Below are 288,358 nucleotides of genomic sequence, written 5' to 3' on the forward strand. Positions count from 1 at the left end.
GAAAACAAAACGCAGTGGTGACTTTCATCTTGGAAGACCTTAAGAAAACATGTGTAGAAAACTTCAGGAAAAATTGTTGGCTCCCTTCAGAGAAGGGAGTTCCAGTTTTTTAAAATTAGTTTGTTTATTTATTTTGAGAGGGAGGGAAAGAGAGACAGAGAGAGACAGAGAAAGTGCATGTGCGAGTGGGGGAGGAGCAGAGACAGAGGAGAGACAGAATTCCAGCAGGATCCATACTGTTAGCGCAAAGCCCAATGTGGGGGGCTCAAACTCACGAACTGTGAGATCATGACCTGATCTGAAATCAAGAGTCAGATGCTTAACCAACTGAACCACCCAGGAGCCCAGGAGTTCTAATTACAAGAGTTCCTATTTACTGAGTATGGATTTTAGGTCAAACACATTATATGCATTACCATTTTCAATTTACATAACAGTGATTTGAACTGGATTTTTATTTTCATTTTCCAGATGAGAAACTGAGGCCCAAAGTGTTCATTAACTTGCTCAAGACCACACAGCTCGAAGTAAGAGAGCCGGGGTGTAGCTCAGGCCATCTGTGTGGGCCTGCATTTTGAGCTCTCCTTCGCTCTGACGATGCAGAAGATGCAGACGTTCGTAACGTGTTTGGACATAAATGGAACAAGGTTCCTCGAACACAAATCCATCTGGGCTGGTGAGAAAGAATACCGCACAGGGAGAGGAGAGACTTGAATTCAGGGCCCAGCTCTGCCTCCGCTGCTGATTAGCTGTAGGTCAAAAGGAAGTCTTTTAAAAATGCAGCTCTCCCCGTGTCATTCCGCTGTTTGGAATGCTGCTGTACCCTCGGGACAACGGCCACATGTTTCACTAAGCCAGCGAGTCCCGGCACGTCTGCCTTCCTCCGCAGCGGCTCTGTGCCCCTGTCCCCTCATGACTCGGACGGTGTGTTACAGGTTTTGGGCCTTCTTGCAAACACAGACCCTTGTATTCGGAATATCTTTTCCCTTCCCCCATTCTGAGCCAGCGCCTACTTTTTTTCCTTCTGGTTGCAGCAGCTTTTATGCATCACCTTTTAGGTGAAGGCTCCACCTGATCACCAATAGATCGCCCCGCTCTGGCCAACACCCTCAGGTCACACTCATGTCTTCAGAGCACCTCTCTCAACGAAAGTGAATGATGCTATTTTGGTGGCCACTGGCCTGCAAACTCCAGGAGGGGCAGAGGGGGTTGCCGCCTCCCTCATCTGTACCCGCAAACCTAGCACGGTGCTCGGTGCAGAGTGAGAGCCCAGGAAGCAGTTATCGAAGGGCTCCCTGAAAGTCTGAGCACCCACCTGGGCCTCCTCTACCCCATCGTGAATGTCAGCTTGTGTACGTGTCAAATTTTCTGACTTTAAGAGCACCTGGGTAAAGAGGGAGCTAGCGTCAGTGGGTGGAATTCGGTTAAATCTCAGAGGGTGTTGCGTTTTATTTGAAGCCTGTAAAAGAAAAGGCTAGCGGGGGCCATCTGGTCTGGTAACAGGTGGACTCGAAAATGAAGAGGAGAAGTTCACTGAAAAAGCAGCCCTGCCTGTAAAAAACTCACACTCCTTCCCAGAAGAAGGCTGTCACTTGGTTCCTCTCTCTGGCTCTGACATATGTTTCAATCCCTCGCTCCTAAATATGGTTGATACCCGGGGTTTGCTGCCATGTGAGGAGAGCCTCTGGGAGGACTGAAAACAGCTTCTCCAGGAGCAATTATCAGAAGGAAGAACGCAGTGCTGCCTTTGGGCCCCGGAGCCTTTGCACCGTGTGTCCTCGGCTCCAATCTGGACACTGGAGGCTCAGAACAAGATGGTGGCTCCAGGTGTGCTGCAGAGGGACAGGGTCTTCTGGGGCTTTGGCTGTAACAAAGAGCCTAGGTCTGCCGTGTGTGAGCACTTGGCTTGGCTTGCTTGCTGGTCAGCCTCTGGAGCCAGGCCGTATTCAATCCTGGCTTTGCCCCTCCGTAGCTATGTGATCTTGTGCACGTTGCTGAACCTCTTTGGGCCTCAGTTACTGCATCTATAAAATGGGGATGGTAACAGTATCTCCTTAGCATCGTAGTGAGGATTGGATGAGCTAATTTGTGTAGAGGTCTTATGGTTCCTGGCCCATATGAAACATCATACAAAGGTTTCTAGCATTACATTTTCAAAAATCTTCTCAATGCCTACTCTGGCATCAGGCAACTGGAGTAGTATTTCTCAAAGAGTGGTCTGTGGGCCGCCTGCAACAGAATCACTTGGGCCAGAGGTGATATTCAAACTATGTAACGGCAGAAAAGGCAAGGACCTCCACTAATCAGAACTGACAGCCTTTACGAACAGAGGGACCCATCCTATGCCAGGCTTTAACCCTGTAGTCTCTCAGCCATGGCAGATCTGGGAAAAACCAGGGTTAACTAGAGTGGCAGGAGACACTCAGATGTGATAAACAAGCGTCCTGTTTTCCCCAGGGTGTTCATTGCTGAAACTGGAACATTCCCAGGCAAACCTAGGACAGTTGGTCACCTACACTCAGGAGCCATGTATGTGTAGCAACTGGTTTGGAAATAATGTCAATATTTTAACAACCAGTGGGGCCATGCCAGTCTACTGGCTGAATGTCAGCTCTGCCTGGGACCTAATGTAAATACAGATTCCTGAGCTCTTTCCCAGATAGCTTGAATCAGAATCTCCAAAGCTAGGCAATCTGCACTTTCAATGTGCACTCCAGGTGATTCTGATGCTTACTCAAATTTCATTTGATTCATTAGATCATCAGTTTCTGGAAGGCAGGGACTGTGTGTATCTTGCTCTACGTCCAGGGCCAGCATATAGCAGGTGCTCAGTAAATATTTGTTCGAAGAATGGATGGATGCAGGAGGCTTCGCGTATGATAATTAAGGGTATGGGCTTTGTGCTTGGACCGTACTCAAATCCTAGTTCTTTTATTTATAGTAATCTTGATGAGTTAATTGCCTTCTGAGAGATTCAGTTTCCTTATCCAGAAAAGGAGACTATAAGAATACTACTTTAGATAGGCGTGTGTTAACTAAAACAGCACACATGAGGCAACTAGCCACCGTGCCTAGAACAGAGTAAAAGCCCAATAGAAAGCAGCTATCACCACTGCTGCGGTTGCTATTATTAATAATTCAGTTGTAATAATTGTTGACCTAAGTGCCAAGCACGCTGGTAGGCCTTGGGGTTTCCAAGATGAACAAGAAATGCCTTGCACTTTAGAAACACATCTGAGAATAATGGTAGTATACTGTGCTAGACACAGTAGCAGTGTGGCCCTTGTCTATTTATAATGTTGGTGTCCCAAGTGGCTGGCCCAGGTGATAAAGCACCAGGCCAGGGATCAGGAAATGGGATGGGTGACATTTAAGGATTGGGAATCGCTGGCAGAAGAAGAACAGAAGCACTTTGGTTAAAGATGCAGCCATGCGAAAGGTCACGCCTTATCAGGAGAAGGCCAGCAGTTCAGGGTGGTTAGAAGATAGATCTCACAGCGTAGGGAGAGGTGAGTGGCAGATTACGAAGTCCTGTGTGTTTCTGGTTGGCAGATGAGGCTCATGGAAATCACCAGGCCTCTCCTGGACTACGAGCACCACAGTTGTGGGAAAGTTAGAATGAGCCTGCAGTCCACATTAGCATTTGGTTGAGTGATTTGAAGTTCAGTGTTTCAAAATGCAGTGGTAGATTTATTGCGTGGAAACATCTTTAAGATATGCTTTTGAGCAAAGAAAGCAAGATATGAAAAAGTATGATGGTATTTTTTTTGTATTAAAATAGTAAGACTATTTCATTCAACTCCACACTACTGTTTACTAACCGTGTGATCCTGTACAAGTGCCTTAACTTTGCGGTGTCTCGGTTTACCAAACTATAAAGTCGGGATAATGAAAGTCACTGCTCCATTGAATTATTGTGGGAATCAAGGAAATAGTGATCCACATAAGGCATTGAGCCTAATGCTTAGCATGGATGGGGCACTCGATAAATAATAGTTATTATTACCTGTGTGGAGAAAAAAGTCTGGGTCAGTATACATCAAAATAGTGGTAATAACTTCTGGATGATTGAATTTTACATAATTTTAGTTTACTTTCTTCGTGCCTGTATTTTCCAAATTGCCACTATAAACATAAATTACTTATGTAAAAAGAAGGAAAATGAACCCTGATTGTTTTCCTGCTCTTAGTGGTACCTGGCATATAGTAAGTACACAGTAAGTATTTTTAGAATAACTGAATGTACACTCATATTCCTAGCTTATACAATTTAGGAGACTTTAGTCACATCAAAATTTCTTTCTTTCTTTCTTTCTTTCTTTCTTTCTTTCTTTCTTTCTTTCTTTCTTTCTTTCTCTTTCTGTCTTTCCTTTTTGTGCCTTGTAACTGTTATTTATTTTTTTTCCACTTAAAAAAATCTAAATCCAAGTTAATTAACATATTTCTTTCTTTGTTTTAATGTTTATTTATTTTTGAGAGAGCATGAGTGGGGGAAGGGCAGAGAGAGAAGGGGACAGAGGATCCCAAGCGGGCTCCACACTGTCAGCAGCGAGCCCTATGCGGGGCTCGAACTCATGAACCATAAGATCAAGACTTGAGCTGAAATCAGATGCTCACCCAGCTGAACTATCCAGATGCCCCAAAATAGATTTCTTTAATTTTCCAAGGATTACCACACTTAAACTTTTAAAAATGAATGGTTCTCTAAATCCTTTTGGTATTGTTTCATAAGTCACTTACTAAGAACTGAAACTTTCCAATTTATAAGTCATTTTCCATTAGAGATTAAATTAAAAAAAAAGGCTTTACATTGATAACAGTTGTGTTAGTGGGGGGGGATAGGCAAAATAGGGTAACGAGATTAAGAAATACAAACTTCTAGTTATAAGATAAATAAGTCACAGGTATGAAAAGTACAGCATAGGGAATATAGTCAATAACACTGTAGTAATTTGCATGATGACAGATGATAAATACACTTCTTGTGGTGAGCATTTTGTAGTATATGCAATTGTCAAATCACTAAGTTGTACACCTGAAACTAATATAACATTGTATGTCAACTATACTTCAATTAAAAATGTAAAAAATGAGGACTCTTTCAAACACAAGTTGCAGATATTCAGGTGAAACTGGTTTAAGCAAAAAAATAAAAAGGTTTATTTTTATGAACCTTATGAATACGCGTCTTTGGGTGTTTGGCTTTCAGACAATTTCATTATGCTTCTTTCTTTATGTAATAAATGAGATGGCCGCTGGTGGCCCCAAGGTGGCGCTCCGAAAGACAGAGATCTCCAATGGCTCTTGTAAAAATCCCAGGGATGCCTCTGCCTCACCAAGCCTGGGTCATGTGGCCACCCAGAAGAGGAGGTTGGAGACAATGGACTGAGTGGTTTATCATGGAATGAGTTGGAGAGTAGAACGCAAAGGAAATACCACTGATCAGGGCAAAAAAAATAAGGTCACTATCCATGATTAACCAGGCCTCTTATTTCTAGAGGAAGTGCTACGGTGTAAGGTTTTTTAACTTCACTAGGAGCATAATGCTATTTAAATGCAAGAAATTATGATTTTGCTGACCGATCTGGACCACTATCCAGGTTATAGTGTTCCTGGATTAGGAAGAGGAATGGTAGTAAAAGTAACTGTTAAAATATTGCCTCCTGTGGTGTCTGGTTAAGTGTCCGACTCTTGGTTTCAGTTCAGGTCATGATCTCATGGTTCATGAGTTCAAGACCCGCATTGGGCTCTGTGCTGACAGTGTGGGGCCTGCCTGGGATTTTCTCTCGCCCTCTCTCTTCCTCTCCCCTGCTCCTTCTCTCTCTCTCTCAGATAAAATAAACTTAAATTAAAAAAAAATATAGCCTCCTGATTACACATTAAACTATTGTGTCATACCAAAAATTTAGCTTTTAGTCCTTATTCTGCCACTTATAGGCACCTTCAGGCCTCAGTGGGCTCTTTAGTAAAATTAGAGAGTTGACTCTGATGATTTATTGCATTTTTTTTTTTTTTTTGCTTGAAGATGCTATGATCCTGGACATAACTACACCAAAACAAATTCTGCCTGAATTTTAAAGTAACTCATTTGCACCAGTCCATATTTTCCCAAATTATATTGACCTTCAACGAATAATTGCATGGAATGAATTATTATTATTATTTTTGCATGGAATGAAATCTTAAGAAGCAAAGAACATTGTTTATTGATTATTCATTGTGCCAAACACAGTCCTAAACACTTTGCATATATGATTTCATTTGGCCTTCACAATTCTGAGAGGTAATACAGTAGGCAAAACAAAGAGCCCCAGCCATATCCACATCCCCTCCTTAGAACCTGGAATATGTTAAGTTACATGGCAAAGAGGTTTTAAGGTTGTAGGTGGAATTAAGGTTGCTAGTCAGTTGGCACTGACATGGGAGTTTACTCTGGGTTATCTCACTGTCGTTGCGAGGGTCCTTATATGTGAAAGACAGACACAGGGGAGACAGGGTCAGAGAAAGAGATGTCATGACAGAGGTATAGGTCGGGGAGATGCATTTGCTGGATGGCAAGGTGGGATGCCTGGGTGGCTCAGCCAAATGAGCATCTGATTATTGATTTCGGCTCAGGTCATGATCCCAGGATTGTGGGATGAAGCTATGGGTCAGGCTCTGTGCTGAGAGTGGAGCCTGCTTAAGATTCTCTCTCTCTCTCTCTCTCTGCCCCTGCCCCACTCATGTGCACATGCTGTCTCTCTAAATAAATAAATAAATAAATAAAGGTGTCATGAACCAAGGAATGTGGATGGCCTCTGTAAGCAAGAATACAGATTCTCCCTTAGAGCCACCAGAAGGCACACAGCCCTGCACATTCCTTGATTTTATCCCCATGAGAGTAGTTCTGGACTTCTGACCTCCATGACTGTAAGGTAATAAATCTGTTGGTTAAGCCACTAACCTTGTAGTAATTTGTTGCCACAGCTTTAGGAAACTAATGCAGATAGGCGATATGAAAATAATATACTGAGGAGGACACAGAGGCAATTTTAGTGACTTGCCTAAAGTTACACAGCCACAAAAGGACTAAGTCAGAATTTGAGCTTGAGTGTATTTGGCTTTAAAGCCCATGCTCTTAACCACTGCACTGTATGTTTTGAGTGTATGATAGACTATTAGCTGCATAGACCACAAAGAAGCACAGGAGCACAGTGCCTGAATTCAGGGACTTTATGAACCTGTAGAGAGTCAAACAACCCAACAGTATTAATAATTACCTTTCACTGGAATGACTGAGTGCCAGACACCTTACATATATGATCTTTGCACTATTACTCTTATTGTGAAAAGGAAAGATGTTATCGTCTCTTATGCACTGAATTGTGTCCCTCCTCCCAGCCTTGGATTCATATGGTGAAGTCCAATCCCTAGTAACTCAGGACGTGACTGTGTTTGGAGATAGAACCATTCAAGAACTGATTAAGATAAAATGAGGTCATATGAGTGGGCTGTAATCCAAAATGACTGATGTCTTTATAAGAAGAGGAGACTGGACACAGGTAAACACAGAGGGGAGACCATGTCACCCACAGAGAGAAGGTGGCCGACCACAAGCCAAGAAGAGAGGCCTCAGAAGAAACCACTCCTGCTGGCACATTGATCTTGAACGTCTCGCCTTCATTGATCTTGAACTTCTTCTAGGACTCTGAGAAAATAAAAATTGTGTTATTTAAGCTGCTCAGTCTGTAACATTTTGTTATAGCAGCCCTAGCAAACTAATACATCATTTATTAGTGATCGACTTACTCTTAGCCAAACTTCATACATTGTAACTAGAAGAGTTTGCTTTGGGTTTGAGTGGCTAATTCTAAGCGAGAACAGAGGAATTTAGGGGTAATTTCTCTCCTCTAGTCAATCCATGTCCAACCACTTGAATAAACCCTGGGTCTCAACACTCTAGGAGCTCAATAGGACCTCCCCAAACCTTTCCTCTTCTTATCTCCATTACCCAAGCTCCCTGCGTCATTCAGTGTCATGGTCCCATGCTTCCACCCAGGGTCTAACCTTTTCTTTCATTTACTCCCTAGTGTGGCTTCTCTGTCTAGTATTCCTGAGGGATGGAGCCCGATTCTTAAAGGCAACATGGCCAGGGGATAAGAATTTTGTACAATAGTCTGGTCTTAGAATGAATTATCTAGAAACGAATCAGACTTTTCACAGCACAAAGATTAACCTTCTGTTGGTGGATCTCTTTACCTCCTATCACCTTCCCTGCCAGAGTCTCTATTCTTTTATTTGAATGTATCAGTTTGTAGCAGTCAGGAAAGTCTAGACTGTGTTTCAGCAACAAGCACCCTCCAAACTTCATTGGCTTAACACAATCAAGTCTCTTTCTTGCTCATGCTACATGTGTAATGTTGGCTGCAGGAGTTTTTGCTTATCAGTCACTGGGGAACTCGGATTGGTAGAGGCTTCGTCTATATTTCGTTGATGGCCCAAGCATGTCAAGAGAGTGTGGAAAATCATACTGGCCTTTCAACTAGAAGTGACACACAGCACTTCCACTCATGTTTCATTGACCAAAGCAAGCCAAATATTTATACCTTATGTCAAAGGTATCATGTGCCTAGAGACAGAGAATGCAAATAATTGCAAACAGTCCTGATAACCACCATGGAGGACACCTTTGACCATTAGTAACGGTTCACAAATGGGTAAAACAATGAAGATATTTATTGTTTTATATAGCAAGGAGCCCAAATATCAGGGAGTTGCTGGCTTAATTCATTCACTGATCAAAAAAGTAAATGAATTTTGTTTTCTGCCCTGCCATTCTCAGTTTTTTGCCTGAACCTTGTAGGATGGCTCTCCTCATGGTCTGAAGATGGCTGCCTTCATTCAGACAGATGACAACACTCAGAGATAGAAAGGGAAACCTACCTGTCTCGTATCCCTTTTTTATTTTTTTATTTAAAAACATTTTTTTAACATTTACTTATTTTTGAGACAGAGAGAGAACATGAACAGGGGAGGGTCAGAGAAAGAGGAAGACACAGAATCTGAAACAGGCTCCAGGCTCTGAGCTGTCAGCACAGAGCCCAACGCAGGGCTCGAACCCACGGACCGCGAGATCATGACCTGAGCCGAAGTCGGACGCTCAACCGACTGAGCCACCCAGGCACCCTTGTATTCCTCTTTTAAAACAACAAAAACCTTCCCGGAGGCTCCTGGGCAGACTTTCCCGTTTCATTGGCCGAACTGTATCCTGCATTCTTTTCTAAACTACCTGCTGGACAGGAGATCAAGATTGCCAGGACTGGCTTAAACGAAGCAAGATTCATTCCCTAGGACTGCCGAAGGGACCAGTTCTTCCTGTCCCCCCAAATAAATAACATGGCCACTTAAAGGAGAGTGAACCAAATTGGGATCTTGTTTCTGAGATAGGAGTATGGAATCACAGCTGAGTAGAAAACTAACAGTGCCTGGTGGCCCAGGCTCCAGGAAGGGAGAGGTCAGTGGGAGGAGGTGAAAGGGATAACTGTTCTGAATCTTCACATTAAACTTATGAGGTAGGTTTTCCTGTCTTGTTTCACAGATAAGAAATGTGACATTAGATATACATCAGACTCCCAAGTATTACTTTACTACACTGCCTGTTTATCCATCAAGTACAGTTACAGAGTGGAATGTGAGATTTTTTTTTTAAGTCCTTTGGGGAAGGCAAAAGAAGAAGAGGTTCAACATCAATCAGCCCTGGTACAAATAGGATTTCCATGATCCAATTGGCTAATTGCTGAATCCCTTTCTGACGTCAACTGAAGATCCCTTTGTGAAAACTAGGAAGAGTGCCCACTTTGTGACAAGGAAAAAAGAGCAGGTGTACTAATCTGCAACTATATCCAGGGCTAAATTTACCTAGACAAGGAATGACGCCAAATTGTCTTTGAAGCAACTTTCCATTATTCTAGGGTCAAAGCAAAATGTCTTAGGACTCTCAGGCCACCAAATTTTTTAACCTCATCTCCATAAGGAATATTGGCATCAATTTAGAATTCAGCCCTTCCCTCAGCCTTTGCTGATAGACACACTGATAAATATCCTAAGCGCCCAAACATGAGAATCCAATTCGTGGGGTGGAGAAATGGAGAAGCAGGTCTTAGGAGGGTTGCAGGGTAGAGCAGACAAGGGCCCACCAACATGCTGTTCCTTCTTCCATGTTGGACCTCGCAGCCTGACCTCTTCCATGTTGGATCTCGAAACCTGCCCTCAACTGCAGCCCAATCCTGCCTGGGCAGTTCACTTCAAACCTCTGGCCAGATCATAAACAAGCGCAGGGTCTGGACCTGCCCATGCCTAATAGGTGGCCCTACCTTTTTTGGAGACCCTCCTAAAGTACCAGCACTGAGTTAAGCACTACATCACACATAATTCTCACTCCAACTCTTGGAGGGAGGTGGCTTTCCCATGGATGAAGCTCAAGGAAGCTAAGCCTGAGCCACCCATCCAAAGTCACAATGAGGTGGTTGAACTTGGATTTTATCTTAGGTCTGGTTGCAGACTTAAGGGCCTTCACTGCTAAATCGTACTTCCTCTGTTCACTTGAAGGACTGGATTTTTTTTTTAACTCTCCCATGAGATGTCTACCAGATAGATATGGATATGACTATCCTATTTCGTTTAGAGAAATTACAAAACTTGCCTCAAGTTTTAGAGCTACTTAGTATTAATAACTACTTATTAAGTAGTGGAGCCAAGATTTGAAGCCAGGTCTGAATGGTCCCACACCCAGAGCTCCCTGCATTCATGAATTGCCTCCCCTGTGCGTGAGTCGCTGATCCTAGCATTCCCATTCCTGACTGAGCTTCCGCCTAGATAGCCATCTTCTTTACAATAGAGAATTGCCATATTTTAAAAAGCATGAAAGAAAGGATTATGTTTGCCATTATACACTGGTTTTGAGATATGTATGTATATAAATTATTTCTCTTTGAAATCACTCCAGGTTTTCTAAAGGAGTCTTCTGCTATGAAAAATGCCCCATCCATTTTCCCAAGGTCTCTTCAGGTCAGCATATTTAAAAAAAGAAAGACTTGAACTTGTCATTCAGCTCTCACTGCATATGAATCATAACAGGACGCTACGTGGGGAAACAGCCTAGTTCTAGGAACTGGTAATAGAAGCTGGGGTTTGTCACCTTCATGGGTGCATCTCAAATCCCACTTGGGTGTTTCTGGGGCCCATGTGATGGTGCCCCCTTGACCCAGGGGGAACTGAACAATTGGGTCACGGCCACCTCAACAGTCAGATGGCTCAGTCACACACACACACACACACACACACACACACACACACACACCTGCCTCTGTGACCAGACCCCAGGCAGAGGCCAAAGAGTAGAGAAGTGTCTTCAGAGGGATGGCCTCTCCCTCTCCTTAAGATGATATTTTAAAATCAGGGATCATAACATAACAACAATAACAATAGCAGGTAACAATCATTGAACACTTAGCTATGATTATTCTCATTGGTATTGTTGCTACTGCTATTCCATTAATTAACCAATTTGACCATCAAAGTACTCTATAAGTAGCAATTATTCTTGCCACAAAGTGTGGCACTTAAGAGACCAGGCCGCAGAGCCAGAGACCTGGGTTTGACAGGTACTGTCACCTCTGGCTGGTCATGTGGGTCTGGGAAGTTACCTCAACTTGCCTCAGTTTTTGTCATCTGTAAAATGGATACAATAATAATACCTGTTCCACAGAGCTGTTGGGTGGATTAAACAGGAGAGTTCAGTGATTGGGGATGATAATTAGATATCAGAAGCCAAATGCTGGGAAATTGCCATTTCTGTGCCTTTAACAAGAGCTGGACTTTTAGGGCCAACTGTTCTCTGCCTGCACCCTGTAAGCACCTAAAAGGACCTGAACTTCCCAAAGTGATGATGCAGGAGGAAAAAAAAAAAAGCAATGAAGAAATCTCTAGAAATAAACTGTGATTTCTTGCCCATGAGCCAGAAAATGGTGCCCAGGTGTCTCACTTGGCAGATTTTAAAATGCTTGGCGGGGGTTTGTTTGTGTGGTGGTGGGATAGTGGAGGATGCACCTAGCTAGAGAGAAATCTGCTTTTCAGCCTTCGTTTCTGCCTGGGACTTTGTAGCGAATGCATTTTCTCACCAGCAAGATCAAAGAGATGGGACACCTGACATTGCTCATGGCATCTTGCTGGACAGCAGGGAGGAGAGGGAAATAAATCAAAGTATTTGCTCCCACAGCCATTTGCGTCTGAGAGAAGAGGATGACATAAATCTTCACTGGGAGCTAGGTCTTGAAATAGGGTGAGAAATTGCTGCAAAATGAATATTCAATCAGGAATGTCGGTGGCCTGGTTTTCTTAAGAGTTGAGTTAGTCTCTGATCTGATTATCTTTTAGGACAAACCCAGTAACCCCACTCTGAGTTTTGCAGTTCGTTCCCCCTTCCCATCCAATTTCTTCTCCAACTGACATCTACTGAAGGCTAACCCTGTACCAGGCACTGGGCTACATATCAAAGGACATGGGTTAACAGACTCGATGTCGTATCTGCCCTCAGAAGTGTCCACCCTAGTGGGAGAGATGAACACGGAGCAGATTCCTATACCAACAATAATTGCAATTGCATGAGATGTGAAGACACAAAAGGCTAGAAACTGATAAGGATGAGACTAGGTGGGAGGGCCCCACACCTATTCTGGGGGTTTAGGGACAGCCTGTCTGAGGAAGTGATGTTTGAACTGAGACCTGAAGGGTGAGCAGAAATCAGCCAGGCAAAGAGTGGGCGGTGGGGATGTGGGTGGGGAAGCTTAGCATTTTCGAGAAACAAGGAAATGGCCAGTGCGGCTGGAGCTCAGAACACAAAGGGAAGAGTGACGTGATATGGAGCCGGTAAGGGGGAAGGAGCCAGGGCTGGCCTACTTTCCTCTTGCTGTGCATGACTCCCGTTGAGTTTTGCTATGTCCAGTTCCTAGAGGGGAGAAGACAGGTCCGCCCTTCCTGTTATGGGGCCACAGGTCTGTGGGCCAGCAGAGTGCTCCCCTGGGTCTGGTGGAGGCCTCCTCCCTGTGCACCGTGGTGCCCAGCGGCTGTTCAGCGCCCCCATGGCGGGCCTGCATGGCTTTTTTGGAGGATCTCAACAGCCCCCAGGCACTGAGACCAGTAGTTTCAGGAGCCTTGGTTCAATTACAAGGGTGATTTCCTCTTCTTGTGACGGATACTGCCTGCAATCTTGCGTCCCAGTACAAACCAAGTACCCGCTTCCTACCTGGGCTCCAGTATCTGGTTCCTTTTCTCTATATCATTCTTGATAGTGAGAATGGTACCTTTTACAGGGATTTCCCGGTCAGTTCATGCAAATAGGGTTGATCTGTGCCTGCTAAGCACCAAGTACTCCCAGGGATAAAAGGGAACAGAACTAGATAATCTCGCTCTTGAGCAGCTCACAGGCCCCCCAGGCAGCATGCTAAGCACCTTACCTATGATCTCCTCTCACCCCCGAACAACCCCATGCGATAGGGCTATCATTAGCGCCCATTTCATAGATGAGGAAACTGAATCAAAGGGAGATCATATAACCGCCCCAAGATCACACTTATCAGTGGAGGGGCTGGCATTTGAGTGTGCCTAATCTTAAGACACACATTTTTTTTTTTTTCTGAGAGACAGAAAGCACACCTGTGCTAGTGGGAGAGGGGCAGAGAAAGAGGGAAAAAGAGAATCCCAAGCAGGCTCCATGTCGCCAGTGCAGAGCCCAACGCAGGGCTCGAACCCACAAACCATGAGATCAGGACCTAAGCCAGAATCAAGAGTCAGACGCTTAACTGGCTGAGCCACCCAGGTGTCCCCTAAAGCTCACATTCTTAGCGAATACCCTCTATTCTTACCACTCTGTCTCTGAATTTCTAGAGAAGTCCTTACACAATGTGATTCTTCAACAACGGGGGCCTTGTCCTGTGGGTGGAATCCTGCTCTACAGCCCCAAGTTTCTCTGTGGCTACAGCGAGCTCACTTTCCTGTTCTTACATGCCCTATCATGTCTTGCAGAGCCTGTCCCTGTCATCTGTTGGCCTAGTTTCTTCCTGTCACGATGTGTTTCCCCAGTATTGTGTGCTCTTTGGAGCTGGAGTTTCACCAACTGCTTGAGGTTTAGACCGTCACTCAAAAGGGCAGGTTTTTTCTTTCCTGGAGCTAACATCATTTCTTCTGCTGCTACTTTTTGGATTCCCATCTGGATGATAGATAGCATCCTGCATTGCAGTAAAACCCCCAAAATGTCTGAAAGACCAGAGGTTCTCCTAAGAGCTGTGACTTCAAGGAAGTCCTTCTCAAAGGGGTGGCACCATCCTCAGGGGATGTTTCCTTGTAAAGGTGCTTTTGGTTTACATAAGGGTTGTAGGGGTGTGGGGTTGAAGATGGAGGGGTCCCATGTCCCACTGGCTTTGGGAGCCAGTGCGAGACAGGCCTGTGGCACAAGGAGTGGAAGTGTGTCCCTTTTTGAAACATTCCGCTGGGCATATACACAGGTGAGAATTTATTTTTCATTATGTTAACATAGATCCTCCCTATTTTTTCCATATAAACACAAATACCAATATTTTTAAAATTTGCTTTATTTTTTAAAGTTTCTAAAATGTTTATTTATTTTTGAGAGATAGAGACAGACAGAGTATAAGTGGGGAAGGCCAGAGAGAGAGAGGGAGACACAGAATCCAAAGTAAGCTCCGGGGCGCTTGGGTGGCTCAGTCGGTTGAGCCTCCGACTTCGGCTCAGGTCATGACGTCGCAGTCTGTGAGTTCGAGCCCTGCATAGGGCCCTGTGCTGACAGGTGGGAGCCTGGAGCCTGTTTCAGATTCTGTCTCCCTCTCTCTCTGCCCCTCCCCCACTCATGCTCTGTCTCTCTCTCTCTCTCTCTCTCTCTCTGTCAAAAATAAATAAACATTAAAAAATTTAAAAACAAACAAACAAACAAAGTAAGCTCCAGGCTCTGAGCTCTCAGCACAGAGCCCAACGTAGGACTCAAACTCACAAACCCTGAGATCATGACCTGGCCAAAGTTGGATGCTCAACCGGATAAGCCACCCAGGTGGCCCCAGTATGGTTTTAATAGTCACCAAGCATTCTGAGGAATGCTACTACTGTATACATGAAAGCAACCTTCTATCACTTTACTAAGAGTTGTCCGCCATTTTGGAGAATGACGTCATTAATGGCAGTACCACACTCAGGACCTGAATCACTAGAGCCACACAACTGCATCAGTCCTTACTAATAGCTGTCTCATTTGTGGAAATTTTATGTATGTCTATTCAGCCCTTATTTGGAAATAGCACATATAAAGCAAAATGGCCAACTCTCTGTTGAGTATTGTCTCACTCTTCTGAAATGCACACGTATTCATTAAAAGTAGGTGCAAACATTTGACTTGTCACTGTCTTCTTGAATCATCTGAGCACTCTCATATTGAAATGCACATTGTACTTTAAATCATATCTTTTATTTCTTCCTTATATGACATTTAGAGCAATATACTGATTTTTAGAAATGTTTTGTGGGTAGAATTTCAGTTCAAGATAGCAAAGGCAATGTTACAGAAATATTTTTTTAAATTTTTTATTTGAAAGAGAGAGAGAGAGAGAGTTCTAGTGGGGGGAAAGGGCACAGGGACAGAGAAAGAATCTTAAGCCCCAATTTGGGGCTTGATCTCACTGCCTGAGCTGAAAGCAAAAGCCAGACGTTTGATCAACTGAGCCATCCAAGCATTCCCCCAGAAACATTTGTTTTAATAAAAAAGAGTTGTGATAGAACTAAAAACTCCAGTTTTCAGGAAATGGAATGAGGGTTTTTTGTTTGTTTGGCTGAGTTGTGTGTGTGTGTGTGTGTGTGTGTGTATGCATGTTTTTGGTGCCAGAATTTATACACCAGATAAATGATAGTCCTGTTCAAGCCTTTTTGGGAACCAAGGACTTATTTTATTGGCTACATTTTCTCCAAAGACTTTGGGTATTCTTCTCTTGGAATTATTTTCAGAGGCAAGGCAGGATTTTCTTTTTCCTCCCCTCCTTGAGAATTTTCTAGGGTTTTGCTTGTTGAAAAAGGTTTTGTTTTTTGAAAAGAGCCAACAGGTTGTCAGACTAAATTTTTGAGGTCAAGGTCAGTGATCAAGCTGGGTGATGATATTTTCAGTCACGGACTATGAGGCTTGGGGCAGAGATTGTGTTTTATCCATCTTTGCCTCTCCACAGCACTTAGTACAGGGCTCCCAGTAGATGCTCGGTATTGGGCCGAGCTGAATTTTGTCAAGTACGTGATGTGAGCTTGAGGTAAGAGGATTGAATCAATGCATGTGCATAGTACTGAATTTAAATTATATAGAAGTGTGTTGTACAACAAAGCAAAACCTCCTCTGGATATCAGCGAAAACATTTAAAAGATGGCATGTATCCTTTGGGTAAATTAGTGCTATTGCTAGTCATAGGGTAGTTCTATTTTTAATTTTTTGAGGAACCTCCACATTGTTTTCCAGAGTGGCTGCACCAGTTTGCATTCCCAACAACAGTGCAAGAAGGTTTCCCTTTCCCCGAAGCCAAGAGCACACTGTGTGCACTGTATGTTAGCTAACTTGCCAATAAATTGTATTTAAAAAAAATAAAAGATGGTGTGGCACGAGCACAGTCCAATAAAAGTGAAGGCTGGCTGTGACCAGTGCCCACACTGGTACGTTCCAGTTGAAAATTAGCCTTGCTCCTCCCTCTCACTCGGTTTGGGAATCTCTCTTCCCTGAGGCAACTGTTAGAGGAGTAATAGTGGGTTTTGAAAGTTCCCCTCTCCTTATAACGAACACTGTTAACAATTTAGTGATTCTCCTTCCAGACTTAAAATACATCCATGGAAGGTGTATGCGCGTGTGAAGTGGGTATGTACGTGGAGAGTCAGAAATATTTTTATGAATGCCTTCAATTCAGAGGAAAGAGATTAAGGGCGTCTGGGTGGCTCCATAGGTTAAGGATCCGACTCTTGATTTCAGCTCAGGTTGTGATCTCATGGTTCGTGAGTGCGAGCCCCATGTCTGTGCTGATTGCAAGGAGCCTACTTGGGATTATCTCTCCCTCTCTCTTTGCCTCTCTCCCACTAGTTCGTGTGCTCCCTCTTTCTCTCTCAAAATAAATAAACTTTAAAATTTTTCAATAAAAAAAGGGATTAAATTGACACTGTTCTAAAATGTGTTCTTTTCCACTTCTTGTATCACAGCCCATTTAAAAAAAATTTAAGTTTATTTATTTTGAGAGAGAGACACAGAGAAAACAGGGGAGGGGCAGAGAGAGAGACAGAGAGAGAGAATCCCAAGCAGGCTGCCAGGGTGGAGCCCGATGTGGGGCTCAAACCCACGAACTGTATCACAGCCCATTTAGAACCATGTTGTGATCAAGTGTTTGAGTAGCTTGGCTCTGAAAAAAAATCCAGAGCAAGAGTGCCAAAGGGGTTTTGAAGATAGGAAGACATGAGGGCAATTTTAAAGGAAAATAATATGCTTTCATATAGATGAGCTCTTATGGATGCATTTTTCCTTCTCTTTTGAAATGTACTGGAACTTTGGAGTTGGTTTGATTTGAGTTTAAATTCCAGTGGGGAAGAAGAGCTTAGAGTCTAGTGTGGGACACCAACACCAAGCCAAGGAACAAGTAAGGAAACAGCATCTATATCATTTAAAATTGGGGTGCATGATCTTCTTCTTCTTCTTCTTCTTCTTCTTCTTCTTCTTCTTCTCTTAAGTAAGCTTCACATCCACTGCAGGGCTTGAAATCACAACCCTGATATCAAGACCTGAGCCAAGATCAAGAGTTGGACACCCAACTGACTGAGCCACCCAGGCACCCCTGGGGTGTATGTTCTGGAGGATAGAAATAGTGTGATGGTTTAAAGACTGGAACAAGAAGGCCACTTTAGATAGAGTCATCAGGGAAGGTCTCTCTATGGTGAGGACCCCTGAATCAAGACCAGAGATCATGCAAAGGTCCTGAGGTAGGAATGGGCTTAGGGTACTTGAGGAGCCACATGAGGAACAACAGATTAGTGACCAACCAGGAGAGTCCTAGGAGGCGAGATCGTACAAGCAAGCAGGGGCCAGACCTTGTAGGGTCTTGTAGGCCTACAAGAACTGTAGGAGTCGGTTTTATTCTAAACAGAGTGACTTGTTCTGATTTGGTTTTAGAGAAGGACAAAGGTCAAAGCACAGAGACCACTTAAAAGCCATTGCAGCTACCCAGGCCAAAGAAGATGACAGCTTAGATGAGGGAGGTGCTGTGGAAATGGGGAGAAGTAAGTAGGTTTGAGGTTCCTTTCTGAAGTGGAACCACTAGGCTTTGCAGATGGAGTGATGTGGTGTGCATGTGCTCATGCGCGCGCGCGTGTGTGTGTGTGTGTGTGTGTGTGAAAGAGGGAGAGAGAGAGAGAGAGAGAGAGAGAGAGAGAGAGAGAAAGGGATCACTAAAGGACCAACGCCTAGGGTTTGGGCCTCAATAACTATGTGAATGATGGTGTTATTTATAGAAATAGGGAAGATGGGCAAAGAACATGTTTGGGAGGCAGAGGGGTCAGGGAAGTGAGAATCCTGTTTTGGTCACATTCATTTTGAAATGCCTCTTTGGTGTTCAAGTGTGATATCAAGCAGACAGATAAATACAGTTTCAGGGATGGGTCTGTCCACAAACGGATATATTTAAAGCCAAGGGAACTGACATTGGAAGGTGGCTGGCTGTATTTTCCAGTTTGTAAACATCTTTACTGCAGTTTCTGAGTGATAAGAAGAACATAAAGAGAGCAGGGAGGGGAGAGAGAGAAAGATAAAGAGTGCACAATGCCAATGGTATCTCTTGGCTATGTTTTGCAACAGAACAAGTGTTTGGTCACACACATACACGTACACACACACAAACACACACACACACCCCACGGCCACAAACTACAAGCTGCATACACAAGTCACGTGGAAGATATACTCACGCTCAGTCCCAACCCCAGGCCCTGCCTCCTTCTCAGCTGCTGCTGAGTCCTAGACCCGTTACTTGTACCGAACTTCTGTAACCTGCCAGTGCCTGAAAGGAGAAGACATGGGGGCCCCTTCTGCCAAAGGCAGAAGGCAGTTCTGGATCCAACCCCAGACTTCTGACCTCCTGGCTGGTCAGGGAGCAGGGCTGGGATCAGCATCTGGACAAAGCCTGTATGCTGCAACAAAAGAGGGCTCAAGAGTCTCCACTGCTTCAGGCAGCCAAGGAAAATCACCTGTGTTTCCCAAAGAAACTTTCACTGGAATGAACCTGTGACTTTGGATGAAGAGGAGGCCTGGGGGAGATGGTGCTGCCTATAGCAGCCCTCTGCGACAATGCCATGGTGCTGGCAGAGACTGCCCGGAGACGGTCACAGAGCTCCCCATGTGTGAGCCATCTGTAGGTTGGACTGCTCTGCACATAACCATCGTGAACCAGAACATGAACTTGGTGTGAGCCTTGCCTGCCCATGGGACTGGCATCTCTGTAAGAGCTACAGGCACAGCTTTCCACCAGGGCTCCTGCAAACCTCATCTACTTTGGGGAGCATCCTCTGTCTTTTGTGAGGTTGCTCATCGAGCCCGGAGCCAGCATCCAGGCCCAGGACTCCCTGGGAAACATCATCTTGCACATTCTCATCCTCCAGCCCAACAAAATCTTTGCCTGTCAGATATATAACCTGCTCCTGTCCTATGATGGGAGCTGGGACCTCCTGTAGTCCTTGGACCTCATGCCCACTCACGGGGGTCTCACCCCCTTCAAGCCAGCAAGAGTGGAGGGCCACTTTGTGATGTTCTAGCACCTGATGTAGAAGTAGAAGCGTATCCAGTGGACATATGAGCCACTGACCTCCACTCTCTACGATCTCACAGAAACCAACTCCTGGGGAGAGGACACATCCTTTCTAGAGCTCATGGTCTCCCCCAAGAAGAAGGTGACTCACCAGATCCTAGAACGGACCCCAGTGAAGCAACTAGCGAGCTTCAAGTGGAAGAAATATGGTCAGTGGTTGTTTCATGTTCTGGGTGCTTTGTACCTGCTCTATATGATCTGCTATGTCTACTGCCCCCTCAAGTTCTGAATTGGCAACTGCACAGATTCCTGAGATAACACCATTTTCCAACAGAGACCACTCTAGGAGGCCTATGTGACTCACCAGGACAAAATCTGGCTCATGGGGGAGTTGGTGACCAATACCAAGGTTGTCATCAACCTGCTCCCAGAGACCCTGAGTGTCTTCAGGGTTGGTGCCTATTGCTATTTTAGACAGACTGTCCTCTGGGGGCCATTCCATGTCCTTATCATCACTGATGCCTACATAGTACCAGTGAACATGGGGATGCGGCTGTCCCACATGGATGGGGAGGTGGCAGCACCCATGTCTGTCACCCTGATGCTGGGCTTGTGTGGTGTTACATACTTCACTTGAACATTCCATCTGGAATCCTCTGTGCTTTCAATATTATGATCCAGAAGATGATTTTTGTTTTTGTTTTTATTTTTTTTAATGTTCGTTTATTTTTGACAGACAGAGAGAGAGAGAGCATGAGTGGGGTAGGTGCAGAGAAAGAAGGGGACAGAGGATCTGAAGCAGGCTCCATGCTGACAGCAGAAAGCCTGAAACAGGGCTCGAACTCATGAACTGTGAGACCATGATCAGAGCCAAAGTTGGATGCTTAACTGACTGAGCCACCTAGGCACTCATTTTATTTATTTATTTATTTACTTACTTACTTACTTAATTTAATTAAAAACAACGGAAGTGACTCAAACCTTCTTCTCAAGCATATCATTTTTCTTTTTTTAAATGTTCATTTACTTATTTCTAGAGAGAAAGAGAGAGAGTGCACAGGGGAGGGGTAGAGAGAGACAGAGAGAGAATCCCAAGCAGGCTCTGCGCTTTCAGTGCAGAGCCCAACAGGGGGCTCAAATCCCACCAACTGTGAGATCATGACCTGAGTCGAAATCAAGAGTTGGATACTCAACTGACTGAGCCACTCAGGCACCCCTTTATTTTTTTTTTTTAAGTAATCTCTAACTCAGTGTGGGGGTCAAACTCATAACCTGGAGACCAAGAGTCACATGCTTTACAGACTGAGCCAGCCAGGTGCCCCTGGCTGATGATTTTTGAAGACCTAATGCCTTTCTGTCAGCTGATGGCTTAGTTTTTTCCAGGATTTGCCTCCGCATTCTATGTCATTTTCCAGACAGAGGACCTAACAAGTCTGGGGGCAATTCCACAACTATCCCATGGCACTCTTCAGCACTTTTCAACTTTTCCTCACCATCATTGATGGGCCTTCCAACTATGAAGTGAGCTTGCCCTTTGTGTTTGGCATGGACTACTTTGCCTTTGCCATCATCGCCACACTGCTTATGCTCCACCTGTTCATCACCATGAAGGATGACACACACTGACAGGTGGCCCATGAGCGGGACAAGCTTTGGAGGGCTCAGGTCTGGCCACCATGGTGATTCTGGAAAGTAAGCTCCCCCACTTCCTGTGGCCTTGCTCTGGGATCTGTGGAGACAGATATGAGCTGGGGAACCACTGGTTCCTACAAGTCTAGAACCACCATGATCAAAATCCTTTGCAGGTGCTTTGCTATGTGGAAACTTTCAAGAACTCAGACAAGGATGATGGACAAGAGCAACTTTCTGAGAGACAGCCCTCTGTTTTTTGTGATAGAAAGTGGGACCCTAGGTGGAACCTCTCTGGCCACCCATTCCCTCCATGTCCTACACTACACCTCCCAGGAGCTGCATCACCAGCTTTGTGGCAACACCCTGGAACACATGAATTTTGGACTGGATCTTGGCGAAGGGAATGGAGAGGAAAATATCACAAACAGGTAGGCCTGAGTGGGGAGCAGTTAACTCTCATGCCTATTAATCATGGGAGGGGGTAGACAGAATAATTCTTAAAGGCCATGCCTCACTTCACAGCAGCATTTCTGGAGATGGGCAATGGACATCTGTTGTCCCACATATTTTCTGAGCTCCTGGAAGGCCCACATCTTGGGAAAAGAAGGTATCTTTGCAAGTGAAGTTGCACTTGGCCATCAAAGACATGATGTAAGGATGCTAGACTAATGTCTGGATCATCTTTCTTTGTGCGTAGCGTGGGAAGAGCCAGGCATGGCACTGAGGTTGTGGCCCTTCCCTTTTTTTCTGTACCGTGTAGGATTCTCCCTACCTAGCAACCAAACCCCAACTAGAAAACTGCAAAAAGGAAGATTTTTATCCTATTTACTACTTATTTATCCTATTTATTATTTATTTTATTATTTTTTTAAGTTTATTTACCTATTTTGAGAGAGTGGGGAGGGGCAGAGAGAGAATCCCAAGCAGGCTTCCCGCTGAGAGGATGGAGACCACATCTCAGGAACCCGTGAGATCATGACCTGAGCTAAAACCAAGAGTCAGACACTTAACTAACTGAGCCACGCAGGTACCCTATCCTTGTTTTATTTTTTATAATTATTTTTTAAATGTTTATTTTTCAGAGATGGACAGAGAGCGTGAGAGGGGGAGGGTTAGAGAGAGAAGGAGACGCAGAATCCATAGCAGGCTCCAGGCTCTCAGCTGTCAGCACCGAGCCCGACGTGGGGCTCGAAACCACGAACTGTGAGACCGTAACTGAGCTGAAGTCGGCCACTTGTCTGACAGCCACCCAGGCACCCCCAACTTGTTGTAATTTTTACAAAATTGTATTGTGGAAGATACACATAACATAAAATTTACTATTTTAACCATTTCTAGGTATACAACTCAGTGGCATTAAGTCCATTCACACGGTTGCATAACCAACACTACTATTCGTCTACAAGACTTTTTCATCTTCCCAAATTGAAACTGTTGTACCCATTAAACATTAACTCTTCTTTATCCTTTCCCTATAGTACCTGATAACTGACATTCTGTTTTCTGTCTATGAATTTGACTGCTCTGGGTACCTCCTGTAAGTCCAGTCATGTAATATTAATCCTATTTTTCCGGGTTTATTTCACTTAGCATGTTTTCAAGATTTATCCACATATAGCATGTATCAGGCTTCGATCCCTTTTAAAGGCCAAAAAATATTTCACTGTATGGATGTATCACATTTTGTTTATCTGTTCATCCATCGATTGACATTTGGGTTGTTTCCACCTTTTGGCTATTGTGAGTAATATGGCTATGGACATTGGTGTGCAGTTAGCTCTCCAACTCCCTGCTTTCAATTCCTTTGGGTACATCCTACACCTGGGATTGCTGTATCTTATGGCAATTCCTGTTTAATTTCTTGAGGAACTGCCACACTGTTTTCCACAGCGGCTGTGTTATTTTACATTTCCTTGAACAATGTGCAAGGATTCCAATTTCTTCACTTCCTCACCAACACTTGTTACTTTCTGCTAACAAGCAGAAGTATTTCCTTCCCTTCCTTTCTCTTTTTCTTTTTTCCTTCCTCCTTTCCTTTCCTTTCCTCTCCTCCCCCCTTCCCTCCCCTCCCCTCTCCTCCTCTCCTCTCCTCTCCTCTCCTCTCCTCTCCTCTCCTCTCCTCCCTTCCATCTTCCTTTTTTCTATAGCCATTCTAATGACTATGAAGTGGTATCTCATTGTGGTTTTGATTTGCATTTCCCCAAAGATTAATGACATTGAATATTTTTTCATAAGCTTATTGGCAATTTATATATCTGCCTTTGGTGAAATATCTATTCAAGTCCTTTATCCAAACAAACAAGTTTTTGGCTTTTGCAAACACCTTTTTTAGCAGGGCCTTGAGATGGTGCACGTTATGAGACATGGGACACACACACCACCTGCTGGCCATTTCTTAGCATTTCCCAACACACCCTTTAGGGCAGAAAAAAGTTTTTAGTTCATGGGATTACCAAAGAAATCGGGGTCAGTGTTGCTGCCCCTGGGTCGCTGATCGTTCCCCTACTGCAAAGGAAGATCACAGATGGCATGGGTGTGTTGCAATAGTGGGAAGAACCTGGACTTGGAGCAGAGAGGACTAAATTGGAATCTTGTCTTTGCTTAAGCAAATATCAAGTCTCTTTGCCTGTAGATCCTAGAGGAGTGTGTCCAGTAAAACTTTCTGTGATGATGAAAATGTTCTATATCTGTGCCATGCCATGTGGTAGCCACTAGCCACATATGGCTGTTGAGCACTTAAAATGTGGCTGTTGTAAATAAAGAACTGACTTTTAAAAACTTCAATAGCCATCCGTGGCTAGTGACTACCATATTGGACAATGAAGTTCTTTTTTTTTTTTTTAATATTTATTTATTTTTGAGAGAGAGAGAGAGAGAGAGACAGAGCACAAGCAGGGGAAGGGCAGAGAGAGAGAGACACACACACACAGAATCCAAAGCCGGATCCAGGCTCTGAGCTATCAGCACTGAACCGGACGGGGGGCTCAAACCTGTGAACTGTGAGATCATGACCTGAGCCGAAGTTGGACGCTTAACCTACTGAGCCACCGAGGCACACCTGGACAATGCAGTTCTAAAGACTCAGTTTTCTCATCTATACAATAAGGATGACAACAGCTACCTGTGAGGTTTTATGCAAAAGCAAAAGGAGATCATTTGGGACAGTATCTAGCACAGTGCGTGGCTTATGACATGCAGTTATAATGTTTGTTTGGATATACACCCAATGGAATCAGTAGAACATTCTACCAGCACCCCTCCACCCATTGCTAAAATTTTCATTTATCTCCTGCTGTGAATTCAAAAGGAAAAACAGGGAATATTCATTAGTACCACAGGTCTGTCTCTCTTAAAAAACATTCTGTTTGAAATGAATCAGCCAGTGTGGTGTTATGTATTTCCCCCCCTTTTTCTGAGACGGGAGACTATATCAGCTTATGGTAAGAAAGCCATCCCAGTCAATGAATAATCAAAGGCAAAGCCAAGCAGATGATAAATCTTGGCCTCCGTGCTGTGAAGCCACCCACTAAGCAACGTTGAATAAATCTGTTCAGGCTTAGCATATTTTTCAGGGTAATTGGTTGCAGTTTTCTCAGACTCTTTGATTTTTAACCTTATCTTGGGCCTATACCAAGCTAATGAAACAGAGAATGAAGTAAGTTCTGATTTTGGTTTAAGTTTCAGGGAGAGAACCAAAGCATTAGCCTTGACAATGCTGGGAGCAAAGAAGATGTTTGTTGATGCTCCTCTACCCTGACTGTGGGCAACATCTGGGCTTCTGTTTTTTTTCCCGGACGATTCCCTTCTCCTTGGAGAGGGCTACAGGTGACTTAGAGAGAACATCACAAAATACCATGTAATTAAGCTGATTATAGCTCTGTTGATGCAGGATGTTAGCAATTTAAATCTTGCGGTTAGGAGGCTGTGAGGATAAACAGGTATTCTCTAGAAATGGTAAATTGTGTAGGCTTAGGGTCAGGAAATCTACATTCAAGTTTCAGCTTCTCCCCTGGCCCACTCTGTGACCTTGAGCAAGTACTTAAGATCTCTGAGCCCCTGTCTTCTTGTCAGTAAACTGGATGTAATATTACCCACTTCAACAGGTGTTTGTGAGGGGAAGAGAATGCCTGTAAAGTACCTGTATAGTACCTGGTATGTCGTAAGGACTCAAAAAATGCTGGCTAGTGTTTTGTCACCTCTTGTTTGGAATATAGCTATGCTTCTAAGAGAGAAAATCCATAACATAGCCTTTTTGTGTCCCCCACTGTTATGGACTGCACTGTGACATACTCCCCTCCTCCCAAATTTGTATATTGAAATCCTAATCCCCCAGCACCTCAGCATGTGACTGTGTTTGGAAATGGGGTCTTTAAGGAGGTAATTAAGGTAAAATGAGATCAATTGAGTGGACCCTTATCTAGCATAACTGGTGTCCTTCTAAGATGAGGAAATTTGGACACGCATCTGTACAGAGAACCATGTGAAGGCAGAGGAAGAAGACAGCCATTTGCAAACCAAGGAAACAGTCCTCAGAAGAAACTCACCCTCCTGACACTGGCTTCAGACTTCTAGCCTGCAGAACTGTGAGAGGATACACATCTGTTGTTGAAGCCACTGCTCTGTGATACTTGGTTATGGCAACTCTAGCAGCCCAATACGCCCACTTTGCTTTGTGCCCCTTGTTGGTCTTCTCAGCAAATACTTTGATGCCTACTGTGTTCCAGGCTCTGAGGTCACAAAGAACAACGTCCCTACACTCCTGGGGCATGTATTCTAGTGTAATGTGCAAATAAGATAATTCCTATCAACAGTGCAAAAGCCCCAAAGTAGCCCTGAGCTTGGAGCATTGAGAGACTAGAATGAAGGCCTGTATGGATGGAGCGGGTTGGTGAGAGAGAAAAGACGTGAGATAAAGTGGGGATACAAAACAGAGTGGATCCAGTCCATCAGCTACAAGTTTTTATGTGAGATTGATTTATGGAAAGCTAGCCCTAGAACTCAGTCCCTCTGACCTCTTGGCCACCACTGTCCTTATAAACACCATCATGATTCTTGTTGAGTGGATTCATGATTGTGGCAGGCTCTGATGCACCGATCTTCCTTCAGGGAAGAAGGATTACTCCCTCAGGAGCTGGCAATGATGCTCAAAGACAGCCTTCTGTCGTCAGCCCACACTGGGGATCGCATTAACTAAGGAAAACAGCCTTGCCTTGTCATGCTTACTTCCTAGGTCATGCCTCCCTCGGGAGTTGCTGTAACTTGAGACAATTCAGAAGGACTTCAGAGCCCATGAGATTGGCTGAGACCTTTGTTGAGTCTGCCTTGCCTGTCAGTTCTCCCTCTGTCCACTCCTACTTCTGTGGTTTCCTTTCCAAGAGCACTACCTGATTAACATCTTGCTGCTAATCTGTCTCAGAATCTACCCCATTGACAGCCCCACCTATGATAGTGTCCCTACTGAACATCAAACATGGATGAACCAGCAAATATAGAAGATCTTCAAGGCTTCCAAATTGGAGGAAGGGTGTGCATCAGGCAACCGTGAAGCAATGAGACATGGAATCCGTTTTTGGAGGAGACCGTGACCCCACTTGGACAGTCCTCTTTGAGTGGTCCCTTAGGCATGGGCTACCACCCTGCATCTGTAGTTCCTGGTGACTGGACCAGTGACAAGCACCTGACTGAAAGGCAGTCCTTTATAGGTCGGCCAGTAGTCCGAGAAGATGGTGTTTTGCAAGTGCTCTCACAGATGGCGTCTGTCTACCTCTCCAGACTCTTCTCGCAATGTGCTCTTCTCCACCTTCCCTTTCCAGTCAGGCTGGCTTCCTGAAGCTTCTCCTTCCCTAAGACACTTCACATACTATTTCTTCTCTGAAGCAAGCCACATTCCTACACCATCACCCCCAACCCCTGTCAGCAAGTGACTACTTGTCCTTTTCTCTCCTGAAAGTCACTTCACTAAGGAACCAATCCCTTTCAACTCTCTGACTTGATGCTCTTTGTAGCTTCCTTCATGACACTGATGCCAGTATTGTCACCTAGCAATATGGTTACATTGTGGTAACCAACTTTACAATATGGTTATAGTAAACCTCTATTGTTTGATTAATGTCTGCGTGCCACACCAGGCTGTCAGCAACGTGCGAGTAGGCTCCGGTTCTGTTTTGCTCACCTCTGTATTCTCAGTTCTTAGCATGATGCTTGGAGCCCAGTAGTATTTGTTGAGTAACTACCAGGGATCTTACTGAATGGTGGCTGAATGAGCCAAATCAGTCCTGTTTCTTTAGAAGTTTATGTTAGAAAAATGCATACAGAGTCAGAGTTGGTAAGGATTAGGCTGGAGCAGCAGTTCTCAAAGTATGGTCCAGGGACCCCTGGAGGTCCCTGAAACTCCTTCAGAAGGGCCACAAAATGAAAACTATTTTCCTCTTATTCTAAGATATTATTTTTCCTTCTGTCACTCCCATTCTCTCATGAGTGTACAGAATATGAGAAGTCCAGGCCACTTGGGTGGCTCAGTTGGTTAAGTGTCAGAACCTTGATCTCAGCTCAGGTCTTGGTCTCAGGGTTGTGAGCTCAAGCCCCACGTTGGGTTCCATGCTGGACATAGAGCCTACTTAAAAAAAAAAATAAGAAAAGTTCATTTTGTAGTTTCAGATTCCACATTGTTAACTAATCTTTAAGAAAGTACCCCTTGTCAAGTTTTGGAGTGATATCAAAAAAGAGTATTCACAACTCCCTGAAAAGTTTATTAAAATATCCATCTCTTTTCCAATGATACATATCTCTGTGAGCTGGGTCTTCTTTAAGCAATTTAACCAAAACAACATATGGCAATACATTAATGTAGAAGCATGTATGAGAATTCAGGTATATCCTAATAAGCCAGACATGGTAAGGGAATCGAAAAAAATGTAAAACGGAGCCATACTCCTCACTAAAGATATTGTTTTGAAAAACATAGTTATTTTTCATAAAACATTATTTCTATTAACATGTCATGGGTTTGTTATTAGTTTTATGAAGTAGCAATTTTTAAAATTTTCCAATTTTCATTCCCAGGCTGATAAATATCAATACAGACAATTCACATAAGTATAAGCTCTTTGGGGTCATTAATAAATTTCAGAAGTGCAAAGGGGTCTTGAGACCCAAAAATTTGAGACTTGCTGGGGTCAAGTATTCCTCAGAATTCTTTTGGATGCCAGAGAGATATGCAACTCAAGCAGCCACAAGCCAATACCTGTATTTCTTCATTTCTTGTTCCTTCTCCCCTCAGTGTTTTCTTCATGCTCATCTTTCCCCAGAATGACCACCAGCTGCTCCAGGTTTACGTTCAATTAACTTAGCAAATTCAGCACGTTTTTGCTACTAGTTCCAGCAAAAGCCCCAGTGCACACTCTCCTTGGGCTGACTCCCACCATGTTTCCACCCCGAAGCCAATCACCATGACTCTGGTTGGTCAGGCCATCGTCTTCAGTTCACCCCTGGGATGATAAGTTGTGTGTGGTCAGTCTTCAAAGAACCATGTGGACTGAGAAGGGTGGCCCATCAGAGGAAACTCAGAAAGCTTTTACCCTGAGAAAGGAAAGGATGGGCGGTGACAAATCAGTAAACAATATTTGTCATTTGGGGAAGATATGAGTAAAACAATGAGGAAATCAGAGAATAAGTTCTACTAAGAAGGATTAACAATGAGTAGACTTTAAGGCATTTAGGTCCTGAATAAATAAATATCCTCTCTTTTGTCTCAAATCTCTTATCTCCCTTAGCATCTGCAGCAGTTTTTGGAAGGTGCATTCTAGAAAAGAAGACAGTAGACAGAGGTGAGTGGGACAGGGAAAGCTGGGCTGAGAAATAAATGTCAGAACATGATGAGTAGTAGGAGGTGTTCCTGGCTTCCTGTTCCTGTCCTAGCTGAGTGCCCTTGTGATGACGGAGAAGCTGTGCTTTGTGTTGATTGGATATAAGCATCTCTGGTATTTGGGGGGCTCTCTAGCTGCATTCCGACACAAACTGAGTCACCTCTCATGCCTTCACCTCCAAACCTAACTATCTTGAGTCCAGTTCCCTCTAGCTTATGATCCACATAAGGGGACACTGAGGAAGAATAAGGTAATGATAAAAGAGGCCAATACTGGAGTTTGGAAGGAAGACTTGGGGTTGAGGGTCCTTTAGTATTTCTCAAATAAAGACGTGGATAAAGTTGCCTGTTACTGCTCCAAAGGAGACAACTGTCCCCGGAGAACTAACCCTCCACAAAGGCCACTCTTTCCCTCTATCATTGCATGGACAGGCCTTCACTCTGGACTTTCACATGTGAAGGCAAGTTTAGACTTGTTCTGTGTGGATCCAAGACAGGGGAGAAGACCAGGGGTGGAAAATACCAGCACATAGATTTTGTCTCAGTGTAAAGGAAAATTTTTAATAGAATGGTCCAGAGCTGGAATGGGCTGCCTCAGGTGTGTGTTTTGGCGGGGAAGAGTCACTTACCTGCTAATTTCATAGCTTCATTTTCTTCAAGGTTATTAGTCTTGCAGGTGCTGAAAACCAGAATGCAAGGTAAGCACAAGATAAATTACTATTTACTCTGAAGAGCTCCTTCTCTTTTCCTTCCTTCTTTCCTTCCTTCCTTCCTTCCTTCTTGCCTGCCTTCTTTTCAGGGTCAATTATTCATTTTGGTATAAAGACAGGAATCTGGAAAATACATTGTTTTGAAATTTTTTTGGTTGTCCCTCACATTCTGGAGACCCTTCCCCCACTGTCTCCCAGCCCCACCAGGGTTAATCTGTTCAAATTCAAATACGAACTTGTAAATTACAACAGCTATACAAAAACAGGAGAAAAAGAAAACCAGATAGAGAAGTTAGCCTGGGCCAGCAGTGTCACTTGCCTAAGGTGCTGAACAGGAGCTTATGTTTCTCTTTTTTTCTTTTCTTCCCTCCTTTGTTTTCAGGAAGTGGGTCTGAAGCAGTGGGTGGTTCCAGGTTCATGAAGGCCAGCTTGGCTCAAGGGATCTTGGAATCAGACAGAGACAGGATCTGAATTATCACTCTTCCCATTATCACTCACAGGGAAGACAGGAACCAGGCTATTCTCATCTTTGTAGCAGTTTTGGGTCAAACATCTGCTTTTGCTCTTCCAACCCTGGCATCTAGGCAAAGCAAGGGAAGGGAAGTTTTCCTTCAGACTCTTGATGCCAAACGAGGAGTGCCCTGAGGCCATGGGTGACAGGGGGGTCAGCAGAGAGTCTGTGCTCTAGACTTGTGCTAAAAGGACAAAGAGAGAGGGCCCCAGGGATCAAAGCAGAGCTGAAGGAGCAGATAAAGGAACTGAAGGCAGGAAACTATTGATTGTTTCAGAGAATGTGGACTTCTGACTAGCCCTGTCCTTTGCTGCTTTCCTCACAAGCTTTCTCCCAGTATTGGTGCTTCCTCTTTTCAGTGTCACCGAGAACATCTTTGGGGTTTCCTGAGAGGCCTCAGTAGAGGATCCCATTTCTTGAGGCCCAGCCAGAGAACAGCCCTGTGCTGAGAGCCCCTCAACGCATGGCCTCACACCCCAGACAACCTCACCTGTACATCTTGGAAACAGCGGCTCCCATCTCCTCTGCACTAAAGGACCATGGGCATTGTTAAGAAATTTGATGTTTATTCTCTGGGTTCCTGGTGCCTGAATCTGCTAGGACCTTATGTTCCAATTCTACTACCCCAACCAGTTTTCTAAGGTTCTGGTATCTAGTTAGGGAAGCCACTTGTGTCCCTAAGCTCCTCTGGCCCTCTAGAAAGTGACTGATTACAACAAAAACTTGCAAATTGATCTCTTTAAAATTACCACCATCATAAGTAGGATGATCACTCACAGGATGATGCCAATAAGAGCAAAAGCCTTCATTTTTTGAATGCTTAGTGTCTTACAAGAATGAACAACTTTATTTCTTTCAGCAACATTATGACATAAGTACTATTACTATGCCTATTTTACAGATTAGGAAACCAAGGCCCTGAAAAGTTCATTGAGCTTTCCAAGAGCACATAGTTTAGCCTTAAAAATGGAATTCAGGACCTAGTCTACCTGACACCAATGTCCATCATCTTGACGTTATACACGTTCCTTCTGGGTATTCCCACTCATCTTCCTATGAGTTATAAAGAGAATTAAACACAGAGATGGAAGTTGGCCTCTGTGTTAGCTTAGCTACTAGAATGACCAACCCCCCCCCCCCCAATTTCAGTGGTTTAATACAGTAAAAATGTCTTTGTTGCTCATATAGCAATCTGATAAAAAGCGTTCCTGGCTTCCCTCCATGAGGTGATTCAGGGACCCAGGCTTATCTCATCTCATGGCTCTGTCACTTCTTAGAGACATGGAGGCCTCTGCCTCCAGAAGGGAGGGGAAAGAGAAGAAATGGCACACCCTCTTCTTACCTACCTTGCCCAGAAGTGACACACATCACTTTTTGCTCACATTCTATTGGCCAATACTAGGCACATGGCCTTTCACAAATGAAAGGGTGTGGGAAATGCAATGCCTCCCTGGGATGCTAAGCCATTTCTTAGCATCAACTCTGCCCCATGGAAGAGGGAGCATAAAATGTTTGGTAAAAAGTTAGTTACCTTCTGTCCCAGCCTCAATGACTCCTATCCCATAGGTTCTATGGATTTATAATTTAATTTGTCTGTAATACCTGAAAATGTGATGAAGGTCTTGTTAATATGACAGTATTCGTGTGAGAAATGATCAAGACAGAAAATCTTTGTGGTAAATATACTCCATGGCCTGATGTTTTCAGCATCTGCAGCAAGCATCTGGACCTTTCCCCCTGTTCCAGTCAGTGTGGTCCATTACAGCATTTCAACAGGAGGGCAACATGGACTCCAGAAGCAGCAGCCTTGCTTGGGCTCTGTGACTCACTGGAGAGAGGTACTCAAAGACATGGTTTTTACATAATGTTTAGAAATAAGCATCTGAGAAGTGTGGAAACATGCCGTCCTGATTTACTCAGTTCTGTCGTTAAGTGCTGGCATTATCACCATCTGCCAAATGTAGAAGTTGTTTAAAAATGAGTCACCTGGCACTGAAAACCATTTCTGCATAGAACGTCCCCCCACCACAACCCATCTCTTGGTATCAACGAAAAGTCTCTTCTGCTTGTAAGTTCTAAGAAGGCTGAGAGCACGAGTTCCCCCAAGTGGCATTTCATTATTTATTCTCCAATGCAAAACACCGATTTCCTTGAACCTTGTTGTACACTTGGTTTTCAAAGGATGCAGAATTATGTCACATGGACAAAGACAGTATTATTTCTTTTTTAAAAATTTATTTACTTATTTTGAGAGAGCGAGAAGGGGCATACGCTCCTGTGAGTGAGCAGGGGAGGGGCAGAGAGAGAGGGAGTGAGAGAAATCCAAGGAGACAGTGCTGTCAACACAGAGCCTGGTGTGGAGCTGAATCTAATGAACCTTGAGATCATGACCTGAGATGAAATCAAGATGCTCAACTGACTGAGCCACCCAGGCACCCCAAGGCAATATTCTTTTTTTTTTTTTTTTGGCAATATTATTTCTAAGTTATATGAGTACTAGCTGAATTAGACTCCTTTGAATTTTGTTCCCATTTCACATTCAGTACTTCTTTGATAGTGAAAACCTAACCAATGGGAAATGCTGGAAACAGTACAATTTGTCTCTCTTACCCAAAAACATGCCAAGTGCCTGCCCAAGTGTCATGCCAAGTGTCTGTCTTATATACTGAAATATAAGGTTTACGACTATTAATACATCTTATGTTAGATGATAGAGCAATGGAAGAAGGGAAAATTGGTTGGTATATTAACAACTGTATTCATGTCGAAATAAGGTAGAAGGCTCATAACTATCACACCCCTGGTTTTTGCAACTGATCACATGGTCATAGGTGATATTTATAACTGCTTTCTTCTACCCATTCCATATTTCCTTTGCCTTTAGCAAGCATGTTGGTTGTGGCCTATTGCCAGGCTCCAGACCCTTATGCCTAACCCACTCACTGCTGTGTAATCCCAAAATCTGTCAGTCTTATGCAGGGCCTAGAACATAAGAAGACCATATAACATGATGAGACAGCTGATGGGAAGGTGCTTGAAATGTCTACTGCAGAGAGATATTTGGAACTGTTCACAGGCCGCCATAGGTAATTCACAGCAGAGAATCTTAGGATCCAGACAATAAGCTGTATCATCCTCTGACGATAACTATTCTCCTTATAAAAAGCTGTGTTTGCTACTGGTTCTCACTGGAGACTGAATGCTTCACCCCAATCCACAAAGTTACCTTGTGACCTGAACTGACTGAAAACTCAGCCAGTTTTATCACAAGGATTTCTGTAAAAGTTATCAGGAGGCCTGACTTAGGATCCTAACAGGGGCTGCCAGCCAGCTGGGCAATTTAAGCAGCCACCATCCTCGTCTGTAAAGTAAGGGCGCTACACTCACTGAGAAGGACCAAGCAAACCTGGTATCGGGCAGGATTCAATCGACTAGGTCTGTACAGAGAGAGATGTGTTCAACAGGGGTGTCTCCAAAAGAGTTGCTAAGCCCAGTTAGGCCCATTACTCTCTTGCATGATTTCTTATTATCTTTAATATTCTACCGAGACTGTGGTAGGCAGGTGAGTAGAACATCTGTGAGGAGAGCATATGAATTGTTTCCCAAACTTGATAGATAGATAGATAGAGAATTTTTTTACAAGTAATATAAATATAAATATAAAAGCTTTAAAAAATCCCCTTTTATTGCAGGCACCTATTAATATCACCTGAAACAGGCTTCTCTGGAATATGGAGTAGAAAATTCTGTTATTGAGCACCCTATAAAAACGATAAGTGGCTATTAAAATTAGTAACTCCGATGTCTGGCTTTATGGTTTTTCCATAGAAAATGGAGGCTTCTTTTTAATTAATAGGAATGCCATCATACATTTGTCCAAACCCATAGAATGTACAATACTAAGAGTGGGCCCTGATGTGAACTATGGACTTTGGGTGATAATGGTGTGTCAATGCAGGTTCATCAATTGTAACTAAGGCACCACTCTGGTGTTAGGATAATGATAATGGGAGAGGCTGTGGGTCTGCGAGGGCAGGGGATATAAGGGAACTCCCTCTACTTTCCACTCCATTTTTCTGTGAGCCTAAAACTGCTTCAAAAAGTAAAATCTATTAATTAAAAAAAAAATTCCAGTTGAGCGTGCTCTTTCCGTGACTGCTGAATACCTGTTGGGTATACAGTGAGTATCATGAGAACATCATGATAATGGCATCATGAGAACAACAGAGATAAAGAAGGACACAGGCCTAGGTAGTAAAAACAAGACAGCTAATGACTGTCTCAGTATTAGGTTTGGATGTGAGATACCCAAAAGAATGGAGGCTTAACCAGGAGCAGTGCATTTCTTTCTCATGTAAAATCTTCTCTGCTCTCATCTTTAAAATGGAGATGATTATAGTACTTACTCATTTGGTATTAGGAAGATTCAATGAGCTAATTAACGTATGAGAACTTCCTGAGCAAGGGGGAAATCCTGCTTTGGACTGAATAGCACCACGGCTGATTGTGCTAGGAGAACTAGAACTAGAATATTTTCTCCTGTAATCTGCTGTGATTTCCCATTAAAGGAAAAAAATATAGAAATTATATGAGGCAATACCAAAAGTAAAAAAAAAAAAATCCCATTTTTTTTTTAAAAAAAGAAAGTTCTTAGCACAGTAGCTAGCATATAACAAATACATCTTTTATCACTATTATCATCATCCTCCTCTCTCCTTACCTCCCCATGTCTGCCTTGCCCTCTCATTCTTTTGATTCTGTTTATATGAAAAATGAAGTACTTTAGTGATGTGCTAATCCAGTTTGTGATTTTTTTTCCCCTAGATTCGTAAGTCTCTTGATAGCTGGTTTTGGAGGATGGGAACACTGGGTAACCAGAGAGAGATTAGTGGCAAAAAAAAAAAAAAAAGTCATAGAACAGCAATTTAGAAGTGTCCCATGGTGGTGAGAGTTTGGTTAGCTTTGTGGGACCTAGCATTTTCCATTATTTAAAATGTCTATTGTTTATTTTATTTTTCAATTGAAATAGAGTTACATATAATATTGCATTAGTTTCAGGGGTACAACATAATGGTGCAATAATTATATGCATTACAATATGTTCACCACATCTATTGTCTGCATTAAGTGATGAGAGCATTTAGCTCCTGCCAAGCTAAACGGTGGCCACATCTTCCACTGTGGTGATAACGCACCCAGTAGAAAGATGGCTGAAGTCTAAGGGCTGGGGGGTCAGGGACAGTGTGGAGGGGTGCCATTGCCAGGCCCTTGAGGACAGGATTCTGATGGAATAAGTGAGATCACATTGGATGTCAGCATGGACCAGCCATGTCCCTGGTGCAGTGACACACCCTAAAGCCCCTCCCCATCTGGGAAATAGAAAAGATGAAGTGACTAGGCTTATAGCGGAAATCACTGAGAAAACCTAGAACTGAGATTTGGGGGTTTTGGCCAGGCAGCAGAACAAGGGCTGGGTGGAGGCTAAGTGGAAGTGTGGACAAATAAAGAAAGGTTCACATGTGGCTTGTGGGCTAATGTGGCTATGAGAATTTATACTCAGCATATTGTGATAATTTTTAAAAATAATTACAATGTGAGCTGAAACTTGCTGAACTTTCTGTGTACCAGGCCCTGTGCTAAGTGTTTTGTGTAAGGGATCTTGTCACAACATCACTGTGAACCTGGCAGGCGGGTACCATGACTCACACTTCATAGAGAAGGAAACTCTAATGAGTTCACACAAATGAACTCACAGAAATGAAGTGACAGACCCAAGCTCACAAAATTGGCAAATGAGGAGCTAGTTTCAAATCCAAGACCTGCTGATGTGGAGTCCTACACCCCTAACTCTTAGCCATAATGTTCCCTAGATCCACCACTTTTAAGATATCTTGCCTTCTATTTTGGTTCGTTTTCACATGTCTTACTTTTCCAGCTAGAGTATAATATTCTTGAGGGCGGAAGCATATCTAATTTATCTTGTAAAACTTTTCATTGAGGTATAACCTTGCTACCACAAATAGGAAGTATGTATAATGACTCAAATCAAGATATTTAGAACATTCTAGCACCAAAGATTTCTTCCTGTTCTTTCTTTCTGGGTGAATTCCTTTGTTTCCTCATTTTGAAGGAAGAAAAGGAATTGATGAGGTAAAAAGAAATTAAATTAAAAAAAATTAAAATTAAAAAATTAAAAACAACACACACACACACACACACACACACACACACACAAATCAAATAAATGATGCTAGATCCTAGGTGTGTTTTGGTCTGGGGGTTGAAAGGGACTTAAGAGATTAGAGAACAAAGGGGAAAAGAAAGGGAAAAAAAGGAAAACGTTTGAAAATTTGAAAAAATGAATATAATGAAATAGAATAAAATGAAATGATGAAATTAAAATAGAATTTGAAAAATTTACAAAAAAGTAAAAAATATAGTAGAAAAAAATTAAAAATATTTTTAGTAAAAATTGAAAATAAAAATTATTTTTTTCTCTTTCTGTGTTCAAGAAAAATAAAAGAAATGAAAAAGAAAAAAAAAAAAGAAAATTGAATAGATGGACCAGAGAACAGACTGAAATATGATTGAAATTACATTGTTTTCCCCTGGAAGTCAACCTATGAAGCACTTCATAGTCCGTAAATTAAGCAGGCAGAGAGACTTGTGATCCTGAAGAGCGAGGTCGGCCCAGTTGGGCAGGGCTTAGTGTAACAGTTCCATTCTCCACTAGATGGCGCTGCTTAGCTTACTGGGGTGGATTGTTGTGGCGCTTGTAGGAGTGTATGGGCATGCGTGGGAGCTGTGAAAATGACGTCACTCAGCTACCCATTCTTTAGTATCCTAAGTCTGTTTTCCCTGATCAGCAGTTGTGCACCCGTCCTTTGTCTTCAGCTTCTGTCCACTTCCCAATTTTACACTGTCCATGACCAAGCCGTCAGATTGCCAGGCAGCACCTCCCTCCTGAGTTTTATCTCAGATGCGGCTGTGTTTCCCAACGCCTTATTTCTGAGGTACCTCGGCTTTGACCTGTTCTGCCTCTCTGCGGGAGGGTCTCACCAAGCAATGGCCAGCTGCCGGCCGCACCCAGGAACATTTGTGGGACCGTGCTGCTGCCATTGCCCAGAGATTACGGCTCGGTGCCAGCTGCCCCAGAAAATTCCTAAGATAGTGTAGCAGCAGCTTTTCAGGGACTATGTCAAATCACAACACACATCTGGCACCAGGCTTCACCCTTAACAACCTTGTTCCAGCACCAGCAAATGTGGTTGTTCTTCAGGGTCTGCTGCCACCTTTGCCTGTGGGGGAGTCCCCCCAGCAGGGGAACCTCCTCTCCCTTTGTGGCCCAAAGAGTCCCCCAGACTTCAGTCTGCTCCTGGAGATTCACCCTTCCCACCAGAGCACCACCAGGTATCAAGCTGCAGAGTTTCAGACTCTGTGCTCCCCCTGTTTACAGTCTTCATGGAATTTAAACCCTCTCCTTTCTACTTTCTCCCTTTTTAGTTCAGTCCCTGTGGCTGTTTCCACTTTTCCGTTTTCTCTCCAGCTGCTTTTGGGGGGTGCTTTCCTTATACTCTCCCCCCCCATCTCCGTCCTCTCTCCACAAGCAAAAACAGCTCCCTGCCCTCTGCAGCTTCTCCCCCAGTTCACCTCTCTGCCACATGCCTGCTGAGTTCTGTGGTTCAGGTTGTGCAGATTGTTGTGTTAATCCTCAAATTAGTTTTCTAGGTGTGCAGGATGGTTTAGTGTTGATCTGGCTGTATTTCATGGACTCAAGTCGCAAAAAAACTTCAATGCTGTTCCCTGGAGTTTTAAAATAATGAAACAAAGATAAGCATATTTCAAATTATTTATTTTTATTTATTATTAAGGCTAAAATTGATTTTTTCTCCTCTGGGTCTCATTGGCAATTCATACAGTAAGGAGGACTCAGCTTTGCTATTTTCTTGTTGTCTTGTGTTTGCATTCTTGGTTTGTCTTCAGTCAGTACCTTTGCCACAGGAATCTTTTAAAGGTATTTATTCATTATGTGGAAGATTGAAGGACAAAATCTATAAATCCATATAAATGAGAACACAGTAAAATACTCTAGAAGCAGATGTCCTGCTGTTTACCCCCAGATGGAAAGCCTGGTACAAAGTCTTGCTTCAGCTAGTGCATTTGGGAATATGGTCCCAGGGAACAGTGAGGCAATATTGGGAAGTGAAAAGGAGGGAAAACCAGTACAAGAATCTCTTACCAAGTTGTCCCTCCCACTGTGCTGGTTAAGGGAAGTGGGTACTTCATCTCACCTTGACCTTGTGGGAAGCCTTATGGAGTTCATTTCAGAGCTGTGTGCCTGTGGGACAAAAGAGACTCACTTAGCCATTGGCTCTTGTCCTGCCCTGGTCAAGAGTGGCTTTGTGGCCAAAAACACCCACACTTTTCTGGACTGTGGAGAGGAGGTTCCCAAAGAACAAGAAGAAAGAGATCCACAGGGCAAGCCATGATATTAGTTCCACAGAGCGATGGAACTCACCCCTTACATCTTGGGGGGGCCAGGGGATTTTGAAGTGGCACATAGGAGGTGTCCAATAGAGCAGATGAACCCCAAAGAGTGCCTCTCATACCATGTTTCCAGAAAGTCATTTGAATATTGTGTGAGGTTAAGCTTGATTGATTGATCCTTTCTCCCTCCCTATCTTCTTTCCCTCCCTCCTTCCCTTTCCTCCTTCTTTCCTTTCTTTTTTTCCCTACATATAAATAGGAAGTTATAATGGTTTGTCATCTCACCTCAGTGAACATTCTTCCATACCAAACGTTGTATGATGAATTTATACTTTGAAGATCAGAGAGTATAGACAACCAAGAAAAAGATAACAGAGGGAGTACATTGTTAGTGTTGAAAAAAAAAAATCCAAGCAGTGTAATCCTAAGCAAAAAACATTTAGGTTTTCAAGTGCTTTTTAATAAAAAACAAAGTCCAAGATTTGGAATGATTTATGTCCTTGCAAGGATGATGGTGTATTGGTAGTATAGAATTTGAACTTTTATCACATACAGGAGATAATAGCTGCTATTCAAAAATATTTATAAATGATGAAACAGTCTATCTCTTGTAAATTTGGGCATCAAGCCAGACCATCAGAGAGCAGTTTTCTTGAGTTGTTTTCGTCCCTGAAAGAGCCCATTTATTAAATTATGGTTTGGCATAATGTTCATGCCTTGCATTGAAGGAAACCATAAGAAAAGCTGAAAGCAATTTACGGTTATATTTTCTTCAGAGATCTTGTTGGAGATATCTCCATTACATCAGCCGGTACCCCTTTTATGAGGACTTCTGAAGAAAGTTCTTGCAGTCAGTGCCAGTAATTCTGACTCTTTTCTGAAAGTCACTATGTGTGTGTGTGTGTGTGTGTGTGTGTGTTTATATGTACATAATGTGTGTGTCAGCTAAAATAAATTTAATATTATATTCACTGGGCAAAATCAGCCTTGAAAATAATTGTATACCATGCACATGGGTGGCTCAGTCGGTTGAGTGTCCGACTCTTGCTTTTGGTTCAGGTCATGATCTCATAGTTCGGGAGTTTGAGCCCTGCATCTCGCTCTGCACCGACAGTGTGGAGCATGCTGGGATTCTCTCTCTTCCTCTCTCTCTGCCCTTCCCTAATTCCCTGTCTCTGTCTCTCTCAAAAATAAATAAATAAACTTAAAAAACTAAAAAAAAAAAAAAAAGAAGAAAAGAGTCATACACTCCTTTTTGTTCTGGCTACCTGAAAGTTTAGTGCTTTATTTCCTGCCTACCTTGAATAATCACACAACACTGGAGAGCATGTGCTTCATAGCTTCAGCTTGTTATTGGACTCTGATTTTTCCCTGTATTCTTATATTTTTATTTATTTATTTATTTTTAATTAGTTTATTTTTTAATTTACATCCAAGTTAGTCAGCATATAGTGCAACAATGGTTTCAGGAGTAGATTCCTTAATGCCCATTCTTATATTTTTAAACATGAAATCGGGGCGCCTGGGTGGCTCAGGTGGTTGAGCGACCGACTTCGGCTCAGGTCATGATCTCACAGTTCGTGGGTTCGAGCCCCACATCGGGCTCTGTGCTGACAGCTCGGAGCCTGGTGCCTGCTTCCGATTCTGGGTCTCCCTGTCTCTCTGCCCCTCTCCTGCTCATGCTCACTCACTCTCTCTCTCTCTCTCTCTCAAAAATAAAGAAACATTAAAAAAATAAAAAACAAAAAAACAAAAAAAACCAAAAAAATAAAAAATAAAAAAATAAACATGAAATCAAATCTTATGCAATTGTGTGTATTTTTTTAACAAGCAGCCTCAAGTCTGTTTTAGAGTTAGGCTGGGTGTAATTTTAAAAATAAAAATACAATTCAGCATCCTGACATCCACCTGAGTAGCAGAAATCATGCCAAGTGATAGACATTTCTAAATTCAAAATAACTGAAGAATCCAAAGAATATTGACATTTACATCCCTCCGTATTTTCTCGTCACTCAAACTTTTGTTTTTTAATGTTGAAGCCAATAAATAGCATTTCTTGATTCCCTTCCCAGCTCAAAACTATTAGGAAATAAGACACAAGAGATGGATAAATGGAGATTTAAAAAGTCAATTTTATTACTGATAAAGGTAACTGCAGACCACGACTTCAGAACCGCGTTCCGAAGGGCTTGCTAACATTCTGCTGGAATTAGCAGCTTTTCCCACCCAGACAGTGATATGAACGGATTCCAGAGCTTCTCACTCCACCAGAGCCTCCTGGGCAGCCTACTGCCCAGTGAGAAGCAGGCTCCAATTCAGCCCCTCTTCAGGCTGGCAGATCCCCAGGAGACTAGATCCCATCAGACCTGAGCGACCCTGCTCTGTCCTCCTCCCAAAGCCATCAGTTAAAGAAGTCACTCCTTCCCTGAGACTGGGAAGGAGAGGGACAGAGGCAGGGGTGTCACCCTAGTGAGGTGTTTCTTAATGGTTTCCACTGATATGTTGGGCAGGTCAGTTCTTGGTTGAACTGTCCTATAAATTGTAAGAGCTTTAATATCCTTGAATTGTAGGTTATTTAATAACCAACATTATACCCATGTATGTCCAAGTGCACGTCTTTACCCCTCAGGGTTGAGAACCTTGCTTGAGAGGAAGCTCCTTTATGGAAGGAGGAAGGCTCTGTGTGTTTGGGGAGGGGAGAGGGAGCAAATGGGAGAGGGAAGACGTGGAAGTTCCTTGCTAACATGAATGCCTTTGTTACTAGTAACTTTCTCTTAGCTGTAAATTTTTTAAAAATCTTTTTTAATGTTTACTTATTTTTGAGAGAGACAGAGACAGAGTGTGAGCAGGAGGGGGCAGAGAGAGAGGGAGACTCAGAATCCGAAGCAGGCTGTAGGCTCTGAGCTGTCCACACAGAGCCTAACATGGGGCTTCAACTCATAAACCTTGAGATCATGACCTGAGCCGAAGTTGGACGCTTAACGGACTGAACCACCCAGGTGCCCCACCTTAGCTGTAAATTTTTAAAATAACTTTTTCTCTCTCTTTTTAAAAATGTTTATTTATTTCAGGGGCACACAGGTGGTTCAGTCCGTTAAGTGTCCAACTTCGGTTCAGGTCATGATGTCACGGTTTGCAGGTCCGAGTCCCACATCAGGTTCTCTGCTGTTAGCACGAAGCCTGCCTGGGATCCTCTATCTCCCTCCCTTTCTGCCCTTCCCCCACTCTCTCTCTCAAAAATACATAAACATTAACAAAAGTGAAAATAAAAACATTTATTTATTTTTGAGAGAGAGAGAGCAGTGAGGGAAGGGTGGGCAGAGAGAGAAGGAGATAGAGGATCCCAAGCCGGCTCAGCGCCATCAGTGCTGAGCCCGACACAGGGCTCAAACTCAAGAACTGTGAGATCGTGACCAGAGTGGAAACCAAGAGTCGGACGTTCAACCAACTGAGCCACCCAGGAGCCCCTTAAGTAAATTTTTACAATAATAGTGATGTAAGCTGGCCTCCTTCTACTCCCTAACCGGCATCTCTGACAAGAAATGTCAGGAGTATTAATGTAGGCCGTCAACCAGCATTCGGATTTGACTGTAACCCCTTTTAAGCCCTCCAAGTGGTAGTTCTCATATGTGATCTCAGGACAGTCACATGAGAAACTTGGTGCTTTGAATCCTGACAAGGCTCATGAAAGCTAAAGCAAAGGGAGAGGGCAGACATGGAAGACACCCAGGGGAAGCCTGGGGGGTCAGGTGCAGGAAGGCTTTGCCTTTCCCATCAGCCACTCTAAACAAACAAAAAATAAAGGTAAATGTCTGCCCCATGATGTTCCTGATTTTAGCCGCCGAGAAGGGACTAAAAAGTTAACATTTCCAACTGACGTTCCCGTCCTGAATCCATCACTCACTCCTAAAGACGACCATTTTTAACCACTTGTAAGTAGTTAATATTTTTTTCAAATAGTATATTTATATCCTGTTTCATCAACTGTCGTTGGAATCTGTTGCCTTCACACTGTGAGTTACAAAGAACTCAGTGGGGCTTCTCTATCACCTGTGTATCTAACACTCTTCCTTCCCCCTTAAGTATTATTCTTAATTCTTACAGTGGTGATATTTATGACCTAAAATAATGTAATCCTATCTTGATTTATTTTTGGAATTTAGACAGTTTTCTCTCGATGCTCCCCAGGGAAAGAAGTGGAAATTAGCACATTAGCATTTTCGCCCGGTTCTTACCTCCACTGTTTTTTTTTCCAATTTTCATTATTTTTATTTTTTTACTGGCAGGATTATAATTCTTTTATTATTTACCTAAAATTAAAAATATTTTTATGTTTATTTATTTTTGATAAAGTGAGTGCGTGAGCAGGGGAGGGTCAGACAGAGAGGGAAACACAATCCAAAGCGGGTTCCAGGCTCTGAGCTGTCAGCACAGAGACCCATGCAGGCTTGAACCCACAAACTGCGAGATCATGACCTGAACCGAAGTTGGACACTTAATAGACTGGGCCACCCAAGGGCCCCTAGTACTCACCTAAAATTGTAAACTGAAGAAAACTATTATAATATTACCATAAGTAATCACTATTTACCACAGAACTAATTAGCCTGATTGGATCCATAGAGAAGAAAATGTAATATTGTGCCCTTAACCTTCAGCCACTTGGCAGGAGATGTCTTGAGCCTCAGTGCTCAGGGCTATCTCCCTTCAGTACTTTTTAGATTCCTCTTCTTCTGAGACATACTTAACTACCACTGCTTCTTTTCATCTTACCCTAGCTTCTTCCTGAATTTCTTTCTTATTTTGCTTGAATGTCTTATTGTCACTTAATTTGTTGTTCTGTATTTTGGTTTATTTTATTGCATAGTAACCATAAAGGTGTCCTGTAAGCACGTGAATACTTTAATCTCCTTGACAGGTCATTCTGGCATAGATGAACTATAGGTGATTCACATTCCTATTTTGCTGTCTGAACTTCACCCCTTGATTCCCCATCAGAGATTATACATTGGAATGTAAGTGTTTAAAATGCCCTCACAGTAGGGGCACCTGGGTGGCTCAGTCAGTTAAGTGTCCGATTTCAGTTCAGGTCATGATCTCATGGTTTGTGGGTTCAAGCCCTGCCTTGGGCTCTGTGCTGACAGCTCAGAGCCTGGAGCCTGCTTCGGATTCTGGGTCTCCTACTCTCTCTATCCCTCCCCTGTTCATACTCTGTCTCTCTATCTCTCCAAAAATAAATGAACATTAAAAAAAATTTTTTAATGCCCTCATGGTAGAAAAGTCATAATTACTGGCTTAAAGATATTAAAACATGCCATTTACAACTTTGGTAGATATTGGTGGTAAGGCATTACTTGCAACAGAGCCTACCCTGCCATCCTGTGTTACTGACAGAGAACCCCAGCTCTCAGAGCCTTGCTCCTGGTCCTTTATTCTCCATCACAGCTGACAGCACCAAGCATTCCTGAGAATCACCTTCAAGTGTCAAACTTGGCTCTCCCTTCAATCCCCTTTTTTACAGCCAATTATTTTTTTTAGAATTTTTAATGCTTTATTTATTTTGAGAGAAAGAGACAGAGTGCGAGCAGGAGAGGGGCAGACACAGAATCTGAAGCGGGTTCCAGGCTCTGAGCTGTCAGCACAGAGCCCGACACAGGGCTCGAACCCACGAACCATGAGATCGTGACCTGAGCCGAAGTCGGATGTTTAACCAACTGAGCCACCTAGGCTCCTAGGTCCATGTCAGGCTCTGTACTGACAGCTTGGATCCTGCTTCAAATTCTGTTTCTCCCTCTCTCTCTGCCCCTCCCCACTCACACTCTGTCTCTCTATCTCAAAAATAAACAAACATTGAAAGAAAAACTAATGAATTTTATCTCCTGATTTTTTTTCTTTTAACAGTACTTCATGGAGGTATAGTTTACATATAGGAAAACGTAAAAATCTTAAGTGTACCGCTAATTAGCCTTTTTAAATATGTATACACCATCAAGATCAAGATATACAATGTTCTTATAGCTCTAGAAAGCTCCCTTTTGCTCCTTTCTAGTCAAATATGCCCCCTCCCCCTCCTAGTACCACTGGTCTGACTTTGTTCACCACTGTTTATTTTTGCCTGTTCTAGAATTCCTTTTATTTGTTTTTAAAATATTTTTTAAATGTTTATTTATTCTTGAGAGAGACAGAGACAGAATGTGAGTGGATTGGGGCAGAGAGAGAAAGGCACGGAATCCGAAGCAGCTCCAGGCTCCAAGCTGTCAGCACAGAGCCCAACGCGGAGCTCGAACCCACGAGCTGTGATATCATGACCTGAGCCGAAGTCAGACACTCAAAAGACTGAGCCACCCAGGCGCCCTTCTAGAACTCCTTTTAAATGGAGCCAGACCTGTTTACTGTCCGGCTTCTTTTGCTCAACATAATGTATTAAAGATTTATCCATATTGTTGTGAGGATTGGTACTTTATTTTTTTCTACAAGTGAGTTGCGTGTTTTTCCATTCTTCTGTTTTTATTTTTTAAAATTTTTTTTCCTAGATTTTGACTCTTATGGATAAAGCTACTATAAACCTTTGTGTACAAATCTTTCTGTGCACATATGCTTTTATTTCTCTTGTGTATGTGCCTAGGAGTGCTATTTGCTAGGTTATAGAGTAAGTACATGTTGGACTTTAGAAAAAGATGCCACAGTTTTTCTGTTGTGGCTGTATCATTTTGCACTGTCATCAGCAATGTATGAGAGTTCCAGCTGATCCACATCTTCACCAACACTTGAGAGTTTTAGTCTTTTTCGTGTTGGCCATTCTGGCGTGTGTATAACAGTATCTTCTTGTAGTTGAATATTTCTTTTAGAATTTTACGTTTATTTATTTATTTAAGACAGATTGTTTTTAAAGTTTATTTGTGTTGAAGAGAGAGAGCACAAGCAGGGGAGAGGCAGAGAGAGAGGGGGAGAGAGAGAGAATCCCGAGCAGGCTCTGCACTGTGCTCTGCACTGTTAGTGCAAGCCCCACATGGGGCTCGAACTCAGGAACTGCTAGATCATGACCTGAGCTGAAATCAAGAGTCGGAGGCTTAACTGACTGAGCCACCCAGGCCCCCCTTGAATCTTACTTTTGAAACTGGGAGTACATGCACCTTAGTGTATATGAATGTATCTTCCTGTTGTTCAATTTATGTTGGCTGTCTAGGGTCAAAAACTAGGGTCAAAAACTTTTTCATTCATAATTAGAAAACATTACTTCACTGACTTTTGGAATCCATGTTTGCTGAACAGAAGTTTAGCTCCAGTGTGGTTCTTTGTTTTGTAGGTAACCTATTTAGCCTTTGTGATACAAAGAGTATGGATGTTTCTTGAGTAACTTTTTATTTTATCCTTAGAATTCTGAAAATTCAGTGGTATCTTTCTATTCATGAACCTGTTTTAATTCTTCCAATTTAGTACTCAGAGATCTTTTGGACTCCCAAAGGGCCACACCTTTCTTCATCTTGAGGATGAAGGATATTTATTCTATTTGGGGAAATTAAGTCCTCCTCTCTGTTGTCTCTGTTATCTGTTTCTGATAGTCCTGCTACACAGAAGTTGGGACCCAGTGGACTTTTCTTGTATGTTACATTTTTCCCCCCTCTTTTTGCCCAGCATCCCACATCATCAACATCACTCACCAGAATGTGACTGCTTTTTCTTTTTTTTTTAACCAAGGATGAACCTACATTGACATACCATAATGACTGACAGTCTACCTTAGGGTTCATTCCTTGTGTTGTACATTCTATGGGTCTGGACAAACATACAAGAGCATGTATCTACCATTATAATATCATGCAGACTATTTTCATTACCCTAAAAATCCCCTGTGCTCTGCCTATTTATCTCTCCTCCTACCCCCGAACCCATTGCAACCACTGGTCTTTTTATTGTCTCTGTAGTTTTGCCTTTTCCACAATGTCATAGTATTGGAATCATACAATGAGTAGCCTTTTCAGATTGGATTTTTTCACTTAGTAATATGCATTCAAGTTTCCTCCATATCTTCTAATGGCTTGATAGCTCATTTGTTTTGAGTGCTGAAAAATATTCCATTGTTGGGTGTACCACAGTTTACTTACCCATTTACCTACTGAAGGACACTCTGGTTGCTTAAAAATTTGGGCAATCATAAAGAAAACTTCTGTAAACATCTATATGCAAGTTTTTGTGTGGATATAAGTTTTTAATTCTTTTGGGTAAATACCAGCTTTAACTTTAAAACGGTATTTTTCACCTCTTTGTTTTTGCTCTACATCATAGGGGATTTATTCAAAGCTTATCTTTTTTTTTTTTTGAAGTTTTAGAATACTCCTGTTTTCTTTTTTAATTACATCCAAATTAGTTAGCATAGAGTGCAATAATGATTTCAGGAGTAGATTCCAGTGATTCGGTAGATTTGTCTTTCTCTGACTGACTTATTTCTGTCGATGGACATTTGGGGTCTTTCTATACTTTGGTGATTGTCGAGAGCGCTGCTATCAACATTGGGGTGCATGTGTTCCTTCCAAACAGCAAACCTGTATCCCCTGGATATATGGCTAGTAGTGCAATGGCTGGGTTGTAGGGTAGTTCTATTTTTAACCATTTGAGGAACCTCCACACTGTTTTCCAGAGTGGCTGCACCAGTTTGCATTCCCCCCAGCAGTGCGAAAGAGTTCCTCTTTCAATGCATCCTTGCCAACATCTGTTGTTGCCTGAGTTGTTAATGTAAGCCATTCTGACAAGTGTGAGGTGGTATCTCATTGTGGTTTTGCTTTGTATTTCCCTGATGATGAGTGATGTTGAGCATTTTTCATGTGTCTGTTAGCCATCTGGATGTCTTCTTTGGAAAAGTGTCTATTCATGTCTTTTGCCCATTTCTTCACTGGATTGTTTGTCGAGTTTGATAAGTTCTTTATAGATTTTGGATACTAACCCTTTATCTGATACGGCACTTACAAATATCTCCTCCCATTCCTGTGGGTGCCTTTTAGTTTTGCTGACTGTTTCCTTTGCTGTGCAAAAGCTTTTTATTCTGATGAGATCCCAATAGTTCATTTTTGCTTTTGTTTCCCTTGCCTCTGGAGATGTGTTGAATAAGAAGTTGCTGAGGCCAAGGTCAAAGAGGTTTTTGCCTGCTTTCTCCTCTAGGATTTTGATGGCTTCCTGTATTACCTTTAGGTCTTACATCCATTTTGAGATTATTTTTGTGTATGGTGTAAGAAAGCATTCGAGGTTCATTTTTCTTCATGTTGTCAAAGCTTATCTTTTGGTTAATGTCTTACTCCTCACCTCATCTGTTCTAGTATTCAGTCATTCCATTCAATATTTAATTTTGGCTATTTTGATCAGATTCTTTTATTCTGATGATTTCTTTTTCATATCAACCTAAATTATTTTATAGGTATAAAATATTCGCAAATAATTTTGATGACACCAGTTAGTTCTTATTAAAAAATTGATTCTTTGTTCCCTAGATATTTGTTTTTCTTTTTTCTCAGGTCAGTTTTTTTATTCATCTTGATCCTTCTCTTCATTGTTTTTGGTTTTCCTTAATTACCTGGTCCAGTTAGTCTAAAGACTCTTTGTGGCAGGTTGGATATTTCAAAGATGGCTAATTTAGATTTTTCAAAGATGGAAGTTTGGATATTTCAAAAATACTCTTCTTATAACATGATGTTGACATAGTTTCATCAAGAGGTGGGATATATGTTACCTCTCCTTGAGTTGGGGAAGGTCTGTCGACAGTAGAAGTGAATTCACAAAGGTAAGTCATAAGAGCAATACAGTTTCTGCCTGGCTGTCTCTCAGAACATGCCCCTTTGGAGCCCTCAGCTGCCATGTAATAAGCCTAGCTGTCCTGAAGCTACCACACTAGAGGGACAATCTAGAGAAACCACATGGAGATAGAGATGCCCAGGGAGACCTTGGGGATGGAGCCCCTTCCATTGAATTACTCCTTTGCTGGGGTGCCTGGGTGGCTCAGATGGTTGAAAAGCCAACTTTGGCTCAGGTCATGATCTCACAGTTCATGAGTTCTAGCCCTGCTTCAGGCTCTGTGCTGACAGCTCAGAGCCTGGAGCCTGCTTCAGATTCTCTCTCTTTCTCTCTGCCGCTCCCCCACTCGTGCTCTCTCTTGCTCTCTCTCTCTCTCAAAATAAATAAACATTAAAAAAAAATAGAATTACTCCAGGGCTGAGAGGAGCAGACGTAAGCTGTCCCTGCTGAATGCTGCCTAAACTGCTGATTTGCAAGCCAAATAAATAGTCATTGTTTTAAGTTTTCGATAGTTTGTAACAACCAATAGATAACCAGAACACAGCTCTTGACTGTAGCCATGGCATCCAAACTGCCCTCTCCTAAAGACGTCCACTCTCAAGCTTCTTTCTCCTTGGGAAGGATTGTTCTTTATTCAAATACTTTCCCTCCACTCTTTTCTCCATCCACCAAATTCTACCTTTTAGAATTTCCCCAAATTTTAGCTCTGCTCCTGGCTCCCTTATTTTGTTTTCCTTCATAGTTTTATTTTAAGTGGTATTAAAAAAAAAAAAAACAAAACCAACCCACGTTTTTTGTCTTTTTTGTCATTTCAATAGGTGTTGAAAGACCAAATCCTGTGTTCATTTGACCAGATGACTTAAAAAAGTAACACACACACACACACACACACGTTTTCAAAATTGAAGAAAAAATCTGAATGGAAGAAGGGGAATGAAATAATTTAATGAAGAGACTTTTTTTGTAAATCACAAGTAATGAATTTTGAAGTTCCTGGAGGAGAAGTGAGAGAAGTGAACAATCAACGTGAAGAAAAGCAAGGTTTAGGTGTGAAAAATCTCCTTTCCTCTTAGCAAATTTTAAGTCAACTGGTGTCTTGTTGACACCAGTACAATGTTGTGTGATAGATCTCTAGAGTTTATGCATCTTACTTAACTGAAACTTAATGACTATTGATAAATAAGTCCCCATTTCCCCATCCCCCATCCCCTGGTAACCACTATTCCAATGTCTGATTTTCTGATTTTGACTTGTTTTAGATACCTCATATAAGTGGAATCATGTAGTGCTTGTCCATCTGTGACTGGTTATTTCACTTAGTATCATGTCCTCCAGCTTTATCCATGTTGTCACATATGGGTAGGGTTCCCTTCTCTTTAAGGGTTAAATAGGAGCACTTGGAAGAGCATGCAACTCAATCTCAGAGTCACGAGTTAGAGACCCATGTTGGGTATAGACATTACTTAGATAAATACATAAATTAAAAAAAATAAAATAAAAGCTGAATAGCATTCCATTGCATGTATATACCACATGCCCCCAGTCAATGGAAAAACACTTGGAGAAGTCAGGAGGTCTCCATGAATCTTCAAAAGACTGCCTGGTTCTTAGCTCTTTCTGAGGAGAATATCCCCATGAGAGGCCTTCTTCCAAGAGCTGTCGCATAACTTGAAAAATTAACTCACATCTCAAGCCATGTCTCATCAGATCAGAGATGGTGCCCAAATCATCTGAACATAAGCACCTCGACCCTCTGAGGCTGTGTGGGGCATGAAACTGTTCAGAAGAGGCATTCCACTTTGTGTGGTAGGGAGCTGACCAATTATAACCTCTTTTGTAGGAAATATATGTCCTAAATGCATAAACATAAGGATGGGTACTTGAATCAGGCTATCTCCTGTGCCTCAAGTCTCTCCATGACTATCGATCAAAGGAGCATGAGGTAGAGCGATTACACGGCTGGGGAAATGTACCATGCTACTTCTAGTTCCACTGTATCCTGGCAGTAACTTCCAATCTCATAATAAATCTCTGGGCATGTTTGCCACAGATGACTTAAAGGAAAAAGACTAATAGAATGAGACCTAACCCAAGTCAGAGTTTATAATTTACTTCTCTGTTCAGTATTAGGGCTATGGAAAGGGCAACATATCTGTCATTGCTTTGCAAAACACAAAGTGATTTATGAATGGAGCTAAAGTGCTTGCTAGTGACCAACTGGTGTTTGTTTCTGTCTTATCATCTGCATCAACATCTACCTATTGTGAGGACATTTTGTTTAAAATACAAAACTCTGGGGCGCCTGGGTGGCTCAGTCGGTTGGGCAACCGACTTTGGTTCGGGTCATGATCTCATGGTTTGTGAGTTCGAGCCCTGCATCGGCTCAGAGCCTGGAGCCTGCTTTGGATTCTGTGTCTTATTCTCTCTCTGCCCCTCCCCCACTTGTGCTCTGTCTCTCCATCTCTCAAAAATAAATAAATGTTAAAAAAATGAAAAGAAAAATAAAATAAAATACAAAAATCTGTCCCACTCAATGCCTAATTAATTAGAAACTCTAGGGGTGTAGACAGGAAATCCCTTGATATCTGCATTTGAAGTTTCCTCAGCTGCTCCTTATGTGCACTGAAGTTTGAGAACCCTTGTAATACATGTAGCCTGTGTGTGTGTGTGTGTGTGTGTGTGCATGTGTGTAGGGCACATGCACAGTCTATGTGTCAAGGGCTTTTTGTGGTGGGGCCAATGATATTGCCTAGAAAGGAGAGTGAAATCAGCAAATTCCTGCTAAGCCTACATAGGGGCAGCCCTTTTGAGGAGGGATTACCTCATGGGAGGATGTTTGTAAGAACTGGGTTCAAATATTGTAGTGTAGTAAAGGGCTCCTTAGGCCAAGGTTGGCATCAAAGGAAAAGAAGTCATGATCCACCTTTCTTCAAAGGACCCATTGTAGGGCATGAAATTGGCACGTAAGAATCCACTCCCATAGTAAGCAGACCCACTTGACAGACAAGCAAGCCATTTAACTATATGTACAGGTACGGCTATATGAGGAGTCAACACAATGAAATGCTTTTGTAATGGTTGTTCAGTAGCTGTTGCCTTAATCCCCCTTCCCCTCAAGTGTTCCCTTTACCTGACCTTCTCACCAGGTTCCTTCCCCCTGGTGTCCATGATCTAGTAATCAAAGGCGAATGCTAGGCATGGTGAAGGTTCTAGCACCCTGCAGGGGCACTATAGCCGGCCTCTCTTCTGATTGGTTGGTGCCCATGTTACACAGACGGTTTAATATTTTAGGTCACGTCTGTGGCAGGTGACTTGTTTCTGACAATAATATCAAATGGTAGTTTGGAACATTAGCAGCCCGGGTAAATTCTCAGCCTGAACTGAGAATTCAGGATGCTTCCCATTGGAATTATAGCAGACCTCCTTCTTCAACTCTGAGGTCCCTTATGGAATCCTGACATGCCATGGTAGAGACAACACCACAAGAGACAGATACCAGACTCCCTTTTTAATTTATTTTTAGAAAGAGAGAAAGCTCAAGCGAGCAGGGGAGGGAGGCAGAGGGAGTGAAAGAATCTTAAGCAGGCTCCATGCCCAGACTCTAGGATCATGACCTAAGTCGAAATCAAAAGTGGGACACTCAACCACTGAGCCACCCAGGAACCCCCAGACTTCCTTTTAATCTTGACATGTAAGGCTGTGAGCTGGTCCCTATTCAAAGGCATAAAATCACTACTAACCTGGAGATCATGAGGCAACTTGTATTGGTTAAATAAGCATAAAGAATTAAATTACTATGTATGCCATAGATGGGTTGTTGTGTTACTGAAAACAGATCAGGAACTGTGGTTTTCTTGGCCCGTTGGAGATTCAGACCACTAGAATGGACACTCCAGGAGGGTTTTCTTTTTTTCTGTTTTGTTCCCTGATATCTCATTGCCTATAATAATGCCTGGAACATAGCAGGTGCTCTATACATGTTTGTTGAGTGAAACTACAATTTCAGAGGATTTTTAATTTGTTGTTTTGTTTCAGCAGAAGCAAGAAGAAATTAGCAGGAGATATCAAATCTATTTTCTACCTGGAAGCCGCAGCATCCAGAATCCCTCCCTACCCCTTATGACAATGGTAACCTCCTTTGGAACTTAAAAATCAGTGGTTTTAATTTGCAACCCCTGCTTGAGGCCAACTGTAATTTACTATTTTATGAAAGAATAGCACACTAAAGATAGGACAAAAAGAGAGTGTGTCCACATTATTCTCGGTTGGTAACTGAGCTCTGTGAGAGAGGCTTCCATTAAAGGCTCACCTGGCGATAGGTCCTAAGCAGACCTCACCCAGACCCAGGAGCTGATCTCAAGTAGCCAGAGGGATTTGGGTGAGGGGAGAGCCTCCAGGCTTGATCTCCTGATGTCGGAGTTTTTTTTTCCTGAGATTTTGCTTGTTTTGTATTTTTTGTTTGCTTCTCTGAGCCTCATTAAACAGTCCCTTAAACATTCATTCCCAACTGTTTTTTTTTTTTCCGTTTTCTTTCTGAACCCTCCACGCAACCAAACCCTCCAGGCAAAACACCCAGAAACAACCGGCAGGTCATTTAAATTCGGTAGATTTTAGTTGCATTAGGATGATCATATTAAATTAAAACAAACAAAAAACACCTCCTTTAATGGTGGTCCACTTGAACATTAACTAGTAACACTAATCACTATATTGATAGTTGTAATTTCTTGAGGACCTATTATGTGCCAGCCAACTATTTCACATACATGGGTTAACTTTTGTGCTGATAATAACAGGGAAATTGAGGTTTAGAGAGACTGTCTTGCTCAGTGGAAGGAGGCAGAGTCATAAATCCTGATATAAAAGTGCATAATAGGTTCAGTGCAAAAAAGGCAAGTTCCATAAAAGAATGTTATATAACAGAAAGCATACATTAGCCCATACATATGTACTTGCATAATAGATGTTTGTAAACACATGTGGAAAATATGCAGAAAGCTGAGCAATCTCAGTTACCTCCCTTCTCTTTAAGCCTTGGTTTTTTAGATCTATAAGCAGGAGTACTAAAAGTATTCATGACATGGAAAGGATATGACGATTCAGTCTAGGTGAAGCATCTAGCACAGTGCCTGGCGCAGAAATGAGTCCTTGGTCCATTTTTGCTATTATGATTATTATCATTGATACTACTATCACTAAAGAAAACTAACCCAACTGTCGAGCAATTACCTCTAGGAAGCGAAGCTGAGGGGTGATGAGGGAAGGGATGGTGATTGTATTTTCTACTCACAGTTGTTGGAAGTATTTTATACCAATCAGACATTACTTCTGATATGTATTATGTAAATTATTTTATAAAAAATACCTCTCGTGCCAAAAATTTTTTCCCACTGCCTTTATCTCCCCCTACAAGCAACTAGTAAAATAATAATGGACTTTTAAAATAAATCTTAAATGTCTATTTAAGTGCTTCTGTTCCATAGCATATTTTCGGCCCCAGAGCAGTGTGCAGAACCCGATGTCATTAACAAAGTTTTCTTTGGATGCCCTGATTCAGTCCTCCCCCGGAACATCGGCAGAGCAGACCACCTGCCTAGGCCTGGTCAACGCCTGGGGTATTTTGGACCGACGTGTCTATCCTGAAAGCTTGCAGGCCGCCTTTGAACTTGGCTTGGCAGCGGATGAAAACCTTTCCCAGCCTCCCAGACGATCCCGCTGCGCGTCAGAACATTGCTTCTGCTTCTTGCTGCCAGGAGGAGCCCCTGCAGTGCGCCCTGCAGCCGCCAGCTGGAGCTAAAAGGCTGCGGCGCGGGCGCGGGACCGTGGGAAGCCTCGCAGCGGGGGCGCATCCCTTCCGTCCAGCTCAAGGCCTGCGCAAGCCAACCTGCGGAAATGAGAGGCGTCCTTTCCGAAGCTAGGCAGAAGTTCACGTATATCTCGCTTTTCTACCCCTGTCTCTTTATTTCATTATCAAAGGTTGATTTAGGGGTTTAATAAAACCAACTGAAATACTGTTAACGGAGGGAGATCACAATGTTAAGATGAATGTAATCTGGCGGTTACTTAATTCATTGGGAAACACAGACCTCCCTACCAGATGTCAGTCAGACCTGGAGGTAGACGCTGGGGATGCCAGGTTGAGTAAGACAATCCCTGCGCCAAGTCACGGGTAAAAGATGGTTATGATGAAACCATTTTGTTCTGCCTTTGGCTGAAGTGCCAAAATTTAAGTTTTTTTTTTTTTTTAACGTTTATTTTGATTTTTGAGAGGTGGGGGAGGGGTGGAGAGAGAGAGGGAGACACAGAAGCTGAAGCGGGCTCAAGCTCTGAGCTGTCAGTATAGAGCCAGACATGGGGCTGGAACACACTAACTGGGAGATCACGACCTGAGCGGAAGTGAGACCCTTAACTGACTGGGTAAGATCGCCTTGGAGGACTTGTAAAAGGGATGGCTTTGAGATGCTGAGCCTTTCACCCCAAAGAAGGTAGTAAAGGGGCCCAGGGCGGGGGGGGGGGGGCGGGTTAAAGGAAAAGAGTGTTTGGAGAAAGCTGATGTGAGGATAGCCCTTCCTTCACCCTCACCCCCAGTGAAGGAGTTTGTGGGGGTACTACTCCTCACCTTAAAGCTAGGGAAAGGGGCTTTAAATGAACCCCTTGGAGAAGCTGGGCAATAAAGTGGACTCCTGCCTCTGTAATCTAAGACATGTGGCACAGGAGTTGGCTAGGTGTTCTGACTGAGGACACTAGGGGCAGTTTTGTGCCCGTGGTTTGTGAGGCCAAGTATGGTGAGTGTTTCCAGGGGACCAGATGTGGATTATCTATGGAGATAACTGGAGTGGGGCATCCGTGGATGCTTCCTCATGGTATGAGGAGACCTCGGCAGAAAATAGACTCCTGGCTACTCCGATCCCAAAGGAAGGAATCCTCAAGCCACCTGCTGGAATAGAGATGGGTTGGCCCCAATCCAGCGAATTGATGAGATATTGCCAGTGCTCCATGAGAGTAAGAGTCAGCGTGAAACATCTGTCACACCCAGAAAGTGCCAGCATCTATCATGGCAATGATGGTCGAGTCAGCACTTTCTGGCTCACATACCCCACTCTCCACATCCACTAGGTCTGATACTTCATGGGTTGAGAGACAATGTAGCACAGTTTGACCAGGACAGTTCTTTTTTTTTTTTTTAATTTTTTTCAACGTTTTATTTATTTTTGGGACAGAGAGAGACAGAGCATGAACGGGGGAGGGGCAGAGAGAGAGGGAGACACAGAATCGGAAACAGGCTCCAGGCTCTGAGCCATCAGCCCAGAGCCTGACGCGGGGCTCGAACTCACGGACCGCGAGATCGTGACCTGGCTGAAGTCGGACGCTTAACCGACTGCGCCACCCAGGCGCCCCAGGACAGTTCTGATTTACATCTGAACTCCTGGTATAATTATCAACAGCACCCTTTCACTTTCAAAAGGGTCTCGTTTTGGATGATAAATTACATGTTAATCATACTGATGGAAGAATAGGGGTAGCCACTTAAGCAGGTGTTACGGATTGAATTGTGTCTTCCCGGCAAAGTGATATGTTAACGCTTTAATCTCCAATGCCTCAGAATGTAACCATATTCGAAAATAAGAAATTTATAGAAGTAATCAAGTGAAAATGCAGTCATTAGGGTGGGGTCCTTATAAAAAGGAAGAATTTGGACACAGAGATAGACACACACACAAGGAGAATGAAGGCATGTGAAGATGAAGACAGGGATGGGGTGATGCCTCTACAAGCCACACAACACCAAAGACGGCTAGCAAATCCCCGGAAGCTAGGGGGGAGGCCTGGAACAGAGTCTCTGTCACAGTCCACGGAAGGAACCAGCCTGCCGACACCTAGGTCTCAGACTTCTAGCCTCGAGGCTGTGAAATTATACGTTTCTGCAGTTTAAGCCACTCAGTCTGTGGTCCTTCATTTATGGCAGCTCTAGGAAGCAAATACACCAGGAAAGAGAAGTAGCCAATCTTGCCCTGTGCCCCTTTCCAGAGGTCTAGTGTGCACTGGCTCAGACTGAAATAAATTGTTTTTCGGGTTCTTAAGACTTGGCATATTGGAGTATGTGCAGTGATTTAAGGGGACAGCAGGATGTTTTTGTTACATAAGAGTGACAGGGGCAGGGGAAGAATGGCATACCAAGGGGACACTGGTTAAAGGGGTACATTGCGTGTAGAGAAGGTAAACACAATAATAAACCAATAACAGTTTATCTGCTTTTTATTACCCCTGTGCTGGCAACCTCGAACAAAGTCAGTGATAAAACTCTCCTTCTGCACGGGAGGTCGGGGACCACTCCCACCTTGGTATATGCTATTGCCCTAGAGTGGGTTTAAAGGACAAGACAGTGAGAAATAGCAAAACAAAACAAAACTATTGTTGAATCCAGTGGTTTTCAACTGGAGGCAATTTTTGCCACCCAGAGATATCTGGCAATGTCTGGAGACCCTTTTGGTTGTCATAACTGGGGGCCAGGGTGTCCTACTGACACCTAGTGGATGGAAGCCAGGGATGGTGTGAAAGATTCTACACTGCACAGGATGGCTGTCCATAACACAGAATTATCCGGTCCCAAATGCCAGTAGTGCTGAGGTTCAGAAACCCTGGCCTTCACACTGCAACCACCCGAAGTATACTAAGTGCTCCTGAAGTGATTGTGAGAACATTCCAGCAAGGATTCCCAGGACGTGCTGTTATAGAATGCGAGCTCTTAGCAAGAGGGGACTATGTCAGTCATTTTCTGGGTAGCATGCCTGTCACAGCAACACCCAGAAGGGAATGTCCACATTAGGCATTGGAATCTTGGATGTGAGAAGTAAAAATATTGGCATTTAATGAGCACTTTCTATCAGCAGAGCACTGTGCTAAGAGATTTTAGTATATCAGTGCATTTGACTCTCATGACAACCCTGAGGGGTAGATATTATAGTTGCCATTTTAGGCTCAGGGAGGTGAAGTAATTTGCCAAAAGTCAGAAGTGAGAGAAATAGGATGCAAACGCATACCTGTTTGATTCCAACATGCATACTTTTACCTAAGAAATCATAATACCAGCTAGTAATCAAAACCGCCAAAAAAGCAATTATGACCTGGATAGCAAATTAACTTACTCTCCCTGTAGCCAAAATGCATCATCATATTTCATATCTTTTCTTACCCCAAAATATATTCTACCTTCCTTGCATACAGAGTTGTTTCCTTTTTTTTTTTTTTTTGAGAGAGAGAGGAAAAAATGAGAGTGGGGGAGGGGCAGAGAGAGAGACGGGGTAGGGGGGAGAGAGGGAGAACTCCAAGGAGGCTCCATGCTGTCAGCGTGGAGACCAACATGGAGATCAGACTCACAAACCATGAGATCATGACCCCAGTAAAACCAAGAGTCAGACCTTTAATTGACTGAGCCACCCAGGTGTCTTTCTTCCTTTATTATTTCTGATAGCTTTAATTATGTACCTTAATTAGAACTCTTAACCCTTAGAAACCTTACTTTCTTGTGAAAACTAAGAAGCAACCTATTGTGAACTGTTACACCAATATTCTTTAGATTGGCAAATTAGGGGATACATTTTATAATTTCTCAAAGCATATGCTTCTTTGTCATAGAATCTTTTCACATGGCACAAAACATGTTTCCTAACAGAGTCAAATTTATCTTTAGTTTCTCTGTAACAAGACAAAAGTAGGCAAATCTATGCTTAGTAATTCATGTTCTATTTGGAAATGATTTAGATAGTCAATGAATTGACATCATTCAACTTAGAAAAACTGAAAGGTTTCAAGTTACCAAGATCTAAAGGCCACTTTTATTTATTCATTTTTTAACATCCATTCATGATTTTATTTTATTTTTTAAATACGAAATTTATTGTCAAATTGGTTTCCATACAACACCCAGTGCTCATTCCAACAGGTGCTCTCCTCAATACCCATTGCCCATCCTCCCTTCCCTCCCACTCCCCAACAACCCTCAGTTTGTTCTCAGTTTTTAAGAGTCTCTTATCGTTTACCTCCTTCCCACTCTGTAACTTTTTTTCCCCTTCACCTCCCTCATGGTCTTCTGTTAAATATCTCAGGATCCACATAAGAGTGAAACCATATGGTATCTGTCTTTCTCTCTGTAACTTACTTCACTTAGCATAACACTCTCCAGTTCCATCCACGTTGCTACAAAAGGCCATATTTCATTCTTTCTCATTGCCATGTAGTACTCCATTGTGTATATAAACCACAATTTCTTTATCCATTCATCAGTGGATGGACATTTAGGCTCTTTCCATAATTTGGCTATTGTTGAAAGGGCTGCTATAAACATCAGGGTGCAAGTGCCCCTATGTATCAGCACTCCTGTATCCCTTGGGTCAATTCCTAGCAGTGCTATTGCTGGGTCATAGGGTAGATCTATTTTTAATTTTTTGAGGAACCTCCACACTGTTTTCCAGAGCGGCTGCACCAGTTTGCATTCCCACCAACAGTGCAAGAGGGTTCCCGTTTCTCCACATCCTCTCCAGCATCTATAGTCTCCTGATTTGTTCATTTTAGCCACTCTGACTGGCGTGAGGTGGTATCTGAGTGTGGTTTTGGCTTGTATTTCCCTGATGAGGAGCGACATTGAGCATCTTTTCATGTGCCTGTTGGCCATCTGGATGTCTTCTTTAGAGAAGTGTCTATTCATGTTTTCTGCCCATTTCTTCACTGGATTATTTGTTTTTCGGGTGTGGAGCTTGGTGAGCTCTTTATAAATTTTGGATACTAGCCCTTTGTCCAATATGTCATTTGCAAATATCTTTTCCCATTTCGTTGGTTGTAAAGGCCACTTTTAGGCAATAGGCTTTAGCAGTGCATACCAGAGTAAGCCCACAGTGACCACCCAGCTGGATACCAACAGGCTCATTAAGAGACCCACCTCAAAAGAGCCACAGGCTCTAACTGACCAATTACAGCAAGACACAGTTCCTAAGATTACCAAAAAAGGGAAAATCCCATATGTTCCCATACTTCCTCACTCCACCCTATAACTGTGGCCTCTAACCACCACCTTGTGGCAGACAGTCTCTCCTTTGCTGTCCTGTCCATGGTTCTCTTGTGGTGTATTCTATAAACTTCTCCTTTTTTCTGCCTTGAGTGAATTCTTTAACTGCCCCCACCACTGGCTCCCAAACAGTTGGGATGCCTCACATTTGCTAGCCCTCCATCCGATTGGGACATCCTACACAAAAAGATTTTTGGAAGCTATTTTTAAAGACATATACCATAAACTTAATTATCGCACCTAAAAACTCTTATCCCACTTACATCTATCTAAATCATTCCCTTCCAATAATTGTTTAGACTACTCACAAAAACTTCATGAGTTATTAGACAAAGTCAGCCATCATCTCAAGCTAATTTTCTTGCTGACAGATTTTGCAACAGAGATACTATGAACTTATTTGACCTGTGAAAATTGGTAATAGGAAGTCATTAAAGGGGCACCTGTGTGGTTCAGTCGGTCAAGTGTCCAACTTCGGCTCAGGTCCTGATCTTGAGGTTCATTAGTTTGGGCCCCATATTGGGCTCCCTGCTGTCAGCGCAGAGCCTGCTTTGGATCCTCTGTCCCCTTCAAAATCCCCCCCCCCCCCAACCTTTACATTCTCTCAAAAATAAACCCTGAAAAAAAAGAAAACGAAAGCCATTCACATGAAGTCCTGAGATTTGGGCAGGGGGAGCTCTCATACACTACCACTCATAGTCAATTGCAGACCCAACAGGGAGAGATGGGCTTGACCTTACATGGACTTGACCTTACACATGGAGGCTGCTCTACTACTCCAGCCAGAGCATGAGAAACTTTCCTCATCTCCCTGGGCAACATTTCTGCCAGTGTGAAGCTACCATACTGTGAACTCCCAGTTTATACCAATGGGCTTTTAGTTCATAACAGCCTTCCCAATTTACCCCTTTTCTCCCCAAAAAGCATGCCTCTTCTTCTTTCCCTGGACTTGCCTATGGTTTTCCTGCAGTTTGCTTGCCCCATACTGCAGTTCTTTTTTTTTTTTTCCAAAATAAATCCATCTTATGCTGTTAATATAACTGGCAGTGTCTATTTTTAAGGTTAACAGACTTTTAGTAAGCCTATGTAGAATAAAGTACTCTAACACTAACTGTAAAGACACACCTATTTTTTAATGTTTTATTATTATTTATTTTTGAAAGAGAGAGACAGTGTGAGCACGGGAGGGGCAGAGAGAGAGGGAGACACAGAATCCAAAGCAGGACCATGAGATCATGACCTGAGCCGAAGTCAGACTCTTAACCAACTGAGCCACCCAGACACCCCAAAGACACAACTGTTTTAATTAAACCAACAAAATAGAACTAGCTTTAATATTGAATATTTTGCCAGATCATGTGAATCTGAAAACCATCAGGGTTAGTTCTACCACATATTTTTTTATGTTTATTTATTTATTCTTGAGAGAGAAAGAAAGACTGAGTGGGGAAGGGGCAGAGAGAGAGAGAGAGAGAGAGAGAGAGAAAGAGAGGGAAGCCCAAGCAGACTCTGCACTGTCAGTGCAGAGCCTGACATGGGGCTTGAACTCACGAACCATGAGATAGTAACCTGAGCCGAAATCAAGAGTTGGAGGCTTAACTGACTGAACCACCCAGGTGCCCCTCATATTTTTGAGAATTCAATTTATATAAGCACTTAATTTTCTTTAAGCCAACTAAATAGAGCTCTTTTACAGATTAATTTTGGCAATACCATCTGGAGGTAGAAAATACCACATATTGGGGTGCCTAGGTACACTAATACAAAACTTACCAGTTATAAAAGAATTGGATCTAAATTGTTTTCCTGGCAGATAGAATAGATTAAGGTTACCTGCTCAGATGATTACAGCTTTTTGTATTTTTTTTCCACGTTACAAGTATTTAACAGTTTAATCACGCATGTAGTTTTCACCAATACACAAAATGGGTCTTAACCTGTCATGGCAATCGTTTTGGTCTCCCATCCAAGTACTAACCAGGCCCGGCCCTTCTTAGCTACGGCAATCGTTTTGGGAGTGATTACTGTATCAGGAAAAACATACGTCACCAAAAACAGAACAACATCAACATTCCAATGTTCTTTTCAAAGAGTTCCTGATTTTCAACTTAAGAGAATGAATAGCATTTAATTACTGCATCCCTTGCATATGGGATGTACGACAGGCTATATACCAAGTCATCCAGGAGAACTGCAATGTGCAGTATAATAAGGCCAGTCCTGTCTCGTGCCACAGGAGGTAACTACGAAGCACAAAAGCATAACAACTATTGCAAGTAATCTTGTTGTTTCAAACGTTTTCTTCAGTTGCTTCATGGGTTGCATTAAAAAGCATGTACTAGCTTAAAAAAAAAAAAAAGCATGTGCTGGCTAATACAGCAATATGTCCAAGGGTATAAAACACTGCAAAAAGATTTATGTCACCAGGAAGCCACAGTAATCCAGTTTCAAGGATAGAGAAGAAAATGTCGTGCAGGAAGCATATGACAAACCGCTTCAAACTGGTGTGGAAACTAAGGGACCAGGCATCCAGGACCTGCGAGATCACCACTGTGCTGGCCCTGGTGGCCCCTGTTTGATGTCTGCCCCCCCCTCCCACCACCGCGCCCTCTAGCTTTTTGTGTTAAAATTGGTGGAGTAGACACTGAAGGTTTGTATTTGTCCTTGCCAAGTCAAGTTCCAAATGACCTTTCCCCCTTTTGTTTTTTTCTTTTGATAGGAATTACCTCCCTGAAGTTTGGGTATCAAAGAGATGATCCCGATTAGAGTTCTGGATAAGATCCCAGTAGAACATTACATCACAACAGCACAGAAAAAAAAAAAAAATTCCTACACATCTTTTGAGATAAATAGGGGAGGAGGTTTAGGGGCTGGTAAAAAGGATAGATGGACTTTGAATTGTTTCTAGAACTGCACCTGTGGTCCTGTAAAGACTAGATTTGTAAAGAAAAAGAAAAAAGGACACCTTTCTTGAATTCCTCAAAGAATTGTGTTGCCATCTAATGATATCAAGGACTAACATACTCACCTAAGTTAGAATGTTTTCCTTTTCCGCTGGCTACATTTAGCTTAGGGGAAAAAGCCTTTAAAAAATTCCTATCAGGTTCTGTATATTAGCTTCCAATTTGGCCAAATTTCTGATCATAGAGTTGTTAAATCCTTCTAAATATCTTGTCAGTTTTCAGCAGGCAGAAACCGTAAATATTTCTGGCAATGCTGCATAGCCATTAATTTTCATTTCAGTTTCCCCTTGGCTGTTTAAGGAAATAATGCATCAGCTTATCAGAAAAATCCCTCAGAGTCCCATCAACTTTGGGAAGAGCCCTCCTTCCAGTATAGATAAGGAGGATTAAATTGGATGTTAAAGAATTTAACCTCAAACTCAAAGGTAGAACCTTTGAGGACAACCTTTTTTTCCAGTGTCGCAGTTGATTACAGCTGAGATATTGATCCTTGGACCCGCATTTGGTGATGGACTCCTAGGAGGGTGCGATGCAGGAGGCCAACGTGTTATGCTAAGTGCCTGGCTTTGGCTTTGGAGTGTTCTGGTGATGTGAGAAGGAAGATGACTCATTTTAAGAAGAATGAAATAAAAGCTGTACTGTCTAGTTAACAATACGTTTACAACCTTTTGGAAATATGTACGAACTCCTCTCCCCCACAATGAGTCCCAAACCTTAGACACTTCACTTCCTGGTTCTTCATCCCTTGTCCATTTCATGGGGTTAATTTTCGCAGGCTTTGCAATGAACAATGCCAAAGAACCGAAGTCTCTGCGTCACCTCAAGGAATGTACATTTGCTCCAATCAAACTACTTTTTGCCTTACATGGGCATAGGCGACTTTCAAGTAAGGCTGTACCCTCTCTAGTACTCAGTCAATGAGGAATCAGGAGAGGGACTTGCACACTAGGAAATAAACTGACTGCTGTAACCATCCTAAGGGCCTGTCCATCGGACACCTGCCCTTTCAAGAACATTGACTGAAGCCTTGCTTCACTGTGCTCGGAGTCTCTGTGTCCCTCCTTTTGATGAGGGAGCATGAGGCAGGCTGAGGACAAACAAGTTAGCAGCACCATCTCCCTCCCAGGTGGGACGTGTGTGATATTCCTTGGACACTCCAAGGACAAAAAACAAAAGGTTAAACTGATAAGAATCTCTACCAGTTTACCAGAAAAAGGCAATCCTATCAACAGCCTGAAGTCCAGAAACTCCCTCCAGTCTCAACGTTACTTCCTTGCGAGAGGGAAAAACAACCTTAGATTGACAATAGCTAGGCCACCAGTAAGTCTTTAGCATGTCAAAGTCTCTTCGGAAACTCCCTCTTGACTTTATCTCCCCTGACTCCATAAAATGGTCACCCCCACACTTACAGTGCAGCTCTTCCTGCCCACGGGCCCTGTCCCCATGCTTTAATAAAATCTTTACCTTTTTGCACCAAAGAATTCCTTCTTGGCCATCAGCTCTGGACCACCCCACCATCACCTCAAACCTTCATCACTTTGATTGGGTCAGTGGGTTTATTTCTCACATTAGTAAAGCAAATCGCTGGCTGACCTTTGTTTACAATCTTGTTCCAAAGTTCTTTTTTAGTTAACCTTTTAATAACACATGTACATTCAGTTTTTTTCACCCGGAACTCGAACAGATTTTAAATGTTCGACTTCTGACCGGGGCGCCTGGGTGGCTCAGTTGGTTAAGCCTCTGACTTCAGCTCACATGATTCTCGAAGTTCATTGAGATCTCTTGGTTCATGAGTTTGAGCCTTATGTCGGGCTCTATGCTGACAGCTTGGCACCTGGAGCCTGCTTTGGATTCTGTCTCTCTCTCTCTCTCTCTCTCTCTCTTTGTGCCCCTCCCCTGCTCATGCTCTGTCTCTCCTTCAAAATAAATACTGAAAAAAAATTTTTTTTAAATGGTTGATTCATGACCACCAATTTTGTGGCTTTTTTGGCTTCTGAGATTCTCATTAGCAGTAGCCTTTTCTCACTGGACCCAGCATAAGTCAGACTCAGTCTAATCCTAGTCTAGTTCTGGTACCCATGTTGGACCTAGCCTTTCAGCTGGTAACCACCGTGTTCTCATGTGGAATCTGGGGACTAGGGAAAGAACTGAACCAGCAGACTTCAAAGAATAAATAAATGCTTACTTATTTTTAGAGAGAGAGATAGAGAAAGCATAAGTGGGGGAGGGACAGAGAGAGAGTGAGGAGAATCCCAAGCAGGCTCTTCATTATCAGTGCTGAGCCCAATGCCAGGCTTGATCTCACAAACTGTGAAATCAGGACCTGAGCTGAAATCAAGAGTCAGATGTGTAACTGACTGAGGCACCCAGGCACCCCCCCCAAAGTCCCTTCAAACTACTCAGCTGTGGCCCTAAATTGGGTGAGACTGGTGGCTTCCCATATTTTCTGCCCTTTTACCAATCCACTAATCTCAGGAAATAATCCATTTACAAATAAGGCAGTTGGAGCAGGCTGGGTGACCTTCTTTATTGTATGGACCCCAGGATGCCCTAGGAAGAGAGCTTCCAAACAGGTCTTAATGTTTCCCACAGATTTATCTCTTTTGTTTGCATGTTTGGATATTAGACTACCCAGGGCAGGCAGGGATGATTCTCTGAATGGCTTGTAAAAGATCAGTTACTATTTTGCCAGCTTTTGCTGGTCCATAAGGGAAACACATTGAAGATCAAGGATCTTGAACCTCATCCTTGGGGTTTAGCCATTTTTGCCTCCTGCACCCATTTTTGGGCTTTACTAGGTCCTACCAACATGTGCATGAGCTGGTAAAGATCTGGCAGACTGGGTGGTTAAGTCCGGATATTGATTCGAAATTCTTAAAAAAAAAAACCTTCTGGGGATCCTCCCTAGATTTAGAAATTTTTTTTTTACCTACAGCCCTAAGTTTTACCTTTGACTAAGGAGTGAAAGATGCCTTAGGAGGACTTCCTGAAGCTCCGGTGGCTGTATTTTAAAAGGTAGCTAAGAGTCTCTTCAGGGTGGAAAGGCAATTCAGAGAGAGGATTAGGAGACTGTGAGCACTCAAGTAAAGGACAGAGGGAGTAGAAGGAGGAGTCACATTTGTCTCACAGTCTTTTGTTTCAGATACCTCTTGTGTCTTTAACTTTTCATTAGCCTTTTGTCATGACTCTTTCAGTGAAGCTATTTTGAAATTTTGAAGCCCCATTGGAAGCTTCTACATAACAATTAAACTAGGTACCCCACTCTGTTTAATTTAGGAACTCTTCCTTTCCTTTTTTCTTTAATGTTTATTTATTTATTTTTGAGAGACAGAGAGAGAGAGAGACAGAGAGAGAGATAGAGAGAGAAAGAGAGAGAGAGAGAGAGAGTGAGAGAGAGAGAGAGAGAGAATTCCAGACAGGCTCTGCGCTTACAACTTGATTAAACCCATCAACTGTGAGATCGTGACCTGAGCCAAAATCCAGAGTTGGAAATTTAATCAATTGCACAGCCAGGTGCCCCCTGGGACTATCATTTTTAGACATGAAATAAGCAAGTATGCTGGAAGTGGTGTAACTTACTCCGTAGATTTAAAAAATCTACTTTTTTCTAATTTCTAAGCTAATTTATTTTAGCTAAGAATTTTTGTGTCTCATGAAGCCAGGTTAATACTTGAAACGGATGCATCTCTGGGTTGGGTGCACCTTTCAGTGTACCTCATTGCATGGAAATTTTCTTGAGGTTGGCAGGTGACCTGGTAGCAATCTAACCCATTCTGTGACCAACTTATTATAACACAGAACTCCTTGGGTTAGGTGGCCAGCACTCTTCACAGCTTTTAAATGTTCAGTTCACCACCTGGGGTGCCTGAGTGGCCCAGTTAGTTAAGCCCCCGACTTCAGCTCAGGTCATGATCTCAGGGTTCATGAGCTCAAGCCCTATGTCGGGCTCTCTGCTGACATCTTGGCACCTGGATCCTGCTTCGGATTCTGTGTCTCTCTCTCTCTGCCCCTTCCCAGCTCACACTCTGTCTCTCTCTCCTTCAAACATAAGCATTAAAAAAAAAAAATAGAACAAAAATGGTTGACTCATGGCCACCAATTTTTTGGCTTTTTTGGCTTCTGAGATTCCCATCAGCAATAGCCTTTACCCACTGGACCCAGCTTAAGTCAGACTCAATCCAATCCCAGTCTAGTTCTGGTACCCATGTTGGACCCAGCCTACCTTCAGCTGGTAACCACTGTGCTCTTTATGTGGAATCTGGGGACTGAACTAACAAACTTCAAAGACTGAGGACTGCAGACTGATTATTGAAAAAAAGAAAAAAGGTGGGGTACTACAGCTGTTACCAACAGTTCCCAACGTAGAACCTGGGAATATGGGGACAAAACCAAGGGCTGGGGCTTCCAACCAATTAAGAAATAGTGGAAAGCAAATTAGGGAACTCAACCCGCAAAGAGCAGAGCTGAGAACTGAGAGAACTTACCTTGAGCAACAGTGAGCAAGACAGAGAATTCCCAGCATTCACTGGTACCATGCCTGTGTTGCTCACAGTTTCCAAACGCCATCAGAAGTTCGCTTGGGATCCGACTGCTGCCACCACATTTGTTCAAACCCAAACTCAGTTGCATAAATTTGAAGATCTAATTGGCTTTATTCAGCAGTTCTCGAACCTGGAAGTATCTTATCTAGCGAGCAGAAGGGAGCTTTGAGCAGCTGTGCAAAATGGAAGACTTTTATAGGCAGAAACAGGAGCAGGACAAGGAAGTTATTAGTAACAGCAAAGAAAGGATTGTTGCAGGTAAGGTCACCTTCCTTTGGGGCCAGGACAGTGGTCTATCTTGCAGATGACCTCACTAGTGCTGGTCAGGAAATTCCAGATTGACTGGGTGAAGGTCACATTCCTGCTGTTAAGTCTTGGTTTGCTACAATGGAAATGCGGCTTCTTTCTTTTCTTTTTTCTTTTTTTCTTTAAACAATCTCAATTACCTTATGGACTTTAGCTAATAAGGTAGCAAAATGAGTTCGTTAATTGTAAAAAATTAAACAAATGTAATTAGGGAAGGTGTGAAGGGGGAAGAGGGTTATGGGAACTCTTTGCACTTTTTGCTCGATTTTCTGTAAGCCTAAAACACCCCTAAAAAAAAAAAAGGCTGTTAAAAAAAAAGAATTATTTCATTTTCCATGTAGGAACCCCTTCTTGAACATTTCAATTAGGCTGCTATGAAATCATAAAGTTTTTGAGATAAGAGGTTCTTAAATGTTATCTTATCCGAACGCTTCACACATAAGGAAGCCGAAGCCCAGAAAGGAGAGGTGACTTACCCGAGATCACAGTTATTTAGTCTTAAAGCCAAAATAAGAACTTTTTCTTCAACGTAAGCCTTTACCTTCCAATCAGAGTGCTCTTTGCACCATACCACACTGCATTAGGTATCTGTGTTCTACCTTTGGGATTGTCTTATCATTGGCTTTTCTTAAAATGGGATTGGCTAGCTCAATTTTAGAATGATGAGGAGTGTTCCTTCTGTAGGGATGAGGGCACACTGCTCCGACCGAGATGGACAATTTTGGCATGAAGATCATTCTGAGCTGAAGGCAATTGAGATCCTATGGGCTCAAGAGAAACTTTTGTCCCTCCTTTACTTACCTAGAAGAATCTAAATTGGTTGGAGGTCTTTCCCAGAATAAGGATTATTAGCAGAGATACATTTTATCTGAGTCACCCATCTGTATCACAGGGCTAACATCTGATTCCCAAACAACTGCTTCTCTTCTTTAAAACAAATTTGTTTTTCTAATTTCTGTTTTATTTTTTTAAGTGTTTTTATTTATTTTTGAAGGACAGAGAGAGAGAGCATGAGCGGGGGAGGAGCAGAGAGGGAAGGAGACACAGGATTCGAAGCAGGCTCCAGGCTCTAAGCTGTCAGCACAGAGCCCAATGCGGGGCTCGAACCCACAAACTGTGAGATCATGACCTGAGCCGAAGCTGGACGCTCAGCCGACTGAGCCACCCGGGCGCCCCTCTAATTTCTTTTTTATTAAGTAATCTCTATGCCCAACACGGGGTTCAAACTCACAACCCTGAGATTAAGAGTCACGTGCTCTACCAACTAAGCCAGCCAGGTGCTCACATTTGCTTTCCTTATTACTCTGTGAAGTGCATCCCTTTCCTCTGAAGTTGCAGACCCCTACCTCCTTTTCCTTAGTTCAGGATGACATATACTCCTCACTTTGCCTGACTGTCTTTGGAATTTGTCTGTGTGGACTCCAAGTACGTACACTATTAAATTTTATTTTCTCTTGTAATCTGTCTCATGTCAATTTAATTCTGAGTCCAGCTAGGACTTTTGAAAGGACAGGATTTCTTCTTCTCTGACACTTCTAAAGAGAACTTCTTGTTTCTTGCTTCCCTTTTCCAGAGGCCGACAGTCTCCTTTTAAAAGACAGAACTGACATTCTGCCCTTGCAGATTTGGGGGGCTACCTATCTATGTGACCTGGAGTGACATCCGTGGGTAATGAAAAATCCTGACTCCTTGAGTGACTTGGGCCAAAATGCAGAAATGTCCTGTGGATGAGGCCCAGCTGCTGTTATTTTAAGATGCTATGAGGCTGATAATCAGGCCAGGGGGAACATATGGAATGTGTCACACCCATTTTATTCGTTGGCCCAAACTATTACCCTGTTAGACAAATGTGAAGCTAACAAAACAGATGCCTAAGAGACTAGATTTCTGAATCTCCATACTGACTGCCTCATTTGCTCAAAATGACTTTATTGATTTAAGTAGAAATGGTCCCTGTCCTTAAGGAAATTACAATTTAACATCATGTCCCAATGACAGTTCCACATCTGTGCCTCATTTTTCTGAGAGCTAAAACTAGAATGATCTTCAAGGATGTGTCCAGTTATAATACCATAGAATTTTGTTTCTTTGCATTTTTTTTAATGTTTGTTTATTTTGGAGAGAGAGAGAGAGAGAGAGAGAGGGAGAGAGGGAGTCAGAGTGTGAGGCAGAGAGAGAAAGAGAGACACAGAATCCAAAGCAGTCTCCAGGCTCCGAGCTATCAACACAGAGCTGATGCTGATGCGGGGCTCAAACCCATGAACCACAAGATCATGACCTGAGCCGAAGTCAGAGGCTTAACCGACTGAGCCACCCAGGCACCCCTCTTTTAAAAGTTTTTAAAAATATTTATTTATTTTTGAGAGAGACAGAGCGCCAGAGGGGGGAGGGGCAGAGAAAGAGGGAGACACAGAATCTGAAGCAGGTTACAGGCTCTGAGTTGTCAACACAGAGCCCAACGTGGGCCTCGAACCCACAACTGTGAGATCCTGACCTGAGCCGATGTTGGACACTTAACTGACTGAGCCACCCAGGTACCTATAGAATTTTGTTTTTTTATCAAAACAGCCATATATCAAACATATGGCTCCATCTTTTCTCTTGCTTGTACTCACCGTCCACACTCACAAGACACTGGGATTCCTGACCTTTACACAGGACTTGTGAATGTGTCTGAGCACATGATCCTGCATTCCCATTCTTTTAACTTAATTCTAGATAAAGTTCAAAGGCAAGAGTGCACCCGTAGGATTTAGTACACTACCAGACTGAGTTTAGCAGAAAATGCCTCTTCAATGAAAACATCAAATAAGGTGGTATCCTTATCCCTATTTTACAGAGGAGACACCAAGCCCCTGAATTGTTAACAAAACTTCCTGAGTCACTATGTCCTAGAAATAATAACTAGTATTTAGTGAATTTAATTAAAAAGAGGCACAGAGAGGTTAAGCAACTTTGTTCACACAGCTGATAGGTAGAGAAGCTGGTATCAGTCAGCCATTCTAACTATGTAGGGTATATGCAATAAGAATATCATCCTGCCTTTTGCTACATTACTTAGTCTAACTTAATATTATTTTAATCCTCATTCTAATGCTATGAATTAGGTATTAACTGTGGTATTCTGGTAAATAACTAACAGCTGGTCTCTAAAGAAGGGTTTGGTGTAAATATTCCCACTAGAGCCAATTTCAAGCTTCCACTATGCCGTCAATGAACTCAGAAATGGGAAGATATGTTCCGTAAATCTCCACTATATGCTATTTTCATTGTACAGGTATGATACATGTAACTATCGTCAAGAAATCGATACTAGTAAAGTGTAGTAAAATATTAGGAAAGATACATTTTGAGTATTTATGGCCTTTATTTTAAAAACATTTTGTTTTGAGAGGTCAGGGGCCTGAGTGAGTGGCAGACAGAGAGAGAGAGAGAATTCCAGGAGGGGCAGAGAGATACAGAGAGTGAAGCAGAGCTCACTGTTTTTACCCAATTACCTGAATTAGGGCTCATGTTTTTACCCAAAGCGGGGCTCATGCTCACCAGATGTGGGACTTGAACTCACCAATTATGAGATCATTACCTGAGCTTCCTGAGATCTTGTCAAATGCTTAGTGACTGAGCCACTCAGGTGCCCTGTGGCCTTTATTTTTAATAAAGTGTACTTTAACTATAAGTGAACAAAAGAGTTATGTCTACAACATGTTTCCATTACTGTATATAAGAGAAAACTCTCCATCACATATATGTGTATATGATTAAAAAAGAAAGAGTAAATGTTAAAATGGGTTACTTCAGAGGTGAGGGGATCAAGGATGCCAAGAGATAGATTACCTTTTTCTTGTCGCATCTCTGTATTATTTGATATTTTACAACCATAATATTGTGCTTTTATGATAAAAAGTAATTTAGAGATTTTTTTAATGGGAAACTAGAATTGGAAGGTAAGAATGACTTTTCCATTAAAAGATTTTAGAGATGAAGGGAATTACAATAATTGTAAAGGTTGAGGAATGTTCATCTTCTCATTTCAAAATTAGCGTGTTTATTTGTTCATTGTTTTCCCCACTAGTATGAAAGCTCCGTGATGGCCTTCACAGAGTCATGGTTCCAGCTTCCATTATCATCATTCCCTTAAACTAGTACAACGATGTCCTAACCATCTCACCGTTTCTGTTCTTTCCCTCTGCATTAGTTTGCTAGGGCTGCCATGAGAAAGGACCATAAACTGGGTGACGAAAAGCCATAGTTTTTCTCACAGTTCTGAAGCCTAGAAGTCCAAGATCAAGGTGTTGGCCGGGTTGGTTCCTTCGGAAGCTGTAAGAGATATTGTGTTCTATGCTTCTTCCCTGGCTCCTGATGGTTTGCTGGCCATTCCTTGGTGTCCCCTGGCTGCAACACTTCAGGGTCTGCTTCTGTCATCACCTGGTCTTCTCCTCTCCTGTGTCTGTATTTTCTTCTCTTCTTATAATGACACCAGTTATTTTGAATGTTTCTTTATTTATTTTTGAGAGAAAGAAAGGGAGGAGAGAATCCCAAGCAGGCTTTGCACTATGAGTACAGACTCGGGGCTCATACTCACAAACCATGAGATCGTGACCTGAGCCAAAATCAAGAGTCAGACACTTAAAACCATAAAATACCTTAGAATAAATCTAACCAAAGAGATGAAAAATCTATACGCTGAAAACTATAGAACGCTTATGAAACAAATTGAAGAAGACACAAAAAAATGGAAAAATATTCCATGCTTCTGGGTAGGAAGAACAAATATTGTTAAAATGTCAATACTACCCAAAGCAATCTACATATTCAATGCAATCCCTATCAAAATAACATCAGCATTCTTCACAGAGCTAGAGCAAATAATCCTAAAATTTGTATGGAGCCAGAAAAGACCCCAAATAGCCAAAGCAACCTTGAATAAGAAAACCAAAGCTGGAGGCATCACAATCCGAGACTTCAAGATATATTACAAAGCTTCAATCATCAAGACAGTATGGTACTGGCACAAAAACACTCAGATCAATAGAACAGAATAGAGAAACCAGAAATGCACCCACAAACATATTTCCAACTAATCTTTGACAAAACAGGAAAGAATACCCAATGGAACAAAAATAGTCTCTTCAGAAAATGGTGCTGGGAAAACTGGACAACAACTTGCAAAAAAAAAAAAAAAGAAAAAAGAAAAAAGAACTTGGATCACTTTCTTACACTATACACAAAAATAAATTCAAAATGGATGAAAGACCTAAACATAAGACTGGAAGTCATCAAAATGCTACAGGAGAAAGCAGGCAAAAACCTCTTTGAGCTTGGCCACAGGAATTTCTTACTCAACATGTCTCTGGAGGAAAGGGAAATGAAAGCAAAAATGAACTATTTGGACCTTATCAGGATAAAAACTTCTGCAGAGCGAAGGAAACAACCAGCAAAACTAAAAGGCAACTGATGGAATGGGAAAAGATATTTGCAAATGACATATCAAATAAGGAGTTAGTATCCAAAATCTGTAGGGAACATATCAAATTCAACACCCAAAAAAACAAATAATCCAGTGAAGAAATGGGCAAAGACATGAAGAAACACTTCTCCAAAGACATCCAGATGGCCAACCGACCCTTGAAAAAATGCTCAATATCACTCATCATCAGGGAAATACAAATCAAAACCACAGTGAGATACCACCTCACTCCAGTCAGAATGACTAACATTAACAAGTCAGGCAACAACAGATGTTGGTGTGGATGCAGAGAAAGAGGATCTCTTTTGCACTGCTGGTGGGAATGCAAACTAGTGCAGCCACTCTGGAAAACAGTATGGAGGTTCCTCAAGAAATTAAAAATAGAACTAGCCTATGACCCAGCAATTGCACTAGTAGGTATTTATCCAAGGGATACAGGTGTGCTGTTTCGAAGGGGCACATGCACCCCAATGTTGATAGAAGTGCTCTCGACAATAACCAAAGTATGGAAAGAGTCCAAATGTCCATTGATGGATGAATGGATTAAGAAGATGTGGTGTATATATATATATATATGTGTGTGTGTGTGTATATATATATATATATATACACACACATATATATACATATGTGTATATATATATACACACACATACACATACACACAATGGAGTATTACTAAGCAATCAAAAAGAATGAAATTTTGCCTTTTGCAACTATGTGAATGGAACTAGAGGGTATTATGCTAAGCGAAATTAGTCAGAGAATGACAAATATCCTATGATTTCACTCATACGAGGAATTTAAGATACAAAACAGAGGAACGTAAGGGAAGGGAAGCAAAAATAATATAAAAACAGGGAGGGGGACAACATATAAGAGACTCTTAAATATGGAGAACAGAGGGTTGCTGGAGGAGTTGTGGGAGGGGGGATGGGCTAAATGGGTAAGGGGCAGTAAGGAATCTACTCCTGAAATCATTGTTGCACTATATACTAACTTGGACATAAATTTAAAAAAAAATTAACTAATTAATTAAAAAAAAGAGTCAGACACTTAACCACCTGAGCCACCCAGGCTCCCCGGGACACCACTTATTTTGGATTAAGAGCCCACTCTACTCCAGTATGACCATCTTCACTGATTATGTCTACATGGTTTTGTTTCTAAACAAGGTCACATCCTGAGGTATTGGGGGTTAGGACTCCAACATATCTTCTGGAGGGACACGATTCAACACATGATGCCCTCCTACAGCCAATTCTCTATGGAGCTACCACAGTTAACTTTTAAAAACATAAATTGTTTCACTCACCCAATTCCCCATCACACCAAGAATAAAATCTGAACTATGACCAACTGTGCCTTTCTTTGTCTGGTCCCTGCCTCTTTCTCCCGCCACGTCTCTTCCCACTCCCTGCCTCCCTAATCTGAGCTAGCCACACTGTCTTTCTGTTCCCAGAGCATTCCATGCTACTTCCCCCTTCAAGGTCTTTGCTGTTCCTTTCCTTCTGTCTGGAATGTGCTTCCACCATATCTGTGCCTGGCTCTCTTTCTCACTTCCTCCAAGTCTCCCCACTCAGGGATACTCCCTCTGAGAGTCTACTCTGATCTTAACTAGAACAGGGGCCACTCCTGTGTCCTTCTCTTGTGCAGTTTTCTGTATAACACTCTATACTACATGGAATTATATCTTATAGTTATTTTTTTATTACATTACATGTCTCCTCACTAGAATGTATGCTCCATGAGGTCAAGGATTTTTTTTTTTAATTTGAAATCCTTGCAGATATTTTAATTTATTTTGTAATTAAACTTTTGAACAGTCAACTCGTTTCCATGGTTGAAAGTCAGAATGATGCAAAAAGATATCTAGAGAAGTCTCATTCCCATTCGTGCCTCTGGCCATCCAGTTTCTTTTACCCCATAAAAAAACATTTCTTATTGGTTTTGCAGTATTTCTTTATGCAAATACAATACGTATTTTTATATAAGTACAGACTTTGCATTTACAGTCTTTGAAAACATTTCCTGGACATCATGCCATATCTGTTTACAGAGAATTTCCTCATTCATTTTTATAGCTGCATAGTATTCCCTTTTAGGGCCACACTACAGTTTCTTTAATGAGGTCCCTCCTGATGTACACTTGTGGCTTCCCAACTTTTGCTACCAAAAATGTCAGAAGGGATTTTTATCCCGTGCTGAAGCCCACAGAGTCTTGAATACTTTCTGCATAGAACGAATGTAGAATGAATGATGAGTGTGAACCAACCAACATTACTGGGCGAGGGAGGTGTGGTCGAAAAGGGAGCGGGGTCAGCCGCGCTGCGGGGAGGCTCCAGCCGGTGGCGCTGCAGGCAGCAGACGCGTGTGGCCGGACCGGCCACGCCGCTCTTGCCGTGGGCGCCGACGGTGGCGCGGGGACGAGCGTGGGGGGGGCGGAGGGTAGGGCGAGTCATATGACCCGCTCGGCTTCCTGGCTTCGGCCGCCGCCGCCCGCCCGTGTCCGCCAGTGGTGCGCCGCGGCCCCGAGGAGCCGTTGAGGGGTCCGGGCTGAGGCCCGCTCGTGTGCAGGCCGTCGCTGTTGCTGTCCGCTCCCGCGCGTCCGTTCTCCCTCCCGGCCGCCATCATGCTGGCGCTCATCTCCCGCCTGCTGGACTGGTTCCGCTCGCTCTTCTGGAAGGAGGAGATGGAGCTGACGCTGGTGGGGCTGCAGTACTCGGGCAAGACCACCTTCGTCAATGTCATCGCGGTGAGTGCCGCCGGCTCGCCCGCCCCGGGCGCCGCAGCCCGCGAGTCCGGCCCGGTGCTGGCCCGAAGCCCGTGGCCGGGGCTCCCCTCAGCGCGATGGGGCGAGTGGGACGAGGGCTGGAGGCAACAAGGCGTTCCTGTCGCCTCGGCCGGGGCCGGGGTTTGGAGTTCGCGCGTGTTGGCGCCTGAGGCGTAGCGCTGAGCTCGGCCGCCGAAGGGTTAATTCCATTTAGTCGTGTTCTACAAAGGGCTGGGTCCTCGACGCGGCCGCGGCTTGGAAAGGGTAAAATCGGCCTTGTCACATTTTTCAGGATTGGGATTTCCTTGGGGCTTGCTCTGGGTGTGTGTGTGTTGGGTGGGGGGGGGGCACCTGAAGGCTTAACTCCGGCCTGTCCCTTCCCAGGAGGGGGGGATTTGGCGAGCTGTCAGTCCCGTGAGAACGCATGAGTAAGACTCGAGAGCGTCCCTCCAGTATCCGCTCGGGACGGAGAGCCTATCGCGAGGAAAGCAGGGGAGCGTTGTGGGCCCCTTCCCGGATTTTGTGGGCAGCTGGTTCCTTGTGACTCAGTTACTGGTTTTCAGTCGGTCCCCTTGGAGGGGGCGAGATCGAGTTCATTGCTGCCGGGCTCGTTGCGAGAGAGACTGGGGAGAAACACTTCCAGCCAGTCTGGTCCACAGTAGTCCGCAGCCTTTACTTAGCCAAGCAGTTCGGGGGCTCTGCTTTCCCAGTGGTCGGAAGAGATGGATCTGTAGTCACTTAACTTTCTTGGGAAAGGGGGAGTTGGTCTTTTGTGAGAGTGTTTCTTGCTTGAAGGGGAGGGCAGGGAAGTGACTGGGCAGGAGCATAGCTTTTTCCAGATCCAGGAAATGGGGTGTCTGGGATGGAAATTGCCCTGGGAACCTAGTGTGGTGTTGATTCAGCAGTGATTGTGTGGAAGGATGATTATTAAATTTTGCCTGGGTGGTTAGTTGGGGAAGGGATAAGAGAGATTCTCCTCAATCTTTAGAAGCCAGGAGTCGATGTGACTCACTCTTAGTTGATAGGTGCTTGTACTTGTCAGGGATGAGCTTTAGAACTATTCTAAAGAGAGATGGCAGCCGTCCTTCCGTCTTCTAGATGGTGGTTGAAATCCTTATTTAATAGACTAGTTGCCCAACTGGTTTGGTTACAGGAACGATTGAAACACAGCTCCCTTGTGGGAGAAAATAGGTAACGTGTGACTCTTAGTCCTCCAGTAATAGAGTAGCAGGAGTAAGACTTGAAAAAGATTAGCAGAGATCCAAACTTCCTTTGAAGAATGTTGCGTATAAGTATAAAGAAAATTTACCCACTTGTTTGGCTCCTTTTGTGATAAGGTTTTTAAAAATTTTTATTTATTTATTTTTTGGCTTGAGATGACTATCTTTTCAACAGGTATAGTGGAGTGGAATGTGTATGTGATGACACAGTAAAAAAAAAACCCAACTTTGGATTCACTATCCAAAGTAGAGCTTTTGTATGATGGGGAAAAGATAAGACCTCAGTTCGCTATACATTTTCTGGTATCCCTTGAGATAAGAAAGTTTCCTTGTAAACCCTATCCTTTTGACAAAACTGAATTAATATACAGTGTAGGTGTAGGTCTATCACTACATTTAGTTGTATTTGTTGCAGAGAAGGAGTTATGCGTTGGAAGTCTGAAAAGGTTTAGTAAATCTCTGAAGAACTTCTAAAGACATAGGCATGAACATCATGCTTATTTATTTATTTATTTTTATTGTAGACAGTGTAGCTTAATATAATGAGCAAGAACTTTGAAGAGAAGGAGCCCCAGCTTTGCAGTCTGGCTCTGCCACTTAGCAGCCTTGTATCCTCTTTCAGTCCTCGCTTTCTCATCTTTGAAGTAGAGATAATAATGTGCTTCTTAAAGAGTTGTTCTAGGGAGTAAATGAAATGACAGATGTGACCAGCACTATGCCTGCCCAAAGAAGGGGCTAGGTAGGTGGTAGCTGTTGTTATTTGTAGCGGATACACTCCTTTAATGCAGAAACAGTGTTTTGAAAAACATTCAGAAGGGAATTAGCTGTGGTCATTTCCTTCTTTGAATCTAATTTATCCAAACCTGGGCTCCAGTAGCGGATTTATGGATTGTGGCAAATGATCACATCATGTACTCCCCCCGATCCCCCGTTTTTGTTTTGTTTTGTTTTTTTACATTGTATTAGATTATTTTAACAACTGAGCTTCTGCAGTGCGGTTGAACTTAAAGTGAACCAGTGGTGCCACTATTTTTTTTTTTTTACATTAGACTTTTCTTTTTTCTTAACGTTTGTTTATTTTTGAGAGAGCACTAGAGTAGAAGCGGGAGAGGGGCAGAGAGAATCCGAACCAGGCTCCAGGCTCTGAGCTCAAACTCACACACCACTGTGAGATAATGACCTGAGCTGAAGTAGGACTCTTCACTGACTGACCCAGGTGCCCCTAGCCTATTCTTTTTAAATTATAATTATATGGGTAGGTTTGGTTTAGAAAAAATTCTGGACTGTAAGTGGTTGTAACCCTTAAGATGCTGACAAAAAGAGACCTTAATAAATTTCACACTAAAAAAAAAAAAACAATAAACAACTCTAACCTAACCTGTGATTAGCATAGATTATATTGAGGGTGAGGAAAAGGTTAATAAATAAAGGTGATGTTGCAGACTTTTCGATAAAAACAAAGTTTCCAGAATAGTGAATTTAGCCTTGTCTTTAAAAAAATTAACTGCACTGTTCTTTGTATTTTGCATAAAATGTCTGATTTATAGACTCACAAGTACACATGGGTTGAGTGTGTCACTTTAGAAAGTTGGCCATTTATTTACTCACATTCAACAAGTAACTTAGGCATGAAAAGCTTTAGGTGAAGGCAGTTTTCTTCAGGTAAAAATCAACTTTTTGTAAACATAAAATGTGGCTCTATTTTCTGCCTTAAAAGTTATGAAAAATTTCATAAATGTCATTTAACTTACTAGAGAGGTTTGTGTAGGGTTTGGTCCATTCTGAAATTAGGCAGTTTATTTACAGAGAGGTTCAGTCTTAAAATTTATATTCTTGTGATTTTAAAACTTCAGTGATACTCCATTTTATCTGGTATTTTTATACAGAGACCCTTAACGTACATACTGTATTCTTTGTTTTGGACATTAAAAAAGAAACCCCTCTAATATTTAATTTTCTCATTAGTGTTAGGGAATGAAATATTGCCCATTGCTAAGTATTCTGGCAGTTATTGCATAATAAATCATGTGTCCTATATGTGTAATTTATGTTGAGTAATCTTTATTTTTAACAGAGACTCTAACACGGGTTATAAGATAATTACTAAGAAATGTTTAGTAGGATTTACCAAGGTGTTATAGGCTAAATTTTATAGACACTGTGTATTTTTGAAATGAGTAGTATAAAAATTTGTCTACATTTTTATGAAGTATTAGTGCTCCCCAGGTTATTCAAGGAAAAGTTTATTAACTTCCAAGAATTAGGAAAAGGAGATATTTTGAAAGATTGTAGAAATTTGAACGTAGAATAATTTTTTTTTAGAGTTTCTAGAAACTTTGATTAAGTGGTCTAATTTTATTCTCATTTTATAGATGTAGCTAGAAGATCCAGAAAAATAAGTGAAATTCCTAAGGCAACAAAGCTAATTAGCAGAGATAAAATTAGAATGTAGGGCCAGTGTACTTTCTACTTTTCTTATCTGCCTCTGTAGGATCTAGCTGAGATTAGAATCCTAGAGCTGTGGATTGGGAAATCTTAATCCTTTAAATATCTTTTTTCATGTATTTGTACATAAATACACTTTTCTTATGAATGTGGATAACACTTTATTTTATTTATTATTTTTTAAAGGTTTATTTTATTTTGTTTTTGAGAGAGAGCACAAGTAGGGGAGGACAGAGAGAGAGAGGGGACTGAGGATCCAAAGTGGGCTCCATGCTGACAGCAGCAAGCCCGATGCCGGGGCTCAAACTCACGAGCCGCAAGATCGGGACCTGATGGTCATGGTTGGACGCTCAGCCACCTACCCACCCAGGTGCCCCAAATCTGGATAACATTTTAAATTCAAGTATCTTAAGCATGTTGATTGACATTTGAGGACTATTTGTATATATGTGTGTGTATTTATATTTGAGGATATGAATTAGAGGAAGTAATGAGCATCTGTGTAAAGTAGGAATAGTGGAATATTGTTTGGACATTTAAATAACTGGCTAACAGGCATTGTTGGGTTATTGAGCTATGTCTGTTTTCTTTAAAAAGCAGAAATAGGGGCTCGGTTGGTTAAGCATCCTACTCTTGATTTGGCTTGGGTTATCATCTCATGGTTCTGTGCTGACAGCTGGGAGCCTGCTTGGGATTTTCTCTTCGACCCCTCCCCCCACATGCGGGCTCTCTATCAAAATAAACATTAAAAAACCAGAAATAATTCTGGGTTTGATTAGTGTTTATTATTTAGTTACTTTAGGGCAAGAATGGCAAAAACGGTTTTTAAAGAAAATACAATGTAGCTGAAGTCTAAAGGTTAGTAAATTTGAAATTTTACTGTAGAAACTAGCCTTCCAACGAGGTAGTCTTCCAGTTCACATTAGGAATTGTGGAACCCGAGGCATCCTGCCAAGGAGCTTCTCTTCTAGGCTCTTTATCTTTCACCCCTGTTGCCATTATTTCTGCCATGCAGACCTAGAATCTCAAAAGCCACATGTTCTCATGAAGAAGGTGGTGCAATAATGCATTTTAAATTATTGACAGGGGTGCCTGGGTGGCACATTGGTTAAGTGTCCAACTCTTGATCATGGCTCCGGTTATGATCTCATGGTTTGTGAGATCCAGCCCCAAATCAGGCTCTATGCTGACAGTGCAGAGCCTGCTTGAGATTCTCTCCCTCTCACTCTCTCTGCCCCTCCCTCAGCTTGTGTGCACTCTCTTTCTCTCTCTCAAAATAAATAAACATTCCAAAACAAAGAAAGAATTTCTAAATTGCTGACTTAGAATATATCTCACAATTTGAAGCCCTTTTTAACTTTCTCAAAGATAAAAGTGGGTGGTAAGTGAACATGGATACAAAATGCATCACAGCTATAAAAACTAGTTACTTAAATGTTGTTTTAAGAATTTTTTTCTGATTTTCAATATAATACAGGGTCATGAGTAGAAATTTGAAAAAGGAGTATAAAGTAGAAGAAACCACTTGTTATCTTCATCATCCAAGGTTAACTAACTGTCAGCGTTTCAAAATATTCCCAAAGCCCCCAGCTTTGGGCTGACAGTGTGGAGCCTGCCTAAGATTCTCTCTCTGTCCCTCCCCTGCTCTCTCTCTCAAGATAAATAAAGTTAAAAGAAAAGTATTCCCTTTTTATCCTTTTTAAATGTATGCATTGAAATGCCTTTCAACTTAAAAAAAAAAACTTTAAACTGTTTTTTAAAAAGTTTTGAGATGATACCTAGTTTGTTTTTTTAAAATTATGGTGTATGCATATTTCTGTGTGTAAAACCATTTTAGTGCCTTTATAATTTATGTTATGGCATTCATGTGGCTATACCATAATATATTTGATTATTTCCTTATTGTTGGACATTTGGGTAGTTTCCAGGGTTTTGCTTTTGTATATCAATTTGATCTGCATTTCCTAAGGATGGGTTCCAGAGTTACATCATGGGGTCAGAAGATAGAAACGTATTTCATGCCAAATGGCCAAATTGCTGTCCAGAAAGTATGCGCTACTGACAATGTCTTATGAATAGATTTCATGTATAAAGTTGGAATTAAGCTAAGCACTTGTTCTTTGTTATTTTTAGGGAAAAACATATTTAGTTTTGTTGATAAGTAAACCAGCAGTATTTTTAAACTATTTTATTAGGTAATTGCTCTGTTTCTGTGTTTAATGTTTAAAGAACTATCTTTATGTTTCAGCAACTGCTAAGACTGAGACTATAGAGAACATAATTCCTTTTTCAATTTTCTTTTTTATTGAACTTTGCAGGCAAGTCTTATAAATACAGCTCATCCCCTTTAGCTATCTGCATCTAATTTGTTTTCAACTTACTGGTGGATTGCATTAGGAGTTTGTATTCCAGGAATCTGGCATATTTCCACGCAGTCCTTACCTAATCTTGGCCTATTATGGTGTGATGCTGCCTTTTCTTGGTGGGCGGGAGGGTGTCTGTATGCTAAATATTCTTTTCTAAATCAGAATCTAAGAGCGTTTGCTAAGGAGACCACTTTTTGAGGGCTATAGCATATGATTTTGTGTGTGTGTGTGTGTGTGTGTGTGTTTTAATGGTTATTTATTTTGAGAAAGAGAGAGCAAGAGAGGAGAGAGAGAGAGAACACCTTGGAGCAGGGGAGGGGTGGAGAGAGGGGGAGAGAATCCTAGGCAGGCTTTGCACTATCAGCACAGATGCCAGCAGAGCCTGATGTGGGGCTGGGTCTCACAAGCCATGAGATCGTGCCCTGAGCTGAAATCATGAGCCTGAGACTTAACTGACTGAACCCCCCAGGTGCCCCTAGTATATGACTTGTTTTGAATGAATAACTTGGGTATCATTTATGATTATAAAAGTTGATTCATGTCCTTTGTCCTCATATATGAAAAAAACCATAGAAAAATACTAACTTACTTGCTCAATAGGGCAAAATTAAATGACAATTTAAGTCATTTAGTTTTTTTTTTTTAAATATAATTTATTGTCAAATTGGCTTACATACAACACCCAGTGCTTATCCCAACAAGTGCCCACCTCGGTGCCCATCACCCTTTTCCCCTCTCCCCCACCCCCCCATCAACCCTCAGTTTGTTCTCTGTATTTAAGAGTCTCTTGTGGGTTGCCTGCCTCCCTCCCTCTCTGTTTGTAACTGTTTTTCCCCCTGTCCCTTCCCCCACAGACTTGTTAAGTTTCTCAAGATTCACCTATGACTGAAAACATAGGATAGGATATCTGTCCTTCTCTGACTGACTTATTTCACTCAGACATTTAGTTTTTCTAAGATGTAGCAAACCAAAATTGGAGTCTCTAATGAAATAATGTGAGTTAATTTCTTTCTTCAAAGTCAAAACCACAAAGCTTATATTCTATTGTGCTATTTTTTTAAAGGTTACACTGTTTCTTAAATTAGACATTGGATCTTGTATTTGGATCGGATTTCATAGTTTGTCTAGTTTTATTCGCTAGAATAACGTTCTTCATATCCCAAAAGGAATTTTTTTTGTATTAAATCTAAACTTTAGGGTTAATTTAATTTAATTTAATTATATGCTTTAGGGTTCATTTTAAAATCATCTCTAAGAATGCTGTATTTTTAAAAAAATATAATTCTGGCAAAATAGTTTTAGGTTTCAGGTATCAGAGTAGTGACATTTCTGCTTGAAAATTGAAGCCTTTCCTTCTAAACTAGGTTGGAAAAGTAATCATTTGTTATTAAAAAAAAAAACAAACAAACTTGGATTATGATTGGCAAAATAATCCTAAAAGTGTCTTTTTAACCAGTTTACTTGATAACAATTACTTTAGACTTACCAAAGTAGTATTACTGAAGAATATATTTGAGCCTACATTTGTTGGCATCTGAATGTGGTATGAATGAGTTTATTTGGAATATGTTTAAGTGGCTGCAGGAGTTAGAATGGCATAGAAGTTAATAATTGAGAGCCAGACTGTTGAGGTTCAAATCCTTATTCTTTGACTTGTGTTATTTTTGGCAAGTTATTTAACTCCTCAATGTCTGTTTCCTTAAATGTAAAATGGGAATAATAGTAGTTCTCCCTCATAGAGTCGTTATAAGTTAATATTTATAAAACATTTTGAACAGTGTTCAAAACAAAGCATATACTATGAAAGTGCTTCATAAATGTTAACCACTAGGTTATTGTATTGTGCTCTCCTTGAGGTCAGGGATTTCTGTTGCTTTTGTTCACTGATATATTCCAATTCCCTGAAACAGTGCCTGGCACTTATTAGATGCTCAGATATATTTTCAAATAGACTTATTCACAATAAAAAATTAAGAAAAATGTCTTTATGAACCCATATTCCCATTTTCATAGTTAAGTTTGCAAACTGTAGCATAGTGTTAAGAATGTGAGTTAAGAATGCAGCTTTATGGTACAAGGTGGAGAAGTAGACTGATCCCAACAGGAAGAAAAGAGTGGCCCTTGGCAGTACTACCTGCCCTCTAGAATTGAGGTGCCGTGTAGAAGTGTATGCTTGGATTGTCATTGTAAATTTGGTTAAGACCATACTATTGGCATCCATTTACATGTGTTTGCTTTGATTTTTGAACGAAGATTTATGATTAGAATGGGTTTAATCACTGTTGACAGCCATAAATTTGCAAGCCCCACCAGGCAGTAGACTGTGTGGTAGGCCATCCTCTCCTAGATGAGAAGTGGGCCCTTGAGGGTGCATGCAGCCTGTACCAGAAAGAGCTTTTGGCAGAGTTTCCTCTCTGAAGGTGACTTAAGGTCCCGTTTAGACACTGATCACTAGACCCAGTTTTTCCTGACAGCTCATTTTGTCTAGAGAATGTTTGAATGCAATATATTGACTTCATTATTTTTAAATAGTTCTTATCAGAGGAAAAACCAGGAAATGGAAGAAACCCACTTTTTTTCTCCTCCAAAATCTAGCTGTTTCACTCCCAGGTTTTAGTTTTTTTATTTAATTGTATTATTTTCTTCAGTGGCTGAATTAAAAAACTTAAAACATTTGTTTCTTAAAAAGAATACACATAATCCATATTGTTTAAAAAAAAAGAGGGTAGATACAGTGCACCTGGATGGCTCAGTTGGTTGAGCATCTGACTTAGCTCAGATCATGATCTCCTGGTTTGTGGGTTTGAGCCCTGTGTTGGGCTTTGGAACCTGCTTAGGATTCTCTCTTCTTCTCTCTCTGCCCCTCCCCTGCTCGTGCACATGCGCACTCTCTCTCTCAAATAAATGTTTAAAAAACTATAAAAAGAGAGTATAGATACACAAATAAAAAATTCATCTTTAATACCATTAGGACCTAATCATTATTAAACTGTATATCCTTCCAATTTTCTCCCCATCCCTTTATATATATATATATATATATATATATATATATATATATATACACACACACACACACACATACACACACACACAAATAATATACTTTTTTGTTATGATATAATTAACATATAACATATTACATTCAGGTGTATAATGTAATGATTGCATATTTGTATATATTGCAAAATGGTCATCATAGTAAGTCTAGTTAACATCCATCACCATGCATAGTTAAAATTTTTTTTTTGTCTTGTGATGAGAATTTTTAAGACTTTTTAGCAGCTTTCAGATATGCAGTGTAGTATTATTAACTACAGTTACTGTGCTGTACATTACATCTTATTTATTTTATAACTGGAAGATTGTACCTTTTGGCCCCTTCGCCTGTCACCTGTTTCCTCTCACTATCCCCCTACTCCCTGCCTCTGGCAACCACCATTTGTTCTCTGTGAGTACTCCCCCCCCCCTTTTTTTTTAAAGATTCCACATAGAAGTGTCTTTCTCTTTCTGACTTCTTTCATTTAGCACAGTGCCCAGTATATGCTTTCTTGATAACAGTGACAGGATCATATTGTACATACTTAGTCATCTCAAGTAGTCTATTTGATTTATCTACTTTGATGGCTAATAGGCAACTCAAGTTTAATCAGCTCAAGATGGAACTTTTGATCCCCTTCTGCCTCAATCCAGGGCACCAGCATCTATCCTTTTCTAAAAAATATTGAATGAAATGGATGCTAGAGGCTTTAATTTATCTATATATTTATAGTTTGGTTGCAGGCATTATTTTCCACTGTTCAGTGATGAAATATTTCTGCCTAAGACTTTGTTTTTGCAATTTTCTTTGGAGTGCCTGAAGATGGGCCAGTTTGACCAGTTTTAACCTTTCCATGCTCCTCTCACCCTGTCTGTAGCATGTAATTTCCCAAGTTAGGATTGATCATATCACCTCCATCATAATTTTCACCACACTTACCACCTTAAGAAGTTATCTTGGGGGCGCCTGGGTGGCTCAGTCGGCTGGGCGTCTGACTTGGGCTCAGGTCATGATCTCGCGGTCCATGAGTTCGAGCCCCGCGTCGGGCTCTGTGCTGACAGCTCAGAGCCTGGAGCCTGTTTCAGATGCTGTGTCTCCCTCTCTCTCTGACCTTCCCCCATTCATGCTCTGTCTCTCTCTGTCTCAAAAATGAATAAACGTTAAAAATTTTTTTTTTTTAAAAGAAATTATCTTGTTTATTGTCTTTGTCTCTATTATGAATGTAAGTTCTTTTATGGATGTAAATTACGTAGGGATAGAGCTTTGTCCTTTTTTCAGTACTGTATTAAGTACAAAGCACTATGCCCTGCGTATAATAGGTTTTCTAAATATTGAGTGAATGTATATAAAACAAACTATTTTATGTATTCTTAAATTGTGTGCAAGGCATTATGATAGATGATTCATAAGTGTATCAGATAAGGTTGTTTTGCTGGAGTATGTGCCTCATAGTAGCCATGTATAGAACAGAAATGTTAAGTGCCTTAAGACTGGCACAAAATCCTTTGGGAATCTCTTTACCCTGACCTCACTAAGACTTCAGGGGTGTTTTAGAAAGTCGGTTTAGTGGGACCATGGTGGGAATGGCCACTGAGGGGAGCTTTGAGAGTAGAGTGGTTTTCATTTATCAATGAGTATTTGAAGAAGCAGTGTTGTAGGTAGCATAGATATAACGAGGAACAAAACAGACATTCCTTTACTTGTGCATCTTCCAGTATTATGGAGGGAAGAAAAGATGTTCAAGAAGGAACTGTGGAAGTAGCAAAGACACAACTGAAGGCAAGAAATTTTGTTGAATTAAGTGTGACTTGCATGAAGGAGAAAACAAGAGACTGGAAAAGTAGATCTGTATGCCTGGGGAGCCATTGAAGATTTTTGTTTGGGGGAATGAAGTAAGACTGTTTTCCAACGGATTAATTTAGTAGACCAGTGAAAAGGAAGTTGGTCACAAGATCATTACAAAGGTCTGATTGAGAGGTAATGGGGTGGTGGGGGGGGGAGTTAAGGAGTAAGGAAAAGATGAGCTTTATTAGGGAAGTAGAATAGGTACATTTAGTGGTCGAATCAGATATGCAGGGCAAAGGGGGATTTGTAAGGAGTTGAGTGAATGTTGGGGAAAATGGCTGTGGGATCAAGTAGTGGAAATGGGGTAGAGAATGAGAATGAGTTTAGAAGAGATAAGGATGAATTGAGTATAAAATGTATTATATGATTAATGATATAAAGGGGATTTGTATTTGGGAAGGGCATTCATTCTATTATTTTTAGATATAGTGGGACTAAAACTGAGAATTAAAATTCATCATTTCATATCTTTATCTCAGTAGTAAGGGACTTAAGAAGTAGTTGAGAATTCAATCCTGGTTTCTCTTCTAAAGAACGTTGTAGAATATTTTCTTCCTTCTGATTTGTGTCAATTATCCTATTCTGCTGATAACTTATTTTGCAAATGTTTTATAAGCAAGGAGTAAACAAAATGTTCTCCACTCTTCCAGAATTTCAGTTGAGCTATCTTGATTTGTTTATGGGGCTATGTACATTAGTCTGTGCCCAGTTTGCAGGCTGTCCAGAAGACGTCCTAATCCATAGGCCCTTGAGGCAGCTGAATGAAGGTTGTATATTCAGAGTGGCTGAGGCTCTTGTAGGCTTGGAAGTCTTCCTGATTTAATTTAAAGAGGAATGTTCTATCCCTGGAAAGTGTCTGATTTAATTTTGTATGCTGTCTTTCTACTGAAGAGAAAAGCTGGTATGTATAATATCTTGTGCTTTAAACATAAAGGATATCTGATGTCTTGGGATTTCAGTTGTGATTTTTTTTAGGTGCTGGGTCAACATGTAGTAGTCTTAGACTCAGGATATCATTTTTCTTTCTTCTTGGGTCACATTACTGATTATTTTACTGTGTGATTGAAAAGACGCAGTGTGATCCTCAGTCCTCCTATCCCAGTTAGGCTGTCTGATATCTGCTAAGAGATTTATTTAGTACAGTCTTTTGTGGACTTAACAGTGCTCAAAGACACCTGTTCATCTTAGAACATGTGGACATTATCATATAACAAAAAGGAACTGGCTGTACCATCTCTGCCATGTCATTCTTAAGGGTAGTTAATGCAAAGAATATTCCTAGACATCCTACTGTTTCTTAACTGTCCTTTTCTACAATGCAGAAGGGGTATTCAGTGAAAACCTTTTTATTTATTTATTTATTTATTTATTTATTTATTTATTTATTTAATGAAACAGTTGATTGTTTTATGAAGTGCACTCACATACGAAGCATTGTATGATTCTTTTGGTCTCCTTGTTAAATAGATACTCACTGGCTTATAAAAGGTAAAAAGAGCTCAAGTGACACAGTTTTGAGATAGATCTGGAATGCAACTCTAACTCAGCCTGGATGTTCTGTTCCATAAAAAAGGTGAGCTATGATGAATCCTGTTTACAGACAAATCCTTTAGGACCTTGGTTTGCCACTTGATATAGTACAACTTTTCCAAGTCCTGTGACTCAGACTACTTGAGAAATTTGATATCACCTCTTGTGGTGTTCCTTAGGCATTTTTAGCTTTCTTTGGCAATTCATTGCCAAATACTTTAAGTCTATTTTACTGGTTGTTGTAATACTTTTCTGTATTATACTTCCTAGGAACACTTGTAAATTTTAGTCGTTTGAGTGTGTGTGTGTGTGTGTGTGTGTGTGTGTGTGCGCGCGTATGCACGCATGCGTGGCAGACTTTGGACTGGGCCTTAAATTTGCCAGTGAAAATTAGCAAGATGGTTGTGAGCAGAAAAAGGAAGCAGGCTTTGAAATACATGTTAGACCGTGTTAATGATGGAGAATGAGACACCCAAGATACCAAGCCATTTTCCTTTGTCTGCAATACATTATCTCCTGGTCCTCCTTTTCCCTTAGACAGCACTGTCTTACACATAGTTTAGGTCCCATATCTGTGGAGCCTTGCCTTAACTCTTTTCCCAGGCAAAGTTAATTGCCCTTGCTCTCTTTTCATAGCGCTTTGTTAAAAATTGTGTTTATTTGTGCCAATTTTATATCTTTTTATCTGTTTCTACTTACAGACTGCAGACTTCTTGTTTATATCCCCTAAACGTATCTCTGTGCTTGACTCAGGAGGTGCTCCATAATTATTGACTTACTAGAGTCAAGCACTGTAGGGTATTGTTTAAGTATGTTGAGTCAGACAAGCCTACATTTGAATTCTATATCTGTTAGAGCTCTCTGCCCCCCTCAAAGTTTCAGTTTCTTCATTGGTGATTTGGGAATGAGAGTAGTTGTCTCATGGGCTCATGGTGTGAGGTAAGATAAATCAGCATAGTACCTGGCATAAATGCTCCATAGTTGATAATTATCACTGTGGTTGATGTGATATTTGGGGGGGAAGGGCAGGAGCATGTGCTCCAGTTAGATGGCAGATGAAATGGACCCTCCCTCACCCCTCAAGTAAGCACTGAATAGGGATTCAGTTTTGGAGGAGGATGAAAGGATTTTGAGTTCCAGGATGGAGGTCTGCTGGCCACTAGGGACCAATTTCTGATTCTTGATGAAGGTTCTGTCATTGTGAGAGAAATTAAAATCAGACTGTCCTTTGCCATAATCCATTACAGATGTGCTAGGGTGCTTGGGGCAACTTAACTGAAAAATTTACTGGTCTATTTGTTTTGTCTTCCTGTTGGTAAACTTGGTAGTAGTGACTAGTTTCGGCTTGGTGGAATACTAAATTTGTATTTTACTACGTATGCTTAGTATAGTATCTATTTATAATCTCTCAATTGACCATTGAGGGTTTTTTTGTTGTTCCTGTGTTTGGGCAGCCTAACGTGGACTACAAGCTTCTGTACAAATAAAAATCTTTGCTTATTTATCGACAGATAACTCTCAAATGTGTGAAGCATTTTACTCAAGTAGAAAGTAGAATAAAGGTTTTGAAACTCAGACTTGGGTTCAGATCCCAGTTTTCCTGCTGTGTGTGTGACTTTGTGACCTTGCTCTCAAGCTTCCTTTTCTGTAAAATGAGGCCAGTAAAGTGAATGGTGTCATGTTGCTGTTAACATTATTACTATTGTTATTAATAGTGTAAGTCAGTGGAATGTGTCCTAGCTAATAACAATGATGTATTCTTGATGCAGGAGTCACATATAACTGGAAAACATTCTTGACACTCCAACCCCTTGTGCATTTTTATTTCCCTGCCAGGCTCCCTACCTGGATGGTAGTAAGTGGGGTTGTAGACAGCTACTGAATAAATAATGATGTTAGCATTTAGAAGACACAGCAATTTGGAACTTGAGCACTGTACAATGACTCAGTATTTCATGACTGCCCATCATTTAAGAGCTGAGTTTCAGTATGAAGCGATGCTGATAACACTGAGTAGGCTAATGGAGTAGCTTTGGCATGTTTGGTGTTTCTTCAGGGACACCTAGAGAGAGCCAGAGGGTGAAAAATAGCCATTGAAAGGGAAATAAATGTATTCAGGCCATGGCATTTTCTGCAGCCATACCACTGTACTGCCAAACTAATAAATGTAGAAGCAGAGATGTCTCTACTGATACATGAATAAACAGCTGCAAGACCTGATGTATTCTAGTTTAAAAATGTTTTTAGAGATTTAGTACCTTTAATATTTTAAAAAATAAGCAGTGTTTCTAAGTGCTTTACTTTGTTTTGGGGGTAAAAACAAAGCAATCCACGTGATGTTATTAGTGGAGGAGATAAGAATGCAAATCCACAAAGCAGGAAAATGTTACAAGTTGGAGATAAACGACTAAAATTAAAATCCAGGTTTTAATGTATCCTAATGATAGGTGCCAAAGTTTGCTTCCTCCAGAGTCTGACATCAGAATTGTATTTATAAACATTTTCTGCTTCCACTACTGCTGTCAAGGATGCCTGGGCTACTCTTTAAAAGATAAGAAAGAGAGTATTGCTTATCTGTTTTATGATATACCTGTGGAGCAGGGTTTTAATAGCTTTATTTATCGTCCAGTTAGAAAAGAGATCTGATAAGAGGACATGCATATGCTGTCATCTGGCATGATATGCTGTAATCCTTGGTTACATTTAGAGGCTTTTTCATTCTAACATTTAAAGGTTCTGAGTAGCAGTAGGAGTCATGGGTTAAATTCTAAACTAGGGGACAGTGTCTGGATAACTTCTCAGCAATGTTTCTGACATTTGTTTAATTGCAGATCTAAATAGCCACTAATGGATGTTACAGTTTCAGTGAGCAGTGATGTTTATTGCCTCGGAAGTAGAATGAGGTAGACTCAGAAAATGATATAAAATGTTCATCCCCAGTTAGATTTTTTGATAGCCCAGAAAAACCCCTGTATAACTTCTTTTAAAGAAATGGAGCTGAACGGGAAGCAGAAGTGATTATGGATGATGTTGGACCTGGGAATTCTGAATGAGTCAGTTCAATTCCTACAGGATGTCTTGTCTCAGAGAAATTAGGGTGATAGGTGATGTAAAGCTTGCAGGGCTCCCTGTGGCCTTCCTTGTTCTGTTCTTTAACAGGTGGCAGTGGTCATGGCCTCTTCCCATACAAGATGCGATTAGGTGATTTTCTTCACTTTGGGGACTGTGCACAGCAGTTTTAACAATCATGCTCTGGTTGGTTCATCAGGAACTAAACCTCATGGCTAAATTCCAACACAGACTAATCTTGTAATCTTGTCCTTAATTCTCTATATAGTGAGTGTTGGAGAAGGTTTCCGGACTTCTTCAAACTAATCCAAGGGTACAATAAGAAAAGACAACATGAGGGATGCAGCTGTAGGTGTTTGTTGTATTCTGAAATTTTTAGGTTAGAATAGATGGTTCCTGGGTTACCAGAAAACATGGGTGGGTTTACCAGTAACCTCTTGATGGAGGTGGGGGTTGGTACACTCCCACTCCCCTACCTTTCCACACACCAGCGTTTGGCTGAACAAAATTGACAACCTAGATCATTCAACAGATGATAGATCTCCCTTCCTCAAGGGCTCTTGTCCCCAAATCACAAGCAAATCTAGTAATTCATAGAACTTTGCTGTAGATTGGTGTGAATTTTCTAGCTGTTTTATATCATTCTAGTTGTTTAGGACATGTAGCCACCTTTTTGAATATTGTAAATTACCTTTTGGCATCAGGGTAATGCTAGACTCCTAAGATAAGCTGGGAAATGTTCCTGCCTCTTCTATTTTTTGGGAAGAGATTATGTAGAATTGGTGGTGTTTTTTATTTAAATGTTTTTTATTTAAATGTTTGGTGGAATTCACCAGTGAAACCATCCAGGCCTGATGATTTTTTTAAAAAAGACTTAAAATCTGAATGCCTGGCTAGCTTAGTTGGTGGAGCATGACCTCTTGTTCTTGGGGTTGTGAGTTTGAGCCTCATGTTGGGGAGAGAGTTTACATTAAAAAAAAAAAAAGATCTGAAGTCACTTATTACATTTTTTTAATTGACAGAGAACTATTCAATTTTTTTCTTCCTGGGTCAGTTTTAGTAGATTGTGGCTTTCAAGAAATTGGTCCAATTCGGGGTGCCTGGGTGGCTCAGTTGATTAAGCATCCAACTTTGGCTTAGGTCATGATCTCAGGGCTCGTGAGTTCAAACCCTGTGTTGGGCTCTGTGCTGACAGCTTAGAGCCTGGAGCCTGCTTCCGATTTTGTGTCTCCCTCTCTCTCTGCTCCTCCCCTGCTCACTCTCTGTGTCTCTCTCAAAAATAAATAAATATTAAAAAAATAAAAAATTTTTAAAATAAATTGGTCTCTTTCAATGGGGTTGTTGAATTTATATGCATAGGGTTTATAGTATTTCTTATTACCTCTTTAGTATTTGTAGAGTTTAGTGATATCCCTTCCTTCATTATTAATATTGCTAGTTTTTGTTTCTCCTGTTTTCTTCTGTCAGTTCGTCAGTTTTATTTATTTTCTTAGAGAATCGGCTCTTGGTTCCATTGATTTCCTTCTATCGATTTTCTGTTCATTATTATTGATTACTATTCTTACTGTTTGCTTCTGTCTGTTTCAAATTTATTTTGTTCTTTTTTCCTCCAGTTGTATCGAGATATAATTGAAATACAGCACTATGTTGTTTAAGCTACATGACTATAATGACTTGACATATATATTGTGAAATGATTATCACAGTAAATTTAGTTAACGTCCATTGTCTATAGATACCAAAAAAAATTTTTTTCTGTGTAACGAGAACACTTTTTTTTAATGTTTGCTTATTTTTGTTTGTTTTTAATGTTCATTTTTTTTATTTTCAGAGAGAGAGATACAGAATGAACAGGAGAGGGATACAGAGAGAGGGAGACAGAGAATCCCAAGCAGGCTCCACATTGTCAGCGCAGAGTCCAATGTGGGGCTCGAACTCGTGACCTGAGGCAAAAGCAAGAGTCAGACGCTTAACCTACTGAGGCACCCAGGCAGGCACCCCTAATGTTTGTTTATTTTTGAGAGAGTGAGAGTGAGTGGGGGAGGAACAAAGAGAAGGGGGACAGAAGATCCCAATGCAGGGCTTGAACTCAGGAACTGTCAGATACTGATCTGAGCTGAAGTTGGATGCTTAACCGACCCAGCCACCCAGGGGCCCCTGTAATGAGAACTCTTAAGATTTCTTTTTTCTTTTCCTTTTTTTTTTTAAATGTTTATTTTTGAGAGTGGGTGCAAGTGGGGGAAGGGCAAAGAGAGCGTGACCAAGGATCTGAAAAAGGGGCTCTGTGCTGACAGCAGTGAGCCCTGATGTGGGGCTTGAACTCAGAAACTGTGAGATGATAATCTGAGCCCAAGTCAATGCTCAACGGACTGAGTCACCCAGGTACCCCTTAAGATTTATTTTCTTAACAGCTTTCAAATACAGCATACAGTAGTGTTTTTAAAATAATATTTATTTGGGGGCGCCTGGGTGGCGCAGTCGGTTAAACGTCCGACTTCAGCCAGGTCACGATCTCGCGGTCCGTGAGTTCGAGCCCCGCGTCAGGCTGTGGGCTGATGGCTCAGAGGCTGGAGCCTGTTTCCGATTCTGTGTCTCCCTCTCTCTCTGCCCCTCCCCCGTTTAAATAATATTTATTTATTTATTTATTTATTTATTTATTTATTTATTTATTTATTTATTTATTTATGAGAGACAGAGACAGAGTGTGAGCAGGGGAGGGGCAAAGGGAGAGGGAGACACAGAATCGGAAGCAGGCTTGAGGCTCTGAGCTGTCAGCACAGAACCCGAAACGGGGCTTGAACTCACGAACTGTGAGATCATGACCCAAGCTGAAGTTGGATGCCCAACCCACTGAACCACCCAGGCACCCCAATAATTTTATTTTTAATGTTTATTTAATTTTGAGAGAGAGTGAAAGAGAATGAGTGGGTGAGGGGCAGAGAGAGGATCTGAAGTGGGCTCTGCACTGACAGCCGATAGCCTGATGCAGGGCTTGAACTCATGAACCCTGAAATCGTGACCTGAGCCAAAGTTGGATGCTTAACTAAGCCACCGAGGCACCCAGCAGTGTTAATTATAATAATAATGTTGCACATATTTATTCTTTTTCTAATTTCTTAAGTTGTTAATTTGAGAATTTTCTAATACAAACATTTGAGTGTCTAAGTTTCCTTCTAAGCAGTACTTTAGCTACGTCTCACAAATTTTGATGTTTTTCATTTAGTTTAAAATATTTCCTAATCTTCCTTAAGACTTCCTTTTCTAACCCATAGGTTACATATAATAAAATATTTGGTTATTCCCAGATATTGTATTAATTATTTCTAGTTTAATTCCATTATAGTCAGAGAACATACTTTGTTTGACTTGAATCTTTTTACATTTCTTAAGCTTTGTTTTATGGTCTGGATATGGTTTGTCTTGAATGAATATTCCATGTTCATTTGAAGAAAATGTGTATTCTGCTTTTTTGAGTGGAGTGTTCTATAAATTTCTATAAATGTCAATTAGATTCACTTGATTGCTACTGATGTTAAATTTTATATCTTTGCTGGTTTTCTTGCTCTTTGTTCTGTCAACATGAGAGGAATGCTGAAGTCTCTATAATTGTGGGTTTATTTCTCCTTTCATTTCCATCAGTTTTAATTTTATTATTTCATTTCATTTTTAGAGAGAGAGATAGAGTGTACAAGTGGAGGAGAGGAGGTGGTGGTGGGGAGAATCCCATGCAGGCTCCATGCTGTCAGCACCAAGCCTGATGTGGAGCTTGATCTCACAACTGTGAGATCATGACCTGAGCTAAAATCAAGAGTTGGACATTTAGCTGACTGAGCCACCCAGGCGCACGAGGAAATAGATTTTAAATAAATTCTTTGTGTTCAAGTCTACTTTGATATTAGTATAGCTACTCCAACTTTCTTTTGGTTAGTGGCCGCCTGGTGTTACTCTTTCCGTCCTTTAACTTTTTTTTTTTAAACCACTTTATTGAGGAATGATTGACATGCACAAAGCTATACATATTTAATGTACCCAACTTGATGAGTTTAAGATGGAGCTGTTTTGGTTTTTAATTTACATTTACATCTGTCATTTAATTATTTGTTTTCTGTTTCTCTGCTTTGTTCCTTTGTTTCTTCTTTACTGCTTTCTTTTCAGGTGGACTATTTTTCACTAATTTATTGCGGTTTTGACTATTCTCTTTGTATGGCTTCATTAATGCTTGTTTTAGGGATTACAGTATGTATACTTTACCTAGTTTACTTAGAAACCTTCTTCCATATAGGTCCCTTTATCTTTCCTCTATGGTATGGTTGTCATATTATATCTACACACATTGAAAACATTACCAGAGAAGCTTGTAATTTTTGTTTTCAACCATCAACAATTTTAAGTATTCAAGAGGAAGACAACATTTGTTGATATTTACCCAGATGTTACTATTTCTGTTGCTTTTTGATTTGCACCTGTTTTTGATTCACATTTCCCTGATGATTAGTGATGTTGAGCTCCTTTTCATGTGCTTGATGGCCGTCTGTATGTTTTCTTTGGAAAATATCTTTTCAGGTCTTTTGGCATTTTTTTATTTAAAAAAATTTTTTTTAATGTTTATTTATTTTTGATAGAGAGAACACAAGGTGGGGAGGAGAAGAGAGAGAGGGAGACACAGAATCCGAAGCAGGCTCCAGGCTCTGAGCTGTCAGCACAGAGCCTGACATAGGCTCGAACTCACAGACCATGAGATCATGACCTCAGCTGAAGTCAGTTGCCTAACCGACTCAGCCACTCAGGTGTCCCTCTTTTGGCATTTTTTAAAACCAGATTGTTTGAGTTGTAGAAGTTCTTTATATTTTGGATATCAGCCCTTCATTAGATATATGATTTGTAAATATTTTCTTCCATTTAGTAAGTTGTCTTTTCATTTTGATGCAGAAGCTTTTCAGTTTGATATACTCTGAATTATTTATTTTTGCTTTGGTGTCAGGATTCAAAAAATCATTCTGAAGACCTTTGTCAAGGAGCTTAGCACCTGTTTTCTTCTAGGAACTTTATGGTTTTGGGTCTTATGTTCAATCCTTTATTTTGAGTTAAGTTTTGTGTATGGTGTAAGATAGTGGCAGTTTTCGCAACACCATTAATTGAAGACACTGTCCTTTCCCCATTGTAAATTCTAGGCTCCTTTGTCACAGATTAATTGGCCACATATTCATGGGTTTATTTCTGGGCTCACTACTCTGTTTCATTGATCAATGAGTCTTTTTTTTTTTTTTTATGCCAATACCATACTGATTGACTACTATAGTTTTGTAATAGAATTTGAAATTCAGAAGTGTGAGGCCTTCTTCTTTCGCAAGATTGCTGTGACTATTTGGGGTCTTTGGTGGTTTCATTCTCTTTCTGTTATTCTGGGATTTCAGTGACATGAATGTTAGACCTTGCCCTACAGATCCTTGAGGCTTGGCTCTTTCTTTTTCCTATTTTTTCTTTTTTTTTTTTTTTCTGGTTGGATAATTTCTGTTGCTTTATCTTCAAGGTCATAGAATTTTTCTTCTGTCATCTCCATTCTTCTATTGAGGCCATCCAGTTAGGTTTTTTTTTTTTTTTTTTTTGGTTATTGTATTTTTCAATCTAAGATTTTCATTTGGTTCTATTTTACAACTTATTTGCCTGCTGAAATTTTATGTTACATTCATTTAATCCTTCTTGGAACATGGTTATGATAGCTAGTCTCTGATATTTACAACATTGAGGTCATCTTGATACTGGCATCTGTTCAGTGACTTTTTCCCTTGTTAGTTGAGTTTTCTTGATTCTTCAGATGTTCAGTTATTCTGGACACTTTGAATATTATGAGTCTCTGGTTTTGTTTACATCCTATAGAGAATGATTTGTGGTTTTGTTTTAGTGTGCATTTGACCCAGTTAGGTTCAGGCCACAAGATCCAACCAGCCTTCTTCTGTGGGCTGTGGTTCTAAAGTCAGTCCAGTTTTCAAAGCCTCAGTAGTACTGTTTGGCTATATACTGTGCAAGCTGTTATTCAGAAACCTGGCTAGTGGTTCTACCTCCTAGTTTAGTTTTCAAGACCTTTGATATGTTATTTAGGGTCAGATCCACATGTTACAGTTTAGGGATGAGCCCAGGAGTTCATGTATAACTTTATGGGGTCTGTTTCTCTAGAACTTTCCTTTGCAAATTTCACCAATACTATGGGTCACAGCCCTGGCCCCACTTTCCTGATCCTCTGTCTGGAAAGCTGGGCTTCATTATCCCTCCTTGCTATGTCCTTCCCTCAACTGAATCTATCTCGGGGGCCAAGAGAATAGACAAAAAGAAATAATAATAATAATAAACAGGGTTTCCTGTCTGTATTTTCTCCACACTACCAAGCACTTTTGGAACAGGGTTCTTATGGTTAAAGAGGATCCTTTTCTTTCTAAGGAATGCCTGCCTGGCAGACTTGGTTTTGTCTGGAGGCTATGGCATGAGAGAGAGGAAAAAACCCAGGAGACTTTTCCCACTCTCTGTCCTTTCTTCCTCTTGGCTGCCCCCCCTCCCCGCCCCCGAAACACACACACACACACACACACACACACACACACACACACACACACACTCCCCTACCTCAGACTCAAAAGAGAAGGTGCTTCTCTTGGAACCTTTTCTGTTCATGCTTGGTATATGTTTGTTAGCATTTGGGCTACCTTTGATTACAGGATAGGAGATGGGAGGAAAGAAAACGACTAGGAAATAGCACCAGATTATTTGTGCTTTTTAAGTTCTGATTTCCTTTTCTAATCTGCTGCCACTTACACTCTGAACAGCCCTCAGGTGCTGCATACATTCTGTCCAGGGATTTTAGTTACCTTCAGTGGAAGAGATAGGGTGGAGTGTACTTATCTAATCCTTTTTTTTTTTTTTTTTTTTTTGGAGAGAAAGTGTGCAGGTGGAGGAGAGGGGCGGAGGAAAGGAGGGGGAGAGAGAGATAGAGAGAAGGGGGGGCGGGGAGAGAATTCCAAGCAAGCTCCACGCTCAGTGCGGAGCTTGATGCAGGGCTTGATCCTACAACTTTTGGATCATGACTTGAGCCAAAATCAAGAGTCAGACACTCAACCGACTGAGCCACCCAGGTGCCCCCTTACATTTGGGGAAAGTGAGGCATTGCAAAGTTAAGGAACATGCAGGGAGGACATATAACTAGGCAAGTGAGTGGTAAGACCAGAGTTATAACCCACTCAGTATAACTGTCTCCAGAGTCTCCATCATAACCACCAGACTAATACTACCTCTATTTCACTGTGTTGTAAATTACCTGAGAAAATGAACAGGATCTCTTCTAGTAACTCCACACCCACTGGGATTCTTTAAACTGTACTGAAATGATTGTCAGCTATTTAACTTTCCTAAGATGGGCTTTATTAATTACATTAAAATTTTTATTTTTCTCCTGATTCTGGCTTACTTTAATAGATTTTGATGAAGACGAGGCTTGTTACTTGTTTTAAAAAGTATGAAATTCACTATACAGTTTATTTGCAGGTTAAAACTTTGTTATGTATGATGCACCCTTTCCATAAAGCAGTTTTCCTTATGACTAGGGGACTTCTGTTACATATATAACTTACTGATTTATAACATTTGGGTGGTTCTAGGAATCCTCCTTTTGATTTAGTAATAGAAGCCTATTTTGAGATTTGAAGGAAACTTTTTGTAATTTCTTTTTGAACAGCTATACATGGACACACAGAAGGGCACATGCAGCAGAAAATAGAGGTCTTCTTCTCATTCTATTTCTTAAATACCCATTTTTTTCCCAGAAAGAGGGAAAGAAACTTTTAAATATAGAAAATCACTTTCTTTATGAAAAGTATTTAAGTTAGAAAAGTAAAAATAAAAAAAAGTTGAAACGTCTAGAGACCAACAAGTAGAATATATCAAGGCCTGAAAACGTGACTGTATGCTAATTTTCCCTACTCATGCTTTTGACTTTAGAACCTGCTTTAGCCCATGTGAAGATTAGTAGTCTTTTTATATAAAGACACAGGTGTTATTAAAGATTTATGGTGGACCCTTGATGTTTGTGGGAAATAAATCCAGACATATTAGTGACTTGACAAGTTAGCAGAAACTATATTTGTTAAAGGTCTCCAGCACTGATTTCTTTTGGGGTCCATTTTCACATTATTACTGTGTCGTGATAATTTCTGAGTATCTGAGTGAAAATAAACTGTGGTATATGGTCTTTGAGGGTTTGACTAGGGATGTTCATTAGCAAGTCGTTTTACAGACAAGCAAGTTGAGTTTTTCTTCAGTAGTTCTTTGGATATAGATTTATAAAACCTTTATTAAAGTACTTTTAATGAAAGGTGTAGTGAATGTAGGAAATAGTCATTACAGACCTTTTGAAATGAATTTTCTTCAAGAATGGAGGTTAGCAGAGATGAGAGTTTTCAGGCTCCTAATTGAAATTGTGGGTTTGAGAACATTTTAATCCTCAAGAGTTATCTTTATAAAGGAGATTGCTGCAGAGTAGCTCTACTGGTATTAGCAGGCAGTAAGGATTAATTAGTTGTTTAAAATGAGTTGAATTGGAATGACAGTCAGGCATTTAATTAGTAGTAACAGAGTTCCCTATGCCATTATGCTTTTAAAAAGTTCTTATTTGGAGAATTTTCATCTGTTAAATTTAGTTTTCATAGCCTAATGTCAAAGAAAACATAATGTCTTTCGCTGAGTTTTAATGTTACCACCCAAAAAGAGCTATTTTAAAATCCATTTTTCTCCTCTTTGGGGTGTTCTATGTATCCTACTACGTAAAACCTACCAACAGTTCACTTGAAAAGTAAGCTAGCCACCTCCAGTCCCCACAAGGCAAACCTGATTGCTTGCCAAATTAACATAATTTAACAACATTAATAACAAAACAAAAGTACACTGGCAATTTTAACACTAAAACCCAGAGACTTGCTTTCCTAGACCCTTAGATTCAGGAGTAGTCTTCAGCTGAGAAGTATGTCAAGAGTGTCTCTGCTGGCAGGCAATGCTTGAGTGGTTTGTAAGGACGAGGACAGCAGTTAAGAGTTAAATATTGTATCTTATGGGTTGGAGTGGGTCTTTTTGCCTCAGATGAAAGGAATGCACTTGTTATTAAAGGCCTGCTCTTTGGGAGCGGGAACTCCTATCTACAGTAGCTTTGGGAACTCAGGAAAGAAGAAAAACAAAAGGTTGGGAGTGGTAAACACTTGAAGTAATGAAGAAGTGAACTAGCTATAGGTACTTAAGTGGCAGTAAGGAGAGAGGTAGAACCTTTGCATTCTGAGTAAGAGGGTTGTTCAAAGTTGTATGTATCTATATATAATCTAAAGTGATATAGCTGGGACTGGAATTTAGATTTCCTTACTGATATTCAGGTAGCACAGTAGTTAGGTTATCTGCAGAAGCTGCCGATTTAAAATGATCTTTAGATGTTTAAATGTCACTGTTTCAGAGAGGCCTTTCTATATACCCAGTCACCTCATACTGTCTCCTTTGTTTTAAATAGTCTATATTCATTGTGTGGTATTTTTTAGGTTTCCTAGTTTCTTTTCCTTCCTTCTGTTGTTTGAATAAGTGAGTGAGTAAATAAACAAATGAGTAAAAACACAGGCAAAGTAGCTTTGTGGGTTTATAGGACAATAGAGGAAAGGTGAACAGTATAGGTGTTTGTGAGTCAGTACAACACACAGTCATTGTCTTTGTATGTTGTTGATGATTGGATCATGTGTGAAATAGGCTTTTATTTTTATTTTAATTTTTTTAATGTTTATTTTTTGACAGAGAGAGAGAGAGATCGAGACAGAGTGTGGGCAAGGAAGGGGCAGAGAGAGAGATGGAGACACAGAATCTGAAGTAGGCTCCAGGCTCTGAGCTGTCAGTCCGGACAGAGCCCAACACAGGGCTCGAACTCACAGACTGCGAGATCACGACCTGAGCCGAAGTCGGGTGCTTAACTGACTAAGCCACCCAAGTGCCCCTATTTTTATTTTATTTTGAAAGTTTTATTTATTTAAGTAATCTCTCCACCCTACGTGGGACTCAAGCTTGTTGCTTAACTGTATTTTAAGAAGCTTGTGAATAAAACACAACATCATAAACATTAGAGGTAGAACTGAATTTGGACCTACTCTTGCAGTTCCCTCTTCTTCTAGATAAGATAGCTTCATTCCAAAGGTAAAATGACTTGCATGTGGTTAGTAAGTAGCATAACTGGTAATAAGATTCCCTGGCTTAGAGGATAGTCTTCTTTTTACTATTTTATTTTGCCTCAATCTATTTTGTCCAACCAAATTCCAGGAATATTGCCTTGAGACTTTGGCTTATGGATGACTACAGTTGCATCCATCATCACAGAATCAGTGAGTGCTACTTGTATCCTACTTATTAAGTGCTAAGAACCGTTCTTGGTGTTACTTAAGTGTTAAATTTAAGTAAATAGAATGATACACTGCTAAGTAGTATATTTTTTAAGCATTTATTTGCTTCCTAAATTGCCAGTCTCATTTTAGTGGCATAGAAATAAGTATTCCCAGTTATCTAGAAAACAGTTGCTGAGTAGTTTAGTCATTAAGCACAAGCTTTGAAAAGTGAGGAGTAAGATTTGACACTTGGAAAGAAGTAGAAAATGCTTCCAAGTGTATAAAGTAGTTATACCACAAAATCCATGCATCACAGTTATTATTTATTACTTATTTAAACATTTATTAAACATATTTCTGTGTTCAAGACATTTGGGATTAAAAACTTAAAAGACTTTGGACTTCAAGCTGTATTACAAAGCTGTAATCATCAAGACAGTATGGTACTGGCACAAAAACAGACACTGAGATGAATTGAACAGAATAGAGAACCCAGAAATGGACCCACAAACGTATGGCCAACTAATCTTTGACAAAGCAGAAAAGAATATTCAATGGAATAAAGACAGTCTCTTCAGCAAATGGTGCTGGGAAAACTGGACAGCGACATACAGAAGAATGAACCTGGACCACTTTCTTACACCATACACAAAAATAAACTCACATTGGATGAAAGACCTTAATGTAAGACAGGAAGCCATCAAAATCTTTGAGGAGAAAGCAGGCAAAATCCTCATTGAGCTCAGCTGCAGCAGCTTCTTCTTCAACAGGTCTCCAGAGGCAAGGGAAACAAAAGCAAAGATGAACTATTGGGACCTCATCAAAATAGAAAAGCTTCTGCACAGCAAAGGAAACAGTCAGCAAAACTAAAAGGCAACCGCTGGAATAGGAGGAGATATTTACAAGTGCCATATCAGATAAAGGGTTAGTATCCAAAATCTATAAAGAACTTATTCAACTCAACACCCAAAAAACAATCCAGTGAAGAAATGGGGGACACTTCTCTCAAGAAGACATCCAGATGGCCAACACACACATGAAAAAGTGCTCAACATCACTCATCATCAGGGAAATACAAATCAAAACCTCAATGAGGTAGCACCTCACACCTATCAGAATGGCTAACATTAACAAGTCAGGCAACAACAGATGTTGGCGAGGATGCAGAGAATTTCTTTTGCACTGCTGGTGGGAATGCACACTGGTCCATCCACTCTGGAAAAACAGTATGGAGGTTCCTCAAAACGTTAAAAATAGAACTACCCTATGACCCAGCAATTGCACGACTAGGTATTTATCCAAGGGATACAGGTGTGCTGTTTGGAAGGGACACATGCACCCCAATGTTGATAGCAGCGCTCTCGACGATAGCCAAAGTATAGAAAGAGCCCAAATGTCCATTGATGGATGAATGGATAAAGAAGATGTGGTGTGTGTGTGTGTGTGTATGTGTGTGTGTGTGTGTATACGCATGTACATACAATGGAGTATTAACTCAGCAATCAAAAACAATGGAATCTTGCCATTTGCAACTACACAGATGGAACTAGAGGGTATCATGCTAAGGGAAATTAGTCAGAGAAAGACAGATATCATAAGACTTCACTCATACGAGGACTTTAAGATACAAAACAGATGAACTTAAGGGAAGGGAAGCAAAAATAATATTAAAACGGGACAACATATAAAAGACTCCTAAATATGGAGAACAAACAGAGGGTTACTGGAGGGGTTGTGGGGGGGGGATGGGCTAAATGGGTAAGGGGCATTAAGGAATCCACTCCTGAAATCATTGTTGCACTATATGCTAACTAACTTGGATGTAAATTTAAAAAATAAATTAAAAGAAAAAACTCAAAAGACTTGGGGCGCCTGGGTGGCTCAGTCGGTTAAGTGTCCAATTTCAGCTCAGGTCATGATGTCATGGTGCGTGGGTTTGAGCCCTGCATCGGACTCTGTGCTGACAGCTCAGAGCTCAGAGCTTAGAGCTTGCTTACTTCAGATGCTGTTTCTCTCTCTCTGCTCCTTCCCAACTCGAGCTCTGTCTCTTGCTCTCAAAAATAAACATTTAAAAAAAATTAAAAAATTCAAAAGACTTGATGACCTAATTTGCAGCCGTTGCAGGTTAGCAACTGAATTAGAAAAAAGTTATTGTTAGCTTCTGCCACCATTGAGAAGTATTGGTGAGGAAAGAGCTGAAGAAACATCCAAGAAAGTTTAGGGGCACCACCCCAGTATACTGCAGACCACCCCCCTCCATCATTTTATCTTTGAGTGGGTGCTATAATTGATGTTCATAATCATTAAATTTTATTGCCAAAAGGGCCCTTACAGGTTATCTAACTTAGTTGTCTTGTTTTACATTTGGAAAGTGACCTTCAAATACCAAGAACACATTAAATCATGTTCCATATATTGTATGTGAGAAGTTAGCCAACTATGTGTGCATTTTAGAAAGCTTTCTATGCAAGCTAGTTTAAAAGTTTTGGTATTTAAAAAGTTTAGCTACCATTTCTGGCTGCTTCATTATATAGCACATCTTTTTCCTAATGATACCAAACAAATGAGGCATTATCTCACATAGATCTCACTTCAGACATTAATTAAAGGTTATTACAATACATATAATTACAGTGGAAATCTTTAAGAAAAACAGAATCACCCACTATTGCTATGTGACCTTGGGATTTATTTCCTGTTCTATAAAATGATACTGGTAATTGCCTCTTCTTAACAGTAACGAGTTTTAAAGTTGTGGTAAAATACTCAAAACAGAAAATTTACCATCGTAACTCTTCTTAATAAGCGTACAGTTAGCTCAGTAGGTATTAAGTACATTCACCTTGTTGTGTAACCGTCACCAGCATCCATCTATAGAACTTTTTTTTTAATCTTTCCAAACTGAAATTCCATACCCACTAAGCAATAACTCTCTATTTCCTCCTTCTCCCTAGCCTTTGGCAAACACCATTCTACTTTCTGTCTTTGCGAATTTATTCTAGGTTCCTAAGTAGAGTCATATAATATTTGTCTTTTTGTATCTAGCTTATTTCACAGTATAATATCTTCAGTGTCATCTGTGTTTTAACAGGAATAAGGTTTTTAAGGCAGAGTAACATTACATTGTAGGAATAGACCACATTTTGTTTATTCATTCATTTGCCAGTGGCACTTGGGTTTCTTCCATCTTTTGGCTCTTATGGATAATACTGCTGTGAACGTGGGTATACAGGTACAATTTTGAGTCCCTACTTTCAGTGCTTTTTGGTATATAACCAGAAGTGGAATTCCTGGATCATGTGGTAATTGTATTTCAAAAATTTTCAGGAATTATTATACTGGTTTTCATAGTAGTTGTACCATGTTATGTTCCTGCAACAGTGCACCAGGACATGGCTCCATATGCTCACTGCAGTTTGTTGTTTTGTTTTTTGATAATAGCCATCTTAATGGGTTTGGGGTGGTATCTTCATGGTTTTGATTTGTATTTCCCTAATAATTAGTGATGTTGAGCATCTTTTCTGTCCTTATTAGCTATTTGTGTATTTCTTTTGGAGAAATGTCTTTTCAAGTTCTTTGCCCATTAAAACAAATTTTTGGTTAAGATTTTTTAAGAGCAGTTTTAGGTTTACAACATAAACGGTATAGAGATTTCTTGTATACCTCTTGCCCCTACACTTACAGCTTTACCTGTTATCAACATCCCACACCAGAGTGGTACATTTGTTACAATTGATGCATTTACACTGGCACATCATGATCACCCAAGGTCCGTAGCTTTACATTATTTTTCACTCTGCGTTGTACATTCTGTAGGTTTGGACAAATGTGTAATGACATGTATCCATCATTATGGTATCATGCAGAGTATTTTTACTGCCTGAAAATCCTCTGTGCTCTGCCTATTCATTTCTTCCCCACCCCCCAACTCCTGTTAACCATTGATCTTCTTACTGTTTCCATAGTTGTGCCTTTTTCAGAATATTTTTGGAGTCATATTTTTAGTCATTTTGTTGCAATCATATAGAGTACGCAGTCCTCCCAGATAGAGTCTTTCATTTAGATATGTTTTTAATATTCCTCCATGTCTTTTTGTGGCTTGGTAGCTTGTTTATTTTTAGTTTTGAATACTCCATTTCTTGGATATGCCACAGTCTATTTATATACTTAACTGGAGGACATCTTGGTTGCCTCCAGTTTCTAGCAGTTATGCGTAAAGATGCTGTACGCATTAATGTGCACATTTTTGTGTGGACTTCAGTTTTAAATGTCTTTGGATAAATACGAAGGAGAATGATCGCTGGATTGGAGAGTATATTGAGAGTATATTTGGTTTTGTAAGAAACTACCCACCGTGGCTGTACCATTTTGCATTCCTTCTTGCTTCCACCATGGCTGTACCATTTTGCATTCCTACCAGTAATGAATGAGAGTTCCTCTTGCTCCACATCCTTAGCAGCATTTGGTGTTGTCAGTGTACAGATTTTGGCCACTCATTGATAAGCGTATAGTGGTATCTCATTGTTTTAGTTTGCATTTCGCTGATGACGTATGATTGCAGCATCTTTTTGTATGCTTATATGCCATCTTTGTATCTTCTTTGGTGATGTATCTGTTAGGGTCAGTGGCTCATTTTTTAAATATTTTTTTAATGTTTATTTATTTATTGGGGGGGGGTGCAGAGAGAAGAAAGGAGAGAGAATCCCAAGCAGGTTCCGCAGTATCAGCACAGAGCCTGACGTGGGGCTTGAACTCACAAACCATGAGATCATGGCTGAAATCAAGAGTGGGATGTTCATACACCCACGTGCCCCCTGTGGCTCATTTTTAATTGGATTGTTTCTTTTCATATTGTTGAGGTTTTAAAAGTTCTTTGTATATTTTAGATAACAGTCCTTTATTGGAAGTATCTGTTACAAATATTTTCTCCTGCTCTGTGCCTGTTTACTAACTCTAACTCTTGTTCACAGGACAGATTTTAATTTTAATGAAGTCCAGCTTATTGTTGCTATCATGGATAGTGCCTTTGGTGTTGCCTTTGTTCCTTTTTAAATCAGTTTATATTTTTGTTGTTGCATCAAGACTAGTTTTGATGTCATGACTTGACTTTCTCATATTAGTCATATGTGAAACTTCTGAGAATTATGTCTAATATAAATGAAAGTAGTGATTGTGGTTAACATTTTTTCTTTCATTTTTAAATTATCATTTAGTTAAAAATTTTTTAAAGTTTATTTTTGAGAGAGAGAGAGAGACAGACAGCGTGCGAGCAAGGGAGGAGCAGAGAGAGAGGGAGACACAGAATCTGAAGCAGGCTTCAGGCTCTGAGCCATCAGCACAGAGTTGATGTGGGGCTCGAACTCACAAACTGTGGGATCATGCCCTGAGCAGAAGATGCTTAACCAACTGAGCCACCCAAGTGCCTCAACATCTTTTTTTTCTGAAATCAGCCTAAATTCCACTGAATGGGATGGGGGAGTGAGGTATAACTTTGGAGTTATGTAGAGGATATTAATTTATAAAATTGGAATTCATTGTGTTTGGGGCTTGTAGACTGTTTTAGAATCATGTGTGGCTAGCATAAGGTCACAACAAACAATTGGCCAGTGTTAGGACCTTGAAAATAGTCGTATTTGTTTAACCATTCCTGTCTTGAGAGATTTCATAATCCTGGGCTGTTTACCTAAAAAGTAAGAGTCAGGTCAACTGAGAAATTAATATTGGGTAAATAAAATATATAAATAGATAAAATTAGTATTAACTGTGACTCATTTGATGTACTTAGTAATTGCAGTCAAGGTAAAGAATACGACAAGAAGCGTGAAAGAGCTGGTAGGAGAATTATGATACTTTCCTGAGGATTTAAAAGATTTGAATGTTTGAGTGGACAAACCATGTGCCTGGAGATGGAGAGATTTGATAGTTAAATATTGTGAATTGATACAGAGCAATCCTTCTCAGATTAGATACAGTTAATATAATTCCATTCAGTATTTTAACTGAAATATGAATTTCTAAAGTTTATTTGGAATGTGAGCAGTGAACCATTCCAAATTCTTGATCTTCTATGTAGTGTAATACATTGCACAAGCTACAGTAATTCATCTAATCCTAATTTAAAATAAACAGACTAATGGAAAAGAATTGAGGACTCAGAAATAGAACTGTCTCTGTATGGCATTTGGCAAATCACTTCAAATTAGTTAAGAATGGGTGGATTTTTTTTTTTTTTTTTTTTTTTTTAAGTAGGCTTTGTGCCCAGCGTGGAGCCCAGTGCAGGGCTTGAATTCACAACCCTGAGATCAAGACCTGAACTGAGATCAAGAGTTGGACTCTTTAAAAAAATAAAAAAAGTTTTAATGTTTATTTATTTTTGAGACAGAGACAGAGCATGAGTGAGGGAGGAGAAGAGAGAGAGGGAGACACAGAATCTGAAGCAGGTTGCAGCCTCTAAGCTGTCAGCACAGAGCCTGATGCACGGCTTGAACTCATGAACTGTGAGGTCATGACCTGGGCCGAAGTCAGATGCTTAACTGACTGAGTCACCCAGGTGCCCCAAGAGTTGGACCCTTAACCTACTGAGCCACCAAGGCACCCCAGGAATGCATGCATTTTTAAATGAGGAGTGAGATGATTGAAAAAAGGAGCTTTTTTTGCACTGTATAATCAAATTCCAGATGGGTGAACATTTTAAATGTAAAAAAGTCATTCAGTAGCAGAATGTATGGATAAATTGTTGTCTATTACTATAGTGGAATACTTTACAGCAATGAGAATGAACAAACTGCAGGCAGCATAATGTTGAAAGAAATACAAAATATTATGTCGTAAGAGTTTATTAATGTGAAGTCCTGGAACAGTAAAAACTACTCTGTAGTGTTAGGAGTCAGAACAGGATTAACTTTTGGGTGAAGAGTAGGAAATAGTGATTCAGACGGGGCAAGATAAAGACTGTGAGGTTCTGGAATGTTATGTTTTTTTGATGTGGGTAATTGTCTTTAATCCAGTTGTTCATTGTGATTATTTATTGGTCTTCATACTTACGATTTGTGTACTTCTTTGTATGTATATTTAGAAAAAAAAGAGTTATAAAATTAAAAAAAAGAAAAAGTCATTCAAATACTATTAGAAGATACTTCAGTTTTATGACAAGAAGGTCATAAACCAAAAAGAGAACAGAATTGATTACATAAAAGGAAAACCTATAAAGTGACAATAATTTGGGATGCCTGGGTGCCTCAGTTGGTTGAGCATCCAACTCTTGATTTCGGCTCAGGTCATGATTCCAGGGTTATGGGATTGAGCCCCACATTGGGCTCTGTGCTGAGTGTGGAGCCTGCTTAAGATTCTCTTTCTCCCTCTGCCCCACTTCCCTGCTCATGTCCTCTCTCTCTCTGTCTCTCTCAAAAAATAACTAAATGAAATAAATAAATAAATAAATAAATAAATAAATAAAATCATCTCTTTAAAAGAAATGGCAAAATATTTTATAAGCCTTGTTACAAGACAAACCTGGAAAAGCTATTCAGCCATGAATTGTAATAGTTATTGTCAAAATAATTTAAATGCTAAAAATGGAAAACTTTGAAGTTTTACTTCTGATTTCCTACTTTGTGTGTTAACATTTACGTACAGGTGGGGAAGTTAATAAATGTTTCTTCATAGTTGTATAATAATTCTTTTTTAAATTTAAGGATATACGTAAAAAATTTTTATTATTTTTTAAATATTTATTTATTTTTGAGAGAGAGAGAGAGAGAGAGAGAGAGAGAGAATCTTAAGCAGGCTCCATTCTGTCAGTGCAGAGCTCAACTTGGGGCTCGATCCCATGAACTGTGAACTCACAACTTGAGCCAAAATCAAGAGTTGGATGCTTAACTGACTTAGCCATCAAGGTGCTCCCAAAATATCTTTTTTTAAATGGGGGAAATGTGTTTGTATGAACAAAATATATCTCTTCAAGAATTAGGGGTATAAAGCGTGTTTTTTTTTTTTAAGTATTTTTTTTTAATTTTGTAATGTATGTTTATTTTTGAGAGAGAGAGAGAGAGACAGAGAGAGAGAGAGAGAGAGAGAGAGAGAGAGAGAGAGAGAGAACGTGAGCAGGGGAGGGGCAGACCAAGAAGAAGACATAGAATTTGGAGCAGGTTCTAGGCTGTGAGCTGTCAGCACAGAGCCCGATGCAGGGCTCAAACTCACAGACTGCGAGATCGTGACCTGAGCCGAAGTCGGAGGCTTAACTGACTGAGCCACCCAGGTGCCCCTAAAGCGTGTTTTCTTAAGACATTATTACCACCCCTAAAAAATTAGTTAAATACTAAAATGGTTACAGAAACATTGTTGATGCCTGAAGCTTATACCATGTTATGAATCTTAATAAATATTGATTAATCTAACTTGAGATGTTTTCTTTCATTCAGTCAGGTCAATTCAGTGAAGATATGATACCCACAGTGGGCTTCAACATGAGGAAGGTAACTAAAGGTAACGTCACAATAAAGGTATGTTATCTTGCCATACTTGACTTAAATTGTTAGCATACATAGCTAGAAATCTTTGTTTCTTTGTTTTTTACATGCTTATTTGTACTTCTTAACTCATGAATGGGTAAGTTTCGAAAGAATGTAAATCAACTGTTTTGTTTTGTTTTTTTCTTTTTCTAATAGATCAAAATGTGTAAGTTGAAATGGTTAAGTGCCATAAAAAAAAAATTAAACATATGGTTTGGCAGAATAATGTTTAGGGTCTAAATGTTTCTAGGAAATAAAAACCCCATGTTTGAGATCCCTAGTTTGGGATGTAAATAAAAATAAAAATCCCATGTTTGGGATGTAGTGTTACATTATTTCATGGGTAGTATTTTATATTGAAAGATAATTTATTATTTATAATATTGGTAATTTAGTATTATATTTGTGGTATATATGTGGTAACCTAGTTTTCTCTTTCTTTGTTACTAAGCCCTAAAATTAAAACTATAAAATTGGAAAGTTTATAAAACTATAAACATAATTTTTTTTACAAAATGTTTATTTATTTTGAGAGAGAGAGAGAGAGAGAGAGCGTGAGGTTGCATGAGCAGGGGGAGGGGCCGAGAGAGAGAGGGAGAATCCTGAGCAGGCTTTGTGCTGTCAGCATGGAGTCTGATGTGGGGCTCAATCCCACGAACTGTAAGATCATGACCTGAGCTGGAATCAACGGTCAGACACTTAACTGACGGAGCCACCCAGGCACCCTTGAACATAAAGTTTAGAATGGCCCCAAGAACTTCTAGATGAAGAGCTTGTTTTATTAGCTCAAGTTTTTCAGGAGTAGTTTGGCTCTAACGTTGTGGAAATAAGCACACCTGCCTAATCTTTCTCCGCCTCTTGTAATTTTTTCCTTCCGTTATTACTTGAAATATCTTTCTTAAGAATTGTCTTTCTTGGTTTAAAGATTTGGGACATAGGAGGACAACCCCGATTCCGGAGCATGTGGGAACGGTACTGCAGAGGAGTCAATGCCATTGTGTAAGCACTTTTTACAAACGTCAATTTAGGTTTCCAGGAAGAGAAGTTGTTTTTAATACTCAAAGTCTCAATTTTTATTTCACACAGTAACTTCCTCAGATATTTTCTTAGTGTAATTCCATTAATATGAAACTTGAAAAAATGAATCATAAATGAGAGTTTTATTTATGTCTTTTGTTTATGCAGTTAAGAGCTGAGGGATAGAAATGTTTTACTGCCATGTTTTAGCACCTAAGAATAGTCTATTTAAAAGTATTTTTGGGTACTGAGCTTCTCTTTATGTAGGCCTTTATTTTGATTAACAGTTTCAGTAGTGTAAATCTTAAAATTAAAAACCTTTATTCCTGATTGTGATCATCAGAGAATTTGGAGAAGACATATTGAAACTGCTTTTTTTTTTTTTAAGTTACATGATAGATGCTGCAGATCGTGAAAAGATAGAAGCCTCTCGAAATGAGCTACATAATCTTCTAGATAAACCACAGTTACAAGGAATTCCAGTAAGTATGGAGTTTTTGGTATATTATATGATTATAATATATTATTAGAAGTATAATTCTTTGATTATGTTATGTTCAAACCAGTAAAATGTCTTCTGTCTTAAAGTCTTAAAAGGCTTATATTTATTGAATATGAGTCATATACTGGGCACTGTGCTATTTATTCATTTCTTAAACTATATGCAGTAGGAGCAGTGCTCAGTCCTAGGGATACAGTAATGAACAGAAGTGAATAGAATCATGCTCCCTGCCATCATGGAGCTTGTGGTTTAGTAGGAAAGGTGGATGCGATGAAATCATTTGAATAGTACAGCTCTGATAAGTGCTGCAAAGGAGAGGTACAAGGGGCCATGAAAGTTGTAAGTTAGAGGAGAGATTTGATCTAGTTTGAGGGAAGAAAGAAGGATTCCCCAAGGAAGTGATGCTTGAGCTGAATCGTGAGGGATATGGAGGCAAATGAGGGTTGGTTGGGACGATTGGAGGAGAAGGGAGTTGTAGACAAAGAGAGCGCCTTTGGAAGGAGGAAGCAAGGCACTGAGAGGAGGCCAGTCTCTCTAGAACACACAGCAAAGTGAGAGGGTGGTGAGCTATGAGGCAGCTAGGACACTAGAGGAGGCTGGGCTAGGCTGGGCTGGGCTGGACTGGACTGTGTGGGAGGCTGATGTAACATTTGAAATGATCAGATTTATTATTTAAGTCACTTATTTCAGTTTGAGAGTAGATTCAAGGGTCAAGAAGGACTATAAGGAGGACAGTTTTAGGAAGCTGTTGAAGTTGTACTGCAAATTATAGTACCATGAATTAGGGTGGTAGTAGACAAGATGGTGAGAAGGAAACAGGTATTAGGGATATTTAGGAACACTGTCCTCAGACTTGATAATGGGTTAGAAGAGGAAATGTAAAGAATAATTTCCTAGTTTTCTGGTTCATGCATTTGTGCGGAGGGTGGTGCCTTTTGTTGAGCCAAGAATGCTGGAAAAGGACCAGGATTTAGCCTCATGACAATGAATGTCAAGGACTTGAGGTGTATTATCTCTGTGAATTCTCAGAACATAATGAGGTTCATGGTTATCCCTGCTTCATAAAAGTTGTTACTTATTCAAGGTTACATGGCAACATTTGTATGTTGTGCAGCCAGGTTTTGAATCCATGTCTATCTGACTTCAAAGCCAATTCTTTATCTCCTGTTTTAAAACCTGGTTCTATATACCGTAAGTAAACATCAGCCTTAAAGTCATCACGAGTCTTCTTAGTTGCAAGCAAAAGAAAGCTGACTTAAGCAGAAAGGAATTCATTGAAAGGACATTGGGTAGCTCTGAGAAGGCAGCACATAAGCAGGCTCAGGAAATGGGCTGGAACAAGGAAGCTCAGCAGCTGCCAGATACCCAGACCCACACCACAGAGTAAATCCGGTGACCACATGCAGGTTCTAAACACTGGACGTAATTTTTCTGGTTGGAAAGTCATCTAGGTGATTCTCTTTCCCTGTCAGAATGGGTTCTCCCTCCTGCTTTCTTGTGTAATTGGCTCTGCCTGGAAGGTTTTGGTCAATTCTAGATCTAGCAGAAAGGAAATCTGGGGAAAAATGATCCACAGAAGCAAGAAGCTCTGTTGGGAGGCAGATTCATATGGTAGGAGGAGGTTTCTTAAATGTAGTAAGAGGTCTAAAATGCTAGGCAACCTCCAAACTGACCATTGATAGCAAATGACCGTGATGTTATTTTTAGAAACTCAGGCAGGTCCAGCTTGAGAACCTGGTGTGATTTAAATAAGAGTATAGAGAGGCATGGGAGTTGGGAAAGGGGAGACAGGCTGACCAAAGGTATTGAGGTTTGGCTCTTGACACTCTGACTCCCTGTAGTGCATTCTCCTGTGAGCCCCTGGTGTCCCTGGCTTTCTGTCCTTTGTGCAGAGTCACAGTCTGGGGCCTAGGAGTACGATTGGTCAAAGTGTATGGAGTCAGCTGAGAGTATGCTGTATTAAGTGAAAGGAATAGGTATGACAAGGTAGACCTGGCATGTACTTTGTTGAGATACAGGTTTTTTAGAAAACACTGACTTTAGAGTTTGGATATCATCAGGTATGTTACAGGTACTCATATTCTCGCTCTCTCTAAGGCAGAAAGGACATAGCTGAGAAAGATAGATTGGTAATTGGGAAGCCTGTTTCTGCTTTCCTTTCTTTTCAAAGCACATCTAGCAACCTGATGACAGCATTTATTGCTACAGTTTAGAGCTGCTATATTTATTCTGAGCTCCAGACTTAACCATTGTCTTAGAATATTTATACGTGGTATTCTGTAGGATGGATCAGGAATTTTAAAAGCCTATTTATGTGTTTATATGATTAATGGTTAACAAAAAAATGGCTAAAAAATTGTTCCCCCACTCTTGGTTGTGTTGGTAGAGATTTATTTAGAAATAGCAGAATGCATACCATAGACTCAGATTTTTTTTTTTTTTTTTTTGAGAAAGCATGAAAGCACAAGTTGGGGAGAGGGAGAGAGAGAATCTTAAACAGGCTTTACACCTAGCTTGTAGCCTGCCTTGGGGCTCAATCTCATGATTGTGAGGTCATAACCTGAGCCAAAATCGAGAGTTGGACACTTAACTGACCGAGCCACTCAGGAGCCCCTAGACTTAGAATATTTTATTTCTTATTTTAGAGAGAGACAGTGTGAGTGGGGGAGAGGGGCAGGGGGAGAGAGAAAATCTCAAGCAGGTTCCATGCTCAGCATGGAGCCCACTGTGGGGCTTGATCCTATGACCCTGGGATCATAACTTGAGCTGAAATCAAGAGCAGTACACTCAACCAACCGAGCTGCCCAAGTGTCCCTAGACTTAGAATATTTTATTTTATTTTTATTTTTTAAAATATTACTTGTTTTTCAGAGAATGCAAGTGGGGGAGGAGCAGAGAGAGGGGGACAGAGGATCTGAAGCGAGCTCTGTGCTGACAGGCTGACAGCAGAGAGCCTGATGTGGGTGGGGCTTGAACTCAGGAACCATGAGATCATGACCCGAGCTGAAGTTGGATGCTTAACCAACTGAACCATCCGGGTGCCCCTAGACTTAAAATATTTTAAATGTTTATTTCTTATTTTTGAGAGAGTGAGAGTACCAGTTGAAGAGGGGCAGAGAGAGAGAGGGACACCTCACTGGCAGCAAAGAGCCCGATGTGGGGCTCAAACCCCCGAACTGCAAGATCACAACCTGAGCTGAAGTTGGATGCTTAACCAACTGAGCCAGCCAGGTGCCCCAAGACTTAGAATATTTTAAATAGAATTTGGCAGCCACATGTTGGATTAAGGGCATCTGTGTGGGAGAAGTTAAAATGGATGCTGATTTGAATGACAGAGTGAATGAGATAGGCTACCACTTGACACAAATATGCCTTAATAGTATGGCATGTGGTACCATTCCAGTTTTCATGTCCACAGATATGACTATCATATGCTTCTGTGACCTTTTCTTACATAAAAGTTTATTGTTAATATCTTTTCTTTTTAAAGGTACTAGTACTCGGAAACAAGAGAGATCTTCCGAATGCCTTGGACGAAAAACAGCTAATTGAAAAAATGTATGTCTTTTTTTTTTTTTATTTTTTTTTTTTATTTTTGGGACAGAGAGAGACAGAGCATGAACGGGGGAGGGGCAGAGAGAGAGGGAGACACAGAATCGGAAACAGGCTCCAGGCTCTGAGCCATCAGCCCAGAGCCTGATGCGGGGCTCGAACTCGTGGACCGCGAGATCGTGACCTGGCTGAAGTCGGACGCTTAACCGACTGCGCCACCCAGGCGCCCCGAAAAAATGTATGTCTTAAGAAAGAATGATGGTGTTTTTAAAAAAGTTTGGTTCTCAATTACACTTTTTTGCCCACTACTTTGTTTAGCATCTTTATATTATTTTTTAATTTTTAATTTTTATTTTTAGAGAGCACGTGAGACGGGGGAAGGGGCAGAGAGGATAGAGAGAGAGAATTCTAAGCAGGCTCCACACTCAGCACAGAGCCCGACATGGGGCTCGATCCCATGACTCTGGAATCATGACCTGAGCTGAGATCAAGAGTGGGGCGCTCAACTGACTGAGCTACCCAGGTGCCCCTTAAGGATTTTATTTTAAAGTAATCTCTACACCCAACATGAGGCTCGAACTCACAACCCCAGGATCAAGAGTCGCATGCTCTTCTGACTGAGCCAGCCAGGCGCCGTTATTTAGTAATGCTTATTGCTATGTTTTTAGGTAAACATGGTAAATTTGGCCCACCAGAGAAGTGAATTTCTAAAATTTCAGTAGTGGTAAAATAATTTCTTCAGTATAAAAAGACCAGGAAATGGAACAAAGGGTGATAAGTATGGTTGTTTTAGGCACTGACTTATTCTCTTAATTCTGCTTCTTATAGGAACCTGTCTGCTATTCAGGATAGAGAAATTTGCTGCTATTCAATTTCTTGCAAAGAAAAGGATAATATAGGTAAGAAATGACTGTTGAAGAAATGGGTATTACTGGAAAGGTGTCTTAATGCTTTCTACTGTTTATTTTCCCCATTTCTGTTTAATTGACTTCCCTTTTAGAGTACTGTTGTTTTTGCCTCAGGAAAAATAATAGACATTATATATTTTGACAGCAAATACACATCCTGAATGTGCTCTATGCTATTTAAAGAAGTGAAATAGACATGAAGTTAAACATTATGTGATATCAATTTATTGTATTAATTTTGGTCGAGCTAGTATCCAGCTGTGCTTTTTAACAATGATGTTTTTGAAATAAGACTTCACAAAAATTGGTCTATTATTTGGTCTATAGGCACTGAAACAATTGTTCATTTATTGAACCAGTATATTACTGCAATGTGTCAGTACTCTATTGGAGATATAAGCCAAAAGTACCCTTTATCTATTAAGTGTCTGTATAAATTTTCTAGAATTGCCATAGCAAAGTACCACAAACTGGGTGGCTTAAAACAGCAGAAATTTATTTTCTTAAGTTCAGGAGGAGAGGCATCCAAACTCAAGGTGTCACAGGGCCCTGAAGGCTGCTGGGGAGTATCCTTCCTTGCCTTTTCTTAGTTTGTGATTGCCTGCAGTCTTTGACTTGGAGATGGCATAACTCCAGCTTCTGTCTCTGGCCTCCCACAGCCTTCTCCTCTGTGTGTGTCTCTGTGTGTATTTTCTTTTCTTATAAAGACATATATCATTGGATTAGGGCCTACCTTAATCTAGTATGATCTCATCTTACATCTGCAAAGACTATTTCCAAATAAATTCTAAAGTTCTGGTAGGTGTGAATTTTTAGGGGACTCTCTTCAATCTAGTGCAGTGTCCTTAAAGAATATGTATATCTGGTTGGACTTTAGTTTCTTAACTAATTTATGAGAGATTATGTAATAAAAGTATATTGGAAGGGTAAAAAGAGTCAAAGGTAAAAAGGAAAGAGGACTGGAAGAGTTTGACAAGATAAATGACTATTCCAACCTGTTAGTTGCTTGCTTGAGTGAAAAGACCTCTAACAATGCAATAAAATATACTCAGTGGTAAAGTATAATCTTCACGAAAAAAGCTACTCACGCTAAGTCACATGGTTCTTGTCTGGACATGACCGGCTCAACCAAATTATGAAAGGAGAGTTCAATGCATGCATCTTGAAGCGGCTGGGTAGGAGCCTAGGGATTTTTGTGGCACCTTCACTTTTCTCAGTTTTGGTGGTCGCTGATGAAAAAGATCACTGTGTGGGTCAGTACAGAAAAATGAGGCTATCTGTCATTGCTGCATAGTAGGCTACAGAGAGCATGTGCTTTGGAGTCACGCAGCCTCAGGCCAGAACACTTGGTCCTAAGTTACTTTCTGACAGGCCTTGGACAAAGCACTTAACCTCCCTGATCTCCAGTTTTCACTCATCTATAAAATGGTGATAATGGCAGCAATTTCAAAACTCTCTTGTGAGAGGGAATGTGACAATGCATTACAACATTTGACATATGGTGGATGTCACATGGGGGTATTAGTTTTCTATTGCTGCTGTCAATTAGCAGCCTCTCATGGTTCTCACTGAGCTAGAAATCAAGGACTAAAATGACAGGTTGTGCTCTTTCTGGAGACTCTAGGAGAGACTCCATTTTCTTGCCTTGTTTTCACCTTTTAGATCCTGCCTGCTTTCTTGGCTCATGGCTCCTTCCTCCATATTCAAAGCCAAAAACATTATCTCTCTCTGACCGTTTTACCATAGTCACACCTCCAATTAAAAAAGAAAAAAAAAAAAAAAACACCGAAAACTTGTATTGGCCCTTGTAAATAGTGCCAAAAAAGTGTGTTTAAAAGGTATTCTGAGATTTTTTTTTTTTCCTTTAGCCTCGTTCATTATGTATTGGTTCTTACCATAGTTAACTTTTTTCCCAAGTCATTTCTAGTCTATCAAGTTTTTCCCCATACCTTCTCAAACATGCTCTGATGAGCTCAAATTGTTGATAGTTTTCTGGCTAATTCTGGGCTTTCTTTCCCTTTTATTTTATTTTATCTTATTTTACTTTTTATTTTGAGGGTTTTCTTTTTTTTTTTTTTTTTTTTTGAGTTTATTTGAGACAGAGAGACAGCATGTGTGCATGAGTGGGAGAGGGGCAGAGAGAGAAGGAGAGAGAGAATCCCAAGCAGGTCTACGCTGTCAGCACAGAGCCTGACCCTAGGCTGAGTCTTGACAACCATGCGTTCATGACCTGAGCTGAAATCAAGAATCAGATGCTTAACCTACTAAACCATCTAGGTGCCTCATAAAGATTTTATTTTTATTAATACTATTTTTTAATGTTTATTTATTTTTGAGAGAGAGAGACAGACAGTGCAAGCAGGAGAGGGGCAGAGAGAGAGGGAACAAAGAATCCGAAACAGGCTCCAGGCTTTGAGCTGTCAGCACAGAGCCCGATGCAGGGCTTGAACCCACAAACCGTGAGATCATGGCCCCAGCTGAAGTCGGACGCTTTACTGACTAAACCACCCAGGCACCCCAAGATTTTATTTTTAAATAATCTCTGCACCCAACATGGGGCTTGAACTTAACAACCCCAGGATCAAGAGTCCTATACTCCACTGACTGAGCCAGCCAGGCCTCCCTGAGCTTCCTTTAAAGAGCACCTAAAAGCAGTTTGAGCCTAATAAGTTGGTGATGGACACAAACTCTCCTCTATTAAATGGGTAGAATAAGTGGTTTGTTATATTGTGAGCATTCAGATAATTTGCAGATTCTTCAAACACTTAGGGTTACATAGTTTATTAAAAAAAATCCCCCCCCCCCCCCCGTGTTAAGAGGAATTCTTGTTAAATTTTAAGTTGTGACGCCATGAGAGTATTTACTTGTACAACAGTGTTCTCATCAAAGGACTTTTTTTCCCCAGGAGATGTTTGGCAACGTCCAGAGACACTTGGTTGTCATAATGAGGACTGTGATGCTGGCACATAGTGGGTAGAGACCAGAGATATTCTAAACATGCTACAGTCTCCACGGCTAAGAATCGACCAGCCTAAAACGTCAGCAGTAGTGGCGAGGCTGAAAAACACTGTTCTATACTAACCGTAATTTTTAGGGCATTGTGCTATTCTGTAAATCTATTTTACCACCTTGAATACTCTCTAGTATTTCATAAAATAGGAAAAAGAAGTTATTGAAAGGAGAAAAAAAATCCTTTATTTTATTACCTTAACAAACTAGCCAGATAGTTTCTTGAAAAAATCTTGGGAGCTCATGTAGGAAGGAAATGCTGGAGAGCTGATGAGAAAGAACTTTTGCTATTTGAGGCTGATCTTCCTAGTCTGTCATAGAGCTCCAGAGACACCAGTATGTGATTGTAGAACTCCTGCTTCACTTTGTATTATCAAGCCCTAGGACATGGATCCACTCTACCTAGATTCAAATAAGCAGTTTGTAAATGAGAATTTGGAGCAAGAAATGCAGCTAATAGCGAATTAGATTAGACTTCTTGGATAATCAAGTCAGAACATCCTCCTTAATTTCAGCTTTTACAACATTTTAGAACCAAATTTGTGAATTTACTAAATTGTTCCAAAGGTATCTCAGTACACATGGATTGTATATTCTCCTTCCAGCTTCCTAATGTGGCATATGAAATACTTGAGTAATGTGTCCTCAGACCACACATAGAACAGATTACTTCTGGGAACATGATTTTTGCAAAGATGTCTCGTGTTTGTGGCCCTTTTTGTCATGGAAGATGACTTCTTTTTCTGAGTATCTTATTTCTTTTCTGCCTTTTTATCTAGTCTTAAGGATCCATCTGTCTTTAGGATATGACTTCTGTCCAGTGTCCACAAGTTTTGATTTTTTTAAGTGAATATCTTAAATATTTAAAACTAGGCATTTCACTTTCAGTTTTACCTTTCTTTCCGTTCAGTTCTAATGAACATGGCTTTGCTCTTCCTGCATACTGCTGTCCCCCTTTGAAAGTGCACAGTCTGGTTCAGCAATCAGGTTAAATCATTGTTTTCACAACTCTGAGCAGATCATGTTTGTTCAGATCTCAGCTCTAGGCTATTCTTTATATGTGTGTGGAGTACAGTTTCTGTAACACGTTAGCTGGGAAACTGAATTTGCACTCAGCTCTCAGGCTTGGAGAATCAAATGCTCCTTTTGATAGATGACACATTTTAAAGAACTCAATGACAGTGACTCAGTGTTTGACTTAGCTGCTTTCTCTTGTCACTCGAAGTGCTTTTCTTAGCTAATTTCAGCTACTATAGCTTCACCTGCCATCTCTATTATGGTACCTTACCAGTCCGCATCCCTTTCTGAGATCCATAGAGCTAAAACTACCTGCTGGACATCTCCATGCCTGTTATCTTCTTACACCTCAAACCTGATGTGCTTTATAGCTTAATTCTTTTTTTTTTTTTTTAATGTTCATTTATTTTGAGAGAGCACAAGTGGGGGGACAGGCAGAGAGAGAGAGAGAGAGGGAGAGAGAATCCCAAGCAGGCTCTGTACTGTCAGTGCAGAGCCCGATGTGGGGCTCAATCTCATGAACTATGAGATCACGACCTGAGCCAAAATCAAGAGTCAGATGCTTAACCTACTGAGCCACCTGGGCGCCCCTACAGCTAAATTCTTAATCTTTTAATTCTCAAGTCTGTTCTTTGTTTAGCCACTGTGTTTGTCAGCAGCTCCATGACATACACAACTCATTGAAGTCAGAATATTCTTTCTTACCCACTACATATAGGCAGTTTGTTCTATTCTGTATGTTAGTCAATTCTGCATTTCCTTCTTCTATCCCTATAGCACTGGTTTGCTTCAGGCCTTCCTCCACTTCCTATTCCTGCTGTGGTATTTGGCATCTGTATTAGCAGCTCTCCAAGTTGTTCTCTGTTGCCATTGTTGAGCATGCTAAAATAAAGTAATATATGTTCTCTGCTTAAAATTCTCCAATAACTTCTAGTTGACTTGAGAATAAAACCCAAACTTAGTAGCACCTTAGAGTGAGATACAAGGATATCTGGCTCCCTCTTGTCTGTGGTTCTTTGTTGAGGACATTTTTGCTCACAGGGGACATTTGGCAATATCTGGAGACATTATTGGCTGTCACAACTATGAGTGTGGAGGGGGAGTGATAATGGCATCTAGTGGTAGAGGTCATGGATACTGCAAAATGGTCTACCATGCACAAGAAAGGCCCTCTTCCCATCCCAGCATAGAATTACCCAGTCCAAAATGTCCAGAAGGTGAAGTGAGAACTCCTGCTGTAGCCTTAGCAACGAGTGGCAGCCCCTTCCACCATCCTTGTGCTTCATCCACATCTTATCAAATATAACCCATCCAGATCTCCACAGTGTTCATGTCTTTGTTTATTCTTTTGCTTTTGTTGTTTCCTTTGCCTGGAATTCTGCCGGGCAACCCTCCTCCCAACCCCAAATGATTTCTTCTGTTTTCCAGCTTTGACACTAAAAACTCCCTGAGGGCAAAGAGGGTTTCTCCCATATCTTTGCATTCCTGGCACTTCATGTAATAGTACCTTGTCTTAAGGCAGTTAGTAAATTTTTGAGTGAATAAAAAGATGGCACAAGCTGTCCTGAGCACAGAGACCTCATGAGTCTCTCATAATTCCTTAGACTGCCCTCTTGATGTTTCGGTAATGGAGAATAGTAGTATAGATGCAGAAAAGCAGAAGAGGGCAGGGCCAGCATGTGTTTTGAATTAGCTGCGTTTTAAATATTATCTCTCATGTTTAGTAGTTTCTTAACTTTGATATCTTAATGCCTTCAATTTTTTTCCCTCCATCTTTAGATATCACACTTCAGTGGCTTATTCAACATTCAAAGTCTAGAAGAAGCTGAAGCATCTCCTGAAGTCATCCAGTCCTTCCTGGCTATAATCCTAGAATTATTGTCCGTTCCTCTGAAGTACTTCCCAGAATACGGTCCTTCCTAATCCCAAGAAATTGCCTTTTTCAGAGTTTATTTCTCATGTGCACTGCTGAAGATGTGTATCCCTAATCCTTCATAAAGAATCAGCTAGAGTTGTCATGATAAAGTCAGCACACACAAAAAAGCTTCTTATACATACTTGTCTTAAACAGTGTGTAGAGCTTTTTTTTAAAAAAAAAAAAAACAAAAAACAAAAAACCCCAAACACATGTGACCATCTTAAATCAAGACAATTGCATATATATGTTCTGGTCTTTCTGGGCCAGATTTTTATATTGGTTTTCGGTAAATGTCTATGATACTTCGTTATAGAGTCCATTAGCTTAATACTGATACTGACTTGATACAGCATGAAGTTTCTAGTGCCACACACAGTATTTAGAAAACCTTTAGCCTGACTCATGTGGGATAAAAACATAATGTTTACCTGTCTCACAAATGCATGTGAAATGTATAATTACACCTTAGGAGTTTAAAAAATGGTCTGCAAAGAGTGAGTGAAGGCACCAGATCAGTGTTGTTAATTGGTTCTTTACACTGGTGAGATCGTATATGAGTTTAAAAAACATTCTGCTTTCTGAGAATTCTTCATCACCAGATAGCAGTTGGGAATATGGGAGGAACTGAGGCATGCTGTTGTGTATCTGTCCAGATCATTACTTCTCTTATTTTTTCTTCTTCTTTTTTTTTTTTTTTCTGGGTTCAACACACTTTTTTAAAGGGTTGGGAATCGAGGATTTTCTCAAAAGCTTTCATGAATTTAGAGCATTCCAGCCAATATAATAAAATGTGCTAAGAATGTCAGACTTTGTTCAAACACCTGTTTGTTCTTTCTTTCTCCAGTCATTAAATCAGTGCTGCTGCATGACACTCTAACTCTCGACTTTTTATATCCAGTCATAGACTTTCAGCACAATAGATACTTAGAAATAAAAATTCTTATTTTTCTCTCTTATTGATGTAAGGTTTGGCACTCTTTTGTCTGGTGCCATTAGACATCTCGATTATTGTGACAACTCTAGACCTGCCTGCTCTATCTAATGTAATCATGCGCAACGTCTACAGGTTGTTTAATAATCACCCGGGGAACTGAGGAGCTGATGCTGTGGATTGTTTGCTTCTATGATACGGAGATGTATACAAACTTAAAACGAACATGTTTTGTAGTTTAGTGATGTCCATATACACAAAGGGACATATTACTACTGGTTCACTTGTAAATTGTTATTCACATAAACCACTGTAGTAGATAAAACTCTATGGTACACCCGCTTATGTGTTGCCTCACACTGTGTGTGATTTTGTTTCTTTTGTTAAGCAGCACTCATGTAGACAGTGCATTTCCAGACATGTTGAGCACTCAGAAGTGCAGTCAACAGTGAGTTCTTTTAATGAATACCAGTTTTAATTTATAGACTGCCATGGCCTTAACAATATTCTGTACAAAGTACTGCACTGTGTTGCACAGATACTCCTTGTTTTCCTCCATTCGCATTTTTATGAGTAGAATCTCAGCTTTTAAAATTCTGTTCCTATTCTTTGAAGCATGTTGCATACTTCCCTGATGGGATGGATGGTTCTGTAAATGAAGGGAAATTTAAACTTGCTACTGTAGCTCAACACCATTAATGGTCACTGTGAACCATTACAGAGAATGTGGCAATTTGCTTGTGCCTAAAAGGAGGAATTGGAACTAGAAAGTGTGACTCTGTGGGGATCGCATAGGTTTGTTATTTGACCTATAGCTAAACCTTAAATGTGTTTGTGTGTCTGTTCATTGCTTTCAGCATTTCAAGACATCCAAACTCTACTACCAACATTTTCCTGTGCATTAACTTCTGCATGTGAAAACTTAACAGTTACTGAACTTTGTAAATACGTGAATTTTTTAATTTAGGTGATGCATTTTTTGTCTGTTTACTGCTCTTCTCAGCTTTATTCAATAAACTTGCATTTTGAGGGTTGTATTGACCATTTTAACTGAAAATGTGCATCCTGATGGAAGGTGCTGACGTTTTTGGAAGGGGACAGAAAGAAAGTTATCGTGAGGAGGGTCCACAGACAATGTGCTAGAAAGAAATCAGCTCATTTCTCAAAGAACTGGGTCTGTGGGCTAGTTAACATAGAAGTAAACTTTTACAATATCCACAGAATTGATACTAGGATTTGGCGGGGGGAGGCAGGGTGGAGGAGATGCTGTTACCTGTAAACTGTCATGATACACCAAATTTAAGACTTTCACAAGTGGCAAGAGCTAGTTAAGCATTTTATTATCTATTCTTTTTAAAAATCATAATGAAACTTTATTAATAAATTGAAGTTGCAAGGCATGCCTACTTACTGACTAGAGTTCCAGAATGAAAAGATTTTAAATGTCAAACGTTATGGTTTTCCCACAAAGGCACATGTTTAAAGTAAAGCCATTTGGTCTCCTTTCCTGTGTGTTATCTTTTGCACTATAAAAGTGAACATTTATCTCCTCAAAGCTACTGCAAAGATGGGATTTTTTATGTAGTTTTACTCAAGAAAAGTTCAGCCTGGCTTTTTCTCCTATATCCATACTGTTGTTCTGGATAGTCAAACCATGTTGGCCAATTGGGTGTGATTCAGCATTTCTAGGACAGAAATTTCGAGGATATCCAGATTCAGTTTTTGTAGGGGATTGGTGGAGAGATTGAGTTAGGCTGTTCACCTGCCCTCTTCTCACCACTCTCCTACCAAAGTGATTTTTGAAGGAGTGTGTGTGTCCCTGGGGCCAGTGGGTAGGGGTGCAGGGAGGATATAAGTTTAGCTTCCTGTATCCTTGATTTTCAAGTTGATATCTGCTTTCAAAAATTGAGACTTACAAAAATCTGTCCCTTTGATTCCGTCAAGTAAATTGGATGTATTGGGCTGTGGCTACTTTAGTATTCATTGTTTTGACTGAGGAATTAATTGCCTTGTGTAATTCTATCCATACAAGATCCAGTTACACTGAAATCCTGTTGATTTGGTGATTCCAACCTCTCAGGGTCTGGCAGATTGAAAACTGGAGTGGAAGTCTGAATTTACCATAGTCAGCATTATAATGTAACATCGAATTGGCCAAATACTTTAAAAATTCCATTGTGGGGAAACCAGCATGTTTAGTATTCAAGATGTTTTTTTCTCTTAAAAAACTTTAAATGTGCCCTCAACAACGTGCATGCCTGTGAACATACTTGAAAAGGAAGACCGTAAAGCAAACACTAGCCTTACCAACTTCCCTTCAGCTTGCACATCTACAAATGTGGGGGCCACTGCAGGTGTTTCCTGTTGATTAGTAAATAGCCTCCACACAATTTCTGTTTTAAACTCAGCTATTAATAAAAATGGGCGCTTTTGTAATTGCTGCCTCTTGAATGTTCTTAGGGAAACAGAAGCAAGTCATTGACATGATAGATGGCAATGGGAAGTTCCTTAATCTAAGCAACGGCAGTAGTCATTCATTATTCCATTTCATTAACAAGCTCTCTCTTCAGTAAGGTAATTCTGTTTTAAAACCGCAAGGCAGCTGGTATGCAAGGCAGCTGGTAACTTAGGTGATGCAGATTTCCTAGCAGGAATCAGAGTGGGAAATCTACTTTAACTTCATTTTATGGGGGCTTGCAGGTCAAGGGATGAGGCAGGGAAATAATTTGTCAGTTGAAAATGCTAATACAGTTTGACTCTGTCACGAGTGCTGGATTGACATTTGAGAATATGGGTTCTTTTGTTTTTATTAACTGATTGTGTGATGAGTTGCTGAATCCCTTCTGGCTCTGTAGTTTTCCCATCTATAAAATGAAATGTAGAAGATTTCTAATATAATTTCTCCTAACAGACTGGTTCTATAGCCAAGAGGAGTGGATGGTGGTAAAACAGCAGAGAAGAAAGATGAAAAGGCCCATTCGCCCTAGTGAATATGTTAACTTTGCATGTTATTCAGCTTGCAAATAATCCAAAAGCACAAATATTTACATTTTATCACTTTAACACATTTAAGGGCTAGAGATCACAGACATTTTATAGAATGATACAGTAACTTAGATTTTGTTTGAAGGAAATGCTGTAAAACATAGGGGCTTATATTTTGAAAGCCATTTAAAAATTTTAAAGCTTTTCTCCCAGACTGCAGAAAAATGTTTATTCTGGTATACAGTGTAGAAAAATACATATCTACTACAAACTCGGGGGCAAACTTTTAGAGCTAATGTTTAACACTTTATAACTGCCGTGTTGCTGGGTTCTGCTAGAATTTATTTGGAGCTTGGGGAAAACTGGAACAGTTAAGAAAATACTTCTTTTCAAAGTAGTGAGAGGGGAAAAAAAACAACAAAGCCAGCGTATTCCCTTTTGAATATAGGAGGTGGAATATTAATAGATTGCCCGTTACGGTGTCTCCTTCAACCAGCTTTTAGATAATCTACAGCTTTGGCCTACCCTCAGTTTTCTACAATCTATATCACACAATGTGTGTCTTCTTTCTACATATTAAAAGTGCATCATTTGTATCTGCTGCTACCCAGTATATGAATTAGGTAACTCCTTTTTCTATTTGTATCATTTTGTAAGGAAAAAGAAATTGTTCACGTTTATCATACCACTAACTGATGGAAAGCACAAGCTCTCACCCTTAAAAGAAGGTTAAGAATTTTTATGATTTCCACTTTCTCTGTAAACATCAGTTACCTAAAGCGTGGGGCATGGCACATGGATGGTGAACATTAGTTCTTGATGGATAATCACTGCATTGGATTTAGTGATTTAGTAGTTAGAACAGGTGCGGAAAGGAAGCTTACCACTTCCTAGGTCCGCTTTATTATTTTTTTACATGATTTTTAAAAAAATTTTTTTTAACATTTATTTATTTTTGAGACAGAGAGAGAGAGAACATGAACAGGGGAGGGTCAGAGAATGAGGGAGACACAATGCGAAACAGGCTCCAGGCTCTGAGCTGTCAGCCCCAGAGCCCAACACGGGGCTCGAACCCATGGACCGTGAGATCATGACCTGAGCGAAGTCGGACGCTTAACCGACTGAGGCACCCAGGCGCCCCTTTAAATGATTTTTAATAGGTGAGTTACATGATTCAACAATTGAAAATACCTAAAAAAAATGAACTCTTGGTTCCACCCATGACTGAGTAACCAACTGCCCTTCGACCACCACTCTGGCCTTACAGGTAATCCTTAAATCACTTTCTTTAAAAAAAAATTTTTTTTAATGTTTGTTTATTTTGAGATAGAGACAGAGTGCGAACAGGGAAGGGGAAGAGAGACGGAGACACAGAATCTGAAGCAGGCTCAAGGCTCTGAGCTGTCAGCACAGAGCCCAAGGCAGGGCTCGAACCCACAAACCGCGAGATCATGACCCAAGCCGAAGTCAGACACTTAACCGACTGAGCCACCCAGGTGCCCCTTATATCACTTTCATATTTATTTTTCTAGTGTTTTCCTTATACAAAATAAAAGCAAGTAGAAATATGTATGCGCTTTTTTTTTATTATTTATTTAAATCCCTTTCTTACATTGAAGGTGGCATACTGATTTGAACATGGCTTTTTTCCACTTACACTTACCTGGCGATCTTTCTGTATCAATATAGAGAGAGGTCCCAATTCTCCTTCACAGCACCATGGTTCCCAATTCATTGTGTATGTGGTTTTCACTGTTACAGATTCCAGTTTACCTAATGGTCCCCTGTTGATAGACATTTCGGCTGTTTATAACATTTTGCTTATGTAACCAGTACTGCAGTGAATCTTGGACGTTTGCAGTAATTCACATAACCATGACTGGGTCAGAGGGTAAATGCATTTGTCTTTATGCCAGGAGTTGTCAATCTGCCCTTTATAGGGGATGGACCACTTTTTAGTTCTAGTTCCTGTCCCCCGTGTCTTGTCAGTCAGCAGAGTGTGTTGACAAACTTCTGGATTTCTGCCCATTAAATAGGTGGGAACGATAATTATATACAGTTTTTTTTTTTTTCAACGTTTATTTTATTTTTGGGACAGAGAGAGACAGAGCATGAACGGGGGAGGGGCAGAGAGAGAGGGAGACACAGAATCAGAAACAGGCTCCAGGCTCTGAGCCATCAGCCCAGAGCCCGACGCGGGGCTCGAACTCGTGGACCGCGAGATCGTGACCTGGCTGAAGTCGGACGCTTAACCGACTGCGCCACCCAGGCGCCCCATATACAGTTTTGAATATGAGAAATTTAGCTTTTCTTACCCAGCTGAGGAAACAATATTACCTTAATTCTGGAGTTGGATCACCAAATTGATGGGATAATAGGTAATCTCCTCCCTGTTTTTGCTTAAGTCTTCCCCTACCCCTACTCCACCTTTTACAAAGCAAGTAGATACTGCTTCAGAAAGAAGCAATGCTGAGTTTTAAAAGTTATCATTACATCACTTGTTTCTTTTTTACATTACTGTTTTGGGTACTAAATCATTTATAATTTCTTAGAGTAGAAAAATCCTCCTTTTAATAGACTATTTTAACCCTGATATTTAACATAGGAATCTCTGGGAGTATCCTTGTACCTTTTGAGGTTGTTATGGGGCCAGACCTATTTTCTAGCTTCACAGTTTTAGGAACCTAGTGCACTGATTGACTCAGACAAGATTGATTCTGAAAACTGGAATATCCGCCTATTTATTTACAATGCAGGGTATCTTTAAAAGCACCAACATACACCTAGGTCATCTCCTTCAACTATCAGAGTTAAGAGGAGATTGAATTTGGATCACCTTGTGGGATGTAACTCCACATCACAGAGATTTAGGACCGTGAGTATAGAAGCTAGAACGGGTTGAGTTAAATAGAACTGGAATTAGATGTGAGGATTCAAATATCTTTCAGGCGTTCTTGGACTGTGGTGAGTTTTAGTCCTGTCCTAGCTTACATTAGGTTTCCTTAGATATATTTTTCTCCTAAAACAGTGCTTTGAAAATAGGAGGGGCTTATTCATCCAACAGACCTCAGGTTCAAAAATACTAGGTGCTTTTACTAAATGCTGGTCAGTTCAGAGAGTTTGCGAGTAGTAAAAATAGGGCTTACTAAAAGTACTTTTGTAGGTACATTATATACATATTATATACATTCAGCAATTGAATTCTCACAACTGCCATATACTCATATGTTTTCTTTTTTTTTTCTTTTTTTTTTTTTTTTTTGTAAGTAGGCTTCAGGCCCAGTTTGGTACCCAATGTGGGGCTTGAAATCATGACCCTGAGATCCACCCCTGAGCTGAGATTGAGTTGGACCCTTAACTGGCTGAGCCACCCAGATGCCCTTGAGTACTGGTTCCTTTTTTTTAATGTTTATTTCGTGGGGGAGGGGGGGTGGAGAGAGAGACAGAGTGCGAGTGGAGGAGGGGCGGAGAGAGAGAGGGAGACTTAGGATCCGAAGCAGGCTCCAGGCTCTGAGCTGTCAGCACAGAGCCCAATGCAGGGCTCAAACTCAGGAACCGTGAGATCATGACCTGAGCTAAAGTCAGACGCTTAACCAGCTGAGCCACTCAGGTACCTCGAGTACTGGTTCTTATTACCCTCATTTTACAGATGAGAAAACCAGCTCCAGAAAAGTTAAGTAACTTTCCAAGGTCACTCAGAAGCCAGAGCTACGATTTGGACATCTGGCAATCAGACTTCGGTCTGAGTTCTTAGCTAACACCTCTTTTACGTCCCCCAGAGTAAAGGCATTTTTACCATAGTACGTTTCATTTTTTCAATCAGCCCCCTAATGCTTTTGTAAGATTGTGCAGAAAACAGTTTTCTTGAAGAGTTGCTTTTTAAAATGGAGGTTTTCTGATTAGATAGGGATGTTGTCCCAATCTTATCAGCCACATTTACCTTGAGGGGAATCCGAGGCTAATCTGAAAGGCTAGCACAAGATCTTCTGTTTTCTTTGGGTTCCATTTAATTCGAGATGAAACAGTTTCCGAATCTGGCCCCTAAATCTTGGACTGTGCCTTGCAGGAAGCTAATATCAACATTGTTGCCTCTGGGGTATCTTGGGAAGAGTAGAAAAACTAGTCTTCATTTGCTTTGAGGGCCAGCTAGTTTGGGTTAAATTTCACTAAAGTTCAGGAGGGAGACCTGGGCAGTAGCTTGTTTTCTGCCTACAGTAAGTAGCTCAGAGAACTTGAGCCTTCCGACCTGATTTCTTCCCTTTTGGCTTGTGGAATGGGCCTAACAACGCTTTCTGTGAAGATTAAGGGAGGATATAGGAAAGGATTCTGAAAACTATAAGACATATATGAGTGGCAGCTATTGTCTGTTTTACCATCAAAAACATCTTTTAGAAGTTGGATGTTTTTCTCTGGTTATGAAGAGAAATTTGTTTTTGTTTTTAACTAGAGCTCATTTCCAAATGTGAGGACAAGAGCTGTCATTAATGTGGTCTACACTTGACCATGGTGCAAGATCAAATTTAAAACCTTTAAAATTTGCTTATAATGAGATAGCTTAAGAAGGAAACCTGTAACACATACCTTAATATTCACATTCAGTTTGCAAGTTCTGGGAAGGCAGACCTGAAAGTTCAGGGTCAAACCCTAAGATTGGACTTCTGGCAGGGTTCCCAGTTGCCTTTCACAGAGGAGTAAAAGCAGAATCTTCATAGGCAAAAGACCATGGCTCAAGCTATCTTTATAACTCTTTAGTGCCTGGGCAGGCTTAGCTCTCAGGACTTCTGGAGGAATAAGGCTCAGCCAACAAAGAGGGCCATCTCAGGTGCCAGTTACCTTGTGTGTTGTAACGAAATGTTTCTTTGTGCTCCTTCTCAGTCCCCATTACATCTCTGTGTTGCAAAAAGTCCCCTGACTCTGAGAATGTGATGACTGAGCCACATGACAACTTTATCATTCTCTTAGTCACTCCCTTGGTGGCTCAGCCAGTCTCTGACGTGGGCCATTGATTAGGCTTTGTTTCCTAAGCTTTTCAGAAACTTTGGTGTAACAAGCACATGGTCTAAATTTGAGGGAAAACCTTAACCGATACCTACAAATGTAGCAAACAAAAGAAAACAAAACCCCTCAACTATTGAATCTTTACGTGAAAGCCATAGCCTTTCAGAGCTGACATTAGCAACCCTCTTAATTATAGGAAGTAGATATAGAATGTGTAAAGTGATTTGACCAGGAATCTATCCTACACCCCAAAGGTTAGGTCACTACTGTGGTGCACAGGAGAGATGGTGGGAATAGAAGGAGCGGGAGGGGACGTGGTTAAATAGATTTGGCAAAAATAATTTGGTGGTAGTGGCGGCCTTGATTCTTCACTTCTTTTTTTAAAGATCCTATTTCCTAGACAAAGGCAATATAATCTAATTCAGTATTTCTTGAAATTGCCAGATGCTAAGAACAGCACACGAGCACTTGTTACACACACATTCCCAAGACCCTCCACTGACGTTTGCTATGTCTAGGACGGGATCTGGGAATATGTGTTTCACAATCACAGCAATTCTTACAAATTAGGGTGTTCTGATAAAAATAGAATTCAGGATACCGTTTAGTGCAGTCGCTAGCTACAAGGTAGTATCCCACCCCCGCTGTAAACAGACGGTCAAGTTAAAAAACCCTGCCCTTGCGATGCATAAGTAGCTCCTTTTGTAAGGAACTGTCCCTTTCCCTCCTCTTCCTTCGGTCATTTGACTGGCACCATTCCAAACCTACAGCTGGAGTGGCTTTCTCCAGGCCCAGCTATGCGGGAGACACACACTACCCTAAGCCTGGCGGTCCGGGAGCCCCGTCTCCGTCCGGCGTCCGGCCTGTGCAGCCGTGCCGCTCTCCCATTGGCTGGAAGTTTCCTCGCCAGTAGTCCGAGCGGCCCCTACTCGCCACGCCAGCCCTTCTGGGCTCCGACCGCCCAGGGGGCGGGGCGGAGGCAGGGGCGGGGCCCAGAGGGCGGGGCAGGAAGATGGGGCGGGGCCTCGCGGCGCTGCGGAAGTCTGGGCGGCCTATGGCGCGGGAGGGAGTCCCCGGCCGCGCCCCACGAGGCCGGGCCGGGCCGGGCCAATCCCGGGCGACTGGGCGGGCGAACGCGGGGCCCGGCCGGCCGGCCCGAGGGACTGGGGGTGGGGGACAATGGGCCGGTTCCTGGTGCGTCACGGGGGAGTTCCTTAAAGGGGAAGTGAGCGGGGCTACGGGCGGGTGCGGGGTGCGGTGGTCCGCGGGGGAGGCCCCCCGCGCTTTAAAATAATGCCCGCGGCGCCCGCGCGACCATGCAATGGCGAGCGCTCGTCCTGGGGCTGGTGCTCCTCCGGCTTGGCCTCCATGGAGTGCTGTGGCTCGTCTTCGGGCTGGGGCCCAGCATGGGCTTCTACCAGCGTTTTCCGCTCAGCTTCGGCTTCCAGCGCCTGAGGGCCCCCGACGGCCCCGTCTCTCCTGCCTTAGGGCCCGCGGGCCCGTCGGGGCCGTCGTGGCTGCAGCCGCCGGTCCCCGGGGCGGCGGCGGGGCGGCGGCGGGCTCCGCGGCGGCCCGGGCCAGGCATGTGCGGCCCGGCCCACTGGGGCTACGTGCTGGGTGGCCGGGGCCGCGGCCCGGACGAGTACGAGAAGCGCTACAGCGGCGCCTTCCCGCCCCAGCTGCGCGCCCAGATGCGCGACCTGGCGCGGGGCATGTTCGTCTTCGGCTACGACAACTACATGGCGCACGCCTTTCCCCAGGACGAGCTCAACCCCATCCACTGCCGCGGCCGAGGGCCGGACCGCGGGGACCCGTGAGTAGCCGGCGCTGGCCCGACGCCCCGGGCCGCGCGCACCACGCGCTTCCTTGCGTCCTCCGGGTACCCCAAGGGATGCCATAGCGTTTAGGGTCCAGCGGGCCACACCCGCCCACCTGGGGCCTTGGCCCGACCCCCCTGGAGGTCCCCCTGGGCTTGGTGGGGGTGTGGATGGGTCCGTGGCTGTCCTCTTCCTCTATTCTCCCGGAATGTCAGTTACAGCACAGCTGTCCAGCTCAGTCTCTTTTACAGATGGGGAAATTGAGGCTCAGAGACCGGAAGGGACAGTGGCAGTACCAAGGGGTAGCCTCGGGGGCTTTTGACTCTCATCTCCAACTCCTTCTCCAGATGAATATATAATTAAAATGAAATCCCTTGTAAAAACGCAGTTTCGAAACAAGCCCTTATTTCCCCGTACCTGCTCGCATCCCTGGCTTTTCTGTGTAAAAATTCGAGAGTTGATTCTGGGAAAGGACTTGCCTAAAGCCAGGTAATGAGTGCGAGGCAGAGCGGGGTTACAACCTTTCTCCTTCATGTACAGGGGCTGCTTCTTAGGCTGAGGATACTTACATGAAAGGGAAAGAGAGGGAGAGGGAGGGAGGCAGAGAGGCTATCTAGCTGAGATTTGGGGTCCTGATACTCAGGCTGTGATTCCCTGGCTGCAGAATTGACTGCCACCTTTATCTGTCCCATAAATTCCTCCCCTCTGGTGGCAAGGTTGTCACGGAAGTTCAGCCAGTGTTCCTTTCCACCAGCCTTGTCTGTGGAGGCCAAGCTTCCAGGGTCACAGCTGTTGACATCACAGTCCAAGAGGACAGCACACTCAGCTGAGGACCTTCCACCTGGAGGGAATGGGTGTGCTTTGTCACTGACCCGGTTAGACCACATTGGTGACTACCTTCCTCTGTGTGGTGAGGGTGGACCAGAGGAGCTGCTCAGTGTCCTGGCCCCACATCCTGGGGGTGGCTTTGTACTTTTGGGGGATGTACTTTCCTTCACCTGGGGAAAACGAGTCCGATCCTTAAGTTCTGAAAAGGAAGCCTGTATACTAAAGGGATTTGAAGGGTTTTAAAAAATGGTTTGGTTATCTCCAAAGTCATATTTTAAATGACAGTTTGAGGAGCATGAGTTTCAGTGATGTAAGGGCACATTCCAGGCTACTTTCAAGGGACTGTGCCTTTCTAAAATTGCAGGAAACTGATGAGTTATTTTTCTTGCTTCACTAGATCAGGCTTTATGCATATAAATATCTTCTATCTTAATTTTTTTTTGAGAAAAATTTTTCTTAAGTTTTGAAAAAAAATTGCTGGGCCTTTCCATATGTTTGGAAAGTAATGAGTCGTTTGTTGGTATTTAACTGTACCAGGTTATGCCTGTGTATTTTCTGTTAATTTCATTTTTTATTGTTGGAGGAAAAAAAATTAAAATTTGAAAAAATGAAAAAGCCTAAAACCCCACCAGACATTTAATTTATTTTTCCTTGCCAGCTCCTGCTCATATGCCTACACATTTTTTACATAGTTGAAATCAAAGTGTGTGTACACATTTTGGATCTTGATTGTATTTTCTCGCTAATGCTCATGGTATTACAGGAAGGGAGAGAATACTTTCAGTAAGTGCCCTTATTCTCTCTCGAAGACTTTTTCCTCAGATTTTCTTTTATGGCAAGGACCTAAGGAAAAGGTTTAATGAGTGCTTGTGATCACACTTTCAGTTGGGAATATGGTGGTCTGGAGAGTTAGCTGATGACATTTGGATGCTTTTCTTAATGAATCTTAGGAACCCTTTGGGGAGTTGGAGCCCCTCTCCAGCAACGTGACGTGTCGGTTGATTACCCTACTGGGCCCTGTGGTAGTTCCGGGTGGCGTAGGCCTTTGTTTCAGACTAAGTCTGCTGATGAGTGTCTTGGTTTGATTGTGTAGTGGCGGTGTGGGTAAACTGAGGTCAGATTGCTTTGAGACAGATATATTGGTGTTGGAAAGATGGAGTTTGAAATGTCGAGGGGGTGGCATTTGGGAAGGGTCATGCCCAGAGGTTAGTAAACCTTTTGGTTGATAAACCTTTGATGTCTTTGAGGAGATGAAAAAAATTCTGGTGTTATGGTGATCTTGAGTAGATCCTCACATTGGCTGCTTCCAAGGAGTGGAAAGGTTAATTTTTTTACTCCCCTTTCTTTAACTTAACTCCTTTCAGACTAGTATTTGCTTTTCTTCTTTTTTAAATCATATATTTTTTTAAAAAAGATTTTATTCTATGCTTTTTATAGCTTATTTATTTTTGAGAGAGAGAGAGCATGAGCAGGGGAGGGGTAGGGAGGGAGGGAGTGAGGGAATCCCAAGCAGGCTCCATGCTGTCAGTGCGGAGCCCAATATGGGGCTCAAACCCATGAACCCTGATATCATGAACTGAGCCGAAATCAAGAGTTGGACGTTCAACCAACTGAGCCACCCAGGCACTCCGAGATTTTTTTTTTTTTTTTTTTTTTTTTTTAAGTAACCTCTGCACCCATCATGGGTTGCAAACTCACAACCTTGAGATCAAGGGTCACATGCTGTACCTACTGAGCCAACCAGGCACCCCCAGACTAGTATTTTCGAAGAAAGTTTAGAACCAGAGTTTTGGCATTCTGGCTCTGAAACAATAGGATAGTTTATATCCCCCAAGTAAATAACCTGCAATAAAAATTTTTCAGATTTTAAAAAATCAAATGTATTCTAATAATTGTTTTCAAGCGTATTCTAATGATACATTTAAAATATAGAGTGACAAAGCCATTAGAATGTTATGCAGAAAGTACAGAAACAAAATATGGGTGCTCAATGTGTGTATCTTTTCTTTCTAGTCACATTTACCTGAGGCATATCTTGCCCGTCATGTTTAACTATAAATAGGGTGAGGGTTTAACATGAAGTAAATGAAACCCGAACGCTTTAAAATAGAAAATCTTTCTGTTCAGCTACAGATGACTATGCAAAGTCAGTCACTCTCATATCCCCAATTTGGGTTGGAGGATCCAAATTCAAAAGTTTCCTCAAGTGAATTTGAATGTTCTATTTTTTGTAACCTTGTGAATAATAACGATAGTTCTGGCCTTGGGCACGTGACCCTTCTTTGCGTCCTCCCCAGCCAAGTTGCTGTTCAAGTAAAAAAGCAAATCGCCTTTGAATCACCCCAACCAGTATTGGCCCCCAAACCAACCCATTCCTCAGCAACCAAGCTTAAGATGGCCTCCTCTGCATTCTTCTTTCTTTCTAAAATCCTGTCCCACTACACAACTCGGGCCTAAGACTTTTTCTATGATGCCATTGAACTTTTGAAGACAAGTTTCTTTGATTTACTCGGTTCTCCTTTCAGTTCCTTTTCTTTAAGCTGCTGTTCCACATTTTAACATCACTTGAGAATTATGTATTCACCTTCCTTTCCCTTTGTCTTGTCTTCCCAGATTATCAATCCCTTGACACAGAGACTGTTTCTTGTATTACCTCTGTGTCTACCCAGCACCAGGTATATTTCTGAACAGCTGGTACAGGTTAAGTGTATGTGGGAATTTTTTTTTTTAAACATATGTTTGATTTTGTCAGTTACGTCATCAAAAATTTTCTGTCAAAGGTGTAGTTTTCTCCTCTATCTCTGTTTTGGGGTGATAAGAACCTTAAGAATTCACAGTAGAGTGGGATCGCCTGGGTGGCTCAGTCAGTTAAGCGTCTGACTTTGGCTCAGGTCATGCTCTCATGGTTCATGGGTTCAAGCCCTGTGTCGGGCTCTGTGCTGACAGCTCAGAGCCTGGAGCCTGCTTCAGATTCTGTCTCAGTCTCCTTGCTACTCTTCCACTCACACTCTGTCTCTCTCTGTCTCTCAAAAATAAATAAATATTAAAAAAAGTTCACAGTGGGGCAAATGTCATGAACAGTCACACATGGTAAATTAAGTGGAGAGTTTAATTCTGGGTCATCATGGTTCAGCCAGCTGGTTATGTGGAAAGATGTGTACTTGTGAGCCTAGTCTTGTACTAGAAGATTGAGTTCTTGGCTTGAGACACTTAGCAGATATGAAGTCAGGCTGGCCATTGGTCAAGAATACCTACAAAGAGCAAGACCACAGTCTTACATACTGGGCTGGCCTAAGTGGAATCACAGTAATATGGTGCTGCTAGGCCAAGAGCGTTCTATGGAGTCTACATTTCCTTTCTCACTCCTCTTCCTTTTCTATTTTGGCATATTTTAAAGACTGTATAGCAATTACTCGGTAGAAAATAATTAAAAGTGTTTTAATGAACACCTTAGATTTTTCAGTCAAATCCTTTAGGGGGATTTGTCTGAGTGGAGAGAAGGAACCAACTCCATTATTCCAAATATTTATTTTCTTTTACTGTGGCATTTCTTATAACTGTTAATTGTTAGTGACTGCTTGGGCACTGTATTGAGAAGTAGGTTGAAATTGGGTCCATTTTAGTTATTAGCCTAAAAGGAAAAGTGCTACAAAACACATGAAGGAGTGCAATGATCAAAGTTAGTAACACCTTCCACCGACCTGTGTAGGTGGAAAGAGTGGTGTTGGCCCCAGATGAGGGTATAGCTCAGGAGAGGGTGTGTTTCACACATAGTTTGAATGCTAAGTGGCGAAGGAACTATTTTCTAATGAGGTGGGTGTTGGAACCCACTCTTTGTTTCTGAGCAGTAGAGCAATGCAGTTAAATGTTTAAACCCAACAGGATGTTCTTGAATTGGCAGAATTAAGCACAAGGATCTTCCTGTCTACTTTGACCTTCTCCTCCAACTTTCGACATTTCCTGTATGTTTTCTTGCTGGCACTGCCCTTGAAGTGCTTATTTTTACCCCACGGCTCTCGTCTTTAGAGGACCTTTTGGAACTATATGAACATATTTAGAAAGAATCTACAAATAGAAGAAGCAGGTGCAGTTTTTCAGCCATGCGGTGTGCTGGCCTCGTGGCTTGTAAGGGGCAAAATAACCCTGGTTCCTAGATAGCCCGTTCTGTATGGCTTGTTTTCAAAAGTGTATCTAAAAGTTAGCTCTAAATTCTTTGTCCTAGATTTAGTGGGGTAACAGCATATAACAAAGCAAGTGGAAGGCTCACGTGAGATCAGATGTGAAGTGTCGAAGCTGTGTGTGCCTGCTTCATGTAAGGCCACTGACCCCTACCAGGGCACGCTGGAGGGTACATTTTCAGAGAGCGTAGCAAGCCATCCAGGACAGGGGAAGTGAGACCAGGTCCTGTAGGTGTGACTGAGGGAGTAGCTACGGTGGCCTGGGACGTGCTGCAAGATGTTTGAGTTTTGGTGAATCTGTTGTCGAAGATGAAACTCGGGCTTTTCACTTTGGTCTTTAATAAATGTAACCTTTTTAAAATTTTTATTAAAAAATTTTTTTAATGTTCATTTTTTGAGAGAGTGCTAGAGTGAGTGAGTGCGGGCAAGGGGCAGAGAGCAAGGGAGACACAGAATCTGAAGTAGGCTCCAGGTTTCGAGCTGTCAGCATAGAACCTGATGTGGGGCTTGAACCCACAAACCATGAGATGACGACCTGAGCTGAAGTGGGATGCTTAACTGACTGAGCCACCCAGGTGCCCCAATAAAAGTAACCTTTAAACAGCTGTCCCATTTCTCCTTACTCCAGCCTTTTCAGGCTTCTGCAGTTACTCTCGGGGCTGGTGGGAAGGAGAGAGAAGAATGACTGAAGTCCCTGGAGTTTGTCAAGCTGCACTATTTCTCCGTCCTTGCCCTTCCCGGATGTTTTCGTTGTCCTTGTCATCGTTTTCAGTGTTACAAGGAGCAGTCTGAGTGACTGGGGAGCTTTACTTTCCCTGCAGGCCTGAAGGCAGTGTCTTAAGATTTCTTCAGGAAGGGAAATCAGTGTTGACTATGGGGGCAGGAGGAGTGCGGCAGACAAGTCCCACCGTGGCTCATCTCCTCAGAATGGGTGGAGGTGATGGGGATTCATTGGTTGAATGAATGATAATGAGAAAATGAGATCAAGAGGTTAATTTATTCCCCCAACCAAAGCACCATGGTGATAATGGGAATATAACTGAAGGTATTTACTTCTCTTTGTGTGTAACCTGCTGGAGTGTCTGATTTCTATATTTAAGGTCACATGACAGGGTCTTCCTAGTTTCGTTAACAATGATTTTGAAATCAGAGCTTTTTGAAGCTGGTCAGAGAGATGATTTGTGGTGATAAAACTGTGTCTCAGGGCACACGATTCTGGTTCACCGTCTCCTGACTTCCTGTTGCATGTTTCCTCAGTAGCATTAAGGGTGCATCTATTCTGTGAGTTGAGTCTACTTACAGACACCATAGAAAGGGTCACTTATGAGATGGAAAGACTGTTGCCATACTGATCCACCTGTAATCGGCCCTGAATAAATGAGAGTTTCTAGCAGTTTTAGTTTCTAATGGATGTTTAGTTTTATTGCCCTTTTTCTCTTTTAAAATAAAGTACCTTTGTTTAATTTTAATTTTGTTTCTTTTTCAGTTCAAATCTGAACATCAATGATGTCCTAGGGAATTATTCATTGACTCTTGTTGATGCATTGGATACGCTTGCAGTAAGTGTGTAGGCTTGTTACTATTTTTGTAATTAATTAAGGCATTTTGGAGTTGCATACCCCTAGTTTCCACCATCGAGGGAATTCCAGGAAACCTGATATTCAAAATGTATTCATAGCTTTGATAGCCATTGTTTATTTTGATGACCTTAATGCTGAGAGCAAGAAAAGCGTTCAGGGTTAAAGGGACGGAAATGTGATTCCCCTAAAAAAAATGGAGAAGAAAGTATGATTATTTTGAGGGAACATGTTTTTCTCCCAGTTTCCCACTGTTTTATTCCATAAAGGAGCAATGGAGCATTCCATTAAAGTTGACAGTTACTGTAGTTAAGATTTCAGAAGTAAAAGATAAGCTCAGGGTGGGTAGGGCCCCTGAGATAGCATTCAGCTACTTGGTCCCCTTGTGTGTGTCCTGGGCCCTGGTCCCAGCCCCTGCGTGAGACCCCTAGAAATGCTCCTCTCCTGTGTGGGACTCCGTAGTTTGTAGACACTCCCTACTCCACATTTGGGCTGCCAACTTGGGTGCCGCCTTCACTCCCCCCATCCCCTGTTTCCTTCGCAGAGTCTGGGGAACTGGAGCTTTTTGAGTGGATCTGCAGAAGCACACTGAAAGCAGGATGGCACTGTGGCATGGTACTTAACCATTGGGCTGTGTCGTGTGCCTGGTCTGCTTCTTGGTTCTTTGCTTCCAAGAGGCTGTCTTCCAGAACAGTATGTTAAAACCTCCTTAATCAAGGTGATTTCACAACCTCTTTGCTCCTCGTCATTGTCCTGCACGGCTTTACCATTAGAGAATTCTTACCATAGTCGAGACCAAATACTGCATTTAACAACGTACTCTTGTCTGTTTGGACGTCCCTGAGAAGAATTTAAAGCCGTCAGGGGTTAGAAGTGGGTCATGCTAGCTAAGTTTGCGTTACAGCTGCCCAGTGTCTTGCTGGCAGAAGAATCACCAGAACATGGGAAGAGCTTGAGTGATTGCTCTGCATCCTCACAGGCCCGGGGTCTGCGGGGACTGTGGGCTTTCATTCTGCCAGGCTGTGATTGCATAGCACTTTTGGTTTCCCAGTCTCTCTGGGGTTCTTGCTGCTGCACTTCAGTCATCCGTCATCCATGATCACAACGTGCCCAGACAAGTATGCTCAGCCTAATTGGAATTAACTTGCCGCATATACCAGAGGCTGACTCAGACCATAGGCGTTGGTTAAAACAGAGTCCCAAAACTCAGATATGTTATGAAAGGCATAACATCTCTTCTCCCTGACCCCTCTTTTTTGGCCTGTTGTGTCTTTTTATCCTCCTGCTGTGCTCATTAAGTACAGAGACCTCATCTCTATTACTCATTGTCCTCTCCACACCTCCTGTGTCTGATACATAGTAGGAGTGCAAATATGTGTTCAAAGAATGAACTCCTACAAATCCAGCATTTCCCAACACCATTTTCAAGGGTGTTCTCCCTGAAGGAAGAGTTGCTTTCTCAAACGAACTTGAGAAATTCTTCATGCCTGTCCTACTGTTGGAGAACCACAACATACACCAGCCTTTCAGAGGCTCTGAGAAGTTCTTCAGTAAAGAAACTGTTTTAACTCTTTCTTTCCAACCCACATTTTCTTAAGCCCGAGTGAATGATTTCATAGCCTGCTTACTCTGTTCTGTAGCTGCCTAAAAGGGTAAATTAGAGTATGTAATTGAAAGTCACTGGCTTTCTTCACCACGCTCCACTTGATCTGAGATTGTATCAGCCTCTGCAGGTGCTAACAGATATTGTTGCTGGCGAACATCTGTAAGGAAACAAAGCCACTTCTGTGGTTTTCATTGTAGAATATCCGGTGTTGAGTGTGCTAGCACTTTAGGCTTATTTTTCAGGTGTTACTTCAGTTGAGGGTTTCTTGATCTCTTGCTAACATTTTAAATAGGCTCTAACAGATGTGCTGTGGAAACATTCAGATGATAGCAATCCCCTGACCACTGACTGCAACTTGTGGCATTATTGCATAATCTTTTAAAAAGAAAGAACTAAAAGTCAGGAAAGAAATGCCTGTACTCGATCTGCCTGTTTACAGTGAAATAACAATGAAAAGGGACAAAAAGATGAGCTGGACCAATAAATACTGGGAAGTAAGGGACACTTGGAAGAAGTAGTATCTGGATGAAATTTTTTGTTTTCCCTTTGTGTGTGTGTGTCCTGATGATGTCCTTGTAGTACCAGGATTGTCCTGAATTTTTGAACAGGATGAAACCATTTTGGTTCAGTTAATCTGTAACATTTTATGCCCAATTTGCACTTCCTATAGGAGAGAGCAGCTTAGCATGAGATCATATTCATGCACCCAAAATAGAAATCATAATTTTAGATCACTCTTTAAAAAGGACATGGAGCTGATTATTTGTTTGTTTGTGTGTTTTGGATGCCACTGGTTTTATGCTGTGCTCCAAAAGATAATGCTTCATGTTCTCAAAGCGTTTAGACATCTGGACAGCAGGCAACAAGTCCATTTTCCCCAATGTTTTGGTCTCCCGGGAGCCAAGCCCCAAGCTGCCGATTTATTTGAGGAGCACTGGGAGAGTTATATTTTTGTTTCTTCAGTTTTGGAATTTATTTTTACTCATGTTAAGAGTTTTAGGAACTCTGGCGCCTTACTTGCTAAATCGGATCAGACCGAAGTTTGAGGGAGAGTGGAGTGGGAAAGTGAGGGCTACTCATGGTTCATGAGGAATTACTTCACAGTTTTACCATTCGGAGATCGGATTCTTGAGTTGCCATCTGTCATGGAATATGTTCTAGGAGACAACTGTGCTTTTTCTGCCTTTTGTGTTTCCGCTCCTCCCGTGGGTGGCGAAACCCCGTGCAGACTTTTAGGCGAAGTGGTCCAGCTCCTGCCCTCTCGGAGCCTCGTTCCATTATAAGCTATGGTAATGGTTTGTGTTCCTCTTTTTAAAGATAATGGGAAATTCATCCGAGTTCCAGAAAGCAGTCAAGTTGGTGATCAACACAGTTTCATTTGACAAAGATTCCACCGTGCAAGTCTTCGAGGCCACAATAAGGTAAAATAGTATATAAGATGGATTGAAGACTTCTTTTGTAAGTGTGGAAGGAGAGAAATTCCTGCGAGGATTTCCCTGTGAGATCCAGGTAGAGAGTCGTTGGAGACCTTATGAGCCCTGTGTCCATCTTTCCTCTTCCTTTTGGGCTTTATCAACAGTGGGACCCTTGACATTTCAAAGTAATTACATTTGGGGCTGAAGAGAAAGACTCACCTAAGCTTTAATGAAGGTGGGAGTTAGGTGTGCTTTTAATGTAGATTTTCACTGTTGCACTTCATGTCTGTTTTCGTTTCCTTCCTTCGCCGTGTCCTAGGAAAACCCCTACATATTTCTGACGGAAATGAAAGTTTCCCATTTTACCTACCACCCACAGAGGACCGCTGCTTACCATTCGAGTGTATTTCCCCCTTTTCCCTCTTAATGCAACTCCCTCTTCTCTCTCCCTCCCCCGCTCCGTGTTCCACACTCCGATTTGTTTCTTGTCTCTTTTAGGTTGATATGTTGTGACTATTTTACTATTTCATTTAAACTTTTGGAAAATTATATTACTGCACACCATTCTAGATGTATCATTTATTTCAAGTTAAAGTTATAAAACCGTTTGTGCCGAAACACGTCACGATGTACTTGAGATCATCGGAGTGGTACATGAATTCCTGGTTCTTAGGGACGTAGATCTCAGCTGGTGGCCGTCTGCCTCTGAGCAGGTCATTTTCTCCTCCTCACCTTCTTCTCTTCCTGACCTCACATCCTCACCAGAAGTTGGGTGATTTCTGAGCTGTTTGGCAGCCCAAACAGGGAAAGTGACTTAGTATTTGTTGTTTTGCCCTTCCCTGTTTCTTAGATGGTTAATTGTGTTCCCCATGTGAGAGAAATCAAGAGTAATTTATTCATATTGAAAGGTAATGTTTATTCTTAGGACAGCTAGTATACTCTCTTCTGATGAGATGGCTGAGACTGCCAGCCATTAGTTTTTACTTTATGTGAGATTATTCTTGGAAGCCCCAGATGAACGGTTCTCTTTCTCCCGGGCAGTAGTGTGGTTAACTAAGAATCGGTTATTTATTATTAGGGCTGAAAAGAACTTCAAGAAACCATTAAATTCAGTCTCTCTGATTCTCGGCTGCTCTGAATTCACGAGGGATTTGAGGCTGCTTCTGTCCCTTGGAACTGGATTGTGTGCATTGACGAGCAACATGATTTTATTATTTTTGTGTTCTTGTCATCTTGTCTTCTAGGGTCCTAGGAAGCCTCCTTTCTGCCCACAGAATAATAACTGACTCCAAGCAGCCCTTTGGTGACATGACAATTAAGGATTATGATAATGAATTGTTGCACATGGCTCATGACCTGGCTGTGCGGCTCCTCCCGGCTTTTGAAAACACGAAGACAGGAATCCCCTATCCTCGGGTAGGTAGACTAGTTTGATGTTTCAGCATCTTCCTGAATTGAAACTCTTTAAAAAAAAAAAAAATTTATGTTTATTTATTTTTGAGAGAGAGGGAGAGACAGAGCATGAGCAGGGGAGGGGCCGAGGGAGAGGAAGACACAGAATCTGAAACAGGCTTCCGGCTCGGAGCTGTCAGCACAGAGGCCGATGCGGCGCTCCAACTCATAGACCACGAGATCATGACCTGAGCCGAAGTCGGACACTCAGCCGACTGAGCCACCCAGGCGCCCCTAAAACTCTCTTTTGATTATTTTATTTGGAGAAAGGAGGGAGGTGATGCGGAAGAGGAAAGCTGTGTCCTAGAGACAATTTGGCCCTAAATGCGATGTAAATGTTTTCTAGTTTGTTCAGCATTTACTGAGCACCTACCGTGTGCCAGGCACACAGTGACATACCTGATCTTTCTCTTAAAGAACTTAATGTTCCTGTGCTCAGTGTTCTTAAATTCTTCTACATGTGAGGTTTATATCCCCTGCTACAGAATAGCATGGGGAATTTGTCTTTCTTTCTGACTTGAGTACATGTCCCCAAAGACTCTGATGTGTATATTGTAAGGATCCTGGTGAATGTTCTTTGGAGTGCTTCACATGGATCTTTCAAATAAAAGCCTGCACAGCCCAACAAGTTAGCTGCTGATTTACATGCAAGATCTGGAATGAGATTATATGCTTGTGGCACCCGATTTGCTGAGCCCAGAACTCCCTTGGGAATTGAGTCAGCCTTTGACGTAACCAGCAGAGAATTGCCAGACCACAGAGCCTCAGGGATGAAACAGGCTGTCACATTCTCCCTGTGTCTCCTTTCTCTCCCAGTCTGCAATTTGTTTATGTTTGCTGAGCAGGGGTGAGTTCCTAGCAGGTCACTTAAACTTTGTAAGGGGTTCCACAGCAGAGCTCTGTTTCTAATGCCAAAGCCTGGTGCCCTGTAACCATGAAGAGAACCCACTGGAAAGAGACGGGTTAGTGAATAGCATTGTGACGATGCCCCTAAGACTTACTAAAATAAGGTGGTGGTGTTCTTATGGTCTTGTAGGTGTGACCTGGAAAGTGGTGAGCTGAGTCACACTGCAACAAGTTTGGGTCATTGGTGGAGTCTGGTGGCTGGGACATGGCCTTTTGGCCCTGGAGGGTTCCTCAACTTTTGCCACAAATCCTTTGTCTCTTCCTGTCCCCAGGTGAACCTGAAGACTGGCGTTCCTCCCGACAGCAATAATGAGACCTGCACAGCAGGAGCTGGTTCCCTCCTGGTGGAATTTGGGATTCTGAGCCGACTCCTGGGGGATTCTACATTTGAGTGGGTGGCCAGACGTGCTGTGAAAGCCCTTTGGAACCTGCGGAGCAATGATACAGGATTATTAGGTGTGGTGGCACCTTCTCAGGCCATTGGGACTATGTACCTACGACTCCCTTTCCTTCCCTCTTCTCTGGGGCTCTCTCCCCTCTCCACTCCTTCTGTCTTGCACCACGAATCTGACAAATGACTCCTCAGAAAGACCGGCCCTCTGTGTCTGCTGTATCGGTTTCTCTGTGGGGCTTTCTGCTGAGAGGGAGGCTGTAACATCCAATGGGAAAGAATCATGCTTTTGCTGTTTGAGGGTTCCCTTCTGATTTGAATCCTTTGGCAATTCCACTTGAAGATAATTGTTAATGGAAATGCTGTAAGAACTGCCTCTAAGGCAGATTATATTGTTTCAATCTAAATAGAGGGATTTAGAGTTACTGGTAGAGTGGCTTTCTCCTTTAAAAAAAAATCTAGGCACATGGTAGGAGGTTGAAAGGCCAGATTAAACTTATATTAGGTGTTTTGGTTTTTTTTTTCCTCCTTTGTGAATGTTTGGTCAAGATGTTATTTGAAAAATTATGGGGCCGCCTGGCTGGCTCAGTTTGTTGAGCATCTGACCCTTGATTTTGGCTCAGGTCATGATCTTACAGGCTGGGGAGTTTGAGTTCCACTTTGGGTTCCTTGCTGACAGTGTGGAGCCTGCTCGGGGTTCGTTCTCTCTTTCTCTCTCTCCCCTTCTCCTTCCCCCCTCCCTTCCCCCACTCATGCTCGCATTTGTGCATGCACACACTCTCAAAATAAGTAAATAAACTTAAAAAAAAATTATTATAGGGGTGCCTGGCTGACTTAGTAGAGTGTGTGACTCGATCTCAAGGTTGTAGGTTTGAGCCCCACGTTTGGTGTAGAGATTATTTAACAATAAAATCTTTAAAAAAATTATTATGGAATGTTTCAAACATGCAGTCATAGGGAGAAAGTGTAATGAATTATAATTACCTATGGACTCATCATTCATTCTCAGTAAGTAATAGTTCTTGCTAATTCAATATTTTATTTTAAACTGTCTTATACTGAGAAATTTTTTTTGTGTCATTGAGAAGTAACTTGATTGCTTCTCCTAGAGCCATGCAATGTCATTCCAAGAGCACTACTTTTTATTTTTATTTATTCCCCCAACCTTTTTAAAATTTCAATTTTAGTTAACATGCAGTGCAATATTGCTTTTAGGAGTAGAATTCAGTGACTCATCACTTACATAGAACACCCTTTGCTCATCATAAGTGCCCTCCTTAGTGTCCATCGCCCAATTAGCCCATCCCTTACCTACTTCCGTGCAGCAGTCCTCAGTTGGTTCTCTGTATTTAAGAGTCTCTTGTGGTTTGTCTCCATCTCTTCTCTCCCTGCCCTTGCCATATGTTCATCTGTTTTGTTTCTTGAATTCCACTATGAGAGAAATCATATGGTATTTGTCTTTCTCTGACTGACTTATTTCACTTAGCATAATACAGTCTCTCTCTCTCTCTCTCTCTCTCTCTCTCCGTATATATGTATATGTGTATGTGTATATATATACACACGCACATACCACATCTTCTTTATCCATTTATCAGTCAGTGGACATTTAGGCTCTCTCCATAATTTGGCTATTGCTGATAGTGCTCCTATAAACATCGGGGTGCATGTATCCCTTTGAAGGAGCATTTTTGTATCCTTTGGGTAAATACCTAATAAGAGCACTCCTTTTTAAAATGATTTTTTAAAAGTAATCTCTATGCCTAGCTTGGGGATTGAACTCATGACCCCGAGGTCAAGAGTTGCACGCTTCACTGACTGAGCCAGCGAGGTGCCCTAAAAGTGATTTTTGATTATTCCTTAAGTTCTGAAATGTATTTACGAATTTGTTGTATTTAACAACAATGGTAGAAATAAAGTTGCCCAAATTGTCACCCCACCACCAGATGATTGGCCGGTGTCAGCATAAATTGTCACCTTTTAAATTTCCCATAGGTCCTTTCAGCCTGGCATTTGTAAGGTTTTTATACCTTCAACTTAAAATATGAATAAACATTTTATTCTGCATCACATTTGGCAGTTCAGGTGTTTTCAAATTGTTGCCTTGTGTTTATAGCTACTGTCTTTAAAATCTACATCTAGTTCATTAACTCTTCCTGTGTTGGACACTTGGATTCTTTCTGTTTTTTCTTTTTTTTCCCCCATTTTACAGATAATATAAATCATACAATTCATAATTCTTGAAAACAACATAATACTTTTATTTAAAAACATTTTTTTTTCATTAAGGATAAAATTCCCAGGAATGGCAGTACTGAGTCAAAGGCTTTGAACACTCATTTGGTATTTGAAATGCACTGTTAATCTGGAAAGGCAAAATGACAAACTTATTTTTCTTTTGCCTTCAGTGTTTTCCCCATTTTTGTGCCAGTGTTTAAACACTGTATTTTCAGAAAGATCTCCTGGCTGCCTGTGCCGCTGCTGGGACCAATAAAACTGTGAGGGCCACATGTTCATCCCTTCCCTTTTCTGCCAAGGACGAGGGTGTTGAAGCACATGGGGCTGGAGGAGAAGGGCACCCTGGAGAGGGAGCTGCCCCAGGATAATTGGGCCCTGTGGGCTTCGTTTGTTTTTGCAGGCAACGTGGTGAACATTCAGACGGGCCACTGGGTCGGAAAGCAGAGCGGCTTGGGTGCTGGACTGGACTCCTTCTATGAATACCTCTTGAAGTCTTACATTCTCTTTGGAGAAAAAGAAGACCTAGAAATGTTTAATGCTGCATATCGGAGTATTCAGAACTACTTAAGAAGAGGGTGTGTGTCCCTGACATCTGTTCTCTTGCTCTATGAAACAAATAGAATGCATTCAGAAACTCCCCTACTTTTCTCAGCATGAATTTACGGGGTCTTTTGGTCTCTGCCTCAGTTGTGCACTTCCTGGCTGTTGGTCAGACATTCGAGGGTGTTGGCTTTCTACTGTGCCATAATAATTACCCCGGAACTTAGTGGCTTAGAACAATAAACATTAGCCCACACAGTTTCTGAGGGTCTGGAAGCCAAGAGCCACGGGGCGGATCCGGGGTCTCACAAGATTGTCATCTGGCTATTGGCAGGGACTGTAGCCGTGTCAAGGATTGGTCGGGGCTGGAGGACCCACTTCTGGGCTCACTCTGGTGGTTGGCAGGCTTCCATTCCTCACTGGCTGTTGGCTCACAGCTCCTTGCCACATGGACCTCTTTGTAGACAGGTCTATGGCAGCTGGCTTCCCCCAGAGTGAGTGATCTGAGAGAGAAAGACCCAAAGTGTGCTTTCATGACCTAATTTTGGAATGACAAACCAACACTTCCATCCAGCTCTGTAGGTCCTACAGACCAACTCTCATACATTGTGGGAGGGAACCTTTGTGACTGCCAGGGGTTGGGGATCTTTGGGGCCATCGTGGAAACTGGCTGCCACAGGGAGTGACATTATGCCTGTGTTTCACTGTGGTTCTAATTGCAGATAGAGCTGTAATACAGGACAATTACTGAGTTATTTTGGTTCTTTTACTTTCCAAAGAATTGTTAGGATTGGTCTTTATCCCTAACGAGAGAAAGGACAATTATGAACCCCCCTCCCCCCACCCCTGTTTGTTTCAAACACCATTATTTGCTACTATCCAGTTGTACAATCAGGAGGGCGGAAGAGAAGTGCTGTTTGAAGCTTCTACCCCGGGCTTCTACCCCAATGTCACCTCACTCCCTTAGGTCTTTCTTTGTATGCTTTTGTATATTAAGTGTCCAGTGTAAGTGATAGCTACTGGGTTTGTGCATGCTAGGATTTTCTTAGACCCATAAGAAAGCTGTTGTAGGAATGCATAAGCTGTTGTAGGAATGCATTACGTGAGTGCTATGTTTTAGTAAGAGGCCACTTTGCCAGGGTTCAGTCCTTTTTGCTTTTTGAAGTCCTAAACTAAATTGAGAAATAATCCGTGAGTATCTTGCTCTGATGTGATCTTCCAGGCCGCTGGTGTAGGACCTCATTAGAGAAGAGACTCTTCGTGTGTGTGTAGAAGTAACTAGGCCTCCCACTCAGGTCAAATCCAACAAAGACCCATGCTGTATGCCACATTACGTGGTGGTATTCTTAAGCCTGAATATCAAGTGCTTTCTGCAATATAGAGTGAAATCCCCGGTAAGTTCCACTGGCTGACTTTGGAACTTCTTTCCTATGGCACCTGTTACTTTCTGCTAGATCCTGGTATGGACAGGTAGAGGCAGTTGATTCCCAAAGGTTTAAAGAATGAGGTAGGGGAACATGTTAACGTTGATTCCATTTGAGGTAAAGGCTGCTGGAGTAGGGCTGGAGCTCTGTCAGCAATCTCTCTTTTCACCTTTGACCGCTCTGCTTGGGTCACCAGTCGGGAAGCCTGTAACGAAGGAGAAGGAGACCCCCCGCTCTACGTCAATGTGAACATGTTCAGTGGGCAGCTGATGAACACTTGGATCGACTCGCTACAGGCTTTCTTCCCCGGCTTGCAGGTGTGTTGCGAGGAAAAAGCAATCATTTTTTCTTTCTTTCTTTTATTCTTTTCTTTTTATTCTGTTCTTTTTATGATACCAGAGCATTCTCTGGCTCCTCCGGATTTGGGAGCTTATTAGCACAATATGTCTTGATTATTCTGTTTGTGAGATTAGTCCCCAGAATGTTGAACAGAGCCACAGGAAGCAAGCACAAACCATGGTAAAAAAGTAACCGTATGTGATTTTTGGATCATCTGTCTCTTAATTGTTTATTCTTGGTTCATTGGTACAGTTAACCTGCTGTCCTGTGCAGTTCACATCAGTTTGGTGTTGATGGTCACATAGGGAGGGCATCCTTTTCTCTGGGCTGCTACTTTCGGGTTGGTTTAGTCTCCACCTGTGTTTGTAGGACAGATGAGAACTGGTGGGCAGAGGGAGAGCCCAGGGCCTCTGTGTTCTGCCTTGCCACGCTGAGAAAAGTGTCTTAGCCTAGTGACCTGTGTCTGCTCCTCAGGTTCTGATAGGAGACGTGGAAGATGCCATCTGCCTCCATGCCTTTTACTACGCCATATGGAAACGCTACGGGGCCCTCCCTGAGAGGTATAACTGGCAGCTACAGGCCCCTGACGTGCTCTTCTACCCGCTGAGACCAGAGTTAGTGGAATCTACTTATCTACTGTACCAGGTACTAGGCTTTGTTGACCAGTAGTTTGTGTTTAAATGCTAGCAGGACTCGTAGCAGTTGGGTTTTAGCACACATTTACTTATTGGTGGAGAATTGTGCTCTTCATAGTGACTCTGATACAGCTACTGCCTGACCATGGGCTTGTCAGTGTTCCACGTGTTCATGGTCCCACAGGACAGAGAAGGCATCTGCGGCCACACGTGTCGTTGAGTCTAACCTTCTGCAAAGCTGAGCATGCCCGTACCATAGGACTTTTCTCTCACGCCCTCAAACATTAGAGAGGATTTAGTACTCGGTGTTTACCGGATCTATTTGGCCAGATAACTCTTTTTTGGGCTACAGTTCTGTACTCATGCACGGTGGAACCCTGGTCTGTGTAATAATTATTCAGACAAAAGGAATTCTTTTTCTTGGTAAAGGGAATCCTCTGGGATTCATCTGAATGCCTATTTTTGTTTAACGCTTAAAAAAAAGTATAGCATTCATTTTTCCATGCAATTCAGTGCCAGAGGGAATGTCACTTTAACTGTGAGGTCTGCCCTGCAGGCTGAGGCAGGTGTTTGTCTGTGCACACGGAGCATCTGCACGTGTTCACAGGTCCTGCAGCTTTCTACAGAGACGGCCTTCAGTGCACTTCAGTAGACCTGTAACAGACGCCCACAGTGGGCAAGCCCTCACAAGAAGATACTTAGTTTCATGACTTCTGAGAGTAGGATTAAGACTCTGGTTTAGATTTATTAAAATAATAATAATAATAACGCTAAAGCCTTGCCCTCTGCTTCTAGATGAAAAAAGGGAGAAATGCTATGAACCTGGTCATAGTCCTTGAGTGTAAAGAGAGCCCTCATGAGTTTTAGATGACCTCTCAGACAAGGAAGAGATAGCCTCTGAGCTGGCTTCTCTGAGCTGGGTGGGCGGTCAGGCTGCACGTGCTGTGAGGAAGTCATGCCTCGAACCGCTCGAGTCCTCCTCCTAAGCTGCCTGAGTCCTCCCCCTAAGCTTAGGTCTGTTGCCTCTGGGTTTACACCTCTTGATTTCTGTCCTTGTGTCTTTCCTGTTTTCAGCTTCTTCCTTGCGTTGTCTGTTCTCTCAGAATCCACAGAAATGTCCGGCTTCGTGTCCCTGCCTTCTGAGCCATCTCCCTGTCCTCCCCTTACGCGCAGCCTGCTACCTTACTAGCGGTTTGCATTTGCTGCTGCAGGTTGGCACTGGGCACGACTTAAAGGCGATCCCTAACTTTTAAACCGTCTGTGGGGTACAGGTCTCATCTTCTCAGAGAATTGTTTTCCTAAAGAAACCATCTGCAAGCATGTGACAGCAGAGTAAGGAGCCCCAGGGACTAGGTTCTCAGGGCAGCTGGAGAGCAAAGTGTGGGGGCCTCCTGTGTGAAAGCCTTCTTGTTCTTGTTAGCTTTTCCCGGGAAGGCCCTAAGTGGATTGGGGGCAAGATCCTGCTTCCCTGGGCCTGCATCTTAAGTTGCTAGAGAGTTCCGAGGCAAGATAGAATTAGATTGGTTCTCCCATGTGGTACTGTCCGTGAGGCATTATTTCTGATCACGACGGGGATCAGGGGCACCCAAGCAGGGTATTGGTCTGTCCTCAGACAGATTGTCTTAGCCCTGGTTAAGGTGAAACACATTGTAGATGCACTTTGACGTGAGCAATGGAACACCTTAGTCCTGTTACATTTGCGACCCTTCCAGATAAAGTGAGCTGGGCGCTGCACCTGCTTTCGGCCAGTGACTCACCTGCTCGGGAGATACCTGCAGTCGCTGTGATGTTTGTTGATGGCATGTTTTCCAGGCCCTTGCTGGATCACATTCTCTCGTGTTCTCTCTAGGCAACCAAGAATCCCTTCTACCTCCATGTAGGAATGGATATCCTGCAGAGTCTGGAAAAGTACACAAAAGTCAAGTTAGTTTTCTAAGTTCCTTCCTTTTTTCTGGCCCTTTTGATTTATTTTCAGTCGTTTTGGGGAAATATTCCACTTTGCACTTTAATTTATAAAACAGGTCAGTACTGTTAATTCTGTAGGGAAATTGCCTACTGTTTGTGTGGCAGGACTGGTCCATTATAATGGGAATTACTTTTTATTACCTTTTTTTTCCCCCGTAAGGTTCCAGCAGACTATGTATGTTCTTTTTAGTAATTTATTTTCCCTAGTTATACAAATACATGTGCTAAAAAGTTTAGGGAGTACAGAAAACATGGAGGTAGAATATTATCACTGTATTCTCCACGTGCAGATAACCACAGTCCACATTTAAGTGTATATACTTTTTTATATATTTATATGCATAATGTGTTTATGTGTGTGTATATAAAAAATCTCTATATTTCAGTTTTGTGACCTGCCTTTTCACCTAGCAGTATAAGTATTTTCTTACAAAATAGTATTTTAGACTGTCCAATGATAAGTCAGTTCTACAGGTACTGGGACAAAAAAATTTCATTCAGTCCTAAATTTGCTGCCTGTCATTTTCTTGGTGTCACATTAAGCACTTGGCATGTCCCATCCACCACCCCCACTCTCTCTTCCCCCTACACCTAACCTGATGATTTAGCAGCCAAGCCACATTTTAATGAATTTGCAAATAATTTCTGGGCTAAAAAAAGGATACCTCTTCAACCTAACCTAATTTGCTTTTCGTATGGCATTTGATAATTTGGTTGATTACTCCAAATTACTATTTTTGCTTTTCAAATCAATAAGCAAGTAGGAAGGAGCAGAGGCAGGACTAACTGGAAAATTGTTTTGTAGGTGTGGGTATGCTACGTTGCATCACGTCATAGATAAATCCAAAGAGGACCGGATGGAGAGCTTCTTTCTCAGCGAGACCTGTAAATACTTGTACTTGGTATGTGTGTTACAGGGTCATAACCAAGAAATGTTTTTTTTTTTTTTTTAATGTTTATTTATTTATTTTGAAAGAGAGAGAGAGCAGGGGAGGGGCAGAGAGAGCAGGAGAGAGAGAATCCCAAACAAGCCCCGTGCTGCCAGTGCAGAGCCCGAAATCAAGAGTCTGGGGCTTAACCCCAGGTGCCCCAAGCCAGGAAATGTCGATCACTGCTTGGAGCAAGCATTCATTCAGAGTTCTGTCCAAGCACATACTCCCTGGGCACTGCTCCGGGCTGCACATGTGCTGGCCTGGAGACACAGTACTGTGCACACAAGAGCATATTGCCGTCCTCCACCCTGGTTTCCAATGCTGTGGTGCTTGGGACAGGTTCCCACGAGGACAAGAGCAGTGTCTGTAGCTCTTACGCCTCTCGATGTGTGTGAGTTTGGCTGAGACCCCCAGCCCGGCTGGCTCTCTGTCCACACACACATACTCTCGTGTGTGCGGAGAGCGACAGAATCACGGGCCCTGGAAGAAACCTTGAAGGGGTCATCTTGTCAGCGTTCATTCTTCCCCTCACGGGAGCTGCTGTCTTCGTGGAGAGGCAGGTGTGACTTGCCTGGATTTTCGGGGTGACTGCATGGCGGAGCAGAGGCTTCAGGCCCGGTCCTGATTCCTTCTTCAGTGCTCTTCCCCCTTCCCTGCTCTCCTCCTGCTCACACGCATGGTGGTGGTGTGTGTGGGTACCTACCTACTGTCCTGCCTTGTCTGCCACTCTACTCACTGTGGCTGCATACCAAAGGCTGCTTCCTCAGGGCACAGAGTGTCAGGGTCCCCGTTGGGGAAACAGTGAGGGGGCTGAGATGCAAAGGTAATCGAGCAGTGGTGATAGGCTGTGTTATTAAGGCCGCTGGTTCCCAGGCCTTGGGGCCAGCTGGATCAGAATCACCCTGGGGCCCTTGTTAAAATTACAGCCCTGTTGAATCAGAATCTTTACATTTTAGATTCAGAAGTGGGCTTAAGAATCTGTAATTTTGACAAGTGGCTTGTGATTCTGCACAAAGCCAGGGTTTGGAACTTCCAGTCTAATCTGGTGTGACTTCACAGAAGACTGCAGAGGGGGCGTGTCCACCAGCAGGCCACATGGCCCATGGCATGATGGCTGTCCTGCTGTCAGACCCCCGTGGGGGCCTAGGTCTCCCTGTCAGAGCACGCCTTGGACTTGGAGCCAGGCCGGCCGCTGCAGGCTGATGGGAGCCCTGCACGCATCCCTGTCCAGCAGCCATTGGTGCATGGGGTGTGCACCAGAGTGAGTGAGGGAGATCCCCTAGGCCATTCTAGAGGAAAGAGCTCAGGGTCTGGGGCCAGAAAACCTAGGCCTACCGCATTCTTCCTTAGCTGTGGAAACAGACCAGCCATGCTGAGTCTTTCCTTATCTGTAGAATACTTCAGGTGACTGTAAGGTTTCTTACATCACCAAGATTCCTGTTCTGAGCGTTGGCTCATTTAGCATTTAGTGGACACCTGCCTTCTCCACCCACCGACCTGTCCCCTCTTCGGTTAGGTGTTCTTTCTGGACACTCCTGCTGCACGCCTCCTGTTGAAGGAGGGCACTGCCCTGTGTGCCTCTGTCCTCAGGGTCTGGCCCGTGTTCGGACAGGAAGCAATGGGATGGTGGTACAGGGTCAGGCTCTGTGCCAGACCCTGGGATAGGGTGAAGGCATGTGCATCCTCCCTCCCAGCATTTTCCAGTTAGGGCCTAGGTGTGTGTGAGGTGGGTGGTGGTTCTAGAATTCCAGTGTCAGAACTCTCAGGGGAGCCTTGGAGGGGAGATTATCCTGAGAGCTTTTACAGACTATTCAAGTTTGGGTCTCAGCCCTCAGATTTCTCAGTCTTTAGGTCTGAGCAGGGTGGGATGGGATGGGAGACATTCAGGCATTTGGGTTTAAACAAAACTGGTGATTCTCTTTGCAGCCAGAATTGGGAACCACCTTTTCACCCATTTGTTGCTGAAAAGCCTGAGGACCCAGCAAATTCTGCTCCCTGAGTAGTCTGGGACACTGTCTCTGGACTTAGTTCCCAAAGTGCTACAGTTACATTTCTTTTCTTTTCTTTTCTTTTTTTTCCTTTCCCACCAGCTATTTGATGAGGAGAATCCAGTCCACAAATCTGGAACCAAATACATGTTTACAACTGAGGGACACATTGTATCTGTGGACAAACATCTTCGGGAATCACCCTGGAAGGAATTCTTTTCTGAAGACGGAGGGCAGGACCAAGAGGGAAAGTCTGTGCACAGGCCTAAATCTCCTGAGTTAAAAGTCATCAATTCCAGCTCCAATGTAAGTGGCTTTCTCCAGCGGTGGTTTCTGTGCGGAAGAGGAGAAAATAATACAAATTGGTCATTTAGAGTCCCTGACAGAAGATTGGTGGCACACTGAGACTGGGTCGTCTGAGAAGAGTTTCATGAAAGACCCTTAACGTAGATAGTGTAGATAGCGTCAGGGCGCAGGGAACCATGGGAGCAGTGCCTCATTGTCCTAGCTGCAGGGGCTCGTGGCTCCAGGAACCGGGGTGGGGAGAGGCGTGCTGGAGGGGGCAGTCTCCTGGCAGAAGCCATATTCCGAGCTGGCCTCAGTGACCTTGCAGGAAGGGAGCCAGTGGAGTAAACACTGACCATTGTGCTTCCTTCTAATCTGCTGGAGCCCCTCGTTGGCTGCGCGCACCAGAAGGCAGAGGCCACTGCGACCTTTCGACCTCTGGGTATAATCTGCCAGCTTGGCCTCTGGCACCAGAGCAGGATGGGGAAGGAGAGTGATTTGGAAGGACAAAAGGAAGAGATCCAGCCAAATCACTGAGCAGCAGGGGAGGGAAAAAACGCAGTCATCAGTCATCCTGATTTTTAATGAAATGCTCTTTGAGGTGCAGAAGAACCCAGTTTCGTTTAAAGCAGGGTTTCACTAAGCATGCCTCCCTCCATCATCCTGGTAAGTACTGGGAAAGATTTGGAAACGAGTCCTGGAGTTTCTGGTAGGAGTCCTAGGTTAGTTGTGTTGGTTTGAAGCAAATAGGATGGTTTGTAAGCGAGGATGCGGAAAGAGGCATCAGTCGAAATACCAAACCACGTTACCCCACGGTGCAGTGGATGCCACCTGTCTTCCCAGAAAAAGCCTCTATTGTCAAGATTCCTACCACCCAGCCCCACACTGCCTTGGTGAGGGACACCCCTTCATCCCAGGCTCCTTAATGGTCCTGCTGAAGGTCTTTACCATCAGTCTGTGAACTGTGTGGACAGCCCAGCACAGAAGTGAGTCCCCCAAATCTCCGTAAGGCCGTGGAGTGTAGATTAGGTGAATACGGGCCTAACTGAGAAGGAAAGGGGAGCAGGAGAGTTAGGAGGACAGAGATATTAATAAGTCACCTTTTGCATGTAATGCGTACCGTTGCCCAGGCCCCTTTTCCAGGTGGTCGTGTGGGTGAATTTCTCACAGCAGCCTCGTGAGGTTAGGTGCTTGGTATCCCCACTTGACAAGTGGAGAAAGGGAGGCACAGAGAGATTCAGGTTGCGAGGTGGAGGCAGGAGATGGACTGGAAGGATACTCATCTGTTGGCGCATCCCAGGGGCCCCAGTGGGCTCCCCGCCCCGGGTGTTTTTCACTAAGGCACCGCGTGCGTGAAGTGCTGGTGAAACAGAGGAGCTAATCTCCCAGGGAAGATAAAAATAGGCTTCATCATGGAGGCTGCTTTTCAGAAGTTCCTAGAAGGGTGAGGAGAAGCTTCCCAGGAAGGGGTGTTCAGGCAGCAGGAATAGCACCTACAGATGCCTGGCTGGGGAGCTTTGGGACCCACTGAAGGGCCTGCCGGCCTTGATCTCACGAGGATGGGGAGTAGGGCATGGGGGAGTCAAGTTCAGAGCAGTGAGTGGGAGTGTGTGTCTTTGGGGACAAGTGTGTAATGAACGGATGTTTGCAGACAAATGTGTTTGGTTTACAGACTCGCACCTCATTTGAGGGGGTGAAAAGCTCTCTCAAGCATTTAGGTTTTAGCTGTGGATCCGAGAACCATAAACTCAGAAAAACCACCCACAGCTGACTCTTGAACAACGCAGGTCTGAACTGCATGCAGGTGTTTTTTGATAAATACGGTGCAGTCCTGCAAGTGTATTTTCTCTTCCTTATGGTTTTCCTAGTAACATTTTCTATCCTGTAGCTTATTTTAATGTAAGAATGGAGTATGTAATACACACACCATACAAAATTCGTGTTCATTGATTGTTGTTACCAGTAAGGCTTCCAGTCAACCGTGGGCTGTTGGTTGGTAGGGAAGCAGAAGTTACATGTGGGTTTTTGACCGCTCTGGGGGGCCGTGCCCCAAGCCCTGCAATGTTCAAGGGCCAGTTGTGTTTTCGAATAGCCGAGGTGTTTTCTGAAATTCTGGGTGGATTAAATGAAGGCCCCAAGGGGATGAACTTTTCGTCCCGGTCACTCTGCCCTTGGGCACATGTCCTTTAGCTGCCCTGAGTCTCCATTTCTTCACTTGGGAAGACATTAAATTATATCAGTGGTCCTCACCTGGCGTGGCTTTCTCCTCACAGAGGAGGTTTTCTCCTCTGTTCAATGGAACAGAGTCTGGAGACAATCTTGGTTGTCACACTAGGGGAGCAGGGGCTTGGGGGCATCTAGCGGGAGACAGCAGGGACGCTGCTAACCATCCTGCGGCGCACAAGATGGCCCCCATGACAACGGTGTGCAGATTGACAAACCCTGGTTTAGGTCACCCACCTGCGTTTCCTGGGCAATTAATACCTGGATTTTTAATTCCAAGTTGACAGTTTTCCTCTTCTGTTTTCTTCCTAGTGCAATCGTGTTCCTGACGAGAGGAGATACTCCCTGCCCTTAAAGAGCATCTACATGAGACAGATTGACCAGATGGTTGGCCTGATTTGAGGTGCTCTCCTCCGTGTGGCCGCATCGGAAACCGGACGTAAACAGCTGAACCCAGGCCATGCCGAGATACGTTCTGAAGTGGAAGTGGGTGGCAGTCTGGCCGTCCACGACGGTGTTGGCATTTCCGGCTGGCTCCGTACACACGTCTAGCAGAATCGTGCATACGCTAGTGTTTCTCTTCTGTTCAATAAAACGCCCTGTTTTTCTTAAGGATATAATTGGAAGTAAGAAGGTACACAGAAGTTCCTATGACATGCTGATTTCCTAAGCACAGTGTGGATGGGGCATCTTTGGATGGATCTTCCTAGCCTCACCCTTTGGAATCCAACGAGTGTGTTCCCGTCTCCGGCACTTGTGACTGCAGTATTGCTACCTCTCTGTTAGAGGACTGTGAACGAAATTTCCGTGCAAAGGGCCTGAGGTTCATCCCTATTTATTGCATTTTGTTGTCCTTTCTCTCTCTCACTAGATAATTGGGCTCTCCCTCCACCTATGATTTGGGATCACATGGGGGAAAACCCCCAAGTTATTCATTTGCATCCCCAGTAATCTTCACAGTGTTACGAGTTAACTGCTTATGAATAACTTTGACCTGAATTTCAAAAGGCAGTCTCTTAAGTTGTCACAAGGCTAGATCTTTTGGACGGTGTATTACATTTATTTTGAACTTACCTGAGGAGCTCCTGTAGTTCCATAACCAGGTGCCTTTTAGGGGGAGAGAAATACCTAAGAATGTCTGAGCTTCCCTCTGTGTTGTATATACTAACCAAGGATTCTCAGTTCTGACCGTGTTTGGGTTAGAATTGTGTTTTGTTTTTGTTTTCTGTGTCTAGTGCCAATTAGCTAAGTCAGGGAGGAAGAAATGATCAGATGACTCTCTGGCCCCCTTGAGCCGTTTCTCTGTATAACACAGGCGTTAGATTAGTGCCTTATTCGATTTTGGTGGGGGCTGCTGGTCGTCACAGCTGCTGGCACGCTTGTAACAGGCTTGTTTTGTATTGCCACATGGTGGGACCACAGTGAAAGGGGGATGGGATGAGTATTACGAAGACTGGAAAATTCTTGGCCGGTCCTTGACTTTCAGCCTGATATTTTTAAGCAAACCTACATTAGGAGGAAGTTGTGCTCAAACGCCTTCTTTGTTGTTTTCTTAGCCAGAACAGAAGTATCTGTCTTTGAACTTACACTGAATACTCATACGAAGCAGAGGTGGATTTGAACCCTCAGCCTGGCTTCGTGTAACATCTGAGGTTGAAATGAACCCCAGTAGAAAGGCTGGGAAGTCTCTTGAACACCTCCACCCTCACCTGTCATGTTGTGCACCTGTCCCTGCTTGCACACTTCCAACGATTTCCCGTTCATCTTTTTATTATTTTATTTTTTTATTTTTTTAACATTTATTTATTTTTGGGACAGAGAGAGACAGAGCATGAACGGGCAAGGGGCAGAGAGAGAGGGAGACACAGAATCGGAAACAGGCTCCAGGCTCTGAGCCATCAGCCCAGAGTCTGACGCGGGGCTCGAACTCACGGACCGCGAGATCGTGACCTGGCTGAAGTCGGACGCTTAACCGACTGCGCCACCCAGGCGCCCCCCGTTCATCTTTTTAAAACTAGAAGTGTGGTCTAAGCCATTGCATATCAATCAAAGGGAAAGATTTTATTCCTTCTTGAAAATTTAAGTGTTACTGTTTTTTTTTTTTTTTTTTAAGACAGAATTCAGTTCTTGGAGATTTTTAAAAAAAGGATTTTCAGTAATAAGTGTGTCACCTCTACCTTTTAAATATTTACTATGCAAATTGTTTTAAAGTAAACACAATCAAATGCTTCTGTCTTAACTTTTTTCTTCTTTTCAGAGGCATTTTCTTTATCGACCTTGTCTTATCTACTGAATAGAAAATTTTCTTTGAGAATATATTTTAATTGTTTTCTTTGACTCAGTCAAATCAAAATGCCGCATTTACAGACACATGTGCACACAGGCCCAAGTGTCCCTGTAGCTCTTCTCCAGGCACATTGACGTGGGACTATAAATGGCCCATTTGGGAGGATGGGGCACATCAGGGAGGAAAGTGGGTCCTCCATGCATCTGCCCTCTCTCGTGGCCTTGCTGGGTTCCCTCTCCAGCTTCTGTGACAACATTGATGTGTGGCATTCTGACATCACCCTCTCCTCCAGGCCCTTAACCTGTCACCTGCTCTGGTGTTGCAGCCCCCTCGTGCTCAGGAGTGGGGATGTGTGCCTGAGTGCTGCTGATGTACCCCAGGGGCTGGAGGCGGCCCGGAGGTGTCTTGCACGGAGTCAAGACCCTCTTGCCTTTTGGGCACTGCCTTGTACCAGTTGGCGAGCCTGAGGGTGAGCGACATACTGTGGACTCATCCTGGTGGTTGAGCTCGCAGACTGCCCGGTCCAGAGTGATGCTGTCTAGTCCATGCTCTGTGGGGCTACATGCAGATGAGCGCCTAGTGCCAGCCATGAAACGAAGGTTCTTTTAGCCAACTTCAAAACTTGCTCGTGTTCTGGTTGGAGATCAGAATGTCCACAGCTGTGTTACATCTTGCAGGGCTTTTGCTGTGTCTTTTATTCTGTGTTGCAGGATATGGGGTAGAGAAAGGCGGAGGGGGGAGTGCTTTGCCCCAGGACTGCCCTGATTCTGAATGGATACCATCCTTTGGAACAGCCGTGGGCCTGCATCAACCTCAAGTTCCCCTGTGTAGCCAGGGTCTAGAGTCTGCTCTGGTCGACGTGAGGAAGATGGTCTTAACAGAACTGCTGTAGAAAGCTGCCTGGTAGTTAGGCTGGGTGGAGTCTGAATCGCCTCCCACAAAGTTCTAAATCGGTACAGGGCAGGCTCAGTGTGACAGGGAACTCTCATTTCCTGAGGAGTAGGTGACGAAGGAAGTCTGGCTTACAGTTGCGCTGGCTTTTGTGAAGAACCAGCTTCCATTTGCACATCCGTCCTGCCGTTAGTTCCACCGGAACTTGGTCTGTGCGATTGAATCCCAGGTTCTCAGGCCGTCCCGGATCGGGACGGGGGCACACACACGTCACTGAAGTCGTTGTTGTTCATGCACCAAGGTGGTGTCTGTGCAGGTGGATTTTAGAGGAGGGTCTGTATACAGTCTGAGGGCCTGAACCTGTTTCCCTCACCTTCTGTCCCCTCCCCGACCAAAGAAAGCCTCTTAGCTATTTTCTTAGCTCAGTTTACTGAATGATTGCAGACAGTCATCCTTTGCTTTGGATCTTGTGGAATTAGCATCAGACATCCTTTTCTTCTTTCTGGAGGGCTCCGGGGGTCTTTCTCTTTTGACACTTTCAAACTGAATGGTGAAAAGGTAGGGTGCATGATTGCTCTAACCAGAGTGCCTGAGCAGGGACTTCTGAAGAAAATCTTGGTCTTTCCTTTTCCGTTCCCAGACATCCAGCTCCTTCTGTAGTGCCTGTTCCCTGCAGGGCAGGGACCCTTGTGAAAGAGAGAGGGTGGGCTGGCTGGGTTGTGTGTCCCCAGGTTTTGCAGGGCTCAGGGTTCTGTTCCTGCTTGAGTTTGGACGTGACTCCGGGAAAATGTACCTGTGGACCTTCCTGATTCCTTACCCCCTTTCCTTCTTTCTGAGAGGCAGAGAAATACTATTTTTTAAAAGGTATTTTGTTTTAGTTTTAAATAGCAAAACACAAGCTGCATTTTTATTTATTATGCACAAGAAAGGTAAATCTGTTTTTACAAAAAAATCTGGAGTTGGAAACTCTGGGAAAACCAATTAAAACATACACATGCTTCTCTCTCTGTAATGTGCAATATGCTTTGCAACTATAGATGATATTTTATGTTTAATCTGTAAATAAGAAATGTATTTAAATTAAGAGGGAGCTTTTTGTAAAAGGACCAAATGTTCTTTTATAAATGTACTAAGAAGTATCTTGTTCTTAGAAATTTATTAGGATTTTTATGAATAATTTTTATTAAAAGATTCTTTTTTTTTTGAATTGTCTTTTTGTTTCTCCTTTATAAACTCACACGTACACATTACATGCAGGACAAACCAGGGGGGAAACCCTTTAAAAGGAAACCATAAAGCCAGATGATAACTTTATTTTGTGTGTTTTTTTGTTTTTCACAGCTGAGCCCTGACTAATACCACTCTGTTTTTGTCTGTCACACGTTCCATTTACCTGTCCTTCCCATGTGGGTGAGAGCCACACGTAATGATTTTTGTCCTGTCTCTGCCTTCCTCTCTGCATTAGCCTCCTTTGTCCCAGCCACTGACCTGTTCTCAGTTCTCATTGCCATTTATCTGAGTCTTTCTACGTTCTGGAACCAAGTCTCTGTTACCTTAAGGCAATTCATTCCTGCTGGCCTCCTACAGGTTGAGGTGGGGTAATGGCACATGCGGTCAATGTGGGGGCAGCGGTCTGCGGGAGGCATGAGCCAGGAGGGTTTCAGCAGGACGGCCCCCATCCCTGCAGCTACTTGAGTCGCGATGGGGTCTGGAAGGAGATCGCTGGTTCTGCCCTGTGCTACCTTGGTGTCCCGCCTTTGTGGCTGGGCAATTCTGACGGTGCTTTTAAAAACCTCTGCGTTGTAACAAGGAGAGGAAGCACCTTGCTGATATTAAAGCACACCGCCTTCGTACGCGTTGGTGGTGGTTGTGTCTTTGAAGTCTCTTGGGCTTGTCACCCTCTTGACAAGGCCAGGTGGGGCCCCTATGCCAAAGGTGCAGCTGAATGGCCTTGATGGTGGAAGCACCCGTGCCCTTGGTCAGCGGTGGCACGTGGGAGCATCCTGTCTAGACACTGCCGGGGAGCATCAGGGCCGAGAGTGGACTCTGGACCCACGCTGCGGGAGGTGCAGACCTGACTCCGCCGATGAGCCTTGTGCCCGGTTGTACAAGGTCCACAATCTCACTGGGCCTCAGTGTGCCCATCCGTTATATGGAATGACAACAACAGTCCATATGTACAGGGTGGATTGAGTGGATTCGTATGTGTAGCATGCTTAAGATGGCACCTGGCACCCAGGACGCCCCGCCTGTGCACTTCCTAAGGTTATGGTCGGGTTGGATTTGATACCCAGGAGAAGTTGTAGGATTTTTACCCCAACCCTAAGGAGGGATAAGAACTTGGACTGGCATGAAGAGGCCTTGGCCTGTCCTTCTGGATTAGCAGCTTGAGTCAGGGTCTCACACTGTTTACTCGTTTGTAAAACCAGGGGCGCCTGGGTGGCTCAGTCGGTTGAGTGTCCACCTTCGGCTCAGGTCGTGATCTCAAGGTTCATGAGTTGGAGTCCTGCGTCGGGCTCTGTGCTCACAGCTTGAAGCCTGGAGCCTGCTTTGGATTCTGTCGCTCTCTGCCCCTCCCCCACTCATGCTCTGTCGCTCTCTGTTTCTCCCTCTCTCTGTCTCTCTCTCAAATACAAATAAACATTTAAAAAAAAAAACAACAAAAAAACCCCCAGATTCTAGCACTTTAACTCCTGGTGTTCTTGTGAGAGCAGAATGAGCTACGTTTTAGCAAAGCCTGTTAGGTGCCAGCTGCTAACATACTTATTATATATGTGACCTCTCTCCAAGTTAAATTTTTTTTTTTTTTATTTCATTTTAGAGAGTATGAGCGGGAGAGAGAGGCAGAGGGAGAGAGAGAATCTTAAGCAGATTCCACACTCAGCGCAGAGGCCGATGTGGGGCTGGATCCCACGACCCTGGGATAGTGACCTGAGCCGAAATCAAGAATCAGACGCTCAACCGAGTCACCCAGGGGCCCCAACTTCTCTCAAAGTGTAATCAGGGAAATGTGCTGCTGTTCTGTCCCTCGTAGGACCCCAGAATGCAAGGTGCAGGGTGGTTAAGAGAGATGCCTGTGCCCCACACTCCCTGGGGCATTGTGGGCAAGTACCTGGCACATTCTGGCACATAATGTAGTCCTTCGCGTGTGTGTTTGTGCATGTGTGTCTGTGCACATGCGGCTTAAAACCTACCATATTCAAGCATCACCCGAATCCTGGGAGAGAAGTTCTATTATGCTATTTCTACAGTTGAGGACACTAGGCGGTAAGAACCCTACCCTAGGTCACAGTTGAAACACTCTGAACCCGTGACTTCAAGCTCTCTTAAGTAGCAGAATGAATAGCTTGGCTGTAGCCCCAGGATGGAGAGAGGGGGGTCTTTGCTGCAGGGAATAGCCTGGGCCATTTCCAGAGGGATGTTGCTCAATCCTTGGTCTGAGAACCCAGTGGCCCCTTCCACAGGGTGGGAGGGAGGAGGTTGGGACAGGGCAGTAAACCTGCTTCTGGATTCCGAGGACCCCAGCCTGAGGCACCCTGGCCCTCCCAGCTTCTGGTAATCAAGACCTCTGAGGCTGCTCTGCATTGCACAGATCAGAATGTTCTCTGTACTGGTGGGCATGTGTGAAGGAGGCAATGAGCCTGCCCCGCCCTCCAACCAATAGAAAGCCCCTCTGCAAAAAAGATTTGTTACTCAGTTATTATTGTCATTCTCTTAGATAAAATATACCCCATAAAAGCCTTCCACGATTTATCAAATTCACTGTACCTGTTATTTAAAAACATTTTTTTTTTAAATTTTATTTATTTTGAGAGATAGAGTGGAGGAGGGGCAGAGAGAGAGGGAGAGAGAGAATCTCAGGTAGGCTCTGTGCTGTCAATACAGAGCCTGATGTGGGGCTTGAACTCATGAATGGTGAGATCATGAAGCCAAGAGTTCTGAGCTCCTGAAGCCAAGAGTTGGACACTTAGCCAAATGAGCCACCCAGGTGTCCCTCATTGTACCTGTTATTTTTAAATTTAGAGGCACCTTACAGAACTGAAATACTCACAAAGTGCGAGGAAATTAAAAAATATTAACTTCAACACATCTCTGATCATACATTAAAAGAAAGTGTCTTTGTCTTGTTGCCTCCTTTAAATATATTTACGTCAAAACTCCGGAGCTGTAGACTCACCCCCTCAATTTGGAGGAAATATCCACCCTGTAACTTAATTGGCTAAGCAGGTCCTGGTTTTCACACTCTTCTGCCCTAACAGGCTTATTTGCTGATGGGAAAAGTCCAACTTTATTTTTCTGTCCTAATGAACATGTTAATTAACACGAGAGCCCTCTCGTGTCTGCATTCTAGCACAGAGCAAGGCGGCCTGAAGTTTTGCTGTGTTTGGTGCAGGAACAGAACGAGGCACTTGGGGCTCTGAGCAAGGTGTTCCTGCCAACAAGCCAGGAAGGGAAGAGGCAGAGTGTTTCCTGACAGATATTTCCCATGGTTCCTTTGGTGCTCCAGAGATTTCTACACGCCAGGGCTGTGCACGCAGAGCAGTGAGATTCCAGGTCTTTGAGAGGTGTGCCCTCCGATCAAGTCCGACAGGGATCGTGGGGACTGAGAACTGGTAGGTCACAGGTCAAGCCGTAGCCGAGCCATTTTCCGGTGCAACTACAAATGTGTACTTTGATATTGTGTATGGTGAGGATTTGGAAATGTCCCTTAAAGGCGGTGGTTGTTAGACGTTAGAGTTCCTTGGAGTGTTTATAGAAACACAGATTGCTGGGCTACCCCCCAGAGTTTCTGACTCAGTAGGTGTGGGGCGGGCTGAGAATTTGCATGTGCCAACCAGTTCCTCGATGAGCCTGATCGCTGCCAGTGTGGGGACCACAGTTTGAGAATCTCGCTTACCGTTTTTCCTGAAGACACGTGTACCCCTTGGAGCGTCTTCCAGTGCAAAAGACACTCTTAACTTTCCCATGTTTTGTAGGGGGCGATCCAGGTTTTGGAGGGATGTCTTTGAGAAAAATAAGATAAAATTACGAACGCAAAACTAGACATGCCGAAGTAAATATGTATGCGGGATAAAAAAAAAATCACAACAAATTTTGAAAAGCTGACAAATACCATAATAGCACACATTTCATAAAAATGACAATCGTTTCATTAAAATGACCTGATTTACTTCTTTCCCTAATGTTTTTGGGTTATGTACTCTTTGATTATTCTCTATACTTATACTAATCTGTATAGATTTTGTGCCTCACATTTGTATGCCCTTTCCCCAACATATACCCTCAACCGTCTGGTTCTAGAACCTCAGCTTCCTTCCATTCCTTCCAGCAAAGAAGGAATGTAATTGGGTTGTTGGCCTTTCATTGTCTAGCCATGCCAAACCTATGTCTTCAGTAGAAGACAAGTGGTTCTGAGCCAGAAGAGTTAATGTAGAGTTGTAGAAGGGCCATTCCACTATTTTCCTGATTATGTTCTTAAAAAACTAAGATGGCAACAGCGAGCATTCATGTCTTTGTGACAAACATTTTTTTTAACACTTATTTAATTTTGAGAGACAGAGACAGAGCACGAGTGGAAGAGGGGCAGAAAGTGACGGAGACACACAATCCAAACCAGCCTCCACGCGGTCAGCCCAGAGCCTGATGCGGGGCTCGAACCCACCCACCGTGAGATCATGACCTGGGCTGAAGTCGGACGCTTAACTGACCGAGTCACCCTGGTGCCCCGCTAGCATTCATTTCTTAAATTTCATGTTTGTAACATGGCAAGCTTTTCCCATGTATTATCTCATTTAACACTTGACTAAGTCAATGAGGGAGCTTCAGTCAAACATTCCGAGAAGTGTAGCATCAGCCCAAGTTCTCTCAGCCAGTGAGTGATAGGGTCAGAATCTGAGCCCAGGATTTGAACATCTGACTGTAGCACCTAAATCTTAACCACTAGCAGCATTATATATGCTCCACCTGGGGTAGTTTGTGTCGGCTCTCTGTAAGGTGACTAACATTGAACAGTGGTTTATAGTCTTTTTAAAGAGCTTATAAAAGTCTTCAAATAAAATATGTAGTGACTGAACTATAAAACAGATGAAAACAACACCACTGCTGCAAACTTGTAGCTTTTGTTAAGTATGGGTGGTAATGGGGACCCTGAACCTCCCATCTCCTCCAACCAGGTCTGTTTTACAAGAACTAGGGTTTCTGTACAAACAGAAACACAGAGACAGCCACTCACACTGCTTTCTTCACTAGTAGGGTTTTTGTTTTTCAGGTTTTAATATTGTCTGTGGTCTTTCACCCATTTGCGGGTTTGAGTCCTGAATCAGCCTCGACCACCAGTCTTGGTTGACTGTCTTTTTTTTTTAGTAGGAGGATCTTTCTAAGTTTAAGGGTATGATTTGAATTACCCAACAGTCCCCTCAGCAGTATATAAGTATGGATTTGTGGGAAGGGGCAAGAGCGAGTTCAAAAACACGGGCTTCTTGCCATTTAAGTGCCCAAGGAGAAATGCATGATCTTCACTTTACAGGAAAGTAGTATTTTCTTTCTTTTTTTTCAATATATGAAATTTATTGTCAAATTGGTTTCCATACAACACCCAGTGCTCATCCCAAAAGGTGCCCTCCTCACTACCCATCACCCACCCTCCCCTCCCTTCCACCCCCCATCAACCCTCAGTTTGTTCTCAGTTTTTAAGAGTCTCTTATGCTTTGGCTCTCTCCCACTCTAACCTCTTTTTTTTTTCCCCTTCCCCTCCCCCATGGGTTTCTGTTAAGTTTCTCAGGATCCACATAAGAGTGAAAACATATGGTATCTGTCTTTCTCTGTATGGCTCATTTCACTTATCATCACACTCTCCAGTTCCATCTACGTTGCTACAAAGGGCCATATTTCATTCTTTCTCATTGCCATGTAGTACTCCATTGTGTATATAAACCACAATTTCTTTATCCATTCATCAGTTGATGGACATTTAGGCTCTTTCCATAATTTGGGTAGGGAAAGTAGTATTTTCATCAGAAATACATGAACTCAAGACTTGTCTACTCTTCAGCGAATTGCATAGCAAAACTATTGCATACCCACGCATTTGGCAAAATTAATGAGACCAGCCCCTGGTAAGGATGTGAGAGATGGGGACATTTCCACACTGCTGGTGGGAATGCAAACTCATGCCTCCACTCGGGGGGGAAGAGCTTGGTATTCCCCAGCACCATTGAATGGGAACATGCCCTGTATGGCCAGGCTGTGCACTGCACCAACTGGGGCTGCCATGGAGTCACGCTATGGGCTGGCCCTGGCAATGTCACTCCTAAGAGTCATCTTTAGCAGGAGTCAGCAGACTATCGGACCATGGTCCAAATCCGAGCTGCCTCCTGTTTTTGTTTGGTTTTGCATTTTTGAATAAAGTTTTATTGGAACACATTCATGCTCATTTGTTTACATAGGGTCAACATTTGCTTTTCCTATACAACGGCAGGGTTGAATAGTTGCTAGAGGCCATCTTGTTCATAAAACCCCCCGAATTCACTGGCCATTTGCAGAAAACGTTTGCTGGCATCTAGTCTAGATGATCTCTTGTATGTGAGAAACTGGTGACACTTGTGAGACCATTCATAGCAGCATGGTTTGCCAAAGGCAAAAATGGGAGACACTATCCAAATGTTCATCAAAAGCAGTGACTTGTTCAATGGAAATATTATAGAGCAGAGATGCACTTCACAATGGTCCATTTATACACACTTGAAAAGCAACCCAAACTGAATTTATTGCTTAGATGTGTAAACACATGTGGAAAATTATAAAGAAAAACAAGGAATTGATTATCATAGAAGTTAGCCTAGGGGTCATCCTGTGTGGATGTGATGGTGGAGAGGCACAGAGAGGGGTACTGGCAATGCTCATTCTCATCCTGAGTCCATTTTTAGTGGTATGACTGCTTACTTTATTTTTCTTTTTTTATAATTAATTTTATTATTTTGTTATTAAAATTTTTTTTAAATTTATTTTTGAGACAGAGAGAGAGAGAGAGAGTGTGAGTGGGCAAGGGACAGAAAGAGAGGGAGACACAGAATCTGAGGCCAGCACAGAGCCTGTTTCAGGGCTCCAACTCACAAACCGTGAGATTATGACCTAAGCTGAAGTTGGGCACTCAACCAACTGAGCCCCCAATTTTCTTCTTTATATGGTTCACATGTTTTAGATGCTCTTCGGTGTGCATGTCAAATTTCATGATAAATGAATTTTAACATTGTATATGAAACTGGTTTTTCAAATTGTGAAAAAGAAGTCCTAATTCAGTTTGTTCTGATACAGTGTGAAAAATGGCAAAATGTTCTTCAAAATAGGAAAAAATAAAATCATGTGCTTCATCCAGTGGAGAAATCTACCAAGGATTTTGTGCCCCCTCAGATCTTTTAGGTACACCTATCCTAGCCTTAGTCTTTTTTTTACCTTTCATGGACACAAATGTAGACCAGGGCTTGTCACTGAGTTAGCAGCTGAGTTTTGAACAGCAGTCCAGGGGGGAAGGTCTTTCTTCGGAAGTGGTATTTGGGGGTGCCTAGGTGGCTTGGTTGGTTGGGCGTCCGACTCTTGGTTTTGGCTCAGGTCATGATATCACGGTTTGTGAGTTCAAGCCCCGCTTTGGGCTCTGTGCTGACTGTATGGAGCCTGTTTGGGATTGTCTCCCTGTTTCTTTGTCTTTCTGCCTCTCCCTGCCTCTCTCTCTCTCTCTCTCTCTCTTTCCCTCTCTCTCTGAAAATAAACTTAAGAAAAAAAAAAAGCACTATTTGAAGAAAACACAGTAGTATACACCATGTGACCAGTAAGACTACCGGAAAACGCCCAATTTCAGAGAGTATTTCTAGAATACCTGCTGTTGACCCACCTGGGTGATTGAGGAGCACAGACTAGGAAGGCTGGCAGTGGACAGGAGAGACACAAGTATTCATGGCCTTGAGGAAAGGCTGGCAAGCATGGCCTCGGGTTTTAGGCATGCAGTTTCAAAACCCATCCACACTGAAAACAGGCCAAGTCCCTCCGGTGGGCTTCCAAAGATCCTGTGTCATTCAAGCTCTATTAACTGTTGTAGACACCATGACTTCCACAAGAGGCCACTCTTGTTTCACTTTTTCAAAGGGGGCCTTTGAAAAATAGTTTTAGCAACCAGTGGTACAGAAAAAAAAATACCATTGGCATGTTTTAAACTCAGCGTGCAAAAATGTAATTTCATGGTCTTTTGGAATCTTGCATCGAACTCTTGGTGTGTGCTTGCTAATTGAAACACGAGTAATAGTGACGATGGCAGTGATGGCATCAGATGTCTTATGGGGTCTTCCTCCAGAGAACAAACTCTTTTGTATGTATTATTCAGGGAAGACTCACAATGCCATATGTCTTGGGGTTCTTGTTTTCTGAGAGCGAGACCAGGTAAATACCACAAGCTGCTTAGTTAGATGGTGATATTTCAGAACCAGGGGTAGGTAAGTAAGAAAAGGGGAAATGTAGAGTTTTTCTTTGGGACGTGCCCCATGTCTGCCTCGGCGGCCAGGTGGATGGTTTAATTTTCATCTTGTGAGGTTGTTTTTGGCTTGCTGTGAATTTGGGTAGATAAAGTTTCTAGAAAAAACTTGGGAGGTTGTGTCTTGGCACCCACAACTGGGAGATTCCCAGATGACAGCTTCCGTAGGCTCTCCTTCATGGTTTTTCACCTTGAGCTTGTACTCTGGATGTGAGGCACTTCTGGGTCCTGTTGAGCCTTCCCTTCTACTAGTTACTGTCCTGCCTTAGGTTTTGGTTGTCCAATCTGGCAGACAGAAAGTGGCAAAGAAAGTCAACTTTGTAGGTTTGAATCTGGACTCTGCTCCTTATTAGCCGGGTGAGTTATTAAGCCTCCTTGAATCTCAGTTTACTCATCTGTAAAATGGAGCAAATTATACCCATCTCACAGGGTTTCATGGGGATATCCTTCCCTTTCTTCCTCCCGCTGCCCTCAGATCAGCTGCCTCTGTGGTTGTGAGCCCTGGTTCAGAGAAGATTCACAGAATGTTCGCTACTAACCTAACTATGTTCTGTAGTCCTTGAAGCAGTGGTTCTAACGTTTAAATGAGAATCTCCTGTTCAATTCTAATACGGCTGGCCAGGCTGGGTCTCTATGGTGATCTCCCTCCTGGAAACGTGGCCAGGCCTGGGCTCTCTGCCACCTCCACCTGTGGTGAGTGGCTGAGCAAACAAGATCATCCTACCCTGCCGGCAGGCATCCAGTCTGTTGAAGGCCTGGATGGAACAAAAAGGCAGAGAGAGGGCAAATTTGCTGTCTGCTGAGCTGGGACGTCCATGCCCTCCTGCCCTCAGACTTTAGGACTCTTGGCTCTCAGGCATCTGCCTGGGAGCTCCCTCCATGGCTCCGCTAGTTCTCAGGCTTTGGGGAGGGGACTGAAACTGTACCATCAGCTTTCCCTCGCCTCCAGCTTGCAGCCGGCTGATTGGGGGAAGTTAGCCTCCATACTCAGGTGAGGCCAATCCTTCATAATAAATCTTTCTACAGATCTAAAAAAAAACATCCCCAGTGTAATGGCTCAACAATTCCTGATGGCCCTGAGCCAGAGTCTGCCTGGTAACAGACTCTCCGGAGGAGTCTGAGGCTTATGGTCAGAGGATCACAGTTTGAAAACTGCCTTGGGAGTTTGCTGGGGGAACCTGCACCACATCCTGCATTTCCAGGCTTACCTTTGGGACTGATTTCATGAAATTTGCAAATGCAGCTCATTTAGGCCGCTTCCTATCCTACCCTTCTATGGCCTCCTGCCATCCATTAGCTGCCCGCCAACCCTGGAATACAGTTAGAAAATGCAGTCTTTGTGGGAAAGCTCCTTCTCAAAATGTGGTTCCTAAAGCAGCAGCGGCAGCACCTGGGAGCTTGTTTGAAATGCAAATTCCTGGGTCCTATCCAAGATGTACAGAACGGGAAAGTCTGGGGGTGGGAATTTGGCAATTTGCTTCAAACAAGGATTCTGCACTTAAAAAAATTTTTTTTTTAAGTTTATTTATTTATTTAGAGAGAGACAGAGACAGCATGAGCCAGGAAGGGACAGAGAGGGAGAGGGAGAAGCGAGAGGATCCCAAGCAGGCCCCACACTGTCAGCACAGAGCCCAACATGGGGTTCAATCCCTCGAACCATGAGACCATGATCTGAGCCAAAATCAAGAATCAGATGCTTAACCAATGTGCCACCCAGGTGCCCCAAGGATTCTGCATTTGAAAGGTGGGTGACCTTGCACAAGGGAGGGTTGGTCTTCCTCCCAATCGGGAGTAGCAGATTCCAGAACCTATCCACTTCCTGCCATTCTTGGGCTGGTAGAGGTGGGAGGTGGGGTTGTTCTCCACTGTTCCAGTGTGCAAGTGCTGGGCATTTAGGAAGCACCTCCTAAGAGTGCTGATCTTTTATCCTCCCCTCTGCTATGCCTCGTCACCTTAAACCATGTTATTTCTAGTAGAGAGGCAGGTTTGGTGTTTCTGATTCATTCACTCTTTTTATTGAACAAATACTCCACAGCCACTATGTGCCAGTACTCTTCTGGATACTAGGGTATGGTGATAGGATTGTGCCAGCACAGAAATAAATCAATTTAAGCTATAATTTCAGAGCACGGCAACAGCTTGAAGGCAAAGCAGGGTGAAGGGCTGGCATGCTGGGTGGAGGAGGGGACATGGGGTTCTTCTGTTTCTCTGGGATGATACAGAGGCCTGTATTTTGCCCTTTAATCCTTGCTCTGGGGAGACCGTCTCCATCTTCACTCCACCCCCCTCAGTCCAAAAGGTTTCAAGAACTTAACTTACCCTTTTGGTGGAGTCACGTGATGCAGGCCCAGCCAATCAGCATTCATCTCCCTACCTCCAAAACAGAGAGGATATCTGAGGTAGAACTGAGGGCAGGAGAGAGCGCTGATCACCTTGTTTGAACCACTAAATCCAGCCATGCCTAAAGCCTTTACTCCTGGACTTTTTAGCGTGGTGAACCAATCCTTGAGTTTTTCATGTGGAACCTTCTTCAGTCTTTTTTTATTTTATTTTATTTTATTTTTAAGTTTATCTATTGAGAGAGAGAGACTGCAGGGGAGGGGCAGAGAGAGAGGGAGACACAGAATCCAAAGCAGGCTCCAGGCTCTGAGCTGTCAGCACAGAGCCCAGCTTGGGGCTCAAACTCATGAACCATGAGATCATGACCTGAGCAGAAATCAAGAGTCAGCTGACCAAACCGACTGAACCACCCAGGTGCCTCACCTCCTTCAGTCTGTTGAAATGCAAAGGGTTATAATATGAAACTCAGGGAAGGTGGCTTCAACTCCAGACTCTGCCACTTTCAGGCTGGGAGGTGTTGAGTAAGGGGTGGCTGGACTGTAGAGAAAAACCAGCCTCAGGCCAATTTCTTTTTACCTTAGCTTAGTGGTATTCACATTTTGTGTTTCAGAGACATGTGACTGAATTCCCAATGACGGGGTGACTGGCTGTTCTATTTTTCATCTTATTCCGACAGCCCAGATGGTAAGGGCTCTTGCTCCTTGTCTTTCTCTTTCTCCCCACTCAAAGACACACGTGTGCCAGTAGAGACACTTTTTTCCTTTTCTCAATGAAATGCAATTACATTGAATTCATAGCATTGATGATATTCATTGTCTCAGATTACACTGTTTCCTGGTGCTGGGCTGAGAGCTGTATAATAAGGTACTGATAAGGATTTTCTCTTTCTAACCCAAATTGTATGCAGATAGATGACACCTCCTTAGGACACTTTCTTGTGTGTGTGTGTTTTCAAAATTACTGAAAAATCAGTCATTCTGAAGCTCATTTACATTGCATGTGTTTTTCACACATCCATCAATTTCAAAATAGACTTCAAAGAGGAAAAAAGTAAAGTTCTCTCAGCTCAGACTTCCGAATGACTTGGTTTTAATAATATGCAAAACAGGGATGGGGGTGAGGGAGGGCTGGCCAGGCTTAAGCACACTGGCAGCTGAAGGAGGCCAGAAGCGTTTCCACGGTTCCATGGCTGAGAATAGCTCTCACAAGATCCCAGTACTGACAGCCTGGGAAGGGGGTGGAGGTTCTGGAAAAACCATCTGGACTGACCAGTCCCTAGACTGGGAAACTACCCAAGTCACAGAAAGAACCCGTTTCTGTGTTTGAGCCGTTTGGAATGCTGGGGCTCGGTCACCACCATCATTGCAGGTGGTATCCATCTAGGGCAGTGTTCCTCAGCTTTTTTTTTTTTTTTTTTTTGCATTGTTGCCCCCTCCTAAGGAGACGTGTAGAGTTATCCTAATCCTTCTCAACCCCTCTTCCCATTATGAAATTTTAATACCAAAGATACACTATTTACCTGTTTATGCACTGGATATATATAAATCTATGCTTATACATAAAAATAGTAAGTCTGTATTTTTTTTTTCTTGCTTCTAAGAACCGTTTTTGCCCTCTTGGTGATATTGTCCCCATTAAGGACACATGACCCAGTGTTTGTATGCATCAGGCTCTCTTCTGAGTGCTTACTTACATCAACTAATTCAGTCCTCACAGTGACCCTAGCAGGTATCGCCATTTTGAAGTTGGGGCGCTGAGGCACAGAGAAATGCCTAAAGTCACAGAACTAATAGGTGTTTGTTTTGCATTAAGCAAACTACAAAGGTTAAGGGAACAGTTTCCACACAAGGCTTCCCTCACCTCTGATACCAAAGGGAAGGAATTCTGGGCCCCTACGAAGTTAAAGGGAGCAATGCCCTTCCCAAACCATCCTTGGGTTTGCTAATTTGCTTGAAGTGCTCACAGACCTCACAGCTAGTATACCTACTCCTGGTTAGAATTTATTACAGTAAATGGATACAGGTGAATCAGCCAAAGGAAGAAAGGCATAAGGCACAGTCTAGAAGGGCTTCAGATGGGAAGTATCTATTGTCCTCAGGATGTGTTACCCTTTCAGCATCAACGTGTGACAATATTCATGGAGTATTGCCAACCAGGGAATGCTTACCCAGGCTTTGGTGTTCAGTTTTTATTGGGCCTTCGTTACACAGGCATGATTGATTGACTGATTGATTGCTTCTGTGGTTCAGCTCAGTCTCCAGGTCAATTGATAGAGCTAGACCAAAACCCCCACTCCAAATCAGGGTTGGTCTCTCTGGGCATGGCCATCCCTCACCCCATGACTATCAAGAATGGACAGCCCCACTCCAAGATCCAATATGGCCAGTCTCTGCCCTAAACAAAGACACTCCTACGACATGGATTACCTCTCAGAAGCTGAGGATGAAGTCCAGAGCTGTCTCAGGGGAAGGCCAAATTCTTCATTGCACAGGGCTGGGGCTGGGATTTAAAGACAATTTGGATCCTTGTGGAAGAGAAACGGGCCTTATATTTGAGTTTTATAATCACTGGAACAATACCGTGAGGAGACAGGCGTATTCGCACTGCACAGGAACTGAGTAAACTGAGTATGGTAGGCTGAATAATGGCTCCTCCAAATCTAGGTCCTAATATCTGGAACATGTGAATGTTACCTTACATGGCAAAGTGGACTTTGTAGATGTGATTAAGTTAGACCCTTGAAGGGGGAGAATATCCTGGATTGACCAGGTCATTCCTGAATGTAATCACAAGTGTCTGTGTAAGAGGGAAGCAGAGGGTGAGTTGGCACAGAAGAGGAGAAGGTGATGTGAGCAGAGGTAAGAGTGATGAGCTTTGAAGATGCAGGAAGGGGCCAGGGGGTTCCTCCAGAGGAACCAGTCCTGCCTACACCTTGTTGTTAGCTCTGTGTAACTGATTCTGGACTGGTGGCCTCCACAACAGTAAGAGAGTATGTGTGTTGTGTTAAGCTGCCAAGTTGGTAGTGATTGGTTACAGCAGCCATAGGAATGCATTGAGACTGAGGAGTTGAATGTTGCTAAGGGCTCTGGGGCTAAGAAGCAGCTGTTTGAGAGTTTTAACACGGGCCTCCCTGACTCCAAAGCCTGTTCTCACTTCTGCAATCCAGAGATGGCTTGTTCAAGGCATTCCGTGTTGCTGCTTCACTCCTGTGTTGAGACTGGCTATTGCTAATTGATTATAATTCTCTTGATCTGGGGGTGAAGAGCAGAACGCTTATCAACATGATGCTTTTGGTGGCCATGGTCTAAAGATGGCCTGGGATCAATACCTTGACCTACCTCCTTGAGAGTCTTAAGGAGACTATCAGCTACATTCTCTTCCTTTTTTTTTTTTCCTTTCTTTTTAAAAAATACCTGAGTTTGTAATGCCAACTCCAACACAGCAAATACTCCGTATAGGACCATTGTTTTTACTTCCTCCACACCAACTCCTGTTGCTTGGATATTTGGTCTTTACCATTTGCAATAGTGTGCCAGCACTTGGCATATGCCCTGGGGGACCAGCCCTGCATCTTGTACCTTTTATCACTCTTTTAGGTCAGTTCCCTAAAGCAGAACTTGAGACAGGAATTTGGATTCCCTGAGTGGGGGATAAAAACATGGAAGGGAGGGGGGGAAGGAGGATAGTTAAGAGGAAAGAACAGGGCAAGGTTGGAGATACAGGGAATCTGGTCCTGGCAGCACAGTGCTGTCTCCTCGCCAGGCAGTCGGCCACCTGTGGGTGGCAAAAGCCTGCAGCTTTCTGGGAGATGGGATTTCTAGAGAAGGGGAACTGTACCATGAGTGGCCAACCTTCCCAATGGGTGCTCTGGGGGATGGAGGGATGAGTGATCCTCGCAGGAAGGGGGATCTGGGTGGGGTGCCAAGAACATGAAGGTCAAAATCAGGACCTAGTTGACAAGAGGGCTCAGAAGAACCTGAGTAAAGTTTGGTCAAGGAGGGAGTCCTTGTTACACAGGAGTCCTAAGTCCACTCTGCACTGAGGAGAGACAGTGACACTGCCTGCAAGAACTTTTGCAGGATGAACTCCTGCCGGCAGAGATCTCTGACGATGGTCACCAGTGCTGTCAGCCCTCTTGTCTGCATCAGGCCTGCTCAGGAAGTACTTGTGTAGAGAGAAGAGGTTCACAGGTTTGTGAGATGACCCTCTGCTTACTTGCAGTGGGGGAAGGAGACTGCTCAAGTTCCCTTCATAGTGGAAACACCTTTGGTTCCACAACAAGAAACAAAGCTCCTGCTGAAGAAGCTTCTGGGAGAAAGGCTGCATGACTTTAACTGCAGCAATGGATGGTATGCAATTGATCTAAGGGTTTGGTAGAGGAATGGTGAAGTGGAAAGGCGGTGTCGAGGGGGCCTAGATACCTTGGCAGAAGCAGCAGGAAATAGAGATAGGCAGCTATACAGGTCATGGTTTCATGGTTTGTGAGCCCTGTGTTGAGCTCTGGGCTGACAGCACGGAACCTGCTTGTGATTCTCTCTCTCCCTTTCTCTCTGCCCCTCTCCCATGCGTGTACTTACTGTGTCTCTCAAAATAAATAAATACACTTTAGAGAAAAAAGTTAAAAATAAAAAAAAAGGAATAGGCAGCTATAGATACTGAAGACAGAAGGCGGAACAATTTTGAGTCTTGAGAGCGCGTCTGCAGGGAAACACATGTTTGTTGATCAAGTGGCATGGTCTCCATTCTGTGCTGTTATCCTTCCCTCTGAATAACTCCCTCTTGCTCCTCCTGGGACTCTTCTCCTAACTCCCTCACCCTGTACAGAATCTCACTGGTCCACTTCTTCCTTATGTTTGTTTGTTCATTTGTTAAACAAATATTTATTGCCAGAAATCATACAACATCAAGTGTTAGGGTCCAGTGGTGATTCAAGAAGCAGATACAGTTCCTGCTCTCATGGGGTTGACAGCTGAGAGGAAGAGAGAGACATCAACCAAATAACCACTGAGATGCATACTTAACAAATTCCCACACAAGCTGAGCCACAGACCCTTGCCACTACTCCGGTCACCATCTTCATTAAGAAAACTTTACTGTTGACTGTGTGTAACAGCACACACGGTGCCAGAAGCCAAAATCACAAATAGCTGTGTTGTTTGGGAAAATCTATTTATCCAACTTGGGTCTTCCCAACTAGCTGTCATTAGGGTAAGTGTCCCTTTCTCAGGGCAGTAGGTTGTTTAACAAGGCTCATCAAATGACTCTTCAGGACTGTTTCAAAACCCTTGCCCTGCTCTGCTCACCAGTCCTAAGTGATTCTGTTGTGAAACTTGCAAACGCCCAGTCAGTCCCTGCATTGAAAAATCTGCCTTAAACCAGTCCCCCCAAATCTCCTAGATATTCCATTTGTTCCCTCCCCCTCTAAGATGTGACTATATTTCTGGTGAGACTGTGTTCTCCCTTATAATGAAAGCAATGAACTTGAAGTTGACCGGTAATGGTGTTCTGAAAGGGTGGACTGTAATCTTTTACCACAAAGAACTGGGAACCAATCTAGAGGCTTCCCCAGAAGTGTAATGCTTGAGCTGAGTTCTAAAGGATGTATAAGAGTAAATAATGTAGAGGGAGAGAGGGGAATGAGGGAGGGCAAGGAATGAGAAAGGAAGAATGTGCAAAGGCCCTGGAGCAGAAAAGAGTGTGGACCTTGACGAGACAGGGAAAGGCCAGAGTGGCTGGAGCCCAGGGTCAAGGATATTGTAGTGAGGGTTCATGCTGGGGAAGTAGGTGGGAGCAGGCCACACAGGGTATTATAAATTGGCCACATTAGTGATTGTGGGTGTGTTTTGAGAGAGAGAGAGAGAGAGGGTACAAGTGAGGTGAGTGAAGGGCAGAGAGAGAGAGAGAGAGAGAGAGAAGCAGGGCTCACCCAGAGTGGCACTCAAATCACAAACTGTGAAATCATGACCTGAGCCGAAGTCAGATGCTTAAGCAACTGAGCCACCCAGCCGCCCTCAGTGATTGTGTTTTTGTTTTGTTTTGTTTTTTTTTTTTTTTTTTACCTGAAGAGCACTGGGAAACTATTATAGATTTTTTTTAGTCTGATTTTTATAAGTGCTCATCACCCACAATTAGCAGGGATGATAACTGAGTGGCCATGGTGGCTATCCCGGGGAGAGACAGATTAGAGTGCTAGCAGACAGAAGGAAAGAAATGGTGGATTTGACAGTCTGTAGGAAGCAAAACTGAGGGCTGGATATGTTAAATCGCTTGACCAAAGTCACCAGAGGCTACTTAAATAATTTATATCAATTAAAATGACCTAAAATCAAGCATCTCACCTTTCTCAGGCACATCAGCCATAGTATAGGTGCTCAGCAGACACATGTGGCTACCTTATTGGGCAGGCAGCTTACAGAACATTTCCACCGTTATGGAACAGGCTGATGGGCAGCGCGTATGCGGAATTCAGGACTACTGGTCTACTGCAGCTCCTTGCCTAAGGCACAGCCTGACTTCCTCCCTAGTCAGTTTGGAGTCTCTAAATGTTTTGGGGGCTGAGGTTGGCAACTCTAGGCCGTGCTTGACCTGGAGGTGTTCCCCAGCCCTTAAAGCGGAGGGGAGTCCCAAGCCGTTCAATTATTTCTGCCCCTTCACACCCACCTGAGAAGCAGGAAGCAGCTGTTACTAACTGGCTCCTGTGAGCTTGATCACAGGGCCGCAGGGGCTGCTTGGAGGCGTGGGGATGCCAAGTCCAAATCCTTCTTTATGTGCAATCAGCCTGCCGGCTTTTGCCCAGCTTCCGGGAATATTGGCATGCAGCACACACATTTCATGGCTGGAATTGCCCATTTCTGAATTAGATAAGAGATGTCAGAAGAATAATAAAGTTACTTTTGGTGAGTACATATTATCTGTAACGAAATAAAATGGGGATTGCGGCAACTACAACTCAATCTTCCATCTCAGGTTTATTAACGCTAATCCCCCTAGAATCAGGAGCAGGATCTGAGAGTGTAATAAAATGGACTCATTTTTCACAGTTTTTTCTTCCCCTGTCAAGCGCTAGTGGTGTAAAAAGAGCAATATTAAAAAAACAAAAAACAAAAAACAAAACAAAAAAAACCCCACCACACACAAGCATTTGTTTACATTTTCTGCTGCTAACTTATGACTGATTTTTGGAACAGTCCTGTTGTTTTTGGGGATAGTGGCTTTCCCCTCACCTTAGGTCAGAGCCAGGATGACAAATCCATAGCCTATGTCTTTGCTCCCTGATCCCTTGCAGACATCATTAATCAATCATGAAACTCTTACCCATAACTCCAGACATGGCCTTAGAATCCTTCTCTCCCTACAGTCCTCACGAGGAGAAAATAGGTCAGAAACCTAGTTGCTATCCATGGAATAGGAACAGGCATTTTATCTGAGCTGGAGTAGGATAGATACTCATTTCTCAGAACAGCAATGGGAAATGGTTCAGAGCTTTCTACTCCTGGGAAAGAGGGGAATACTTTTGCTGTTTTGGGGGGTAATTAAGGAGAAATGGCTTACCCCACTCAACCCTACTCAACGGTAGTAATAGCATCATAAAGAATTATAGGGACCCTCGGCATGATGATGAAAACATTTCTCAGCATTTCCATTGGGCTGTTTCTGTTCCTAGAGAACTTATTCATTAATATTTTTATAGCGGAAGTCTTACTGATGAGACCTGGGCTGTCTTTCTGCCAGTGCTTGGACCACTGCATCATGTCACTTCTGGGTGAGTTGGAAGTACCTCACATGACATCCTTTTTTTTTTTTTTATATATATATGAAATTTATTGACAAATTGGTTTCCATACAACACCCAGTGCTTATCCCAAAAGGTGCCCTCCTCAATACCCATCACCCACCCTCCCCTCCCTCCCACCCCCCATCAACCCTCAGTTTGTCTCAGTTTTTAACAGTCTTTTATGCTTTGGCTCTCTCCCACTCTAACCTCTTTTTTTTTTTTTTTCCTTCCCCTCCCCCATGGGTTCCTGTTAAGTTTCTCAGGATCCACATAAGAGTGAAACCATATGGTATCTGTCTTTCTCTGTATGGCTTATTTCACTTAGCATTACACTCTCCAGTTCCATCCACGTTGCTACAAAAGGCCATATTTCATTTTTTCTCATTGCCACATAGTATTCCATTGTGTATATATACCACAATTTCTTTATCCATTCATCAGTTGATGGACATTTAGGCTCTTTCCATAATTTGGCTATTGTTGAGAGTGCTGCTATGAACATTGGGGTACAAGTGCCCCTATGCATCAGTACTCCTGTATCCCTTGGGTCAATTCCTAGCAGTGCTATTGCTGGGTCATAGGGTAGGTCTATTTTTAATTTTCTGAGGAACCTCCACACTGCTTTCCAGAGCGGCTGCACCAATTTGCATTCCCACCAACAGTGCAAGAGGGTTCCCGTTTCTCCACATCCTCTCCAGCATCTATAGTCTCCTGATTTGTTCATTTTGGCCACTCTGACTGGCGTGAGGTGATACCTGAGTGTGGTTTTGATTTGTATTTCCCTGATAAGGAGCGACGCTGAACATCTTTTCATGTGTCTGTTGGCCATCCGGATGTCTTCTTTAGAGAAGTGTCTATTCATGTTTTCTGCCCATTTCTTCACTGGGTTATTTGTTTTTCGGGTGTGGAGTTTGGTGAGCTCTTTATAGATTTTAGATACTAGCCCTTTGTCCGATATGTCATTTGCAAATATCTTTTCCCATTCCGTTGGTTGCCTTTTAGTTTTGTTGGTTGTTTCCTTTGCTGTGCAGAAGCTTTTTATCTTCATAAGGTCCCAGTAATTCACTTTTGCTTTTAGTTCCCTTGCCTTTGGGGATGTGTCGAGTAAGAGATTGCTACGGCTGAGATCAGAGAGGTCTCTTCCTGCTTTCTCCTCTAAGGTTCTGATGGTTTCCTGTCTCACATTTAGGTCCTTTATCCATTTTGAGTTTATTTTTGTAAATGGTGTGAGGAAGTGGTCTAGTTTCAACCTTCTGCATGTTGCTGTCCAGTTCTCCCAGCACCATTTGTTAAAGAGACTGTCTTTTTTCCATTGGATGTTCTTTCCTGCTTTGTCAAAGATGAGTTGGCCATACGTTTGTGGGTCTAGTTCTGGGATTTCTATTCTATTCCATTGGTCTGTGTGTCTGTTTTTGTGCCAATACCAGGCTGTCTTGATGATTACAGCTTTGTAGTAGAGCCTAAAGTCTGGGATTGTGATGCCTCCTGCTTTGGTCTTCTTCTTCAAAATTCCTTTGGCTATTCGGGGCCTTTTGTGGTTCCATATGAATTTTAGGATTGCTTGTTCTAATTTCGAGAAGAATGTTGGTGCAATTTTGATTGGGATTGCATTGAATGTGTAGATAGCTTTGGGTAGTATTGACATTTTGACAATATTTATTTTTCCAATCCATGAGCAGGGAATGTCTTTCCATTTCTTTAAATCTTCTTCAATTACCTTCATAAGCTTTCTATAGTTTTCAGCATACAGATCCTTTACATCTTTGGTTAGATTTATTCCTAGGTATTTTATGCTTCTTGGTGCAATTGTGAATGGGATCAGTTTCTTTATTTGTCTTTCTGTTGCTTCATTGTTAGTGTATAAGAATGCAACTGATTTCTGTACATTGATTTTGTATCCTGCAACTTTGCTGAATTCATGTATCAGTTCTAGCAGACTTTTGGTGGAGTCTATCGGATTTTCCATGTATAATATCATGTCATCTGCAAAAAGCGAAAGCTTGACTTCATCTTTGCCAATTTTGATGCCTTTGATTTCCTTTTGTTGTCTGATTGCTGATGCTAGCACTTCCAGCACTATGTTAAACAACAACGGTGAGAGTGGGCATCCCTGTCGTGTTCCTGATCTCAGGGAAAAAGCTCTCAGTTTTTCCCCGTTGAGGATGATGTTAGCTGTGGGCTTTTCATAAATGGCTTTTATGATCTTTAAGTATGTTCCTTCTATCCCGACTTTCTCAAGGGTTTTTATTAAGAAAGGGTGCTGGATTTTGTCAAAGGCCTTTTCTGCATCGATTGACAGGATCATATGGTTCTTCTCTTTTTTTTTGTTAATGTGATGTATCACGTTGATTGATTTGCGAATGTTGAACCAGCCCTGCATCCCAGGAATGAATCCCACTTGATCATGGTGAATAATTTTTTTATATGCTGTTGAATTCGATTTGCTAGTATCTTATTGAGAATTTTTGCATCCATATTCATCAGGGATATTGGCCTGTAGTTCTCTTTTTTTACTGGGTCTCTGTCTGGTTTAGGAAGCAAAGTAATACTGGCTTCATAGAATGAGTCTGGAAGTTTTCCTTCCCTTTCTATTTCTTGGAATAGCTTGAGAAGGATAGGTATTATCTCTGCTTTAAATGTCTGGTAGAACTCCCCTGGGAAGCCATCTGGTCCTGGACTCTTATTTGTTGGGAGATTTTTGATAACCGATTCAATTTCTTCGCTGGTTATGGGTCTGTTCAAGCTTTCTATTTCCTCCTGATTGAGTTTTGGAAGAGTGTGGGTGTTCAGGAATTTGTCCATTTCTTCCAGGTTGTCCAATTTGTTGGCATATAATTTTTCATAGTATTCCCTGATAATTGTTTGTATCTCTGAGGGATTGGTTGTAATCATTCCATTTTCATTCATGATTTTATCTATTTGGGTCATCTCCCTTTTCTTTTTGAGAAGCCTGGCTAGAGGTTTGTCAGTTTTGTTTATTTTTTCAAAAAACCAACTCTTGGTTTCGTTGATCTGCTCTACAGTTTTTTTAGATTCTATATTGTTTATTTCTGCTCTGATCTTTATTATTTCTCTTCTTCTGCTGGGTTTAGGATGCCTTTGCTGTTCTGCTTCTATTTCCTTTAGGTGTGCTGTTAGATTTTGTATTTGGGATTTTTCTTGTTTCTTGAGATAGGCCTGGATTGCAATGTATTTTCCTCTCAGGACTGCCTTCGCTGCATCCCAAAGCGTTTGGATTGTTGTATTTTCATTTTCGTTTGTTTCCATATATTTTTTGATTTCTTCTCTAATTGCCTGGTTGACCCACTCATTCGTTAGTAGGGTGTTCTTTAACCTCCATGCTTTTGGAGGTTTTCCAGACTTTTTCCTGTGGTTGATTTCAAGCTTCATAGCATTGTGGTCTGAAAGTATGCATGGTATAATTTCAATTCTTGTAAACTTATGAAGGGCTGTTTTGTGACCCAGTATATGATCTATCTTGGAGAATGTTCCATGTGCACTCGAGAAGAAAGTATATTCTGTTGCTTTGGGATGCAGAGTTCTAAATATATCTGTCAAGTCCATCTGATCCAATGTCTCATTCAGGGCCCTTGTTTCTTTATTGACCGTGTGTCTAGATGATCTATCCATTTCTGTAAGTGGGGTGTTAAAGTCCCCAGCAATTACCACATTCTTATCAATAAGGTTGCTTATGTTTATGAGTAATTGTTTTATATATTTGGAGGCTCCGGTATTCGGCGCATAGACATTTATAATTGTTAGCTCTTCCTGATGGATAGACCCTGTAACTATTATATAATGTCCTTCTTCATCTCTTGTTACAGCCTTTACTTTAAAGTCTAGTTTGTCTGATATAAGTATGGCTACTCCAGCTTTCTTTTGGCTTCCAGTAGCATGATAAATAGTTCTCCATCCCCTCACTCTGAATCTAAAGGTGTCCTCAGGTCTAAAATGAGTCTCTTGTAGACAGCAAATAGATGGGTCTTGTTTTTTTATCCATTCTGATACCCTATGTCTTTTGGTTGGCGCATTTAATCCATTTACATTCAGTGTTATTATAGAAAGATACGGGTTTAGAGTCATTGTGATGTCTGTATGTTTTATGCTTGTAGTGATGTCTCTGGTACTTTGTCTCACAGGGTCCCCCTTAGGATCTCTTGTAGGGCTGGTTTAGTGGTGACAAATTCCTTCAGTTTTTGTTTGTTTGGGAAGACCTTTATCTCTCCTTCTATTCTAAATGACAGACTTGCTGGGTAAAGGATTCTCGGCTGCATATTTTTGCTGTCTAGCACCCTGAAAATCTCGTGCCAATTCTTTCTGGCCTGCCAAGTTTCAAAAGAGAGATCAGTCACGAGTCTTATAGGTCTCCCTTTATATGTGAGGGCACGTTTACCCCTTGCTGCTTTCAGAATTTTCTCTTTATCCTTGTATTTTGCCAGTTTCACTATGATATGTCGTGGAGAAGATCGATTCAAATTACGTCTGAAGGGAGTTCTCTGTGCCTCTTGGATTTCAATGCCTTTTTCCTTCCCCAGTTCAGGGAAGTTCTCAGCTATAATTTCTTCAAGTACCCCTTCAGCACCTTTCCCTCTCTCTTCCTCCTCTGGGATACCAATTATGCGTATATTATTTCTTTTTAGTGTATCACTTAGTTCTCTAATTTTCCCCTCATACTCCTGGATTTTTTTATCTCTCTTTTTCTCAGCTTCCTCTTTTTCCATAACTTTATCTTCTAGTTCACCTATTCTCTCCTCTGCCTCTTCCATCCGAGCCGTGGTGGTTTGCATTTTGTTTTGCATTTCCTTTAAAGCGTTTTTCAGCTCCTCGTGACTGTTCCTTAGTCCCTTGATCTCTGTAGCAAGAGATTCTCTGCTGTCCTGTATACTGTTTTCCAGCCCAGCGATTAATTTTATGACTATTATTCTAAATTCACTTTCTGTTATATTATTTAAATCCTTTTTGATCAGCTCATTAGCTGTTGTTATTTCCTGGAGATTCTTCTGAGGGGAATTCTTCCGCTTGGTCATTTTGGATAATCCCTGGTGTGGTGAGGACCTGCAGGGCACTTCCTCTGTGCTGTGGTGTATAACTGGAGTTGGTGGGCGGGGCCGCAGTCAGTCCTGATGTCTGCCCCCAGCCCACCGCTGGGGCCACAGTCAGACTGGTGTGTGCCTTCTCTTCCCCTCTCCTAGGGGCGGGATTCACTGTGGGGTGGCGTGGCCCGTCTGGGCTACTTGCACACTGCCAGGCTTGTGATGCTGGGGATCTGGCGTATTAGCTGGGGTGGGAAGGCAAGGTGCACGGCGGCAGGGGGGGCAGGCTTAGCTCGCTTCTCCTTAGGTGATCCACTTCAGGAGGGGCCCTGTGGCAGCCGGAGGGAGTCAGATCCGCTGCCGGAGGTTTGGCTCCGCAGAAGCACAGATTTGGGTGTTTGCGCGGAGCGAGCAATTTCCCTGGCCGGAACCGGTTCCCTTTGGGATTTTGGCTGGGGGATGGGCGGGGGAGATGGCGCTGGCGAGCGCCTTTGTTCCCCGCCAAACTGAGCTCTGTCGTCAGGGGGCTCTGCAGCTCACCCTCCCTTTGTCCTCCAGCCTTCCCGCTTTCCGAGCAGAGCTGTTAACTTATGACCTCCCAGAGGCTAAGTCGCGCTTGCTGTCGGAACACAGTCCTTCAGGCCCCTCCGCTTTTGCAAGCCGGACTCGGGGGCTCTGCTTGGCTGGCGAGCCGCCCCTCCGCCCCGGCTCCCTCCCGCCAGTCCGTGGAGCGCGCACCGCCTCGCCGCCCTTCCTACCCTCTTCCGTGGGCCTCTCGTCTGCACTTGGGTCCGGTGACTCCGTTCTGCTAATCCTCTGGCGGTTTTCTGGGTTATTTAGGCAGGTGTAGGTGGAATCTAAGTGATCAGCAGGACGCGCGGTGAGCCCAGCGTCCTCCTACGCCGCCATCTTCCTGTCGAGTACATGACATCCTTTTAGAAGGGATCCCGGATTAATTACATCTATACTAAAGACTATTATTAGTATATAATATAAACAGAGCTGGCTGAAGCAAAGTGTCAGAAATATGCTACCAGTTCTATCCCCCCACCCCCCAGTTTATTACTAGCAAAGGCTCCAAGTGTGAGGTCTTTGTTTTCCCTGCTGAAAGATGAGTGCCATTATTTTTGTTTCTAAATAGTTGTGCACAACCTCTTCAACTGATCTAAGACTTTTTCACGAATCCTGGCTATTCAACTCCTTGGACACAATGAGTATCCTAAATTGTGAATACGATGAAGGTACAGAAAGGATTTGGGGCCTTCTCTTGGACCTTATTAAATAATCCAAGATGCTTATTTAAACTATATGCAAATGTCCCAGGAGCCCCTCAGGAAAGTCCCTTACCCTTGAGACTCCTAACACCATCATGTAGTGACTTTTTTATTTAATGGGTGATCAATGGAATTAACAAACTGGAGCTAGTTTCTAACAGTCTTTTTGTGGGGTTTCCTAAGCTTTCTGTGTCTTTTCCTGGATATGGGCTGCAAATCTGCCCACACAAAGTAAGAAAATTCTTAATGTTCGCAAACCGTCTGCTGAGCTCCCCTTCATTTAAAAATCATGCTTGCTTGTTATATCTGTTCTCAGGTATGTTCTTATACATATTACAGAGAAGCTTTTACTTTCTATGCCAAAAAAGGCCCAAGAGAGTTTTGTGATGGACTAGAACTACAGCTTTTAAAATTTCTTTCCAGGGAAGAGCACTAAAAGGCATCAAACTCTCCCTCTCCTTCAGGAACAGTTGCCCTAAAATGGTACCTGCAAAGTTTTCTGCCCTGCCACTTTGCTGAGGAGGTCCAGGGCTGTTGACAGTATTGAAGGAACCAAACTTTCCCAGAGGTTAGGAGCAGGGTGGGAAAGTCTTGATGTAGATTAGCATGGCTTCTGGCAGGCAATAATGGGAGAGGAAAGCCACTTTTGCTGAGTCTTTATGTCCAGCACTTTCTGTCTTGGTGTGATCGCATGGGCTTGAAATACTGTTTAGGCCGGGGAGGGAATCAGCCCATCTGATTGATTTCAGGACATTGCAGGTGGCCTTGATTATACCACTTTGTCTCTAGCCTTTGACAGAATTTATTGGCCCTCCCCAGGTGCGTAGGTGAGGTGGCATTTCGTTCTGTTGTTCTAGGTGCTAAAGTTATGTAACAAGTTACTGCAGCACATAGAGTGACTCATACCCATGGATTCTGTGGGTCAGGAGATCACACAAGGCACAGTGGAAGTGGCGTGTCAATATCCTGGGATGTTGGGGTCCCAGTTGGGAAGACTCAAAGGTTGTGGTGATGCCAGTGAAAGGGGCAGGAGTCTCCTGAAGGTTCATTCTTGCACATCTAGTGCCCAGAGTAGGATGGCTCAGAGATGGAGCTGTCTCACCTGTTGACCTAGCCTCCAAAGCCATCTGCATCAACTCTGAGCTACTGTATTGGTTGAAGCCCATGCAACCCTACCAGGATTTCAGGTTGGAGAGTCACATTGTAGAAGAGCATAGTGCGGCCACCTTTGACAAACACAATCCTCCCCCTCCCTCAGGAGCTCAGTGTGAGGAAGCCAGGCTAGGGAGGGGGTGACAGCTTCCATTGTATGCACTAGGCAAGTGCCCATGTTTCCTGCCACTGCTCCGAATTTCCTGGAGTGCTGTTCCTTCTGTAATAGGGAGACCTCCGCGCGGGGAATGGTGATTCAAGCCAGTTAGCACCCTGGCTAGCACGTAACAATTTCTCCTAATGCTAACTTGCCGAGGCGGTTGTTAACCTCCATGGGGCCTTTATATAAATTAGAAAAAGATAGCATTTGGATGTGGGGGAAGGGCAAGCAAGGCACAGCCCCTTTGGCCTTGGGCTGGCCACGATTACAGTGCATGTACCACACAGCCAAATGTAGCCGTCCTGGTTTGTAGTAGGTTTTGCCATTTAAAAACACAACCAATGCATTTAGCAGTCTCCATGCCAAGGGCCCTCCTGGTTGCTTTCACCAGTGCCCATTCCTAGCTGCCCTCTTTACTAGACCTATGCTCTTCCATTTCTGAAGCTCCCACAGTTTCCCAGAAACAAGACATTCTCTGTAGTGGACCATGAACTTGGTGAGCAGGGGCACATTCCTAGGAATGTTGATGGCTTAATGGGACTACATATGCATTTAGCAATTTCTAAACAATGTTTTTATTTTTCATTTCAAATGCAATAGATGTGTTATGAAAATTCAAGCAAAAAATATAGAGAGGTAAAAAAGATAGTGACTCCAAAGTCTCTTGTGGGGATTTTCAGCAGTATAGAAGATCTACATGAAAGTAGAGTAGAGGGGTGTGTGTGCGTGCGTGTGTGTGTGTGTGTCTCAAAGAAAGAGCGGGAGAGAGACAGAGACAGAGAGAGAAACAGGTGTGAGGAGTTGCCAAGTAAAAGACAGGTCCCTCGGTTCAATCAGAATTTCAGATAAATAATGAATTTCTTTTTAGTGGAAATATGTCCCAAATATGTTTATCTGAAAGTCTACTTTAATTGGCATCCTATATTTAGTCTGCTAAATCTGGCAGCCTTTGTGTGTGATGTGTGAGTGGGGAGTATATGGGGGTGTGTGTGTGCATGTGTATACGTGGTGTGTGTGTGTGTGTGTGTGTGTGTGTGTGTGTGTGTGTGGGACTTCTGTTTGGGTGGGGAATGGGAGGTCAGAAGAAAGAAAGAGGAGATACAGGAAACCCAAAGGTGGTTTTTAAAAGTTTTCCTCATTGGCTTTGTAACATACAGATTTTTAGTTTTTTACTTTTAATACTTTATTGTAATTTATTGGTTTACATGTCCAGATTCCTATGAGACACAGGGGTCAAGTCTTGTGTATATTTAGTCCCTGAATGTGGCATAGAGAAGACATAGAACAGATACCTGTCGATTTCGCTGCCGTCCGACTTCAGAAGAGTTAGTATATTAGTGTGTCGGGGCCGCTGTAACAAATACCACAGACTGGGTGTCATAGGAACAACAGAAACTTGCTACTCCAAGCTCGAGGTAGGAGCATGGTCAGGTTTTGGTGAGAGCCCACTTCCTGGTCCAAGATGGTGCCTTCTCGCTGTGTCCATACATTCTAGGAAAGGTGAGGGATGTATGGAGAAGGGCAGAGGTGGAGCCTCTTTTTTTTTTTTTTAATGTTTATTTATTTATTTTGAGAAAGAGAGAGAGAGATAGTGAGCTTGGGAGGGACAGAGAGAGAGGGAGAGGGAATCCTAACCAGTCTCTGCAGCTGTCCAATGCTCAGAGCCCAGTGTGAGGCTTGAACTCATGAACTATGATAGGGTGACCTGAGTTGAAATCAAGAGTCAATGCTTAACTGCTTAACCAAATGAGGCACCTAAGGGCTCCAAGGTGGGGCCTCTTTTATAAAGTCTCTAATCCCATTCATGAGGGCTCCACTCTCATGTCCTAATCAACATCCAAAGGCCTCACCTTGTAATACGATCACCTTGAGAATCAGAATTTCAACATATGAATTTTGGGAAGACACAAACATTCAGATTCTAGCAGCTGAGGGTTTAATTCTGGTGCATCAGTCTCCCTTAATATCAGCCATAAAGCCATCCACTGCTTGCATTGAATATCTAGTTTTTGGTATGTGACAGAGTAGTCTTGGTTCCCAATGTTGGGCCATCAGAATCACCTGGAGAATTTGTTTATTTTTTTAAATTTTAATGTTTATTTTTAAGAGATAGAGACAGAGTGAGCAGGGGAGGGGCAGAAAGAGACAGACACACAGAATCGGAACCAGGCTCCAGGCTCTGAGCTGTCAACAGAGCCCGATGTGGGGCTCAAACTCATGGACTGTGAGATCATGACCTGAGCTGAAGTCGGCTGCCCAACCAACTGAGCCACCCGGGCACACTGAAAATTTGCTTAAAGTACAGTTTCCTAGGACTTACTCCTCCAAGAATTTCAGGAAGCCTGGAGTGAGAAGGAACAGTGTACAGGAATCGCCTGGACGATGACTGTTGACATTTAATTATCTCCTATTATAAAAGGAAAAAAGCAACAGATTCAGACCCATGAGCCATGCTGTGAACAACTGAATGTGTGTGTTTGTGTGTGTGTGTGTGTGCATGCACATCACATGCACCCAGGCAGCACAAAGTGTAAAAAGTAAAACTTGGTTCATTGATATTTTATAAAGATTTTTCCTCTATGAATTTATATTGGTGCTACTAATAATAAATCACTTGCCTTGAGCAAGTAATGAAGTCATAAAGATCAGTCTGCAATGAGCTGTGCCCAAAACTGTCTGTAAGGAAAACCAAAGGAAGCAGAGGTTTTATTTTCTAGCAGCAAAATCCCAACTATGCTTCCCAGAGCAAACGTGCATCTTTCAGCTAAATAAAGTACCTCTGTACTAACGCTAGGTATGGAGGACTTGGTGGTGGAAAGGGCCCAATAAGTGTGTCCAAAAATAAAATTAAACATGTACAAAGAAAGGAGCCACAGGGTGGAAGAAAAGTAGCAGTTGATTCTTTGAGTTCAAAGTTCTTGAGTTTAGACGGTCTTTCAGATTTTCTCTATGGCTTTTCCTCCATAAAGACCATTTTAAAACAACAGAATTGTGGTTACTCAAAAGGAAGTCAACTCTGTGAATGTAGTAAAAACCACTGAATTGTGTACTTCAAATGGGTGAATTGTATGGGTATGTGGATTTTATCTCAATAAAGCTTTTACAAATAAATTCTAAACATCAGGAGGACCAAATTCCTTAAGCGCTAAGGATCAGGTCATTTCACAGTCTGGTGATGAATCGTAGGGCAATTTATCTTCCAAGGATGACCTTGTTGCAGACTTTCCTAGGAAGGTTTTGTAATTGAAGTACATAATACAAATTTAAAAAATACAGCAAGATGAATGGCACTGTTTCAAATACTAAAAAGGTAGATTTTTAGAAAACACTAATGGACAAGAGCATCAAATTGTTTCTTCTGATATCTGCAGTTAGTTTATTACCTGGTGCCCATTTGGGCTTGGGAGGGAGGGAGGGGTGGCTGGGGATGAAAAATACTGGTGAGTCGGCAGCTGTTAATGTTTCTCCTAAGCCTCATTTCCTGAAATCTGTAATTTGAACAAGGCCGTTCTTTGAAATGCTCTGGTCTCTCAAAGTTCAATCAATTTCTTAATCATGTAACAACAGCACGAGTCACTGAAAAAGACAAGAGCTAAAGAAAACTACACATGCTCCTTTTCCCAGTGTAGAGAATATGGAACCCAATACCTCCTTCACAAAAGCTCTTGTGATCACACTGCACATCCGAGTGGTCAGGGGGAGGGAAATGGAAAGTATTTTTAAATGAGAAAAAAAAGAATTCAGAAAATATCACTGTTAGATGAACAACACCAACAAAAATCAAGAGCTCCTGGTGAAAGGCAAATTATACTATTCGCATTGATCGCTTTTTCTCCCCATTTTCAAATGATTTATTATCCTTTGATATTACAATCAGTTAGCTAGCTAGCTGAAGCATAAATATTTGATCTTGGCTTAATGTTTTTTTCAACTGCTTTTTGCTACAGTCAGACATCCTTGCTTTTTCCCTCCATCTTTCCTTGATGAAACCAAGGAGGCAAATATTAGGTGTGCAAAGAGACTAGAAATCACCGACTTGTTAATTATCCAAGGGAGGGAAAGCCCCAAGGATTAAATAAAATACCGGCAGGGAGAAACTCCCAAACGGTATTTTTTGAGTGCTCCATTACCTGTGTCTGCTTTCTGGGGAGAATCAGGATACCGTGGAATTCATTTTGTTTCCAGATCACTGTTTTGCGCTGTAGTTATTATTAAAAGCGAGCTGTACGAAGAGGGGCGCTGGATTTTCAGAGAGTCATTATATGTGTCAAAATTCGGTTGGGAAGCAGTAGCTGAGTCAGAGCAAACATTCCGTTGTTTTGGGGTACATCCTCGTGCTAATTCTTCAGAAAAGGGTGCCCCTGTGAGAACGTGTCACTAGCATTCCCAGCAACTTGGCTTTGAGAGGACTGGCCTGGGAAGGGGTATCTGAGTGGGGTGCTGGCAGCCTGCACTGCAACCACTGATCTGAGTTCTGTTTTCTGAGGTCAACAGATCTAACCCAGTCTCCCTAAGCAACAACCCTCCAAATACTTGCACTGTCCTATGCCTGCCTCTGTTGCACTCTTTCCTCCAGGTCAACCGTGTTCTGGTCAGTGCTCCTCTGACATGGTTTTAAGTCTCCCTCATCACTCGCCTGGGCAGCCAGCATCCCAGATTGAAATCGGGGTTCCACTTGGGTCTGTGCGGGGGAGGGGGTGTTCCATCCCCTTATTCATCCACAAAGCAGGGGTGCAGTGCCAATTGCCTTAAGGGGAGATGGGAAGAGGACACGAGAGCTGCTCCTGGAGGGCTTAGCAGCGCCTGGCACTCATCGCTGAGAGCACAGTGAGGATTATTACAATTCTCTTTTATAGAGCCCTTTGGAATCAGTCCTAGTGGCTGCTGGCCTTTCCCCCTGGCCCGGAAGGCTTGTCTTTTTTGTTCTTCCTGGTTCTGGTCCATCACCTCGCTCTGACCTTGGGTTTCCAAAACAAAGCTGTGCACCACAGCTAGACGCTGATGCGACTCGGTATTAGTCAGCATTGTCACTTGCCTCGGGCGATTTATTTGAGCTCTTTGAGCCTCGGTTATTGCCTGGAAAAATTGTACCTTCCTCTCAGAGTTGTAGGGTCAGATGGGATGACTTGGAAAGGGGCTGGTGTATAGCAGCCAATGATTACTGTCATTCTCCCTACCACAGGCCTCCCTTCTGCTTTACTCCTTTTCCTTCCTTCCTTTGTTTATTCTCATTTGCCTCAAACCCAAGTTCAAATGTCACCTTTTCAAAGAGGGCTTTTTGTTTTCTTTTTTTAATGTTTCTTTCTTTATTTTGTTTTTTGTATTGTTTTGTTTTTAATTTTTTAAATGTTTTATTTTTTTTTTAATTTTTTTTTCAACGTTTTTATTTTATTTTTGGGACAGAGAGAGACAGAGCATGAACGGGGGAGGGGCAGAGAGAGAGGGAGACACAGAATCGGAAACAGGCTCCAGGCTCTGAGCCATCAGCCCAGAGCCTGATGCGGGGCTCGAACTTACGGACCGCGAGATCGTGACCTGGCTGAAGTCGGACGCTTAACCGACTGTGCCACCCAGGCGCCCCTTAAATGTTTTATTTTTGACAGAGAGAGAGAGAGAGAGAGAGAGAGAGAGAACACGAATAGGGGAGGGGCAGAGAGAGAGGAAGACAAAGAATCCGAAGCAGGATCCAGGCTCTGAGCTGTCAGCACAGAGCCGGATACAGGGCTTGAACTTGTACAGGGCTTGAACTTGTGAACGGTGGGATCATGACCTGAGCTGAAGTTGGATGCTTACCCAACTGAGCCATCCAGGTGCCCCTATTTATTTATTTTGAAAGAGAGAGAGTGTGAGCAGGGGTGGGGCAGAGAGAGAGAGGGAAAGAGAGAATCTCAAGCAGGTTCTGCACTGACAGACATGGGGCTCGATCCCACACACTCTGAGATCATGACCTGAGCCAAAATCAAGAGTCAGATGCTTAACTGACTGGGTGACCCAGTGCCCTGATGATACATAATTACTGAAGGAAGATACCGTGATCATCATCACTGTGATGGAGAAAGGTAAAGAAGGACTAAAGTGGTTTTCCATCACTAGTATTTTCAAATACAGCATGCTCAAACTTGTATGGCTTTAAGCAAACTCAAAGGCTACGTCTGTGTTTCTCTGAACATAGGGCTGAATTGATCCTCATGAAATGGGGGTCCACTGCGTGTAAACAGGATTCTGAAATTCTATTCTCACACCTAAGTCTCCTCTCCTATGAACACACTCTTTCTGGGTTTCATCCTTACCCTTTTCCACTCAACCACCAGTTTTCCTGCTAAAAATGGCTAATGTTTGTTCAACATTTATCATGTGCCAACCACACTGCACAGTGCCTTGTAGGTGTTATCGTCCAAATCATAACAAACACATTTTGTGATTGAATCACAAGTATTCCTAGGCTAACAGAGTTACTAGTTAGTTTATTCCTAGCAACATTGGGCTCTGACCATGGATCTTGAAAAGAGAGAACAGGAAGCCAGGAGAAAGCAAATATGGGTAAGAATGGAAATAGAAAATAGTTCTCATAAAGTGGTGGTTGAGATAAAACTGATCAGAAATCAGTCAAGAAAGCATAAGTCACCAATCCCAAATCCAAGAAGTTAACCTGTTGTGGGAGTCCACCTTTCCCAGGGACCAGGACCAAAGGCAAGCAGAATGTTGCCAGTCTAGACAGTGGACACTCAAAGGCATCCTGCCCAGGCAGCACATGACATAGAGATCATGGTCCTTTCTTATTGGGGCACTCTCCTACAGCTGTGGCCCCACAGAGGGTCCAACCCCAGATTTGCCAGTGAAAATGGGGTGGGGGGAAGGCAGAGAGAGGATGTGAACCAATTCTACTGGAGAAGGGAGGATTCACTGGTAGTCACTCAAGATAGAAAACATTATTTACTTAAGATTCTTTTATTTTGAGAGAGAAATAGAGAGAAAGAAAGCATGTGCATGGGGGGAGGGGCAGAGAGAGAGAATCCCAAGCACGCTCCATGCTGTCAGCACAGAGCCTGATATGGGGCTCGAACTCATGAACCGTGAGATGGTGACCTGAACCAAAATCAAGAGTTGGACTCTTAACCTACTGAGTCACCCAGGCCTCCCTACAAAACATTTTTAAAGGCATCTTCACCAGGGTTGTTCTTTGAAAATGGGACAGAAACCTCCCGAATGTTTAGAGATTTTTTTTTTTTTTTTTTTTTTTGCCAAGGCAACAGAATGCTGAGGATTGCAAGTAAAGATTCTTATTACAAAAAGGTGCTAAATTCTGGATTAGGGTTTAATTATACCTGAGGTATTTCTGACTTGGTGTGCGTGTGGGAGGCTCTGCCTCTGTCTCTATTGCTGTTATTATCTCATGGGTCTACAGTTTAATTTTTCTCACCATGGGGCTCCTTAGTCATCTTTCCAATCCCCAGCCCCCTCTGGGAGGCAGTTTCTGGCAAAGCACTCAACTGCCAATAAAAGTTGCCCCCTGAGTCTCTGACTATTAGCGATCAGATTCCTGGCCATGGCTAATCATCAGGTTTAATCACACGTTAATCATCTGCCAGATGGCGTAGGGGCAAGCTTCAGATATTCCCCGAGGCTGGATCTGTACAGTACAGATATGTTTGTTAGAGAAACATATCTGCTGAGAGCCTTTGTCTAACGGCATGCAAGAGCTGAAGACAGTGAGAGGCATGGTTGCATTTCAGGCTGCCTTGTGTGATCTCTCTGAATAGATTCCTCTCCTCACTGGCTGGCCTATCTTTAATGCTGTATTTGATATGGTCCATCTCTCAACCTCTCTGGCAGTTCTCCATTTGTTTTGCTGGCTTCTTCTGAAGATTTTATAATCGAGTATTTACCAGGGCCTCCAGAGGTCATCGGGAACCCCATCAGCAGATTTGCCTTCCGTGGATGTCCGTTCATCTAGCTGGGCGAGCTCTCAGGAGCAGGTGAAGGCCATGTGCCCTTTACTCAAACCCTCCAGGGCCATCCCATCTCATTTGGTGGAGGTCCAGGGGCCTGGCCAAGGCACATAGAGGTCTGTGTTATCTGGCCTCTGGCTATTTTTCCCATTTCATCTTCTCAGCCCTCTTTGCTACTACACTCCTGCCACGTTGGCCTTCTCGCTGTTTCTATTAGTTTTCTGTTGCTGTGTGGGAAATTGCCGCAAGAGGAGCAGCTCAAAACATACCCCTATTTATTATGGCTTCACGGTCTCAAGGTCAAAAGTATGGGCAGGCTCAGTTACATTTTCTGCTTAGGCCAAAGTCAGCTCGCCTGCTGGTATGGGCTCTTATCTCACGGCTCTTGGGAAAAGTTTACTCCCAAAGTCATTCAGGTTTTTGGCAGAATTCGGTTCCTTGCAATTGTAGGACTGAGGTCCCCGGTTCCTTGCTGGCTGTCTGCTGAGGGCCACTTTCAGCTTCTGGAGGCCACCCACATTCTTTGCCATGTGGTGCCCCCCCACATCTAAGCCAGCAAGCGTGCACGGGATCCTATGAGCCAGCGATTGTATTGGATCCTTCTCCTGCTTTGAATCTCTCTGACTTTCCTTTCTGCAGATGACCAGAGAAAGCTCTCTTGTTTTTAAAGTCCTCATATGGGGGCATCTGGGTGTCTGACTCTTGATTTCGGCTAAGGTCATGATCTCATGGTTCATGAGTTCGAGGCCTGCATGGGGCTCAGGGCTCCACAGCGTGGAGTCTGCTTGGGATTCTCTCTCTCCTTCTCTCTCTCTCTGCCCCTCCCCACTCTCTCTCACTGTCTCTCTCTAAATACATACATAAATAAATAAATAAATTTAAAGCACTCATGATTAAGTTAAGCTCACCTGGATAATCTTCCTAACTAAATTAGGAAATCTTAATTGCAGCAGCAAAATTCATTAAATGTATATAATCACGGGAGTAACACAGGGGAGGGGATGATCACAGAACATCTTTTAAAAAAAAAGGGTTTCTTTTGATGTTTATTTTTGAGAGAGACAGAGACAGAATGTGAGTGGGTTGGGGCAGAGAGAGAGGGAGGCACAGAATCCGAAGGAGGCTCCAGGCTCCAGCACAGAGCCTGACGCAGGGCTCGAACTCACGAGCTGTGAGATCGTGACCTGAGCTGAAGTTGGACCCTCAACTGACTGAGCCATCCAGGTGCCCCGATCACAGAACCTCTTAGTCCTGCCTCACATGTTGTTCCTCCAACATGCTGTGATCAGTCTCACTTCAGGACCTTTGCACTGGCTCTTTCCTCTTTCTGGAACTCCTCCTCAGATACTCACATGGCTTGCACAACTGACATATTATGTATTTACATGTTTATTTGGTTATTCTCTCTCTTCTCTCACTGGCACAGAGGCTGTTGGAAGATGGGGGCTTTGCCTGCTTTAGTCAGGGCTGTATCCTCAACTCCTGACACTTAGCAGATGCCCCACACATGTAAATAAATAAATGCATAAATGAATCTTTAGCTCTTCCTTCTCTCTCCCTCTAAGATGTGTCTGAGTTTTAGAATTCCCATAAAATGATCACTATAAGGGGTTTTTCCCTCACTGAACTCAAGCTTTATCTCCATTTATCAGCCTTTCTTACAGTTGACACATTTGTCTCTTCTTTGCCTGGCATGCACCTTACACATTTCCATCTTTATGTCCGGTTCAGGCTTGGAAATGTTGTGAGAATGTTTGATTGTAGCTTCCCATTCAATGAGAGACTTGTACATACTGGAATAGTCTCCCTTTCCTTGCCAACAATATTCCCTGCTTTTAAAGGCCCAGGTCAGGCCTCACAGGCTCTGAGGCATTCTTTGATTGGTACAGTTCATAGGGAGATCTTTCTCTTTTGAACTAATTTAATATCTGAATCAGGGGCCCTGAAGGCACTATGGCTGGATCAAGTACATTGGTCTCTTTTCTGGCATGTACAGCCATTTTTTAAACAGTTGAGCCTCATGTAAAGGAGATTGCAGTAAAAAATCTGAAATTCTCTCTCACAATATGTAGAAGTCAAACCATTATGTTGTGTGCCTTGAACTTAGGTAGTGACGTATGTTAAGTATTTCTCAATAAACCTGGGGGAAAATAAACACCCTGGGATTCTCATTTCTCTTAAGAGTAAAACTCGGGCAAGACTGTGCTCTCATTTCTGTAGGAGAGAAGTCTCATTTCCATGTGGTGGCACTTGGGGCTTGAGTGAAACCTTCCTTTCAGCTGGGACGTGTGTGTGCAGTTTTCCACCGTCTCTACTTGTCCCTACTGTTTGACACCAAATGAGGTCTGACTGTTGGTTGCTCCTTATCATTGTTCTTGTGGCTGATATTTTAATTTTATTTTAAACTTATTTATTTTTAAATGTTTATTTATTTATTTTTGAGACAGAGAGAGCACAAGCTGGGGAGGGGCAGAGAGAGAGGGAGACAGAGAATCCGAAGCAGGCTCCAGGCTCCGAGCTGTCAGCACAGAGCCCGATGTGGGGCTCAAACCCACCAATTATGAGTTCACGACCTGAGCTAAAGTCAGACGCTCAACCCACTGAGCCACCCAGGTGCCCCATGGGTGATATTTTTTAAAGCAAAGAAATAATTCTCTATATCCCTGTTGTATCAAAAGTGAGAAAGTGGATGATAGATATACTCACCCTACCTTATGACTTTCTATCACCTGCATGGCCTCTGTAGGCTTTTGAGTTTGATGGTTTCTACCCAGTTCTGTGAGGCTAGAAATCTGCCTACCTTGTTTGCTGCTGAATTCTGAGAGCCTGGAGCATCAAAGGTGATCAATCAATGTTGACAGAATGAACAAGCACCTAGTATCTAAAGTCTGTGCAACTCACCTAGCACCTAATAACACCTGACTTTACTGTTGTCTTTTTATGTGTCAATATCCTTCTACAAACTCTGCATGTCACTGTCTCCCCAATAATCCCTTTAGAGCCAGAGACCATATCTGTATTTGTTTCCTATCACTGCTGTAACAAATTACCAAAAATGTCAAGTCTTAAACAATAGCAGTTTATTCTCACACAGTTTCTTAGGGCAGAAGTCTGAAGCCATGGTGTTGGCAAGGCCATATCCTCTCGAGAAATTCTAGGGGAGAATCTTGCCTTTTCCAGGTTTGTTGCGCTCCAGGCTTTTGGCTATGGCAGGATCTCTCTGATTTCTCCCTCTGACTTCCTGGGGCCTTCGCCTTTTCTGTGTCTCTGTCTTCTCTTCTGTCTCTTGTAAGAGTACATGGGACACCTGGGTGGCTCAGTCAGACTGACTGACTTTTGATTTTGGCTCAGGTCATGGTCTCATGGTTCATGAGTTCATGCCCTGAGTCGGACTCTGTGCTGACAGCATGGAGCCTGCTTGGGATTCTCTCTCTCCCTCTCTCTTTACTCCTCCCCTGCTCATACATGCTTGCACGTGCGCTCTCTCCCTCTCTCTCTCAAAATAAATAAACATTAAAAAAAAGAATACATGTCATTGGATTAGGACCCACCTTTAATTCAGGGTGCTTTCACCTCAAGAACCTTAACTTAATCACACCTACAAGGACCCTTTTCCCAAATAAGCAATTCATGGGGACTAGGTGGACATGTTTTTTGGGGGAGAGGATGGGACTTTTCAGTCCAGTACATTATCAGATGGTAGTTCCTATTCTTTATTTAAGAAAATATTAAGAACATGATGTTTATGGGGCTCTGTGCTGGGTACTGTATGCAGAAAAATACTGATCAAGCAAATAAAATCCTTACCTCTGGGAGGGAGAATTAGAAATATATGCAAGGAACTGTTATATAATCATGTTCATAAAGAATACTCTCAGAACATTCAAAGCACTCTTGGGTCTCAAAGGAGAAAGATTTTGGGGGATTGGGGACAGAAGGGAAGGGATTTAACTGTGTCTTAAAGGAGGAATAGAATCTTGAAAGATTGAGGATGTTTCTGGCAGGGTGAAATGTATGAAAAGCCCAGAGGTGAAAAAAATACCACACAGAGCGATTACTTATTTTGGTGAAACATCCAACAATGCATCCCTAGGGTGCCCTTTGTGTATAGTAGATGCTCAACAAACATCTCATTGGCTAGAAGCACTTATTAAACCCCCATGCCATTGGTGCCATGCTTGGGATGATATCAAATTTATATACATTTGATAAATTTACAGTTTTCTGAAAAACTGTAGCTCATGATAGAGAGGTAGGAAATACAAACAAGTAGCAAATTAATGGCATTGTCATTATGCATTTGGAGGTGATATTTGCTGTCAAAGCCCTCAGGGTGATATGCAAATTGGCACTTTAATCTCATACATACACAACTGAGCCCCAAGGTTTTCCGGTTTTCACATTCTAAACTCTGATACTGTGGGCTGCTAATCATATGCTGATCCACTCGGAGCCCACTGTTTCTTTGTTGTTTCCAAATTTGATTAATGTTCCTGCCTTCATTCACCCTCCTGGTGGTGAGGCAAAATGCCACAAATTACACCCACTAGTGGGTTTCAGGCAGCAGAGGAAATTTCTTTCTAACCATGAGGAGCTCAAAGGGAATTTCTTGAGAAAGCTACCTGATCACATCACAAAGGCAATGCCACCCTGGTGTTGTGCAGGAATGAGGAGATTATTGCTCCTCAGGCTGGAGGGAGATAATGAGGGGCAGCGGGCAAGCCATTTTCAACAGACGCCAAGGAGTCACGTACACGAGAAAAATATTTGCAGTAAGTGCTGGCTGCCTGTGTTGAAAGTAATGGTTCTGATCTTTAGAGTATTTGTTAACACAAATTTAACTTCATTTAAATCTTCGATTAATGTGGCTTTATTATAGATGAGTAGACTCTCACAATATAGACATTTTAATAAGATGTTGGATTCAATAAGTTTATTGTGCCAATGATGGGCTTGTTCAGTGGAATTTGGTGATGCAAGCCCTGCCCCCAGATGTTTGCACATAGGCTCTTCAAGTTTCAGGTGGTTTGGTACCCAGAAGGTCATCTCATCCAACTAACTTGCTTGAATCCATCACTCCCCCTGTCTATACCATCTGGCCTGGCAATTGACCAGGTGCTATTTGAACACCTGAGTGATGGGTCACTTTTTACCAGAATAGGAGACAATTCTGTAGAGTGATGTTGGTTTTCCTTTTATCTGATCACCAACAAAATATGTTTAAAACACCTACCTGAGTTTTTAAACAGAGAATTAATATACACACATTAACCTGCATCAGTATAAAAGGGCACATCCTGAAACATTGCCTTTATTTTGCCATCTATCCTTCTGGCACTCTTCCCAGTGCATTTCATGTATATTTCCAGAATATTCTTGCCTTAACACAAATGTTTGTGTATGTACACAGTCTCCCCCCATGGTTTTTCTTTTTTCGGCCCATATGGAATCATCCGATTCATGTGATTCTGTACCTTGAATAAATTTTTTTTTAAGCAATGTACCTTGGAGGTGTTTCCAAATTAGTACCTGTAGTTCTGCATTCATTTTTTCCATCTGTCTAGTATTCCACTGTACAGCTATATTATTGGCTATAACCAATTCTCTATTAATGGCAATTTAAGGGTTGCTTCAAAGAACAGCAGATGTTTTTGGGTCCCCCTCTTTGCCTTCTTGCATCTCCTCCCAAATCAATCACTACCTATCGCCAGTCCCACTTGACAACATCTATTTATCCATCAACCAATTCAGCCTCCTTGGAGGAGCCTTCCCTATATCCTTTGCAGGTTTCAGAGAGCATTTTACACACACCTCTGTCAGAGCATTTGGTGTTTAACTTTCCCTAGGATGTAAGCATAGGGCTGGCCTTCTACCTCCCCTGGAAACATGGAAAAACCTTGGGTCAGACTCTGTCTTTAAACTTGAGGGGCCTAGTATACTTTGGGTCTGGGTTACCTGAGGGCACAAGGAACCGCCCCAGACCTATTGTTTTATCAGGAGCTATGGGAGGCAGAGAAACATAGTTTAGTCATGAGAAATATTTATGACTGGACTCTACAGCCATTTTTGAGAAGAGATTGCTTAAACCTGTTGTAGATATTGTAGATAAGTTGTTTACATGCTTCACTGTGCCTCAGAAGAACTTAGTGATATAGGTTAGAATACAGACGCTGGGCCCTTCCCGGAGAGGCCACTTCAGGAAGCCAGGGACAGGTGTCGGCCATTTGTATTTTTTACAAATGACACTGATATGCAGAGCCCGCCTGGCCAAACTCTCTCCTTTTTGGACAAAAATAAGAAGTGGAAGTAAGTGTTTTGACCCTCTAGGAGGTCATAGTCTAGGTGGAGAGACAGAGAGAATGGGAAAAAGGAAGTGACATTTCAGTACAAAATAGTGAACGCATGCTGACCAGTTGTCTGTGGGGAGATCGACCCTGGCAGGCTGGGGCGTTAGAAAAGGCTTCATAGAGAAAATGAAACTTGAGCGGGACCTTGGAGGTTGGGTACCCAGTCTGTGGGGTTCTGTGGGCTTGAGGTTAGTCATTGTACAATAGTCCTTTGAAGGAGGCAGTGGAGTGTAGACACAAAGAACGAGGGCTTTGCAGCTAACTGCTGTGCGAAATTTCAGTCACGGCTGCACGACGGATTGGCTATGTGACCGTGGCCAAATAAGTTCCATATCCAGGCTTCAGTTTCCATATCTGTTAAATGGAAACAACAACGGTTCTCACCTCAGAAGGTTGTTGTGAAAGTTAAACAGGATCAGTTTATGCAAAAATCTTGATATCTGTAAGCCCTTGAGAAAGGCGACTTTTTAAATAATAAATGAAACACAGATCCAGGTTTTATACTAAATCTTTCTCTCAGGAAAGTCAGATGGGGTATATAGGGACTGAGGACTCAGCGGGAAAACAAGAAAGAAGCATCTATCACAGAGCAGGGCTGAAGTACTTTGAGGGCTCCACTGAAGTTTCAGCTCTGAGGCTCTTAGCCACGACCAACCACTGATTTAAACTGCAGGCCCACGGAGCCCACTGAGCCTTCCCTCCGCTGCCTATCTGAGGTGAGCAGCCCAGGGTGCGGGGCAAGCTGAGAATCAGGGCAAAATTGGCCGCAACCAAGGAATGGCACGGTTCCCCCCAAATCCTATGAATCTAATAATAAAAAAGAACTAGAATATGGATTAAAATTATTTGCCATCTAAATCTTCCCAGTGCCACAGTTTATCACATTATTTTGCATGAACCTTTAGGACTGTTAGGAGCAGAATTTTCTTTTACTGTCTTTAAGCAATAGCAGCACCAGCTCAGCGGTTGGCTGCATCAACTTTAGTCCCCATGCCCCACCCCCCCCACCAACACGCCACAAATCCCTTCTCTTCAAAGGACCTGATAGGAGCTTTACCATGACCACATGAAATGTGCCACCATGTGAAAAAACACTCTCGATGGATGTTGAACTCACAGTCTCAATGGCTAGAAATAAGTAATGGTGTAGACAGAAAAAGGAGAAGAGGAAGGTAAGAGTCAAAGCAAAAAGTAAAGAAAAAGAAGGCAGAAAGAAAAGTTGAACAGAAACAAAGGGTGAGGAAAGTTGAACATGAAAATGCAAGGGAAGAACACACAACAAGAATGGAAAGAAAAGAAAGATATGAAAAGAAGAGAGAAAAGAGAAATGGGTTTCCTATCCTTTCCTGCTTAGACGTGGGCTAAGCCAAGGGCTGCCCTGTTCCGCCATGGCAGGTGCATCATTGTGTGGGCCAACCTTTATGTAATGAACAAAGTATCATTTGTTCCCACATGTCTGCTGACATCAATCAATAAGGCTGTTTCTCTCACCCAGGTACTACAAGGTGATAAGGAGAGATGTACAATAAGCACTAACTAGTACGAACAACAATTATTTTTGAACTTTAATGAGGTACCAGACAAGAAAAAGCAGTTAATTTCTACTTAACGATCTGTTGTGGTCCTCGGAGTCATGCTCCCGGGTTACGTTGCTTTTATTGAACAAAGCTCTCAGTATTGTCTGACCACGTGTCCAGCAGAAAGCCGCTGATCTGATTCAGGGACTGCAGAAAAGACGTAGCCACATAGTCATTTTTTAACCCTCGATTTCTAAACTATGGGGAAAGAATAGGAAAGCAACTCTTTATTTCTAAAGAGAAATCCTATTAGGTGAAGCCTACTTTATGGAGCTGGAATGTGAAGAATAAAAATGTAAGGGCACCTGGGTGGCTCTGTCGGTTAGGCATCCAACTTCTGCTCAGGTCATGATCTCACGGCTCATGAGTTTGAGCCTCGCGTTGCTCTCTGTGCTGACAGGTCAGAGCCTGGAGTCTGCTTCGGATTCTGTGTCCTTCTCTCTCTGCCTCTCCCCAACTCGTGCTCTGTCTCTCTCTCTTAAAAATAAATGAATTAAAAAAATTTAAGCATATTATAGGTTTCTTATGTTGTTATGTAGAGAAAAACCCTAGATCACTTTTCTAGGCAGTGGCCCATTGTGGAAAGATGCTGATATCAACTCATTTCCTTAATGCCATCAGTTATGCTGAGCATTAAAATAGTTACTCTGTTGTCTGTATATAATAAAACATACTGGATAACTCTAGATGAATGAATGTTGAAGCAACTATGACTTTTGGAGGAACGAAGCCCAGATGGCACACGGGCTGTCATGTCTCTTTGCGCAAGGAGAGAGACATTACTAACTGATTGCTACACAGATCCCGTTAGGTCTCTATGTGACCTCAAAATTCTTCTCAACATAGCACTCGAGGCAGAACCACTGCTTGACCGGAGCTGTCATTTGAAATGAAGCCTTTTCCATTCCTGATGTAGATCATACGAAAAAGTTGTATTTCTCTTCTCTCCTTGCCGTTTGTTTTTTCTTTTCTTTATGAAAATGCTTAAGGATAAACAGCCTGGCCTTTGTATTTCCAGCTGAATCACTAAATGGCTCATTGCTTGTTATGTCACTTTGAAAAGTGGGCCACTTTAGAAGTTCCACTAGGGAATTTGACAGGATTGCTGAGGCAAGGCTTCATTTGATTTTTTGAGCTTTTTACTCCACACCAGACATTGATAGAAGCCAACTTCTGGAACAGATGGAAAATTGTGTATTTCAGGAGAGACAGCAAATGGGTCACACCACGTGAGAATCTAATTCCTTAGAGTGAGAAAGTTTTCTCTGATGGCAACTCAACACCAAGTGACCCCGAATGCTCATGTCTACGGACTCGATTTCTTCCTTTCCTGTGTCTTGAAGTTACAAGCAAAGTCAGGCAAATGCCTGCCCAGAACAAAATAATTTGATAGGAGGGAATACTTAGGCTCCAGTTTTCAAACTTGAGAAGTGAAATGTTTTCATTAAAAATGCATTATTCATACCATGCAAAACCACAGCCCTCGTCTTTGGTTGACACATGATCATTACATTCTTCAGGATTACTTGAATTTGTTTTGCAACTGACACAACACAAATGGCATCAGAACATTTTGAACCAAGGAAGCAATTTAAAAATTCAATATTGCAGAAAAAGAAAACAAATAGGCTTTGTCTGTTTGTATACAACAGCCCTAAATATACACACTGCAATTTCATGGCTGACCTGTACTATAATTTACTCCCGGTGGTTCACTTATTGAAATTTTAATTCTTGGGACTCTACATTTGGCCAGAAATGATCTATATTTGAAAACCATTACATAGCTTCTCTCATCAAGAAAAAGAAGGACAAAGTGATGGGCATAACTTTAATTTCTGTGTGGTAGCTGAGGAGAACCAGGGCTCCAGAGTGTTTGAATCCTGGGTGTGCAGCCTTGAGCAAGTTATCAAACTTCGCTGAACCTTAGTTTCTTCATGTATAACTGGAGTAATCATACACGTCTTAGAGTCGTCGGGGAGGAAGAGATGAGTTGGCCCATGTGCAGAGCCTAGCACAGGGCCTGATACACTGAAAGGGCTCAGTAAGTTCTATTTGTTATTTTTCTATGGCTCTGAATTGCAGTGTGCTTTCTGGTTTAGATAGTATTTAGAAAAAACGATCTTGGAATTGTGGAATGGAAAAGCTTCCAAAATTATTTTCCTGTGCTTTTGTTTGCAGCCCTTTTTTTCATACCTCTTATGGTGGGTTACAAAAATGGGCCAGTTCTTTCTCTTCCTCTGTCCACACCCTCTGCCATGTGACTTTGAAACCCTTCCCATCGAGAAGGGGCTATGTTTGCTTGTCCTTTGTTTCTGAATGTATCATGCCATTTCCTTTGGCCAATGAGATGGTAGTGGACATAATAGAAAGACTTGACGAAGCCAGAGTGTCTCTGCTGGTTCTGAGTCATTCCACAACGAAACTCCAAGTATTCTCCACATTCCTGGTAGGATTTTGAAGGTCAGTTCCAGTTGGTCAGTTCCCATAGTCTGGCACAGCAGTGAGTAATTTCTTTCAAATTGTCTCATGCCATGCCTGCGGCCTGCTCTGGGGTTCAAAGCCAAGGGCATCACCGAGAAGCGCTGCCAGGTGAAGAAGCAATGTTGGCAGTTCATATATTGGAAAACAAACCAAAATTACAAGACAGATATAGTTCCTTTGGTCTTTGTGCAAAATTGCATTATTTTCTTGGGAAAATGTTTTTGCCTTATCTAAAGAAAAAATAAAATTTAAGCATTTTGTAGTTATAAAAATGTGCATATCTGCCATTACCATGAAAATGCCCAGGCCAGTCTGCTGGAGAATGAGAGCCACATGGAGGTGAGCCAGTCAGTACAGCTAAGATCATCGGCTCCCAGGTATGTAATCAAGCCAAGCCAAGAACAACAGTCCCTTGGCAGACCACCCTGGATTCGTGATCAATAAGTAATAACTATAGCATGCCACTGAGGTTTTGTGGTTGTTTGGTATGCAGCATTATTAAAGCCATAGATAACAGTTACACTTCTGTTGTAGCCCACATTCTCTTATGTTGCAATTACGGCTTATCTCTCAGCGTCGCCAGATGTATTGGGAACTCCTTGAGAGTAAGAATGATGTCTTATTTCCCTTGTGTCCCCGTGGCCTAGCACAGTACCTGGTGGCAAATATATATTTGTCACTTGAAGTTCTGGCTTTAATAGGACATTCCTCCACTTATTGGTTTACTTATTATTACATCCATGCTCTCATTATTGAATGCCTACAATGTACCTGGGCACCTTGTCTTTGGGGCTATAATTTTGCACTGGAGGAGGGAGGCTGGAATTAATTTTGATTCCAGTTAACGTACAGTGTTCTATTTAGTTTCAGGTGTATAATATAGTGATTCAACAGTTCTACACATTACTCAGTGCTCATCAACATAAGTGTACTCTTAATCCTTTTCACCTATTTCACCCATCCCCTTACCTACATCCCTTCTGGTAACCATCAGTTTGTTCTCTATAGTCAAGAGTCTTTCTTGCTTTCTCTCTCTCTCTCTCTCTCTCTCTATCTTTTTTCCTTTGCTTATTTGTTTTGTTTCTTAAATTCCACATGAGTGAAATCATATGATATTTGTCTTCCTCTGATTCACTTATTTCACTTAGCATTATACTCTCTAGCTCCATCCATGTTGTTGTAAATGGCAAGAATTCATTCTTTTTATGGGTGAATAAAATATTCCATTATATATATACATATATATAATGTATGGAATAAAATATTCCATTATATATATACATATATGTACATTCTATATATGTATATATATAATGGAATATTTTATTCAATTATATAATATATGTATTTATTTATATATGATTATTTCATTTATTTAAATATGTATATATATACGTATGTGTATATATATATATGTGTGTATATATATATGTATATATATATACACACACACATACACACATCTTTGAATTAGTGTTTTTGTATTTTTTGGGTAGATACCTAGTAATGCACTTACTGGATTGTAGGTTAGTTCTATTTTTAACTTTTGAAGAACCCCCATACCATTTTCCACAGTGGATGCATGGATTTGCATTCCCACCAACAGAGCATGAGGGTTCCTTTTCTCCACATTTTTGCCAACATTTGTGTCTTGTGTTGTTGATTTTAGCCCTTCTGACAGGGTGTGGTGATATCTCATTATAGTTTTGATTTGCATTTCCCTGATGGTGAGTGATATTGAGTATCTTCTCCTGTGTCTGTTGGCCATCTGGATGTCTTTGGAGAAATGTCTGTTCATTTGTTCTGCCCATTTTCTACGTTCATTATTTGTTTTTTGGGTGTTGAGTTGTATAAATTCTTTATATATTTTGGATACTAGCCCTTTATCAGATATGTCTAGCATTCTGTATATTTCCTTTTACTTTTGCTGTGCAGAAGTTTTTAAAATTTTAATGAAGTCCTAATACTTTATTTTTGCTATCATATCACTTGCCTTTGGATATCTAAAAAAATGTTGCTACAGCCGATGTCACAGGCATCACTGCCCGTGCTCTCTTCTAGGATTTTTATGTTTTCAGGTCTCACATTTAGGTCCTTGATCCATTTTGAGTTTATTTTTGTGTATGGTGTAAGAAAGTGGTCTAGTTTCATTCTTTTGAATGTAGCTGTCCAGTCTGAGATTCTGTATTTCTAACAAACTCCTAGGTGATGCTATGCTGCTGATTCCCTCTTCCATCCTCTTAGAAATAAGAAACTAGTTGATTAAAAAAAAAAAAAGAAAAAAAAGAATCTAGTTGATTGTTGCCATATGACCATGTCCGTCTGGATTTGTCAGCTCATTGGACCTTTTTAAGAAAAACAGTAATTCTCTGTTTGATCTGAAATATCCTGATTTTTCATGGTGGTAACTAATGTTTGCAAAGATACTTACAAAATGGAAAACGTCTCTTTGACTATTTCGTGGCATTACGTACATGAACTATTTGATTCAAATGGTAGGATATCACCCTTGCTGACTTCACCATGCTTTGGATTTTGCATTTCATGGGTTTGCCCTTGTTGATCTATGTTTTGCATTTCTCAAAATAGATCTTGAGCTTCTTAGGGGCATGGATGGGATCTTCCTGTTTTTCTATGTGCTAAAATATATGACAGAATGTTTCAGACGCAGTGGGAGGTCAATAGATACTAGTAAACCAACTAATGGAGATAAATGGTATATTTCATAAAGCTGGAATGGATTTTCATATATTATCAGTAGGAGTTTTATTTTGGAGTGGACAAGCAGAGAGAGTTGCTTGATTTTATTAATCACCCTCATTTATTAAAAAGCATATTAATAGCTTCAGGAAGCCTTGGTTGGCATGGGAAAAAGTTTAATATACCACGGTGGTCATGATGGCATGTGACTGGGCTGTGGGGGAGAGATGACAGTGCTGTCATTATGAAAGCAGTTGAGTAGTTAAAAAAAATACAAACTCAGTAAAAGGCCCAGTATTCTTAATGATTTAGGAGTCAATGCTAGAGGACAAAAGTGCAGATTTTCTTATAAAACCTAGTGGTTTTGCAGATGATGCAGTGGAGAAGAATTCATGGAGGCAAACACATCTTAGTTCAGGGTTTCCAAATATCTTTGGAGAGGCCACCTTGGGTGGATGCCATTATGAACTTGTCATACCCTGAAGGTTTACTTCTGAAAACCACCAACCCTTCACTTAAGGTACAGCACCCCTTTATACACGTATGACATTCTAGAATTTTCTTCATTAGCTAAGCTGAGCTCATAACAGTCTTGTAGGTTGGCATAGAAGATAGTGTCAAGGAAATTATCCAAAACTTGAAAATAGGCAAAAGGGAGGATGGTTTTCTTTCACTACAACACAAACATTGGCTAGCAAATCCTCCAGGGATTATCTAAGTCTACAAGGGTGTAGCCTGTTGACAAGGCCAGGGGTCAGAAAACTTCTGGAAAGCACTAGATGCTAACTATTTTAGACTTTGTTGAACATATACATTAACTGTTGAATATTCTTCTTCTTCCCTGCTTTTTAAAAACAGCTTTTTAAAAATGTAAAAGCTATGCTTATTTTGTGAGCTGTACAAAAACAAGCTGTGGGCTGGATTTGACCCATGGGCAGTAGTTTGTCTTGCTGGCTCTTGAACTAGGCTATTTTACAACTCTGTAGGGATAGAAATTAACTTGTAAAAAATGAATAGCATTGCAAATGATTCTTGTCTGTGAGAAATGTAAATAATCCCTCTCCACTGGGATGTAAATAAATCTTGTCCAGGAGAGATGCAATTGATTTCCCTGCGGTGAAAAGGGATAACACCAAATATTACCATTTATTGCCTTGTAGGGTATTAACCAGTTTTGCATCTATAAGGAAATTTATTTTGGCATCCCTTTGAGTGACTAAATATATTTCTCTTCCTTGTACTGTCCTTTGAACCAATCATAGTGGCTGTCTCATTAACGAATGCGTTGAATAAAAATTTTAAACACACGTTTGTTTTATATTTTCCTATCATATTTTTAACTGTTTGAGAGTTACCCTACAGCATTAATATTATCTTCTCCTAACAGATTAGAAAACTGACTTTACCAGTAACAAAGGGTTTGCCCAAATTAAACCAGTACATGGTTCAACTGGGACTTGAGCATGTCTTTGGATTCTTACTGGAGGAAGAAGCAATCCTGCCGTTTTGCCCTCAGTCTAGCTCTGACCTACTTAATAAATTTAGTTTTCCTCCTTCTGGAAAAAGAAAACATTTTTTATTTTATTTTGTTTTATTTATTTATTTATTTATTTATTTATTTATTTATTTATTTATTTTTGAGAGAGAGAGAGAGAGAGAGAGAGCAAGTGAGCTCATGGGAGGGGCAGAAAGAGAGGGAGAAAGAGATAGAATCTTAAAGCAGTCTCCACACTCAGTGCAGAGCCTGACACACGGGTTGGTCTCACCACCCACCATGAGATCATGACCTGAGCTGAAATCTAGTTGGATGCTTAGTCGACTGAACCACTGAGGCGTCCCAAAAGGAAACATTTCTGAAAGAAAACAGTTTGTATTTCTAGAAGGGAATGGTTTGCATTTTTAAAAGGCCTTGCATCTCAAGATAGGCCATGAATCAGTAATTTTCTGACAGCAGCCACGAATAATCAGGGCATCCATAAAGAACCGGACTCATGGATGGCACCAGATTCCTCAAAAGCCTACTTCTTAGGTAGACCAAGAAAAACAGAGATGTCGTGTATTTTGTTATCCAAAACAAAATCTCCAGGTGGCTTAATGAAGTCATGAGCTATGTTAGTGACAAAGCTGAGTATAGAACATATATTTCCTAATTTTAAAATTTTTCCTCTGCAACATTCTGTCACCCAACATTTCTCTATATTGTCCATTTATAAAAGTGAATTTAAAACGGGATGGGCCAAAAGGTCACATCATCTCATTTACACTGGCTACTCAATTTATTTTCATTAATATTATGATTTTTTTTTGATTAATGTGACTAATGTTCCTCACATGGCTGGGAAATATATAAATTATGGGGTTAATTAGTGTTGATGTTTAAACTCAGAATGGGATCATATTAATCGAATGCATCTATTTGATGGGGGTTTAATTAATTAGGTTCTGAAAACCTCTTCTGATAAATTCCACTCCATGCTAATGAACTCCATGGATCACCTTATTAAGCTCTAACCGTTGCTTCCTTTTTCCTCTGCACTATTAAGCCGTGTTTAATTTGTTCACATAGTTCCCATAGTCAATAACAAGGCCTTTATTTTTACACCATGTAATTGGGGTTAGGAATATTCAGTTTCTCTCATTTAGTGCACTGTGTGCATGATGCATGTTGTGGAAGATGCTTAGCTAGAGAATTGTTAAGCACTAAAAGGAAAAAATCAAATTGGCATTAATGAAGTGTAGGAGTAATATAAAGCTAAAAATGGTATTTATAAGAGTCAGTAAAGCTTTAAGTTTGAAAATGGTTGCTATAAAGTAGCACAGGGATAGAAATTGTAAGTTTTAAATGGCATTTATTTCTTCTTCTGCATCCTTTAAAAAATAAACATATATTTCTGTAATGGGATCTAATTTACATATAGTCAAATTTGCAGATCCTAAGTATACAGTTTGATGAGTTGTGAAAAATGATGTGCCCAGGTAACTATGGCTCCAATCAGGGTAGAAAACATTCCCAACACAGCTGAATATTTGCTTGTGCCTCTTTCCAAACAGTCCTTTCACCCAGTGGCAGCTACTTTCTGATTTTTATCACGAGAGATTTGCTCTTCCTGTTCTTGAACTTGATGTGAATGAAATCTTACAGAATGGACTTTATTTATTCTGACATCCTTGATTCAATATGTTTTTGAGATTCACCTTTATTGTTGTATACATTTGTTCTCTCTCTCTCTTTTTTGCTGAGTAGTATTCCATTTTATGAATGCCACAATTTGCTTATCCATCCTCCCATTGATGGACATTTAGAGCCTCCCTGCCCCAGAGTTTGGCTTTTATGAATGAAGTTGCTACAGACAATCTTATATAAATCTTAAGAGTGAAATTAATGGGTCCTAGGGTAGGTAACATAAGAAATTGCTCAATAGTTTTCCAAACGCTTGTATAACATTGATATTGTCAGTTTTAAATTTTAGCCATTCAAGTGGGTGTGAAGTGGTATCTCATAGTGTATTTAATTGGCCATTTATAATGACTAATGATGTTGAACACTTTTTTGTTTGTGTGCTTATTGGCCATTTGCACACATTCCTTTGTGATATACCTATTCAGTTCTCCTCCTGCACTTTTTTTTTTTAAACATTGGGTTACCTTTCTAGTCTTGGTTTATGGACATTTAAATGTTCTGAATATGAGTATTTTGTCAGATACATGCATTACTAATATTTTCTCCCATTCTGTGGCTAACTTTTCCATTTTCTTAAAAATTTTTTTTCTAATGTTTATTTATTTTTGACAGAGAGAGAGAGAGACAGAGCATGAGTTGGGGAGGGGCAGAGAGAGAGGGAGCTGCAGAATCCAAAGCAGGCTCCAGGCTCTGAGCTGTCAGCAGAGCCCGATGTGGGGCTCGAACTCACTGACTACAAGATCATGACCTGAGCCGAAGTCGGACACTTAACCGACTGAGCCACCCAGGCACCCCAAATTTTCCATTTTCTTATTGGTCTCTCTTGATGGGCACAGTCTTTCATCTTGATGAAGTTGAATTTATGTATATTTTAATGGCACACTTTTTTGTGCCCTGTCTAAAAAAATCTTTATCTACATCAAAGTCATATAAATGTTTTCTCCTACAAGTGTTTTAATTTTAACTTTTATATTTAGGTCTATGATTAATTATATTTTGTGTATGATATGAGATGGAAGTCAAGATTCATTTTTTCAATGTAGATATCTGGCTATTTGAATACCATTTGTTCAAAACACTTTCCTACTGCATTGCATTGGCATCTTGTTGAAAATCAATTGAGTGTGTAAGTGGAGCTCTATGAATTCTATATTCTGTTTTGTTAATCCATTTGGTTATCTTTATGTTAGTACTATATAGTTTTGATTCCTGTAGATGAACAGTTTTTATTGAAATTGAGAATGCAAGTTTTTTAAGATTTTAAATTATTTTTCAAGATTGTTTTGGGTATTCTGGTTCCTTCTATGTACGTTTTAGACTTAGCTTGTCAATTTATACAAAATCTTGTTAGAAATTTTGTAAGATGTTCATGAGTTAGGTGAATTTTGGGAGAATTGACATCCTAGAAATATTTTCCACTCCATGAATGTGGTATGTATCTCCATCCATTGGGGTATTCTTTAATTTCTATCAGCAGTATATTGTAGTTTTCAGTAAAGAGATCTTGAACTTTTTTTTTTGATAAATTTATATTATATATGTGCTATTTCTTGTATCAGTTTTGGAACTATGTAAGGTAGCAGATGTAATCTTTGGGTTACTCCACTCAAGGTGCAGATTCCATGGAGGCATTTATGATTCCTGGCTTAGGTAACGTGCCCTAATTTTTCAGAAATGGGTGGTTTGGGATCTTGACTGCCAGTCTGTGCAAGACTGCGTCTAAAAGCAGATGGGAGAGTGCAAGAGTCGTGGGTACAGTAGGGTCTCTGTTACTCAGAGAATGAAGAATATATCTTGGGAGACAACGATAACAAATATCTACTACTGGTTACAGTGCTAAAAACTTTACATGATATCATTTAATCCCTACATTATCCATATGAGGTGTATAAATATTTCCATTTTACTAATATTGGTACATTTTTTGAGCATTTTTAAAGTTTGCCTAAGATGTCTTCATGCTGTTCTAATAAGAATCATTTGCATATAAAAAGGAACGTGTCCAATATAGATTGTTCTTTTTTGTTCATTAAAACTGGTACTAATATAGGTACTACAGTGAAGAGATTTTCAGATTAAAGTTACTAATCATGTCCCTTTAAGATAGGGAGATTAATCTGGATTATCTGGATGGACCCAGTGTAATCACATGAATCCATAAAAACAGAACAGGATGTAAGAAAATGTGGTGGAAAAAGAAGGCAAAAAGAGATGGTCTAGAAAGGGAGGTCAGGGAGATTTGAAGTGTGAGAGGAACTTGGACCCGCCACTGCTGGTTTTTCAAGTACAGGAAGAGAGCCATAAGCCCTGAAACACCAGCTCCTCTAGAAGTTAACGACCTCTGGCTGATAGCCAGCAGGGAAATAAGGATCTCAGTCCTACAACCACACGGAACTGAATTCTGCCAGCAATGTGAGCGAGCTTAGACCCCAGTCTATCCCAAGAACATCCAAAAAGGAATGCAGCTTTGGTACACCTTGATTTCAACCTTACAAAACCTGGAGCACAGAACCAGCCTAGCCATGCTGTATCTAGATTTCTGACCTACAGAACTATGAGTTGATTATTGGGTATTGTTTTAAGTCACTAAAATTGTGGTGATCTGTTATGGCAGCAATAGAAAACGAATATATCAGGATTACAGACTCATACATTGGCAGTGGCCAAGAAGAATTATAAATAGGCACGTGTATATTTCTTGGTGATGAATGATAATTGACCCTTTGCCTCCATGTTTGGGGAGTCAAGGAGGAGTGGTGGGGCCTGGTAAAATGAAGGGTTCTATCTAAAAGGCATCTTTACTACTACGCTCCAACATATTCTAAGAAGGTGAGCCCTGTGTTACAAGATATGTTTATTCCCACTAGGCCAGAAATTCAGATTTTAATGTGAAAATTTCTGATTTTAGACAGTTGACAACTACTACAGTTTATAAATAGAGACAGAACATGTCTGGGAAATAGCTGTGACCTGAGGGATATTAGTTTGTGACTTTTTGACAAGATGCCCTAAACTTGTTTGATCTTGCCAATGGAGAGAAGTATAATGTGAGGTTTATAATAATAACAAAAAAGAACAAAGTCAGTTCTGAATTGTCCCTGAATGGTTATTTCATTCCCATTTTAGAGATGGAAGTGTTACATTCCATCTCTAAAATGGAAATAATGATTCTAATTTCATAATCATGTGAGGATTAATGGAGACACTGCGTGTAATACCTTGCACGTGTGTATGTGCATCAGTGTGTGTTAATCAGTATGTTATTTTATTGGTACAGAGGTGAGTGTAGGTTGGAATTGGCTGTCACGTTCACAAGATGCAGTAGGACTCACTCCTATGCTACCTTCTGTGAGCTGTATGAAACGCATGAAATGCATGCTCCACAGCATCTTCATCTCTTCGGGAGACACAACAGCTACCCATGGACACAGTTTCTTTTGTTCCCTCACCCACAAGGGCATGTAGGCTTATCCAGAATCAGAACCTGGTCTGCGGGTCACTTGGACAGAGAGCAGTGGAGGCCTTAGTTTGCCACCCACCTTTTACACACCTCTATCCATGTAAGTGCATGGTCTGTGTGTCAACTCACAGCTCCCCACGCCAGGCTTTTGTAGCGAAGAAGGCCAACATAACACTCCATCCACATTTATCTCAACGCTATAATAGTTGCCAAGGAAATAGGGCTCTGACCTTCATTTTCACAGCCAGGCCTTGGTCAGTCCAGAAATGATTTAAACTCTTTATTCACAAATAATAACAATCCTTTTAAGATAGTGTGTTACTTTCCTGTGGCTGCCTTAACAAATGGCCACAAACTTGGTGGTTTAAACTAGCAGTAACTGAGGGTACCTGAGTGGCTCAGTCCATTGAGCCTCTGACTCAGGCCATGATCTCACGGTCCTTGGGATCGAACCCCACGCTGGGCCCCGTGCTGACAGCATGGAGCCTGCTTGGGATTCTCTCTTGCTCTGTCTCCCTCTTTCTCCCTCCCTCTCTTTCTGCCCACCCCCCACTCACATGCACATGCACTCTCTCTCTGAAAATAAATAAACTTAAATAATATTAAAACAACAATAATTTGTTTTCTCACAGTCCCATAGGCCAGAAGTCAAAAATCAAGGTGTCAGTGGGATTCAGCTCCCTTCGAATCTCTGGGGGAGAATTCTTGCCTCCTCTGGCTTCTGACACCTCTCAGCAATTCCTTGGTTTGTGGCTGCATAACTCCCATCTCTATCCTGTCTTTACACGGCCTTCTCTGTGTGTCTCTATCTTCTGCTCTTCTGACTATTATACGGACACTTATCATTTGATTTAGGGCCCATTCAGATAAGCCAGGATGAGCTCATCTGGAGATGCTTAATTTAATTACATCTGCAAAGATTATGTTTCTCAAATAAAGTCACAATCCCAAGTTGTAGGGGTTAGGCTGTAGCCGTCTCTTTGGGGGGTTGCCATTCACCCTGCTACAGGTAGGCAGTGAGCATATTATTACTCCTGTTTTAGAGACGCATGCTCTTCAGAGTCAAGGATCCAGGTGCACAGGCAGATAAATCATGCCTTAAGACCAGGATAAAGTTAAGTGGCCTGGATATAGATTGAATGTGTGGCCTTGGCCTCTTTAGCACAGTCCTCTGCTCCAAGAGAAAAATGAACACTTTATAAGGAGGACTTTAGTTTTAAAAAAGTTTGGTGTTAAGTTTCCCCCTAGAATGAGAGCAATTCAGCTGGGCTTACCATGTGAATGGTTGAGTGGCACTCCAGATGGCTTCTCTGTGCCAGTTGGTATGATTTAGGTTTAAGAGCCCAGCTCCAGAAAGCATGACTCTGAACTCCTCAATTGTTGGTCAGTTTATAATTGGTATCATTGCTGATTGCGATGCTTTTCCCAGGAACTGTAAAGGACAATAAGCATACAGACTTGCTCAAACAAACACTGGATTATTCTTTGCTGGAGGAAGTAATCTTTCGAATCCGTTTTCTCTAGCCTGCATCTATGGAAATCAGATTCTAGACTCTTTGTTTCCACTAGTGTCCCTGGGCTGATTTGGACTGGGATTGACAAAATGGCTCTTCCTACAACGGAGTTAGGAGACACCTTCTTCCTTAAAATAGAAACAATTAGCACCTGACATGAAACCTCATTTGACCCTCGTCACCAGGCATGCCTTTATCCCGTGCTAATATGCTAGTCTGGTGTGAATTTATGGTTTCATTTCCTTTTCAGTATGTAGTGTAATGGAATCCTCTCTCAGTCTCAATTTTATAAAATAATGGGGCAGAAGGAGATGTAGTGAGGTTATTAAGTCTTTCCCCAGCCTTAAGATACTCTTAATTCTTACTCTTCTTAACACATCAACGTGATTTAGCTATGATTACCCAGGTAATTCAGGCAAAATACCCATTCCCTTGCTTTTACTGTTTAGACATGTCTTTGACTGCCTGTTTAATGAAAGGCAGTAAGTTTAACAATTCCATTACATTTAATACCCTCTAAAACACATATAAGACATTAGAAGCATCAGTGTGCATGAGTATTTAATAATGGGAACTAGAGCTTTGCAGGGCTTCACAGTTTATAAAGTGCCTTCTATTTATTAACTTCTTTAAACTTTGTAAAAGATTAGTAATATTATATCCATTTTAAAGATGAGATAAGTGAGGGTCAGAGTATTTGGGCATCTACTATCCCGTTATATCTAGAGCTGGAACTGGGACCTAATTCCTCCTCCTTTCTTTTCTACAATGTAGTCCTTTTAATATAGGTACAGTTGTTTAATCCAGGCAAAGCTAAAAGCAAGGACCATGGGTGACTCATTTGTTCACCTTGTGGGATTTTAAAACTGGTTGGGATCTTATGGATAATCTCATTGTATCACTTCATTTTGCACCATGGGGTTGGAGATATTGCTTCCCATAGTCCTTTGAAACTTCCAGGCTTAGTTAGACTGGAGCTTGTAAAGACTTGTGCTTTGGCCTTCCTTATGGGGTGATAGAGAAGCTGGAGTTCAGGGAGGATGAGAAGCTTGCCCAAGGTCATGCAGCTGGCTGGTGGTAGAGCTGGGAGTTTGGATCCAGATCTCACATCACCCAGTGCCATGTCTTGTAGCATCTTAGTACTCAGGGAGAATTTCACTTAACCTGTTTACCTTAGGATTCATGTAGGTTTTCCTAGGAAGCAACTTTTTAAAACTGCTGATTAAATAGCAGGGGTAGACAGTTTATGGATTTCTACACTAGCCATAGACTACTCCTGAGAACTATCAAGTTGTATCATCTGTGATTCTCTCTGAAGTACTTAAGTACATCCAGCCACACAGAAACTCTCAATAGAGTCTTCAAAATAGAAATAGGCTGAGCCATATTTTCAGACAAATAAATCTAGACATAATGAAAGGAGCTGTAAATAGATAAGCAGAAACTTCACCAATTAGAAATTAGAAATATCTTTATCAGATGATTCCTTGGCCAAAGAGAAAATCAAAACTATATTTAGAAAATATAGGTACTGAAAAAGAGATGTATAAAAAGTAGTGGAATATAGCCAAAGTTGTATTGAGTGGAAAAATCATAACTTCATATATCTGTTTTAAATGAGAGAAAAAAATACATTGTTTAGTGCAAGAAATTAAAATAAGTCTAATGAAAACCTAACAGGAGCATAAATAGAGACTTCATACATATTATGTGTTTATTAATGAACAATAATGTAATTAAAAAAAGAAAAATATATAGAATTGGTATGTCTAAAAATTAATTTTTTTAATTTATTTATTAAAAATTAATTCTTTAAAAACAAATCAAAACATACTTTGAATCTAGAGAAATCAGAGGAAAAAAGTGAGAGAAAATACAAAGACATAAATTGGGGATGAGAAAGCGATAAGTAGCAGAAAAGCAGAATAACCAACCAAAAGAGCAGTTAGAAGATCACAAGAGGATCCAGCCAATGAAAATGAAATTAAAAATTTATAAAAAAATTTTAAGTGTATTTATTTATTTTGAGAGAGACAGAGACAGCGCGAGTGGGGGAGGGGTAGAGCCAGAAGGAGACAGAATCCTAAGCAGGCTTGGTGTTGCCAGTGCAGGGCCAGATTGGGGGCTCCAACCCATGAAACCACAAGATCTTGACCTACGCCGAAACCAGGAGTTGGACGCTTAACGGACTGAGCCACCCAGGTGCCCCTAGCCAATGAAAATAAAATTAAAAAAAATAATAATGCCTGTTTTATCAGGGAAAATGTAAATGCCTAAAATTGACTTGAAGAAGAAGTAGGAAACACAAATATGATGGTTTCATGGACAGGTTCTTTTAGAATTTTAAGAAACATAATTCGTAGTCAATGTAAGCTATTGGAACAAAAATGAATAGGGACAAGGATCCATAGTTTTAAAAACAGAAGCATAGTAACACTGTTTTCACACCTAAAAGAAAACTACAGGGTTCTCTTGTCTGTATATATATACAAAAGTTCTAAATAAAATATTAACTAATTGAGTTCTGCAGTATACTAAGGTAATAGCAACACAATCAGGCAGAATTCACTTCTAGAAACACATTCCTTCTCTCTTATTCAGGTACCAGTATCCTAGTTTGGGAGCGAACATCAAACTAAACCAGATGAATTGTACCCTTTCTTCTGGGAGGTTGAATTTAGAATATAGTGATACAAGAGTAAGAAATTGTAGGTGTTGGGGCGCCTGGGTGGCTCAGTCAGTTAAGCGTCCGACTTCACCTGGGTCACGATCTCGCGGTCCGTGAGTTTGAGCCCCGCGTCAGGCTCTGGGCTGATGGCTCAGAGCCTGGAGCCTGCTTCCGATTCTGTGTCTCCCTCTTTCCCTGCCCTTCCACCATTCATGCTCTGTCTCTCTCGGTCTCAAAAATAAATAAACGTTAAAAAAAATTTTTTTTTAAATAAAAAAAGAAATTGTAGGTGTTTACCTGGAACTACATTGAGAATAACCATTAGTTTCTCTTACCCAGATTCTTGCCATTGCCCTGCTTTCTATGTTTCTGAACGTTCATTCTTCAGATTTTCTTTTGGTTCTGTAAACTACTGCATGTAATTCCAATAAATTCCTTCTTTGAGGTAGTCAAAATTAGGTCTATTGCTTGCAACCAAACCATTCTAAATGATACAATACCACATAAGTAGACTGTTGTGGGTTGGATAATTTTTCTCAGTGCTTCAGCACCTCCCCCCACTATACCCCTTGGCATATAGAATGGGTGGAATATACATTGCACTCCATTGATGTTGGGCTTGGCCATGTGGTTTGCTCTGATCAATGGAATGGTAGCTGATCTGATACGAGCACAGACCTTGAATATGCTTATGTGATTTGGCCTCTTGCAAATCTGCTATTTGCCATGACAGGAACATGCCCTGGGTAACTCTGGGCCAAGGATATCATGGAAGCATATAGAGAAAAACTGAACTCAGCTTGAATTCTGGAGCCAAGCCCAGCCAACCTGCAGCCTGAAGCAGGCCTGCCTCACCTACCCTACAGAACTGTGAGCAAAAAAGTAAATAAGTGCTTATTGTTGTATCCACTGATTTTTACATAAAATTATAATTTTCACACCCTGTTTCCTCTATTATTAACAACTTACTTTAGTATGATACATTTTTCACAATTAATGAACCAATATTGCTACATTATTGTTAACTGAAGCCCATATTTTATTCAAATTTCTTTAGTTTTTCCTTACTGGTCTCATTTGGGTCCAGAATCCTGTGTAGGACACCTCATTACATTAATCATCAGACCTCCTTAGGCTCCTCTTGGCTGTGACAGTTTTTCAGACTTTGCTTGTTTTTGATGACTTTGACAGTTTGGAGGAGTGCTGGTCATGTATTTTGTAGAAGGCTCCTTAACTGGGATTTGTCTGATGCTTTTCTCATAACTAGACTGAGGTTATGGGTTTTTAGGTAGAAGACTCCAGATATCAAGTGCCATTCTCATCACATTATATCAAGGCTATATGCCAATAATGTGATCATCAATGTTGATTTAATCTTCATAACCTAACTGAGGTAGAGCTCGTCAGGTTTCTTCACTGTAAAGTCACTTTCCACCCCCAGATCCTTTCCATACTGCCCTTTCTAGAAGGAAGTCTCTGTGCACAGCCCACACCTAAGGAGTAGGTAGTTAGGCTCCAACTCCTGGAGGATGGGGTATCTATATAAATTATCTGAAATTCTTCTGCTTGGGAGTTTTGTCTCTTCTCCCCTGATAATTTCTTTATTCAGTCATTTATTGGTATCAGTATGGACTCATGGACATTTATTTTATATGTCAGGTCTTAATCCAGTAGATTATTTTATGCTTATTTTCTTGCTCACGTTCCTCCAGCTTTGGTTGTTGGAAGTCCTTTCAGTTGGCTTGTGTCCTTTTGACATATCCTTGTCATTGTGGGTTTTTTGGAAACACTTTTACTTTCTGGTACTACAAGAAAGAAATTTCAGGCTCATGTTCTATATCTCTTTCCCCCATCCTACAGTTAGCTGTCCTCCAAAGTGCTCTGGTTCCTTTTATTGGAGAGTGATTAAAATCTAAGATCCACAGTGTGCTTAATGTGCTAGTTGCTACAGACGTGGTGTTTCTGGGCCCTCCCAGATGAAAGAGCAAGGAAATATACATGTATAGTAACTTGTATACATACACATATCTTTGAAAATGTCTGTAAGTATTCATCTATATCTATATTAAGCTAAATATGAGTCCCTACTAATGTCTCCAGCTCTAATCCATTACCCCATGGATCATTCCAGACACCTGCCTTTGCTTATTTGTAACCTCCAAGACTAAAAATAATTTTTTTTTTTTTACCATTTGCCATTCATGTATTTGATTTTTTAACCCCAGGATATGTGTATAACAGTGTCAGAATTGTTAACCTGTACCTCCATGGGAATCAAATTTATCACATTGAGTGTGGTGTTTTTTTCTTTTATTTATTTTGAAAGAGGGAGAGAGAGAAAGCGTGTGTGGGTATGCATGGAGAAGTGAGCAGGAGAGGGGCACAGAAAGAGGGAGAGAAAGTCCCAAGCAGAGAGAATTCCCAAAGGAAAATTTCATGCTGACAGCACGGAGCCCAACTCAGGGTTTGATCTCACAAACCCTGAGATCATGACCTGAGCTGAAACCGAGGGTCAGACGTTTACCTGACTGAGCCACACAGGCACCCCAAGTGTGGTGTTTATATGAGGTTCTTTCCACCTTCAATCTTACAGACTTAACTCATTTCTTTTTTTTAATTTTTAATTAATTTTTTATTTAAATCCAAGTTATTTAATGTATAGTGTAATAATGATTTCAGGAATAGAACTTAGTGATTCATCACTTACATTAACACCCAGTGCTCATCCCAACAAGTGCCCTCCTTAATGTCCATCACCCATTTAGCCCATCCCCCCCCAACATCCCTTCAGCAACCCTTAGTTTGTTCTCCGTACTTAAGAGACTCTTATTTTTGCCTCTCTCTCTGTTTTATCTTATTTTTGCTTCCCTTACCCTATGTTCATATTTTTTCTTTCTTAAATTCCACGTATGAGTGAAATAGTATGATATTTGTCTTTCCCTGACTGACTGATTTCACTTAGCATAATACACTCTAGTTCTATCCACCTTGTTGCAAATGGCAAGATTTCATTCTTTTTGATCACCAAGTGATATTCCATTGTGTGTATATATATATATCACATCTTTATCCATTCATCCGTCAATGGACATCCATCAATGGACATTATCTGTAGTGTCTATATTGTCTATAGGTGCTGCTATAAACATTGGGGTGTATGTGCCCCTTCGAAACAGCACACCTGTATCCTTTGGATAAATGCCAAGTCGTGCAATTGCTGGGTCATAGGGTAGTTCTATTTTTAACTTGTTGAGGAGCCTCCATACTGTTTTCCAGAGTGGCTGCACCAGTTTGCATTCCCACCCACAGTACAAAAGGGTTCCTCTTTCTCCACATCCTCCCCAACATCTGTTGTTGCCTGAGTTGTTCATTTTAGCCATTCTGACATGTGAAGTGGTATCTTACTGTATTTGTATTTTCCTGATGATGAGTGTTTAGCATCTTTTCATGTGTTTGTTAGCCATTTGGATGTCTTCTTTGGAAAAGTGTCTGTTCATGTCTTTTGCCCATTTTTTTCACTGGATTATTTATTTTTTTGGTGACTGAACTCATTTCTAAAGTTACTGAAGTAGCACCTATTTTCATGAAGCCTGCTTGAAATTCTCTCTCTCTCTTTCTCTGCCCTTCTCCCTCCCTCTAGCTCTCTCTCTCTCTCTCTAAAAAAAAAAAAAACTAAAATATATTACTTAAAATTATGCATGTAAGTTTCCATCATATTGGAATAGAATCATTTTTATAATGAACTTTATAATGAAAAATATGCCAGAAACAATAAAGAAAAATTTATAGATTTGATTATGTAACAAAAACAACATGTATACACACATACCCCTATTTTTACAAGTTTTATTTATTTTTGAGAGAAAGAGAGAGAGAGATTGAGAATATGAATGGGGAAGGGCAGAGGGAGAGAGAATCCCAAGTAGGCTCTGCTGACAGTGTAGAGCCCGATGCAGGGCTTGGACCCACAAACCATTAGATCATGACCTGAGGGAAACCAAGAGTCTGTTGCTCAACAGCCTGAGCCACCCAGGTGCAACCCCACTCACCACACTTTTTTTATACAGAAAAAAAAGTCATAGACAGCCTTGAAAAACAAGTTATAAACACCAAAAGAAGTTTTTACAGAAATCATTTTAATGTTTACATTTTGGGACACTATGAAGGAAACTCTTGCTGCTGCATGAATCATGTGGTATGGCACATGTGTGGTGGTACCTGGGTATCCCCCTGCAGACATTAATAATCAATCATAGCTCTCTTCCCTGATAAGCATATGTGGTCTCAGGATTCTTGTGTTTTTCAGTGAGCTCTTATCAACTGATCAGAGATAACATACATAAGCCCTGCTGCTTCCTTGTAAAACTCAGCTATGATTAACCTGGTGGAGTGCAGAAAAGATGAGTTCTATCCCATTAGTGGAAACAGCACAGGTTTCCTCAGCAGTGAGATAAAAGACACCGGCAACAGTGGCCATGCAATGTTAATGGGAAACCATGGCAAGTATTTGAACCAAGACTTAGGAGCAACATTTAAGGATTACCATCTCAGTGGCTCGATGTATGCTTTGGAGCAAGGAGATACTGGATGAATGGACTCAAAAGGGAAAGGAAGTTTCAGTGGAAGTCATCATTATCTCAACACACATTCATTGAGGTTTTAACGTGTTTGAAACTTTGTTCTAGGCATTCTGAGGGACACAGAAATGAATATAAAACAGTGTTCAATTTCCAGGAGTCCAGAGGCATGGCTTAGACATGAGTGCTATGGAGAAGAGTCTCATTTAGAGAGAGGTTCTCACAAGGTGTGAGGACTTCAATGGATTTATCACATCCCATGGTTCAGCCTTCAAATTTGCACTTTGTGAAAATCTCTATTATCTATTTTTTTTTCATACTTACGATGGCTCAGGGGCCCCTACATACTAACCAATCTCAGTTAAATGGGTTAACCCAGAAAATCACTGCAGTACTTTAAAATGAGAAATACATCAGGGCACCTGGGTGGCTCAGTCGGTTAAGCGTCCGACTTCGGCTCAGGTCATGATCTTGCAGTTTGTGAGTTTGAGCCCTGCGTCGGGCTCTGTGCTGACAGCTTGGTGCCTGGAGCCTGCTTCAGATTCTGTGTCTCCCTCTCCCTCTGCCCCTCCCCTGCTCATACTCTGACTCTGTCTTTCAATAATAAATAAATGTTAAAAAAATTTTTAATGAGAAATACATCATATTTCATCAAATCTGAGAAACCGTCCATTGTAAGATATGCCATCATTTTATGTACTACTAAATAGGTTTTGATACCAATGACAGTGCATGTATGTGTGTGTGTGTGTGTGCATGTATGTATGTGTGTTGTGTTCCCTCACACCACCAAGCAAATCTCTGACAACAGCTGGGTGTCCTACAATTCTAGGTGTCTACCTAGAGATAGTGTCACGTCTCACAGGTTAATGGCTCAGTTTCACCAGATTACTACCTCCCACCCCCTCTTCAGACACCAGTCACAAATCCAGGTTGTCACCTATGCTTCTGATTCACAGGCTATAGACTGGAGGTTCTAATGACCCTCTCCTTGGATTTGATTGATGTGCTAGAATGACTCACAGAACTCAGGGAAGCATTTTACTTACTAGATCACTAGCTTATTATAAAAGAGTGTAACTCAGAAACAACCAGATGGAAGACAGGCATAAAGCAAGGCATGGGGAAAGGGTGTGGAGCTTCCATGCCCTCTTAGACCATGCCTTCTTCCCCAGTCTCCATGTGTTCACCAGCCTAGCAGTTCTCTAAACCCCATCCTTTTGGTTTTTATGGAGACTTCATTACATAGACATGATTGATTAAACCAATGGCTTTTAGTGATTGATTCAGCCTCCGGCCCCCCTCTGTTATCCCAGTGATGGGGTTGGAGTGGGACTGAAAGTTTCAACCTTCCAATCACATGATTGCTTCTCCTAGCAAACAGCCCCTATCCTTAGGTGGGTTCCAAAGCCACCTTATTAACATGACAAAAGACACCTTTATCACTCTCAACACTTAGACAATGTCAAGGGTTTTAAGAGCTCTGTGCCAGGAACAATGGACAAAGACTAAATACGGTAAAACCTTGGATTGTGAATAACTTGTTCTGTGAGTGTTCCACGAGACAAGCAAACATTTCTAATAAATTTTGACTTGATAAATGAATGACGTTTTGCAATACGAGTAGTACCTGAAGCTGAACATCACATGATTACAACTGAGCCAATGGTTCTCTCTTTCTCTGTCTCTCTCGCTGTGGGATTGTGGGTGATCATCTCCCAGGCTCAGATGCTGTGTCTCAGGCCATGGTGTTTGGCAGAAATAAGTGATTTTTCACAACATTGGAAGATGCCCACAACTGGCACTAGTGTATTTTCTGTCACTTCAAAGCACCAATGGACAGTCCTTTGCTTTTCCATATGTGAATAAGATTAGGAATGCTTTATTTCATTCTAGGTCAGGCTGCCTGCAGATATAGACCCTTTCCTCTGCTGCCTTATTGCCAGTTACATTAAATACAGTATATGACAAGAGTTTATTAATACTGTACCATAGTCAACATCAGTTAGGATGGTGAAAGTCGTCCTACACAATAACCCTCCTCTCTCATCTCCCTCACACCAGCCACAAAGGTTTTTCAAAGGTAAATTCAGGTTAATTTGTTTATTTTTCTTCATATTTTGTATTTTATTTATTATTTTGTATTATATTACAGTATCGTAATCATTTTTATATGAATTTTTTGGGTTGTGAAATGAATCATCTGAGTTTCCATTATTTCTTATGGGGAAATTTGCTTTGATATACAAGTGCATGTTTCCAGAATGAATTATTCTCACAAACCAAGATTTTACTGTATATATTTATTATTATAAATCAGAATATCACAACTACTATGAAAGAAAAAACACTGCTAATTAAACTAGGACTTGATATTTAAAAAATCTTACAGTGTTTCTATTTTGCACTTATTGAAAGAATACATTTATAATTAGACATAGATTTTTAAAAATCATACATTGATCTTGTGCATATATAAAAGGAAAAGTGAAATAAAAAACTTAAGGTTTTCTTTGAACTTTTCATTCAGAGTTCAACCCTTTAATATTACTTTTTACACGGAGTCATTATTGCTTGTTTTTCCACACAATGCCTTGAATTGTGTGGGTAAAAATAAAGCATTTTGTGAAAGAATCCATGAAAAAAAGCCACAAGCCTTTGATGCTGGACTTTTATTTAAAAAAACTTTTTTTAAAGTTTATTTTAAGAGACAGAGAGAGTAGACGAGGGGCAGAGAGAGAAGGAGAGAGAGAATCCCAGGCAGGCTCCTTAGCATGGAGCCCACTGTGGGGCTCGAACTCACAAACTGTGACATCATGACCCGAGCTGAAACCAAGAGATGGACCCTTAACTGACTAAGCCACCTAGGTGCTCCAATGCTGGACTTTTAAGGCAGATGTGTAATTATGTAGAGCCAAGTAATTGTAGACCCCAGTGTCTAGAATATTACTAAATTCATTGATTTACCTCCTCTTTCTCCCTATCCTTCCCAAATATTTGGGTTGGGAGAGTGTGGTTAAAAATGCTTTCAACTTTTGTTTGTGAGGTTTCGTCTAAGTCTCCATCCCCTTCTGCAAGTTTTGATGCTCTGGCACTGGGGAGTCTATCATGATTGCTACCTGGTCAACAGGAATTTGAAGATACACCTGATTTTAGGGGTGTTAAAATGTGAAAATTCAGAATTCAGAATAGACTTTATACTGTCTGGAATATTTTCTCTCTGAAGTTAAAATGGGCAGTAGCCAGAGCTCAAGTGATGAGTGCTGGGTAATACAGAGATTATCATAATGACCAGCCTCAAAAAGGCAGGAAGGTCTTGACCTATCTTCTGGGCAGAGATAAAGTGATTTAGGGAATCAGAGTACTCGTGTGACCTGAATAGGGTTAGCAATTACAGTGCTGGAAAATCTTGACAAAGTTTATTGGTCGAGTCTACTTTTAACAATTCTTTATACATTTATAAATATTAAGTGCGAAATAAAATATGAGAAAACACAAATCATGTTGAGAGAATGACATGGGTCTGTTTTTCTGTAATGGATGCTGACTGGGTACATGGAGGGGTGTAGCAGGTAGGGAAGATGCCATAGCAAGTTGGTGCCCAATCCTAGGGCCTTGAGTGCTAAGCTCAGTGGTTTGGCTTTTACCTGACAAGGTGATGGGTATGGGCAGGGGTGCCCTGAGTCCTTTTCCTGGAAGACTTGTACTTCATGAGGAAAGACTTTAGTTGAATCAGGACCTGGACCCAGTGTTAGAAACAAAGACTTTCTGTTTTGGAAAGAGAAAAACATTATTGCTCAAGAGGTGATGTTTTGAATCTGAGAGCCGGTATGGTGGGTGCACTGAAATCAGATTTGTGTATAATTCAGTACTATGGATTTCATTAATGAGATAATTTTTGGAAATGAGGACAAAAGGTTTATTTTGCTTCTGTGACAATGTGGGATTTTCTCCACTGTTAGTAAAGGAAAGCAACTCTGGGAAAATGAAATATGACATTTGAAGATAATTTACATTGGGGCATTACTTACTGAGACATGGAAATGGCAGATTAAACACAGATGCAGATAAAACTGAGATGTGGGACTTCTCAAGAAGGTCTTTCTTTTGAGACAGCCTGGATTTAGAATGATCAACTCAGGAAAGGAAATTCTTTTGGATGCATTTCTCCTGTCATAGCATTACACACTGCTGAATGCATCATAGAGCAATGTGCTTTATTTACTTATTCATTCAGCAAATATTTACCAAACACAAACGTTAAGGCAGTCACTAGGGATAGTGTGGGGAGGGGAGGCTGTTTGGCACTGTAAATGTATTACACCAATACATTTGCTAGTATTCTAAGTATTATGGTAAAGAGCTACCTGTGGCAATGAAAGATCTAACAGGGGACTTTGATCCAGCCAGGGACGTCAAGAAGGAACTTCCTGACCAAGTGATGCTTGAGGTGAGATTTGAATAGGAGCCATGTAGTTGACCAAGGGGAAGAGAAAGGTACTCATGCAGATGGAACAACATGTTCAAAGGCCCTGAGGTGGGAGGGGACTAGGGCAGACAAAGGAGAGAGAAATGCAATGTGGCTGGAATGAAAAAGTAGAGTAGAAGTATGAGGTGAGATTTTGGGAACAGCTAGAGGCTAAACCATCCATGTTTGATTGGCTGGAGAAAGGATTTTTAAATGCTATCCTTAGATCAATGAGGAAACCATAGGGAATTGATATTACCAGATTTGTATTCAGAAAAAGATTTCCCATTTGCACTATGGAGATCTGATGGAAGGGAGTTAAGAGTGAGTGTGGGTCAACTGGTTAAAAGGCATCGTTATACCCCAAGGCATCAGGACCCCAAATACTACCCATGTATACAGAGCCAGGTTTTACCTTCATTGCTACTTTGGACTAAGACAGTAGATTAAACCTTTAAAACATTACTATTATTACTATTGTTTAGCAGAACCCATCTTTCAAATAAAAACTTAAGCTTCATAAAAAAACTGCTCTGGCTGGGATGGGGACGGGGTCGTGGTAGATAGAATCTGTCTGTCATGATTAATTTTGTGTGTCAATTTGGCTGGGCTTGGTGCCCATATGTTTAGTTAAACATTACTCTGTATATTCCTGGGAGGGTGTTTTTGAATGATACTGACTTACTTTGGTGGACTTTGAGTGAAGCAGATTGCCCCCTGCCCATGATGTGGGTGGGCCTCATCTAATCTGTTGAAGGCCCAAATAGAACAAAAAGACTCACCTCTCCTAAGCAAGAAGGAATTCTGCAGCAGACAAGCTTTCAGACTTGAACCTAGCATCAACTCTTTTCTGGGTTTCTTAAGCACTGGCCCACCCTCTAGATTTCAACCTCACTGGCCTGGCCTACAAATTCTGTGAGCCCATTCCTTAAAATAAATAAATGAAATGAATCCCTTAAAATAAATCCTCCCATCCTATCTATCTCTCTGTCTGTCCTTTTGGTTCCGTTTCTTTGGCAAACCCTGAGTACACCAACCGTCCCTTACCCACCCTTACTCCACCCCAGCAGAGGTACCCTCGTTACCTTAGAGTTGAGTTTGGAAACTAGTCATTTAAGGCCTTGAGAGGATGTTACGGAAAAGAAGGAAGGAAAATTCACTGGGAATGTATTAGAGGCTTTATTATCCCTCTTAGCCCTGGGCTGTTTGATCCCTTCCCTCTCCTAGCCTTAAAATACAATAAAGGATGATGATTAAAACATGGAAAATCATTTTTAATAGAAGTAAAAGCAATTTTGCCTCTAATTTTCAATTTTAATATAAGCATGGAATTGTACAACAGAGCTCAGCTAAGGATGAATGGAGGAAATTGACCCTTCTGGAAGGTTAATAAGACTCATCATCTTCCTGAAGAGTGAATACCTCATCACTGACATTAACAGTGCTTCTTAACTATTTGGGTCCTGAGTGTCTTTAATAATCTGATGAGTACTATAGTCATTCTCTCCCAAAACCTCTGATTAAAAATCATACACTTAACATTTTGCTGGGCTTTCAGATGTTAATGGATGCCATCTTAAAAACTCCTGCATTGGGAGTATCATTTAATAGAAATTTGGTTGGTAGACAGTGTGATAGAGAGTGGAAAGAACTGTATATGGAATTCCAAGACCTGGTTCAAGCTCTAGCTTTGTCACATAGTAGTGGAGTGATTTGAAGCCAATGGCTTCAGATCTACAACTCTCAATTTCTGCAGCTGTAAAATGGGATGGCAGTACCTAGAACAGAGGGCTGTCATTGCTATTAAATTAGACTGTAGATGTACAGAACTTCATAGACTTTAAAGGGCAATATGGATATAAGATGATGGTATCTGTTCATTAGACGAACTTGTCAGCCACCTAGATCTTTTTTAATCCTGGGACACAGGAAAGATGAATTTTGACTGGGAGAGCTCAAATGCTTGAAGTCTTTGCTACAGGGCCAGACAGCATAAGGGAAGTTATTGGAATGGAGGCAGACAGGAAGCAAAAGAGAAAACACATAGGTACTGCCAGGAGGATGGAAAGATGTTAAAAAAAACTCACATATTTTCACAATTTTGCTTACAGTTACAAGAGGCCACTTGGGAATAGATGCTTGGGATTCCTGGATTCATTGGGTGAAAAGGCCTAACGATGGGTAGGTCTTGAAGTCTCCTTGTATGCATAATTTTGAAAAGTCAATTGAGAAAATTCATTCAGTAGGTATTCCATCAGTTTGGATGTGCTTCCTGAGGGTCAGAGAAGAGAGATACCAAATGTAACTCTCATGGGGAGTTACAGTGTTCTTCTGATAAACCTCCTGTGGCCTTTTGGAGCTTGAACTGGTCCTCAGTTTGCAAATCACAGTGATGGTACCATCTTACACTTGAAAAAAAGATTTCTGCCTCTCAAGGGGCTTGCATGCTGATGATCATGTTTGAGGCCCTTGAGACTGGTTTCTGTTATGGTTACTTCCCAGCTGAGAAATCTCAGTATGTGATGAGCTGACTTCTCTAAGATCCCATTGCTATCTTTTAAGAGATGTTCATCTAACTCCTAGTCTTTGGCCTTTTATATTGTGCTGAGATTCACCCCTGAGAGGTAGCCTGGTGCAGGATTAAGAGCTCAGACCCGAGCAGCCAACCCACCAAATCCCAGCTTCCCCATTTGCTAGATGTCTGACCCTGGGCAAATCACTCTGATTCTTGGTACGTCAGTTTCCTCTTCTATAAAGTGGGAATACTCACATACATACCTGCTGTGTGTACATGGGGTTGCTGTGAGTATTGAAGGCATCACTAGACCTGAAGTGTAGGAGCTGTACCTGACACGTAACTGCCATTGATTGAGCCATGTCTACAATAGTGCATCCTGGCATGATAAGAGAAAAAATGTGAACTCAGAAGATTGTGGACGGAAAGTTTTGCAGTCATGAAGTCATGAAACTGAGTATAGTCCTAGGCACTTAACAAGTTAGGCCCCCTTTAACGTTTACAGGAGTGGTGCCCATGCTCATCGCATATGGCTTGACCTCATCCTTCAGGTCTTAGCTCAAATGTCACCTCCTCCAACAGGTCACCCCTGATTGCTGAAGTCTTCTCTTTACCCCCTGCCCAGTTATTCTATCCTGTATCATCTTAATTCTTTCCCTCAAAGCCCTTCTCATTTTATTGACTTACTGACTTATTCACTGACGTCTCCCTTACCAGAAATGTCAGCTTAATGAGGGCAGGGGTCTTGTCTGTTTGCTCCTCCTCTAATATAACACTGCCTCGTGCAGTTCCAAATGCACCAACATGCCCAATAAACAATATTATGTGTGTGGTGCGCACATCAGGAAGCTTCTGGCTTAGGTATAAGTTCACGTGATGGGAAACAAGGCTGGAACCAAACCTTAAAATTCATGGCACTTAATACTTCCATCAATCACTTCTTTGTGACCTTTCTCCTGGAAATGGTGATTTTATTAGCAGGACACTTCACCTTCTCCAAGCCCTATGATGAATTATCCCTATGCGTCCTACATTACATACATAGCAGCATCTAGCATCCAGCCTCCCTGTGTCGCAAGCTAAACGGGAGTGTTCCTTCTCTGCCACAGACATGGATAATTTTAGTGCCTTTATTTTTCTGATGGATGAAAGGAGTCAATGCTGAACGTTCAAGACAGATCTATTGGTGGCTGCTTCATCCTCCATTGCAAATTCTATTTGTAAACACGACCATTCTCTTCACCTTCTAATTATAAACTGATTAAGGTAGAGCGCATCAACATGACACCGAGGGCACCACAGATCATGGCAACAGGAGCGTGTTTGCCTGGAAAGAGATTACACTGGCTTTTATACTACAAAAGGAACAGGTGCAATAAATTACAGCGCTACCTTGAAATTAAAATTTTTATTCAGAAACCAGTAGTGCTGAGGAAAAACCACCCCAGAAGCAATTACAAGGTGATAAAATGTGTGGACGTTTAATCCATGTTGGTGGTTGGCTCAGTTTGCCATTTCAATTCTGAATTTGGGGCTCTCCGAAGGCATTGTGTGCATCTTATGGTTTGCTGAGGGACTTTTTGCAGGTGCATTGCCTGGCTGCAGGTTGCTGACCTTCACTTTTTGGGACGCTCTGGAAGGTTTGCCTGATAAAATGCAATTATCTGGGCCACAGGAGAGCAAACCATCAAGCAAAGCTAGTAATTATTGTGTCTGGGACTTCAGTGGGAATATCAAATGTAGCTCCAGGTTGTTATATAACTTTTTAAGAAAGTATTTAGTTTGGATTGGAGCCTGAGGGGAGATAAAGTAGGTCTTAGGAATCAGGAGACCTGGGGTCCAGTCTGGGCTATTTCTTATGATGTTACTTAGGTTCAAGTAGGTTACTTCCCTACTCTGCCTTTCTGATATCTCATGTGTAAAATGAAGGAGGGGGTTGGATAATTTCTGAATTCCTTTATAACGATTTCTTTCTAGGGCTCTGTATAGCAGGTGTTCTTTACATTGGTCATCTAAAATAGTCCTTATTTTATTTGAGACATATTTAAACTGAGAAGTTGAAGACAGGGAGTGATTTTGGCTTTAGCAAACTAGCTTTGCACTAGGCATGAGGGCAGGAAACTTCTATCATGGGAATGTGAAACTTTGCATTACCGTTTGTGGCATTTGGGGGACCCAGAGGAACTGTGAGGTGAGATTCAGATACACCTACCTCACGGGATGGAATTTTCCAGGCAATACATCCTTGCCTCTTAATAACACAAGTCTCTTTACTGGATGTAGGGACAACTATCTGGCATATTATTGGTCATTTTGGGGGGCAATAAAGCTCTATGAGGTCATCCAGTCAGTTTTGTTTACCACTGTTTCTCCTACTGGCATATAGGAAGTACTTAGTAATTATTTGTCAATTTAATAAATGAATAAGTGATTGGGCACAATAGACTTAGGGAAAAAGGAGGAGGGCTTGGGTGTCTTCTTATTTTCATTTTCATTTGAAAGCATCAGTTCCTTTCTGTTATGGCTACTGAGCAAGCCTGTAAGTGGTGCCCAGGAAAGTCCCATTTTTTCTGAGGAAGACAGTCAGCCTGTGCAGGGAGCTCCTTTTTGTGGTGAAATTAGGTCTCTTCATTTCCCCTCCATGATCCAGTTAAACCTGAACAAACAGATATGTTGGATTAGAAGCAACTATTAAGAAATAGTTCAGACACAGTTAAGCATGTTACTCAATTTAGTCCTCTGTCATCCACCACCCCTTCTTCTCACTTCCCTAACCTTTCCCTGAAACCCCAGGCTACTCTCTATTCTAGCTTCCTCTGTAGCATTTCACTATTGTGCTATAGAACATTTATCATTTATATCCCCCATCTGTATTTCCAGCTTCACCGTGACCTTCTCAAGGATGGGATCTTATCCTTTTCCTTTTGAGTCCTTTATAGTGCAGCTCCTTTATTCACATTTGCTGAGCAAGAAGGTCCTTCAGCGATGTTTGTGATTCTTTGGAGCATGAACGAGGAGGAAACGAACCTTCTTTGAACAGTGCTGATGATTTGGTAGCATCCAGTATGTGTCCAGGACCAGTTGGGAGGGCACAAAGCAGAAAATAGATGCAGTTTCCATCCTGAAGTTCTTACAACTTAGGTAGTACAGATCTACACATAAAAAATAAGTTGAGATCTATAAAAAAAGATTAAGGTCAAGTGCTAGGTTGTATGGATACAGGCTATTTGGTCCTTGTGGCCTTCAGAAGAATCAAAGACAGCTAAGGATAACATCTGATTTTCTAAAGTGACTATAATGCACCTTTAAAAAACCCAGTGTAGACACAACCTCATTCTTGAGACAAATAGTCTCAAACAAAACAGCCAGCCAGTCAGTTTCTTGTCTATCTTAAATTCTAGGGTATTCATGGTCTCTGCCTGTCAGGTAGACTCACCCTTGACTTTGTGAGATCGTAAAGTCATGTACACATCTTTCAACTCATTCCTAATTACCTGAGGTTTTGTTTCCTACATGAATGCGCTCAGACTTCTTTTCTGCTGATGGGGGCAGGGAGTGGGGTGGGAGTTCATGCCAGTCCTGTTGGAATTTCTGGCATTCCTCAGACAAATAGGTTAGAAAATTATTTTATGATTTGTATAATTAAGCCATCACAAATGTATGGATCTTCTACATCTCTGTGGGTACATTGTGTTTCCTTATAACTATGAAATTCAACATGAACTGGGTACCAGTAGTATGCCCAGTTCTAGTGTAGAAGCTGAGAATGTAGTAAAGTACAAACGCAACATACATGCACACACATGTGATTGCACATATATGCATGCACACAGGCACCTTCCTAGAGTTTATGCTCTATTTGCAGGAAGCACTGTAAATAGTAAACATAATAAATAATTTAATGATATAGAATGTTAGACAGTAATCAGAGCTCTGGGAAAGCACCTGGCTGCTTAGGGGGGGGGTTGAGGTGCCAATGGAATGGGGGTGGGTTACCATTTTAACATAAGATGGTTAGGAGGGACCTCAGAGACACAGAGCCATTTGGGCAATGACTTGAAGGAGGTAAGGGAGTGAGCCATGCAGATATCTGGGGAGGAGATTTCTGGGCAGAGGGAACAGCCAGTGCAAAACCCCTGAGGTGGGAGGATGTGAGGTATGTGTCAGGAAGCTCCTAAGAAGGCCAATGTGGTTGGAGTAGGGAGCAGGAGGAGGTGACATCAGAGAAGGTTATGTAAAGCCTTGTAAACCACTGTAAATGCTTCGCTTTTGATACTGATGAATAAATAAGGAAAGGAGACTCTTAGTTTATATCTATAATGTTTGTGGGTATATTGGCCAAACTCTTAGTAGACTACTTGCTTCACAATGTAATTTAGTCTGCTTTGGTTTGATCTGCAAGAACCTCTTTTGTAAGGCCAGTCATCTGTCAGTATGGTGCAATGGAAATAACCAGCCTGGGTATGACTCTCAGATTCACCCCTAACTGGGTCATTTCTCTCTGTGCCCCTGACCATAAAATGAAGCTGTTAAGCTAAATTGGGAGGGGAAACATCTGTTCTTTGTATCAACTCTAGTTCATTATAGTGGTTGCTTACAGTGCCCCAAGGAGTCTGCATTCAGCATTAGACTGTGCAGTAAAATACTTGTGATTGATTAGTAATGTCTGCCTTGGACACAGACAGGAAGTGATGGTGAGTGTGCTATGAGCTAAGAGGGTGTGAAAATTCTGCCATTCTTCACAGTTTGTTTTTAGGAGAAGGGCTACAGAGTTTTGCTGATTTTGGCATTTAGCTCTGTTCATCACAAAATGTGTGAAGACTATGGCTACGAGGAGGAAAAATTTATGAGAAATGAACTAGAAAATAAGGATGTTATATTTTTTATGCAACACTGCAAATCCTCATTCATTGTCATAAAATATGAATTTTCTTTGATAGCCCTTATGATAAAAATAACACTTTTAGCCTCTTCCTCATAAATCAGTGAGATATATTAGACAGGTATTTTCCCAGTTTTACAGGAAATATGAAGCCATAACTTATTGCCTAATTAACAAATTAATTATATTTAACTAGAGTATCTGTATAGTTGATTTTCCCAAACTGGGCCTTTTGAGAGTGAAAGATGTTGCACCCAGGGATGCCTGGGTGGCTCAGTTGGTTAAGCTTCCAACTCTTGATTTGGGCTTAGGTCATGATCTCATGATCGTGAGATGGAGCCTCGCATTGGGCTCCATTCTGGGTATGAGGCCTGCTTGTGATTCTCCCTCAGTGCCCCCCCCACCCGCCACCCCCCATTTTTTTCTCTCTTTCAAAAAAAAATTACTCCTAGGCAGCAGGTATTCAGCCAGGCTGTCCCTAGCAAATGGAGATGTATGATCACTCTAGCTTTGCTGGGACACCTGTGGCTGGTGCTTGGATTGGGCAGGACTGGAACCCAAATGTTCTTTCTCAAGGCCATTTGCTCTTACTCCAAATTCTGATGCATTAGATATAGTGTATGACTCAGACAATTGCAGCTGCTAGTTTTTCTGTGCTTACCAGTTGTGCACTAGATACTTGATGCATGCCATGCTAACTCAGTCCTCATAACACTGGGAGGTCAGTATTGGTCTTCTGGGGCGCCTGGGTGGCTCAGTCGGTTGAGCGTCCGACTTTGGCTCAGGTCATGATCTTGCGGTCCGTTAGTTCGAGCCCCGCATCTGGCTCTGTGCTGACAGCTCAGAGCCTGGAGCCTGCTTCAGATTTTGTGTCTCCCTCTCTCTCTCTGCCCCTCCCCCGTTTCCTCTCTGTCTTTCTCCCTCTCTCTCAAAAATAAGCATTAAAAAAATTTAAAAAGTATTGTCCTTTCTATTTTATAGATAATGAAGTGAGGGCTGAGAGAAGTGAATTTCATATCATTGTTAAGGTCACAGAGCTAGGAAGGGGTATCTATATTCAAGTCTAGCTCTATGTAATCCAAAATTCAAGTTCAACTCCAGTTTTATTTATTAAAATAGTGTGTTTAAAATATCCAGTTCTTTTAAAAGGAATTATTTGTCACCAATTGAAACATTTTATATTCAAATTTTTTTTCATTTTTTTTTCAATGTTTATTTTTGAGAGAGACAGAGACAGAGACAGAATGTGAGCAGGGGAGGGACAGAGAGACAGGGAGACACAGAGTTCGAAGCAGGCTCCAGGCTCTGAGCTCTCAGCAGGAGCCCGATGCGGGTCTCAAACACACGAACTGTAAGATTATGACCTGAGCCGACGTCACACGCTTAACCGACTGAGCCACCCAGGAGCCCCTGAAATGGGTTTTAAGTAAAACTGAAAGTCCTGAGCTAGTACATCACCTCAGTGTTATGTTCACATTTAATCAGTGTTTGAAGAAGGGAGGTGAGGAAGGAATGGGGGATGATGGTCATTGAGGAGGGCACTTGTTGGGATGAGCACTGGGTGTTGTATGGAAGCCAATTTGACAATAAATTTTATTAAAAAAAAAAAAGAAATTAGAGTGAACTCCAGTGCAGACAAGATGGGGGAAAGATACCACCTTCTGACATGGATAAAAGAAGTCTTGCCCTAAGAGGGAGGTGTTTTGTTTATTTTTCTGCTCCAAAGGGAAAAACTAGGCAGTGTATATTCTAGGAGAGACTGGAGTGAGGGAGAACTTTTCTAGCTGCTGCTCAGATGTGTGCTAGAACTACAAAGTAAAGATTTTCCTTTGATTAACTGAAACTGCTTAGCAAGGTGAAAAGTTCACCTGTCAATGGGACTTGGTAGTGCTAGCCAGCAGCAAAGAGAAGGTGCTCTGGAGTTCTTGAAGCTAAACTACCTTTAATCCCTCCGTGATGCATAGATAGGGTCTGGGGTTATGACTCTGGACTGTGGATCGGAGAGAGTTAAAAGGAATGTTGCAGCCAAAGAGGAGGCTCATAAAGGAAAGTTACTAACTTATACTTTAGACTTGGGTTAGAAATGGTGATTTAATGTGTTTCATCAAGGTTTGATAAATGTATAAAATGTACATATATACATACATATATGTTATATTTGAATATACCTTTAAATATACATTGGATATGCAGTGAAAGCATATTTAAATATATATACGTATTTGAATACATACACATATATTTAATTTCATTGTCAAAGAAGGGGGACTAAACCTAGAGTTACCATTGTAGTCCCATGTTCCAAATAAGAATTGAGCTTTGATGTCCATCTCTGGTAGATTATCACTGACTGGTAACAGAATATCTAAATTACAGAATTACCAGCAGAAACAAAAATCTAGCTTGATTACTAACAAATTACTAACACTGAGTGGTCACAGTGAGGAAGTGAACTCCAGAAAGTGATGATTTGTAAGGGAAAAGAAATGATCTCTGTTCTCTTGCTGTTCAGAAGCCATTGCTGCCCTTCTGAAGGTCCTTCAGTCCACACATATGCTTGGTGCTGGTCACAATTTTGCCAACGTTGCCACCTGTGTACCCATCTTCCTATCTTTGCTTATCCCACCTCTCCCCTGTTCCCTACCACACTTATCACAGTGCAGAAAGGAAACAGAAATTTCAGCACTTCTTGGTTAGATCTGAGATAAATGAGCAGTTTTTATGTTCATGGACAATCAACAATTCTGATGTCATAGAGAATAAAGAAGAGGTAGAGGTCCAAAGTCTATGACCTTCACTGCATCTCAGATTCCAAACATTCTGTGTGACCACGTTCTTGCATGCTAACCTCTAAGTAGTTGTTCTACAAACAGTAGTGTTGCAGGGGCGCCTGGGTGGATCAGTCGGTTAAGCATCTGACTCGATTTTGGCTCAGGGCATGATCTTGCGGTTCGTGAGTTTGAATGTGCGGTTCCGCACTGACAGTGCAGAACCTGCTTGGGATTCTTTCTCTCTCTCTCTCTCTCTCTCTCTCTCTCTCTCTCTCTCTCTCTCTCTCCCCCTCTCTCTCTGCCCCTCCCCTGCTTGCACGCTCTCTCTCTCAAAAGTAAACTTAAAAAAAGAGAAGAGATAGTAGTGTTATAGAGCAGGGTGCTTTAATTCTAAATATACTTCTGGCTCTGCAAAGCCGGCAACAATATTGCAAGTCATGAAGCAAGCATGTGTGAGTAACAACCAAACCCAATCAATAATTTAAGGTCAATGTGGATATAGTTGTGTGTGTTCCTTGCTCCTTAGCTTGTTTTGTGTATTTCTAATTTGTTTCGTCATTTTTGTTTGCTTCTAAATCCAGTGGAATGTCTATGGAATGTAGAGACATGGGAGCCACAGTCAGATGAACTAGTGGTGCTCGTCAGTAGAACAATTCAAGCAGGACCTGAGAGGGGCTGGGAATAGTATCAAGAAAGAGGTTCAGTGATCAAATCGAGGGGACAGGACAGACCCTTGGTCTTTGGACCAAGACTCGGGTATAAAGTGAGAGCACAATTAACAGCAAGAAAAGCTTCATGCTGGTTGAACTGGAGATTTAAAAGTTCCCCTCCTCCGGGAAAGAACTGACCTCAGATCTTGGGGGTATCTTGAGCCTTCTAGTGATGGACAGGTGGTTCTAGTCAATGGGAAGGCATGTGTTACAGGGAAGCAGACAGATCCTGACTGTGCCTCAAGAGGGAATGTGCGTGTGTTTTAGTGGCGGGGGTCGTGGGTGAGGTCCATGTCCACACAATAGTTGAGAACAGAGCTTCAGAGCAGCCCGTGAGTTTTGGGATTTTGGATAAGGGTCACCATGCTGTGTGTCCCTCAAATTCATTGATTCTCTAGCAGGACTCTTGAGACTCAGCATAAAGTCATATTTACAGCTAAGATTATTATTGGGAAAGGGTGCCAAGCAAAATCAGCAAAAGGAGAAGGCATATAGAGTCTGGAGGAAGCCAGGCATGAGCTTGCAAGCGTCCCACAGGACTTGCTTCATTCTTCGAGCATTGAATTGTGCCATGTGTGAACATTGTCTGCCAGGGAAGATCATTAGAGACTCAGAGCCCAGGCTTTTTGCTGGGGGCTGGTCACGTATGGCCTGGAACAAAATCCCAGGCTCCCAGCATAGACCACATTGTTTGTACAACCTGCTCGGGCACAGTGAGCCACTCTCACCAGTTAGAGAATGGTGGCTCCCTCCTGAAATCCAGGTTCCCGGATGCCAACAAAGGGCTAACTTTTCAAGCGGATGTTTCTAAGGATAGTAGCTGCAGACCTACTATGTTAAACTCTTCTTTGCACAGTCACCTAAACCACAATTCTGTCAAAAATCAGGGTGGCTGTCCCCTTTGTATTAGGGAGAGTCTTGCAGAGGCGACAGATTCTTGTTTTAGGTGTCTGCAAAGAATGCTCTGAGATTATTTCTGCACCATGTTTCCTGTTGGAGTAAGAACCTCGGGCCTCTGGGTGTGGGGACCCAGAGTCCATGACTCCCTGGAGTAGTAGGCCATGGTTTTCTGTTTAATATCACTGCTCAACCAGCAGGCAGGCTGCCTGTCACTAACCACATCCCTGTAGGCTGGGGAGGCTGTCGCAGTGAGGCCCTGAGCACTCTCATTACTTCTCCCCACCCCCCATCTTTGCTCTCAAGTCTGTAAAGGCAGGATCCCTATCCGATTCATTCCCGAAACTTCTAGTGTTCTAGAACAGAGACTTGCACAAAGTCAAGTAGTCAGTGCCTACAGTGTATTTACCGAGCCACATATAGGGATTGCCACGTATCCACCCCAACGGTCTCCCTCAAAAGACTGGCAGGCTTAAAAGCTTGTGCCCAAAGATCTGGATCTTCTCACCAATATAAGAACGTGAGGAAGAGAGAACACTGAGCTGAGACTGAAATAGAAACGTAAGCAAGGAAGCTAAAAATAAACAGCAGTGTGGGATTCCTCAATTCAGGCAGGCCGTGACAGCACCAAGTGTATGCTGCGGTGCAGACGAGGAATAAATTTAGGAGGTTTAATGAGGGGAGGGGGGATCCTGTAACTTCTGGAAAAGCCTCCGTGAACGAATGACGTGTGATTTCCCTAGACAGGAGTGTGATATCCCCTCCCCTCACCCCTTAAATCCCTGGGCAACGTGCCATGCTTTCTTACCTCCCAGGTACAGTCGGGTCAGCCATCCCCGAGGGAGTGCAATCCAGAGGGCCAAAGCTCAGTCTCTGACCCTGCACTAGGGGTGGCTGCTGGGAGGGGCGCCTCCTACCCGGGCTTCTGGCTTCGGGACAGAAGAGTCGTTAATGGCGGCGTTAAGAGCAGAATCAGGCCTTAGAGTCAGTAGTGGCTTTCAAAGCTTTCCGGCTGTAGAAACCTCGCAAAGTTTGACGCAGGAAGTTCAAGAGATGAGGCACCCAAAGCAGGACTCGTGGGGGAAGCGGAGGCGGCCGACTGGTCTCCCCTCCTCCATGGGCCCTAAGTCATTTCCGGGGAACCCCTGCGGGTGCTGCAGGGCCAGGCTGCCGGGTGCAGTCGTCCGGGTGCTGCATGCTGTCAATCCGCACTCTTGCCTCACGACACAGCGAGGAGCAACAGAATGCTCGAGACCGCTCACGTCTAGGTAAGGAAATCGACGCCTGAGGCACGTGACTTGCACACCGTCAGGAAATTAGTGGCAAAGATGGGGTTTGAACAAAGGAGCAGTGACTCTCAGGTTACTGCTATTTTAGGGTCTTCCTGGCCTCTGGGGCCTCACTAATCCCCCCAGACACAACTGCTGGCAGGACAGGACTCCTGGAGCAGGAGGTCACATATAGGTCTCTGCTGAACAGAAGGAACAAACACGGAAACAAATCTTCGAGGACAGGGGGAGTCTCTGGAGGTGCCAGCGTGGTTGGGCAACCAGCGGGGTGGAAGAAAAGCTGAGAAACCATGAGCAGAGCACCGGTCATAAGAGACTGTGAGCATGACTTCACCTCTGTGGCTGTGGCTGCCGCTTTGTCTGTGACTGTGTCTATGGGCTGCCCCATACTGTATGAGGCATTGTTTTGGGGATATCCATCAAACTGTTGGCTCCAAGAGGGTGGGATCTTTGCATCTTCTGCTCTGCATCGTACCTCCAGTCACACTTCCATGGTTGATGCTGAGTAAATACTGGGGATTGTTAGGGACTGAACTGTGTCCCCTCCAAGCCCATGTGCTGAAATCCTAATCCTCGGTTCCTCAGAACATGACTGTATTTGGAGAAAGGGCCTGTAAGAGGTGATAAAGGTAAAAGGAAGTCAGATGGGTGGGCCCTATCCACTGTGACTGGTGTTCCTATGAGAAGAGGAGATGGGGACACAGAATGGCAGAGGGAGACTGTGTGAGGACAAAGACAAGAAGGCAGTCATCTGCAAGCCGAGGACAGAGAAGCCTCAGAAGAAACCAGCCATGCTGGCACCTGGATCTCAGACTTGTAGGCTCTAGAACTGTGAGGAAATGAACTTCTGTGGCTTCAGTCACCCAGTCTGTGGTATTTTGTTATGTCAGCATGAGCAAACTAAGACAGAGATTCAGTAAAAGGAAAAGTCATAGCAAGGTGTGATGTTTCTGAGTGTGTGGCTCTAACTCATTTGAAACAGTACACTTGACATTCCTAGAAGTGGAAAGGTGAGGGATGAAGACCTCATTCAAATGATCTTGGATGGTTACTGATTCATGGTAAGAAGTAATGATAATTTCTTCTGTTTTCTAGCACAGATTCTGAATTGGTTGTGATGTACAGTCACTTCCCCTTGCCTAGCCCCTGAACATTTGCTGTTAAAATATTTGGAAGCTTTTTGGTCTGCAATTTTAATTTCTTTTTTTAAAGTTTATTTATTTATTTTGAGAGAGACAGAGACAGTGCAAATAGGGGAAAGGCAGAGAGAGAGACAGAGAGAGAGAGAGAGAGAGAGAGAGAGAGAGAGAGAATCCCAAGCAGGTTCCACACTGTAAGTGCAAAGCCTGATGTGGGGCTCGAGCTCACAAACCATGAGATCATGACCTGAGCCAAATCCAAGAGTCAGATGCCTAACTGACTGAGCCACCCAGGCACCCCTCCAATTTTAATTTTTACAAAGCAGAGGGAGAAAGGAGCAGCACAGGTAACGGCAAAACCATAAAACTAATTAATACCTCAGGTTATCATTAGAAGGTGTTGGCAGAATATCTCTTTCAACAAACCCTGTGAATATTAAGGGTTTTGCCATGGTCATCATTTCTCCGGAAGAAACAGAGGCTTCCTTTTGCATCCAGTCCCCCAAAGTAACTTTAACTTGTTCACCATAAATCACTACAAAGAAAGAGATATGAGACGCCACATGCTTTGCAAACCATCGCGGGGGAGATAATTAGACACACTGGCAATGCTCGTTTCCAGCAGGTATTTCCTGGAACTGCTGAGCCTGCTTTTAAGGCCGGAGGAGGTGGTGGGGAAGGAAGGGAATGGATAGGGGCACAGGTAGTGAAAGCCGGTTGTAAGATATGACTCTGAGACAGCATCACAGCTTCACAGGTCATTCGTCCCCTTGTGCTACTCTGAGCTTCCCCAAAATGGGTCAGATGGCAAGACATGAAGCTCTGGATTAATCTAAGTCTGACTGTAGTTTGGAGGGTGGGTCCCCTAACCTTTGTAAGCCCCCATTTCCTTATCTGGAAAACTAGTATGATGATAGTTTACCCCTCCTAGGATTCCTGTGACAATTAATGAGATGAGCTTAGCACAGGATATAAATAACTTAATAAAAGCTAGCAGTTATGGCTGTTAAGTAGATTTCAGACAGTGCTCAAATGCTTGCAGGGATGGAGAATTCACTAGCTTCATCCTTCGGTTTAGAAAACACCCTGGTGGGGTGCCTGGGTGGCTCAGTAATTTAAGCATCCGACTTCGGCTCAGGTCACAATCTCATGATTCTTGAGTTTGATCCCCACATTGGACTCTGTGCTGACAGCTCAGAGCCTGAGGCCTGCTTTACATTCTCTGTCTCCCTGTCTCTCTGCCCCACCCCTGCTCGTGCTCTCTCTCTCTCAAAAATACATAAACATTAAAAAAATTAAAAAAAAAATGAAAGAAAAGAGCCAGGAAATTGAGTGAGGTGACTTTAATTCAAGGCTTCCATTTGTTACTTTTAAATAACAGGGTTGCTGGTTGGCATACATCACAGGATTGCTATAAGGATTAAATGAGAGAATGCCTAAGTTTTGCATAAGTCTTATTATATTTTTATTGCTTCCCAGGGCTGTGCAGAACAAACCTTAGCCATCTAGCATAATTCTCGAGTTTGAACAAGTTTGGACATAGGAAAACTAATATCCTGTAAATGTCTATGAATCCTAATATGCGTTCCAGGAAAACAAGGTATCCTATGAGAAGGTGAAAGGCATTCCTACTGTGAGAAGGTGAAAGGCATTCCTAGAGGAACAGAGTTTCTTACTAAATAAGCCTGGCAAACACACTATGCCCATGACCTCCTTGGAGATTCATAAGGCCTATAATAAAATGAAAGAAGGCCCTGAGAAGTCCTGCATTAGAGAAATCTGTTGGACTTTGTTCATCCAAATGTCTTTCTTTTTTTTAATGTTTATTTATTTTTGAGGGACACAGAGACAGAGTGTGAACAGGGGAGGGACAGAGAGAAAGGGAGACAGAATCTGGAGTAGGCTCCAGGCTCCCAGTTGTCAGCACAGAGCCTGATGTGGGGCTCGAACTCACAAACCATGAGATCATGACCTGAGCTGAAGTTGGACGCTTAACCAACTGAGCCACCGAGGCACCCCTGTTCACCCAAATTTCTTAAATGTATTTGCCCTCAGAGCCTTCCTGCAGGAAGTCCCCCTAACATCTCGCAGGACACCATTTTGGAAATGCTGCTAACACTTGATGGGTATGAAAAGGCTTTGCAATGTCTTCAGCGTTTTCTTGCTAAGTATTCTTTTAACTATGTTCCATGGTCTTGAGTCTATTTTACCATCATGATCATTTCCCCCCTACATGTTCCATGCATTTGCATTTGCTTTTGTCTATTCTGTACCTGAGCACACGATTCTAGATGGGGTTGACATTTAGACTAGATGAAGATGACATACTCTAGGACGCTGGGCTTGGTGTAGCAAGAGAATCATGGAAGAGGAGGAGGGTCACATCGGCCATTGTCAGTCTCTCTTTGTTTTCAATGCACAGGTATCTCCAAATATCACAAGCCATGCGACCATGATCCTTGGGGGTCATCCCATCTTTGGACCTCAAAAGCATTTATCTTGGCAGAGAAGCAAAGGTACTCTCCTTGTGTCTGGAAACCAGTGGCCCCTAGAGGGCAATGTGGTCACAAGAATAGACTTCGGGAGCCTGGTTTCTCAGGACTTGCTGGGCACTAAGCCTACCAGGATGCTACTCTGAGACAGTGCTATACTCTTTCAATTTATTTTTATTTTTATTTCTCACAGAATGCCGTAGGAAATAGTCAAAATGTCAACCAGTGCATAAAGGCAAACACCGAGGAAAGGCAGAGGTCCCCGAGGAAAGACAGCCTGTGCCTCTAAGAAGAAAGGGATCTTCTGTCAGCCGCCCTGGGTGGTGGCCGCAGCTCTTCTCTCCTTGTTCTTGTAGCCATTGCTATTATTATGCTTCTGATTTAGGGCTTCAGTTATCAGGACATATTCGTCTTTATCTTGAGCTGGAGCAAACTTCTGTAGGAGCAAAAAACACCTTAATGTTCCTGGGCTCTGGGTTTCCAAATCTGATGCACACTTTAATGCAAAGGGAAAGGGGACCTTTATCTCAGTAAGTAATGAACTGTTGTATATCATGATATAATCAATATCCACAGTCTTCCTGGTGCTCAAGAGCAGAAGGTTAGCCAGTGCTGAGTCACAGTCTGGCATCTGCTGCTTACCAGGAGGGTAAACTTGGGTAAGTTTTTCCAGCTCTGTGGGCCTCAGTGTCATTGGCTAGATATATGAGGAAGCTCTGACAGCCTTAGAGGATTGTGGTGAGGATAAACATGATGACAGATCTAAAACGTCTTGTGTAATGGCAGTGCTCAGTGTGGTCCCCAGGGTTGCCAGCATGGCCTCACCTGGTATCCTGTTAGAAATGCAAATTCTCGGGGCGCCTGGGTGGCGCAGTTGGTTAAGCGTCCGACTTCAGCCAGGTCACGATCTCGCGGTCCGGGAGTTCGAGCCCCGCGTCAGGCTCTGGGCTGATGGCTCAGAGCCTGGAGCCTGTTTCCGATTCTGTGTCTCCCTCTCTCTCTGCCCCTCCCCCATTCATGCTCTGTCTCTCTCTGTCCCAAAAATAAAAATAAAACGTTGAAAAAAAAAAAAAGAAATGCAAATTCTCGGGGCGTCTGGGTGGCTCAGTTGGTTGAGCGTCCAACTTTGGCTCAGGTTGTGGTCTCACGGCTTGTGGGTTAGAGTCCTATGTCGGGCCTGTGCTGACAGCTCAGAGCCTCGAGCCTGCTTTGGACTAGGTCTCTCTCTCTCTCTCTCTCTCTGTCCTTTCCCTGCTTGTGCTCTTTCTCTCTCTCTCTCTCTCTCAAAAATGCATAAACATTAAAAAAAAAAAGAAATCCAAATTCTCAGGCTTTATTAAAGATCTACTGAGTCAGAGCCTAGTAATCTCTGATTTAATGAAAGTGATCTGTGTTTCACTCAGGGTGACCCTGAGGCATGCTAAAGTTTGACAAATGCTGTTGTACAGAAACTGGCTGGGAGATGCTCAAAATAATGGTATTTTATCATTGTTGTTGTTATGAGTTGTTGCTGGGAGTACAAAACATACTACTATAAGAGATGAACATTCCTGTTACCAGGAAGATCTAAGTGTTGAATGTAAAATGACCACATAGGAGAAGTAGAAATTGTGAGGAAGAAGAAATGGGTGCCTGCAGACCAGTAAGATGTGACCAGGCTCTGTGGTGGTGGCGGGCTTAAAGGATGAATAGTATTGCAAAGGCGGGCGGACCTGAGCAGGACATTCTGGTTGAGGAGACAGCAACCGTGAGAGCTGTGGCCTACAGGGGAGAATAATTCAGAAGCATTGAGAAGGCAGCAGAGTCAACATTTATTTAAACTTTCTGACCATCCATTATAGGCCAGACACTGTAGTGCCCCTGGGGATACGGAGATGAGAAAGACCCAGGCCAGCAGACTTTTAAAGGCACCTTAAGAATTGTGGAATTGGATGTCCTCCTTCGTATACTCTTCAAAATTCTAGATACCATGTATTGAGGATTTACTCTGTATGAGACACTGTTGAGAGTACTTTATATGAATTTGCCCCCTTAATTCTAACAAACACCTGATGATGTATTTATCATCATCATCATCATCATCATCATCATCATCATCATCACCATTGCCATTTTATACATGAGGAAACCATGCCTTAGAAAGGTTAAGTAAATTGCCCCAAGTTATGCAAGTAATTAAGCAGAGGAACTGGGAACTAAGTCTGTCTGATTCTGAGGGGCTCTTAAGTGAATGGTCAATTCTTGGGGGCTGGAGGGTTTGTGTGGCAGAGCTAGTCGTCACCCATGTTGCATTTGTTTCTTTACATTCCCCAGGTCTCTGTGCATTTAGGTGAGGCCACATGACTAATTTAGGCCAAAGAAATGTGAGCAGAAGGTACCTGTATACCTTCTGGACTCAGTCAATGAATAGCCTATACATAATTCTCCAGCCTCTTTTCCCCTGCATGGGTGACCCAGAAGCTAGATTTGTGTTCTAGATGTACCATTATAGGATCATGAAGCCTTTGTTGGCTGGCATCCCTGGGTAACTGGAGCAGATTCATATCTCTGATGGAAATGTTGCTTAGGCAAGAAATACACCTTTGTCAAATTAAGAGGCTGTGATTTGGGGGTTATGTTACTGAAGCAAGAGCCTAGCCTGTGCTAATATAGGTATACAAGAGGGTAAAATTAGATATATAAAATTGGAAGAATCCTGAATTTTGGCTTACAAATTTTCCAATCTACTTTATAGGCAAGTTGAATTATTGAAAGTTTTTTTTTGTTTTTTGCAAGAAATGGAAAGTATTGTATTTGTCTCTTTCAGAAACTAAGTTAAAGGTAGTCACAACAGTGTATATCATATTTAGTGCTTTTTGAGACAATCCTGCTTTAAAATCTTTCCAGTTTGATAACAAACCAGTCCATCCCAGGATCCTGAAAAATCCAACATTTCAAGGTTTGTTCTAAATTTGACTGGCTTCTTCATATACGCAGAATCAATACACACACGCACACACACACACACACACACACACAAACAATAAAAAAAAGAAACGTCTCCCTATACTTGAGTGTCCTAATTTGCAGTCTGGGAAAATATGATTACCTGAGACATTTTATCCTAGTTGCCCTGAGGAACGTCTTTGGAGTTCAGTCTCAAAAGCACGACTCCATCTTGAAGTCCGCATGCAGCCCTTGCTCTTCGCCTTTGGCAGATGAAATGTGACAGCACTGCTCTGTTAGTCTGGATGCCAGCATGTGCATGTACAGCTCTTTCAGTTTTCCGTACTCCATAAGGAGTAAGCTGGGAGCTCTTTCAGACCTTCTCGATTCTTGGTGTGAGCTTGGAGCTCCACTGGAGGTGGGTATGAGTCCTGAGCCGACAGGACAATTCTTCTTTTTTTATTTTTAATGTTAAATTATTACAAGACCCTCCAGGGCCTCAGGGGAAATATCTTTGAATAGATCATAGCACCGTGGTGGCTCTTTCAGCTAGGTAAAGGTTCAAGAGCCCCTTGCCAAGGGCAAGTGAAAGATACTGGGAGAAGGAGGTATTATTTAAAAAATTTTTTTTAACGTTTATTTATTTTTGGGACAGAGAGAGACAGAGCATGAACGGGGGAGGGGCAGAGAGAGAGGGAGACACAGAATTGGAAACAGGCTCCAGGCTCTGAGCCATCAGCCCAGAGCCCGATGCGGGGCTCGAACTCACGGACCGTGAGATCGTGACCTGAGCTGAAGTCGGACGCCCAACTGACTGAGCCACCCAGGCGCCCCATTATTTAAACGTTTATGTACAGATACAAACATATATTCACTTGTACGAGGATCTATAACCAGGAAAAATCACATTTCAGCAGTGAGTATATTCATGACAAAATTCAGGGTGGAATTAATAGTGGTTGTTTAATAGGTTTTCATGCGGCTGAAGTTCACTGAGATGTGGGATGCCAAGAGGCAGCTGTGTTAATTAAACAAATGAGCCATAGATGAGTCTAAGGTGGGGTTAATCAGTTGTCCCAACTGTGTAAAGTGTTGGCCATATAGCATTGGAAGTTCTAGGATAGGAGGTGGGTCTGTTTGGACCAGCATGGCAGCGGGGCCAAGAAGGTATAAAATCCGATCTTGGGTTGGCAGACCCTGTGCATGTCACTCAACATTTGTGGGCTTCAGTCTCCTCATCTGAAAAATGGGGATTTGGTCATTTATTCAAATTATGTCTTGAATTTTCTAAACGCTGGGGATGCAGTGGGGATAGAGGATCGTATTGACTGTGCTCTCACATAAGCAATCAAATTAATGGACCAGCTATTTTTTGTTAATAAGCAGCTCTGTGGGAAAAAAAAAAAACAGGTTGAAAAGAGAAAATAGCCAAGGGGTGGTGAGGTAATTTAAGTTGGATTTGAACGACAAGAGGAGAGAGCCATTAAGTTCTGGGGGACAGGGGAGCAGATGAGCACAAATGGACTGGGAACGGGAGGAAACAATGTGCCAGAAGCAGAAAGGTCCAGGGAACATCAGATGTGGGAGATGTGGATGGGGAGACAAGGCATGCTGCGATGACATAGGGCCATGCTGACTGCACTGAGCTGTTTGGATTTTATTCCAAGTGCAATGGGAAGCCATTAGCAGGCTTAAACAGGGGAGGGACATGATCAGACTTACATTTATTTATTTATTTTTTAACAAAGGAGAGGAACATTATTTTACGGAGAAGAAGGAGGAGGTTGAGAGGTGTTGTTCTTTTTTTTTTTTTTTTAAATTGTTTTCAACGTTTATTTTTGAGAGACAGAGACAGAGCATGAGTGGGAAGGACCAGAGAGAGAGAGGGGCAGACACAGAATCTGAAGCAGGCTCCAGGCTCTGAGCTGTCAGCACAGAGCCCAACGTGGGGCTGGAACTCATCAACTGTAAGATCGTGACCTGAGCTGAAGTTGGATGCTTAACCAACTAAGCCACCCAGGAGCCCCCAGACTTACATTTTTAAAAAGCTCATTCTGTTGCTTGTTGAAAACCGATTATCGAAGGGACAAGAGTAGGAGGAGCAAGACAAGTTAGGATGATCTTGCAGGGTCCCAGGGTTGCCCTGGGATCAGGGGAGGCAGAGGAATTTTAAAATATGCCTCCTGTGTCTGGCTAAAATAAACCCACCTCCCCAACCCCCCCCCCCCCGCCCACACTCCCAACTGAAAACTTGCAAGGAACAAGAGTGCTCACTGTCCGAAATGCATCTGCCAATTACTGAATCAGAGATGAAACAGAAAGTCATCAAAGCTCATTATTAGTAAATGTCTCAGCATGGTGTGAAGAGTGATGATTCCTTTTCTTGGGTATTGATTTAGTCAGAGAACAGAAATCACCTGAATATTTAATACATAAGCTCTTTCATGGAAACAGTTGGATGCATAGGGGATAGAAGGACATAGGGGACAGAAGGACTGACATGCCAAGTAGGAGACAACCAGAGATCAGAGTAGTGGGAAGCCCCTGGCACTCCACAGAGCAATGGACAAGGGCAAGAGATGTTACAGCTGGAGCCTGGGGACTGGGTCACCTGGGGAAGCTGGTAGAACTGAGTGGGTCTGTCTGGAGGGTACTAGTGGCAGGAAGGAGATACGGGAACTGCTGGAGATGCCTAGGAGAAACACCCTGGCTGTTCTCTCTTCCTGCCTTTTTAAAAAAAATTTAAACCCAGGTTAGTTAACATGTAGTGTAATAATGATTTCAGGAATAGAATTTAGTGATTCATCACTTGCATTAACACCCAGTGCTCATCCCAACAAGTGCCCTCCTTAATGCCCATCACGAATTTAGCCCATCCCCCCCGCACCTCCCCGCCAGCAACCCTCAGTTTGTTCTCTGTATTTGAGAGACTCTTATGTTTGTCTCCCTCTCTGTTTTTATCTTATTTTTGCTTCCCTTCCCCTATGTTCATCTGTTGTGTTTCTTAAATTTCCACATGAGTGAAATCATATGATATTTGTCTTTCCCTGACTGACTGATTTCACTTAGCATAATACACTCTAGTTCTATTCACCTTGTTGCAAATGGTAAGATTTCATTCTTTTTGATCGCCAAGTGATATTCCATTGTATATATATACCACATCTTCTTTACAGTTGATGGACATTTGAGCTCTTTCCATACTTTGGCTATTGTTGAAAGTGCTGCTATAAACATTGGGGTGCATGTGCTCCTTTGAATCAGCACATCTGTATCCTTTGGGTAAATACCTAGTAGTGCAATTGTTGGGTCAAAGGGTAGTTCTATTTTTAATTTTTTTGAGGAACCTCCATACTGTTTTCCAGAGTGGCTGCACCAGTTTGCATTCCCACCAACAGTGTGAAAGGGTTCCCCTTCTCTGCATCCTCCCCAACATCTGTTGTTTCCTGAGTTGTTCATTTTAGCCATTCTGACAGGCGTGAGGTGGTATCTCATTGTGGTTTTGATCTGTATTTCCTTGATGATGAGAGATGTTGAGCATCTTTTCATGTGTCTGTTGGCCATCTAGATGACTTCTTTGGAAAAGTGTTCATGTCTTTTGCCCATTTATTTCTTCACTGGGTTATTTATTTCTTGGGTGTTAAGTTGGATAAGTTCTTTATAGATTTTGGATACTAATCTGTTATCTAATATGTCATTTGTAAATATCTTCTCCCATTCTGTCAGTTGTCTTTTAGTTTTGCTGTTGTTTTCCTTTCTTTTTATCTTGATGAGGTCCCAATAGCTCATTTTTGCCTTTGTTTCCCTTGTCTCCTCTTCCTGCCTTTCAGTATCTTGCCAGCACCTCCCATTGGCCAAAGCCACAGGAAGCAAGCTGAGGGGGAGCATGGAAAGCACACCCTGCAGCTTCTGCTGTGATGCAGAACAGAGGAGGGTGAGGAGGAGTGGACCTGTGGGCAAATAGGTCCAGGACCAAAGCAGCCCATTCTCTGCCTGTGAATTAATGAAGCAGAAGGTTGTGCCTCTTAGACTTGGGAAGAATCTACAGTGGAGGCAAGCAACCCCCTACAACTGTCTTAGCCCAGTAAGAGCTTAGTTTTCCCTCCCATGGCAGTCTGACACAGGTGTTCCTGATGTGAGTGGTTTTTCTACATGGAGAGATTCGGGGCCTCACCATCCCTCAGGCTTGGAATCCTCCATCTAGCCAGCAAGAAGGGAAAGAAAGCATGGGAAAACCCCAACAGTTTCTTTAGTTAATCCTCACAACCTCTCTCTGAAGGGGCACAATTATGCCACTGAGAACAGTGGGATACAGAAAAGTTAATTAACCAGCTGAAGGTCACACAGCTAGTAAATGACGGAACTGAGATTTCTGGCCTTGAAGAAGTAGGTAAGAATGGTGATCAGCAGCAAATTGGCAGATGATACATTGCTGAGAGTGGCTTACATCTCAAATAAGAGAAAGAGATTTGGAAAAATAGCACCAAGCGTCCTAAATCACTGGGCTGAAGCTGAATGGGGGGTCCATATTTCTGGAAATATGTAATATTTCTGCTTTCCCTTGGATCTTCATTTTAACTGTGTAGATGTATACACTTGGTTTCATTTCTAGGCTGACAGTCATTTCCGAAATAAACAAAGTATAAATTAAAAATAAATGCCTACATACATATTGGATGAGAAACACCTGGTTTAATAGCAGCTTACAAGAAATGGATTTAAAGGTCTTAGTTGTCTGCAAGCTTATTATGAATCCAGAGTGAGATGGCATTCACAAGAGGGCTTCCATCAACAGAAACTAAGTGTCCTAAACAAGGGAGCTAAAAGTCTTCATCTGCCTGGCCCAACCTCCAGTGTTTGGTTCTGAGCATGACATTTGAGGAAGGACACTGACAAACTAAAATGTGTCCTCAAGGAGGTAACAGGGATGGAAACTGGTCTTGAACCCTTGTCTTATGAAGATGGGTTATACCTAGCAGCAAGAAGGTTAGTGGAAATGTGATCTGGAGAGTCAATAGTACAAGCAATAGGTTTTCTGTGTAGAGCTCCAGGGGAAGAGCCTACACCTAGAAGCTGATGGAAACATGATTCTAACCCAATGTGAAAAAAGAATTTTCTAAAAGAAATAAAATAGGCTAAGTGTAAATGACCAGCCCCTGGACACAAAGACTGGTTGTGTCATGAATGGTTGGGGAAGGTGAAACTCCTTAACATGGCTCCTGAGATCCTATGTGTCTGGTCTCTGCTTTACTCACTGAATACATGGTTTACAGTTCTCCTGCTTTTCTCTTCATTCCAGCTCTACTGGCCTTTTTAGTCCTTCATGTACAAACTGATTTGTCTCACCACAGGCCATTTTTTAAAAAAGTTTATTTATTTATTTTGAGAGAGAGATAGAGTACATGTGGCACATGAACATGGGAGGGTAGAGAGAGAGGGAGAGACAGAATCCCAAGTGGGCTCTGCACTGCTAGCACAGAGCCCAATGCAAGACTCAGTCCCACAAAACCACGAGATCATGACCTGAGCTGAGATCAAGAGTTGGACCAAGAGACACTTGATCAGTTGGACCAACTGAGCCACCCAGGTGCCCCCAACCACTGTCCATTTGCATATGGTTTCTCTCTACCTAGAACATTTCTCCATTTCTTTTTGATAACAGACATCCTAGTAGGTATGAGGTAGTATCACATTGTGGTTTTGATTTGCATTTTCCTGATGATAAATGATTTGCTAGTAAATAAAGTAATAATATGAAGCACTTCAGACAGGGCTTGACACATAGTAAGCACTGTATAAGTTTTAATGATTATTATTAATAATATATACATTTATTATTTTTTGTACTCTAGGCAATGTGATAGGTACTTAAATGCAATATTCTATTTAATCCTCTTATTAACCTAGTCCAGTAGTTATTACAGTCACTTCTAGTAGAGGTTAAATGGCTCATGCAGGTTCTCATAGCCAGTAGTTTGGAGTTTGCAAGGAGAGAAAAGGGAAGAGCATTCCAGGCAGTGAGAATGGCATGAGCCAAGGCCTGGCCTACTGCGTGCACAGTGAGTCACGGTAGTCTAGGATATGTGAGGGGTTGCATTAGGGGAGTGGGCAGTATGGACCTCATCTCTCACTCCCTCCATTGCTAAAATATGATTCATTTCCTGGAGTCCATGGATGTACCCTGGCCCTGGCTGTCTCCTGGCAGGTTCCCGTTTCTCTACCCTGCAGTGAGACTGGCGGGCCTGCCTTACATATTTGTTCCTGACAAGCATCATGAAAAGTCACGCTGCTCTTCAGAAGCAACTAGCAGTTGTACTTCAATTTCTTTAGAAAGCAGAGAATTGAGAATCCCTCTTCGGGAGCACCTTTGCACCAAGAGAGAGCCATCATGGTAACAAGACCTGAGCTATCTGCAAGATTTATTCTACTGTGCCTGGGCTCTGTAGAGTGCCACTCGTTGCTTTTGAAGTATCTCCAGAAGAGAACCTGGGTAGCATCTACTGTTTTTAACTACAGCTACATTTCAGGACCCGCTTGACATGATAGTACATAAATGGGACATTTGCATAATGTGTTGAATTTCCAGTTAAACCTTAATGATAATTAGTTGAACTGGATTGTCCCATAGGAAATGAAGATATAATGAGTGTTGCTCTCTTTGAGTCTAATGCTACAAAATGTAATGCAATTTGAGGGGGAGGATTTTTGCCTTTATTTAGTCTCCTCCTCTAATCTCCTTTCATAATCCTTCCCATTAACGAATATGCACAAAAATTTCCCAAGGAATGAGCACTCACTTGTGTATTTAGAGCCTTAAAGACCTGAGCAGGCCCTATAAAGAGATCGTAGAATAATCTTTCATTTTTCTTGCATCTATTTGCCTGCTGAAGAGTGAAGCAAGCTTCCATTTTAATGTACTGCTAGAACACAAATTTATGTTTATTAAAAATTTTAAATGTCCATTAAATAACCTATTATGTCAAGCAATTTGTATGACAGTAAAATAATTTGGACTATCTGTTACTAAAAGAGGACTGTCTCCTCCTGTCTCTCTGCTATGTGGGGACTCTTAGGAGGTCTTGTGCTCTGAAAAAGATCATGCCTATATCTACTTTAATTGCTGTGTGTGATTCATGGTAAAAACAACACTGAACTTTAAAATATGCATAAAGAAGTCCAGCAAAGTTTGGTTATCCCCCTTGTGGGACCTCATGTTCACAGCCGTCTGACTTCTGTGGGCCGATGCAATGTAGGCAGGCCACTGACAATGTCAGCTACACTCAGCTATATGATCCATGGTAGCATTTATTCCTGTTGTAACTTAGTAGTTATCTGCGTGTTTTCTCGTTCCTTTTCTTCATTAGACTATAATGTCTATGAGGGCAGGGAACATATCTGTTTACTATTGTATTCCCACTCTATAGCACAGAACCAGAGCCTAGAATACAGTAAGCACTCTATCGGTATTTGTTGGGGAAAGATAGCTAACATTTATTGATTGATTATTATGTACGAGGCACCTTTCTAGGTGCTTTCTCTGGTATGTCGTATACTCTCTACAATAACCCTTTTAAGATATTCATTTTCTTTATGAGGGGCATTAAAGCACAGTGAGGTAAAAAATATAACCATGCTGTAGTCACGCTGTAGTAAGCTTCCTTCAGTTTACAGTTTATGACTTTAAACAACTTTAAAATGGCCTCAAGCCGATTGAAATACTGTGTTCCATAGCAGCTACCAGGAAGGTAATTGACCCGAAGCACTGATAGATAATGGGACAGTACTTGCTCCATAGTGACACTGTCAAAAATATTCAAGATGTCTACTGTTTGAAGAAAATTGGACCTCAGTTTTCTGTCTTTCAAAGTTTGAAAATCCCTAATCCTAGAAGAAAATTGTAGAGATCTACTGCTGTCGAACTGAAGGCTAGAAAGGCTAGAAGGTCCAGAAATGTACATGGATGGAGAACAAATTGCTTCTAGACAAGAAAGAAATTCCAATTGTGATGTGGGTTACACCCTTGGGAAGAACACTGGCTCTTGGTAGTTATGTAACAAAATGTTGCAGATTCTCAGATCCTGATCTGGTGTCCTTTTCACTTAAGTAAATGGTTCTGAGTTCCAAAGTTTTTGGGTGGTGGAGGCTCACCTTTGATTTTGATTCAAACTCCTTTTGGATCCTCTTTTCCCACGTTCTTCCATCCATCTGCTATCAGTCAAGATTTTCTGTCTCAGGATTTTCTGAGCAACAGAAAAGTCAACTCAGACCTGCTTGAGTGAAAGTGAATTTACTGGCTGATATGTTGGAAAAAGTTCATTGATAGAACTAACTTTATTCAGGGGCTCAAATGATGACCTTGTGAATCTGGTGTTTTCTCATATCTGCTTTCCTTTGAGACCAGTTACTTCAGGCAGGCTCTTCTCATGCAGGAGCCCTAATACCCCCAGGCTTGCAATGTATTCTCTTGGCAGCCAGAACAATCAAATCTGCTCCAGGAGTAGTTATCATCATGCTAGCTATTGTAACAAGCAAACCCCTACAATTTATTGTCTTAGCACAATAAGAACTTATTTTTCTTCCACATGATGGTCTGTCACATATAGGTGTTCCTGACTCCCACCAGTTTTTTCCACACACTGTCACCAACACTTGTTACCTCTTCTCTTTTGATAATAGACATCCTAATAAGTGTGAGGTGATACCTAGTTTTGGTTTTTATTTGCATTTCCCTGATGATGGGTGATATGGAACACCTTTTAATATACCAGTTGGCCATTTTCGTGTCTTCTTTGGAAAGAAATATAGTCAGATCCCTTGCCTGTTTTGAAATTGAGTTATATATCAAGTTGCTGTCAATTCCTTATATATTTCAGATATCGATCTCTTATCAGATAGTTTGCAAATATTTTCTCCTCTTCCATAGATTGTCTTCTTGTTTTGTTGATTGTTTCCTTTGCTGTGCAGAAGCTTTTTATTTTAATATAGTTGCACTTGTTTATTTTTGCTTTTGTTGCCTGTGCTTTTGGTGTCATATCCAAAAAACCATTGCCAAGACTACTATCAAGAAGTTCTTTCCCTATGAGTTTCTTCTAGGAGTTTTATGGTTTCAGGTGTTACATTTAAGTCATTAATCCATTTCAAGTTAGTTTTTGTATATGGTATAAGACAAGGGTCCAAGTTTATTCTTTTGCTTGTGGATATCAACTTTTTCCAACATCATTTATTAAAGAGATTATTCTGTTTGCATTGTGTATTTTTGGTGCCCTTGTCAAAGACTAGCTGACCACATTGCCTAGCTGACTGGAGGGGGAAAATAAGAAAAAGATTAGTTGACCATATACATGTGGGTTTATTTCTGAATATATTATTCTGTTCCATTGACCTATGTGTTTGTTTTTATGTCAATACCATACCATTTTGTTTTAATTTTTTTTTTAACATTTATTTATTTTTGAGACAGAGAGAGACAGAGCATGAACGGGGGAGGAGCAGAGAGAGAGGGAGACACAGAATCTGAAACAGGCTCCAGGCTCTGAGCTGTCAGCACAGAGCCCGACGCGGGGCTCGAACCCATGGACCGCGAGATCATGACCTGAGCCGAAGTCGGCCGCTTAACTGACTGAGCCACCCAGGCGCCCCAATACCATACCATTTTGAATACTGTAGTTTTGTAATAGCTTTAAAATCAGGAAGTGTGATGTCTCCAGATTTATTCTTTCAGCTCAAGATTGCTTTGGATATTTAAAGTCTTTTGTGTTCTCATACAAATTTTAGGTTTTTTTTCTATTTCTGAGAAAAATGCCATTAGCATTTTGGTAGGGATAGCATTGAATTTGTAGGTTGCTTTGGGTTGTGTGAACAATTTAACAATATTAATTCTTCCAAACCATGAACACAGGTTATCTTTCCATTTGTTTCTATCTTCTTGGGTTCCTTTCATCAATGTTTTATGGTTTTCAACGTGTAGATCTTTCAACTCCTTGGTTATTATGTTGAGGTACATTCATTCTATACCTAATTTTTTGAGAGTGTTTATCATGAAAGGATCTTGAATTTATTCAGAAATTTTTTTCTGCATCTATTGAGATCATCATGTGATTTTTATCCTTCATTCTGTTAATGCAGTCAGTATATCATGTTTATTGATTTGCATATGTTAAACAATTTGATCATAGTATATGATCCTTCTAATGTGCTGCTGAATTCAGTTTGCTAGTTTTTATTGAGAATATTTGCCTCAATATTCATCAGGGGTATTGGCCTGTAATTTTCTTTTCTTGTAATATCCTTATCTGGCTTTGCTATGAGAGCAATGTTGGGCTCATAAAATACGTTTGGAAGTGACCCTTCCTATTTGATTTTTTTGAGAAGTTTGAGAAGGACTGACATTAATTTTTTAGGAGGGCATACATTTTTGATTGTCAGCTGTCAGCATCTGTCATAAATTTCTAATAATTCCAACCAAAATCTCTGAAGTTAAGTTTTATTCTGGTTTCAGCCATTCGTGAATTGATAACTGTAACTAAGGAGATGGAATTCATTCATTCATTTTGTCATTCATTAAAAATATTTACAAAAACTATTATGTGCTGAACACTATTCTCAACTCTGGGAACATGGTAGTGGATAAAGCAGATGACAGTTCCTGCTCTCATGGAATTTATATTCTCGTGAAGCCAGATAAATACTTAAAATATACAGCATTTTAGATGCTGCTGTGGTTATTAATAAAGTAAGGAAAAAGGATAGGAAACACTGGGGAGTTGCAGATTTGAATTTTTGATTGAGTGTTACAGAAGGCTTTTCTGAGAAGGTGACATTTGCGCAAAGATTTGAAGGAGATAAATGAGTGAGTTAGATAGATATGGGGGAAGAGTGCTCCAGGCAGCAAAGATGGTTAGTAGAAAGGCCCTGAGGCAGAAGCAAGCCTGGAATATTTGTGAAAGAGCAAGGAGGCCAGTGAAAAAGAGTAGGCTAGGGGGAAAGAAACAGGCAAGGACAGAGGAGTAAGAGGGGGAAAATCATCATGTATGACCTTGCTGGCCATTGGAAGGACTTTGCCTTCTACTGAGTGAGATGGGTGGTCTCAGGAGGATTTTGAGCAGAGGAGTGACACGATGTGAATTATGTTTCAAAATGATCCCCCTCTCATTACTTTGTTGACAGCAGACTATACAAGAGACTAGGGAAACCAGAGAAGAGGCAAATGGACCAGGTTGATGAAGGTAGAAAGATGTGGTAAGATTTGGGGTATTTTTTGAAGGTAAATTAATTATGCTGATGGTCTAAGCTTGGGTGATATTTCTCCTGGAGCCAGGGAAATGAAGTTAACACCTTCATCACATGAGAGTCAGAGAGAGATGGTTTCCCGGTGAAAATTTGATGTGCTGTCACAAGAGGAAGGAAAATAGAAATTGGACAGTTCTCAGTTGGGATGGACTAGATTATGTTACAGTCAACAACAACCTCAAACCTCAGTGGCTTAAAGCAATAAAGTTGTACTTGTTGGACCATCTGTGTGTCCAACACAGATGAACAGGGAGCCTGTACTTAGTGTTTTAACTTGAGTGAAGCCTTGAATGAGCTATTGTGGGGCTCGATGCAGATCAAGAGAGAAACCAGAAAGAGTGGCATAGTTTTATTATATTCATAACTCCTTGAGGGAGAACACAGTACTCCATGCAGGTCCAAAATGGGGAAGCACTGGGGTTGGTCATGAAGGCAGATGAATAGAGAACTGTGGGCAAACACCTTTATCGCAATAAAGGTGGGAAAGAAAGGAGTGAGATGGGGCAAGAAGGCTTATGATCACCTAATTTGAATAATTTCAGTGGACTCTGGGGCATAGGGGCTGTCATTAATCATCTGGAATTTGGCCCTGGGGAACTAAGGGTAGAAATAGAGTGACCTGAAGTATGAGAGGCTAATAAGGGAGGTGGTTGGCGGTGTGAATTTCATTGGATGTTCAGGAAGAGAAACATACTGGCCTGTAGCTAGGACCTCAAACCTGGGTCAGGACAGCATTTAAAAAACTTGAAAAACCGTATAATACTCAGGGACTCAGGCTAACAGAAACTCTACCATTTTATGATTTCCTCATCTCAACATGACACCTAAGGACTGGTTTAAGTTAAGAGAATATAGGATTGTGTATGGGCTCTTAGATGCTTCATCAGAAGAGACTCATGACACTTTTTATGACAATTAACTATCCAAAGCAAGTCATATGGTCAAACCTAACTTTAAGAAGACATAGGTCTTGAAGGAGAGGAGAACCAGAAAACTTGGTGAGCACTGGCAAGGTCTACGCCAGGAGTCAAACCCAACAGACATCCACCACGAAACTCCATGTTTTCTAAAACCACAGTGCACATTCACTTTGCTTGTGGTTCTTTTATCCATCTTCTGCAATCTACTCATCCTCTGAGACTTAGCACTGAGTAGTCTTCCTTGATGTCTGATCTCTCTATAATTGCCCTCTCTTTTCTCCCTAGTAAACATTTATTTTTCCTCCCTCTGTGCTCTGATAGACGGTGATTTATACCATCTTCGACAGTGCTTTATTTTTAGTTCTGAAGTTGGCTCAGATCCAGTTATCTATTACTGCCTAACAAGTCACCCCAAAACTTAGTGGCTTATGAAGACAGTGATCATTTATATTGCTCACAAATATACAATTTGGCTAGGGGCCATAGAGCCATCCATTTTTCTTCCATATGGCATCAGCTACAGTGGATCAACTGGGGTTGGAGGATCTAGGTGGCTCAGTAGCCTGGCTGGCAGGTTGGTGCTGGGCTTCTTCACAGGCAAGTCTGGACTTCCTTACAGCATGGTGGCTGGGTTCCAAAAGGGAGCCTCCAAAGAGAACCAGGTGGCAGTTGTGTTGACTTTTGAAATTCATCCTTAGGAGTCCTGTAGTGCCATTTAGCTGGAGTCACAAGTCCACCCTGATTCAAAGGGTAGGAATGTAGACTCCACCTCTGGACAGGAGGAATGTTAAAGCCATATTGTAAGAAAAGCATGTGGGATGGGAGATTCTGTTGTAGAAACTTCTAAAAAATAAAGCCTAGCATAGCTCTTTACCACTTCAAATCCATTTTATTGTTAAGCAGGACAATAAATAACAGAAATTATTGAGTGGATGCCTGTATCACTGCGGGCTCCTTGAGAAAAAGGGCTGTGGTTTTCCATCTTCATATGCCCAGTGCAGATTATAGAAGTAGCTGCTCTCGGGAAGACACTGTTGCTGACCCAATAGCCACTGCTTCATATTTTCTTCCTTATCAACAAATCTCTTCATTTTATTTTTAGGAGGCAAGGGGCTCCAGAAACACCTAAGGTGTGCTCAGACCTAAGAAATGAATCACAATTGGCTAAGGCATTTATAGTCCTCATATTCCTCTTTCCTGGCTTATTGGTTTAGGAATGGCTATGGGATCTAACTCTCCCCAGAGAGATCTAAGAGAAAGTCTGTTGAGGGGCACCTGGGTGGTTCAGTCAGTTAAGCGTCTGACTTCGGCTCAGGTCATGATCTCACATTTAATGGGTTTGGGCCCCACGTCCAGTTCTGTGCTGACTGCTCAGAGCCTGGAGCCTGCTTCAGATTTTGTGTCTCCCTCTCTCTCTGGCCTCCCTCGCTCACACTCTGTCTCTCTGTCTCTCTGCCTCTCTCTCAAAAATGAATAAACATTAAAAAAAATTAAAAAAAGAAAGTCTGTTGAGAGGAATTGTGGAAAAGATTTTCTACTTTAGAAAAAGAGAATGAGATGCTCATGGAGAAATTCCATCTTCTTTCCTACCTTTACATGTTGTTGTGTTAAGATGTTTTTTTGAAGCTGTGGCAGCCATTTTGAAATCATGACTATGTTTCCAAGGAATCACAAAAATGCCAACCAATATTTCTGGCATTGTTCAACTGCTAGATTAACCAACTTCTGGACCTGCCTCTCTCCAACTTCTTGTTATGTGAGGTAATTAATTCCTATTATTTAAAGCCAATTTTAATTGGCTCTTTCAGATGTTATTTGCAGCTGAAAGCATCCTCACAGAACAGAGCTCAATTAATGTTCATGGAACTGAATTGAATTTCCTTGAGTTGGCCAACTTACTTAGTAGTCTGTGCCATACACAAGAATAAGCGCAAAGGATTATAAATTCTCATGTCTGTGTATGCTGCTACTTGGAGTTTCTTTGTAAGCCCCAAAGATTTCAAAGTTGGATTGCTTGGAAAAGTCTCCAAAACATAGCCTGTTGGCCCACACAGTTCCAAGCGGTAACTTTCCTTAGGAAATTTCTTTTTTGGTTTAAACACTTAAAACACAAAAGGCCTCTGGGTGAGCTGGTTTCTTGGCATTCCCAAGTCTTGCAGCTGAGACATAACGACTAACTACAGGCAATTAGAGAGTGAAGTTGCTACTGAGTTCTCCGAATAAACAGAGAATGCAGCCGGGTGGAGGCAGGTCTTTCTGGCATCAACCAGAGATTGCTCTGCCAAATCACCTGTAAACTTCCCTAGGCTGCTCCAGCACAACCTCCCACTCTTAGGGAAAATGGCCCCCATGTTTGGAGCATGATACGGTAACTTTGATATTTATTTGGCTTTTCAAATTCATCACAGGCAGTTATTTTTAATAGAACATTTTTACCCCTGCCCCAAGGCAGTTCTAAATAAGCTCCAGGGTCTTAGCCAGGATATTTTATGATGGAATAATGATGGCTATGAGGCAAAACTCTATTGGTGGGTGAAGTATGAAGCCAGGTGGTTGGAGTTTCCAAAGCTCTAGTTTTTGCCAATCCCACACCTAATCCTTCCCTCTTTCTCTCTGCTTCCCTTCACTGGCCACATAGGAGGTGTGTGACCCCAACCTGACCAGTCAGAGGAACCTGCTATCTTCAGCCAGAATGACTGGCTCAGGACCAACATGTACCCCAGTGGGCACAGCCTGAGTGGATTTGGTGTATGAATTCTGGTAGGGAAGAGGGTCCCTATTCCTGTGGCAGTGGGGGCAGCAAGGACAATAGAAGCCTGACTCTACCAGTGATGTAGTTCTCCTCCTATGAAGAGAGTTTGGAATGGAAAGATGGCAGGGCAGAGGATAGCAGAACTGGATAGGCCTGAACCAGCCCTGTCTTTGGGTTATGCAAATCAATAATCCCCACCCCATTGTTCATTTCAATTCACTTTTTCCTTAACTTTTTTTTTTTTTTTTTTTTGGATTGCCAATATTGTTATGCATGCCAAGGATCCCTGCTAGTAGAGCATAATTAGAGGGTTTAACAGGGCACAAAAAGCTGCCCCAGTGCTTACCTTTCTACTGGTCTCACAACGTTAAACCATTATGTTATTTTGAGGACCAAATCATTATCTGGGCAGGAGAGTGTGAGACATGGGAAAGAAAAATTTGGATAGAGGGGATGTAGAAGAAAAACTTCCAGAGCCATAGAGGCGGTCGGCCTTTTTTAAAGCTTGAAGCAAGGCTTTGGGGTCATTGAGTGATCCACACAAGGACACTGACTACTCTTGTGGGTGATAAGGAAGGTGAAAAGGAAGGATAGAAGGGTTACAGTTTACTAATTCCTATGAAAAAGTCTTGGGGGGATGGTTGTGGTGGTATTTATTTTGGGGTCAATAAAAATATATATGATCAAAATTGTAGCAGGAGCCTTTATATTGGACATTTTGAAGAAGTTCCTATGGATGTATGACCCAAGGAGTTTTAAAAGTTTCCCTTTGGGGTGACATGTAGGAAAGATGAAAAGGTTAATTGATTTGAATGCAGCCATAATGCAGAAGCAGGGAGGACTCAAGAGTAGGGTGACCAGTTGTCCCAGTTTGCCTATCACTGAGGCAGGTGTCCAGGATATAAGACTTTTAGTCTTAAAATTGAACGGTTCTGGGCAAACTGAGGTGAGTTGGTCACCTTACATAAGGGATTCTTTAAAAAATTTTTTTCTTAATATTTATTTATTTATTTTGAGAGAGAGAGATAGAACACGAACAGGGAAGTGGCAGACAGAAAGGGAGACACAGAATCTGAAGCAGGCTCTAGGCTCTGCACTGTCAGCACAGAGCCCAACACGGGGCTTGACCTCACGAATAGTGAGATCATGACCTGAGCCGAAGTCAGACACTAACCGACTGAGCCACCCAGGTGCCCCCCCTTACATAAGGGATTTTTAAGCATCTGATTCATCAGTGTATTTATTAAGCATCTATTATGTGCCAAATATTAGTCTCCAGGGACCCACGATGAATAAAACACAGTCCTTGCCCTAGAGGATCTTTAGAGATATGAGGACAAAGGCAATTTCAATCCCTCCTAAGACATTCTGTAGCTCTCTTAGTGTTCACAGCAGTTTTACCCAAAACGTTTGTGCTTATAGCAGATGCGATAGCTTACCCCAGGAGTTGGGGTTGTAACGTTTGCTATATGCGTCTAACTATGCTGATTTCTATGATTGGCTGATTAGGCAAAAGTGAAGTTGTTTTGATTAGGAGTTTAATTTGTTACCTGTCTGAAATAGACATTGTTGGTGCCCTTCCTGGATTCCATTTACTTTACTGATGTACTTATCTCTTACTTGTTATGAGTGTTGGCTAAAGGCTCATAGCCGTGTCCTACTCTAAAGAATTTCCCATGGCCAACAGCCACAACTTCAGTGGGAAGTTGCTGGGAGGTTATGGTTCCATGACCAGTGATATGGTGTAAAAGTCCAGTTCTCCTGGGAAGCTGGGAAAGCCTTGTGATGCCATTTGTGGTCCAAACCTTCATATGGGATCAGACTGGGGCTAGACTCCAGCTGAAACCACATCTTAGCTCTTCCTCTTCCTCTACCTTCCTCATGTCCTTAAAGGTTTTTTTCCCCTTGTCCAAAAGAACTGTCATCTCAGGCTCTGTTTCCTTGGAACCTCGCCAAAGATACTGTCTCAGAATAACTTGGATTGCCAAGAGGATAAAATTCAGCAGTCACGTATTTCTACTAACTTGTCCCTAAAAACTCTGTGAAATCTAAAATTTAAGAAAGGTCAGAAGCCAATGTTTCTTTTCCATTTCATCTACTCACATGTTGGTGTTTCCTCAATAAGGCATTGTTTTATTCCCTTGACCTGTTTATTGAAATATAAAGACTTCAAAATCTAAGCAATAATAGGTACTTGTAAAGGTAGACAGCCACCCTCACTATATTGCATATTTCAAGATAGACAGTGGATGCACTGGCAAGTCATTTGTCTGTCTTGTTTTTTTTAGCATTGGGTCAGAAGAGTTCTGAGGATTAAGATCAATAATACAAAGCAGTAACAATGAGAACAATGAGAACAATAGTGGCAGTCGGGAGGAAGAGGAGAGTATAAAAGTTAAGAGTGTGAGTTTTAGAGTGACAAGCATTTGTCTTTCTGATACCTCTAAGTACCACTCTCCTATCTGCAAAACAGCAATACTGATTCTTAAAAATTACCCCATGAGATTCTTGGAGACAATTAAGAAGATGATGCATGTCAAGTGTTACATAGACTGTGATCTGTAAGTGCTCAGTAAGGGACAGCCATTAAAAAAACACTTTGAGAAAGGAATCCATGTAAACAAAGGTCCCAGGCAGTAGCGTGCTGGGGTCCCTTGCATGAGCTAATAGTCAAAATTTCGGAAAACTTGTGAGCCTGTTATTAAACTCAGCCATCTTTGCAGTCATCCGTGGAGAGAATGTTCACACCATGACAATTGGCAGAGGCAACGAATCAGGGTTCTGCTCTCTTCCAAGAGCTGGATGCTAAGCATGTACCAGCACAAGAGGCCCAGGGTCTGTCAAAGCTGTGACTTTTGGTGATCCTCTGTGACCATGCTCTTCTCTGGATGGGTGTGTTCTCAGCTCGCTGTCTGCTCTTGCCCTGCCCGTGTCGGACTTCCCATTTGCTGTTCTCACCTGTCTTTCTGCAGTCCTGCTTCACTCCTTCCTCTCAAATCTCCCCTTTCTTCAAGGCCCAGGCCAGGCATTTTCTCCTCCAAGAGGTCCTCCCTGACTGCTCCTGCCCTCTCCCCAGGCCCTGTTCTCTGACTTTTCCACCTGCCATGCACATCACTCATTTCTGTGTTAACATTCTTATGCATCAGGCTGGTTTCTTTGAAAGTTCTTTAAGCTCAGTGAGGGCAGAGGTCTTTGTTTCATCTCCTCTCTCCTTCTCTAGCATGCAGCTCATCGACAGTAAAAGTGAGTCAGATAATACTTGTGAGTCAGATAACAAAGCTGTGTGTCAGTTTCCTGAAAGTTAACCTTAGCCAATCAGTTTCTTAATCTTCAAAATATGTAGGAGGGACTAGTGGGCTTCTAACTTTCCTTCCAATACCATCCTCCTGTCAAATCCTGGCTGAATGGAGCTCATTTCCCTAGACTGGAATGAAATTCAAGAACTTGGAGCTTAGATATATAGTTATCCAACTCAACTGCCTGATAGGATCAGTTACACACAATAATTTTTTAGCCAAGGCTTATTGAGCCCGGCAGGAGCAGTACCTCCAGGTAGATATCACACATAGGACCAATTATGAGAGGACACTATCTGAATCATTGAGTAGGGATTTGCATCAGTAAATCCCACACCTAACCCACTTCTGTTTGTATAAATTTGCTGTAAGACTTCAAGCACTTTAAAACAATCCCTTCATGACTTGTGCATGAGTCAGGGTTCCTGGAGGCCTGGTGCACGAAATCACCGTCAGAGCTGGTTCGTGAGTCTTATCCTTTGTAAATGATCACTCCTGGGTGGGAATATACATAGCCTCCCAACCTACGCACTGCTGATCAGCATCTCATCTATCTGGTCAAAGCCCAGAGCCATAGGGACATTGGGCCTAAAAGCCAGAACCAAGATCAGAGGTGTATTGAGGACATGCTAGCTCCTTGGGTCAGTTTTTTTCCCTCTTTTTGGGCAGAAAAGATCAGTCTGGCAGATGTACTATTTTTCTCCCTCCGCTTTTTGAGAAGATTCATCACAGTGCGGCTCCTGCCGTGCTAATGTCAACATTTGCCTCCGGTTGTTGACGTTTTTATTTTTTAATGTTTATTTATTTTTGAGAGAGACAGAGACAGAGAGGGAGAGAGAGAGAGAGGGAGAGAGAGGGACCGAGCACCAGCAGGGGAGGGTAAGAGAGAGAAGGAGACAGAGGATCTGAAGTGGGCTCTGTGCTGATAGCTATCTGTGCTGTCAGCCCAGAGCCCTAAGGGGAGCTCGAACTCATGAACCGAGAGATCATGACCTGAGCTGAAGTCAGATGCTTAACCAATGGAACCACCCAGGCACCCCGTTGCTGAAGTTTTGAGAAGGAAGTTTCTGTGAGGGATGTGCCATCTGGACACAGCCCCACCTTGATATTGCCAAGGCTGCAAGTGACATTTTCCTTATTCACCAGCTGGTGCCATGACATTCCCTGGTCAAGGACCATGCTTCCTAGATCTTTAACAAGCTCACTCTTTGCTTCCTTAGTCTTTATTTCTAGGACTCTCAAATGCCTACTCTGCAGAGATTCCTTTGTGTTCTCGTTGTCCTTTTTTCCTGCATTCCCATCTGCCTGCTTCCCATTTTCCCTCCCTCCTTTCTTTCCTCCTTCACCTGTTGGTACCTGGCCCTGCTGATACAATTTAGACACTACCCAGGTCCCCCAGGAGCTCATGTTTTCTGCTGTTATCTCCTGCTGAAATTCTTCTCTTCTTTACCCATCCAAAGGCTTTAGAGAGCCCAGCTCAAGGTCTAACCCAATCATATTCATTCTCATCTTTGTTTAGAACACTCATTTAACTAACATTTGCTGCTCTGTGTTAGCCCGTGCTAGCTGTTTGCACCCAGTGAGGGAAAATATGAGGTTTCTGTTCTCATGGAGCTTGCCTTGTGGTGAGGGAGGGAGGAAAGGACAAAGAAAAAGTAGATAAGAAAATACCAGATCTCACTGGTGGTCCCAGAATCTCCACGTTAAAGGGCTCAGGGGTAGAAGTTTGGTAGTAAAATTGTTCAGAAGATGTTGATATTTCCTTAATCTGATTTTTCCTGGTGAGGTTTGATGTAACAACTTGATACAATGTTGCCAGGACCTGGGGTCGGGGGTGGAAGGAAGGATTTGTTGTTTAAGAGGGACAGTTTCAGTTTTGCAAGATGAAGAATTCTGGAGACAGATGGTGGGAATGGGTGCACAGCGATGTGAATGTGCTTTGCACCATTTATTTTATTTTATTTTTTAAAAAATAATGTTTATTTATTTTAGAGAGAGAGTGCAGAGTGCGAGCAGGGCGAGGGGCAGAGAGAGGGAGACACAGAATCCTAAGCAGGCTCCAGGCTCTGAGCTGTCAGCACAGTGCCCAACTGGCTTGAACTTGTGAACTGCGAGATCATGACCTGAGCTGAAGTCGGATGCTTAACTGACTGAGCCACCCAGATGCCCCTTCATGCTATTCAAATGTATACTTAAAAGTGCGTAAGATGAATTTTATGTTATGCAAATTTTACCATAATTAAAGATAATAATTAGAAAAACAAAGAAATGGATAGGATAGAAAATTTAAGCTTCACACATAAGATTGAGAAAGTATCAATGGTCTGTTTTCAAAACTATTACTGTGGGGCCTGCCTCCTCTGTGTCACATCAGAGAGAGGGAAGTACCATGAGAAAATAAAGCAGGGACACCGGTTAGATGGCAGCTGATCAATTGGTCGTCATGGAAACCTCTCTGAGTTGACAATCGTAAACTGAGACACGAAAGACAGAACCAGTCATATGCTGATTTGGGAGCAGAACTGCCCAAAAAAGGGAACAGCTAGTGCAAAGATCCCAAGGAATGTTCCAGAAACAGAAAGATGTGGCTGAAGCATGGTAGAGGAGGGGAAGATGGGTAGAAGATCAATCTAACTGGAACACAGCTGCCTTTTTGTTTCCATCTTGTCAATGGCTTCATTCATGCTACTAGGGCAGAGCTGAGTAGTTGAGACAGAGAACGTATGGCCCACAAAACCCAAAATATTTGCTATAGAGTCCTTTACAGAAAAAGTTTGCTGACCTCCGCTTTAGAGGGTTAAAAGCAGGGAAGTGGAAGTTTAGGGAGATCACCATGGCACTGGTGGGGCATTTGTGGCTGGCTCTCCAGATTTCTCCCAGAGTGGTCTGAGTGTTCAGCTAGACTGAGGGTACCGACTCTGGCCTGACCCCTGGACAGAGGAGGATGTGAGGGAGCTGAGGCAGAGGCTCAGGCACTTGTTTAAGGTCCTAGAGCTTTAAGTAGCGGAGCCAAGCTTGGAATCCCTTGCCAAGTGGCTTGGAGCCCAGGTGTGTTTCTTATCCCAGCTGCGTCTGGTCAGAGGAACAGGAAATGCCTCTGTACTCTACGATTATGGTGCGAAACTGGGTAAATCAGTGAAACGCTGGTGGCATCAAGTATGCATGAAAGGGAGCTATTTTAAAATACTGTTTTTGGTAAAAAATGGCTAGGACAAGAGGTGACCTCAGAGACTCATTGTCCCATCCTCCGATCTCTGGGAAAGGACCGTGTACACCCACAAGATAGACGATGGTATGTGGTGTTGATCTAGAACCAGATGCCGAAATCTTCACTTGTGTTCTCTAAGCCAGCAGTAGGTTGTGTCAAATAACGTTCATAACCAAAAGAACTGTTTCCAAACAGTCTTCCTGACAAGTTTGATACCCCCATACTCAGAATCTTCCAAGGAGAGATGACCAAAGTGAAGACTGAAAAGGGAAGCTGGCTATTTCCACCAAAAGGTAGATTTTGCCAGGCCTCATCCAGCAGGTGACATTCGGAATGGGATTTTCCGAAAAGTGAGTTTTGGCTAGCTGCAGCGGCATCGTGAATCACAAAATAATGCCATTGTGAGCTGTAAACAGTTTTAATTTATACAGGTGACATTTAAAATGCTAATCAGACCTTAAGATAATTGCTGGAAGTTAGGAAGCCTGTGTTGGGAATTCTTCCTGTTTCCATGGAAATGATGCAAAGCACAGCCAGATCCGTGAAGGTGTTTCTGGTTTGGCTGACTTGGATTTTGACTTCTACAGAGCCAACACATGTGAGTGGTTGTCCCTTGTGGTGACACTTTTGGCAACTGAAAAACTATACACTCCAGCCTGTAATCAGAGAGTTAGGAACTCATCCCAGCAAGGGAAGATTTCGCTGTAGCTCTTGTGGTTTTGTTGGTTTGCAAATGGGGATGCATCAATACTAAGAAAATAAGCTCTTTTCCCAAGGGTGGTTTTGTGTATTGATTGCAGGTCTCTTTAAAAAAAGTCACATAGAGGGTTTTTTTCTCCCTGTTGGCAGTTTATTCCACAATCTTTCAGGTATTGTTTGCTCAATAATCAACAAAAGTTTGAAGGCCTGCTCTAGGCCTCCAGGACGTGGTGGTAGATGAGATTGACAAGGTCCCTGCTCCATGGAGCTTTCATGGTGAAGGAGAGATTACCACACAAACCTGATAAATACAGACATCGAGTTAACAGCAGATCTCTGATGAGTATTACAACCAAAGTCAAACAGGGAAATGGGACAGAGTGACATGGGGTGGAAGTTTCCATCAGTTAGTGTGGGGGGGCTCCTGGAGGAAGCTGCATTTGAGCCGGGACCTGGCTGACCTCCAGCCAGGACAGCCCATTCCACCTGAAGGTTGGGGGCTGAAGTGGTCTGGGCACAGGAAACAGCAGGTGCTCCTACTCAGAGCTGTGGGTAGAGGGATGAACAGGACTCACAAGCTTCCATAAATACTCTTGTCTTAAACACTTTTGAACATGTTGGTTGCTATTTTTTTTTGTCGAGGGCCTCACATTTAGAGCATTTTCCCTGCAGTATGGAGATTAGTCTTGCCACTGATGTATCTTTCCATTCTCAGTCTTCCTCTTCAGTTTTTTTTTGTTTTGTTTTCAAACTAGAATCAGAGTCCTATGTTCAAACCACATCTCTGAGACTTAAGCTTTGTGACTATAGGTAAATTAACCTCTCTGAACGTTAGTTTCCTTGTCTTTAAAATAAAGACAGTGAGGGGCACCTGGGTGGCTCAGTCAGTTAAGGGTCCCAACTCTTGATTTCAACTCAGGTCATGATCTCACAGTCTGTGAGATCAAGCCCTGTGTGGGGCTTTGCACTGACAGCATGGAACCTGCTTGGTATTCTCTTTCTCTCCCTCTCTCTCTGCCCTTCCCCTACTCCTATTCTCTCTCTCTCTCTCTCAAAATAAATAAACATTGAAAAAATAAAGACAGTGATAGTACTTGCCTCATAGGGTTGTTGTGAGAATTAAGTCCTATAATGAATGTAACTGTGTTAACCCAGGACTTGGCATCTAATACTTGCTTAATAAGTATTAATAGTAAACACGTTTACTTAATACCTCACAGTTTTCTTTCTTTCTTTTTTTTTTAATGAAATTTGTTGTCAAATTGGTTTCCATACAACACCCAGTGCTCATCCCAACAGGTGCCCTCCTCAATGCTCATCACCCACTTTCCTCTCTCCCCCACCCCCCATCAACCCTCAGTTTGTTTTCAATATTTAAGAGTCTCTTATGTTTTGCCTCCCTCCCTCTCTGTAACTCCCCCCCCTTCCCCTCCCCCCTGGTCTTCTGTTAAGTTTCTCAGGGTCCACATATGAGTGAAAGCATATGGTATCTGTCTTTCTCTGCCTGACTTATTTCACTTAGCATAACACTCTCTACTTCCAACCATGTTGTTACAAAGGGCCATATTTCATTCTTTCTCATTGCCACGTAGTATTCCATTGTGTATATAAACCACAATTTCTTTATCCATTCATCAGTTGATGGACATTTAGGCTCTTTCCATAATTTGGCTATTGTTGAGAGTGCTGCTATAAACATTGGGGTACAAGTGCCCCTATGCATCAGTACTCCTGTATCCCTTGGGTAAATTCCTAGCAGTGCTGTTGCTGGGTCATAGGGTAGGTCTATTTTAAATTTTTTGAGGAACCTCCACACTGTTTTCCAGAGTGGCCGCACCAGTTTGCATTCCCACCAACAGTGCAAGAGGGTTCCCGTTTCTCCACATCCTCTCCAGCATCTATAGTTTCCTGATTTGTTCATTTTGGCCACTCTGACTGGCGTGAGGTGATATCTGAGTGTGGTTTTGATTTGTATTTCCCTGGTGAGGAGCGACGTTGAGCATCTTTTCATGTGCCTGTTGGCCATCTGGATGTCTTCTTTAGAGAAGTGTCTATTCATGTTTTCTGCCCATTTCTTCACTGGATTATTTGTTTTTCGGGTGTGGAGTTTGGTGAATTCTTTATATATTTTAGATACTAGCCCTTTGTCCGATATGTCATTTACAAATATCTTTTCCCATTCCATTGGTTGCCTTTTAGTTTTGTTGATTGTTTCCTTTGCTGTGTAGAAGCTTTTTATCTTCATGAGGTCCCAGTAGTTCATTTTTTGCTTTTAATTCCCTTGCCTTTGGGGCTGTGTCAGGTAAGAAATTGCTACAGCTGAATACCTCACAGTTTTCAAAATGACTCAGCATTCTTAAATGCCCATAAAACCCAGTGAAATAAATCAAGGCTCAGAATCAGTTTCAGAACTAGGGCCGATGGGAAGTGGAGAACTCGTTTTTGGGGCCCCAAATGCCTGGAGGGATCCTTGAGCCTGACCGTGCTGTAACTCCTGTGTGCAGATGTTTAGCTCTTGACAGGGATCTTGAACACATTTTCCTCCCAGAGCTGAGCCCAGGAAGCTCTGCCACTCATCAAAAAGAGTCCTTAGTAGGGTCAGTGAGTGATCTGTGCACAAACAGACTTTGAAAGGTGACCAACTCTCCTTCTTTGCCTGGGACCGAGGTGTTTTGTGGGATGTAGGTCTTTCAGTGTTAAAACTGGGACAGCCCCAGGCAAAGTGGAGTGGTTGGTCACCCCAGACTCTCCAGGAGGCCACTGAAAAGCTAAAGGCGAAAAAAAAAATGTTCAGGTGTGCTTGGGCATTTTCTCTCTCTTTGGATAAGGTTGCTGTTTTAATGCCATTTTGGCTTCAACACTAGGAAGTGCCCAATGATTGAGAAGAAGGACATAGGACAGAATAGGAACTTCCAGACTGTGAAGTAAGTCAGAGTATAAGAGGGCAGTGGTTTACTAGCCACATGTGGTCATTATTTGGAATGGAGTAGGCCAGAGGTGTAGTGTGCCTTCTGGATTTCTAAGACTTAGCTAGAAAGAAAAAGAATGTAAAATACTTCATTAATAGCTTTTGTATTGATTAAATGTCAAAACCATAAAATTTTGGATATACTGGATTCAATAAAATATGTTACTAAGTTTCCACATAAGGCAGCAACATAGCAAGAACTTTTTTTTTTTATCTGCACCCAAAAAGTCACTGGTAGCCATATGCACTGTGGGAAACCAAGGGGCTAGGGAAAACAGTACCCAGAAAATCTGCTCCTACAGATTCTCTGTGAAGCCATACTAAGGCCATCAAGTTCTGCCTTGTAGGCCTGGGCTCTTCAAAGTGGCCTGTGGACCAGCTGCATAGGCATCACCTGGGAGCCATCAGAAACGTGGAGGCTCATGCCCCACAGCAGGCCTGCTCAACCAATCTGTAATTGAACAAGGTCCCCAGGGGTGTCTGGGTAACTCAGTTGGTTTAGCGTCTGACTCTTAGGCTCAGGTCACGATCTCATTGTTCATGAGTTTGAGCCCTGCATCGAGCTCTGCACTGACAGTGTGGAGCCTGCTTGGGATTCTCTCTCTCTCCCTCTCCCTCTTTCTCTGCCCATTCCCTGCTCTCTCTCTCTTGAAAAAAAAAAAAAAAAAAAAAAAAAAAAAAAAAAAAAAACTTAAAAAAGGCCCCAGGTGAACCATATATATATCTTCAACCCGCAGAGTTCTCTGTGTGCTTTCTTAGTGCTCCAGGTGATTCTGATAAACACAATGGGAAGACCACTGTGCTTAAATGATTAGCTAATTGCAGCAGGTGAAGGTGTTAGCTTCTCACCAGTCTGAAATCTTCCTGCAGCATGGCAGGAGCAGAGCTGGGGCTCAGAGGTAGGTTTGCCTGCCAGTGTTCCAAGCTGCTTAGTTATAACAGAAATCTTCCCTACCAGCAGCCGCAAAGAGGTTACTGTGGTATGAGCCAGGACTCAGATACCTGTCCCACCTGAAGCACCAAGTCCCTGTGCACCCACCCTTCTGTGAGATAAGCTTGCACTATGGTTGAGAATTATGGGGAAGGGGTGGTTTGGATATGGAATGGCCTGGTGTTGCCCTACTTCCTTCACCCCCATGCTGAGTTCCGATCTAATGGGCCACAGGGCTGAGTCTCAGGCTCCTCTGTTGCTTAGCGAATGCACTGGGGGTTGGGGTGCGAGGTCATAGCTAAACCAAGTGTTACATGCAATAGCACAGCAGGGATTAGCCCTGGTGGGAGCCAGGGTAATGGGGAGTATTTAATATGAGAATGGAAATAAGGTATAAGGTTAAAGTCACTTAATTTATCCTTGGAGTTGTATCAAATACCTGTTCTACCTCAGCTCTGGGCTGACCTCTGGTTTTTGCTGTAGCTGTGAAGGGTGTTTTCAGACACGTTTAGACTTGCTTGGCACTGGCAGTGTCTTATCCTTGAGAGCTGGCTTTCTGCCTGAGGCTTTCTCCAACACAGGGACCTGGAAGATTAGGGGAGCATCTCCCCAAGGGACAGCTGTCAAACACTTAGAGAAGAGCTGTGAATAAATGTTGTAGATTGTGGTCATTTGGGCCATTTCTGAAAGGTGCTCCTCATTTCTATGGTCCTGGGGTGACTTAAGCTCCCAGTGTGTGTGGCTACCTCAGTAGTGCACCTTACATTAGCATCTTTCTGCCTTCCTCTCCTCACCCCTGACTCCTTCCTTGCTTCAACTTCCCAATAAACTCCTTGCCAACCTGCTTCTGGAGAACCCAAATCAAGACAAGAGCAGATTCTGATTTTTTTTTTTTTTGTCTCTTTGTCCAACCCTTCCATCCCTGAATCTCCCTTGACCATTCTGTTTGGAACAAAAGCCACAGGTTTTTACCTTCACTAATAAGCTTTCCAAGCCCCAATGTGGTGTTTTCTATTGCCCACCATTTTGTTCATCGTCTGATAGGAGCTGTAAAGACAAGCATGGGCTAAATGGGTGGAAAATGCTGACTCACTGAGGAAGTGCAAAGGGATTGTGCCAGGCAGACCTCCCCTTTTTGTGCAGCTGACCCTGACCTTCATGAACCTCCCTTAGACTGGATGGCAGGCAGGGATGCAGTACCCGACTTTCCTTTCTTCTCCTCCTTTGCTCGGGGGTCAGACCTGCATTCAGTCTGGCAGCTCTCCTAGTCTTCTCTAGCCACCCCCCTTTTTTCTCCTGCAGGGCTCTTTCTCCATCACGATCCTGACAGGTTCGATTCCATCTTGCTGTGTGCTTTTCAGAGGACCTGGGCTAACACGCAGGCATTCTGTCCTCATTCATATCCCTTCTTCTTTCTTCCTATTTTCCATGCCTGCTTGACTTTTTTTTTTCTTTAAGTAATATTTTTATTTCAATTGTCTTGGTTGCTGTTTTCTGTTACTTCTCGACTCTGCTCTACCCTCCCTGTCAGTGTCTTCTGTTACGTCTCTTTGACTAATGGGGTTCCTGCTATCTGTGGTCTGTTTTTAATAAATGGATGGTTGGAGTGGGGATGGAGTCTCATGTGCAGGGTCCCTTTTGCAAGTCCAGCTTTGCAACTTGTGGAACACTGCCTCTTAGGGCGTTAAGTGTGTGCATTTATGTTGAAATGTAACAATGAGATGGGAAGTTCCGGGTCTCTCTGTTTTGGTTATGGGACACAGGGAACTAATAGATTTGAAATACCTGCTACACACTGCCCTGTTTGAGGTGGCTCACTAACCCACCCCCTTTCCCTCAGGCCCCATTTTTAAGGTTGAATCCTTAGGGTCACCATGAGAAGCAGGAGGTACTATTGCATAGACAAAAAAGTGAGACTTAACAACCTTAGCTCACTGGCCCAATACCATGAACCCACTGATTGTGTTTTTGCTGAGGAGTACAGGGTGCTGGGTGGCATTGTTGTTTGAATTTGTCCTAGGACTCCTGAGACCTATGGCAAGCATATTGTTCTAGTGTTACAAATGTGGAAACTGAGGCAAGGAGCAGCGGTGACTGTGACACATCCAAGAAAAGCACCGAATAGGTGTGTCAGAAAGAATGGTATCTGGGCATTCTCTACAGTTTTAGTTGCACTCCTGCCTGGTTTTGAAATACGAAAGCCCTGAGGTTGAAAGATGAAAGTTTCATTCAGCTAAAACAAGGCTGTATGTGTGTCTGGTTGATCAGAGCCAAATCTTTGTTCTCTGCACACTGGGGTTTTAAAAATGCATGATGAACCTTATTTGTCCAGCACTGATGTTTTATTCGGTTTCATGTGGTCCTTCTGATGATGGCTGCTCTATCATGAGAAGCTATTTCCAAAGGTGCCGTGGCAGAAATGATGCATTGCCTAGAAAGAGGGCACTGTGTTGATTTTTAAAATCTGCTGTAAGCGTCCCTATTTGTACAGATTTAGTTCCTAATGATCCTGTCTTACTTTCACCTGTCTCTGGAGCTGGGTCAGATATGCCATCAGAAAGATAGCAGAAGGGAGATTCTTGTTTTGAGCTTCAGCCCTTCTTAGTTTGGCCATGTTGACAGGTGGAATCCAGGGCTGGTTCTTTCATTCAGGGGACCCGTAGGTCAGACACTAGAGGTTTCTTGTAGAAACTGGTGCAGGAAAGAACCAGAAGAAAGGGGTGTGGGTAAGATGGGAGGTTCTGGGGAGTTGAGCACATCATGTGAGGCCACAGGGATGCATTGTATCTGGGAGTGTTGATGAATTGAAAAATAGTGAACTGTTAAGTTCCAGTTGCCTTTGGTTAGCTGAGGTGTAGGGATGTATCTTTGAGAGACCGAGATCAGTTTTAGTAAAGAGAAATTCTCAAGTTGTCTTAAGAAATTATTAACCATATAGCTATCTAATCACCTGTTCTTTCAGGTGATTTAATCTTTAATCTTTAAAAAATCTTTAATCATTAATCTTTCTTCACTCATATATTTAATAAGCACCCACTATGTGCCAGGCACTCGGCTGTGTGCACAGGATACGGGAGTTAACCAGACAGGCATGACCCTGTCTTATGGGCCATATGCTCCAGCAGATTTAAGGATTTGTGAACAATACTTATTTCTGTGCAAGAAATACAGATAAGGGTGAAATTATTTAAAAATTTAAAATGCTAAAAAATTAAAAAAAAGTAACATGTGTATGCTATATTGATTTAGCACCTTTCTTTACAGTCCCAGGTGTGGGATGTCACATCTCCAGTCATAGTAACTGGTCTAAAGGAAAGGCCTGTGGCCCCAGCTTACCCAATCAGAATATTTCCCCAGGATTTTTCTTACTGAATTCAGGAGCAAAGGAGACTCTGTTTTCTCTCTGGCCTTGGAGCTGTAAGGATGATTACTTAGTTAAGTCCCTGGATACAGGAAGATTAATTCTGAGAGACCAATGCTGACAGATGGAGAGGGATATGATAGAGAGGGGGGGAGGGGATAAGAAGAGGAAGAGAGGGAGGGTTTATGTGGATAAGGAGGGAGGGGGGAGAGAGAGCTGGTTGGGGGGGGTAGGGACAGACAGATGGAGGGTGGGGGAGAGAGGGAAAGACTGAGCAGAGGGGGCCTGGAAAAGGGATGAGGACACACACACAGGGTGTAGGGGGCTCCCAGGAGGGACAGACACATGAACTGATGGAGGGACAGAGAGAGGTGCTGGGGATTCAGAACTGAAAGTGACAGCCTCAGCCCTCAAGCTGTTCAGAATCTAGCAGAGCAAGCAGACAGGTAACCATGGATTGTGATGCATCATGGTCAGTACCCCGAGAAGGGCATGTCCCCACGAGGGGGATGTCCCACACGGACTGTGTAGGGAGGGTTAGGGAAAGCCTTTGGAAGGGAGGCTGGGTCTTGAGGGTTCAGCAGGAGTCTGTCACATTTTAGTTTTCCAAATAAAGCAGAGTATCCAAAAGCATGCTGGTCAGGATGCCTGGTGCATTCCTGTAACTGTGAGAAGTGCAGACTGGCTATGGCACATGGTGTTGCAGAGCAGTGAGGAGTCCCTCAGGGTGGGACTGAGGTGGGTGTGCAGGTTCAGCAGTGTAGACTCTGTCCAGCAGAGTAAGCCATAATCCATGTGCTACAGATACCAGGGCCTGAAGAAAGAGCTGCTGGCACACACAGATTTCCTCAGCCCACATTTCCCGTTTCACAAGTCCTAGCTGACGGCCACATTTCCAACCAGAGGATGTTCCCTGAGTGAATCTACCTCTCAACACACAGCTGCTAAAAAAGACAAAGCACCCCCCTCACCCACCTAGAAGCCTCACATTCAAGCACATTTGCTGTCATTGTCTGGGCAACACAATGGTTTTCTAGGTTGCTTTGCTTTTCATTTCTTTTTCTTAAGTTCAGGGAATAACTCCTAGTTCTTGAAGTATGCAGTACAGATTGCAGGCCCAATTTATTCGACTCGCCCAGAGACACTTGAGATAATTACAGTGGGAAATTCCATATGCTGAAAAAACCTAGACACTGAGAGGGTTGTGTTTTTTTTTTTTTTTTTTTTTGTCGAATTCTCTGTGGGACTTTGTGTCCCATGGAAGTAAAAGACTACGTGATGTACCTGCTGGGTGATTCTGAGGCTCAAAAGCCCAAACTTTCTCAGTGTTTCTAGTAAGAGACAGATGCTGTAGCATACTTTGCAAAATTCACTGTAGAGAACATATATCACATTCAGTTATATAATTTCAAGCTTAACATTTCCCTTCTATGTTGCTGAGTTTCCAATATACGCATGCCATATCCTGGAAGGAGGCTGCAGATTGGAATAATGAATGACTTTAAACATTTTTATTCTATCTTTGTGTTCTTTAGTGAAGGTTATATATAGGTTACATATATCTATCTATCTATATCTATCTATCTATATAGGAAAGGGCACAGATCATTAATATACAGGTTAATGATTTTTTTTCAGGTTTATTTAGAGAGAGCATGAGTGAAGGAGAGCAATGGAGGGAGGGAGAGAGGGAAAGAGAGAGAAAATTTTAATCAGGCTCCACACTGAGCAGGGGTCGGTCCCACAATCCAGGGATCATGATCTCAGCCGAAATCAAGAGTTAGATGCTTAACCGACTGACCAGTAAGGCACCCCCAGGTTTGTGGAGTTTTCACTGATTGGATCATATGTGTGACCATCCCCCAGATCAAGAAACAGAACATTGTGGGAAGCACCCCCAAAGTGCCCTGGAGTCCCGGCCTCCTCCTGCTTCTCCTCCTCGCGTAATTGTGTCCTGACTCAGGCACCACAGATTAGTTTTGCCTTGCTCAATGATACACTTACAGACTTGTCCATGTTGAGTGTAGTTGTATTTCAGTTATTTTTTTTTCACTGTCTGGTCTTTCATTTGAAGAGTGTACCATCATGTATCCAAACTATGGTGAGTAACTGTTGGGTTGTTTTTGCCTGTTAGAGTGCTGGGAGCATTTTTACCCACGGAAGATGTGCTTTTGTACATTTAATCTCACCATCACTGCATTAGGATTCTCCAGAAAAACCAAATCAAAAGGGTATGCGTGTATAATTTTTTACTTGAAGCAGTTGTTGGCTCATGTGGTGATAGAGGCCGGAAAGCCCAGTATCTGCAGGGTAGTCCAGCAGGTTGGAGCTCAGAGAAAAGTTGTGATTTGAATCCAAGGTGGTCTGGTGGTCTCTTTCTTCTTCTGAGAAGGTCAGTCCTCATTCTTTTAGGGCCCTCAACTCATGGGAAGAGGCCCATCACATGCTGGAGGGCAAAATGCTTTAGCTCCAAGATTTTTGTGTTAATCTCATCCAAAAACAACTTCACAGAAATATCCAGAACAATGTTTGACCAAATACCTGGGCACTGAGGCCCAGCCAAGTTGATACATAAAATTCACAGGGCAGTCACTTACTGAACATGTACTCTCTGGCCTACTATGTTGGTGACAGGGTGGGTAACAGGTGGTGGGGTACCTTAAAATAAGGTGTATTAATTGGAAATTTGAGGTATAGTGAGGCCAAAAGACAAGAAAATAATTGTCACTGAAAAAAGAGTTTTTGACAGCTCCCAGGAGGAGGGGGCATGTCATGACTTAGGTGAGGGGGGCACAGAGGCAAGTGTCAGAGTCCATCAGGGGCAGAAGGAAAGATGATATTGTGGTTTCTGAGAGAAGCAATGGGTGAGGCAGGGAAAGCAGGTTGAGGATTGGCTAATTAGAATAGTTTCAGTGGGCTCTGGGGCGTAGGGACTGTCTTCTAGTCTTCAGGTACCTGACTCTGGGTCAATTAGGGCAGGTGGCTAGTGGCCTGGAGAGTCTTTGAAGGAGGTGGTAGGGAGTTTGGGCTTGAATTGGTTTGTTTTTGAAAAGTAAACCTTTGGATGAGTTGTTGATTATCTCTGGGAACTGGCTAGCACTGGTTGAGGCAGGGTAGCCCCACGAAGGTCAGCAGGGCACCAGCTGTCAAAGCATCCTAATACAGAAAATAAAAGATATGGTTAATACTAGGGGCAGGTGGAGAAAGACAACATAGAGGCAGAGTGGTGAGATAGAAACAGCTCTGGAATAGGGTTTTGGGGACTTGGATGGCTTTGTTAATGAGAGATTCTTATCACATCTTGGCTATAATGATAGTCCCTTTATTCATGCAAAAACCAAGGCTCAGAGCAGTTCATCAGGTCACTGGTAGTGAGGAGGAGAGTGGAGGCTTGAATACAGGTCTCTCTGACTTGCTATTCTTTACCCTTATGCTTTTCTCTCTCCAGGATTGTTCAAAACCTACTACTACTGCCTTTCTAACCCCTAAGAGTTATTAGAAGATAATGAGTTTATATAAGTGAACAGGCTTTGTGAAGAGCTAGACAGAAGGTAACATTTTTATGAGGTTATATTACAAGAATGCTACTATGATTCAGCCTTGAAATACATAAATTGAATTCGAATGTATAGAATCTTAGAACCAAGGGAAGTGTTTGTACATCATTTGGACCCTATCTCTGTTCTCAAACAGGTGAAATTCAAAACTACTTACTTTCTCCTGGAGGATGGCCAGACTCTCCCTTGTTAGCCTCATATATTATCACTGTGATGTGAAAAAGATCAATGGATGTTTATTTCACAAGGCCTTTGCCTAGTAAGTTACTTCTTCAGTGTACCCAATAACACTCGGGTGATCTGAGTCTTAGTAATGAAGCTTTGGGATGTACCTAATTGACCCAAAAGGCATGGCTTGAGATTTGGCTAAATATATGTTAGTTTATCCAGTCTGGTGGTTGATATTAGTCTCAAAAAATCCAGAGCTGTTTGCCAGAGGAAGTGATGGAGAGAACCCTTAAGCTAAAGGTAGGGTCCCAGAATTCTAGCACTACTTAGCCACAGACCAGCTGTTTTGATCTCGGGTGGTGAGTTGATTCTTGTGACTATCACTTTTCCAACTTGGAAACCCAAAGAGATGGGCTGGATGATGTTTCAAGTCCCTTTCAGCAAGGACAGGGCATGTTCTATCACTTAAGATTTGGATGGCTAATGTCATTTTGATAGAGGGGCAAAGTACTAATAAGTAGCTGGGAAGCTGGTTGTCTTTGATGTCCGGTAGTTAATAAAACAGAGAAAGATTTACATGCACAGCTGAACTCATCTTTCACTCTCATGCCAGCCATCTGCTGACTCCACTTCCTTGGTTAGCCCTGGGTGTCTATAAATTAAACTTAACGGCTTTTTTCCTGGGAATGATGCTCTGTAAATCAGCCCTGGAAGAGAGTGGCTCTGTAAAGAGGGCTTTTCATGGGATACTCTATCCATTGGAAGGACAACATATTATCTGGCAACTGCTTCTGAATATTAGTTTATGTCCTGGCAATTGTTTTCTTAATAATCCAAAGCTGTCAAGGAAGCATAACTCACATGGCTTGGACACTTGGCTGCCTTCTCTGCCTGATATGGGCTCATTAATCACCCCCCACCCCAACCCTCCTTCCGTGTGAGGCACAATTAAATTAACTGACCTATTTCCAAATAATTAGATCATTAAGTACCCCCCCACTTTTTAATAAAACCAGGAGACAATTTTATCTAAAATTAAACTGTGTATTAGTGCCTGTTTTAGTAATGCCATCCATATGGCTCTCCAATATGGGCTGGTCCAGCATCAGTGAATTGATGGCAAGTCTCAGGACTTGTACTTAATCAGACATGCCCCTACACTTGCAAATAATCATTTTTTAAAATTACCTAGTTAAAAAATATGGGGGCCATTTCAATGTCACCTTGAATATCCACATTGTGGGGAAAAAAATGACACTTGTGTGCCGTGCAAAGCTGATTTGCTGAGCTGGAGGAGTCTCTGGAGTTCAAACAGTTGTCTCATTAAAATTAAAGTCGGTGCTGAAATTTCCATGTTACTCTTACCCCTCCCTCCCCCAATCCAGTATCCCTGCTAAGATAACTGTGACTCCTATACTTCTCCGGCACCTTCCTAAGTTTCCTCACATATAGGAAAGAAAGTTAAAGTCATTTCAGTTGGCCTTTTCAACCCACAAAGACTCAGCAAATAATTGGAGTGGCCTGTGAGTGAACAGTGGAAATGAGGTCATTTTAATGGGAATGAGCCATCCCTGCAATAATGGTGACAGACTTAATCACTTCTCCATGGGGGAAATGTCCGGGATTAGGCAATTCATTACATAAAGGGGGACTGGTTGAGAGAGGACTCTGAGAACAGAAAATGGAGGGCTGTTGATGACATACATGCTACTTCCAAGGAATAGCTTTTCCTCAGGATGCCCCAGCTCTGATGAAGGCCACACTGGGCCAGGAAATCTGTGGATGGAAAGGGTTTAATTAGGAGGCGTTTGCTGAGAAGCCAGGACACTGGGCTTTTCAAACCACCAAGAATGCCTCAGGTGGAGAAGTGAGGTCAGCTGCACTAACTCGATGTGTAGACAACTAGATGGGGATTCATCACCTTTGCGTGACTTTGTGTGTTTGTCATAGGGAATTTGAGGTGTTGAGGTCATTTGGAATAGAGGGACACAGTATGTTCTGCCTGGTTATAAAAGATAATCCCTAGCTTGTTAGCATAAGTTTGAGTTTGGCATAGTTTGGATTTAGAAGGTGTAACTAGCTGACATGATACATGTCTCACATGTATACTCTTGGCACTAACTTCTATACACAGGACACTTGTGACTACCTATGCACACCTGTGCCTCTGGTTGAAGGACTTTTTTATTGTTGAGAGAGTCTGCTCTGTGTGTGTGTGTGTGTGTGTGTGTGTGTGTGTGTCCCTGATTCTTGTTTGGGAAAGTCTGAGGCATGTTTCACCCTGTCCCCAGAGCTCTGCAGGGAACTCAAGCTCCCAGTGCCCACAGTGATAACTTGCTCCAAACATACCTTTTAGTTGGTATTGTTCTCACCCCCATCTACTGTCTCAGCACATGCCAGTGCTTCCCAAAAGAACTAATTCACTTGAATCCTTGCCTCAGGTGTGCTTTTGTGGAAACTCAACCTAATTTAAGTGGTGGGATTGCCATTAAACAAGATCAGTCACTTATTACTGGGACATCATGGGGCTGTTCCCACCCACCACTCTAATATCTCCGAGGATGCTTCCTCACCATGGCACAGCACATTCCAGTTTGTCTCATGGGGATAGCTGAGGGCAGAGAGTAATTCTTGGCAGAGTGGAAAGAGAAATGATAATGGATTTAGTCAGGCTCATGCTGGGTTATGCTGTAATAACAAGTTAACCACATCAGAGTTTAATGCTAGCTAGAGGGCTGTCCTTGGTGATTATGTTATAAGGGTGACTCCAGAATTTGGTGTGTTTGCATCTGGGGGAGGCTGAGACATCTGGCAGTGTTAGGAAAAGAGGTGAGAGAAGCAGTAGACTGCATTCTCCATCAAGCAAGAGGCTGAGCTCTGAGGAGGAGAGGTACAGATGAGCAAATCTAGGGAGAAGCATCAGATAGGTCCAGTAGGTGGCAAATCTATATGCAGACAAGATTTGTGTTAAACATAGGTGCAAAAAATAAAGCAGATCACAATAAATTCCTGGTTTCACTGCTAAGGTGTCAGACATTCACACTGTAAGTTTGCCCCAACTCAGAAACTATTACTAGAAGTCTAGGGCAGCTCCTGAGTTGAAAGAGGAACGGATCTGACCCACTGCAAAAAAAAGCCAAACCAGTCATTTTTCGATTTGCATCTTGTGGTTTGAGAAGACACCTGGGAGTGAGGCTTAGTTGTGACTTTGCAACTGGCAAGGTGGGTGGAGTGTGGGCTCAGTTAAACCCTGGAGCTTTAAGGTTAATTGGACAGACTTGTGTATTACAGTCATGGGTCCTAGAATCTCATATCAGGGCATACAGGAGTCCATGTTAAAGGGTCACAGAATGCAGTTTGAAGCATGTAGCCATAGGGAAATTCAGGAATTGTTTCTTTCAAATATTTAATGTCTTCGATGGGGAGTAACATATGAACCTAGGATTTTGAGTGAGAAAACCGGGGTTTGAGCTCCAGCATGATTTCATGTCAGCTGAGTGACTTTGTGCAGTTTCTACCTTCTCCACTTGCGTTTCCTCCTGTCCCAAATTGGCATGATAATAGTACCTGGATTTGACATGAGGGTTAAGTGATTTTATAAGACAAAGCACTTGGCACGGTATCCCACATGTTGCGAGTGCTTAATAATGGTAGTTATTGTTGCTTATGTCCTGACATGTGAAATAGAGCTTCACTTATTTAGTCATTGTTGAAACAAATATTGTAGAGTATCTATTGAGTGCTAGGAACTGTGTTAGATGCTGAGAATACAATGGTGAATAAAACAAAGCCCAATCTTGTCCTGAAAGAGATGAGACACCAGAGGTCAGCAAACATCTTCTTAAAGGGACAGGTGGTGACTAGCTGAGGCTTTGTGGGGCATAGTTTATCTGGGCCACTCCTCTGACTCTGCTACTCTGGCTGGAAAGTACTCTTAGTTTATACATAAATGAATGGATGTAGATGTGTTCCAATAAAGCTTTATTTATATAAACAGAGAAGCAGATTTGTCCTGTGGGCCATAATTGGCTAATCGTTGAAATGGCCAGTAATAGACATTAATAGCTAGGATTTCTTGAGAGCCTACCATCTATTTGTTCATTTATTTCATAGACACTTAAATAGCAATTATGAGTTAACTCAAAGAAGTTACTATGAATCAGGTAGTGATGAAATAACTTTCCACATATTAACTCATTCAGTCCTCAAGATAATTCCAGGAGGTAGGTAATATCTCCATTTTGTAAGATGGGGTTGGTATTAGTATTCTTTTCATCTTACAGATGGGACACCAAGAAGCTAAAGAGGAGGTAAGGCTGGGATTTGAGCCCAAACAAAAGAGTAGTAGAGTCTGTGCTTGGAATCATTCTATACACAGCCTCCCTCACATAAATACTTAATTGTGGACCCTTGTGAGTACATGAAGGGGTTAACATGTCGACCATCAGGTTGTTGTAACAATCTAAAGAGTTGAAAGTTTTTGGTAAATTGTAGCAGGTTATGGAAACATGGTGGAGTTTTCTTTTCCTGGAGTAGCAGCCCTCTGCCACTTGGAGGTGAGGAGTTGAGTTTGTTTCTGAGTTGGAGAATAGAAAATGGGTGGGGAATGCTGGTCTACAGGTCTTGGAAAAGAGAAAGGAGTCAGCTCTCTGAGGCCACATTTCACTTCTTTGATATAAATATCTTTGAACTTGAGGAATTAAGTCTTAACATTGATTCTTACACCACTTCAGCTATAGACAGAGCCCAGGAGATACTTCTTGTCCTATTCATGAAACCAGAAGGGTGGGAAGAGTGAAGTTGCGTGGCCTGAATCTCACAGCTGGAAATGGCAGAGCCAGGATTGGAACCTGCATGCTCTGATTCTGAGGCATGCATTCTTGGCCACACGCACCAGGATATACTGTCATATGTGTATAGGTACTGTTCTGGATCCTGTTCTTGATGTCATCGATTGATCAACATCAAGGGAAAGTGAGAAGAATCTGTTCAAACTGGGAATAGCTGAGAAAATAGATGGTGTTCATCCTATTCAGGCACTGTCTATGGAGAGCAAAGGATTTAATAAATAACAGTGAGCCCATCCTGATAATTAAAGCTTGTGAAAAATAATGACTTGGCCCAGAGGTATCATTACCTAGAATACCAGCCTAGTGTCTGTTTCAAAACAGTGATAATTTTTATGTCCTGCCATAAATGATCACTTAAGCAGCTTGAAATAAAAACAGGGCACACTGCCCCCCTGTGCTTGTGGATTTTGTGCTAAAAAGCTGAACTTGCTCTTGAAGAGAAATGCCCATCTGTGCTAAAAATGTCTATGGACTCTCCCCATGTTTTAATAGATAGTGGACTGAAAAAAGCTCATTTTTAATGGAGGAGGAGGGACCACAGGAGGTTTCAGTGCTAAAGGAGAGGGAAAAGAGGACACATGGGGTCTAAGATGGCTTTGGAAACCATCTGGGAGGTTCCTCCATGTGGAATTGTGTCCCCCTAAAAAGATAAAGTTGAAGTCCTAACCTGTAGAATGTGACCTGTGAATGTGACTTTATTTGGAAAAAGGGTTTTTACAGATGTCACTGAGATGTAATTTGAGGTTACACTGGAATAACCACTTGATCCAATATCCTTGGTGTCTTATGAGAAGATGGCCATGTAGCAGAGAAAGAGGCAGACTGGAATCAGGAAGATACAAGCTATGGGGGACTAAGGGCTGGTGAGGCAAGGAAGGTAGGAAGCAAGGAAGAGTCAAGGAAGGGTTCTACCCTACAGCTCTTGGAGGGAGAATGGCCCTGCAGACTTTATAACAGAGAGAATACATTTCTGTTGGTTGAAGCCAACTGCTTTGTGCTGCTTTGTTACAGCAATTCTAAGAAACTAGTACAGAGGTTTTTCTGAGTCACAGAAGGGAAGTAGGCGTGTGTATATGGGGCGGTGGGGGGTGTTGAGTCATCAGATAAGTGTATTCATTCATTTTTTCACTTGTCATTCAACAAGGAGGTGGTCTGGTAATTGAGAGGTTTAGGAATCAGATCACCATTTGAACTGCAGCTTTTCTGGGTGACCTTTTTTTTTGTTTTTAATTTTTTAATGTTTCTTTTTGAGAGAGAGAGAGAGCGTGCATGTGAGAGGGGGAAGGGCAGAGAGAGGGAGACATAGATCTGAAGCAGGCTCTAGGCTTTGAGCTGTCAGCACAGAGTCCAACGTGGGGCTTGAACTGACGGACTATGAGATCATGACCTGAGCCAAAGTTGGACATTTAACCGACTGAGCCACCCAGGAGCCCCCTGGGTGG

General features: G+C 42.2%; 2 protein-coding genes and 1 pseudogene across 2 annotated transcripts; all 3 read left to right on the top strand.

Annotated features, from left to right (window-relative positions):
• The first annotated feature begins 19,124 nt into the window (after window positions 1-19,124).
• LOC124523360 (transient receptor potential cation channel subfamily V member 5-like) lies at window positions 19,125-54,758 on the top strand (annotated as a pseudogene).
• A 20,910-nt stretch (window positions 54,759-75,668) lies between these two features.
• On the top strand, window positions 75,669-124,253 carry ARL8B (ADP ribosylation factor like GTPase 8B). The gene is made up of 7 exons (XM_047095610.1): window positions 75,669-75,934; window positions 110,276-110,356; window positions 111,291-111,364; window positions 111,771-111,864; window positions 115,375-115,442; window positions 116,265-116,335; window positions 122,150-124,253. The coding sequence occupies exons 1-7, from the start codon at window positions 75,812-75,814 to the stop codon at window positions 122,197-122,199; spliced, it is 561 nt and encodes a 186-aa protein (XP_046951566.1). The 5' UTR covers window positions 75,669-75,811; the 3' UTR covers window positions 122,200-124,253.
• Window positions 124,254-132,426: 8,173 nt separating this feature from the next.
• On the top strand, window positions 132,427-159,062 carry EDEM1 (ER degradation enhancing alpha-mannosidase like protein 1). The gene is made up of 12 exons (XM_047094848.1): window positions 132,427-133,015; window positions 139,512-139,584; window positions 142,526-142,629; window positions 143,868-144,039; window positions 145,254-145,437; window positions 148,011-148,185; window positions 149,771-149,891; window positions 150,388-150,558; window positions 152,398-152,471; window positions 153,319-153,415; window positions 155,536-155,739; window positions 158,254-159,062. The coding sequence occupies exons 1-12, from the start codon at window positions 132,519-132,521 to the stop codon at window positions 158,341-158,343; spliced, it is 1,962 nt and encodes a 653-aa protein (XP_046950804.1). The 5' UTR covers window positions 132,427-132,518; the 3' UTR covers window positions 158,344-159,062.
• Window positions 159,063-288,358: the final 129,296 nt, after the last annotated feature.

The sequence above is a fragment of the Lynx rufus genome, unplaced genomic scaffold (genome assembly GCF_022079265.1).
Source record: "Lynx rufus isolate CCGP_SWC_20201006 ecotype Redwood Valley unplaced genomic scaffold, mLynRuf1.p SCAF_4, whole genome shotgun sequence".
Taxonomy (NCBI): Eukaryota; Metazoa; Chordata; class Mammalia; order Carnivora; family Felidae; genus Lynx; species Lynx rufus.

What these genes read in the sequence shown, in the direction of transcription:
- EDEM1 (XM_047094848.1), top strand. Translation starts at nt 132,519, where the DNA reads ATGCAATGGCGAGCGCTCGTCCTGGGGCTGGTGCTCCTCCGGCTTGGC. An exon ending in CAATGATACAGGATTATTAG is followed by an intron (nt 145,438 to 148,010) that starts GTGTGGTGGCAC and finishes TTGTTTTTGCAG; the next exon opens with GCAACGTGGTGAACATTCAG. An exon ending in CCTGTAAATACTTGTACTTG is followed by an intron (nt 153,416 to 155,535) that starts GTATGTGTGTTA and finishes CTTTCCCACCAG; the next exon opens with CTATTTGATGAGGAGAATCC.
- ARL8B (XM_047095610.1), top strand. Translation starts at nt 75,812, where the DNA reads ATGCTGGCGCTCATCTCCCGCCTGCTGGACTGGTTCCGCTCGCTCTTC. An exon ending in AAGGTAACGTCACAATAAAG is followed by an intron (nt 110,357 to 111,290) that starts GTATGTTATCTT and finishes CTTGGTTTAAAG; the next exon opens with ATTTGGGACATAGGAGGACA. An exon ending in AGAGGAGTCAATGCCATTGT is followed by an intron (nt 111,365 to 111,770) that starts GTAAGCACTTTT and finishes TTTTTTTTTAAG; the next exon opens with TTACATGATAGATGCTGCAG.